Consider the following 230,925-nt stretch of genomic DNA (forward strand, 5'->3'; position numbering starts at 1 on the left):
CCAAAGGCAGGGGCTAAACCGCTGAGCCACCTGGGGATCCCCTTAAATTCAATTTTCAAAAGAAGGGTTTTTTTGAGTACCTTTCTAAAAAAAACTCCCAAAATCTGACTGCCTGTGAAAACATTTCCAGGTGTGGCCAGCTTTGATCTGGTCCTTTCCTACTCATCCCAGCCTTTTGCCCCGGATCTCCCAGGCTGAGCCGCTACAGTGACTGAACCTGAGTCTGCACCCCGCCCCCAGAGCTGGCTCAACCCTGGGTCTCACAGATGTGGACACTGAGGTAAGAAGCGGTCTTACCTAGATGCTGCCTGAGCTGGATCCACACCCAGGCTGCCCCCCACCCCCCCGATCTGTGCCCTTAAGCACTGCGTTGACCACTCCCCCACTTCACCCCCCATCCTGGGGGGAAACCTACATTGGGACCCATTGACCCTGCCAGGCTGCCAAGTGGCCCCAAAGGGGCTCTAGGCCCCCACCAGGTTTCCCTCAACCTTTGCCCTCCTGGAAACTCCACCCACCACACCCCAAAGAGCAAGTCCCCAGTGATGGCCCAGGAAGCAAATGGCCACACATGTACCCACCAGCATGGCCATGTGGAAGGACAATGTTTAAATCATTTATTTGGAAGTTGATGCACACACACTCTACCATAAAAAGGTGGAAGCTGCAACAAATCCAAGTGCCTGAGGCAGTGCATGGACGTGTAAACAAAGACAAAATGAAAATGCCACTCTGAGCGATTCAGGAGCAAATCAGAGTGGCTGAGGGCCCAGGCCCAAGATGACATTCACAGCATAGGGTAAGTGCAAATGAATGGAATGTGGGACTAAAGGGGAGGAGGGCCACCCCAGGCCTTCCCACCCAGAAGGCTGCTCCTTCCTGGGCACCAAGGTCAGAGAGTGTGGAGGACACAGGGTCCTCCAGTCTGGGGAGTAGGTGGGAGCATGCAGGCAGGGGGGTGGGCTCAGAGCTGGTGGGCCAGGCCCACACCACCCTTCTCTGCTGCTTCTCTTTCTCTCCTGGGACCCCTTAGCCATTCAGGGGAGAAGGGCCCTGATCTGAGGAGCCAGTCGTCTGAAGTACGGAGACCAAGGAGGACTCAGTTTCTCTGGGAGGCTTCTTGGCCTAAAAGGAGCCAAACCTCAAAATAAAGTGTTAAGGCAATAAATAAAACATCCCACCTCCAGTGAAAACACTGTGAAAGAAGTGAGTCTGCAGGGCTGACGGCACCCTCCAGATGTGGGGACAATGTGGGGACGACTGTAGGACCAGCTGCTACACAGCTAGAGCATTTGTGCGTCGAGCCAAAGGCAAAGAGCCCGGCAAAGGTTCTTGTCCTAATGAGGGCAGGGGATTCGGTCCAACCCTGTGGGTCCTCTGACCTCCCCGATGTGGTCCCTGGGCCCGCCACCAACGACAGCACAAGGCGACCAGCCTGAGATGAGCCCTGGTCAGAGCCTCCAGCTCAGCCCTAGCACCACCCAGGGGGTTCAGGCTCACAGAGGCAGGTGGGTGGGGTGGGAGGACCAGCCCCTCCTCCTCCATCTTTGGTGGCAAAGGGGAAAGAGAAATGACAGCCTCTGGCAGAACGAGGGGATGTCAGAGGAATTCTGGTTTCATGCTTGGGTCTGCCAAGGGCCCAGACCCTGCCCAGATGTGAGCACACAGAAAGCAGACCCGCCTCTATTCCACCCTTGGATAGTCCAGGCCTGCCACCCCACCGAGGTGCTCCCCAGGTGCTCTGTGACACCACCCTCCCTCACTGGAGCTGCAAGCTCTCTAGGGCGGTGGTAGCCAGGGACCACCTAGCCTGGGTTTTCCTTCTAGCTCAGGCCACCTGTGGCCTTTACCACAGAGCCCAGCCTCCCCCAGCTTCTCTGTCTCGTCTCCTGTCCCCGCCCCTGTTGTCAGCAGCCTTGGGGTGTTGGGGTCCCACATTCAGTGCTTCCCGGCTCTGCCTGTCCACCTCTCCTCACAATACCATCCCCTCTCCCACCACCTTCCTCTCCCTCTGGCCCCACAGGTCACTGGTCTGACCGCTGCTTCCCCTGGGGATAGCAGAGGACAGTCAGGCGGGCTCCCAGGGCCTCCAACCCTCTCCAAGGCAGTCTGTGGGGATTCCGAAATGGTGAGGAGGGACAAGGTCAGGGGCAAACACGCTTGGCCACAAAGGCCCAGGCTCTGCCGCTGCCGATGGCCACAGATCCCCGAGCCCTTCCAAGCTAACCCAAAGGAGGGGAGGAGGCGGCCTTCTTATGGCCATTATCCACGTGGACAAGGCCCAGGCAGCACCTCTCCCTGAGCCTGTGCCCACCGCTACTGCAGCTCCTCCAGAGGCCCGTTCTCTCGGGGCAGCACCCCGTTCAGGCCCATGCTGTTGGCCGCTGGCACCCCCAAGTAGCCAAGCAGGATTTCGCTGCGGCGCCGGGACAGCTGTAGGATGTCGTCCGCCAGTGCCGGCACGGAGGTGTAGCGCACGTTGTCCAGGTCAAACATGTCCCTCAGGTACTGCACGATCTGGTGCTGGGGGCAGGGCTGGCATCAGGCCCCAGCTTTGGCTCTCCGCCCCAGTCCTCTGCACTGACGCCCTCCAGACCACCCAAAGCCCCCCCCCCCCCCCCCCCCCCCCCAGCTACCGGAGCCCTGACCTGTGCACAGGCTCCCGCCCTGCCCTCCCCAGTGCTTCCTCCGGACCCCTGTGGTCCAGGCTCCCTCCAGGCACCCCTGTGCACCCCCTCTTGGGGAACAGCCCAGGCAGGCCGCGCACTCAGTTTACCTTGAAGAAAGCACAGACTTCAGAGAGCTGGGGCTTGGGTCCAAGGAAGCCAAAGGCTAGGACAGGGCTAACGTGCTCCGATACGGAGTAGAAATGGGAGATGAAGCCATCCGGCACCTGCAAAGGTGGCGAGGCTGAGGGCAGGGTCGGGGGCAGGGGCAAGTGCCGGGCCCTGGGGGCCTAGCAAGAGAGTGGGGCTTTGCAGGGAGGCCTGGCTCAGTCGCCTGCTTGTTGGGTGACCCCAGGGAAGCGATGGGGGCTTTCTGCAGAATGGGGGTAAACTCGAGGCTGCTGTAAGGACTGCATGGAGAGGGGGCAGGGTGGGCTCAGCAAAGGAAGTGCCCAGAGTACTTGGCAGTGGCAGCAGGTATCAGCCGGGCAGCAGAGCCTGGCTGGCAGAAGGGAGCAATGGATCGCAGCCCAGATAGAGCGGCCAGTCGCCGCCTGGGAGCGCAGATAACAGCAGCCTGTGGGTGGGAGGGGGGCTGCGCTGCCTGCTCCCGGGGGGGCCCCCTGCTCCCACCCAGATGCCTCTACCAAGCCAGCCACCACCCCTATGCACAGGCCCCTCCTCCCTCAAGGATGCCCTTTCCCTCTGTATCCTTCGACATCTCCCGATGGCCTATGTTGTGCTGGCCTATGCTGTGCTGGGAGGAGTTGGAGCAGACCTACATGTGCCTTTAAGGTCCTCCTGCTCTGGGGGAGACGGAATGGCAGGACAGGGGGCCGGAGCTGCGGCTCACGGTGCTGGGGGCTCTGCGAGACCTCCCCGTGCCAGCCTCATTCCTCTGCCCATCCCACCTCTCCCCACCCTGCCCCCAGCCCAGGGGCCAGTGCATGCCGACCGGTCAGCTGAGGGGCGCACCACGCTCCAGGGCCCCGAGGGGGTCACTCACCATCAGCAGTCTCCTCTTGGCTTTCAAGACTGACCAGCAAGCAGTGGCCAGGGCCTAAACCAAAGACAGGAGCCCACCCAGGTTTCAGAGTGACGGGCCAGGCCTGCAGCCTCTACCTGTTCCCCAGCTCACACCACCCCAAGCAGGAAGATGCGGCTTGGTGCCTAAGTTTTGCTCTTCCTTCCCTTCAATTTGGAACCGGCCACACCTACATGTGAACCTTGATTCTAACCCCTCCTGCTGCAGGGCATTAGCCGCTGAACTAATCTCTGGGCCTCAGTTTCCTTCTCTGTAAGATGGCCATGACCTGGCACCCTCACCTCATTCAGAGATTGTGGGGGTCCACAGTCACTGCCTGCAAACTGCCTGAAGACCAGCCCAGGGTCACGCCTGCTTCACGGGGTCTTGCACTCAACTTCTGCTATTCCTTTCTTTTTCCTATGTTTTAGCTTAGTAAGATGCATTAAATCTGAGTAGAGTTAACGGGAACCATGATGCAAAAGGAAAATGCAGGTTCTGAATGGGCGCAGGGAACAACGGGGTCCCCTGGGGAGGTTACTCCAGGGCAGGTGCCGGGTCCAGGGGCTGCACAGCTCGCGGGGGAGGGGTGGCTGTTGCCTGACAGGTGGGGGAACCAGGCTTGGTGCCCAAAGCTGGGGATGGAGGAAAGCAGAGTCTGAGCCAATGCCGTGGGGCAAAGTGTGTGTGTGTTAGATCCGGAGGGCAGCCACCTACCGTCTCCTTGAAGCTGTCTGACAGCCAGCGGTTCCTCAGGACAGCGAGCACTGAGGACGGGGGGTTCTCCAAGTCCTCGAAAGCGTCCATGAGTATGAAGTCCAGCACAATATCGAAGAAGCTCATGCACACCACCTGTGAGAAGGCAGGGATGCTCTGAAGGCTGCAGGCCCACTGTCCAGATGGGAAGACCAAGTCCAAAGAGGCACAGGTGTGTGGGGGCCTGGGTGGGAACACACAGGTGAGTGGGCACATCTTTGGGCTGCAGTGGGGTACAGCTGGGGCCATCTACCCCATGGCCCGGGCCCGCAGCAGGGCAGGAACCAAGGGCTGGCAGCCACGATGGGCCCATCTCAGGCCTCAGAATCAAAGCAAAGCTTGGCGCAGGTACCCCTCCCTCCTCGAGGACCTCTAGTACAAGGGACCCCATGGCACTGGAGCTCAGCACAAACCAACTCACCCCACGGCCCTCCAATTCCAGTCGAGTGGTGGCCCAGGTCTCAGGCCGCAGGGCATAGCCCATCATCTCCTCATAACTCTCCAGGAAGCCTTTGGGGCTCTGTGGGGAGAAACACAGCCTGTTCTGGTCATGAGAGACGCTCAAAGATTTACTTGAACTAGATCCACAGGAACAGGCCCATGGATGGACAAGCCAAGGCAGGGCTGAGGTCTATTTCTTAGCAGCAGCCACAGAGAAAACCAGGCAAGTGTCCCCTGCCCACCACAATATGCCCCTCAGAGACTAGGGCACATCTGGGAGAGATCCAACAACAGCACACCCCGCAATGTCTCAGACCAACTCACAACCAAGTACCAAACATGTCCCAGGAGATGCACACACACTACAGCATCTGCTTACTTTGCAAAGAGGCATGAGGACAGGAGGTTGAGTCAAGCAGCCAAAGATTCAAATCTCCATGACCCTGGGTGTCACTGCTGAAATGGGAGAAGCTACAGCCCACACTCCTAGGCCTATTCTGGGGAAGTCAGTGAGCTAATGCATGTAACACAATCGGCCCGGTGCCTGGACTTAAATGATGAATAGTGCATTAGACCTGCCACTGCTATCGGGACACAGGACAGATCCTGCACTCTCTGGGGCCATGAGGTTGAGCTGGACTTGGGACACGGTGTGCACACACTGATGTGCACTGATGGAAATGGGAAGATGGGATGTGCCAGGATCTGTTCTAATAGGGATCAACTTCTCTAACTCACATGGTTCTAAGAGGGATGATCTAGTAGGACACCCACCTTATAGATGGAAATACTGAGGCTTTGAGAGATCAGTGGTACCCAAGAGCCAGGCAGGGTGGAGCGGACACAGAATAATAGTACGGGCATGTTTATAACACTTACAAAGAACCACAAGTGGAGGAGCCACCAGACAGATGTTCGCCAAAATGTGAACATGGTGGAGTGAGGGACAAGTTTTCTTTTTGCTTTCATGTGTTTGTTGGGCTTTTTTATTTTTATTTTTTTTTATTATTTATTTATTATAGTCACACACAGAGAGAAAGAGAGAGAGAGGCAGAGACACAGGCAGAGGGAGAAGCAGGCTCCATGCACCGGGAGCCCGACGTGGGATTCGATCCCGGGTCTCCAGGATCGCACCCTGGGCCAAAGGCAGGTGCCAAACCGCTGCGCCACCCAGGGATCCCTGTTGGGCTTTTTTTAAATGAGCATGAGGAGGGATCCCTGGGTGGCGCAGCAGTTTAGCGCCTGCCTTTGACCCAGGGCGCGATCCTGGAGACCCGGGATCGAATCCCACGTCGGGCTGCCAGTGCATGGAGCCTGCTTCTCCCTCTGCCTGTGTCTCTGCCTCTCTCTCTCTCTCTCTCTCTCTCTCTTTGTGTGACTATCATAAATAAATAAAATTTTTTAAAAATTTAAAAAAACGAGCATGAGGAGATCCCTGGGTGGCTCAGCGGTTTAGCGCCTGCCTTCGGCCAAGGGAGTGATCCTGGAGTCCAGGGATCGAGTCCCACATTGGGCTCCCTGCATGGAGCCTGCTTCTCCCTCTGCCTGTGTCTCTGCCGCTCTCTCTCTCTCTCTCTCTCTGTCTCTCATGAATAAATAAATAAAATCTTTAAAATAAAATAAAATGAGCATGAGTATTTTTATAATCATTTAAAAAAAAAAACGACTTTCATTAACTTTCAAAGAGAATTTACTAGGGGCACCTGGTTGGCTCCATCGGTTAAATGTCTACCTTTGGCTTGGGTCATGATCCCAGGACCCCAGGGTCAAGCACTGTGTTGGGCTCCCTGCTGAGCAGGGAGCCTGCTTCTCCCTCTCCTTCTGCTGTCCCCTCTGCTTGTGTTCTCTCTCTCTTAAATAAATAAAATCTTTAAAAAATATTTTTAATTTAAAAAATAAAGAGAATTTGCTAAGATGACCCTAGACCACACCTTAACCTCCCCAAGTCTCAGTTTCTTCACATGTAAAGGAGGACAATGAAGATAAGGGCTGGCAGCCAAGCATGCGTGACACCATCACACGCGGCCCCCAGGACATGCCCACTCACACAGGAGGAGATGAGGCTTGGAGAGGGCACATGCTGGCTCATGGACACGCAGTCACAAAGTGGACTGATTTCACAAGTCCAGAGACTAGATGCTGCCCACAGAGCAAGCAGCCTCCCAGGGGGCGTGTCCCTGCTCCACCTGCCTGCAACGATCAGACAGGGAATCGGTTTCTGCCCCAGTCCCAGGGCTGAGTGCTGGCTCTGCTCTCCAGAGCTGCTAACCAGCCATTCGAAAAAATACATCCCACACTGGGGTGGAGGCAGAGCGAGGGAGGCCACACCTCCAGACCCCTCAGCAGCCACAGAGAACAGGTCAATCTGCTAAGCTCCTGGCACCTACGTTAGCCTCACCTCCCCTTCCTTTACCTGTTAATTCCTTCGCTGTCTTGGGAGGCCACAGAGAACAGGCCAAGGGCACAGCTGCGGTCAGGCCAACCTGGGTTCAAATGCCAACTCTACCCTTCCCGAGCGAGCCCCTGTCCTTCCCCAGGCTTGGTTTCCTTATCCACTGAGTGCAGACTATGGTCAGGACCAAATGAGCTACTGGCAACGTGAATAAAGTGCCAGGTTCATTGCTAGGTAAACGGCTGCTGAAGAGTAATTATTAACACTTATGGAGCACCTGCCCTGTTCCAGGCCCCAGGCGGGGCACACGCTTGCTGTGCTGGGAGCACTGTGGTCCTGGCCCTCGTGGAGCTTGCCAAGTAGTGAGAAAGAGCAATCTGTAAACAGGATGCTGGGTGATGGGGCCATGCCAGCAGGGTGAGTCCAATGGCTCTTGGCGAAGCCCTCCTGGGGAGACAGATGGCTTGAGCGGGAACTTAGAAGACGGGGAACCAAGGAAAAGGGGAAGGAAGGGGGACCGGGAGCTTCTAGACACTAGTAAAAGCCCCCCTTCCTAACCCGGGTACCGGGTACACAGAGGTTCACCTATTCATTCATTAAATCCTGTATCTATAGGATTTAATACTCTTGTGTATTTTGTAATAAAGTAGTTAACAACAACAGCGCTGAGCCAACAGTGCTCCAGGTGCGGAGGGACCAGCATATGCAAAGACCGAGATCAGGAAGAAAGTCTGGTACAGGCATACACTAAAGCCTGAGCCCTTGGGGCACCAGGGAGGCTCAGTCAGTTAAGCATCTGACTTCGGCTCAGAGTCTGGGGATGGAGCCCCAGGTTGGGGTCCCTGCTCAATGGAGTCTGCTTCTCCCTCTGCCCCTTCCCTCACTTGTACTCTCACTCTCAAATCAATAAAATCTTAAAATAAAAAAACAAAAACAAAACAAAACAAAACCCCAAAACCCTGAGCCCTTCAGTCTGGACAGGACAAAGGGCTCATGGCAGCCAGCCATGGAACAAAGTTTGATGTTTACCTCAAGGGCAGTGGGAGCAAGGGGACATTTCAGGCAACTGGGTGATGAGGCTCAAGGTGCATTTTATTTTATCTATTTTATTTATTTTTAGAAGTTTATTTATTTAAGTCACCTTTACCTCCAACGTGGCGCTCGAACTCAGGACCCTGAGATCAAGAGTCGCATGCTCCTCCAACTGAGCCAGCCAGGTGCCCCCAGAGGTATGTTTTATTTATTTTATTATTAATATTTTTAAAGATTTTATTTATTTATTTGACATATTTATTTATTTGACAGAGAGAGAGCACAAGCAGGGGGAGCTGCAGGCAGAGGGAGAGGGAGAAGCAGGCTCTCAGCTGAGTAGGAAGCCTGATGCGGGGATCTATCCCAGGACCCCAGTATCATGACCCAAGCTGAAGGCAGATGCTTCACCGACAGAGCCACCCAGGTGCCCCCAGAGGTGAATTTAGAACCACTAGTTGGACATGTGAAGTGAAAGAACTGAGGGGAGAAGCATTTTCAAGGGCTCTGCTCAAACACGTGGCCAACACACATGAAAATTCATTCAACCTTATTAATAATCAAAGAAATATATGAAGGAATAGATAAAATAGGTTAAAAGGGTTACTAACATCCAATTACTGAGACCTTATATTTAGTGTAACATAAAGATCCGCATGATTACACCTCTGGCAGGGACAATGGCTGTTAAGCCATCTCCAAAAGCAAACTGGCAAGACCTGAATGTGCCCAAGACGTGGTACTGCCACAGCTGAGCTTTGCCTCACAGAAAACCAGAGGCACCTAAAGAGGTCTGTAATGGACTGATTATAATAGCAGTGTGACAATCAGATACAATCCAAATGTCCATCCGCCGGAGGACAAAATGAACCACAGTCAGCTTACCCAAGGGAATTCTACACAATCGGTCAAAGTGACTGCTTCTGCCATTGTAGTCAGATGGACAAGATGTACTCTTACACAACAAGAGAGAGCTGCAGAACAGTCTGTAGGGAACTTTAGAAATTAAATAACCATGTTTAAGGGTTAATCCATGAAACCAGACAGGAGCTACAGAGCTGCATGTGGCAGTGGCTCCCTCTGGTTCAGGGAAACCTACGGTTTGTATTTAGAAGTCACTAAATTTTATAAAACCAGGTTATGGTTATGGTATCACCAGAAATAAAAAAGCAATACAGATTCATATTTTTCAGAACTGGCACGGGAAAAGTCCCCTAAGCCTTTCCCAGCCCCTCCAGAGCTTTCAGGATGAAGTCAAAGCTCCTCAGCTTGATTTCAGATTAGGGTTTTTTTTTTTTTTTTTTAAGATGCATTTATTTATTTGAGAGAGACAAAGAGAGCAAGGGAGAGCTTGAGTACAGGGGGCCGGTGAGGGACAGAGGGAGAGGAAGAGAGAAGTCCAAGCAGATTCTGTACAGAGTATGGAGCCCAACACAGGACTTGATCCCACGACCCTGAGACCGTGACCCAAGCCGAAATCAAGAGTCATATGCTTAACCGATTGAGCCACTCAAGCACACCACGTTTTTTTCCTTTTTTTTAAACAGAACCAAATAAAAGTTACAAAAATTTAAAAAGGCACGGTGAGAAGAAAACCTAAAAAAAAGCTACCTTCTCAGCCTTGGTCATCAGGCCTGTCACCATCTGCCGGCCGACCTCCCCAAAGAAAAGCTGGTTGTTCTTGTCTTCCAGAAGACCCTAAGGAACGAGGAAGGGAGGGGAGTGAGCTGCTGGGCTGGCAGCCCTCCAAAGCTGGCAGAGAGGTGAGCCTAACGGGATAGGTAGGTAACCCATCTGCGTGGAGGAGCCAGGTGTGTGTGGGAGCAGGGCTGGTAGGCCTGCCTGGCTGCACCCCAGCCCCAGCACCATCCTCTCCAGGTTACCCCAACACCCACCTCAAAGGCTTGCCGCACACAATGCAGCTTGGCCAGAAAGTCCTGGTCACTGTAGCAGCCCAGCAGCTCAGTCCTGGGGGGAAGCAGAGTCAGTGACTCCCCCTGGGCCCTGCCCAGCGATGCCCTCTGGGATCAGAGTATAGCCCTGAATGGTCCTGCCTCAGCCAGGCAGTATGACCTCGGGCAAGTGCCTGCCCTCCTCTAGGCCTCGGTCCCCACCCCCAAACCAAAGAGGCTGACTGGATGCTCTCCGAGGACGTGTTGTCCTCGGTGGCCATGGGCGAGGTGGCAGGTCTAACTTCAAAAAAGTAGAAATCATTGTTATTTTATGAACTAATTATATTAATTTGCAGTTGCTGGTTGCAGTCCTGCCTGTCTGGGAATTCAAGGCTGTCCTAGATCCCCCATGGCTGGGGTAGGAGCCACTGCCAGAGCTGTCCAGCTGAGTCCTCGCCAAGCACTGCTGACCTCCCCGGCCTCAAAGGGGACAGGGCATACCCTGCCTACCCCCTGCTCCCCGCTCCCTTCCCCACACACTCACCTGAGGGTCCGGCAGGGCACTTTCCCCTCCTTCACCAGCTGGAGGGCCTCCTCATAAGCAGCGGCCGGCCTGGAGAGTAGGATGGGGTCATCTCCGACCTGCAGGGACTCAAAGAGCTGGGGGAGGGTGCATAGGAAGAGGAAAGTCGGCCGAGTCACCCCCTGTGTCAGCAAAAGCCGAAGGGGGTCAGGGTGCCTGCCCAGGGGACATCCTTGAGGCCAGCCTCTCAGAGGGGATGCCAGAGGGAACACATCTTCTCACGTCAGGGCCTGAAACTCGTGGCCATGGCAGGAGACACATGCCAAGCAATGGGCAGGCAGTCTAAGAAGGGAGGGCTCTGCATGGGCTGGAGCCCTGGGGGTGGAGACCCTGCCCCTCCCACACGGGGCCTAGGACACCTGGCTTCTCAGGCCAACCCATCCCGGGCAAGCGCATGGAGTCCCCCGGGGAGCAGCACTTACTGACTGCCAAATTCTGCTCCTGTCGGAGGAAATGCTTTTACTTTCCCATGACCCAGTGCTTCTGGTGAGAGTCCCCCAGGGGTTAGGACTCCACTCTACCCCGCCCTGCCTCCCTGCTCATTGACCTCGCCCTGTGTTACCTCGGTGGCAGAGAAGAAGGAACCCTCGGAGGTCAGGCTGTCCTCATCGTCCACCCGTAGATGTAGGGAGCCCTCGGTCAGGGGCAGCATGAGGGTCCTCTCTGGGAAGAGCAGGAAGAGAAGGGCTGGGACTCCAAAGTCACCAGGCTTTCTGGAAGGCACACGTGCAAAGCGTCCAATGCCCAATTCTGGGCCGGCTGCCACTGCCAATCACACAGCTCCTATGTCCTGAAGACTTACACATGAAGGTTCTGGGGTCATCGCCTCAAATGAATGGCTTCTTTCAAATGCCACGGCACCCTTACAGGTGGGCACAGTAAGGTATGGAATAGGGCTGCTGAGCAGGCCTGCCCATGGCCACACAGCTACACCCCGAGGCCTGACAGCCCCTGAGCTCTGCACACACACCCTCTCCTGTACCATATGGCCCCAGGCGAGTGGACTCTCCTCTCTGACAAACCGACACTTAGCCACTGATGACAAAGAGCACAAGGGAATGCATCAGCCACTGACTTGGCATTTCTAACCCTAGGCCCTCAAGGACTGTAGAGGTCTGGACCTTCAGGGCACTTAAGAAAGCTCTGTCAAACAAATAAGCAAAGGCCATGGCCTAAAAGGCCCCACCAGCCTTCTCTGCCACCTGGGGAGACCAGAGCAGGTAGGTTTCTCTTCAGGCAAAGCCATTCAGGGACAGGCCGTGGAAGGGTGTGTCAGGCCTGGGTCACCACTGACAGAGCTGGGGAGCTGGACACAGGAGTCTGATGCTCCCCCTCAGAGCTGAAAGCACCCAGGGAAGGGTCCTAGGGTCCACTCACCGCACGGGGCCTGGCACATGGTGGGTACCAGGAAAACACTGGCTAAATATCTCCACATTTCTCGCTGATGTCAAGTACCTTTACCTCAGCAGTGTGGGCAACAGCAAGACCTGTTTTCAACTAATCTCCATATGAGCCATCCCTGCTGCCTGCCTGGTGCCCACAGCAAAGGGTTTGGACCAAAGGCTTGGAAGATGTGGACACACAGACCTGAAGGCCTACTCCCAACAGGATGGGCCAAGGCACATTGGCCAGGGACCCCTCCACCAGGCCTTGCCAGCCCCTGTTCCTGCCTACCACCTATAAAAGAACACCTTTGGGGAGCCTGGCTGGTGCAGTTAGTAGAGCCTATGACTCTTGATTTCAGGCTTGTGAGTTTGAGCCCTGTGTCAGGTGGAGAGAGGACTTAAAAACAAAATATTAAAAAATGGAAACAAAACCAAAAAAACACCTCTGTCCCTCAAGGCCTGTTTCCCCATCGATGTACAAGGCACTAATTGAATGAGGTCCAAAGGCCCTGAGGATTCTGAGGGAGCCACACCCCAGTTCTCTTACCACCTCCCACCTTCACCCTACTCCCACCCCATCCCACCCCATCCTGCAACCAGGCCAGCTCACCGAGGTCCAGCAACACGCTGTCGGCCGGGAAGGTGGACCCAAACTCCTCCTGCAGGTGGTAGGCCCGGTGTAGCAGGGATTCCAGCTTCTCTGCAAACTCCCTCCGCTGGGACTCTGGCTGCAATTAAAACATGAACATCAACCTGGAGCCTCCACACTCCCCAGGCCAATGGTGCCCCCTCATCAGTGATGGGGGGGAGAAAGGGGAGCAGGCTCTGGAGCCCAGTAGCAAGAGCATATGAGCTGCCCAAAACAGAAGCCACCAACCACATAGAGCGAATGAGCAGTTGAAATGTGGCCTGTCCCAACAGAGATAGGCTGTTAAGTATAAATACATGCAGGAATTCAAATACTGAGTACCAAGAAACCACAAACAAACAAACAAAAACACTCTAAAATATTTCATGGGTGTCTGGGTGGCACAGTCGGTTAAGTTTCTGATTCTTGGTTTTGGCTTAGATCATGATCTCAGGGTCATTGGATCGAGCCCTGCAACAGACTCCTTGTTTAGAAGGAAGGGAGGTCTGCTTCAGTTTCTCCCTCCCTCTGCCCCTCCCCACTGCAAGCACACACTCTCTCTCTCAAATAAATAAAATAAGTGGGATTTGGGTGGCTCAATTGGTTAAGCATCTGCCTTTGGCTCAGGTCATAATCTCAGGGTCTTGGGATCGAGACCTGCATCAGGGGTGGGGGAGCCTTGCTCAGCCAGGAGCCTGCTTCTCTCTCTCCTCCCTGCTCATGCTCTCTGTCGCTATCTCTGTCTCTCTCTCAAATAAGTAAAATCTTAAATAAATAAACAAAATATCTCAATGATGTTCCATGTTGGTAACACGTTGATATGATAATATTCTCCAAAAACAAGATTACATTAAAATGTATTATTAAGGGACTCCTAGGTAGCTCAGTCAGTTAAGCATCCAACTCTTGATCTGAGCTCAGGTCTTGATCTTCGGGTCAAGAATTCAAGGCCCACATTGGGCTCCACACTGGGCGTGGAGACTACTTAAATAAGTTAAGTAAGTAAATAAATAAATAAATTGCACTATTAAAATTGACTTTACTGGTTTCTTTCTTTTAATTTATTTATTTGAGAGAGAGCACAGGCAAGGGGAGCAGCAGAGGGAGAAGCAGACTCCCCGCCAAGCAGAAAGCCTAATGTGGGGCTCAAACCCAGGACCCCACGATCATGACCCAAGCGGAAGGCAGATGCTCAACCAACTGAGCCACCCAGGCACCCCAATTTTACCAGTTTCTTTTTTACTTTTTAGTGTGGTCTCTATAAAATTTTAAATGAGCTATATGACTTCCTACTGAACAATGATGACTTGGGCTCTGACCCAGGTACCACCAGTTCCAAACGGTATTACCTCAAGTAAATTACTTTCTCATTCTAATTCCTTATCTATCAGCTGAGATAAGAGTACCTACTTCCTAGGAATATAGGGAAAACATGAAGGAGGGAGGTTATGCAAAGCCCTTCACACAAGGCTGGCCTGTGGTGATGACCAGGAAGTGTTGAGTATCATATTAATCACTATGATATAATATGTAACATGTATAACATATGAAGTATAATACATGTAATATATAACATGCAACGTACGCATATAACATAGCGTGCATAATAATATCATTGTAATAAAAGGGCAGTCAGGATCCCAGAAAGAGCTGGGTTCAAATTTCACTGTGTTTTTTTGTTTTTTAAGATTTTATTCATTTATTCATGAGAGACACACAGAGAGGCAGAGACATAGGCAGAGGAAGAAGCAGGCGACCCCAATGCAGGACTCGATCCCAGAACCCCGGATCATGACCTGAGCTAAAGGCAGTCAATCACTGAGCCATCCAGGCATCTCTCAAATTCCACTGTTACTATGAACCATGTGTACTGGGGAAGGTGTTGCACCAAAAACTCAACAGCCTATGGTTCAGTAACCTCCTCCTGTCCTTGGCCTCCAGGTTGGTATGTGGAAAGAAGAAGGTGCTGTACCTTTGATCTCAGGAGCTGGGGCCTGATCCCTGGCTGAGAGGCCAGGCACAGGTAGGCCTACCTCTGCTCTCCATCAAGGCTACCAGATCCTGTATCTGTATGTAACCAGACCCCAGGGAGGAGCCAAGGGCCAAACCCAGCTGAGGCCACTGGGGACAGAGCTAGAAGAGCTCAGAGGACGGCAATGATGGAAACGGTTCTTTCACTGAGTACTTGCCCTGGACCAGTACCTAGCTGTTCAGCCTCACAGAATCCTTGAAAGCAGATATGGCTGTGACCTGGATTCACAAAGAAAACTCAGGATGTTAAGTGGCTGAGCTCATGCAGCTATAGCCCCAGCAGGGCCCATGGAAATCCAGGACCCACTGTCTGCTTTCCTTAACTCTCTGATAGGACCAGACCCCGCATGGCGTGGCTGGCAGAGCCCTTAGCTTTGGCAGGTGTCCTCAGTCTTCCTCAGTGAAGCAGACTCGGGTTAGGAACTGGTTTCTTTGATGTCATAGTGCAAATGATAAAAGAAAAAGACATACTGAAGTCACTGAAATTAAAATTTTTTCAGGGCGCCTGGCTGGCTCAGTTGGAGGAGTATATGACTCTTGATCTCAGGATTGTGAGTTCGAGCTCCACATTGGCTATGGAGCCTACTTTAAAAAATTTAGGGGCACCTGGGTGGCTCAGTAGTTGAGTGTCTGCTTTTGGCTCAGGTTGTGATCCCGAGGTCCTGGTATCAAATCCTGCACAGGGCTCCTTGAAGAGAACCTGCTTCTCTCTCTACCTATGTCTCTGTCTCTCTCATGAATAAATAAATAAAATCTTAAAAAAAAGAAAGAAAGAAAAAGAAAGAAAGAAAGAAAGAAAGAAAGAAAGAAAGAAAGAAAGAAAGAAAGAAAAAAGATAACCCACAGAATGGGAGAAAGTATCTGCAGATCCTATCTCTGATACAGGTCTTGTATCTAGAACATATAAAGAACCCTTACAACTCACTAATAAAAAGACACAACAACTTGTCTGTGGACAGGCATTTGAGCTGCTTCCATATCTTGGCTATTGTAAATGCAAGTATCCATCCACAGACGAATGGATAAAGAATTGGTACATATACACAATGGAATATTATTCAGCCATAAAAAAGAATGAAATCATGCCATTTGCAACAACATGGATGGATCTAGAGTATAATGCTAAGTGAAATAAGTCAGAAGGACAAATCCCATATGATTTCACTATATGTAGAATTTAAGAAACAAAATATACGAACAAACAGAAAAGAGACAAACAAACAAACAAACAAAAAAACCAGACTCTTAAATATAGAGACCAAACTCGTGGGTGCCAGAAGGGGGAGATGGACAAAGAAGATGAAGAGGCACTTATTGTGATGAATACTAAGTAATACATAAAATAGCTAAATCATTAAAAAAAAATAGGCAAATTAAAAATAAAGGATCTCAACAGACATTTCTCCAAAGAAGACATACAAATGGCCAACAAGCACATGAAAAGAAGCTCCACACTGTTAGCTCAGGGAAATGCAAATTAAAACCACAATGAGATAACCATTTTACACCCACTAGAATGGCTAGAACTAAAAAGACAGATAAAAACAAATGTTAGTCAGGATATGGAGAAACTAGAACCCTCCTACACTGCTGGTGGGAATGTAAAATGGCACAGCTGCTGTGGAAAATGATCTGGGGGTTTCTCCAGATGTCAAATGTAGCATTATCCTATGACCTAGCAACTCCACCCCTAGCCATACACCCAAGGGAGTGAAAAACAATGTGTCTACGCAAAAACCTGCACAAAACAGTCATAGCAGCATTACTCATAAGAACCATAAAGTAAAAATAATCCAAATGGCCAACAATGAATGAATGAATAAATAAAATGTGGTCTATCCATACAACAGAATATTACTCAGCAATAAACAGAAATGAGGTAGTGATCCAAGTTACAAGGATGAACCTTGAAAACATTATACTATAGGAAAGTGGCCAGTCATAAAAGGCCACAAATCATGACTCCATCTATAGAAATGTCCAGAACTGGCAAATCTACAGAGATGAAAAGTAGATGAGGAATTGCCTAAGGCTGGAGGTGTGAAGGGATGGAGAGTATCTGATGAAGTGTATGGGACTCTGTGGGGACATGATGAAAATGTTCTAAAATTAACTGTGGTGTTGAACACACAACTCTTTTTTTTTTTTTAAGATTTTATTTATTTATTCATGTGAGACAGAGAGCAAGAGAGAGGCAGAGATACAGGCAGAGGGAGAAGCAGGCTCCACTCAGGGAGCCTGATGTCGGACTCGATCCCAGGTCTCCAGGATCACTCCCCGGGCCGAAGGCAGGTGCTAAACCACTGAGCCACCCGGGCTTCCCGAACACATAACTCTTGAATACACTAAAAGCCAATGAATGGTACAATTCAGAACTGGATTGAATTGAAATGAATTTCATGGTATCCAAGAGATATTCCAACAAACCTGTTAACCTTTTTTTTTTTTTTTGACAGGAAAATGTCCGGAAGGATACTAAGTGGCTGCATCTGGATGGAGGGTTATAATAATAATATAATAATACCAACAACAAAGATCATTTATTGAGCATCTACTTTGCACCAGGATCCTAGGGCTGGCAGTGGCCCCCTGCCAAGGGCCCCAGTGCTCGGGGAGCCAAGGGCCTTGGCCCACGGCACAGAGCAGGAGCTGCCTGATCAAAGATCAAAGACTGGGTCCTTTTCTCCCCCACTCTTTACTATTTCTGTATTTCTCACTATTCTGTAAGGAATACTTCATAGCCTTCACGATAAGAACAATGAAAGTTCTAGAATTTTAAGATGCAGTATAAGCGATCAATACCATTTTGGAAATAAAGTTGCCTCACTTCCTTTCCATGACCTAACAGTCTTGCAGGCATCTACTCTCTGCCCACAGACACAGTGACCTGATGGTAGCTGCGCCCTTGGGCCCTGGAGGTTTTGTTACCCCCCTGCCCCTCAGGCATTTCTCCTGATGTCCTCGTCCTGTAGCTACAGTGCTCCTGCTTGTATGGCAGGCTCTGAGCTAATGTCCCCAGCTGGGGTACAAGGAACTGGTGACCAGGCATGTCCTCATCCTTGTGTTGCAAACTATTTCTCAGGCTCCTCTGCCAACTGGCTCATGGCCAACAGAAGCATAGCTGGAAGAAGCATGGGATGGGGCAATGGGCAGAGAAATTCCCTTCCCAGTCCTGCCTCACACCATATAGCTGCCCCATCCTATCCAAAACGGGATGACCCCTGCTGGTAAGCCCCACCAGGGTTCTAGGTTCTGTGGCTCCTAAGCTCTGGCACACTGCCTCTAGCCCTGGGCTCTCAACTCCTCCTTCACCTGTGCAACCAATTCCCTGGGTTAAACTCCTGATGTTACCTTGACTGACTCTCCAGATACTGTCAGACTGCACCCTGAAGAGCCGGACTTTGTCCTCGCTCCAGCAGAGGACAGGGGCTCCTAGGGTTGCTTTCTGTTTAAGATTTTATTTATTTATTAGAGAGAGAGAAAATGAGCAGGGAGAGAGAGGCAGAGGGAGACAGAGAGGGAGATGGAGAAGCAGACTCCGTGCTGAGCAGGGAGCCAGACGCCGGGCTCGATCCCAGGACCCTGGGATCATCATGACCTGAGCCAAAGGCAGACACTTCACTGACTGAGCTACCAGGCACCACCAGCCCTTTTTTTTCTTTAAATACATAAAAGCATAAAAACTAAAAGAGAAACAGTTCACAATCCTACCACCTATACAAAACCCTGCCCATAAATGTGACTCAAAATCAGGAAGGCCAAACAGTAAGGCACAATAAAAGCCTTTTCCACCTTCCCCTGTAGATCCCACCCTCATAGATCACAGTTAAGAATTCCTTGAGTGGGTAGCCCGGGTGGCTCAGCAGTTTAGCGCCGCCTTCAGCCCAGGGTGTGATCCTGGAGACCCGGGATCGAGTCCCACGTCGGGCTCCCCACAGGGAGCCTGCTCCTCCCTCTGCCTGTGTCTCTGCCTCTCTCTGTGTGTGTCTCTCATGAATAAATAAATAAAAATCTTAAAAAAAAAAAAATTCCCTGAGTTATGAGTCCAGAAGGAAGTAAAAGCGCACATACATACTAGCAGTTACCCACAGGCACATGTGAGGCATAGATGTATGTCTTTCTGAACCTGTATACACACGGGTTATACTATACGCATTCCACATCTTGCTTTTTCTCGCTTAGTGACATACTGTGGAGACAGCAGCCCAGCAGCCTATATGGATTTCCCTACACCTTTTAATGTCTGTATAGCAGACCCCCACTGACGGACATGTAGAGTTTCCATTTTTTTCTGGTTTCTCATTGTGACAAGATAAAGTTTCAGTAAACGTCCATCCTGGATGTGTGTTTGGTATGCTTTATGCAAACACTTTTTATGTTAGCTTTTTTACTTTCTCTTTTCTGATAGTGAAACAAATCTTACAGTACCAAAAAAAAAAAAAACATTGAAAGGAAAAACAAGGCAAAGGCTGTGTGGTCCCTTAGCTGAACACAGGCCAATTCCCACCAGTCCCTCATAAATGGCACCTTTTCCTCACATAGTTGGGGCTGGGGCATGCTCATCACCCTGGATTACTGACTGATTACCAAGCAGCATGTGCTAAGCACCTCATGTGTGCATTCTACTCGGCACAATGACATCCTTGTGGAAGGGGAAGCTCCCATCCAGGAGGACCAGAGAGCACCCAGCAGAAGCCGGGGGCTGCCACACTGCCTCCCAGAGGCTGGCTGCCTCTTCGCCCCACCACCAGCATCCTCCAAGGCTGGGATCTATGGGAGACGACCGCCTACCTCAGATGGTACCTCCGAAGCAGTCTCGGGGTTCCGTAGGCTGTCCCCAGGTGTGGGGGTGCGGCTGCTGTCCCCTCTCTGTCCCACGCTCAGCGCCTGCTCCCACTTCTGTAGCGCTTCCTCGAACAGCTCCATACCTGAGCCCAGGCAGGAGGACAAGGGAGAGTCTGGCCTCAGCAGAGGAATGCACCCAGGCCCCACACTCCAGATGGCACCAGAAAAGCAAAGGGGCAGGAGAACACGAAAGGTCATAAAAGGCAGGACCGTGTGAGCCTTGTTCTAGTCACTTTTCCAAGGCGGGTCAGTTCACAGGCCTCCATTCAGACCAGACTTGTTCCTGGAGACTGTCCCCTAGCCACAAATAGCTAGAAACCACCAAATGAGGGTCCTGGGGTCAGGAGTGAGGTTGCAAAAGAGCACCTGGAAAAGTGTCCTGAGCCCAGCCTGGGCTCCCAGGAGGAGGCCATCCTTCCCTCCAACTCTGCCCCAGGAGAGCCCCTGGCTGGCCAGTACCTTGCATGTAGAGACTCTCTGCGTTGCCGTCACTGGCGGTCACAGATTCTTCCATCCCTCTGGTGTCCCATGGTCCTGAACATGCAGCCATGGGGCTGGATGAGTTCACTGCTACCATCTGGGAACAAAGCAGCACAAGGACCCAAGGGCAAGGGGTAAGGCCCCCCAGACTCTTTGCAGGACCCAAGCCCCTCCCACGGCCTGATCATACGTGGCAAGCCCTCTCCAAAGACCATTCCGGAAGAGAGCCTCTGGCACTGTGGCCAAGCCTCCAGCATGGCCTGCTTCCACCAACTCTAACCACGAGATGGCACTTTACAGAAATCGCTGAACTGGGAGGAAACAGAGGCTGATGCCCAGCTCAGGAGCCAGCAGCCTCCTACAGAAGCTGTAGGGCCCGTTCCCTGCTCTCAGGCTCTGCTACAGGTCGGACTAGGAAGACACGGAGCAGCCACCACCACAGGACAGGGCAGGGCCCACGCTTGCCACACTTCTCGCCCTGCCAGGATGGGGGCTCCTCCAGGGCAAGAGCCATGTCTTCCTCACCGCTGAGTCCCCAGGGCAGAGCCCAGCTTAAAGCTTGAGGAATGAATGGGTAACTAGGTGAGCAAATGAGCCCAGAGCCCCTCTGCAAGAGAAAATCTGCTTCTCTTTGTCTCAATTCTCTCTTTATCTTCAGCAGAGTCTTTGGTACAAAGCAGATGCCCGTGTCTGATGAACCAAGGAATGAACTTTCATAGACAATTATCTCCCCAAGAGACCACCAACCTCTCTCCTGCTCCACCCACCTTTCTTTTACTGAAGTCTGGCACTTGGTAAATGATCAATGACAATCTCTGAAAGCCTGTGTGGACGGATGAGTGAATGAATGAGAGGCTGAACAAAATTTCTCTGGTCTTCCTACTAGTCTGCAAGCATCCTGAGGGCAGAGACTCGAGCCTACTCAGTATACCAGGGACTGAGCCCAGAGACCCTAGTGCCCTCCCCCAGGGAGTTACCGAAGCCAAGCTGTGGCAAGATCCCGAGTGCTTGCTGGGCTCGATGGAGGAGATGCCACTCAGAGTGTCATTGCTTTTGCTACTGGGGCTCTGCATCCTTCGGCTGGAGTAGCCTGTGAGGAATAGGAGGGCAAAGAGCACACTAGCTTCGAGTTTGAGCCTTTGCAGAGGCTGTTCTCACCACCAGAAAACCCTCCCTATCCTCATATGAAAGCCTGTCCCCTTATCCTTTAAGTCAAGGTGATAACAGAGCACCTAAGCGCATGCACTTAGCAGAGTGTTATGCCTCTGTCTGGCGTCCTGCTCACCACCATATCCCTGCCATCTAGTCCAAGGCCTGGCCTGGAAGGCCCCAGATCTGCCAGATAAGCCTGAGAAGGAGGTCTGGCAACTGCTCCACCTACTTTTCATTCAATCTCCCCTGTGTTGCTGACTGACTGATTTGAAATTCTCTTCCCTCTAAAAGGAATTTGAGACAATGACTTATTCAAATACACATGAGGGCAGCTGAGGTGGCTCAGCGGTTTAGCGCCACCTTCGGCCCAGGGCGTGATCCTGGAGACCTGGGATCGAGTCCCACGTTGGGCTCCCTGCATGGAGCCTGCTTCTCCCTCTGCCTATATCTCTGCCTCTCTCTCTCTCTGTGGGTCTCTAATGAATGAATGAATGAATGAATGAATGAATGAATGAATGAATAAATAATCTTATAAATAAATAAATACACACAAAACATTTTTTTAAGTAAAAAAAGTAGGGGAGGGAAAAGAAGGGAACACCAGAGGTGGTGGTGGTGATGGTACAGGGTAGACAAGTGAGAGGCTGGCACAGAGGTGGCTCCAGGTGTCCCAGGAATCAATGGAAACAGAAACCCAGCTACATCAGCACTTCTCTGATCCTGTTCTAGATTAGTCTAAAAACTTCTTTTTCTAGTTGTACGAGAAAATTTCCCTTTTGCAATGATTAAGTCATAATTAAAATTCATTTTCATGTGAGATTTTTCTTATTTTTTTTTTTAATTTTATTTACTCAAAAAAAAAAAAAAAGATTTTATTTACTCATTTGAGAGACAGACGGGGGGATCCCTGGGTGGTGCAGCGGTTCGGCGCCTGCCTTTGGCCCAGGGCGCGATCCTGGAGACCCGGGATCGAATCCCACATCAGGCTCTCGGCGCATGGAGCCTGCTTCTCCCTCTGCCTGTGTCTCTGCCTCTCTCTCTCTCTCTGTGACTATCATAAATAAGTAATAATAAAAAAAATTAAAAAAAAAAACAACAGACGGGGGTGCGGGGGAGAGAGAGAGAGAGAGAGAGAGAGAGAGCAAGCACAAACCAGGTGCCTCTCCTTTTTTTTTTTTTTTTTCTTTTTTTTAAAGCAGGCTCCATGCCCATCATGGGGCTTGAACTCATGACCCTGAGATCAAGAGCTGCACACTCTACCAAATGAGCCAGCCAGGTACCCTAAAGGGAATTTTTGTTTCTTAAACCAGGTTTCTGGAGCCCCCGGGTGGTTCAGTCAATTAAGCATCTGCCTTCAGCCCAAGTCATGACCTAGGGGTCCCAGGATCAAGCCCTGCACCAGGCCCCTTGCTCAGTGGGGAGTCTGAGTCTCCCTCTGCCCCTTACCCCACTCGTGCTCTCTCTCTCTCTCTCAAATAAATAAAATCTTTAAGAAAACAGAAATCTGGGCAGCCTGGGTGGCTCAGCAGTTTAGTGCTGCCTTTGGCCTGGGGTGTGATCCTGGAGACCTGGGATCGGGTCCCACATCGGGCTCCCTGCATGGAGCCTGCTTCTCCCTCTGCCTGTGTCTCTGCCTCTCTCTCTCTGTGTCTCTCATGAATAAATAAAAAATAAATCTTAAAGAAAAAAGAAAAGAAAAGAAAAGAAAACAGAAAACCAAAAAGCAGAACAAAACAAAACAAAAACCAGGTTTCTCCCACTCAAGATGTGAGCCTGTGAGGAATTCCTGCCTCAGAAAGAGATCCATATGATATTCAAGAAACGCAAACACTGGCTTCCTGGGTTACAAAATGAACAGAGGCGGGGTGGCTCAGTCAGTTAAGCATCTGCCTTCAGCTTAGGTCATGATCCTGGGGTCCTGGGATCGATCCCCCCATCAGGCTCCCTGCTTGACAGGGAGTCTGCTTCTCCCTTGGCCTCTGCCTGCCACTCCCTCTGCTTGTGTGCTGTCAAATAAATAAATAAAATATTTAAATTAAAGAAAAAAAAAAACAGCATCCATAAGGGTTTTGAAAGCCACACCCACAGACACAAAACAGCTCAGAGGCTATCAGGGGCTGCAGGGGGAGGGGGGATGCTGACTTACAAGGGACATGGGAGGACTGAGAGCATGGCAATACAGTTCTTGATGTGGTTTAAATACTACCATAGGTGTTACACAAAATCGCATAAAGAATTGTAGGCTGAAAAAAAAAAAAAAGAATTGTAGGCTGAAAAGGGTAAACTTAACCTTTAAAAAACAGGGGGTAGGGATCCCTGGGTGGCGCAGTGGTTTAGCGCCTGCCTTTGGCCCAGGGCGCGATCCTGGAGACCCGGGATCGAATCCCACGTCGGGCTCCTGGTGCATGGAGCCTGCTTCTCCCTCTGCCTGTGTCTCTGCCTCTCTCTCTCTCTCTCTCTGTGACTATCATAAATAAAAAATAAAAATAAAAAAAATAAAAAACAGGGGGTGGGGGCTGGGGTAACACTATCTGGCTCAGGAACCACATGGCCCTTCTTGCTCCTGCACCAGGAGACTTCCCTCCCTGGGCACAGGAGTGTCTCACCAGCTCCCTCTGGACACGGATGTTCCCAAAATGTCCTCCAATTCTGAGAACGACCACCACCAACAGGACACGTGCCTCTGACAGCATCACCCACCAAATCCTTGACTTTACTGATGACTGAGGGAAGGGTCTACGCCATCCTCGCTTCACAGAGGAGGGGTACTTGGCTCGGAGACAGGACGTCACTAGCCCAAGATCCGACAGTGACCAGGGGCCCAGCTGGGACCCTGTCAGCTGGTCCAGGTCAGACCCTCCCTGGGCTCCTCACACCTACCTTTCTTCACCGATGGGACCTTCCTGGCCATGAGGATGGGGAGGGGCACCGTGCCCAGATGTGCGCCTCCCATCTCGGGGCCGACCTGCTTCTTCCTCCGCCGTCGCCTCTTCAGCTGATGGGCAGCCAGGGCCAGGGCCACTGTCCCCAGTGCAGTGGCAAAAAGGACCTTCCGTAGGCCTGGTGTCAATCGCAGCTGAGAGAATGCAGACTGCAGGAAAAGAGGGAGGTAGCTAGACTACATCTCCCTGGAAGAGCTCCCTGGAAGAGGTGAGCAGAGCTGTGCTGGGGAGCACCTGAGGGGCACAGGATGCCTCAGGCACTTGGGGGCTATTTGCTGACCAGGAATGTTGGGAGAGGCAGCCACCCCCCGAGAAGGAACCTTGCCAGCACCTCTGAAATGTGGACCACAGAGATGCAAAAAGGGGCCTAGCAGAGGGCACCTGGGTGGCTCAGTGGTTGAGCATCTGCCTTTGGTTCAGGTCATGATCCCCAGGTCCTGGGATTGAGTCCTGTATCAGGCTCCCTGCAGGGAGTCTGTGTCTCCCTCTGCCTATGGCTCTCTCTGTGTCTCTCATGAATAAATAAATAAAATCTTTAAAAAAAAAAAAAAAAAAAAAAAAAGAAGGGGACTGGGGACAGCAAAATGACAATGCCAAAGAGATCACATCTGGGGTCCAGGTGTCCCTAACTCCATCAGTCGTGATTCTAACAGCCACAGTGACTGAGTACCTATTATGCCAGGCACTGCACTAGGATTTTACCTGCACTCCCTGGCTGGATGCCCATCATTTTCCAGGTAAGGCTCTGAAGCTCACAAAGGTTAAGATACATGCTCAAGATGATGGGGAGTCAGAAATCGAATCTAGGTCTCCTGACCCCTCTTTTTTTTTTTTTTTTTTTTTTGGTTAAGATTTTATTTATTTATTCATGAGAGACACAGAGAGAGAGAGAGAAAGAGGCAGAGAAACAGGCAGAGGGAGAAGCAGACCCCTTGCAGGGAGCATGATGCGGGACTTGATCCCTGGACCTAGGATCATGCCCTGACCCGAAGGCAGATGCTTACCGCTGAGTCACGCAGGTATCCTTCCTGACCCTATTTCTTAATGACTCCTTAAAGTTGGTAACATTCACTCCACCCAACTGCCACATCTGTACAATTCCCCGCACTTCACTCACTGCCTGCTGAACTCGGAGCCCCTCAGGTGGGGCTGCACCCTACAGAGCAGAGCTTTAGGAAGTGTCAAAAGACGGTCAACCACTAACATTTGGGGCAGGGAGGGTGTGACTGACCTCTTTTATAGACTGAAAAACTGAGGTCAAGGGTTCACCTAGCCCTATGGTAGAGACCAGGCTTGGGGCTCCAGACTCCTAACCTAGTCCTTCCTGCTCTGCTCAAAGAAGACACCCCAAAAGCCTGGGGCCACAATGAGGGACGAGCTTTCCCAAATGCTAGGGACCCTGGGATGAGTGGCTCACTGTCTTAGAGACAGAGGGGTAAAGGCGGGACCACAACCCACCCCAACTTTTACCTGCCCAAATGTTGTATACAGGAACACAGGGATCTCGGCCACCGTCATGGCCAGTGCCTGGATCATGGACATGCCCTCAGTCCTCCGGAATGCCATGGCAGGACCAGCACCCTCTGGTCCAAGAGCTTCCAAGGAAAATGTCTTCAACTGGCCGCTGGCTGGGTCCCATGCACCGTCCACGCCTCAGAAAGACAGGGACACACATACCAGAGGGTCCTTCCACAGAGCTAGGAGACAGATGACCAAGTCAGGCACCAGAATATGCTCAGGTGAGCACAGCGAAATGCCCATAACAGTGCCCTGAGGGTAAGTGGGAGCAAAGCCTATCTCTGGAATCGCAGGCCTGGAATCAGCCCCCCTCCCTTCTGCAACCACCAGCAGGAAGGCAGCCAAATGCCCCACATACCTTCTGCCCGCCCTGAGCCCCAGGAGCAGAACACAGAGTCTTTGGCATTTTGGCCCAAGAACAGACCCAGGGCCTGGGAGATAGATAGGTCACTCTCAAACTCAGGGCTTTACACCACACTTGCACAATCTTTTTTAATACCGTGCTCCATTGGCTACAAAAAACCACAGGCCATGAGAGGGTCAGGCCCCTGACTGGGAATCATTATATGCTCTTCATTTCCCACAAAGCCAAGAATGTTTTTATTTCCTGTGGACTGTGTTATGAAAGCAGCGGGGTGTTTTCCCTCAAATAATGAAAACCACTACACTATGTATATATTTTTAAAATATTTTATTTATTTATTTGGTAGAAAGAGAGCGTGTAAATGCACAAGCAGGAAGAGTAGTAGAAGGAGAGGCAGAAGGAGGCTCCCCGCTGAGCAGGAAACCTGTGGGGCACGATCCCAGGACGCCGGGATCATGACCTAAGCTGAAGGCAGACGCTTAACTGACCGAGCCACCCAGGTGCCCTGCTCTATGTACATAGAGCACTGGGTTCTTTCTATGTGTTATTTCATGGGATCATTACAACTCTGTGAAGGAGATACTACCTAGACCCGCGCCCCATCTCCGCCAATTTCCAAAGAGGAAAGCGAGTCTCGGAGCGGTTAAGTCAGGAGCCCACACTCATACAGCTAGTGTGAGGTAACATCAGGAATTGGACCAAAGTCTACTGGACTTTAGGCTCTGTGCTCAGTACAACCCTTCATCTAAATATGACATGGAGCAGGAAGCAGCAAGCCCCAAATGAATCACAAACTACAAGGGCAACGTTCCCCTGGGGCCTTCGAGACACTCCCACCCCCAGAGTACCCCATTGCCCCATTCCAAGGCCAGAGAATAAGTGGCTTGAGCACACAATGCCCCATCCCCAAGATCCTGCAGAGCACTCCCCAACTGCCACCACAAAGACCAAGGATGCCTTCAAGGTCTCCTGGGACCTCAAGCAGAAGGAATACACAGGCCAGGACAGACCTATCAACCTGGGATGGCAGCCAAAGTCACCGGAGCAGCACAAGAAACAGTTTCTCCCCAGTGAGTGGGAAGGATGGACGATCCTACCAGTGTAGCTCTAGCGCTGGGCCGTGTGGATGAGGGGGGCGAGCAGGGGAATAACCAGTCTAGGACCAAGGAAATGGTCATGCTGTCAAGATAGGAGACATCCTGGGGCGCCTGGATGGCTCAGTGGTTGAGTGTCTGCCTTTGGCTCAGGGTGTGATCCTGAGGTCCTGGGATCAAGTCCCCCACTGAGCTCCTTACAGGAAGCCTGCTTCTCCCTCTGCCTATGTCTCTGCCTCTCTCTCTGTGTCTGTCATGAATAAATAAAATCTGAAAGAAAGAAAGAAAGAAAGAAAGAAAGAAAGAAAGAAAGAAAGAAAGAAAAGAAAGAAAAAAGATAGGAGATATCCTGCCAGGAGGCTGCAAATTGAGATGTGACCTCCAGTGATCAGGTCCCAGGTTCATATCTTAAGCCAACCCTCTCATTCCCCACAATCTGGTCCAGACCTCAGAGAGGGGGAGACAAAAATACCAGAACGCTGGAGGATCAGCAGCCACTATTTCCCCAGCACTTATACTATAGGCCAGGCTTGGAACAGGCTCTGGCTGGGAATCTAGTCGCTACTTATGATGGGGAACCTGAGGCCATCAGAATTAAGTGACCTGACTGACCCTCCTAACTGACTAAGCTGAGATGTGACCTCATCTGCAAGGGATCCTAAAGCTACGGTGTTTCCCGAGTCGTCTGCTACAGCAGCCTCATCTCCCTCCCTGCTACATCTGAAGGACTTCGGGGCCCAAATGAGAAGCCCATATGGAGCCACAACAATGAGCCTAAACACAGGCTCCAGGCATGAGACGGGGCTGGGAGGTCTGGTTACTTGCCTGCAGGAGAGTCAAGAGCAGCCTCTGCTGCTCCAGATAAGAGGAAGAGTGGCAAGTGCAAGGCGACAACACTGGCCCCCAAGCCTGCTTCACTCCAGGGCTGGATCCAGGTTCAGCTCAACCATGCCCTACGCACTGACACAACCGGGGGAGAAGCTTCCTCTTCTCCATGGTGACAGCCTGTAGCACTGCTCCCCATCTTGTGCACACTTCCAATGCCATTCCCCGCTGGGCAAGTCACCCTATAACCTTGGGTAGGAACCTCTTCATTCCATCCTCGCTGTGGCACCTACAACATCCTCCGCCTGACTGCCCACACTTTCCAGAGCTCATCTCCTCCCTTGCCCTGGGCAATCCTATTAATGACTTTGGCCTGAGCAGCCCGTCTTTCCTCCTTGACCCCAGCAATGTCCCGGGGCCCAGGCACTGAACGGCCCTCTGCCCAGTCTCTGTTCATTCCACCCTAAACACCTTACCAGTTTGATCAAGCTGGGTACTGGGCACTCCTGCACTGGACCTCAGCAATATAGCCCCTTCTTCACAATTCGCTCATCCCATCTCAGACGTCTCCCTGTGCAGCCCCAGTTCAGGCCCCCTCTTCTTTTGCCGGACTCTCGGAATATCCTCGAGGGTCGTCCAGGTGCCCACTGGCACCATACACGGCCGGTGCACCTGCTCCCTCCATTCCGGGTACTTTCCTAGCCCGGGTTCGGGTACCCGCGCCCCTGCAACGTTCCAGGTCGGGGCATCTCCTCACTGACCTGGCTCCTTCCGTTCTACCTCTCGCGCCTCCCACGGCCCGGGTACCTGTTTATTCCAACCTGGGCCCGGACACCTGCGCCCCCTCCCAGTTCCTTGCTCGGACCCGGCTCCCGCCCGCCGCAAGCCTCGGTCCCGGGCCCTGCCGCGTCGCCCGCCGGACCGGCTCAGCCCGTGGCGCCACTCACCCAGGATCCCATCGCTGCGGAAGGGCAGCGTCTCCTTCCCCGGCGCCCGCGCAACCAACCCCGGGGCCACCGCGGGGGCGTGGCTTCACGCAGGGCCAACCCCCCGCCCTTTGCCCAATGAACGTCGCCCAAACGCTCCTCGGCGCTCCGGCCTCTGGCCAATGGGCTGGGTCACGTGACGGCCTGGCCGGGCCTCCCCGCCCTCTGCTCCGCCCCCCAAGTGCGGTTGAGGCGCGGAAGTGCTCTCTTCTCCCCTACCATTGGCTGTCGCGGTTCGATTGACTCGGGAGGCCTGGGGCGGGGGGTGGGGGGCGAGGCCACTCTTAAAGGGGGCTGAGGCGGACCTCTCTGGTCTCTGGGGGTCTTTCTGGGAGGGACCTGAGAACTGCCTGAACCCTATTCTGCTGCTCTGCTCCCGCCTGGCCCCGCACAAATTCTGCCCGCGCTTCAAAGGCCCGTTTTCTTTCTTTCTTTCTTTTTTCTTTCTTTCTTTTTCTTTTTCTTTCTTCTTTCTTTCTTTCTTTCTTTCTTTTTTCTTTCTTTCTTTCTTTTTTTCTTTCTTTCTTTCTTCTTTCTTTTTCTGTCTTTTTTTTTTTTTTTTTTAGGCGAAGGCCCCGTTTTTAAATGTCACTGCCTCTGACTTCTCACAGCATCTTCTTACACCAAACCTAGCACTCTCCACTTTCTTTCGGGGCTGTTTACAAGTTGCCCTTAGCAGACATTGTCTCCCTGAGAGTTGAAGTCAGGTGATTGTGCCCAATGGTGCCTCAAATGAAACACCGAAACATCGGGTTTGGAATAGAGTCTCCTTGGGTTGGAGTCAAGTTTCGCGCCCGTTAAGCTCTGAAGCTCACACGGTGCACCACTCTGTTAAATGGGTGTAGGATTCCTACCTTGCCAAAGTCACAAGGCTTTGGTGAGGCTTGGAGAAAACTGTGGCAAGTCTTTTCATAACTGCGAAGAGCTGGGCATCTAAATTTTTAAAATATAATTATCAGCTAGGTCACAACCTTCATTCATTCGACAATTAATATATCTATGTGCCAGCCTTTCTGCTGGCCAGACACATGGATGCACAGTGGTGGGCAAGATACATGGTGGCTCCAGGGAGCTCACAGGAAGCAGATACATAATTACGATCTTGTGTGATAGTTGCTCTAATGGGAGAAACTCAGGAATGTGGGGATACTGAGGAGACACCAGGGCTTGCAGGGGGAGGTAAGGGACTCTGGAAACAAAGAGATGTCCAGATTGCAAACCTGAAGGATGAACAAGAATTAGTTGGGTGAAAGGGAGACAACAGAGCATACAGGAGCAGCATGGACTGTGACCCCCAAGGCAAGAGAGAATCTGGCATCCAATGAGCCAAGGAAGAGGGAGCCAGAGCAAAGAAGCGTGGTCTTCACAGTTGGACTGCCTGTGTTCTGGGCTAAATCTCCCACTCTCAATCTGTGCCCTGTGACCTTGCACAATTCACTTAACTTCTTTAAGCCCCACCTTCCTCACCCCTAATAGGAGGAGGATGTTTTCTGAGCTGTTATGTCCATTCTCAGTGATTATTCACTTAAAAGTGCTCAATGCTGGACCTGGCATGGTCTCAGAACATTTGGGCCATTGCTATTAAGAAAACTGTAATAACCAATTGTAAACCTAGATAAATAGATGAAGCATATAAACTGGGACAGGTGTAAGTAATAACTACTGCCCACTGTCTCTCTCTCCTATTTTTTTATTTTTTATTTTTTAGTAGGCTCTATGCCCAACATGGGGCTCAAACTCACAACCCTTAGATGAAGCATCACATGAGCTACCAACTGAGCCAACCAGGCACCCCATTCTCTCTCCCCTTTACCCTGTTGTGTTTTTCTTTTTTTTATAATAAATTTATTTTTTATTGGTGTTCAATTTGCCAACATACAGAATAACACCCAGTGCTCATCCCGTCAAGTGCCCGCCTCAGTGCCCGTCACCCAGTCACCCCCACCCCCTGCCCTCTTCCCCCTCCACCACCCCTAGTTCGTTTCCCAGAGTTAGGAGTCTTTATGTTCTGTCTCCCTTTCTGATATTTCCTACACATTTCTTCTCCCTTCCCTCATATTCCCTTTCACTATTATTTATATTCCCCAAATGAATGAGAACATATAATGTTTGTCCTTCTCCGATTGACTTACTTCACTCAGCATAATACCCTCCAGTTCCATCCACGTTGAAGCAAATGGTGGGTATTTGTCGTTTCTAATGGCTGAGTAATATTCCATTGTATACATAAACCACATCTTCTTTATCCATTCATCTTTCGATGGACACCGAGGCTCCTTCCATAGTTTGGCTATTGTGGACATTGCTGCTGTCAACATCGGGGTGCAGGTGTCCCTGTTGTGTTTTTCTTTCCAGGACTGTTGTATAACATATTTGTTTGCCCAAGGGAGGGATCTTGTTTTGTTTACCTCTCCATCCCTGGTACCTAGACAGTGCCTGGGTCACAAAGACTTTCTCCTTGACCAATGCTGACTCAGGCTCCTCTGAAGCCATCTGCTCAACGAGGTCGACCTTAGACTTCCATCTGTGTCCTTGTAGAATCCAGTTTTAACAAGAATTCCCCACCCTTGGTATCTGATCACCTTCCATATCTAAACAAATTTCTCATTCTCTACTCTCAATATCTTGGCCTGCCTTCAAGGAGAATCCTGCTAGCCTTGACATTTCCACTTCTTCATTTTCCATCCACTGACCCTGCCCTGTTCTTTCACTATAAATCTCCACTTGTCCTCGTTTTATTCAGAGTTGAGCCCAATTTCCCTTCTCTACTGCAAAATCCCCCACTGCAGTGGTCCCTCTTGGTAAAGATGGTTACCATCTTTAACAAGTACCATAAATACTTTTTCAAAAGATTTTATTTATTTATTTACTTATTTAGTTAGTTAGTTAGAGTATGGAAAGGGCAGAGGGGAAGAAGCAGATTTCCCACTGACCACAGAGCCTTTTTTTTTTTTTTTTTTTTTAGATTTAAAAGCATTTAAAGACATAGCATATATTTAACAGGGCAAAAGTTGAGAGGTACAGGTCAGACGACTGAGCGCCAGGCAGGAGCGACCACCTCTCTGCTCAGGCCCGGCCTCTGGAGTTCATTCCTATCAATGCCATTTTGATTGTGCAGTAAGATGAAAATTTTGTCATTACAATCGTTACAGTGACAAAGAAATGCACACTATGTATCAAAGAACAAGGTAATGAAGCAAATTATAACACAGTGTGGCAACGCACGAGCAAGTAACCATTAGAGTAACATGACTTTGTCCAGTAAATGCTTCAGTTCCACTTGTACACTTACCAATGATTTAAAGGGTTTATTATACATCTAGTTTTATTATACTTTGTACTAGAATTATCTCAAACATACAATATAATGTATTTCAGCAAAAAAAAAAAAAACTGAAATTACAGATTATTTAAAACAGTATCAATTTTCTATTCCTTCTCTTATACCGGTATACCGACATTCTCTTTTTTTTTTTTTTTAATTTTTTTTAAATTTTTATTTATTTATGATAGTCACAGAGAGAGAGAGAGAGAGAGAGGCAGAGACACAGGCAGAGGGAGAAGCAGGCTCCATGCACCGGGAGCCTGATGTGGGATTCGATCCTGGATGTGGGATTCGATCCCGGGTCTCCAGGATCACGCCCTGGGCCAAAGGCAAGCGCCGAACCACTGCGCCACCCAGGGATCCCCTATACCGACATTCTCAACTGTCCTTGCAGGTGACGCAGAAAAAGCCGCAGGGCATGTGTTAGTAAGTGATGCCAGATACAAACAGTTTGGTCTGTAGATTGAACATGGAGCTGCACTGTCGCTGCAGCGAGATCATAATACACGATCTGTTTAATCAAGGTTAGACCTGTCGTGGGCACTTCTTGAGCCAAGACTCAAGGTAACCACTGGAAATAAATGGAAGAGAATGGTGTCAGGAAATTGGTACATTTTTGTCTCTGGTGAGCACAGGAAATATTGTTTAAGCACCGCTGCCTTGCATACCAACAGCACTAGAGGCGGGTTATTTCCAACGCAGCCTCACAAAAGGCGGCTGGTATTGTTAGGTGTCGGTGTGGGGGTGTGGGGGTGACTGGACGTGATTGACTTCGGTGTCCTTGTGTTCTTTAGCAGGTCAAAATGCAGATCTTCGTGAAGACCCTGACCGGCAAGACCATCAGCCTGGAGGTGGAGCCCAGTGATACCATTGAAAATGTGAAGGCCAAGATCCAGGATAAAGAGGGCATCCCGCCTGACCAGCAGAGGCTCATCTTTGCAGGCAAGCAGCTGGAAGATGGCCGCACTCTTTCTGATTACAACATCCAGAAAGAGTCAACTCTCCACCTGGTTCTCCGCCTGAGGGGTGGCTGTTAATTCTTCAATCTTGAATTCTTAGTGCCCAATGATGGCATTGCTCTGCACTCTAGCCATTTGCCCCAATTTAAGTTTAGAAATTACCAGTTTCAGTAAGAGCTGAATCACTGGTTTTCTCAATAGCTGTTCAAAATGTTAATGAAAGTTTGGTTGCAGCTCAATCTCAAGACCTGAGCTGAAATTAAGAGTCGGACACTGAACCCACTGAAACACCCAGGCGCCCCAAATAAAATTTTTTAAAGATTTTATTTATTTATTTATTTATTTATTTATTTATTTATTTATTTATGAGACACACACACACACACACACACACACACACACACACAACACAGAGGCAGAGTCCCAGGCAGAGAGAGAAGCAGGCTCCATGCAGGGAGCCTAATGTGGGATTCAGTCAGGTCCTGGGCTGAAGGCGGCGCTAAACCACTGAGCCACTTGGGTCGACCTACATTTTTTTTTTTAAAACAGTGCTTGATGTGAGTTATTGAATGAGTGAACATATAAGTATATTGATATATGCCTGTGAAGATGATACGGCTGGATGCTCAATGAATGAAATAGACCACCACAGGCAAACTTTGGTAAATAAATGAATGATCAGTACAGATGAATACAAGCACATAATATAATGATGGCTCCAAATAGCTAATAAACAAAGACTCTTAAATGGGTGCACATTAAGTCACCTGGAAGTTCCCAAACTCCACCTGCCTGGGCTTCATCCCTGCTAAGAGAACCAGTCTGGGAATAGATCTGGGGTCTGGATTTTGAACAAAATCCAGATGACTGGGATTTATGATGGGGAATATGATGGGAACAGGCTGGGGTATATGATGGGGAACTGAGGTTAGTATGTGGAGATAAACAAGTCAGGTATCCAGAGGATGGAGCCAGGGAGGAGACAGTGCCAGTTCAGGAAGAGAGCTCTCAACTGCATTAAAAGGTGAAGTGTAGAGGTAGAGACAGGTAATAAGCCCCCTCTAAGGTCCATGAAAGGGAGGATGTACTTGCAGTCTATTCCCTTGTCTGTCCAGGGCTATGAGGAGGTAAGTTCAGGATCAGCAAGTGTCCCTGCTCTAAGGGCAGCCCATTCCACTACCTTGGCCTCCCCACTTATTCTCCCTCCTTCACGTACACCCTCACCCAACTTTGGAGAACCAGAGGGCTTCCAGGGAACAAACAACCAGAGGAGTCCCCAGCCAGCCTGTGCCCTGTCTCAGATGTCCTTAGCATCACCAAGGTCAATGGCAGAAGCCGGGGACTGGAAAGGTCAAGGTAGTGGTGAGTGGTGGTGGGCTGCACAGAGACCCAGAACAAAAGAGGCAAAGGAATAGGAAGACAGAGGGCTTAGTAGAAGAGTGGGGTGGAATTGGTCAAAGGGACATGAAGAGGCACAAGTTGGCAAAGGGCTGTGGAACAAGGAATGGAGAGAGGCCAATCAGGTGGCAGGCGGAAGCCATAGGGGGCAGCACCCAGTTGCATCAAGACCGGAGGCCTCCAGCCCCGCGGAGCCCCTAAGACTCTGCCCCAGAAGTCCACGCCCCGCCCTGCGCGCTCCGCTGGCTCCTCCCCCGCGGCCTGCGCCCCGCCCTGCGCGCTCCCTCGCTGCTCCCCCGACGCCCGCGCCCCGCCCTGCGCGCTCCGCTGGCTCCTCCCCCGACGCCCGTGCCCCGCCCTGCGCGCTCCGCTGGCTCCTCCCCCGCCGCCTGCGCCCCGCCCTTCGCGCTCTCTCGCTGCTCCCCCGACGCCCGCGCCCCGCCCTGCGCGCTCCGCTGGCTCCTCCCCCGCCGTCTGCGCCCCGCCCTTCGCGCTCTCTCGCTGCTCCCCCGACGCCCGCGCCCCGCCCTGCGCGCTCCGCTGGCTCCTCCCCCGACGCCCGTGCCCCGCCCTGCGCGCTCCGCTGGCTCCTCCCCCGCGGCCTGCGCCCCGCCCTGCGCGCTCCCTCGCTGCTCCCCCGACGCCCGCGCCCCGCCCTGCGCGCTCCGCTGGCTCCTCCCCCGCCGCCCGCGCCCCGCCCTGCGCGCTCCGCTGGCTCCTCCCCCGACGCCCGTGCCCCGCCCTGCGCGCTCCGCTGGCTCCTCCCCCGCCGCCTGCGCCCCGCCCTTCGCGCTCTCTCGCTGCTCCCCCGACGCCCGCGCCCCGCCCTGCGCGCTCCGCTGGCTCCTCCCCCGCCGTCTGCGGCCCGCCCTGCGCGCTCCCTCGCTGCTCCCCCGACGCCCGCGCCCCGCCCTGCGCGCTCCGCTGGCTCCTCCCCTGCGGCCTGCGCCCCGCCCTGCGCGCTCCCTCGCTGCTCCCCCGACGCCCGCGCCCCGCCCTGCGCGCTCCGCTGGCTCCTCCCCTGCGGCCTGCGCCCCGCCCTGCGCGCTCCCTCGCTGCTCCCCCGACGCCCGCGCCCCGCCCTGCGCGCTCCGCTGGCTCCTCCCCTGCGGCCTGCGCCCCGCCCTGCGCGCTCCGCTTTGCTCGGCGGTGGCGGCTGCGGGCCGGCGGGTGCGCTGAGGGAGGGCGCACCGGCAGCAGGTGGGCGGGGTGCGGGCCGGCGGCGGCGACCGGCTGGGAGCTGCCAGGCTGCGCCCGGGGTGAGCGCGGCCGGCCATACGTCGCGCCATGGACTTCAACATGAAGAAGCTGGCGTCGGACGCGGGCATCTTCTTCACCCGGGCGGTGCAGGTGAGGCCGTGCGCCCTGGGCCTCGCGCGGCCGGCTCTCGGAGCCCGGATGTGGGGCGGGCCGGGAGCGCCCCTACAGTAGAGCCGGGGGCGCTGGGGAAGGCCCTCGAGGCTGCCGAGCCCTCCCCGCTGCGGGGACACCCTAGCTCCCCACATCCCCTACTGCTACTCTGCCCAGAAGAGAGAAGAGCCCGGGGCGGCCGGCCAAAGTGGCCGCACTCAGCGGAGCGGGGGGCCGGGGCTGAGCCGGCCTCAGCCCTGCTGCCTTAGGGGAGGTATCAGGGGCCACCGTTTCGACCGGCAGGGTTACTCTGCTGCCCTGGCTCCCGCCCCAGGAGGGGAGAGAGGACCAGGGGGCTCCTGCCTCCCTGCCCTTTCTCAGCAGTGACTCTGGCAGGCGTTTGGAGGCCTGAGCCCCAGGCCTAAGGACCATGCACCCGCCACGACCCCTTCTCCGAACTCAGTCTCCGCACCTGTGCAATGGGCTGGTGGTACTGATTCCCTCAGGTCCCCTTTACACGCTTGGATAGTCCGGAAGCCAGGAGGGCTGAGATTATTTCCTTTCTGCTCCATGGGAGGCCTGTTTCCTCTTATTTCTCTGAGCCTGGGGGATGGGGAGAAGACTGAGGTCTGGCTGGGTGCCCTCCTTGGGCAGCTGTCCAGGCTGGTGATGCTGGGATTGGAACAAGTCCTGTCCAGTCTGGGGCCAGGAGAGAAACTGAGGCATCCTAATGTAATAGTGAAGACCTGGAGTCAGCTCTGGGCATGGATGCTCCCTCTTCTGACCTTGAGGAAGGGACTTCATCACTTGGTCTCAGTTTTTCAATCTGAAAAATGGGATTAACAACCCCTCCCTCCCAGGATGGATGTGAGGGTTCCTTGGTACTCTGCATGTACATGCTCACTGAAGGCAAGCTTACACGGTGCCTGGGTGACTCAGTTGGTTAAACATCTGCCTTCAGCCCAGGTCATGGTACCAGGATCCTGGGATAGAGCCCCAAGTCAGGCTCCCTGCTTAGCAGAGAGTCTGCTTCCCCCTCTTCTCTGCTCCTCCCCGAAATCATGCTCTCGCTCGCTCTCTCTCTTTCTCAAATTAAAAAAAAAAAAAAAATCTTAAAAAAAAAAATAAAGGCAAGCTTACTAATGGTGTTAGTGTAGTTACTGTTGCACCTGTGTGGCATGTGACCTTGGGCAAGTCACTTTTCCTGCTTCTGTCAATCGGGTGTAACACCACTCTGCCTCCAGGAGTGGCTGCAGACTTGGGGCTTGGCCTGTCGCAGTGCTCTGGGATCAGGTCCTTTTGTTTATCCTTGCTGTTGTTGTCAGTTCTCTGGAGAAACCCAGCCCCAGTCTCTCAGAAACCCATGTGCTCGTGTTTACTAGAAAGCACTGTGCCCCATGTCCCATTGAGGATTAGTGCCCCAGTGAGGATTTGTGGCTTGGTGTTGCATGCCCCACAAGTGACCCCACCCCTAGTGGACCCCAGAGCCCCTTGGCAATCTCCAGTTCATCTGGAAGGTGGGGAAACCTCCCCAGTGTTGGTATGGCAACCACTCTATCTCCCACATCTGGGAAGAACCTGATCTGCCCGTTTCCTGCTGCTGTGGGGCCCTGGCACCTGAGTTGGCCAGAGCCTGCAGAGCCTGGGGTGTGGGGAGGCTTGAGCCCTGTAGCCTCACTTCTCTGGGTGGGGGCAGGCCCACTGGGTCACCCATACTGGAGTGGGAGCCAGCGCCCAGGCTCCAGACTCTGGGGTGGAGGAGGGAGCTGGCAGCTTTATAAATAGAGGCTTTCTCTGGCTCTGCACGCCCACCCCCTGCTGCTGCCATCTTGCAGGGAGCAGCCTCGGACTCTGCAGATATCAGCCCCTGAAGCTTGGGGCCCTTACTCTTGGTAGGGGTGGGGCAGGGTGGCAGGCCAGAGGAGAAAGGGGCTTGACATGTGACCTGTGTAAGAGAGGGCCCTCGGGACTTGCGGAGGCCTGGCTGCCCAGAGATAGGAGTCAGTCAAGGAGGGATGGGAGGGAGTGTTTCATTATCCGTGTGTGGGCAGCTCCTCTGCATAGGTGCCTCCTTGCCACATCCCAGGACATGGTGGGTAAGCAGTCAGTCCCTCTGTGTACCAGGGACACCTTTTAGAGCCTTGCTGCACCCGCATCCAGTATGGAACCTGAGCTTGACTCTGGGAGGGCAGGATTCCTTTTGCATGGGTGATTCTGGGGTCGCTTCCCTGTCCCCAAACAGTGCCTCAAAAGTCAGGAAGGGTTTGGTCCAGGGGCTGGGGATAGCACAGCTAAGGGTATTGAGGCAGAAAAACCTAAGGGATACTGAATATGGTGCTAGTATGGGTGGGAGAGGGCAGTGGAAGCCATAGTATTAATGCTATTAGTAGTAACCATACCTATAGTAGTAGTAGTGGTAGAAGGAATAATAGTAGAAGCCAAGAGGAGACGGTGGCACTCTCATCATCTGAGCCAGGCAGGCAGCACTGGACATGGGATGGATGCCCAAGAGGTTGGAAAGCCCCCATAGGATGTTGAACCTGGGTGGATGTGGGGTGTGAGGAATGGGTACCCTGAGGCTCAATGGGAAGTGACTGCTGTTAACCTTGCACATTTGGGTGGCATGGTCACCTGAACTCGGGTGCCTGGTACGATTGGGGCTGGGGGGTTCCTAGGTAGCTCGGAGGAGGAATATGAAGGAGGCCTGCTATTTGTTTTTTGTTTGTTTGTTTGTTTGTTTGTTTTTTGAGGCCTGCTATTTGTGGTGATGATGACAGCAGCTGACATTTATTAGGCCTGTGCTGTGCATTTCCAAATATTCTGTGAGATAGATCCTATTATCCCCCTTCGCCAGGGCAGGGGCGCTGAGGACCAGAGAGGTGACTTTGTCTCTCTAAAGTTTGGTTTCCTTATCTAGAAAATGGGGGCCAAGGCTACCCCTTGAGAGGCTGGGTGAGGTGAGGCCTGCTCAGGGCCTGGCTCTGGGAGGCCCCAGTATAGGGAATGTGAGGAGACCCAAGAATGGGGAGAGGTAGAAAGAGGCCAGGAGCAGCTGGTTCCCAGGTAGGGAACCAGTCGGGCCTTAAGCCTGGCCCACCCAGCCCTACAGAGAGAAACCCAAGCCCTGTTGCATAATTGATGGCTGCCCAGCACTATCCAATTATCGGTGGCTGCCTCCGGCCCCTCCAGCTGGGCTGGAGCTGTCCTCGACCTCTGGATGATTTGTTGCTGCCAACTAGTCTGGGAAGGGCCTCCAGACTACCAGCCCACGATGACCCTGACTTGAGCACAGAGTGCCCCTTACTTAGCCTCAGTGGCATCATCTGTGACATGGGAAACCTGACCCAGCTATCTTAGAGGGCTGTCGGAGAAGTCGGTGGACCATTGGTGTCAAGTGCTTAGCCCAGGGTTGGGCTACCATGTGGTCAACAGTATCTGCTGTCATTATTGCTGATCTCACCCCCACAGATCTGCACCCTTTTGCTATTTGGCTATGACTTTGAGCAGGCTCTTTCTGCTGGAGCCTTCTAGATCAGAGGGGCCAGGACTTGGACCAGTCACAGATTGTTCCTGCGTGGCCCACATGGCTTCTGCCATCTGACCCATGGGGACATCTTGGTTCCTGCCTGGCCTTAGGGCAGGGCTGCCGAGCCTTCTGGGCCATGTGCATGCCCAGCAGTTGGCTCTGATGGGCTAGTGCTGTTCCTGTCCACCACACCAGGCGACCAGAGGCCAGCCATGTGGCTGTTCTGCCCACACACACTCCCTTTCCTTCCCAGCTGCCTCTCTACCCATCAGCTTCTCAAGGCAGCAGCACCTTACCCTGAACACTGACTTCCTGCCAGACCCCAGGCTTCATGTCTTACCCACATCTTTCTTTCTTTCTTTTTTCAAAAAAAAAAAAAAAAAAAAAAACGAAAATTTTTTTTGAGTAGGCTCCATACCCAGCATGGAGCTCAGACTCATGACCCTGAGGTCAAGAGTCGCACACTCCACTGAGCCCCCCAAGTGCTGCTTACCCACATCTTTCTTATTTCATCCTATTTCAGCTGTGAGGGAGCAGCTATTTATTATTCTCGTCTTGGAGCTCAGGAAACTGATGCCAGAGAGGCAAAGCCACTTGCCCCAGGTCACACATCTCATCAGTGGCAGAACTGAGATTGAAGCAGGTCCCCCTAATTCTGGGGCCTGGATTCCTCCCACTCACTCCCCTGATACACCCTCCCTGATGGCTTTTGGTCCCCCCAAGGAACCCCACAATCACCTTAGACCTTGCTTGTACCCCATTTATTCCCTGAATACCTGCTACCAAGTGCTTTTCTTCAGAGTCAGGCTAAGAGGACCCCTAGAAAGAGGCCCCCAGTGACTCCTTATTCCTCTAAGTTATATGCCAGATTTCGTACAAATGTGCATTTTTGTGGATGGATGGGGGGAGGTTTTTTAGCTTTCTGGATTTCCAAAAGAAGCCATGATCCCCAACCTCTGGTCCAGCCTAATTTTACAGAGGGGCGCATTGATGCACAGAGCAGGGTTGTAACTTGATCAAGGTCACAGAGCAGGTTAGGGCAAAACCAGTTTCTTGACTTCGGGCCTGGTTCTAGCTTGGGGGGGAGGTGTAGAAGCGTGGGTAGGGACAGTCTTCGGTTCCCCCCTCCTGAGCTCTCCCCACCCCTCAACCCTGCCCCCACAGTTCACAGAGGAGAAATTCGGCCAGGCTGAGAAGACTGAGCTGGATGCACACTTTGAAAACCTTCTGGCCCGGGCAGACAGCACCAAGAACTGGACAGAGAAAATCCTACGGCAGACAGAGGTGCTGCTGCAGCCCAACCCTAGTGAGTGGGTGTTGGGTGGCCCTAGGTGCAGGGTGGGAAGCCAGTGGCAGGAGGCTCCAGCTGCACAGACCATGCAGGGTGGGACTGGGTGGCAGGCAGGATTTGGGTCAGCTTGTTGGGGCTTCTAAAGCCTGCTGGGAAAATAAATAAATAAATAAATTAATTAATTAAATAAATAAATAAATAAATAAAGCCTGCTGGGGGCAAGGGGCAGATAAAGAGAACAGCAGACTTGGTGATGGGCTCCAACGGGCACTCTCTGGGGTAGCAGAAGTGTTAAGTTTTGCACAGAGGAGTTGAAAAATATGCTTGACACTAAAACACACTTGAGAGAAGAGGCAGGAAAAACATGAGCCAGGTCTTTTGAGAGGGCAGCAGGGCCCAGAGATTGAAGAAGGCTTTCCCAGAGTCACACTGCAATGAGCATGAGCAAGGAACAAGCAGATGCAACGGGCAGGAGAACCACGGGGGAGGGAGGGGTGTCTTGGGGTCATGATGCCTATCCGACCATAAGTCTGCTGTATAACTGAGTGTCCTGGGAGCTTTCTGGAGCCAGCGCCAGAGCACTATCCATATGTATGTCAGCTCCTGTAAATCCATATTGTACAGAGGGAGAAGTGAGTGGGCCTTCACTTTGGGGCTGTCACCCCAGCTATGTGACCTGGGGTAGGCATTTCATGTCTCTGAACTGTGTTTTCCTCCTCTCTGGAGTGAGGGGTCCTACACGGTTAAGTGGCAGTTTCACTGGATTGAGGTGAGCACCAGAAAGAGAATATTCGGCAAGTCACCAGGCCAGGCACCTCCATGGGCAGGCCCTGGTCTGGGTCTGTTTCTGTCCTCATGGCTTCCATCCTTGGGTTGTACTGAAGAGCCCTGTGGCTTTGGCTGCTGTCTCTCTGCAGGTGCCCGAGTGGAGGAGTTCCTGTATGAGAAGCTGGACAGGAAAGTGCCCTCCAGGGTCACCAACGGGGAGCTACTGGCGCAGTACATGGCAGAGGCAGCCAGTGAGCTGGGGCCCACCACTCCCTATGGTGAGCCAAGCCCCATAACCAGCGTCAGGGGTCATAGTCTCTTGTTCTCGAACTTCCTCCATCCCTCCCTTCCTCCATTCCTTTCTTTGTCTTTTTTAAAGTACACAAATAATAACTACTTGTAAAAATTCATGAAATGAATAAAAATGAAAAAAGTTTGGGATCCCTGGGTGGCGCAGTGGTTTGGCGCTTGCCTTTGGCCCAGGGCGCGATCCTGGAGAACCGGGATCGAATCCCACGTCAGGCTCCCGGTGCATGGAGCCTGTTTCTCCCTCTGCCTATGTCTCTGCCTCTCTCTCTGTCTCTCTGTGACTATCATAAAAAAAAAAAAAAAAAAAAAAAAAAATTAAAAAAAAAAGTTTGAAATAAATGAAAATAAATAAATGAAAAAATTCATCCTACTTGTTTAAACTTCAGTCATGCAGATGAAAATAGAATGAGAAATGGAAGTCTCTCTTAACCAGTTTTGGTTTGTGTGCATTTTTTTAATGGGATCGTACTGTGTGTACCATTCTGCAACCTGATTTTTCAGCCTGGTATTGTGTTAGCTTCCTTTTCACAGTAGCACTTAGAGAGCCACCTCAATCTTTTTATTTTAATTTTTAAAGTTTTATTGAGATACAATTTATGTACTATAAAATGCATCTGTTTTAAGTGTGTAATTCAGTGCTTTTTAGTAAATTTACAGAATTGTGCAAACATCTCCCCAATCTGATTTAAAGAATATTTCTGTTACCTGCAAAAAGTGCCATGTCTACTTAGTCTCCAGTCCTGCCCCCTGCCAACTGCTAATATGCTTTGTATGCCCATAAATGGGCTTTTTCTGAACATCTCATACAAACGGAATTATATGGTATGTTGTATGTTTTCTTTAAGATTTTATCTATTTACTAGATAAAAGAGAGTGTGTGCGCACGCACATGCTCATGAGGAGCAGAGGTGGAGGAGGGGAAAAGAATTCCAAGCAGACTCCACTGGAGCCGGACTTGGGGCTCAGTTCTGTGACCCCCAAGAGATCATGACCTGAGCCAAAACCAAGAGTCAAACACCCAACCAACTGAGCCGACCAGGCGCCCCATAGCGTGCTATATTTTTCATCTGGCTTCTTTTACTGAGTGCAGTATCTCTGAGTTTTATCCATGCTGTAATGTGATTCAGGATTTCATTCCTTGTTATTGTTGGATAGTATTCCATTATATCCTAGGCTACATTTTCTTTATCCATTCCCCATTTGATAGACATTTGGGTTGTTTCCTTAAGAGCATTTGCACACAGAACTTTGTAAGGACCGTTTTCACTTCTCCTGGATATCCACCTACGAATGGACTGGCTAGGTCATATGGTAAACTTACGTTTAGCTTTTTAGGAAGTTTACCAAACTGCCTTCCAAAGTGGCTGTGTACTTTTCTGCTCCCACCAGGAGGATGGTGGTTAATTTCCCGATATTTGTGGATTTTCCAAGTTTCCTTCCGTTGTTGATTTCTAATTAATTTTACTGTGGTCAGAGACAATACTTGTATGACTTTAATCCTTTTACATTTATTAAGACTGATTTATGGCCTAGTATATGGCCTCTCCTGGAGAATGTTGGTGTTCACTTGAGATCATATGTTATGTTGTTGCGGAGTGGAGTATGGTAGAGGCCACAGGCCAAATTGGTTGATAGGGTTGTTCTAGCCTTCTGTGTGCCTGCTGATTTTGTCTCGTCCTATACATTTTTGAGAAGAACTGAAGTCTCCCAACTCTGTTGAATTTTCTGTTTCTGGCTCCAGTATGTCAGTGTTTGCTTTGTATATTTTTGGAGATCTTTTGTGAGGCCCGTATGTTATTGTTATATCTTCCTGATGAATTGACTCTTACTGTAAAATATTGTTCTTTGTCTTTGGTCACATTTACATTAAAGTCCCTTTTATCTGATAGCAGTTCACGTGCTCCTATTCTCTTACGGTTATTATTCACATAGCATACCTTTTTCTGTCCTTTTATTTTCAACCTATTTATGTCTTTAAATCTAGTCTTTATTATAGACAGTATATATTTGGATTTTTTAAAAAAAATTCACTCTGACCATCTTTACCCTTTGATTGGAGTGTTTAATCCATTTATATTTAATGCAATTATTGGTGTGGTTGGATTTGGATATGCCATCTTATTATTTTCTTGAAGACTCAGGTCATTTTTGTTCATCTGACCCTCCTTTACTCCTTCTTTTGTGTTAAATAGATATTTTCTAGTGTAACGTTTTAATTTCTTTTTTTTTTTTTTAAAGATTTTATTTATTCATGAGAGACACACAGAGAGAGAGGCAGAGACATAGGCAGAGGGAGAAGCAGGCTCCATGCAGGAAGCCTGATGTGGGACTCGATCCCGGGACTCCGGAATTACTCCCTGAGCCAAAGGCAGACATTTAACTGCTGAGCCACCCAGGCGTCCCATCTTTGTTGCTTTTTTAACAAAGTTTTTCTTAACTGTTTTTACAATATGAATTACAATGTATATTTTAATTTATCCCAGTCTGTTTCAGGATAATATTGACTTAATTCCAGTAAAATAAAGACACTTTACTCCAATATAACTCCATCCCTTTTCCCTTTCTTTGTGCTATTATCATATATATTTCATTTCTATTTTGTATGAGCCTGACAATACTCTTTTATAGTTATTATTTTATGTAGTTTTTTTAAATCAGTTAAGAAGGAAAATAATATGCTTGTATTGTCTTTTATATTTGCCTGTTTAATTACCTTTACTGGTGGTCTTTTTTTTTTTTAAAGGAAATTTCTTTTTTTTTTTTTTTTTAAGATTTTATTTATTCATGAGAGACACAGAAAGAGAGAGAGAGAGAGAGAGAGAGAGAGAGGCAGAGAAGAGACACAGGCAGAGGGAGAAGCAGGCTCCATGCTGGGAACCCAACATGAGACTGGATCCCAGGTCTTCAGGATTAGGCCCCAGGCTGAAGGCAGCGCTAAACCACTGAGCCACCCAGGCTGCCCTTTACTGGTGGTCTTTATTGCTTTATGTGGATTTGGCTTACTATCTGGTGTCATTACCTTTGAACCTGAGTATTTCTTCTATGGCAGGGTATCTACCAATGAATTTTCTCAGTCTTGTTTCTCTGGCAATGTCTTTATTCCATGTTCACTCTTGTAGGACAGTTTTGCTATATGTAGTATTCTTGGATGAGAATTTTTTCCTTTTTTTTGCTTTTTTGCTTTGACTATATCATTTCTTTTTTTTTTTTTAAGATTATTTATTTATTTGACAGAGAGAAAGCACAAACAGGGTGAGTGGCAGGCAGAGGGAGAGGGAGAAGCAGGCTCCTTGGGGAGCAGGGAGCCCGATGTGGGACTTGATCCCAGTATCCTGAGTTAGGCCCTGATTAGATGTCTAATCAGTACACCCAACGTGGGGCTCAAACTCACGGCCCTGAGGTAGGTTGTGTGCTCCACCAACTGAGCCAGGCTGATACCTGGCCTCATTTGTTTCTGATGAGAAGTCATTCTTTAGTTTCCTCCTGGCTCCCTTGTTTGTGATGAGTTGCTTTTCTCTTGCTGCTTTTGAGACTTTTTGTCTTTGTCTTTCAGCAGGTTGACCAATATGTCCTGGCTGTTGATCTCTTTGTATTCATCCCATTTTGGGTTTATTGAGTTTCTTGGATATGGACATTAGTGTTTTTCATCAAAATCAGAATATTTTCAGCTATTATTTCTTCAGATATTTTTTCTGCCCCTTGCTCTCCTCTTCTTCTGGGACTCCCATTACTCATATGTTGGTTTGTTTCATTTCTCTTTTTGTTGTTCTGATGAGGTCGTCTCTGTTGATCTTTTAAGTGGTGAATTTTCCTTCATCTAGCTCATCCTTGCAGTTGAGCCCTTCTGGTGGATTTTGCATATCAGTTGTGATACTTTTCAACTGCAGAATTTTATTTTATTTTTAATACTTTTCTTTCTTCCTTTTTTTTTGTTTTTAAGATTTATTTATTTATCCATGAGAGACACACAGAGAGAGAGGCAGAGACACTGGCAGAGAAAGAAGCAGGTTCCTTGCAGAGAGCCTGATGTGGGACTCGATCCTGGATCCTGGGATCAGGCCCTGAGCTGAAGGCAGATGCTCAACCACTGAGCCACCCAGGCGTCCCAGTTTTTTTAATACTTTTCATCTCTTTCTTTTCTTTTTTTTTTTTTTTTTTAATTTTTATTTATGATAGTCACAGAGAGAGAGAGAGGCAGAGACACAGGCAGAGGGAAAAGCAGGCTCCATGCACCGGGAGCCCAACATGGGATTCGATCCCCGGTCTCCAGGATCGCGCCCTGAGCCAAAGGCAGGCGCTAAACTGCTGCGCCACCCAGGGATCCCTTTTCATCTCTTTCTTGATTTACGTTATTTGATGAGTCATTGTCATCATACTCTTTAATTCTTTAAGCATTAAAAAAAAAAAAAACAGGGGCACCTGGGTGGCTCAGTCATTTAAAGCATCTGCCTTCAGCTCAGGTCATGGTCATGGGTTTGAGCCCTGCGTCAAGCTTTTTGCTCAGTGGGGAGTCTGCTTCTCTCTCTCTTTCCCTCTCTGCTCCTTCCCACTGCTTGTTCTCTCTCTCAAATAAATAACATTTTAAAAAGGCATTTTAGGGCAGCCCCGGTGGTGCAGCAGTTTAGCGCCGCCTACAGCCCCGGGTGTGATCCTGGAGACCCGGGATCGAGTCCCATGTCAGGCTCCCTGCATGGAGCCTGCTTCTCCCTCTGCCTGTGTCTCTGCCTCTCTGTGTCTCTATGAATAAATAAATAAAATCTTAAAAAAAAAAAGGCGTTTTAAAAAACATAGTTGTAATTGCCTAGAAGTCTTTGCTAAATCTAGGGCACAGCAGTTGGGTGTCAGACTCTTGGTTTCAGCTTGGGTCATGGTCTCAGGGTCATGGGATTGAGCCCTATGTCAGGCTCCGTGCTTGGTGGGGAGTCTGCTTGAGGATTTTGTCTCCCTCTCCCTCTGCCTTGCTCCCCCCCCAACACACATGTAGTCTCTCTCCCTTCCTTCTTCCCTCTGTCTCTTTCAAATAAATCTTTTTTTCCCTCTCAAATCTTAAAAAAAATATTTGCTAGATTTAACAACTGAGTGTCCTTAGAGACGGTAACTATTGATTGCTTTTTTCTTCTGTGTATTGAGCATACCTAGGTATTTCTTTGTGTGTTGCACAGGGTTTTGTTGAAATATGGACATTTTAGGTAATATAGTAGCTATGGATTTTGAATCACTTAGGGGTTGTTCTTGCTGCTTGTTGGCTTAGAGACTTGCCTGAGCTAATTGTTTAGAGTCTGTGTGCATCTACTGCTTTTGCTTTTTTTTTTTTTAATCATTCTTTTTATTTTCAAGCTAGCTTCCTAGGGCTTACTCTTGGGTTAGCATATGTTAGTAGTCAGGCAGTGATAGATTATTCAGAGGTTGCACTTAAACATTTTGCACCATTAAGGCTTTGCTGATGAATTTGTGGGTGTGTTGGGGAACACATTCAACGTTCAAGTAGTTTATAAGTCTGCCTAGCTTTTGCTTTGTATGGAAAGCCTCACATTTGGCCAATGATGAGTAGATACCCAGGGTCCTCTCTAGTCTCTCCTGAGTATGCTACGCATACGTGTGCAGCCTTCCAGACCACCAGAGATAACCTGGGAGTTTGTCAAGGCCCAAATGACGATCTCATTCCAAGGTCTCCTATTAAATTTCTGGCAGACCTGTTCCAACCAGTATTCCCTATTCAAATCAGCTGTGATGTTGTTCTTTCCCAATTATCTCAATTATCTGCCATTGAGATCACTATTGTTTTTGACAGGGTCCCATGGATTTTTCTGTGCTGCAGCCCCAATCAAGTCAGCCCCCATACCACTACCTTCCCCTGCAACCCACCCCCTAGCTTCCCACCCCTGCCCACCTAGCAGTGAAGCTGCCCACCTCAGGTAAAGTTATAACACCACAGGGTGGATGAGAAGGGAGTTCCCTCCTCTGGCTGGAAAGCCACAGGCTCCTGCTGTTCTTAACCAAGGTCCTGTAGTTCCTGAGTAAATAGTCTCAGTTATTTGCCTTTGATCAACTTCCCGAGTCCAGAAATGTTTGCTTTTGACAATTATATCCACTTTTACGATTGCTTTTTGGGAGCAGGATTTGTTGAGCTCCTTTCTGTGTTCTGGAAGTTTTTAATGCTGAGTGCTGTTCCATGTTTTGAATTTTAAATTTTTTTTTTTTAATTTTTATTTATTTATGATAGGCACACAGTGAGAGAGAGAGAGAGAGAGAGAGAGAGAGAGGCAGAGACACAGGCAGAGGGAGAAGCAGGCTCCATGCACCAAGAGCCTGATGTGGGATTCGATCCCGGGTCTCCAGGATCGCGCCCTGGGCCAAAGGCAGGCGCCAAACCACTGCGCCACCCAGGGATCCCCTGTTCCATGTTTTGGATGTCCCACTATTTATTTGTCAGTCTCCAGTTGATAGATGTGTAGGTTGCTCCACATGTGTCCAGGCTAGCCATTCTGCACTGGGCATCCTTTGCTCACGCCTCCTCAGCATGACTCTCTTTGGGCCCTCCCTTACTTCTGGGGATCAGAGCGGCCTGAACCTCAGCCTCTTCCTCACCCTTAAACTCCATTTAATCAGGGAAGACACTAATCAAGGTGGCAGAAGCTGAAAAGCGCCTGGGAGCTGCAGAGAGGGACTTTATCCACACAGCCTCCATCAACTTCCTGACACCTCTGCGCAACTTCCTGGAAGGGGACTGGAAGACCATTTCGGTGAGAACCCTGGGGCCACTCTGCTTCCTGGTCACTGTGGCTTCCTCCTCCTTGGAGCTCTCCTCCCATCCTGGGAACCCAGCACTCCCAGGCCTCCCGTGACATGGCTCTTGTGGGCTGAGTGACAAAGAGTAGGTGATTTCCCCTGTCTGGGCCTCGGTTTCCCTGTCTGGACCAGATGGCCTCGTGGGCCAGTCCTGCCACTGCCAAGAATCCCCCAGGGTTTCCCTGGGTTTCACTCTTCCGTGTTCCCCCACCCCGCAGAAGGAAAGACGTCTCCTGCAAAACCGACGTCTAGACTTGGATGCCTGCAAAGCACGGCTGAAGAAGGCTAAGGCCGCAGAAGCCAAAGCCACGGTAGGTGTCCCTTCGGGTATCCTGCCCACCTAGCTCTGTTTAGAGCCAAGGGAGGGGGAAGGGACCTGATGTTTGGCATGATCTTTCTTCCCTGTCCCTGCCTGGAGAGGCCTGGCTGCGGGGGCGCTGGTCCTGGCTGACCACTTCAGGTCACGCCTCTCTGTCCCTACCCCCAAGGGAACCCTGGCCACCCAGAGCTCTGGGCCCCAGGGCTAACATTTATGGGGTGGGTTGACCAGCAGTGCCCCGACCTGGGCTCAGGGCATGCCACAGCCTCCCCAGACAGACAACCAGGTGGAGTTTCTCGCATGGCCCTGCCCTGTCCTCCCCGAATGCTCGGCTCTGTCCCCCGGCTCTGCCCGGGCATGGCTCCCCCTTACTAACTCCCCCACCCACTGCTCCAGCGCTGGTCCCTGGGTGCCCTGATGGTGTGAACCCTGGAGCTGGACCACCCACCTGCACAGGGGTATGATCGAGGGCCCTTTCAGTAGCCCCATGGCCCAGGGTCAGGCCAGGGCCTCTCCGTTTTCTCTCAGCTACCTAAGTCCTGCTTGGCCCAGCTGGGCCAGTCAGTGCAGTGTGGTGCAGTTTGACCAGGGCTAGGCCAGGGTGGGGAGAGGGGGCCTGAGGGTGAGCACGCTCCTGGTGTGTCAGGCTGCTTGCGGGCTGGAGGGGCCAAGAGGCCACCTCACACCCGGGAACCCCCAGTCTGGGACAGGCCGGGGGTACTACCACCTGTAATTGCTCCGGCTCTTGGCTGCCGATGAGGGTTCGGGCCCCAAACTCTCCTGCTGTCCCCCTCCCACAGTGTGGCCACTCGGGATCGTGGAGTCTGGGCCTTCCTGCCTCTGGTGAGAGCCAAGGGCAGGGTCTCAGCTCATCTAGGTGTGTGGGGTCCAGACTAGAGGCAGGGGCTCAGCCACTGGAGTCTTTTTGTAGTTGGGTAGGATGACCAATGGCTCTGAGGACGACCTCTCTAAGTCACCTGGATAGGATGGTCTCCCATCACTCAGGGCTGGACAGTCTCTGGAGTACCTTGTCCAGAACAAGCTCGTCCTCCATCAGCCAGGCCAGGGGAGCCTTGCCTCAGTCACTAGAGTGGCACGACCTCTTTTCTGGTTGTCTGGCCCAGACAACCTCAAGCCCTCGGGTTAGGCCAGGTACCCTTTACAGAGCTAAGCCAGAGCCGCCCAGGTACAGTGAGTGCCCCAGAGGACCAAAGCCCGGCAGGTCATCCCTCACCCTGCCCCCTAGACACACGCACACACACATATGAAGACTCCTCCCGCAGGGCAGGGTCATCTGCCCGCCTGCCTGTCCCCTGCTGTCCCCTCTTGCCAGGGCCTGGGGGGCCTGCTCCTGCCTGTGCTGTGGACTCACTAACCTCTTTGTTTTTATTCCTTTCCGTTCTGCTTTGGGTAACTTGGCTCAGTGTGAGGGAGATGTGAGTATACCTGTCCCACGTGCTGTGCTGCTTCTGGTTTGCCCACCCCAGCCTCAGGCCACACTGGTGTGGCTGGCCCAGGGCACATCCTGGGCATTTTGCAAGCAGCTGGTCTCCCCCACCCAGAGCATCTGCCGCGCGTAGCCTCTGGTTTAGGAGGACCGCAGGCATTGGAGCCTGAGAGTCAGCTTTTTGCAAATGTGGAAAGCCTGTCACCCTGTCCATCCATGCATCCATCTGTCCACCTTGTTGTGGGGGAGGGGTCTGGTCCTTGCTGCAGGAGTGAAAGGTGTGCTGTGTGGAGATTCTGGAATGGAGAAAGCTGGGGTCGGGGGTGATTTGTCAGGAGGAAAGTGGCGCTAGCTGGGGTATCCGAGTGAGGCTAGGGTCCAGGGAGGAGGGGCCCAGGCCCAGTCTGCGATTCACCGAAAGGCTCCCTGGCGTCTGCTTTCCTGGGCTCCCAGCGTGACTGCCCACCTGGTCTTTGTCTGACTTTCCAAGTTCCCAAGCCTACCTTGTCCCCAGGAGCTTGGAGCAGGGAGAAGGGGTCCATGTGGTATGTGGCTGCAGCCTCCTTCTAGGGCCGGGGCTCCTGGCCTCTCCCTGTGGGAGACTCTGGGGCGGCGCCTGGCCCCGTGTGACCCCCCTCCCCCGTGACCTCTGTTCCCGCCAGACGGTGCCTGACTTTCAGGAGACTAGACCGCGTAATTACATTCTCTCGGCCAGCGCCTCCGCGGTAAGCGCCCCACCCCGGCCGCCTGGCCTCCCTCCATGTCCCCATGCACCAGGGGGCAGCAGAGCAGCAGGAGCACGGGGCGGTCCCCAGAGCCAGGAAGGCAGCAGCCCCAACCCCGGCCGCCTGCCTGCGCTCCTGTGCCCGCATCACTGGCCTTACTTGTCTCTGTACTGCGCTGGAGGTGGAGGCTGGGCCCCGAGGCCTGTCTGCCCCTCCCCCCCGGCCCACGGCGGGCTCGCTGACCCCAAGACAGGTGACCAGGGTGGGGGTCTTCATCCAGCTGCCTCCTCAGCACATCTGACCAGTGTCCTGGCAGCGAGCAGAGGCCCGGAGAGCATGCAGGGAGAGCGGGGCACTGCGGGTGGGAGCAGCAGGTTGGGGACAGCATGTCTGGAGGAGGCTCTCACCCATGGGAGCCAGGGGACACGGGCAGGGTTGGGTCGCGAAGCCTTCAGGGGTCTTGGTATCTTTTCTCTATGGCCATGTTGAGCTACTCCTAGGTGTTCACCAATTAGTTTGGGACATGGGCCAATCACACCTCTCCCTCTCACCTGTCACCAACACAGCTGTGCCTTCTCTGCCACCTTCTCTGACCTTCCATTTCCATGGGGGGTGGCACGCTCTCGCTCAGACCCTCTGGCTCTTAGCCGCCACTGCCATCGCATGTTGCCCATGTGTGTGCTCTCATGCAGTGGCCCGGCCATCGTCCCTCAGGGTGACAACCCCAGTGCACTCTGGCAGGCCCCTCTCTCTGGGTGTCCTCCATCTGTACACGTGGAGGGAGCTCCCCACGTTTTGGTTTTCTGAATGGCACTGTGGTGGGTCCGCAGGGCTGGCCTTGTTTTGCTTTCCATCCTTCTGGTTATCATCTTAGGATAGACTTCCCACACTGGGCAGGAGAAACGGGTCTCCTAAGTTGTGGTGGGGGGAGGGGGGTCTTTCTTCTTTAGACTCTGGATGACACTTCCTGCCCCCCTTCTTGGGCCGAGTGGAAGGAGGAATATCCTGGAGGGTGGAGACTGCCCTGTTTTTTTCTTTTGCCATTGAACCCCAGTGTGACTCGGGCACGAGGCTGCCTTTCTCTGCCGAAGGACAGAAAGGTTCAGTGACTGGCCTAGGGTCACACGGCCCTGCGTCCCAGCCCACCAGGCTTAGCTGATTGTCAGGGTGGGACAGGGGACACTGGGTCACCCATCAGAGCCTGGGGGCTTATGGTATAGGAGAAACCCAAGCAGGACTTCCCAGCTGGCTGTCCCCTACCTTCCCTGCATGTGGCATGTTGAACTGGACTGTGGTTGTCAGTGACCCCATTCACACCAGGCCACGTCCCAGCCTCAGCTCCTGGTTGGGTTACAGGGAGGGAGTGGGGAATGATACGGGGTGGGAAGAGGTGGGGTCTTGGGGAGCTGGGGCAGGGTGTGGGATCTGGGGTTCAGCCATCCTCACCCCACTCCCCGCTGACCAGTGCCCCCTCCCTCCCCTGCTGCCCGGTCCTGTTGTGGTCTTCGAAGCTCTGGAATGATGAGGTGGACAAGGTGAGTCTGGGCTCAGGAGCCTTGGGGGCAGGCTTGAAGCGGGTGGGAATGGGGGGAGGAGTCCGATTGGCTTCTAGTTCTGGGCTCTGCCCCAGGCCAGGGCCACCGTGGGGGGAGGGTATCACTTCCTCTCTGGGGAAGCCGCCTCCATGGTTCCTCTGAGCACACGGGGAATGGCAGTGTCACATGGCAAGGGACTGGGTGTCGAAGGTGGTGGCAGAGCACCTGCGGCTCTGTCTCTGCTTGTCACAGACCAGGTCCAAAGGGGTTCCCGCTCAGGGAGCGACATTGGGTGGGCAGTGCACCCTGTCAGGTCCTACCTCCAGAGTAGGACAGGAGGCTGTTCCCAGTGGGCCTCTGGGCCACAGGAAGAGGCTGGTGAGAGGGGAGGAGGGGGCAGCTGTCAGACACTCCCCTGTGCCCTTCCAGGCCGAGCAGGAGCTCCGGGTGGCCCAGACGGAGTTTGACCGGCAGGCAGAAGTGACCCGACTCCTGCTGGAGGGGATCAGCAGCACCCACGTAAGTCCCGCCCTGTATGCCCCCCCGCAGTCCACGGGCCTCCCGCCCCCTCCCCACCGCATCCCCCACCCCCACCCTGCACTGCACTCGTCCACAGGAAGGCAGACATGGAGGTAGATCTCAGGACCAGGGGGCAGTGCTTCAGCCTCTGCTGCTGGGGTGGAACTTTAGCTTTGTTCCAAGTGCCAGAGGCTGGGTAGCCCTCCCCTGCCCCAGGGAGCAGGTGGCTGCTGGGGCAGAGGATGGAGTGCTAAAGTCCAGGGTCTGCGGAGGGACAGGGTGTCAGGGTGGGAGGGGCATCAGGGGGCAGTGGCAGGGTCTGTGGGGGGCGAGGTGGGGGGAGGAGCGTCAGGGTCTGGAGGGCATCAGGGTCTGTGGGGGCAGGTCTGGTCAGCTGGGACACCCCCTGCTCAGCGCCTCTCCCTGCCCCCGCCCCCCCACAGGTGAACCACCTCCGCTGCCTCCATGAATTCGTGGAATCCCAGACTACATACTACGCGCAGTGCTACCGCCACATGCTGGACTTACAGAAACAGCTGGGCAGGTGCTCATTGGGGTCCCCACCCCCAGACCCAGCGAGCAGCCCCCCACCCCAGCCCCCAGGCAAGAACCTTCTACTCCCTGGAGCTCAGCCAGCTGCCCATGATGCACAGGGCGGGTTAGAGGGCCATCACACACCCCTCTGGGTGGCAGGGGGGTGGCTGGCCAGGGCCAGCTCAGTACAGCTTACCTTTCCCATTGCCTTGTTTTCCCCCTCATGCCGCCAGCTCCCAGGGAGCCATGTAAGTAGCCGGATCCCCTGCCTCGGTGGCGGTGGGCCTAGGTGGTGTTCGGTGGAGCCCACGGGGCTCTTGGCTGACATATCTCCACTCCCCAGATTCCCAGGCACATTCGTGGGTACCACAGAACCTGTGTCCCCGCCCCTGAGCAGCACCTCGCCCACCACCGCCGTGGCCACTATGCCTGTGGGCCCCTCTGTGGCTGGGCTGGCTCCACCGGGAGAGGCCGCCCTCCGCCTAGAGGTGACCCCACCCGCCAGCGGGACCCGGAAGGCCCGGGTGCTCTACGACTACGAGGCAGCCGACAGCAGTGAGCTGGCCCTGCTGGCGGATGAGGTAGGCCCAGAGCCATGGGGGGTGATGGCCAAGGGCGGTTTAGGCGCCCCCCACTCCACTGCTGTCAAGTCTCTGCGGGGACGAGGGGTGGAGCAGGGTTTGGGGTGAGTGGAGGCAGCTGTGGCTGAGGAAGCAGCCTCTCTGCAGAGCAGGTGAGGAGGTGAGCTCCCACCTCTGGAGGTGCAGGTGCGCGGTCTCCCAGGGCCATGGCAGCCCTGACCCCGCGCCATCGTGGCACCAGTTCTGCCCTGGCTAGGCTGTGACCTCCCCTCTCTGCCCTCCTCTTCAGCTCATCACCGTCTACAGCCTGCCTGGCATGGACCCGGACTGGCTCATTGGCGAGAGAGGCAACAAGAAGGGCAAGGTCCCGGTCACCTACTTGGAGCTGCTTAGCTGAGCCAGCCCCTCCCAGGCCCCTGCCCACTCAGGCCTGGGCTGGAGGATGGGACCAGCCGTGCCACTTGTCCACGGGTGACTCAGCTACTTGGGGTGGGGACACCGGCCCCATCCTGTCCGTGCCCCCGGCCATTCAGCCCTGCTTCTGGAGCCCCCTGCCCCAGCTGCCTCCCCTGAGCACCCTGGCTCCCCTGCCCTCTCAGCTCCAGCTAAGGAGGGAGGGCCTGGCTGCAGTGCTGGCCTCCACACTGCACCATGGCCCCTGCAGGAAGCCGAGGTACACCTCTGGCAAGAGAGCACCTGCCTTTTGGTTGCCAAGAGCAGCAATGTAGGGGAGGCAGACCAGTGTGGCAGGCCCGGGCCAGGTGCCGGCCCCTCTGGATGGACCAGAGCAGAGGGGCGACTGGCCGGAGCAGCGTCTCCCAGTGCTGCCCTCCCCTCCCGTGCGCACGTAGACAGCTCCTGCCAGGCTCCGTGGCTGCAGCCTGCACCTCCCCACCCTCTTTTTAACTTTAACTGATCTTTTTACTCTGCCTGTCTGCTTGCTCTCTGGCCAGTGACAAATAATAAACCCTCCTTCCCGTGCATGTGGCCTGGGCTCCTGTCGGGCTGCCTTTGCGGCCACCCTCTCTTCCCTAGGGTCTGTGCTGCTCCCACACACAAGGCTGCATACGAGACATTCTGTTCCTGAGAGAACCTTTCCCAGACGTGGGCCCAGTGGAGTGGACTGGACAGTACATGACGGTTTCAGCAGCTAATTGCTGGCTACCTGTGCTTCCTTCCCATGGCTGGCCCCTGAGCCTTGTGCATTCATGTGTGCTGTGTTGTCCTCACAGATGAGGGAAGAAAGCAGAAAGCCAGCCACCTCCTCAAGGTTCCATAACTGGCAAGTGGCCGCACTCAGGGACTCTAGCCCAGGTCAGTCTGGTTCTAGAAACCTCAAGGGGTGGCTCTGGGCTACAAGCCAGGTTTCAGGTGAAGGCCCCTAACCAGGCCCCAGTCTCTCAGTATGAGGTCCTAAGGAGGCTGGAGGCTAATAAGCAACACCCCCCAGGCTTCTGAAGGGGGGGGCAACAAGGAGCTATAAATAGGAGTGGATCTTCTGGAAAGGCTACACCTCATGATACAAGTTCAGCCAGCTGGTAAATGGAGTGTGGCAGAGGTGAGGGGACGAGAGCTGGGCGGGCCAGGGAAGGGAAAGTTAAAGTGTCCACCCAGCTCCCTCGCTTGCTCAAACATTAACAGAGGCATGTTAGCGAGTCAACCATCAATAAATAACCCGCGTGCCCCAAACTTCCACTCCACTTCCGGGTGCCTGGCCAAGGAAGACATGCTTGGTGCAGAAAGCTCGATGTTCATCCCGAGGCCTTGAAGACACACCACACTCTGTCTATAAACAGCATTTTAATATTTGTATAAATAGACCACAGTATTACCAAAAACTGCAAGAACAGAGCATGGAAAACAGATTTTCAGACCCATGCACACAGCCTCTCCTGGCCGCACGTGACACTGGCTCCGGCCTCAGCTGGGTTGGGGTCCGGGGTCTGGTGCGGTGGGGAATGCTTGAGGGAAGGACCACACCCTCACATTTTTAACTTGAGGGTGTGAGTGCAGCAGACTCATGGCTCCCACCTGGCTGTGGACCTCTTGATCTATTAGAAAAATAATGGCAGCGGGTGGGCAGCTGGAGTCCTGGCTGCTCTGGGGGGCAGGAGACAGGTGCTGCTCTCAGCCCCACGAGGCTGTCGGGCCGGCTGGCAGCACCCCAGCTGTCCAGGGCCGCCACGCAGGCTGGTGGAGTGGGCCAGGCCGCCACCCTATCTCTGCACGTGCCGCACGAAGGCCTGCACCAGCTGGATCAGAGGCTCCTGGCTCTCTGGGCTGGCCTTGGAGAGAGACGTGGACTTGCCCTGAGGCGAGGGGAGGACACCAGCAGCCGGGGAGCTGGGGGCCCCCCGGCGGAAGTAGCGGGAGAGGCTGGAGAGCAGCGTGCTCTAGGAGGTAAGAGGTACTAGGTGAGGCCCCTGCGGTGCCCTGGGTGCCCATCCCCAGCAGCCACCCCCTCTGGTCTGAGCCCTCTTTCCGTCTGTACCAACTCCGAGCTGAGCTCCTGCTTCATCCGCTGTTTGTCCCGGGGATGCACAGCTGGGTCCCTAAGGTAGCGCACGGCCTGAGAGATGAGCAGGTAGAAGCAGTTCTCCATGGTGAACATCAGGAGGGACCTGGGGAGAGGGCAGGGCGGGCTGCTGTGGAGAGCCATGCTGGCAGGCAGCAGGCATGCTGCCGAGCTAACGGGACGGCTGGCCCACAGCTGCCCGGACCCCAGCTCAAATCCTAGGAGGCCCTTCTTACTTCAGTGTCCTGGTGCCCTCTGCCTGTGTGCTGAGCCCCACAGCCTGGGTGAGCGGCTCCTTCTTCTTATCCAGCTGGAGAAAGAGGAACAGGGTAAAAAAGTAAGGGAACGATAGCAGGTGTGGCTCAGCACGAGCTTCCTATTTGGCAGGCCCCACGCGCAGCAGCCGCCTGCTGCCTCACTTGGTCCTCCAGAGAATCCTCCCAGGGAAGCTGAGTCACACTTGTTCAGGAAGAGGACCGGGCTCGGGAGGGCCAATAATGTGCAGGAGGCCACAGACGGTGGGACGCTGGGAAGACTGGAAAGACGAGAGTCTAACAGCTGCAGCTTACCTCTCCGAGCATGTTTAGGGCCACATTCACTGTGGCCAGAAGGGTCCCGAAGGAGGGGGCCACTTCAGAGTCAAAGGTGGGAGTGGTAAAGCTCAGGGCAAATAGGAAGTTGTATTCAGCGAGGTCCAGGGACTGCAAGGCAAGACGGGAGCAACATAGAGTGCCGCCTGGAGCCCAGATGGCTCTAAGGGCAGAGCAGGGCATAGGAGAGCCTCGGCAGCTCACCGCTGGGAGGCTGCTGGCCTGGCACGCGGGGCGGCCGGTACCTGGTCCAGCAGGATTTGGCAGACATCCGGGGTGAAGTGGCGCAGGGCCGCCAGGGTCCTGCTGAGGATCTTGAGAAGTCCATACTGGACGGTGTGTAAGGCTCGCTGCTCGGAGGCCTCTGTGTCAGCAGTGGGCTGCTTGGAGGAGGAGGAGCAGGAGAAGGGAGCAGGGGCAGCAGCGGGGAGCCGCTGGACACGGGGGGCAACAGCTGAGGGAACGCCGTCCCCATTTTTGTTCTAAGGAGACAAGAAATGGAGGTGGGGTCCCGAGAGGCTGGGGTGAGGCCCCACAAGCTGCTGGGCAGGGAGGGCGTGTACCTGCAAGCAGTGCTGCAGCATTTTGCGGCTGTGCAGGAGCGACGTGCAGGCCTGGCACAGGTACCCCAGGCTGACCTGCATCAGACACAGGGCCAAGGCGGGGGGCACTCAGCAGCAGCCTGACCGAACGAACCCCAGCCCACTCCCAGTCCTGGTGTGCTTGCTCCATCCCCAAATTCCCATAGCACTTGCCTCCCTCGTTCTCAGGTTGCAAACCTCACAGCCACTAAGGACACTTGACTACAAGCTGGGGCAAGAGGTGCCTGGGAGGGCTCCCCTGGGCCCTAGCTCGATGTCTAGCATGTGAGATGGGTTGTAAGGAAAGAAGTAAGAAGGGGGGGCAGTCTGGGTAGTTCAGCGGTTTAGTGCCTGCCTCCTTCGGCCCAAGGGCCTGATCCTGGAGACCTGGGATCGAGTCCCATGCTGGGCTCCCTGCGTGGAGCCTGCTTCTCCCTCTGCCTGTGTGTCTGTCTCTCTCTGTCTCTCTGTCTCTCATGAATAAATAAATAAAATTAAAAAAAATAAAAATAAAAAACGGGGCGGGTGCCCCGCTGGCTCAGTTCGGGGAGCATGTGGCTTTGGATCTCAGTGTCATGAGTTCGAGCCCCAAGTTGGGGGTGGAGATTGCTTAAATCAACTTTAAACTACAAAGAAAGGGGATGCCTAGGTGGCTTAGCGGTTGAGCATCTGCCTTTGGCTCAGAGGGTGATCCCAGTCCTGGGATTGAGTCCCACATCGGGCTCCCTGCATGAAGCCTGCTTCTTCCTCTGCCTCTCTGTGTGTCTCTTATGAATAAATAAAATCTTTAAAATAAATAAAAATAAAATGAAATAGAAAATAGGGATAGTTTCCCGTTTTATAGAAGAAAAAGGCTCAGGAAACATGAAATGACCTGGCCAAGGTCAGACAAATGACAAGAGCCTGCCTGACTCCAGGACCCTCCAGCTCTGCTGGCCTATCACTAAGGGATGTGAACCAAGGTCTCCAACTGAGCCCAAGTTCTTAAGCTACAAGGCTGCCCTTTACTTGGGAAAGAAAATCTTAGCTTCAGAGAAAACATGAAAAAACCAAAGTCTGTACGTGCTGAGCAAAATGCGCACGTTCTAGTAACGAGCCTGCAATTCACCAGAGGTGCCCCCCAGACAGTGCCCAATGCCCCTCACCCAAGCACATCCCCAGACCACCTCCCAAAGGAACGCAGTCTGAGGCCCACCTGGACATCCCGCATAAGCTGAGGCAGGTGGAAGTGCCATTCCTTCATGAAATTGGAGAGTTGCAGAATGAAGCCCACAGTGTGGTCTGCCTCCTCCAAGCAGGCCAGACTCTGCACTGTCCTCACTGCGCTGAGGCACTAGGAGGGGACAGACAAGGCAGGATGGGGTAAATTAGGAACCTGACCCCCCTGATCCTGCCCTCCTACAGGAGGACAGGCCCTCGGGCCACAAACACAGAGGTGATGGCACAACAGGAATCTTTGCTAAGGAGCTTCTGAATGGTTCTGAATGGCCCAACTCCTGTGACCCTGAGCCCCCACCTGTATGACTGACAGTCCCTTACCTGTAAGGTCCGCTCCTGGTGAACACCCACGAAGTCCAGGGCCTCGGTCAGGAAGTTGTAGCGCAGAGTTTTGAGGAGCCGCTCCATCAAAGACATGGATAGGCGGTAGACTCCTGGCCAAGAGGGGGCATCCACGGACTTCCGAGAGGTGCTAGGTGTCTAAGACACAAAGAGCAGACAAGACCAGGACACAGCACCATGAATCTAGCTGACAGGTACAGCGGGGCCTCCTTGCAACACAGCAGCTAAGGCAGCCTGGCTGCTTGGAGGAGAAAACCTGCAACGGTAACAGCCTGGTGACCAGCAGGGCCACAGAGGGTCCCAGGCCAGTAGTTACAGGGAAAGAGCACTCAGCAGAGATAGAAGAAGCCTGGGGTCTAGACTCAGGTCAGCCACTAACTAGCTACATGAGCTTGTCTTGCTAGAAATCAGTGTGGGGCAGGGAGGAGTCCACACCATCAGTGCATCACACAGGCCACCAAAGAGCAATTTCCCAGGCAAGTAAAAAAACCAAAGACAAGGATGCTTTTCCACTATAACTGCAGTCTGGTGCCAGTCCAGGCCCCCTAGCAAGTCACTGGAACTCACCTGCACTGTCCCGTTGGAGCTAAGCTGGTACACACTCAGGAGGGGCAGACAGATGCTCTGGGTGATGCCAGCTCCAGCTACTGCTGTAGCTCCCTGGGAGGGAAAGACCAGGAACGAGATGGAACTGGGTAAGACCCACTGTTCCTGGGACCCGTTCCCCGCAGCCACCCTGCCCAGGGGCAGCTGGAGCTCTCAGGGCAGACCAGAGCTTCTGGGAGGTCACAGGCAGTGCCAGAACCCACCTAGCACAAGCAAGGAGGCTCCCTTCGGCCCCTGGGCTTGCCTCCTACCTGCTGAGTGCGAGCCAGAGTGAGGAGCAGGTGCAGCGATGCCTCGGTGAAATGCAGGTTCTGCTTCATGCGCAGGCTCACCTCCAGAGTGGTGAAGAGGGTGGGCAGGATGGGGAGCCTGCGAGTCACCTGGAGCCACGAGTCACCATCCTCATCCACCTCGCACAGCTCCTTGGCCAAGTGCAGGCCCAAGACACACACCTGCTGGGGCCCAGGGGCAGAGATGGGCAAGAGGGAAGAAAGCAGTGCAGGGGAGAAATACAGGAGGGGGACAGCCCTGCACTGGGCCGGCCCAACCCTCACTTGGTCACACGTCTTCAAGTGAGCTTGACTAAAACAACTTGAAGTCTCTCCTGACCTGCTGGGTTCCCGCATCCCCTCATAGGGCTGCCAGCGACTCCATCCTCACTAATGAGCCACTGCCCCGACCCAGTGATGGTTCTCAACTCCTCCCTCCCCCATTACCAAACTTTTCTACTCACACCTGCTCACTGCACCCATCTCTGCCCCTCTTGCTGCACCACTGCACCCACCTCCCAGCTGGTCCTCCCCCAGCCTCCTGGACCCTCTCCAATGGATTCTTCGTACCAATGGCTTTTCAAGCTTATTTTTCACCACGATGCACAGTAATATTTTTTACACGGTGTGACTGTAGACACATGCTGATATATTTTCCTATCCTGCCCACCTGCAAAGCACACTCATACTTTTGCACTTTATCCTACTTCATAAAAAAAAAATGTTGGTTGTAACGAAACAAGCTCAGTTTGAGACTCACTATAGCAAGTCATGACCCAGTTTAAAAAAATACTCTTCTATAGTGCATCCAGGGTGATCTTTCCAGAGTCCAAATCTGATCATTTCTCTCTCCCTTGCTTAACTCCTTGAGTCCTTTCCTCTTTCACTTGGAACCCAGATCAAAGACGCTGCTGAGGCCCCTGGTCATCCCACCCCCAGCTCTCCAGCCTCTCCTCTGTGTGCAGGGGACTTGGGCCCTGGCTCACAACCCCTGTGGTTGCTCCCCAATCTTCCCTGCTCACTTTGCCTGCCTGGCTCTATCCAAACTTTAAGTCATGGCTGAAAGAGTGGTTTCTCACTGAGTCCCTCGGTTAGGTGAGAACCCCAAGCTGTAGGTTCTCATGGTATTTCTCCCATGTGGGACTTGTCACCATGGAATTCTGACATGTCTGCGTAGGCTGTGATCTGTTAATGTCCTCCACCAGACTGTGAACTCTGTAAGTGCAGGGACTAAGTGTCTCATTTGCTAATCACTCCCAGGGCCTGGCACAGAGCAGGCAGGCAGTGTGCATGTGCTGGATGTGCGTGAGCAGGACACAGTACTCCTCGGGGCGCCCCCTCACCCCATCACGCTGGTCCTTGTGCCGCAGCCGTGAGCAGTCATCCGTCTCCATGCTGTCCTTATCCTCTGTGGCACTGCCTGATGCCAGACTATGGCGGGTCTGGTCGAAGAGAGCAATCACCTCTTCCTGGAGCGTCTCGCAGACGTTCAGCACCAGCTGGGAATACTGGGGGATGTCACTCACTGCAGAGCACAGGCAGGGAAGGACACAGTCACGTTCACCACCGTCGACTCTCAGTGCATCAACGTTCCCTCCCCAGGCAGGGAGAGAGAACGTACAGTGCTGAGAGTGGGGGTTCTGCCCTGGCTGGGGGGACATACAGAACAGAGAGTCTTCTTGAAGACACATGTTCCAAGACTGACAGCTCAAACCACAAAACAGAAACGTCTGGTTCGAAAGCAGGCAAAGCCCCACCAAGCCAGCTGCCAGTGGGGTGGGGAGATCGCGGTCCGCACTCCCCTCTGCCCCTCACCTCGCATCTCCTTCATCTGCAACACTGTGATGAATGCTGAGAACATCTTGGCCTTGGTCTTCTCCATGAGTTGCTGGTCTGCCTGTAGCACTCCCTCTAGAATCTCCGTCAAGGGCCCAAGGATTTCATCCACAGAACCTAACTCCCTAGAAACAATATGGGGCAGAGAGGGAAGGAGAACACACCCCACATAAAGGCCACAAAATGGCACCCCCCTCACCTCAGGATGCCCAGTGGGCATGTTTGATAGGTCAGTCCCGGTCCCTATGATGGCGGGACTAGCCCGATTCACCCCCACTTTCTCCCCTTCAGGAAAGTGAAGGGTCAGTAAAGAGCACAGCGCTCACTTCTTCCACTGCCGGAGGAGGATGAGCAGCAGCGTGCACATCATGGAGCCAAGGCGGAGGCAGTTCACAGAGCCTGGGACCAGTAGCTGAGGAGAGACGGCACATCAGTCAGGAGTCGGTGGTCTTGTGAGCTGACATGGCTTAAGGTTTGAGCTCCGCCCACAGGACCCCTCTCAACCTCATGCCTTTCCCTCCTAGCAGTGTGCTCACAAGGCGTGGGACAAAGGTGAGAGATCACAGAGTAGCATGATGGCCTCAGGTCCCACAGGCCGCCTGAGCCCCCTGACCTGACCGTTGGGCAGCTCCACACTCATGAGCCATCCTGGGCTTTGGAGACCTTTTCCCTAGGAGGAATGTGAACTCTCCCAGACACACTTACTAACGCTTTGGTCCCATCAAGTACATCGAGAAGGAGCTGGTGACGCACTGCAGAATCAGTCAAGTGCATTACCTCTGCCTGCAAAGGAACAGGAGAAACATGGCATTAGGGCAAATGTCCCAGGTTTTAAAAGCAATGAGATATAAGGGTCCTGTCAGACAGGCACAGTCATTGGTAAGCCAGTCTTCTAATTGTCTCCCTGCTGTTTCTTTGTCCACCCTCAGATGTGCTCAAAATCGGGTCGGGTTCACCTCTTCCTCTTAATAACATCCCTCTTCTGCTCAGACCCTTGAAAGGTTTCCTTCTCAGTATTCTGGAAAAACAAACAAGGCCAAGAGGCCCCCGCCAGGATCTGGTCCAAATAATTCCGGTATCACCTACTACTGGCCTCCTTCCTCCTGTTTGAACATAGCATGCCAAGCTCTTTTCCCCTCCGGACCCTTGCACATGTGACACCATCTGCTAAGACTACTCTTTTCCATGTGCTCTCCACCTGGAAGGCTCCTTTGTATATTCGGGTCTCAGGTGGGACATCACCTCCTCAGAGAGGGCCTCCCTGACTGCTCCTATCCTACTTAAGTGCTCACTACGACAGCATTCTGATTATTTCCTTCACAGTGAAATATAATCTCAAACTAGATTTCATTGGGAATCTGTTTACATTTTGCCTTTCTTATGGACCACTCTCCACCAGATCAAAGACTTTCTCTGCCTTATTCACTGCTGAATCCCCAGGTGCCTGACACATGGTGAATGTTCTGTTAATATATTTTTTAAGATTTTATTTATTTATTCATGAGAGACAGAGAAAGAGAGGCAGAGACATAAGCACAGAGAGAAGCAGGCTCCATGCAGGAAGCCCGATGTGGGACTCAATCCCGGGACTTCAGGATCATGCCCTGGGCTGAAGGCAGTTGTTCAACTGCTAAGCCACCCATGCGTCCCTCTGTTAATATTTCTTAAATGAATAAGCAAATGGTCGCTATCCTAGACTGAATCAGATAGTTCTGTTAAAAAGAAAGAGGATGGCAGGATTTTCGGAGCCACAACCCAAGACCTGTTGCCTATGTTTTTATAGCCAGGGGAACATAGTTAAGAAAACTGTAGCAACTTCGTGTGGTAACGGACAGTAACTGGACTGATCATGGGAATATTTTCATGGTGTATAAAATACTGAATTATTATGATATCCATCTGAAACTAAAAGAACATCATAGGGCAGCCCTGGTGGCGCAGCGGTTTAGCGCGCTTGCAGCCCAGGCCGTGATCCTGGAGACTCTGGATTGAGTCCCACGTCAGGCTCTGCATGGTGCCTGCTTTTCCCTCTGCCTGTGTCTCTGCCTCTCTCTCTCTCTCTCTCTCTGCATCTCTATGAATAAATAAATAAAATCTTTAAAATAAATAAATAAAAGAACGTTATAGGTAAACTATAGTAAAAAAAAGGAATTAAAGCTTTAATAAAAAAAGAAAGAGGGGGATCCCTGGGTGGCACAGCGGTTTAGCACCTGCCTTTGGCCCAGGGCGCGATCCTGGAGACCCGGGATCGAATCCCACATCGGGCTCCCAGTGCATTGAGCCTGCTTCTCCCTCTGCCTATGTCTGCCTCTCTCTCTCATTGTGTGCCTATCATAAATATATAAAAATTAAAAAAATAAAGTTGTTTAAAAAAAAAAAAAAAGAAAGAGGGATCCCTGGGTAGCGCAGCGGTTTGGCGCCTGCCTTTGGCTCAGGGCACGATCCTGGAGACCCGGGATCGAATCCCACGTTGGGCTCCCAGTGCATGGAGCCTGCTTCTCCCTCTGCCTGTGTCTCTGCCTGTGTCTCTGCCTCTCTCTCTCTCTCTGTGACTATCGTAAATAAATAATAAAAAAAAAAAATTAAAAAAAAAAAAAGAAAGAAAGAAAAAGAGCTGCTGCCCAGCTAGGGCCTAGAGGCAGGTGACACACAGGCTCTCCAAAGGGGAATCGAACATTCCCCAAAGACTGCTGAGTGCTTTGTTGGGTTTGCAGTCTCCGGGGCCTGCAACCACTGTGATACAGCAAAGTCCCAAGGTTGTGGGCAGTCTGGCCCTGGGAACAAGTCATTCGTGGAGGATGTAAGAACACACTTGGAATAAGGCACTTCTATCAAGCCGAAGTTATTCATGAAGTCAAGATATCAATCTGGATTCCCCAAGGAAGAACAGTTCAAGACTAAGTTCCCACTGCACAACAGGATAATGTGAAACCACACATACAGACACGCCAAAAAAAAAAAAAAAAAAAATGCACACTCTCTCTCTCCAAAAGCAACTCTCGGGACGCCTGGGTGGCTCAGCAGTTTAGCGTCTGCCTTTGGCTCAGGTCATGATCCTGGAGTCCCGGGATCGAGTCCCACATCGGACTCCCTGCATGGAGCCTGCTTCTCCCTTTGCCTGTGTCTCTCTCATGAATAAATAATAATAATAATAATAATAATAATAATAATAAAGAAAAACTCAGTAGTCACACAGTGCATAGACAATGCCTCTGTTCTTTTTCTAAGACCAGGAAATGCAGTTTCTAGAAGCAATGAAAACAAACTGCTCCCTAGAGATGGTGTTGCCACAGCTGTCACAGCTACCTGCTGACCAGTCGACAAATATTTACTTAGTATGCGCAGGATACGCACCTGAGCAGGTGATGCTACCTGTGCATGAGAAGCAAATGAAGAAGGGGTCTCCTGAGACCCATCCAGGGCCACAAGGGCAGCTACAGGAGGCTGTCTCACGACTGTTGCAAGACATTTTAAATTCCTTCTCTGCGTTTTTCTTTAAGGTCCCTTGTTGGATCCAACATCCTAAATGGCCCACAGAAGCCCCCCCCATCTACAAGCACAGAACTGTTACATTTTAGCTCTCAGGGAAAATCCTTGGTTCAACCTTCATCCCAAGGGGCTGTGTTTGTTAGGCATCCCAGCACAGAGTTGCTAGGATACCCAAGTGAAAACCACTCCAAGAGGCTCTTACGTGACTGGTGGCGATGATGAGGAGCATCCTCCAGGCGGAGACCAGCATCTGATACTCCACCAGGGAGGTGCAGCTGCTGCCCTCGGTGTCAGCTGTGTGAACCGCCAAAGACTTGACGTAGCCTGACCAGTAGGCAAAGCGTTTCTCGCTGGAAAATTTCTTAAGTGTATCTTTTAATGACTGATCTAATGAACCCCTAGGATGTTAAGAAAAGACAAAACCCACAGTTAGGTTTTGAAAGCAGATGGAGATGTAATGGGCACAGACCCTTGTCGAGGCAGAGAAAGCGACCTCACTTGGGCTTAAAGGCAGACGGCTCCGGTCACCTCCACTGTGAGGGGCTCATACTTCTTGCTCAACATAATGGGTTAGGTTGAGGCCTTTTCCAGGATTCCTCCTCCATATAATCCCAGGCACATGGAGTTTGCTTCACAATAACTCTCTCTGACAATCATAAATGCCATCAATGGACTGGCCAGGGACACAAATCAGCGGCCCTCCATAAATGGCTCTGAACCAGCTCTCTCCTCTACCTTGGCTCAAAGAGCCACGCACCCAGTGGCAGGCCACTGGACACCCCCCCACCCAAATCTTAAATTCAAATCTCAAAAGGGGAAAAGACTCACTTAACTACATAGTATATCTCCAAGCAAATTATCTTCATGATGAGGGCACAGGTCTCCAGGATGCTGGGCTGTGGAGGGGAGAGCAGAGCACACATCAATCATGAGGAGAAACTCTTCTTTGGTGTCCTCCACAACGGAACAGAGCAGGGACATGATACTTGCAAACAGGGAAATCCAATCTCTAACAAATGTGAACCGCCATCTGCAGTGTTGGGTCCACAGAAGACCATAGAGCCATCAATGCAGAGCAGGGCATGCTACTTTCCTTCCCTTGGCAAGTTTCAAAGGGACAGGAAGCAAGCGTGCCTCTGAGGAAAAAAGTTTCCAGTAAAGAAAATGCTCTGGTTGCTTAACTGAGAGGAGCTACCATTTCCTATCCCTCAGCCTCACCACCCAGCCTGTCCTTCCAGGGACTCTCCGCCCCATCCCACCCTCCACCCCAGCTTACCTCAGATGTTTCTGAGGGAGGAGAAAGGGTTCCAAACAGCGGACTGGTTAAATTCTCCCAAAACTTGGGTCTGAAAGGAAAGTACATACATCATACTTTTCTCTCATGCGGGCCTTCTCGAAGTTCTGTCCACCCACCTCAGCTGGTTACTTGTCCTTACTGTATACGTCTCAACCCTAACGTGTCTCATGAGTCACCTGCTCCTACATAAATGCAATAGGTTCCACAGATAAAAATTGTTTTCCTGTTAAGAAACACAATTCTATGTATGTTGTAGAGTTGACCAATAAAAAAATGTCATGATTTGTGCTGCTGTACATTTCCCACAGCCTCACAAAGAAGAGAGCAGGGAGGGAAGAGGAAACAGACTCCCATGGTCAGGCTTTTTAATGTCCCTTCCCTCTTTGCACAAGCAGGGTCCTGGAGAATTGGGGGTTTCATTCAGTTCAAGGGCTTGAACAAGCCACTCTCATCTAAAGCTACTGTTTCTCCACAACAATAAGATTGTTTTTGTTTTTGTTTTTCACAACAATGGATTTTGAAGGGGTCAGCAGAGGGAAGAACACAAAAGGCCAGAAAAGGAGGGCACCTTAAGGTAAGGAAGCCTCTGCCTTCAGGTAAAGAGGACACCAGCCAGCGGCAGCACAGAAGAAGATGACTAAGGGGAAAGCTCCCAAACTCTGCATGAGGTACCAAGTGCTCCTCAGGCCTATGCTAAGTGATTGGTCACAACAAACCCCAAAAGTATAAACTACTGTTACTCCCGTTTTGCAGACATGACCTTGGAGATAAATCCCTCCTGGAGTCAGACTCACTTGGTTCTGAGGACCAGCATGGCACTATCACGCCGGTCCTGCCACAGGGCATGCAGAAAGGCAATGGCTGCCCGATGCAGAAGTGGGGGACACCAGTAGCGGTCTTGCTGCTGGGAATCTATCAGCTCCAGTACCGCATGGAGGCAGCTCCACACCCCAAGGCTGAATTCCTGCAAGAAGGCCAAGCAGACATTCAGTCCTTCAGGTGCCACTGGCAAGTGCACCTGTGGGGCCCACACCCACCTTCAAGGAGCTGTCTCCCAGCTTCATCCCCCACACAGGCTCACCTTGGAGCCATTGCTGCCATCCTTCACCTCCAGATTCAGAAACAGCTCAATGAGGCCAGGCTGAGTCTCTACTGCAACTGTTAGGAACTCCAGAATCATCACTTTGATGCGCATGTCCTCAATCTTGCTCTGCAGTCGGGTCAGGAAGGCATCTCGAATGGCGGCCGCATCATTTCCCAGGCAGGCATATACTGACATTGGGGCCACCTGGGAAACCAAACACAGACTTACAGCTCAACTTTCAGAAAAGCCTCAAGAAGCTCCTAGAGAAGGTATTGGAGAACTCGCAGAAAATGAGCAGAAAGGGAAACATCAGATGTATAGCTCCAGATTAGAAGGGACACTGCTTCAAAAGGGACACTACAGTACAAAACGTCCAAAAATTCACAGAAGAAAAAGTAATGAACTTACTTAAAAGAAAGAAAGGGAAATTAACTTACTTAAAAGAAAGGGAAACCTCAGATGTATAGCTCCAGATTAGAAGGGACACTGCTTCAAAAGGGACACTACAGTACAAAACGTCCAAAAATTCACAGAAGAAAAAGTAATTAACTTAAAAACATGCGCGATCTCTCTCGTGGTTAAAGAAACACAGGGTACAACATGAGACAATACCGATTTGCCTATTTGATTACCAAGTTAAAAAACTCATGGGGGGGGGGGGGCAGCACTCGTGGCTCAGCGGTTTAGCGCCGCCTTCAGCCCAGGGCGTGATCCTGGAGACCTGGGATCGAGTTCCATGTCGGACTCCCTGCACGGAGCCTGCTTCTCTCCCTCTGCCTGTGTCTCTGTGTCTCTCATGAATAAATAAATAAAATCTTAAAAAAAAACAAAACAAAAACAAAACTCATGGGATTATCGCTGCAAGGATGCAAGGCTTGGTGTTTGGAGTACACACTGTCAGGGCACAGCTGGCTTGATCTTGGGGTGGTGAGTTCAAGCACTATGATGGGTGTGGGGTTACATTAAAAAAAAAAAGGAGCATAAACTATTACAATCCTTTTTGTAGGACAACTTAGAAATGTCTAAAAAAAATTAAAACGTTCACTAATACCTAATTTTTAGGAACTGAAAACAGAAGTTTATGGAACTCTATGGACAAGAGCCCCTGCAGCACTGCCTGTAATAGTGAAAGACAAAAAAAAGTCCAAATCAATTAGGATGCACCCTTCTGTGGCACAACATGTTAGCATTAAAGACCATAAAGTAGCCCAAATGTGCCCATGTGGAAAGACCACAAGATGTGGTATTCCGTGAAGAAAGTTAGTCACTAGTCATAAAACTATATATGGTGCCATTCTACTCTTATAAAGAACAAAGAGCACACCAAACACCCTCTGATATATAATTACAGATAAAAAGAAATCTGGAGTGGGGCACCTGGGTGGCTCAGTTGGTTGAGCAACTGACTCTCATAATTGACTCAGGTGATGATCTCGAGGTTATGAGATCAAGTTCCATGTCAGACTCCATGCTGAGTGTGAAACCTGCTTAAGATTCTCTCTGCCCGGGATCCCTGGGTGGCACAGCAGTTTGGTGCCTGTCTTTGGCCCAGGGCGCGATCCTGGAGACCTGGGATCGAATCCCACATCGGGCTCCCGGTGCATGGAGCCTGCTTCTCCCTCTGCCTATATCTCTGCCTCTCTCTCTTTCTCTCTCTGTGACTATCATAAATAAATAAAAATTAAAAAAAAAAAAAAAAAAAGATTCTCTCTGCCCGTTCTCTAGCTCTCAAAAAAAAAAAAAAAAAAAAAAAAGATAAAAAGAAATTGGAACAATGCATACCAATCTGCTCATAGGGACTTGTGGAACAAAGGGATCACAGAGGACCTTAACTTTCTATGTCACACTTATCTGTAACATTTCAGTATTTTATTTTATTTTTTTTATTTTATTTTATTATTTTTTTTTTTATTTATGATAGTCACAGAGAGAGAGAGAGAGAGGCAGAGACACAAGCAGAGGGAGAAGCAGGCTCCATGCACCGGAAGCCCGACGTGGGATTCGATCCTGGGTCTCCAGGATCGCGCCCTGGGCCAAAGGCAAGCGCCAAACCGCTACGCCACCCAGGGATCCCCATTTCAGTATTTTAAAATGAATATGCATGTCTTTTGTAATAGGAAAAAAAACTCCTCATAAAACATCATTTATGTGTGTTGTGTATAGCAACACAATTTGTCTATTGTGCGTATGACTGTATCACTTTAAAGTCAGAAAAGTCTTGGGGTACCTAGGTGGCTCAGTCAGCTGAGTGTCCGACTCTTGATTTTGGTTCAGGTTATGATCTCAGGGTCATGGGATCCGGCCCTGTATCAGGCTCTGTCCTGGGCATGGAGTCTGCTTGGGATTCTATCTCTCCCTCTGTACCTTCACCCCCACCCCCACACACATGCACACTCTCTTTCAAATAAACAAACAAACAAAATCTTTAAAAGTCAGAGAAGGGCAGCCTGGGTGGCTCAGCCGTTTAGTGCCACCTTCAGCCTAGGAGTCCTGGGGCCCCGGGATCAAGTCCCATGTCAGGCTCCCTGCATGGAGCCTGCTACTCCCTCTGCCTGTGTCTGTGCTTCTCTCTCTCTTTGTCTCTCTCATGAATAAATAAATAAAATCCTTAAAAATAAATAAATAAAAGTCAGAGAAGCCCAAGTCAGCTGTTCGTCTTAAAAGAAGGCAGGAGCAGTCTAAAGCACAAAGTCAGTTTTCTGGGGCTTTGGCTGATTAAATGGGAACCTACCGTGGCCAGACGTTTCAGCAGCTGGATGGCAAGACGTGGCAAAGCAGGATCATGTTTGTGGTAGATGTATTTGGCAAGAACAGCAATGAGGTTGTTCCCATGGGCACCTGAAGCAGGACAGGAAACAGGATAGGTATCAAGTGTACCCAAGTCAAGCTCCTAAGAGAGGCTTTAGTCACAAAGGCTCACACATTGAGTGAGTTTACTGCCCTCAAGTACCTGGAGGGCCAGAGCAAATATAGGTGGCCATACCATTCTCTCTTTTCAGTAGCCAAGGGAATAAGCAGGATTTAGAGGTAAAGAGCCCAATTCAATTCATTAAGAGCAGAAAGAGAGACATTTTGGAAAAAAAAACAAAACAAAAAAACAGGTAGTCTCTTAACAAACAGGTTAGAAAAAGACACCACACTGAAGACCTGCACTGAAATGCAAAAATTATCAAAATCCCAAAATAACACAAGTAGATCTCAGACATTACCCAAACACCTACTTAAAAATGAGGAAAACGGGGTCCCAAAGGGATTAAATGAATAGTGTAAGGGCAAAGAGCAAAACAGTCAATATATAACAGGTACCACGAACTTCTCTTCATGATTTACAAGGAGTAATCTTAGCTCCATTGCAATCTATTATCATCATTTTATAGACCAGAAACCTGAGGCAGAGTTGTTTAATAATGAGCCCAAGGTAACATGGCTGATTAGAGCCAAAATCTGAAGCAAGGTAGTGTGACTTTGAACATGGGTTCTTAACTATTATCCTGTCATCAATGGAGGCAGAAGTGGAGGATATTCCACCCCTCTTGTTTCTAAGTCCAGGATGGGAGCTGGTGATCTTTCCCAAATTCCCTCCAGGAATTAGTCAGAATATGCTTCCAGCCTCTAACAACACAGCCTGAAGTATGTCCTTGTGGGCAGAAGCACTGTGGGTCAGAAGCGCAATACATACCATGCTGTGTGAGAGCCTGCTCCAGGGGGGACACCACATTAGAAGGCGGTTTCAGCCGAATAACATTGTTGGTGACGGAGAATGCCAGTTTCACTGTCTTGATCAGCAGCTGGCCCTGCCCCTGGCCCTCTGCCCCATCGCTAGGGTGCCAAATGGAAACCAAAGTGGATTCAGACAACATGACTTCATTCACAACATATGTGCTCTCATGAATTAGATTCCAACAATAATCCCAGAGTTCAACAGCTTCTGTTATAGGCCCCAGTCCAAACTAGGAGAGAGGTGGAGCAATCAACTCCCTTTGCTGTGTGCCAGTCTACACAGCAGCCACTAGGGTATACAAAGGCTACATCCTAGGGGTCTTTAAAAAGCTATCGCACATTAACTTACACTAGAATTCTGAGAACATGCAGGCACAGTAAAGATAAATGGAGAGGGAGAGGTAGCCCTACCTGCGGGGCTGAGCAGCCATCACCATGTCAATGGTGTCCACACCGACGCCCATGATATTAATGACTGTCTGTCCCGCCTCTGTGTAGGCCAGGCTGCAGATGCAGAGAGACTGAAGACTGGGGCTGTGATGCAAGACAGACATGTCCCCAGTTACCAGGGAGCCGCCAAGTTTATTACCGAAAGGGAAGGGCACTGTCCAAACCAAACCAAGTGGACATCAGTCATACAGATAAGCTTTGTGACAGATAAACATACTGATCACTTTCCTTAAGTAGACTTAGGGGCACCTGAGAGATTCAGTCAGTTAACATCTATCTCCGGCTCAGGGCATAATCTTGGGGTCCTGGGATCGAGCCCCACATCAGACTCTCTGCTCAGTGGGGAGTCTGCTTCTCCTTATCCCTCTGCCCCTCTCCACAACTTGTGCTCTTAATCTCTCTCTTTCAAATAAATGGATAAAAATCTTTTTAAAAAAAAATGACCTGATCTTAGAAACCACCCTGAGAAGCTCTCTCAATGTCCGATTAATTAACGGATAGATTTACTGAACTGAATCATTATTAACCCACACAACTGAATGCTCAGAACAAGACAGATCTATGTGAAATGGTATGGAATGAAATTTTAGAGCAGTCAGTACAAGCAGAGGAAAACACCTGGCATAAAATATACTAAATTGTAGTCATCTCTGAGAAACAGGTTTTTTTGTTATTTTATTTATTTTTAAGATTTTATTTATTCATGAGAGACAGAGAGAAAGAAAGAGAGAGAGAGAGGTAGAGGTAGAGACACAGGCAGAGGGAGAAGCAGGCTCCATGCAGGGAGCCTGACGTGGGACTCAATCCCAGGTCTCCAGGATCACGCCCTGCGCTGAAGGTGGTGCTAAACTTCTGAGCCACCTGGGCTGCCCATGTTTTTATTTTTAAAAGATTTTATTCATCCATTTGACAGAGAGTGAGCAAGCAAGCACACAAGCAGGTGGAACAGCAGGCAGAGGTTGAAGAAGGGCACTTCACAGATTAGTTCCCAATGAACATGTGTAACTTTTATAAAGACCTTAAAAACAATTTCTGTGTGTGTACACACACGCAATCTCACTGGGGACAGGCTCGTTCCCATTTCATTTCTCTTTTCAACCCACAGGGAGAAAGGATACAGTCCAGTGGAAAGCAAATCAGAACCTCAAGAATACTGTACTGAGCTCTGGGCTCAAGCAAGCTGAGTTTTCTGGAAGAATGAGGTGGTTCTGCACAGCAGAAACCCTAATACTTTTGGGGAGTGGCAGCATCCAGGTGTACCCTGCTCGAGCAATCACCCCACTCATACCTGCCATGTAGGTCAGCCTCATGGCACAGGTTCAGGATCGCATGAATCAGCTCCAGGATCAGGCAACCTGGATTCCAAAAAAGACACAGCAATGATGTGGCCTTGTGTGATGACCCTCATCCCAAGAAAGGGGAAGACAAGATCTCCAGGGAGCCAGGAGTTGCTCAGGTTTTCCCTGTGAACCCCTTCCTTACCAATCTGTTCTCTCACACCATGGGAGTTGTAACGCCACTTGTGATAGCCGGGAAGCATCTCTTTCAGCACAAACATGACACAAGGCACCAGCCCTTGACTCTGGGTACTGCCAAGCTGCCCCTACAAGAAACCATGATGTGAGGACTTATGCCATTTAAGGAAGTCATTTAGCCATCAGAGATTTAACTTGAAACCCACAGGTCCACAGGAAATCGGGGCAAACCCTGGCAAACATCAGAACACTCTGGTTCAACGGGGTCCAAGCTGTGGGTTTCTCTGAAATAGGGAAAAAGACTAATAAGACAATATTACAATGTTCCAAAAGGCAGCTACACGAAGAGGACAAGGGACTGTTAAACCTGGGGAGAGTGGAGGTACCGTCAACATGAAGGACATGGGGCTGTCAGGAACATTATGTCAGGGTCACAATGCTAGCCACGCCCTTAACCTCTACCCTGCCACTGGAATACCTGCCACTGGAATACCAGAAAGGAGCTCTGATACTCATAATTCTTTGTCTAATGTTACTCGTTAACATCAGCTTCCTTACCTTGAAAGTGGGGATTCTTTACTTCTGTGTGAACATACCGATCTTCATCCCTATCTCCACACAGGATGGTTTCTACCTTTGTAAGCACTCGTTCAATGATCCTTGTAGGCAAGATGTAGGTTGAGTGCTTTTCATGTGTGGTCCTCTCCATAACTCCATGGAATAGAGACCATTTACTACTCCTATTTTACAGAGATTCTAAGAAATTTTATATTCCCTTCTCAGGTCTGGACTGATCTAAGGCTGATGCAGCAGGCAGGTGGTCAACCTGAAACGTAAACCTAATTCTATGGGAATCAAAAATCTGTTTTTCAAACTGAGTTGTGATCCATTAGTGGATTGTGAAATCAGCTTATTAGAAAATAACAAAGTACCTTTTGTGTTGTCAGAGCAGCGCTGAAGTTGTGAAACTCTGCTCCAGGGGTCCACACACACACGTATGTGCACGTTGGGCCATGATATAAAACATACATATTACCCTGGGCACCAATGAAAATAGCTTGATATTCACCAAATCATAGCTCCTGCCTCCGAGTATTACATAAATTAACATAGATAAGGTACTCCAAAAATCAGGCATACAGTCAATTCTCAATACACAGAAAACATTAACGCCATAACTTGAGGACAATTGCTGCGCCTGTAGACAAGAGGACTATAGTTGGAGAGAAACTATTTGGATGATTCCATCTGACCGGCTCTAACCTTGACAAGAGTGGTGATTAAGCGCAGAAAGGCAACAGTGACCCCGTACTCGCCCTGGGGCTGCTCACTGTTCATCAAGAGGCTTCCGTACCCTCCAGCATTCATCCCCTCAGCGCTGGGAAAGAACAGAGGCAGAGGAATCAGGGTGGAGCAATCTTAGGGTTTCCAGAAACTATCACAGAGCATTCTTGTTACTACCTAGATGGCTTGGGCCCCAAATAGAAAATCTATGCTCAAGAATTTATCAAATCTAGGCTATTTTCTACCCCAGATGAGCATTAAAAACCTCAAAAGGCTTAAAGATCAAATAAACAAAAACGTAAACATAAAAAAAATACTTGTCATAAAAGAGAAAAGAATACAAAGTAGGATATAGGAGGAGCCTGTGTAACAGTAGCTGTCCAGCAAGTACGCTCTAGCAGCCATGAATCAAGGAAAGATACGAGTGACTACAGCCTCAGAAAGGGAAGCCAAGTCTGGATCTAGACACCTCTGGATTCTCCTGAATTTAAAGTTAACTCCCACGCACATCCAGGTTGCCACTGGATGACAAATACATCCACGGGGAAACTTCTTTGAAAGTAATGAAGCTAGTCTGGACCTGAAATGTGCCTGGTACTCCCATATGCTCTACCCAACCTAAGACGTGACTTACCTAATCATCTGACTCATGTTGGAGACCTGGTGGGCCACGAAAGGTAAAAAGCCTGTGTGACGAAGATCAGTCCAGACCTGAGAAGGGAAAATAAGAGCCCAGTGTCCACATGTCTTCAGGCATACATCAAGCAAGAACAACATTTTTTGGCTATGAGGAAGAGTTAGTTGTCTCTCACCTTTGCTGGGTTCCGGGCAGCCAAAACAGTCAAGCAGTTGACACAAGAAGCAATGACATCCACTGGTGGGGAGATCACGGTCGTTAGCCTGGTTAAAGAACAGTGCACTATACTTGGTAAAATGAATAATACAACTTATCCCACCACAAATATCTTCCAGTTCTCTCTGCCCAAGTTCCTCCTCTCAGCAGGGATGGAAAAACAGGAAGGCCCTCAGCTGGGGATTATATCACCCCAGGCCTTCCCAGAGGGAAAAGAGCATGAACATTAAGCCAGTGGGTGTGTGACCAGATGCTTACCGCTGCAGCAACATGTAGATGCGGGACGTGATGGGCAAGAGACAGTCTGCTATGGACAGATCTGTGCTGATGACCTTATGGACCAGATCAATGATGGGTCTGACCCGCTGGCAGTGCTGGATTACATCTGTAGGCAAAGAAAGCAAACACTTCCTTTAAGATCACTGAGTAGTCTCTGAGGCCCAGATAAACATTACACTTAGCCCAGTCTGGATGGTTTTCAATTTTATCTTGAGATTCTGTTTGTCCTCCAAATCTAAGCAGGGCCAGTTTTCCTCCCCACAGTCACATTTCCCGGAGCAGACCTCACCTGCGGTGGAAACGACATGCAGCAGCATTTCAATCTCACAGGTAAAGAGGGTCCAGCTGCTGTACGAGTACTCCCAGCGTACCAGGTAAGCCCTGTCATCCAGTACCACTTGGCCCACAGTGCCCTGAGGTATGCGGAGGTTGGTCTGACCCCCTAAAGGAGAGAGGAAGAAAAATGGGTCAAATACCTGGGGATACAACAGGAAAAAGTGACTCCTACACCAGACACCAATACTTAGTGACACAGAGATGTACACTCTCTCTTCCAAGTAGCTAACACTGATAGACTGTTTTTTACCCAAGGTATAGCCTGTGTCAGAATTCCCTTTCTTCTCAAGGCTGGAGTAATATCCCACTCTATGTATGTACCACATTCTGTTTATCAATTTCATCTGCTGGTAGACACTTATTTAAAATTGTTATTATATATACCCTTTTACCCAACAACCTCACTTTGAGGACTCTGCACTAAAAACAAAAGCACCAGTGTATAAAGGGACATGTACCCAAGGCAGCATTGTTTGTAGTGGCAAAAACCCGACACAGCTTACATGTCCTTTAAAAGGTAAAAGATACAAAATTCTGGGACACTAAGAATAATTCTGTAGTTACTAAAAAGAATGAGTCAGATCCATACATAAAAAAAGCAACTTGCAGAATCTACGAAAATGTACATAGTATATAAAAGGACACACACCAGCTCTTAACACTGACTATCCAATAGACATGTCTGAACAAATGAACTTTGTAAAGCATAAATCTGCACTGTTTCTCATTACAGTAAACACACATTATTTTTGAAATAAAACAATCTAATGTAAAAAAGGGAGAAATGCACTAATAAGTTCTCAAAAAGCATAGTGGAGAGAAGGAACTGCTCTAAAGGCAGCTTGCACGAAAAAGTTAAAGCCAAAAAAAAAGAAAAAGAAAAAGTTAAAGCAGCAAATATGAATTCTAAACAGAGGCTGAGGAAAAGCCACTCAACCAGGGTCTCTCCATCTTACCAAGAGGATAAAGGAGTTTGGACGTTTGCCTCCGCCAGAGTGTTCCATCTTCGTGGGAGACCACATCATGGGGCTTGTGCTTATAAAGTTCATTGTAGAAAGACATCTTATCCAAGAAACTATACACCTGTCAACACACAGAAAAAAATCCAGCCACATGTTCACCTGGGGGACACACAACGGGTCTCACGTCCACTTCTCTGCTCTTTAACCAAACCGTGTATGTGCGGACTCTCAAACTTCTCACAAACCTGCCTCCACACTCCTTATAAGCCCTCACCATTCTCAAACACTAAGCTCACGGACCCCTCACTATAGACAGTCCACCTGAACAGTGGGTCTCCACTACTCAAATGTCATCGACTGTGTGGCTTTGTTAGTTATTCCCTCGTGTCTACTGTTATTCTCGGCCAATGAGATAGTAAGGAACTTTATATGTTGTCCTACTCCCACAGCATCTACAATAGGTACTTATTTTATAGAACTGAGGCACTATCTCTGGCACTGTTCATTCAACTTCAGACTAATTCTTGCTGTGGTAGTGGCACCCCAAAAAATATCTCCCACACTCTGAATTCAGGCATCTAACTGAACCACCTACCTTTTTGGCAGTGGACTTCCCTGACACGAGGGCTCGTAGCAATTGCAGAAGTGGGGAGAGGAGATGGGGGAACATCCCACATACACTGTCCAGAATGATCCCAAGCCCAGAGGTCGGCTCCTATGGTGGAAGGAGAGAAATCACTGACCTTCATGTTATTCATGAAATTAACACATCTCTGAAGTGCCCAGCAATCGTAAGAAAACCTCAAATCAATCCTTTCCCTCAGACAGACATCTCTCCTCCCTTAACAATTTAGTAAGACTTCCATATGTTCACTGAAAATGACTATCAACAGCAGACCTTGTTAGGACCTGAAAAGAGAACACCACTGCCTCCAGTGACCTTTTCCTGGCCATTCTCCCTCTAGGAAGACAACGGTGTTCAACTCTGCGTGACATGTTGCCAATAAGATAAAAACCATCCAACAACATGTCAGCATTTAGCTACCACACATGGGCAACAGATCCTCAATCTAAATATTGCTTTATACCATCTTCTCCCAAGGAACGGTGTAAGAATGGATAGTAATTCCAGAAGGGGGGGAAGACACATAGGCATATCAATCAGGCCACAGCACAGAGAACAGATTTATTCATCAGCTGGACCCTGGGGTTTGGGCTATTGTCAATGCTAAGCCTAAGCACTGGTTAGAAACTGTTCACTCCAAAGCCAAATTCTTATCTAACCAGTTACAATACTCTGACAACTCAGAGTTACAATCCCCCAATAGCATGTTCAAGAGTTATAGTAATACTGGTGTTTGAGACTGTCCATGTGAACAAAGACTTGATGTATAGGAGAGAACATGCTGGTTAGTAATACAGGCTACAGTCTTACATCAGCCAGAATTGCTTCCTGATCCTAGCTATTTGTCTAGCCATGTGACCTTGGACTAATCATTTCACATCTCTGAGCATCACCTTTCCTCATATGCAAAATGGTGATGATGATGGTAATTCTACTCTACAGATTTTTATAAAGATTAATGTGAAAAGACAATTGCTTAATATCAGACATATTGCAAAATAAATGCCTGATAAATTCTTTCCCTAAAAGAATATCTTAGCATAATTCCCTTGGACACACTTACTGTTCCCCAGAATAGTTCTGGAAGAGAAGGGTCTGCCAGGACTTCACATGCTGTGTCTATTACATCCTGTTGAGGGGAGGAGGGAGAAAATAGCTTATTTGCCCTCGTTGACCAAGTTTTATCTTTTTTTATTGTATTCTATTCAAATAAAAACACCAACAATACTTTCACATACTATGTCAGAAAGAACCCTGGGATTAGAAAAGTAAGATTATATCCTGTCTAGGGTGTATATTATATCTGTTGTATGGTGTTAGGTAAGTTAACCTCTCAGAACTTCAAAATCCTTATAAAATGGTGACAATATTATCCGCTTCACAGTATCACTGTAAGGACTAAATGAGATAATGTATGAAACGGACTATAAATTTTAAGATGCCATGTAAATGGGAGGTATTACTAGTGTCCACTAAACTGTTCTCCTAGGGGGCGAGAATAATACTTTTAGGTTTCTTTAATCCTCAGCACCTAGCACAGAACACTGGGAATGTACCAGTTATGTACAGAACTCTTATAGCCCAGATACGTTAATATCAATCCTCCAGGTATGCAGTAAGGTCCCAATGTGACCAGAATTTTGGCAAAGGATGGAAAGCTTACTCTGTGCTCCTAGAGATTTAGAATGGGAGTCTTCCAGTTAATACCAATTTCTTTTCTAATGATAAGAAATCTTCATTTTTACCAACTTCACCAAATTTTTTCAATTTCCAAAACAAGTCATTAAAAACAAATACAATGACTTAATTAAAAAAGAACTGCACAAACAGCACTTTCCATTGCAGGGAACCATGATTCCTTGGAGAAATGGCAGATGCCAGGTCTGGGGCAAGAATCTCATAAGATAATCCTACAACATTGTATCGTACCATAAAGCAATCGAGCTATCAAAGTATGTGAACGTAGTGTCAGACAAATTCAGAAGCTCATCAAAAAGAGTTCTTACTGGCCAAAGGTGGGCGACCTGAGCATAAGAATAGTAACTGTATGGGATCCCTGGGTGGCGCAGCGGTTTGGCGCCTGCCTTTGGCTCAGGGCGCGATCCTGGAGACCCGAGATCGAATCCCATGTCAGGCTCCGGGTGCATGGAGCCTGCTTCTCCCTCTGCCTGTGTCTCTGCCTCTCTCTCTCTCTCTCTGTGACTATCGTAAATAAATAATTAAAAAAAAAATAATAAAGCTTGCTTGCTTTAAAAAAAAAAAAAAAGAATAGTAACTGTAGTGGATGTAAAAATTTAAAAACATCACTAACCACGTTAGGACTTTGTAGGATGGTAGGAAAAATTGGTACATAGGAAAATAAGCATGTATAGTACTTTATACCAGAGTATCAGATAGCTAATAGCTAATGAGAGCAGATGCTGAGGTAAAACTGATATAGAATATTAATTTTAGGTGTACAACATAATGATCTAATATTTGCATATACTGTGAAACAAACTTTTCTATAGCAACCTTCCAACCAATAAAAAGAGAAAAGATAGGGAAGCCTGGGTGGCTCAGTGGTTTAGCACCTGCCTTTGGCCCAGGGTGTGATCCTGGAATCCCAGAATCAAGTCCCACATTGGGCTCCCTGTGTGGAGCCTGCTTCTCCCTCTGCCTATGTCTCTGCCTCTCCTTTCTCTGTCTCTCATGAATAAATAAATCTTAAAAAACGAAAGAAAGAAAGAAAGAAAGAAAGAAAGAAAGAAAGAAAGAAAGAAAGAAAGAGAGAAAAAAGAAAAAGAAAGAAAGAAAGAAAGAAAGAAAGAAAGAAAGAAAGAAAGAAAGAGAAAGAAAGAAAGAAACTTAAACCTTGACATATTTGAAAATATTGTTTGTTTAGATGTAAAGGTATATGATTGTAAAGTTTTACTAGCTCCTATTCTGGTTCATCAAATATTCATAGATGAAACTAAATGATGTCAGAGATTTGCTTCAAAATATGGAGGGAAAGGGCAAGATCTGCTGTCAGTTGATACTTTGGACGCTGATGATAGGACCATTTAAGTTTGTTACACAATTTTGTCTTCTTTGATGTAGATTTAACATGTTTCTTTCTTTTCTTTCTTCCTTTCCCTTTTCCCTTTTCCTTTTTCCCCTTTCCCTTTTTTTCCCTCCCTCCCTCCCTCTCTCTCTCTCTCTTTCTCTCTTTCTCTCTTTCTTTCTTTCTTTCTGTTATTTATTCATTAGAGAGGCAGAGACAGAGAGAGGGAGAAGCAGGCTCCATGTAGGCAGCCCGATGTGGGACTCGATCTGGGGCTCCCAGATCATGCCCTGAGCCAAAGGCTGACACTCAACCACTGAGCCACCCAGGCATCCCTAAAATGTTTCATGTTTTAAAAACATTGCAGAAGAATATTTATTAGCACCCACAGATGTTTAGGACAGCTGTACTATCCCAAAATGAAATTACAAAGCAGTATATACACTGTGATTCTACTTTTAGAGTAGATTTATTATATATTTTTTTGATTTATTATATTTTTAACATATACCCACAAACACACATACACACAGAAAATGTTTGGAAATGTTAATATCAAAATATTAAGAGAGATTATCCTATGTGGTGGGATTACACTTTTTTCTTTTTATCAGCACTTTCTGATTTTTCTGTCATTAATCTGTATCTTTTGTATAATACAAATGAAAAGAAACAGCAATAAACAAATTAACACCTGAAATATGTGAGTGTGTGTGATGCCAGTTTCACATCTTAGGGATATGACTGCAAAGCCAGGCAGTGTAGACAGCCTCACAAAAGCCAGATACCGACCTGCTGATTGCCCAGTGTGTGCAGCTCCAGTGAGGTCAGAACGAAAGAAAGGAGTCCGTAGACACACATGCATGCAGTGCTGGTGGTACACTGTAATGGCAAAGGAGTCAGTGACTAATTCTGAATAATGAAACTCTTCCCCCAGATTCAGCAAAATCCTACACTTTAATATAGTCTCTCTAAACAAATGGGAAGGGAATCCAAGGCTTTGTAATTGTCCTAATTTAGACCCAAAATCAGGAAGACAAGGGGAAAAATGAAAATGCAGGAACCATAAAGATCACCACACAGCCAATAATAAATTCAAAAGGGAACCATTCTCAAAATGATCAGTTTTTGTGGGGAAGAAAACCACATGCAGTCTAGAGAAAAGATAAGAGTCTCTATGTGCTGATATGAATGATGCAGCTGCCTGAATGGTCACCAAGATAAATCAACCAGTGCCAGCCAGTGGTGCCTGCCGGCTGAAATTTCCTGCTCGTGGGTCAAAACAAGCTCACTAAACAGTGCTTCTGAAATTAAGCCCCAATACAACAAGACTCAAGAGAATGGCTAATTTATCCTGCTATGGACTAATGAGTAGGCTCCCAAAAAAGATTTCTCCAGTCAATGTGGTCAAAGCTATCTTCCAGATTATCATACTGGCATAGTATACTATACTGGCAGAGTCAGACACCATGGGTTCAAATTTAACCTACCACTAACTGGCAGTTATTGTTCCTGTGGGCAAATTACATCTTCATGAGTCTCAATTTCCAAATATGTAAAATAGGATGAAAATTGCTAGTGCAAAGAAATGGTGAAAATAAAGGAAGAATGAAATAAGAGAATGTGCAGAGGGTGCTGATAACAGTGTCTAGTCCTACTAAATGCTCTACAAAGTTAGAAACAACATAGTCATCATTTTCCACATTACTATTACGCAATATAATTACTACCATCATGATTCATTAACAAGCTTCTGCCCCGCTCTCTGGTACACTTTTGCTCAAACACCAATAGCCCGAGTCTCACATCATTTCCCCCACTGGCCAGTGAGCGGAGCAGTCGGGTCAGGTACTGAAAGACATTCAGCTGGATGGCTGTGCCACCTATCTTCCGGACAACACTGCTTGTCTCTTCTGGATGCAGGGTGTGACGGAGAAGAGCCCAGGCCAAAAGCACTGGGGCATGATGTGGAATGTCCCCAAAGGTCAACATCAAACGGTCCATATCCTGATGAAAAGAAAAAAAATCTGCATCACTGAAAAGAGAAAGGGTCAGAGCCCTCCACAGGACCCTACATCACATTTAGTATGTCTTCCATTTGTCCACAGTGGCCCCTTGTCCTATTCTGGGAAATTACTCTATCCCAACCCCCAGCCACCTCACTAATAATAAACCCCTCCATTACTCTTCCCTATCTGCACAATCTTTTTCTCCTAATTTTAAGTCATTTTAACGTAACATTATAGAATACATATTCAAATGGAATTTTCTTTAGAAAGTTTCCTGAGTCTTCTTGAACTTTCTCTGGTCTTTCCCCACTTTCTGTCTAACCATCATCCCATCTCAATGTGCTTCCCCTTTGCTCTTCTTGCACAAGGTCCAGAAACAAAGACAAGCCCCAAGGTTCTATACTTGGGCCTCTTTTGTCCTGATGCCACCTCTCTGAGTGACTCTACTCATTCTCACAGACTCAACTACCACCAATGTGCAGAAAACTGAAATCAGAGATTTCTTACAGCTCCAATTAACTTAACAATGTAGAACTTCAAATTCCACCACTAGGAAAATTTTATGTAGTAGTATAGTTTAGTGGTTAAAAACATTCTCCTGATTATAAACTGTGTAAAAAGAGAAAGGAGACTATTCCAAGTTCACCTGACAAATAAGCCCATCCTGGGCAAACTGGTGCAGTTCTCTTCGGTCATCCAAAGCACACTTATGCAAGGATTCAATATCCATGCCTTCCACCAGGATAAGGGCACTGAAGTAGCTGGAAAGAAAAAGGGTATTATGGTGTCATGTGTGTTACTCTGAACCTTGTTGGGAGAATAAGCTGAAACATTACAGACACTTTATTATCAAAAAAATTACTAATGGTTTTCTCTGCTTTTTTTTTTTCACACTAAGTTTCCTAAACCTGCATGTATTTTACACTTCCAGAACACTTCAGTTTGTCCAGCCACATTTAAGTACTTGACAATCAAAAGGGGGCTTGTGCCTGCCAAAGCACAGATCCAGTACTGGAAGTTTCCACAGCCGCCAATTACAAGTGACCCAGGTAAACCGTCTCATCACTCAAGTGTGTATCTGTTCAGAGAGGAAACTGGCCTCAAAACGTAGATCTACCCATGCAAACCACTGTAACATCATCCTTTTTGTAAAACTGAGTTCCTCCTCACAGACACAGATGCAAAGAGTCAGTTCACCCCAGAGGATACACCAAGAGAGCAGGTAAGAAAATGCTCAATGTCAGAGATAACTAGGGAAAGGCAAATTAGTGCAGCAAAAGAGATCAAACTGAGGGGGATGATAGATAATAACACAGGTTTGCAAGACTGTGGGGAAACTGGTTCTCTCCTCCCACTGTCAGTGAAGCATAAATTGGTACAGCCTTTTGCACAGGACAACTTGGCAATATTTTGTAATACAGACGTACATACCATTCAACCCAACAATTGTATTTCTCGATCTTTTAGAGTCATATTCACCCAGATGCACAGACAGGCTTGTAAAGAGTGTTCTTTACAGCACCGTTTGAAATATCCAAAATAGCTAACCACCTGCCATTAGGGAAATTGTTAAATAAATATTCCTACAGTGTACTAACATACAGTAGCTAAAAAACATCCTGAGGTGAAAAGAGTTCCAGGACATCTAGTTATGTGAAAAATTAAGTTGTTTATTTATTTTTTTATTTTTTTAAAGATTTTATTTATTTATTCATGAGAGACACAGAGAGAAAGAAGAGAGGGGGAGGCAGAGACATAGGCAGAGGGAGAAGCAGGCTCCATGCAGGAAGCCCGATGTGGGACTTTATCCCGGGTCTCCAGGATCACACCCTGAGCTGCAGGCGGCACTAAACCGCTGCGCCACTGGGGCTGCCCTGAAAAATTAAGTTGTAAAGAAACTATTATTTATATCAAAAAACATAAACATGGCAGCTTGGGTGGCTCAGCGGTTTAGCCAGCCCAGGGTGTGATCCTGGAGACCCGGGATCAAGTCCCACGTCGGGCTTCCTGCATGGAGCCTGCTTCTCCCTCTGCCTGTGTCTCTGCCTCTCCCTCTCCTCTCTCTCTGTGTCTCTCATGAATAAATAAATAAATTAAAAAAAACATGAATGATATCTTTTTGTATATCTGAAAAAAAGATATAGATCTATCCATTGCCATAAAATTCAAAGTCCACAGACGATGACCTCAAAGAGGGCAGGGGACACATTCACCTTGTCATTGTCTTCTTAGCATTTGCACTGGCTTACCACTGATATTCACCACATTTTTTGTTAAATGGATGAACCTTTTATATGAAGATAATAAAATACTAGGGCAGCCTGGATGGCTCAGTGCTTTAGTGCTGCCTTCAGCCCAGGACCTGATCCTGGAGACCCGGGATCGAGTTCCACGTCAGGCTCCCAGCATGGAGCCTGCTTCTCCCTCTGCCTGTGTCTCTGCCCCCCCCCCCCCCCCGCCTCTGTCTCTCATGAATAAATAAATCTTAAAAAAAAAAAAAAAAAAAAAAGACAATAAAATACTAGAATGCAATACTTATTTTGAGAAAACATGTCCCTCTCAATCTGAGTCTTTACTCCCCCGTAGGACTTGGAACATGGTAGTACACTTATCTGTTTCCCTACCACTAAGTGAAAAGTACATCTAGACGGCCCCTCACCCATTCACAGGATCACTGTATCAGTGCTCTAAACATTGTACAAGTTTTGTAGTCTCAACGCATTCAGACTTACCCAATTCGATCCACAAAAGGATCCATGGTTTCATCCACCAGGTGCCTGTTGGTCTGCCTACTACCAAATCCTTGCTCTTTAAACATCTTGGTTAATGCCAACAGGTCACTAGGTGCCATCTCAAAGTACGCATAATAAAGGAAAATAATTTCCAGCAGCATGGACTGTTCCCGAAGGCATTGAACAAACCAGCGAGACACCTGGCGCTCAGTCTGCACAATCCATGAAGAAAAAATCAGAGAATTAAAGTCAGATTTTAAAACATATTTAAGGGGGTAGGGGGATGGGGTAACTGGGTTATGGGCATTAAGGAGGGCATGTGATATAATAAGCACTCGCTGTTATATAAGACTGATTAATCACTGAACTCTACCTCTGAAACCAATAATACATTATATGTTAACTGAATTTAAAGAAAAAAGCATTAAAAAATTTTAAGTTACTTTTTATTAGACAATACATGTTTAAAAAGAGAGTAAAAAAATGTCTCCCTCTTTGCCATATATTAAGAAATCTGTTAAAAAGCTTAAAGCAGGGCAGCCCTGGTGACGCAGCGGTTTAGTGGGCCTACAGCCCAGGGTGTGATCTTGGAGACCCTGGATTGAGTCCCACATCGGGCTCTCTGTATGATGCCTACTTCTCCCTCTGCCTGTGTCTCTGCCTCCCTCTCTCTCTGTCTCTATGAATAAATAAATAAAATCTTAAAAATAAATAAATAAATAAATAAATAAATAAATAAATAAATAAAGCAAAAGGATTTGGGAGAGACACCAAAAAAAAGTCTCCCTCCCTACAATTCCCATTGCCCAGTCATCCAAACCTGCCCCCAGGGCAACCATCATTAAAGGTTTGTGTTTCTCCTTCCAGTAATATACTATATACACTCATTTATTCCTTCATTCATTTATTCTAAGGTCTATCTATCTACCTACCTGCCTACCCATCCATCCATTCACTCATCCATCTCTAAACCAAATATACTATACAAATTATTCTGTACTTTACTTTTCTCAAATAACAACGTATCTTACAAATCATTTCTGTTCAACGTACAATAAGAATTTCCTTTTCACCAGTCCCCTCGTTATTTTTAATATAATGTAGTACTCCACTGCATGGAAATGCCGTATTTTTATTCATATATTTTGCTATAATTTAAACAACTCCCTTGTTTGTACAAACAAGTGTTGGTAAAGATGTAGAGAAAAATGAACTCTTGTGTACTGTTCAGGATTCTAAACTGGTGCAGCCACTATGGAAAACAGTATGGAGGTTCCTCAAACAATTAAAAAACAGAGGGACACCTGGGTGGCTCTGACTGAGGTGGGACACCTCAGTTAGGCATCTGACTCTTGCTTTCAGCTCAGGTCATGATCTCAGGGTCGTGAGATCGAGCCCTGAGTCAGGCTCTGTGCTGAGAGTGGAGTCTGCTTGGGACTCTCACTCCCTCTCCCTCTGCCCCTCCCTGCCTCACTCGTACTCTCCCTAAAAACAAACAAACAAACAAACAAAACAGCACAATTAAAAAACAGAAATGCCATATGATCCAATAATTTCACTACTGAGTATTTACCCCCCCAAAATGAAAACACTAATTCAAAAAGATATAAGCAGGGGTGCCTGGGTGGCTCAGTTGGTTAAGTGTCTGTGTTTAGCTCAGGTCATGATCCTAGAGTCCCAAGAGCAAACCTCATCAGGCTCCCTGCTCAGCAGGGAGTCTGCTTCTCCCTCTCTCTTTCTCCCTTTGCCTCTGCCTTTCCCCCTGCTCACACATGCACATGCTCTCTCTCTCTTTCAAATAGATAAATAAAATCTTTAAAAAGAACAAACAAACGGAAGATGCACCCCTATGTTTACTGAAGCATTACTTACAATAGCAAAGACAGGGAAGCAACCTATGTGTCCAATAATAAACAAATAAAGAAGATATGGTAGGTTGCACTGGTGCACTGGAATACTAACACAGCCACAAAAAGAATGAGATGTTGCCATTTGCAATAACATGGATGGACCTAGAAGGTATTATGTATGCTAAGTGAAGTGAATTAGACTGAGAAAGACAAATACCATATGACTATATTCATATCTGGCATCAAAAAAAAACAAAAAACAAAACAAGTGAAGAAATAAACAAAAAACAGAACCAGGCCTATAAATACAGAGAACAAACTGATAGTTGCCAGAAGGAAAGTGGGTGGAAGACAGGCAAAATGGGTGAAAAGGAGTGGGAGACACAGGCTTCCAGTTGTGGAATGAGTAAGTCATGAGAATAAAAGGCACAGAATAGAAATATAGTCAATGGCACTATAATAACATTGTTTGGTGACAGATGGTAGCTACATTTGTGGTGACCACAGCACAACATAAAAAAATGGTAAATCACTATGCTGTACACCTGTGTCACCTACATTCCAAAAAAATTAAAAATAAATTTTAAAAAAGTATGATTAACAAATATACAAAAAAATTGGTAAAACCACAGATCCAAATATCTCAACCTGACTAGTATTTCTCACCAGACACTCAACTACTTCCAAATACACATTCTTTTCACATGTACAGGGTAGATCCACCAAGATAGATAATATAATGGGCCATAACCCATGGGATAGTAAATTTTAAAAGATTTAAATGATACAGAGTATGTTCTTTTTTTTTTTATTTTTTTTTGAGATTTTATTCATTTATTCATGAGAGAGACAGAGAGAGAGGCAGAGACACAGGCAGAGGGAGAAACAGGCTCCACACAGGGAGCCCGACGTGGGACTTGATCCCGGGTCTCCAGGATCACGCCCTGGGCTGAAGGCAGCGCTAAACCACTGAGCCACCCGGGCTGCCTGAGTGTATGTTCTTTAATGATAATGGAGTCAAATTAAAAACCAGCAGGTTATCCATTGTTTGGAAATTAAACAACACACTCACATTAATAATGAAAGGGTCAAAGAATATCACAAGGGGAATTAGAAACTATTTTGAATGAATGACAGTGAAAATACAGCATATCAATATTTTTTAGGATATAGCTAAAAGCAATACTGACAACAACATCTCTGGTTATTTAATAAGAATGTTCTAAAATCTGTTAGATACCTAAGTTTCTAACTTAAAAATTAGAAAAAGAGCAAATTAAATCCAAAATAAATAAACAGAAAGAAATACTAAAGAGCAGGGATCCCTGGGTGGCGCAGCGGTTTGGCGCCTGCCTTTGGCCCAGGGCGCGATCCTGGAGACCCGGGATCGAATCCCACGTCAGGCTCCCGGTGCATGGAGCCTGCTTCTCCCTCTGCCTGTGTCTCTGCCTCTCTCTCTCTCTCACACTGTGTGCCTATCATAAATAAATAAAAATTAAAAAAAAAAAAAAAAGAAATACTAAAGAGCAGAAACCAGCATTATATAAAATGGACAAGCAATAGAGAAATATGAAGACAAAACTACCATTATCAGAAATCAGAAGACATCATCACAGATCCTCCAAAGAGTAAAAGCATAACAAGAAAATATTATCAGCTTTATACAAATAAGTCTGGCTACTTAGATGATATCAATACATCCCTTGAAACACAGAAAATTACCAAAACTGACCCAAAAAGAAATAGCAAACGTGAACAGCTCTCTAATCAATTACAGAAAACTGAATTCCAAATTAAAAACTTGAGAGTGCCTGGCTAGTTCAATCAGAAGAGCATGCAACTCTTGATCTCAGAGTCATGAGTTCGAGCCCCATATTGGGTGTAGAGATTACTTACATAAATAAATATTAACTGATTGTTTGACTAATTAATTAAAAACTTGCCCATAAAGAAAGCTGTAGGCTGAGATGGTTTCACTGGTAAATTGTCATACATTTAAGGAAGAAATAATACCAGCACTACAAAAATTCTTTCAGAAAATAGAGGAAAAAGGAAATTTTTTCTTTTCTGAAAAGTTCTTTCTTTTCTGAAAGTTTTATATCATAACTTATGAACTTTCTTTTCTGAAAGTTTTATATCATAACTTATTTTATGAAGCCAATATTACACTAATACCAAAACCAGACAAAGACGTCACAAGAAAACTACAGCTTAATATCCCTCATGAACAGAGACTAACAAAATTTTAGCAAGACAAATCCAACAATATATAAAGAGCAAAATATATCATAACTAAGAAGAGTTTATGCCAGGAATTCAAGATTGATCTGACATCCAAAAACTCCATGTAATTCACAACAGAGCAAAAGAGAAAAGCCGTAAGGTCACTTCAATAAATGCAAAACAAATGGACAGGATTTAACAGTCATTTATAATAAAAAATAAAACCCTCAACAAACGTAAAAGGTAATTTGTTCATTTTGATAATGAACACTACAAAAATAATTTACAACAACACATTCAATGGTAAATGACTGAATGCTTTCTACCCAAGATCATGAACAAGGTAACAATGTCGGCTCTCCTATCACTTGTATTCATCACTCTACTGGAGGCCCTAATCAGCTAATAAGGCAAGAGAAAAATAAAAGGCATACAGATTTGAAAAGAAGTTAAATTGTCATTTACAGACAACACGATCAAGTATATTAGAAAATCCTAGGGGATCCCTGGGTGGCGCAGCGGTTTGGCACCTGCCTTTGGCCCAGGGCGCGATCCTGGAGACCCGGGATCGAATCCCACATCGGGCTCCCGGTGCATGGAGCCTGCTTCTCCCTCTGCCTATGTCTCTGCCTCTCTCTCTCTCTCTGTGACTATCATAAATAAATAAAGATTAAAAAAAAAAAGAAAAAAGAAAATCCTATCAGAAGAAACCCACTTAGTGGAGCACGTAGGTGTCTCAGTCGGATGAACATCCGACTCCATTGATTTCAGCTCAGGTCATGATCTCAGGGTCATGGGATCAGGCCCATATTAGGCTCCATGCTCCAAAGGGAGTCTGCTTGAGATTCTTTCTCCTCCCTCTCCCGCTCCCTCCACGACACTCACATGCTCTCTCTCAAATAAATAAATCTTAAAAAAATACAAAAGAAAAATAAAAAACCTACTATAAGTGAATTTAGCAAGGCCACAAGATACAAGATTAATGTAAAAAATCAACTGTATTTCTAAATACTAACAATAAACTGAAAAATGAATTTAAAAAAAATATTTACAGTAGCATCAAAAAATTAAATATTTAAGGCTAAATTTAATAAAAGATACATAATCCATGAATACTGAAAACAAAAACTTATTTAGGGATATTTTTAAGAGTTTTTTTTTTTTAATTTATTCATGAGAGAGACACACACACAGAGAGAGAGAGAGAGAGAGGCAGAGACACAAGCAGAGGGAGAAACAGGCTTCACACAGGGAGCCCAACGTGGGACTGGATCCCGGGTCTCCAGGATCACGCCCTGGGCTGAAGGTGGCGCTAAACCGCTGAGCCACCCGGGCTGCCCTTATTTAGGGATATTAAACAAGACACACATAAATGAAGAGATATATCAGGTTCAAAGATTGGAATATTTAGTAACATTATTAAGATGGTAATTCTCTTCAAATTAAAGATTCAATAAAATTCTTACCAAAATCCTTGAGAGCTTTTTTTTTTGGAGAAACTAATCTAAAGTTGATATGGAAAAGGAAAGGACCTACAATAGTCAAAACATTTTGAAAGAGAACAAGGCTGAAAGATTTACACTACTTGATTTTAAGATTTGCTAAATAAAACTATTGTAATCCAGACAGTGTGATATAAGCATATAGATATAAAATTCAGTGGATCACAGACAGACCCACATTAATATGAACTGAGTTTTTACAAAGGTCCCAAGGTAATCCAATGGGAAAAGACAATCTTTTCCATAAATGGTACTAGAAGAAGATATCTATATGGGGAAAAAATAAATCTTATTACCTTATTACCTTACCTCACACCATGCAATAAAATTAACTAAAAAGTAATTACTGACCTAAATGTATATGCGAAAACTATAAAACTTCTAAAAGAAAACAAAATATCTGAGACATTAGGTTAAGCAAAGATTTCTAAAACGAGGCCCAAAAGGGAAGAATCCTCACAGAAAAAAAAAAAAAAAAAAACTGACAAAAGAGATTTTATGAAAATTTATGTTTGCTCTTATTTTTTATTTATTTTGGTGGGGGAAAGGTAGAGAGAGAATCTTAAGCAGATTCCATGCCCAGCATGGAGCCAAATGCAGGGTTCAATCTCACAGCCCTGAGCACATGACCTGAGCTGAAATCAAGAGTCAGATGCTTAACCAACGAGCCACCCAGTCGCCCTAAGTTTTGTTCTTGGACACTTTAAGTGAGAAAAAAAAGCAAGCAAGCCTCGGAGTGAAAGAAAATATTTCTAAAACATTTACCTGTCAAATGGTTTATCTCCAGAATACACAAAGAAGTCTTAAAATTCAGTAAAAAAAAAAAAATCTAAAAAAAAAAAAAAAAAAAAAAAAGAGGCAGAAACTGATAAACACTTCCACAAAAAAGATATAAGCAAACAGGCATGTAAAAAGATGCTCAACATCACTAGTCATCATGGAAACACAAATTAAAACCTATCAGATGTCTAAAATTAAAAACAATGACCATACCAAGTATTGGTAAGGATACAAAACATGAAGAATTCTCAGAAATGCTGTTTTTTTTTTTTTAATTTTTATTTATTTATGATAGTCACACAGAGAGAGAAAGAGAGGCAGAGACACAGGCAGAGGGAGAAGCAGGCTCCATGCACCGGGAGCCCAACGTGGGATTCGATCCCGGGTCTCCAGGATCGCGCCCTGGGCCAAAGGCAGGCGCTAAACCGCTGCGCCACCCAGGGATCCCAGAAATGCTGTTAAGAATGCTGGAGCACCGGGATCCCTGGGTGGCGCAGCGGTTTGGCGCCTGGCTTGGCCCAGGGCGCGATCCTGAAGACCCGGGATCGAATCCCACGTCGGGCTCCCGGTGCATGGAGCCTGCTTCTCCCTCTGCCTGTGTCTCTGCCTCTCTCTCTCTCTCTCTCTCTCTCTGTGACTATCATAAGTAAATAAAAATTAAAAAAAATATATTAAAAAAAATAACCCTTTATGATATGAGGTTGTCTTACTTTGTTTACTGCACCCTTTTTTGTTTTTGTTTTTGCCTTACAAAAGTGTTTGATTTGATATTGCTGGGTTTATAATTATTTTTCTTTCATGGCTTTTAGGTTTTACTTTAAAAAGTCTTCTCCACTCCAAACAAAACAAAACCACTTCCCTTGTTTTCTTCCAATACTTAAAAATTTTTTTTCTAAGTGCACTCTACATCTAACATGGGGCTTCAATTCAAAACCCCAAGAACAGGGGTTGCATGCTCTACTGACTAAGCCAGTCAGGAGCCCCTACTGTTACTTTTCTTTAATTTAAATCATTGCTCTGATTTTCTTTTGGTAGAGGCAGGAGATAGAGATACAATGCAATTTTTCTCCCCATGGTTATTCAGTAGTTCAAGATCTTCTATTGAAAAATATACTATTTCCCACTGATTGAAATGCTGCCTTTATCACACATTAACTCATTCTGGGTCTATAACTAGACCTCTTATTATGCTCTATTTAGAAGTCTATTCATGTGCCAATGTCATGCTACAAATTACTGTAGTATTAATTATCTAATAAGACTAATTCATCTTTTTCAAAAATTTCCTGGCTATTCTTACGTATCTTTCATATGGATTTGAGAATCAGCCTGTCCAGTTCCAAAATAAAAGGCAAAACAAACACTTGCTAGTATTTTTTTGGTATTGCACTTAATTCATAGGTTAACATAAGAAGTACTGACACATTTATAGTGGTGTCTTTATATTCAAGAATGTGGTGTGTCTTTCCATTCAGTTATGACTTCTTTTATACCCATTACAGCACTGGGACACCTGGGTGGCTCAGTTGGTTAAGCATCCAACTCTTTTTTTTTTTCTTTTTTAATTTTTGTTTATTTATGATAGTCACACAGAGAGAGAGAGAGAGAGGGGCAGAGACATAGGCAGAGGGAGAAGCAGGCTCCATGCACCAGGAGCCCGACGTGGGATTCGATCCTGGGTCTCCAGGATCGCGCCCTGGGCCAAAGGCAGGCGCTAAACCACTGCGCCACCCAGGGATCCCAGCATCCAACTCTTGATTTCAGCTTGGGTCATGATCTCAGAGTCATGAGATCAAACCTCCAGTTGGGCTCTGCGCTGATAGTGGAGCCTGCTTACGATTCTTTCTCTCCCTCTCCCTGCCAACTTGTGTGTGCTTTCTCTCTAAATAAATAAGTAACAAAATAATAAAATAAATACCCTTTATAGCATTTTAAAATTCTCTTCATTTAGATTTGGATTGTCACAAGCTTTTCCTTTTTTTTTTTTAACTGTTTTATTTTTTATTTTATTTATTCATGATAGACAGAGAGAGAGAAAGAGAGAGAGAGAGAGGGGCAGAGACACAGGAGGAGGGAGAAGCAGGCTCCATGCGAGGAGCCCGACGGGGGACTCGATCCCGGGTCTCCAGGATCATGCCCTGGGCCAAAGGCAGGTGCTAAACCGCTGCGCCACCCAGGGATCCCTATTCCTAAGAAATGTATGCTTTTATTGCTATTATAAATGGGCCCTTTTCTTCTACTAAATATTTTCAATAGTTCTTGTTCATGTTTTGGCTGAATTATTTTAATAAACGTACTATTTTCAAAATAAAAAAGGGCATGGTCTAATCTATAAATGTAGGCTGCTTTACAATTTAGAATAAAATAATCAGACTAGTGTCACATACTTAATAATGATAATAAAGAAGATGAAATCTTGAATTTAGAGTTCCATTAATGACTAAGAAAAGATTTTAGGCAAGAACAGAAAGTAAATTGACTAGATAAAGTCAGGTGAAAACATCCAGAATTAAATACCATTACATAAAGTCATCGGTGTTTTGATCCATGACATGTATAAATTTTCTGAAGAAAGATTATCAATAAACATTATAAGTTAATAAGTGAATAATTTAACTGGGAGCTCTATGCACAAGGTTTACAATTCTCCTAAATTACAGAAGGGCCCACTAACCACATACCATGAGATTTCCATGTGTCTCCCATGTTGGTGCTTCGGTTTTATAAAGCTCTTCAAACTGCTGTCTGTATTTTATAACTAGTTCCTTCTCCAATTTATCAACACAGTCTGCATATTCAACCTTAAAAAAAAAAAACCCAGAGTAACTTAAATCTACAATAAAAGGTAAATGTTCAAATGAGTGTGAATGTGAATAATATAAAATATTAAATAGTGTTGGATTTTATAAATACAGAGAACCACAAGGACTAAATGGGCTTACCCTATAGGGGTGTCTTTCATCTTGGAAATAAGTGAGAAGGTGTAAAATACAACGAAGAATACAGGTTCTCTCTTCATAGTAATAATCTGCAATCTGGGAAGAAACCGAAGACGCAAAATCAATTACTCACCTTTGCACAAAGAACATACAATTTAAAGTTTTTCTTTTCAATTTTTAAAAGAGATTATTTATTTATTCATGAGAGACACAGAGAGAGAGGCAGAGACATAGGCAGAAAGAGAAGCAGGCTTCCTGCAAGGAGCTAAATGTGGGACTCGATCTCGGATCCTGGGATCATGCCCTGAGCCAAAGGCAGACACTCAACTACTGAGTTACCCAGGCGTCCCCAATTTTAAGTTTATTAATAAAGAGATCACTTAAAGATGTGAATGAAAAGTCTGATTTCTTCAAGCAATCACAGAAACAGAAAGATGGTGTTAGGCCAATAGAAAGCAAAAGACCTTCATTAACTAGGATATAAGTAAAGCCATGCAAGATAAAAGGAATTATTGAAAAATATAAACAAGTTGTCTTGCAGGATTTCTCAGAGCATTCAAGAAACACACAATGCCATAACTGACTGGCCAAATACATGAAGCAAATATGAAAGCATCACTGGTACATATCTAACTGCTTGTAACTAATGTACTTGGTTCTCACTAAATACCAAATAGGAAACTACTTCTGAAGTCACACTCAAATTCCATTTTTTATGAGATCCTAAATGAGAGGCGGCTTTGTGGGCTAGGGGGAGATAAGGAATAAAGAAATATAAATTAACTTTCTTGCATTTAGACCTAGAGAAAAAATACACATGAAACATTTTTTATTCCCAGTAGCTGAAGGGTCTCCTTAGGAAAAAGGTCTCAGCTAGGGCCAGTGGATAAAAGTGTCTTGTTTGACAACTATGTTACTAAGCTACTTCATTAAGATCTCAATGCTTACCCAACAAAAAGAGTCCAAAGCCAGCATTGCCCAGGAGAATAAGGTCAAGAAGCCATCACCCAATTTCACGTCAAAGAATGAAAACAGTGACTACTGCTCACCTTCAGGATTAAGGCCTGGCTCTGCCTCTCGTCTTGCAGTACTGTCTGAAGGAAAAAAGAACAGTCCAGTAGCCATCTTATTATTATTTTTTTTTTCAGTAGCCATCTTACAAGCAAAGTTCAATTAACAAAGAGAAAGGTAAATATCTTCACCCACCTTTCAAGATTATAAGTGCCCATTCATTTCTGGAAATTTTCTTTTTAAAGATTTATTTGTTTATTCATGAGACAGAGAGAAAGAGGCAGAAACATAGAAAGTCAGAGGACTTTCTCTCCTCACAGGGAGCCTGATGTGGATTCAATCCCCTGACCTGGGATTACGTCCTGAGCCCAAGGCAGACGCCTAAACGCTAAGCCACCCAGGGGTCTCTCTGGAAATATTTTTTACCTAAGTGTATCCAAATCTGTGCTCAAATCTCTGCCCACTCCTCTAGACTCATTTGTAAAATGATGGACAATACAAACCGCACATGGTCCCAGGTCATTTTCAGCTCTGATTTCTTCAGATTCTATCCTTAACATGTCAATCTTTGACCTCTCCAGCCCCCAAAGTCTAAGGACAGACCTCAGTTTAAGTACATGTTTTTTAAGCCTTTAGAAAGTCTCTCCTGGGGATCCCTGGGTGGTGCAGCGGTTTGGCGCCTGCCTTTGGCCCAGGGCGTGATCCTGGAGACCCGGGATCGAATCCCACATCGGGCTCCCGGTGCATGGAGCCTGCTTCTCCCTCTGCCTGTGTCTCTGCCTCTCTCTCTCTCTGTGACTATCATAAAAAAAAAAAAAAAAAAAAGTCTCTCCTGAGAATCACTGTATCTGATCACCTACCTCTATTGCAAAGAACCAGTCGAAAAATGCTTAAACACCTAAAACCAACAAGGAAAATCGGAGAAGGCAGGAGAAAGGAGCTGGACATAACTACAAACCTTTAGTGAGTCACGGGTACCTCTATAATCCTCTTGAAGGTAACACTGGAGTAACTGCACACTCTGTTCTTCGTCAAGACCCTGAAATGCAGGGGTCATAAGTGAGGAACAGCACCTCAGCTCAGGAAACAGATAGGATGCAAAGCATTCTAAAGATTTGTCCTCTAGAATGAACACAGAACTTGAATAAACAACAATCCTTTCTAAATATTTCACACAACATAATTTTCCCCCAAATAGGAGAAAAAGGAGGCAGTCAGACATGCAATTTACATGACAACTAAATTTACAATATCAGAAACAACTGTGCTTATTTACCAAGCCACTGGAACAGTCACAGGCATGATCCAGGTTTCCAAAATTAAAAAGAAACAGCTACATATTTAAATATAATCTAGGCAATTTAAGGAACACTACTACATGCATGATGAGAAAACTCTATGATACATATATAGTAAAAAGGTCTGGCAACTTAATTTATGGCTTTTAGCAAGAAGAGTTGCAACTTGGATATTTTCGAAATCCAACATGCTCAATTTAATCTCCCAAACTGAAATAAACTGAATTTTCACCAATAATCACTAACAATAAAACAATGCACATTCACAGTGAAGGTAGCAAGCTGAGCCAGTCCTAATTTTTACTCACCAAAAACTTGCTGATTCTTAAACCCAGCTCCTTCAACGGTGAAGCCACATCTTTATTAGCTTTCACTTTTTCAGCTGAATTTGGACTATGAAAAGAACAATGAATCATTTCCTCATTCTCAATGACCCTCTAAGGATTTTAAATAAACATACTTAAAGATACTTTTATAACAGACCTTTTTCTGCCCTTTAGGTGCCTACAAAAATACACACACACACACACAAAACAAATTCATCTATACAGACTTTATAACACAGAACTATTTATGCCTAAATAATAAATACGGTATATATCTCCTACAAACTATAGTTATAATAGTACTATATGTAGATATATTAAGTTACGTTATTTTTGATCCTTACAACTATGAAAGGGAAATATTACTATCCCCATTTTACAAATGGGATTACTAATACCCAGAAACAATAAATAACTTACCAAAAATCCCACAGCTAATAAAAAGTTAAGATTAAATTTAAAACCAGGTCTGTTAGTATACATACATATATTACTTAGCTCTACTCACTGAGAAAGCCTAGAAGCTAAAACCCCTGTAGCAATGAAGCACACTCAGTACCCAGATCTTGTTTTCTAATACCAATAACTAGTAAGAGTTACCAGGACTCCTTAGAGAAATAGCCAATTCTACAGCTGGGGCGGGGAAAATACTAGATGAGCCTGGAGCATCTTGTAATGCCATAAAGAAAGGAAATATTAAGAAAACAAAAGGATGGGGAAATGTCAAGACGACACAGAAGCCAACCCAAAAGAACTTCCAGTGACTAAAGCTAAAACAAGGTATAAACAAAGAATAAAATAAATAACAGGAGCCCATAGAATACAAACAAATAAATAGGGAGAAGGGAAAAATCTTCCTTACAAAAGAAGACCAAACTCCCTTCAGGAGGTAGAGTTTAATTCCACTATACCCTCACCCAGAGAGTGGGCTAGGCTTAATGACCCACTTTTAAAACACAGAGTAGGGAAAAGAGAAAAAGTGACGTTACAGAAGAGAAACTTGGCAAATGCTACCTTACCCAAGTGAGCAAAGTTAACATTACCAGTAATTTTATGTGGATAACCACATCCTCTGTTACAGTAAGAATTGTACCTCACGTCTATGCATTCTTCCCCAAAACTCAAAATCCCAATCTAATAATGAGAAAAACATGAGACAAATCCAAATTGAGGACAACATTCTACAAAATACTTGACCAGTCCTCCTCAAAACTATTCAAGATCATGAAAATTAAGGGATGACTGAGATGCTGTCACAGCTATGAGCTAAGGCAACATGACAACTAAATGCAATATGGGATCCTGGACTGGATCCGGAGACAGAGAGAAGACATTAAAGAGAAAGAAAAAAATAAAAAAAGGTTAAATTCAAATAAAGCCTGAAGTTACCAAAAAAAAAAAAACAAAAACAAAAAAAAAAAAAACCTCTCTGTCGGGCTTCGAATCTGATGCTACTTATAAAAGAAACTTTTGGGGCAGTCCCGGTGGCTCAGCGGTTTAGCACCGCCTTTGGCCCAGGGTGTGATCCTGGGACCCGGGATCAAGTTCCACGTCGGGCTCCCTGCATGGGGCCTGTTTCTCCCTCTGCCTGTGTTTCTGCCTCTCTCTCTCTCTCTGTGTCTGTCATGAATGAATAAATAAAAATCTTTAAAAAAATAAAAAAATAAAATTAAAAATTAAAAAAACAAACACAAAACTTTTGTCTTTTAAAAAAAGAAAGTAATGCCATGAATGTCCATTCTGTGAACTACAAGCATGTTGTTGGATTTTTTTTTTTTTTTAGAGAGACTCTCACATTTCACAGGAAATCCACAACACAAAGGCTAGGTAAGGTGAAATAGATCTGAAAGAGGCAACACAGAATGATGATTGAGAACACAGACACTGGAGTAACACTGCCAGGTTCAAATCCTGGTTCTACACTTACTAGCTGTGTGACCTTGGGCAAGTTACTTAACCTCTTTGTGCCTCAGTTTCCCCATCTGTAAAACGGAAACGATAATAATAAAAGTACCTATATGTAATAATACTGATTATCTTTTTTTTTTAAAGTCCATATATTTTAGATACATGGTAGTTACCGATCAAACAACATGATGTCTGGGAGTTACTTCAAAACAAGTATGGGGGAAGGGTTCATGAACAAAAAGAAAGCTCTTCATTAACCTAAAGAAATGAAGATGGAAGGTGAAGATGTAAAAAAAACCAGATGCTCAGAAGTAGAAAGGAAATGAGGGTGGCTTGGCAACTATGATGCACCACAGAACGCTATCTGGACTAGGAGTTAATTTAAAGAGTCTAGTCCTACAAGATGTATTCTCTTCTTTTTTAAACTAGGTTATATGTTATTGTTTTCTATTGCCCAGTAAAAAATATATATATATTCAAGAACTGAATAAAAATAGTATCTATCTTAGTGGGCTTTTATGAGGCCTATGATACTCAGAATAATAACTGATACACAGTAAACACTCTGTAAGTGGTCAGCTACTCTTATTACTGCTCACTGCCCTAGCCTAGCACCTGGTGCCAACAGCACTGTACACAAACACAGTGGACCGAAATAAACACTAGAACTATTAATTGAAAAGTTAATGACTCCCCCTCCCCAAATACTAGAGTTATATAACTAGATTCGACAACACTATATTTCTAAAAGGAATTTCCCTTCCTTTCAACAGACAGAAAAAATGTGCCCAACTCTCTTCCACTGGTAACCAAACTGTATTCTCTATAATCTACCTAACCCAGCAGTATCACAAAATCATACACAACAACGGTTTCACTACCCCAGCTTCCTCAGGGGAATTACTCTAACCAGACGCATGGAATAGCCATACCTGGGTGGTTTATAGTAGGACAGCCCTTCTAAGAGCCGCTGCCAATGTTTATTCAGTTCTGCCTCAATCTGATTCTGGAAAAGAACAAAGAAATTATATAAGGGTTTACATAATCCTAAATCTTTTTTAATATGCTTTTCCCCACAGCTGAAATCATTTTGAAAAGAGAATTCTGAGGGCACCTGAGTGGCTCAGTTGGTTGAGCATCTGACTTTGGCTCAGGTCATATCTCAGGATCCTGGGGTCAAGCCCCACGTCGGGCTCCCTGCTCAGTGGGGAGTCTGCTTCTCCCTTACACTTCTCCCCTCCTCCCATTCATGCTCTCTCTAATAAATAAATAAAATCTTAAAAAAAAAAAAAAGAATTCTGTAGCCTCTTTTCCTTCCTTAACATTCTAACGATGATTTAACCTAATTATGAAAATCTTGATAAATACTCTTTCTAGTGGTTGCATAATATTTTATCAAGTGGCTGGATAATAATTTATTTACCATACCTCTATTGTTAGATAAACTTAAGCGGTGATTCCTTATTAATATAAATAACACTATGTAAGGGCACCTGGGTGGTTCCATCAGTTGGGTGTCTGCCTTCGGCTCAGATCATGATCCCAGGGTTCTGGGATAGAGCCTCATAGAGGGTGCTTCTCCCTCTGCCCCTCCCCCTGCTCATGCTTTCTCTCTTTCTCTCAAATAAATAAAAAATAAATTTAAAAAATACTACGGTAAAGAGCTTTGTGCACAAAACTTTTTCAGGATTTCTTTCTTGTGAGACATATTCCTAGAAGTAGAGTTATCAGACGAAAGCATATAAAAGATGTAAAGACTTTATAGTGGATCCTGGATAGGTCAGATGGTAGAGCATGAGACTCTTGATTTCAAGGTCATGAGTTCAAGCCCCATGTAGTCTACTGGCCATGTAGCCTACCTAAAAATAAATAAATAAATAAATAAATAAATAAATAAATAAATAAATAAGGCTCTAGGGATGCCTGAGTGGCTCTTTTTTTTAAAAAAAAAAGATTTTATTTATTTATTCATGAGAGACACAGAGAGAGAGAGAGGCACAGACACAGGCAGAGGGAGAAGCAGGCTCCATGCCGGCAGCCCGACATGGGACTCAGTCCCGGGTCTCCAGGATCACACCCTGGGCTGCAGGCAGACGCTAAACCACTGAGCCACTGGGGCTGCCCATAAATAAAATCTTAAAAAAAAAAAAAAATTAAAGCTCTGAAAAAAGGTATAACATTATGTTAATTACTATAATAATAATAGCAATAATTGAACATCATCTTAACACTTTACCCTCACAGGGTCGGTCAAAACACTCAGGATCAACATTAAGAACTGTCCTTTACTATACTTGGAAATGTCCTAGAAAGCACAGCCTCTGTGACCTAAGGAGCTAGCAACATGCTAAAAAAAAAGAAAAGGCAAGTAAAGTCCAAGACAGAGAAAAGGCCTGAGCATTTTCCTTAGCCTGAGGGAGCAAAATGGTATTCGTCCCCCAACCCTGAGCAGCTAGTTGAACAGCACTGGTATCTTTTCAGATAAGGAATCACCAAAGAACAAAGAGAAGTGGAGGTTTAGAAACCATAGCAGCTGGGCTAGAAGATACAACATGGTTCAGCACAGAGAAACAGGGAATACATCATGTTTATAAAGTTTTAGGAATAAAAAAATGTATTTACTTCTTCCATCAAAGACAAGGCAGTTTGGGGGGCTTATTGTAACACAAGCTACATAAAAACTGCAGAATCCACTCAAGAACACCACCCACTTACCAGTTCTCTCAGAGCTGACCTTCCAAGCAGAATTGTCCATAGTTCCCGGCTACTCCTGAAAAATAATGGGAAGTTTGCACTTTCAGATTATACAAATTTGACCAAGCTGTCTCGCAGTATTTCATTTATTCTCTGAAACCAGGAAACTCAATGTAGAAAACAATTTACTAAAACTCTGGACATTAATCCCATTACATTGTTCTTAAAAGTTTGATGTTCAAAATAAAAATTAAGAAGCTGACACATAACCTAAACCAAGCAGATGTGTTAAAAATGAGGATTGCGGGCAGCCCCAGTGGCGCAGCAGTTTAGCGCCGCCTGCAGCCCAGGGCGTGATCCTGGAAACCCTGGATTGAGTCCCATGTGAGGCTCTCTGCATGGTGCCTGCTTCTCCCTCTGCCTGTGTCTCTGCCTCTCTCTCTGTCTCTATGAATAAATACAGTCTTAAAAAAAAAAAAAACGAGGATTGCCACCATACTTTAATGCATTCAAGATGCAATTAATTGCAGGATACATGATTATTTATGTTCTACCAGCCATCAATAATAAAATACATAGCAGTATAAAGAAATGTATATTTGAGAATTAATGAAATACAATAATTAGTGAATTATCTTACATATTCTATGCTAAGAAGCCGCCTCAGGGTAGTATTTCTATCTCCTCCCTTCTCATTAAAATGTAGTGACCAAAAAGGAGAATACAGAAAAGGACTATGTATATTTCAAGCCCCCTCATCAACTCCAGAAATTTTTTCTTTCTTTCTTTCTTTTTTTTTTTTTGTTTTAAGATTTTATTTGACAGAGAGATAGAGAGCACACAAGCTAGGGGAACTGCAGAGGGAAGAGAAGCAGACTCCCCACTAAGCAGGCAGCCCATTGTGGGGCTCGATCCCAGGACCCTGAGATCATGACCTGGGCCGAAGGCAGACTCTTAACCCACTGAGCCACTCAAGTGCCCCAATTTTCTTAAGATTTACTTAAGTAATCTCTATACCCAACACGGGGCTCAAACTCATGACCTCAAGACCAAGAGTCAAACACTCTACTGACTGAGCTAGCCAGAGGTACCTTCAGAAAAATTTCTAAATGTAATACTCGTTCACTTATTAATTAGCACTAGGTACCACATACAGTGCAAGACACTATATGCAACACATTATTGTCACTATTCCTGGTAAACTCTTTAAATGTACCCTTCACCATGTGCTTACCCAAGTTCCTTCCCTCATCCATGCCTTTGGAACTTCAGGAAACACCTTATGGGGTTTTCTAAAGTCTAGAACTAAATTTCAAAATGTAACCACTAAGAAATTCTCCCAAGAGGCTCCTGGATGGCTCAGTTGGTTAGGAGTCTCAGGTCATGACTTCAGGTTTGTGGGATTAAGCCCCAATTCCCCCTCCAAGCTCAGCATAGAGTAAGCTTGAGATTTTTCTCCCTCTCTCTCTCTCTGCCCCTCCCCCTGCTCTCTCCCCTCCCTCTCTCTTAAAAAAAAAAAAAACTGCTTAGAAAGCTAGTCTACAGAGATGAAAAGGTCTAGGAAAATATACTAAACATTTGACAGAAAGGATGCAAGTTCTCTTAAAAATGAGGATAAACTGAAAAATGTTTTTCCCATGAAGACTTAGATCAAGCACTAGCTATGCTTAAAAATTTTCTTTCAAGGGGTGTCTGGCTGGCTCAGTGGGTGGAACCGACAACTCTTGATCTCAGGGTTGCTAGTTCAAGGCCCAGACTGGGTGTAGATTACTTAAAAATAAAATCTTTACCACCACCACCCCCAAAAAGTCTTTCAACATTTTCCCATCAAAAGAGGTTTAAATCTCTTTTCTAAGGGTTAATGCTTTTAAGAAAACACTTGAGCTCTGCTGCATCAATAAACATCAGCTCCCTCGATGGCTCTGTGAGATCACTAATCATTTTTCTGATGACAAGACAGCATTCACTATGCAAAAATCAGGAGATGAGATCTGGTTAATGAAACAAATAGGACCCTTTACTCACAATTATATTAAAAGGTCTGAGTAAACCAAGCTGTAAGTAATTAAGAACAGAGGCAAGCTCACCATTTAAAGAAATTTATAGTAAAATTTTAAAGTTAGACTGCCTTCTGTAAAGAGAATAATTATATTCTAACTTGTTTGATAAATCTGAATTAACAAAAAAATAAGGAAGGGCTTTATTTAATGTGGCATATACTTCGGGATGCCTGGGTGGCTCAGCAGTTGAGCATCTGCTCAGGGTGTGATCCTGGGACTCGGGATCGAGTCCCACATGGGGCTCCCTGCATGGAGCCTGCTTCTCCCTCTGCCTGTGTCTCTGCCTCTCTTTCTCTCTGTCATGAATAAATAAAATCTTAAAAAAAAAAAAAAGATTTTTATTTATTTGAGAGAAAGAGAGCAGAGGGAAGGGCAGAGGGAGAAGCAGATTCCCCATTTAGCAGGGAGCCTGGAGGTCAGGTCTAGGGAGATCATGACCTGAGCCAAAGGCAACCACTCAACACACAGAGCCACCCAGGTGCCCTGGAAATGTACATTTTATTTTTTTTATTTTTTTAAAGGTTTTTTTTTTTAATTTTTTATTTATTTATGATAGTCACACAGAGAGAGAGAGAGAGAGGCAGAGACATAGGCAGAGGGAGAAGCAGGCTCCATGCACCGGGAGCCTGACGTGGGATTCGATCCCGGGTCTCCAGGATCGCGCCCTGGGCCAAAGGCAGGCGCCAAACCGCTGTGCCACCCAGGGATCCCCGAAATGTACATTTTAAAACTCCACAAATGAATTCCTAAATTACCACTGCTCCAGGGTATCAATTTGTTTCAGAGGAGCAGGTAAAAGACCTGGTCCTTTTATGTTTAATACATTAGCCTATTTTGCAGAGACAAAATTGTTGTTTGCTACTAAACAAGATTGGAGATCACTGTCCTGGAGTAAAGCAGTAACTTATACTTACTACTCAAGAAGAAAAAAAAAAAGTGTTCTTTAGAAATTAAAATTTTTATTAGCAAAAAGAAAAAAAAATTTATTGGCAAAACCATGTCATGTATATATATTCCTTTTGTTATGTCAAAATCAATAATCTCTATTGAAAATGAGCTTTTGATAATAAGAATAGCCAACATTAATCATTTATAATATGCAGGCACTGTGTTAAGCATTTTACACTCTGTCTTACTGAATATTGACAACTCATGTATGAAGCTGATGCTCTTATTATCCCCATTATCTCATCAGGAAACTAAAGTTTAAGAGTAGTTAAATAATTTGTCTAAGGTCACAAAGCTAATATATGATAGAGCCAAGGCTTGAACCCGAGTTTGCATGACTCCAGAGTTTCATCATTACATTATACTGCATCAAGACACACTCAAGAATTCATCCTACAAGTATGCAAAGGTGGAGGTGAGGCTTTCTGTTTTATAATGGCAAAACATACCCTTAACATAGTGGCTGGCAAAGAGATGCTCAAAGAATATATGCTGATGAAGAAGTACCAAAGATGGAGAATGAGAGAAGTCCCTTTTAGACCTACAAGGCCTGCAATCTAAGTGGAACAGAAAAATTAGAAAACCAGTATTATATGCAGAAGTGCCAAGAAAAGGCAGGATAAAGGAGACAACAGTAGGGATGCCTGGGTATCTCAGTTAAGTGTGTGTCCAACTCTTGATTTCAGCACAGGTCATGATCTCAGAGTCATGGGACAGAGCCCTGTGTTGGGTCCGTGATCAGAAGGGAGTCTGCTGGAGATTTGCTCTCTCCCTCTACCCCTGCCCCAAACTACCCCCCCCCCCAAATAAATAAATCTTAAAAAAAAAAAAAAAAAAAGGAGAAGGGGCACTTGGGTGGCTCAGTGGTTGAGCATCTGTCTTTGGCTCAGGTCCTGATCCCGGGATCCTGGGATCAAGTCCTGTCCTGGGATCAGGTCCCGCACCAGGTTCCCCGCAGGGAGCCTGCCTCTCCCTCTGCCTCCATCTCTGTCTCTGCCTCTCTCTCTCTCTCTCTCTGTGTGTCTCATGAATAAATAAATAAAATCTTTTTTAAAGGGGCGGGGAAAAAAAAATCTTTTTAAAAAAAGGGGGGGGGGGGAACAGTAATTAATCAGGAAGGGAATCCTTGTGGAAACATGTGCTACTGGTTCTTCAATTCCTACATTTTCTGGTCTAGGAATAAAGAGGATACAAATGAATCAAAGACGCTTCTGATACTCCAAAGTTTAGTGTTGGGAATGACAAAGGACATTAAGTACATATTACACAATCAGCAAGAAAGTAGAAAGTAATAAAAAGTATGATCCTAAGAATTAGGCACTACAAAGGTTTAGCAGGATACAACCATGGCCAGAACTGTGGTGTCTAATCCAAAGCTATAATGTCTCTCATCTCTTTGCATAATAAATAAGTCTGATCTAAGTATTTGGCGGAAACCAAAGCACAGAAACTAAAAACTTTGCCTCAAAGGTAAAGTTTTAAAAATTTATTGACTTTCAGCCCAATGTTCCAGCAGAAAACATGGAACTCCATTCCTAAAAGAGGTGGGCTAAATGGAAACTGGAAACAATCTTCCTGAAAGAAATCCATGCAGTTGGAAATTTCCAGAGGAAAGCTACTAGGAGGTTACGAAGAAGAGCCTCTATGACAGAGTCCTTTTGGTACAAAGCTGAGACACAGCCAACCTACTCTGAAATAGTTCCTTTGAGAAAGTTATATTCCACAGGGAGATAATAAATGTGGCCACTGTCCACAGTTGCCCTTACTCCACAGAGGAGGTACATGCCTCTTGTGTGAACTGAGATTTAAGCTTAACCAGAAGCTTTTCAAACCACTGGTGTTGGGTGTTTTGTTTTGTTTTGTTTTTCATACATACACCACCACGACTTCTACAAACACATTAACTGAAGGACAAAAAAAGATATCTAAAAATGCCAATATTCAAAATGACTGTCTGCCAAACCCTAAGGGACCTTCCCAAAACCCTGAGTGATTTAAGTGTATTATTCTATTTTTGACTAGTGCCAGCTAGCAACACACACAAGGATTCTCCTATATGCTTCAGAGCCATCTCAATACTACTCTGAAAAGGGCTCATATTTGGAAAAAACAGGTTCCAAGGGTAAAGTGGACTGTCTGAGGTCACTTGCAAATCAGCAGGCACCAGGAATAGATTTTAAGTTTTCTCTTAGTCCAGACCTCCAGGCATTCCAAACAGAAGGCTGCTACTCAGTATAATCCCAGCAGCTATAATGTGCTTTCCAGCACAAAAAGAAAGATCACTCTAATACCTACTCTGAGCAGAGCAGTGCCTAGAAATCCTAGTGTCATTTCTTCCATCTTCAAGTGTGAGTTTGGTAGGTTCCCAGGGACATCAAAGCATCTTTCAAGCAAATCAACCCCTTCCCTTCCCCTGTTCTCTATTGAAGAGGATGCTTTACCCTACAGGAGCTAGATCTACCCAACCTCCAACCTCTATTTGACTACCAAATAAATACAAATAAGGAGGGCACAACGACCACAATGCTGCCAGATGAAACAGCTAGGGAGGAAAAAGAAAAGTCATCCTAGCAAAGTTCAGTAGTCCACTGGAAATCCCAAAGAAGATCTCACTAGAGCGGGGAGGTGAAGTCAGTAGTAACAAAGAAGATAGGCAATGTGTGTAGTATTTACCGAGCGCCTATTACGTGCTCTTCTGGGTGCTGAGGACACAGCAGTGCATACAAGTGGGGAGCCAGGGCTGGCACAGTGAGTGACAGGCATGTTGAATTTTAGGGCGGAGGGCGGTAAGGTGGAAGATGGAGGTGTGGTGACCTGGCTGAAGCTTCGGAGTTGGGCAGGCTTAGGTCTGAATCCTCACTTTACCACCTAGCTAGCTCTTAGGTGGATTCGTGAATCATCTGTAAAGAGGGTGCCTCCCGGTCTTGGGAGGTTTCAATGAGCTAATGCATAGGAAGCGCTTCGCCAGCGTCTGGCGCTAGTAAGCGCTCTCTAAAGTAAGAACTGTCTCTTTTTTAACATTTCATCTTCTCGTTCCCAAAGTCCACTACGGAGCCTGGGATCGCCTAAAAGACCCGGGCACGTCGGCTGACGGAACCAATGCAGGAGAAAATGGAAAGATGGATGAACGAAAGGCTGCGAGGAGAAAGAGGGCAGCAACTGCAGCGAGGTGGCTCGGCCACACGCGGAACAGACCTCCCAACGAGCACATGGAGGAACCCGGGAACGTCGCCGGGGCAGGGCACCCGGCTGCAGCGGGGACAGAGGCGGGGGCTCCCCCCGGGCGACCGCGAAGCGCCCCGGCGCGCCTCGAGGGAGCGTCACGCCGGACAAGGAAGCGCGGGGGGGGGGGGGGGCGAGGAACGCGCCCGTGAGGAGGGAGGAGGAAGGCAAAGAGACTGGATGAAGAGACGGGAGGCCGGCGTGAGGCAAGGGGAGAGGCACCGGCCCCGTCTTGGAGAAGTCGCCTGGGATCCCCGCGCGCGGGGACCGTTTGGACGTAACCGCCTCCCGTCTCGGCGCCCGTCCACCTAGCGGGGCTTCACCCCGCTACCGCCGCCACACGTCTCGCCCGCAAGTCCCGCCCGGCTTCCGCTCGACTTCGACCCCGCGCCTCACTGCCACCCCCGCCGATTCGGCCCGCTCCGCACCTCACACACTGCCCGCCGGCGGCCGCCGCCATCTTCGCGCGCGCGCGCCCCGGCCCCGCCCCCAGACGCCGCAGCCACGTGACCGTTCGCCTCCGGCCGGGCTGTGGGCGGTGTTTCTTGTCACGTGATGGCGGGCGGGGCCAAGATGGCGACGCCCAGAGAGGTGAGGAACCCGCGGTGGGAGCAGCACGGGCTGTAAAGAAAGCGGCGGAGTAGCAACGTCTACGTCCTAGGTGCGAGGCCGTGGAGGATAGCTGGGCGCCAGTTCCCGAGCCGCAGAGAGAGGCTTGCCTACAGTGGAGCTTCCCTCCTCGCAGCTGGAGAACGGAAAGAGGAGGTGCTGGCTGTGTGAAGCTGCCGCTTTCGGCTTGACAAGGCTTGAGGGACCCAGAGGACAAGGCGTCGCTAGTCACTCCGGTTTCTCCGGGGCCCGGTCTAGAGACATGACCCGAGAGCACGCTCCCCCGGTCCCCGGGGCTCCGCTGAGTGGGTCAGTGCTGGCGGAGGCAGCAGTAGTGTTCGCAGTGGTGCTGAGCATCCACGCAGCCGTGTGGGACCGATACTCGTGGTGCGCCGTGGCTCTCGCAGTGCAGGCCTTCTACGTCCAGTACAAGTGGGACCGGCTGCTGCAGCAGGGAAGCGCTGTCTTCCAGTTCCGCATGTCCGCAAACAGTGGCCTGCTGCCCGCATCAATGGTCATGCCTTTGTTCGGACTGGTCATGAAGGAGCGCTGCCAGTCCATGGGGAACCCATATTTTGAGCGCTTTGGAATTGTGGTGGCAGCCACTGGGATGGCAGTGGCCCTCTTCTCGTCGGTACTGGCACTGGGCATCACTCGCCCAGTGCCCACCAACACTTGTGTCATCTCAGGCTTGGCTGGAGGTGTCATCATTTATATCATGAAGCACTCACTGAGTGTGGGCGAGGTGATCGAGGTCCTGGAGGTCCTGCTGATCTTCGTCTACCTCAACATGATCCTGCTGTACCTGCTGCCCCGCTGCTTTACCCCTGGGGAGGCATTGCTTGTATTAGGTGGCATCAGCTTCATGCTCAACCAGCTCATCAAGCGTTCTCTGACTGTGGTGGAAAGCCAGGGCGACCCAGTGGATTTCTTCCTGCTGGTGGTGGTAGTAGGGATGGTGCTTATGGGCGTCTTCTTCAGCACACTCTTTGTCTTCATGGACTCAGGTACCTGGGCTTCCTCCATCTTCTTCCACCTTATGACTTGTGTGCTGGGCCTTGGCGTGGTCCTTCCCTGGCTGCACCGGCTTATCCGCAAGAACCCCCTGCTCTGGCTTCTTCAATTCCTCTTCCAGACAGAGACCCGCATCTACCTCCTGGTCTACTGGTCTCTGCTGGCCACCTTAGCCTGCCTGGTGGTGCTTTACCAGAATGCCAAGCGGTCATCTTCTGAGTCTAAGAAGCACCAGGCCCCCACCATTGCCCGAAAGTATTTCCACTTCATTGTGGTGGCCACCTACATCCCCGGTATCATCCTTGACCGGACACTGCTCTATGTAGCTGCCACCATATGCCTAACAGTCTTTATCTTCCTAGAATATGTGCGCTATTTCCGCATCAAGCCCCTGGGCCACACTCTGAGGAGCCTCCTGTCCCTTTTCTTAGATGAACGAGACAGTGGACCACTCATCCTGACACATATCTACCTGCTCCTGGGCATGTCTCTTCCAATCTGGCTGGTCCCCAGGCCCTGCACACAGAAGGGCAACTTAGGGGGAGCAAGAGCCCTAGTCCCTTATGCAGGAGTCCTGTCTGTGGGTGTGGGGGACACTGTGGCCTCCATTTTTGGCAGCACAATGGGGGAAATCCACTGGCCTGGAACCAAAAAGACCTTTGAGGGGACCATGACCTCTATATTTGCCCAGATCATTTCTGTAGCTCTGATCTTAATCTTTGATAGTGGAGTGGACCTAAACTACAGTTATGTTTGGATTTTGGGCTCTATCAGCATCGTGTCCCTCCTAGAAGCATACACGACACAGATAGACAATCTCCTATTGCCTCTCTACCTCCTGATATTGCTGATGGCATAGCTGCTGCATAGCAGTGATGGGAAGAAATGGACCTGGGGAGGATGAATGGTCCCCACAGCAGCCAGCCATTTTGGGCATGAAGAGCCAAGGGGTGAGAAGCAGATTTGATTTTTTCAATTGATTCAGATTCAAAATAAAAATCAAAGAACTCCTGGTTTTAGTTCTGCTGATGTTTTAAAAGGGACAAAAAGGCTTAAAGACAGCACAACAATACAAAGAGGCTGAGTGTGGTATAGGACACACACACACACACCCATACCCACACCCGTCATCTTGCGATTCTTGGAGGGGACCCGAGCGGGATCCTGGAGTCAGGAGAGTGTAATGGTCACCACTTCAGGTTCTGGAGTCAAAGTAACCTGGTTGAGACTCTGAGTCCTTGACTGCACTATTTAACTATGTGAGTTGCTTAACCACCCTGGGCCTCAATTCCCTTGTCTACAAGATGGGAATAGTAAGATCCCATCTACTGTTAGTTACTAGGTGAGGATCCAGTGAGATGAGGTAGGTGTGTGAAAGGTCCAGCCCACAGCCCATGTATAATGAACAAATAGTAAGGGAAAGTGTCATTATTAGTCAAGACTAGCCCTCATGTCAGCAAAAAGCCAGGCCAGCCAAGAGGTTTCATGGATTGTGCTTGGAGACCAGAGTGACTCTACTCCCCTGGCAACATTTGGAGGAGAGCCCAAGAGGAAAATAGCCAAGCGCATGTGCTCTCTCTCCCCTTTGAGCTGAAGGGAAGAGGTAAGACATCTGTTGCATGCGCAGAAGGGCTGGAGGAAGAGTATCAAGCCTGGTGGGCTGATTTCCTGTTTGAGCCAACTCCCCTCCTGCCTCAAGGCCTCTGCTGCCTGGCTGAGTGGTACTGATAAAGGACACATGATGATGATGCTGGCAGGCACAGGGTCCTTAACAAGGGGTCCCTCCTGAGACCCTCTCATACACCAGTCATCTCGAAACCTGTGTTTCTTCTCTTGGTAAGAAGTTAGAGACTGAGGGCTGGCGGGATTTACTGAGAGTTCAGAATGGCTCTACTGTGGGGCCCATGCTGTATCCTTGCTCTGTGTGAGGGCAGGCTTCAGGGCTGTCCTCTTCCCCACTGTACCCTCCAGCGCCAGCAGAACCTGGCATTGTAGCGGGAACCCAGGGGACATTTGCCAAGTGGGTGAACATTTTCCATCCGTGGTAAATGCATAGTGAGTTGCCTAAGGCTGGACAAGGTTCTCCGCTCCTTACCCAGCCCAACAGGAAGGGGCCTAACTGTAAGATACAAGAACTTTGGCCTACCAGGGCCAGAAGCCAGGAGCAGAGCTCTAGCAGGGATCACTGTTGAGCCCTGTCCCTCAGAGGAAAGACATTCCTTTGGGGCTCAAAAAAGACTTAACAAACCCTTCCTTTCTCCCAGGCTCCCTTCTACTTGCAAAAAGAGGCGGCAAAATGCCAAGAAAGAGCTTTGCCTCACTGGCTGCCTGGGTAGCACCTGGGAGGGATCCTCCCAGCCTTGGTTTATCAACAAACACAGTGGGGACTGAAAATTAAGGTCACAAATTCATATGGCTGCTGAGGCTGGGCAGGTAATGCCATAGAGGAAGGGAAAGTGAGGAGTATAGGAGCCTCCAGGAAGTTGTTCTAGCCAAGCATCACCATGCTCCACCATAGGCCCAGAGCAGCTGACCTGCTCATTCAAAGAAGTTTAGAAATGTACATTGTTGGGACGGCTGGGTGGCTCAGCGGGTTGACTGTCTGCCTTTGGAAAGGGCATGATCCCGGTCCCGGGGTCGAGTCCCACATCTGGCTCCCTGCATGGAGCCTGCTTCTTCCTCTCCCAGAAAGTCTGGGTGCCCATCAAAAATGCCCACAGAGAGGGACCGTGGGGGCCTAATTTGGCCCCTTGATTGTATAGGTGGCAAACCAGGCCCAGAGAGAAGAGTCTGACTTGGGACTGGAAAACAAATTGGTCACAAGGCCAGGCCCAGAATCTGGGACTGTATTCCCCAAGCCTGGTCTTCTCTCCCCAAGCAAGGAGTATTGGGAGCACAAAGGTGACAAGCACAGGGGCGCCTGGATGGCTTGGTCAGTTAAGCGTCTGCCTTCAGCTCAAGTCGTGATCCTGGGGTCCTGGGATGGAGCCCCACATCCCTCTCTCTGCTCAGCGGGGAGCCTGCTTCTCCCTCTCCCTGTGCAGTTCCCTCTGCTACTCCTCTCTCTCTCTCTGTTAAATAAATAATAAAATCTAAAAAAAACAACAACAACAAAAAAAACAAAAGTGAGAAGCACATGTGCTGAATCAGGCTGAGTCACTCAACAACTGAAATAGCCCTTGGGACTGGAGCAGGTCACTGAAACTTCCCACACCATGTGGTAGCTTCACCATCTATAAACACAGATGGTAAGAGCACCTACCTGGAAGGTGTCAGGACACAGTGAGACAAAACACTTACAGCTCTGGGCATGGTGAATGCCCACTAAATGTTATTGTCATTAAAACTGTGCAGACCTCACCAGGCAGGGCTGGGATGCCTGGGATAACTTTCAGCAGGGCTCTTCTCTTGAAAGAAAGGCTATTTGGGAAAGAAGAGTCAGGAGACTGCATTCAGAAATCGCTTTTATTGCATGTCCTGCACTGTAATAATTAGAATTGCATCAGAGAGGAGGGAACAGTGGGTAGCTAGCAGAGAAATAGCCAGAATGCTATCATGGCGAAAGGCTGCCTCCAGCAGGAGGTTCGGTTGGGGCAGGGGAGAGGCAGAGAGACAGAGGTGTCCAGAAAGCCAGCCAGCCAGGCTCCTGGGGCCCACCTGCCACCCCTCACCTGCCTATCTACGGGCTCAGGGGCATAGACCCTGGCAGGGAGAAAGCACAAGGGAAGAAATTTAGCTTCCCCTTTGCAGCTGGGTGGTCGGGCGAGGCGCTGGTGCTTGCAACCCACAGCTTCCCCTGGAGGGGCCGGGCCCCGGCCCTGAGAGGCGGTTCAGGTGTACAGAGGGGGAAAGGGCAGCTCAGCTGTTGGCTGGAGCCTGTGGAGATAGAGATGACCCTGAGGCACCAGCATCACTGCTCTGGGCCTCCAAGACCTCTTCAGGAGCCTGTCCAGGGCACGTGTGCGCGCGCACACACACACACACACACACATACACACCCTGCCACCTACCAGTTCTCCGGGCTCCACATGGTGCCCAAGGACTCCATGAGGTGGAAAGTATAGGCATGGCGTGAGCGGTCAGAAAGGTTCTGCTCACTCTTGTGCACTACTTCTCCGTGGATTAGGATAAGGGCCCCTGGCAGGAATGCAGCAGGTCAGGAGAACATTTGGCAGAGAGAGATAAAGGCCCCTCCTCCCTCAAGTGATTCTGTGGCCTGTTCATCCCCATTCCCATCCCTGAAAGCTCAGGGTCAGAGGCCATGCTACTGCTCAGAGGTTCCCCTGGGACCAATTCCCTTCTGCTGTGACCTATGCCTTTGGCAAGCTTTGGCAAGAGCATCCCCTTCTATGATGTTTGCGGAACCAGGCCCAAGTGTCTGTACTATGCCAGTCAGCTGGGACCTCGCCATCAAAAGCTGGGCTGCGGAGTGCCTGGGTGGCTCCATGGTGAAGTGTCTGCCTTCAGCTCTGGTCATGATCTCAGGGTCCTGGGATCAAGCCCAATGGTGGGCTCCCTGCTCAGTGAGTTTGCTTCTCCTTCTCCCTGTGTCCCTGCCCCCCAAATCCCTGTTCGTGCCATCTTTCTCTCTCTCTGTCAAAAAAAATATATATATAATCTTAAAAAAAAAAAAAAAAGCCAGGCTGGATGTCAGGTTGCCCTGTTCTAAAAGGAATGGCCAGCATCTGTTTAGCATCTGCCATGTGCCACATCCTAAGCACATCATCTATCTCACTGACTTCCCTGCTTTACATTTGGGGAAACTGAGGCTCAGAGAGATTCAGTCATTTGCCCAAAAGGACAGTAGAGTCTGGACTCTAGCCTGATCCAGGATGCCTTAGGGAAAATCGTGTGGTTTTCGGGCTTCCCTATGCCCATCCACCCCCACCTCCCATCCCGTAACTTCACAGCCCTCAGGAGAGCTGGGCAGTCAGAGCAAGCACAGACCCACACATACAGCCTCAGAGCCTGCCTCCCTGCCCTCTGCATCCCACCTACCTCTCTGCACTGGTGTGGGTACAAATAGGCTGTCATCCCAGACAGGCTCTGACCCAAGGAATCTGGTGTTGAGCTTCAAGCCAGCAAAGGCCCGGACCATCCTTCTTGACACCCCACCTGTGGCCAAGGGGGGAGCCTTTAGCCTCTCTTATTTTCCGGGTCTCTCTGCCACGGGGACTGGATATGGGTGGGCAGGGAGAACAGGTGTCCTTACCAGTATGGGAGCCTGGGATGAACCAGAGGCAGCCATTCTCCAGAGTGGCATCCTCCAATGCGATCCACATGCCCAGCACCCGGCCCAGGGGCTCCGTGTACAGGAAGGTGGAGTCCTGGTGAGGGGAAACTGCAGCAGCCCCCACCCTGGACATAAGGAACCTGGCTTGCTTCACCTTGTCCTTATCCCCACTGGTGCTTTCACAGCCTTCCAAGGGTCAGTTGGAATCCCACCACCTCCTGGCCTGGAGACTCAGGGCATGAGATTTCACCTCTCAAAACCTCCTTTTTCTAAACCATGAAGTGACCTCAGCAGGAACCTATCTCATGGCGTTTCTGGAGGACCCCATGCCACAGGGTGTGGAAAGTGCTTACTTAGTACAGGGCCCAACACCATAATTGCTAAAAAGGAGCTGCTAGGGTTTGATTTCAGCCAGGCAACTAAAGCCACCATCCTTAACCAGAACAAGGACTCCAGCCACCAGATGATCCACTGGGCGGTGTGAGGCTGAGTACAAAAGGCGAAGACGGGGTGCAACTAGCCCCCATCCACATTTTAACACCCTCCATGTGATGCTGGGACCCCACCAGGATGGAGAACCCCTGAACAAAGGACTTTAGACAGTAGATGCTTGTTCCATCTCCTTCCCAGGGAACCATGTGTTTTCCAAGCCCTAAGAGGGACTTGAACAATCCGGACAATGTCCAGAGGGAGGTGTCCTGGTGGTGGGCAATCCAAAGCATTTGGAGCAGGACTGACTGCAGGAGATGGGGGTACTGAATGCGGGGAGAGGCTGCTCATCACCTCAAGAGACCGTCCTCGGGCTGGATGGGAGGGAGGTGTGGTCACAAGGAGGGCAACTTGGGCTCATGCAAGGAAGGAAAGGGCTGACTGTGAGGGGATGAGCCCCCTGTCACTGGAGGTATTTAAGCAGAAGTAGAGGGAGGCTAAACAGAGTATTTGTGCATGCAGGGAGGTTTGAAGTTAGATCTGCAATTCCTCTGTCAAATCAGTCCTCCAGGGAACTTGTTAAAAATACAGGTTCACAGGTCCTTGCAGCCCTACTGACTCAAGATCTCAGGGACTGGGGACTGAGGGCTCCAGAATTGATATTTTTAACTAGTGAGAAGTCACTGCCAGGTTCAAGAACCACTGCCAAAGGCTCCAGAACACCCTCCCAATCGATAGTTCCAAAAAGGAACAGAAGGGAGCTTCTCCCTCCTGACCCAGGCTCTTGCCCATAGACATCTCAGCAAGCGCGATCCCTCCCTCCAAAGACCTGACAACCACAAATGTCCCAGATCTCCCACCGTTGCCGTTGCTGGACCCCATGGCCTGTTCTCAGCTCACCTTCACCACCAAAGTGAGGTTGCTGCAAGAGAGAAGAAGGGCCAGATGAGACCAGAGGCCAGTGGGGAGGGGCAGGGGCTGCTCTGAGTCTTGTGGGATGCCCTAACTTGGCCACAGGTGTCTACCTCCAAGGATTCCACACCAGCACCCAGCTATGGAGTACTCCCTATGTGCCAGGCCTAGGAGGACTGCAAAGAGAAAAAGCACTCTGCCCATGGAGTACTCCAAGTCTGAGCACACAGCATGCCTACCGAGGGCAAAGGAAGAATTGAGCAGCAAGAGCAGCTGGGGCCCAGGTCTGAGATTAAGCCTTTCAGCCCCAGGATCAGAAATGGGCCCCTCCCTTCCCCAGGGAAAAACTAGAAGGTTTCTTGGAGAAGGTGGCACCAAATCGGGCCTTGAAGCTGGGAGCAGAGCATCTTAATGGCAAAATAAGGGAGCAAGAGGTTCGGGGCGGTCTCCTTCCCTCCTGTCACCAAATTTTAACTAAGCACCAACTAAATGCCAGGCACCTTACCCAGAAGAGACAGATTTTGCATGTTCTCCTTGAAACTTAGTAATTCCTCAGGGAATCAGCTTTTGGCCCATCAAAAGGAGGGGTTTGGTATGAGTACCCTGCCCATATTCAGAGGGTAAACTGAGGTCTGGGGAGGACAGGGAGCTCACCTTGAAGATGTACATGCTCTGCACCACCACGGGCATCTGGAGGCCCAGACTTTTGGCCAAGGCCTGGAAAGGGGCAGAAGTCAGACTTCCAGCCTGCTCTCATTCATACCTGGGCCACTCCCCACCCTCACCCACACCCCTGCTTACCTGCACCTTGGGAGAGTGTGTGACATGTCTGAAGACAGGGTCGTGGGCGTGCAGAGCTGCAGAACAGAGGCAGACTAGTGGGCCAGCCCCCCACCCCCATAGATCCCTCTGTGCCTGGTCCTGGGCGCCCCAACACAGGCCTCGTCAGGCCTCACCGGGGCTTCTCACCTATTTGTATGTGTTGAGCTCTCTGCTGGTTTCTAACCAAGGGATGGGCCCACAGTGCCTGCACCCTACTCCAACTAAGACATAATTCTCCACCTTCCAGCCATCTGGAAATGTCACTCCAGACCTGACTTAAAGGGACCTGTAACATAGTAGCTATCTGGGACGCCTGGTTGGCTCAGCAGTTGAGCGTCTGCCTTCAACTCAGGGTGTGGTCCTGGGGTCCCGGGATCGAGTCCCACAACAGGCTCCCTGCATGGAGCCTGCCTCTCCCTCGGCCTGTGTCTCTGCCTCTCTCTGTGTGTGTCTCTCACGAATAAATAAATAAAATCTTTAAAAAAAAAAAAAAAAACCATAGTAGCGATCTCGGGCCTGCCTCTTTCTCTGAGCTGCTCCAAGTGACTATTTCTCTCCTATAAGCCTGTTTCTCCTCCGTACTGCAAAACCAGAAAGCCAACCCTGCCTCTCAGGCTGCCACAACACTCGGGGTAATGCCTACACACCCTCAGGTCACAGCCTGGCATCAAATACCTGATCGTGGGCAGCCCCGGTGGCGCAGCGGTTTAGCACCGCCTGCAGCCCGGGGTGTGATCCTGGGGACCCAGGATTGAGTCCCCCATCAGGCTTCCTGCATGGAGCCTGTTTCTCCCTCTGCCTGTGTTTCTGCCCCTCTCTCTCTCTCTCTCTCTCTCTCTGAATAAATAAATAAATCTTTAAAAAAAAAAAAAACAAATCCCTGATCGTCTTGTTATTTGCTATTATTGTTGTTATTATAAAAAGTAAGGGTTGAGAGTTACCTGGGTGGCTCAATCGGTTAAGCATCTGCCTTTGGCTCGGGTCCTGATCTCAGGGTCCTGGGATCAAGCCCCTCCTGGGATCAAGCGGATCCCTCTCCAACTACCCCTCCCTCCACTCGCTCGCATACTCTCTCTCTCTCAAGTAAATAAATAAAATCCTTCTTTTAAAAGTAAGGGTTAAAAAAAAATAAAATAAAAAAAAATAAAAGTAAGGGTTAGATATAATTATTGATACTGATTTGTACACTTAAAAATGGTTATGATGGCAAATTTTATATGCCTTTTACCACAATTCTTTGTACAAAGCTACCACAATATAACTTCAAGTTTAAAAATGAGTGGGGGTGCCTGGGTGGTTCAGTGTTTTGAGCATCAGACTTGATTTCGGTTCAGTTCATGATTTCAGGGTCGTGGGAGGGAGCTCCTGCTGCACTGAGCTTGGTGCTCAGTGGAGAGTCTGCCTGAGATTCTCTCTCTTCCTCTCCCTGTGCCCCTCCCCCTGCTCACACACTCTCTTTCTCTCTCCAAATAAATAAAATCTTTTGATTTTAAGATTTTATTTATTCATGAGAGATACACAGAGAGAGGCAGAGACATAGGCAGAGGAAGAAGCAGGCTCTCTCTAGGGAGCCTGATGCAAGAATCTATCCTAGGACCCCGGGATCACTACCTGAGCCAAGGAGCTGCTCAACCACTGAGGTACCCAGGCATCTCATAAATAAAATCTTTAAAAAAAAAATAGGTGGTTTGCAAAATAAATTACAATGTATGATCCTAGAAAAAACAAGGAGGATATCCTAGCTTCATTTTGGGGTCTCAGAATAGAGACCATGTCAACATGTTAGGTGCCTCTGAAGGAGGCTCCAGGAATCAGTGGGAGCCAGGAGCCCCCCATGCCCGAGGCCTGGATCATCTTCAGGCCAGGCAGAGGAGGGTCTGCACAGGTCCATCTGCACGGGTGGGTGGCTCAAGTGGTTTCTCTTCCCAGTGTCATATGATTAGCACCATAAGGCCAGAAGAGCAGACCCAGAGGGGGAGTTGCAGCCAGAAATGCCATTTACTGGGCCACTAACTTACTGTGGGCCTTGGGTTAGGCCTCAAGGCTTTTCGGGCCTCAGTTTCCCTGTATCCTTCCCCCAGGTACCTGCTTACCGTGGCCAATTTTATTGATGGATTTCTCTGGAGGGACCAGGAAATTTCCTGTAACACAAGAAACAAGTAAAGACAAAAGAGCTGGAGTCCACTCTTCCCTGGGCAACTGGTCCTGGTGCCCACCCAGCACCTGGAGATACCCCAGTCAGGCCCTTCCCACAACCCTGGGGTTCCCGGCTCCCAACCTTTCTCGTCGAAAACGCCTTTCTCAAAGAAGAATCGAATCTTGTCGCCACTGCTAAGGAAATAGTCTTTCTTGCCCTGCAGAGAGGGGATGTTAGCGGGGTGATAGAGCAACATGGGGTCAGAGCTGGGCCTGACAAAAAAGGAAGGGGACATTCATGCTTCCCAACCCCGCAGGGCTGCAGACCCCACTGTTACTTCTCAAACTCGTCTACTGAGGTAGACAGTGAACAGGAACCCCAAGTTCGTGGAAGCACAGCTGGAAGACACAAGCATTAAATTCTTGGACACCTCTTAATAAAGTCACAGAACTCTTATGCTTGATACAGTGTGACTCTGAACATAGGATGGTAATCAAACAGGTGTGGTTCCCAGGCAGCCTTGGGTCACCTGTTTTACCACTCAACACCTGTTTCCTCATCTGTAAAAGGGAAATAATAATAGAACTGACCTCCTCTGGATTGTTGGAGGTTTCAGGTAGAGGCTGAATCTTACAAGAGTTGAAAGCACAGACCCTAGAGCTATAATACTTGGGTTCAAATCCCAGCTCTGCCATGGAGTTGCTGTGTGACCACCAACACATTACTGAACCTCTCTGGGCTTAGTTCCCTCATAAAATATAGATGTTATCAAAGGTATCTCATGGGGTGTTGTAGAGATTACGAATTGGTGTACATAAGGCACTAGAACAGTCCTTGGAATGTGGAAAGTGCTGCATGAATATCTGCTTTTATCATCATCACTACTGCTGTTGCTAAACAGAAAACACTCAGCCAAGGCATGGCTAAAAGGTTGATGAATATAAACTATTACTCATCTTTTTCTTTTTTCTTAATAACCTTCCCTTGTTAATTTTAGTATCATGTTTTTCATTTCTTTTTTTAAAAGATTTATTTATTTTAGAGAGAGTATGAGCATGCCCTGGGGGAGGAGGAGCAGAGGGAGAGGGAGATAGAATCTCAAGCAGACTCCCCACTGAGCACAGAGCCCCATGAGATCACGACCTGAGGAGAAACTAATAGTAGAATGCTTAACTATCTGTGCCACCCAGGCACCCCCATATTTTACATTTCTTAGCATCATATGAAAATGATGCTTCAGGAAGATGCCCAATGTTTTCCCTGTGGTTCTAGCTGCCCTCAGCCACTTTTATGTAGATAGATCTCTCTACCTTCCTGTGTAGACACACAAGTGGAACTGAGGGCACCGACCCCTGGGTTTTCTAGGTGGCACAGTCCCATGGCTCCCCTCCTGTGTGCACACCTGCTCTCACATGTGCCTGCAGGCACTGTGGTGACCTGCCTGGCCCTTTCACAGCCTTTCCCACTGAAAAATATACATTTGTTTTGGCAGCATTCATAGCTGTTCTGTATCAGGATCAGGGTGAGAGAAACAAGTCAAGGAAGCATAATTAATAATAATAACAATATTAAAGATAATGAGCACCTGGGTGGCTCAGTTGGTTAAGCGTCCAACTCTTGATCTCAGCACAGGTCTAGATCTCAAGGTTGTGAGTTCAAGCCCTGTGTTTGACTCCATGCTGGGTGTGGAGCCTACTTAAGAAAATAATAATAATTACAGAAAATGAAGCTAAACATGTCAAAGATCTACTTGACTCCTTAATTCACAAGGGAACCAGTAAGATGTTCAGAATTCCAAGAACTGCATACAGATAGGCGGTAACAAATGCTGAAATGAATTTGCAGATAGATGGAACAGGAATAGATCTCCAGGTGATTACTTCATTCTCCTGGACCCTTCATACCCATTTCTGTGGACAGTATTATCAGGTTTTTAAAAAAATTAAAAAAATTTTTAGTGACCTCTACACTCAATGTGGGGCTTGAGGGGATCCCTGGGTGGCTCAGCGGTTTGGCGCCTGCCTTTGGCCCAGGATGCGGTCCCAGAGTCCCGGGATTGAATCCCACATCGGGCTCCCGGCATGGAGTCTGCTTCTCCCTCCTCCTGTGTCTCTGCCTCTTTCTCTCTCTCTCTCTATGTTTATCATAAATAAAAATAAGTAAATAAATCTTTTTAAAAAAATGTGGGGCTTGAACTCATGACCCCAATATCAAGAGCCGCATGGTCTACCAACTGAGCCAGCCAGGCTCCCCTATTATTATCAGTTCTATACAACTTGCAGAGTTGGAAAATAACTCAAAGTAAGCTGGAAGGGAGAACTGGATGGAACATCCACTGATCTTTTTTTATTTTTCCTTTTTTTTTTTTTTAAGATTTTGTATTTATTTGAGAGACACAGAGAGAGAGAGAGAGAGAGAGAGCATTGGCTGGGGGAGGGGCAAGGGAGAGGGAGAAGCAGGCTCCCCACTGAGCAAGAAGCCTGACACAGGGCTGGATTCTAGGACCCTAGATCAGGATCCTGAGCTGAGGTCAGATGCTTAACCCACTGAGCTACCCCGGGCCTCTGATCTTTTTCCTTTTAATGCTCATCTCAAAGTCTTAATACTAATGGTGAATGATGAGTGTTTACTGAGTAGCCAGCACTGCACTGAGCTCTTTGCAAGCATTCTAAACTAGGATACATACACTTCATTCTCCCATCCTCCCCTCAACCCTTCGCTGGTCTTTGGAACATTCTCAGAAGGCAGCTTGGGAGGCACAAGATCAGCCCCCTCATTCCTTGGGGCTGTGAGTGACCTGTCTCTAGACACTGGACCCCTATGCCTGCTAGAAGGCCTCGGTGAGATGTAATCCTTAGTCCACCCTCCCAGCCTGGTCTCTGGGTTGTGAGCCATCGGGCCATTGTAATTCCCTCTATGCCCACCAGATGGCAGGAGAGCCTCAGCATGAAGGAGCCGCGTTGAAGGCCCGGGGCCACAGATTTGGCTTGGCAGGCAGCACCACAGCCAGGCTCCTGGAAGTGTGGGAGAACCCGGAGTTTCCACTTACCCATCTCAAACAGTATTGCGTACTATTAAGTCACAAGGGGTGGGGATGGAGAAGCTGAGTTTCTAGTCTCACTGGGGTATGAGGCTGACACAAAAGCAGGTCCCTTGGAATCACTTGGCTCTTTCTGGGGTTTCTGGCCCAACTACTGAGGAAACACAGCAGAGCACTGAACAGCACGGACTTCTTATCAGGCCGATCTGGGTTCAAATCTTCACTCTATAGTTACTAACAATGTGGTTTGGGGCAAGTAAACCAAGCCTCGTTTTCCCCACCTGTCAAATGGGGGTAATAAGATCAACCTTATAAGTCCATAGTGAGGAGTGAAGGACATACACCTAGAAGGCACTTAGCTGGGCACAGGGAGGGACCAGGGCCCAATCTGTTACCAGAACAAGCGCTCATGGGCCTTGGGGCCTTCCCATCCAGGCTGCAGCTCTGCCTGGGGACTGAGCCCCCCCTAAAAGACCAGATCCCATTCTCACCTGCCCCGGACACCTACTTGGCTTCTCAGCTGCTCTTCTTCCTGGGTGGAAAATTCTATGCGGCAGTGGATAGGGACGTCCATGTCAGCCACTAGCTCGCCAATCCTCTGTTGCATGGCTACACACTCATCTGCAGATAAAAATCCTTCCAGCACCAGAAATCCGTCCTCCTGAAACTGAAGGCAGGAAGCAAACTCAGGCTTCCCTCTGCCCTCAAATGCTCTTTATGAGGACTGACATGACCTCTCCCTCAAACCCAAAGCTGTGTGAGGGCAGGACCAAGAATCCTATTTATTGCTCTGTCTCCCCCTCCCACCCACCCCCACTCAGGTCATGGTGCCTGGAACCATGGTGAGGAGCAACCAATAGTGGTTGCCTGAATGAAGGAAGAAGGAAGGGGAGGTGTCCTCATCCTTCCCCTCCAGTGGGGCTTGGGTCACATGAGAATATTACCCCATTCATTTATTCAACTGAAATTTATTGAGCATCTACTGTGTACCAGGCATGGTTTTAGGAGCTGGAGCTACAGTAATGAGCAAGCCAGCCATGATACCTGCCATCCTGGAGCTTAAAGTCTAGCAAAGGAGGCTGACATCAAACAAAACAGCATGTGGGGTAGAGTGGTGGGGTGTGTGCTATCACAAACCACTGCGTGCAAGGAGGGAGAAGGCAGATTCAAGAGCTAAAGGCAGAAGTGTCCAATGTAAAAGGATTGGGGTGGGGGACAGAGGAGTTTCAGGGTAGCAGCTCTGAGGAGGTGGCATTTAAAGGGGACCAGCAGGATAAGGGGGGGTTGAAGAGACAAGGATGAATATTTAAGTCCCAGAGTGCAGGATGTGTGAAGCCCCTGAGCACAGGAGGTACACAAGGAATTGAGGCCAGATGGAGGGAAGTAAGGGTGGGGGCTGAAGGGAGGCAGGAGGGTGGTGGGAGCCAAGCCAGGCGAGGAGGTGGGCTTTGTGCTGAATGTGTGGACAGCTAGCGGGGAGGGGAGTTAAAACAGCTAGTTTAAATTCTAATTTGCCGGGGATCCCTGGGTGGCGCAGGGGTTTGGCGCCTGCCTTTGGCCCAGGGCATGATCCTGGAGACCCGGGATCGAATCCCACGTCAGGCTCCTGGTGCATGGAGCCTGCTTCTCTCTCGGCCTATGTCTCTGTCTCTCTCTCTCTCTCTGTATGACTATCATAAATAAATAATAAAAAAAAATTAAAAAAAAATTCTAATTTGCCTCCAGACTTCTTATTCTGTGGCTATTGAGAGACATAAGGAGAGAAAGAACATCTACATGTTTGCTTGCAGACCACTATAAAATCTTAGCATCGGAAGTCACCTCTTGAACCCACTGTGAAGTATCTGATTCCCAATTACTAACCTCCCCTTCCCTCCTTCACTCCTTCATAGATGCCTGCCTTCCACATTCATGCCCACCCATTGTGGGCCCTTTCATCTCTGGAAAGCTCTGTGATAGGTACTCAATCCTCCCATCAGTATCAAGCTGAACATTTCCTCCTTGGGAACTGGGTCACCCACAGCAAACTGCGTGACCCAGCAAACACACTCAGAGGAGAACTTGTTGACATACATTGGGGGCTTAACAAATAGAGGAGCAAAGTGTATTAATTAGGGGTATTCACTGATGCTGGTTGAATGAGAACAATACATCAGAAACAACCTAAATGCTCAGCACAAGGATGGTCATTCAACAAAGTATGTTTTATCTATCTGGAACCCAACACAGCTGATAAAAATCATGTGGTAGAAAAATATTTACTGACATGGCATATGTGCCCGATACACTGTGAGATGGGGGAAAAAAAAAGCTGAACACAGATTTAGTATTTTAGCCATTGCAAGATCTTGGGCGACCGCCTTGGCCCTCAGACCATCAAGTCGGGGGCACTTTAGCGTCTCCTTTATAAAATGGTGGGCAAGGGGACCCCCGGGTGGCGCAGCGGTTTGGCGCCTGCCTTTGGCCCAGGGCACGATCCTGGAGACCCGGGATCGAATCCCACGTCGGGCTCCCGGTGCATGGAGCCTGCTTCTCTCTCTGCCTCTCTCTCTCTCTCTCTGTGACTATCATAAATAAAAAAATTAAAAAAAAAAAAACGGTGGGCAAGCACTCACAAGCGGTAGCTATTATGTTCGCCTTTTAAAGATTCTAGGGCTGTCTACTACCAAAATACTAAGTCTCAGGGTAGGAAATTATGGGTGGGTTTTCATTTTCTTCTTTGAGATTTTCTGTATTTTTCAGCATTTTTCCCTTATCAGCAACAAACAAGGATCACGTGTTTTTGGTTTTTTGTTTTTGTTTTTGTTAAGTCTGTGTCACTCTAATTCCTAAGAGTTAGCTTTCCGTGTAAGGACAGCAGGTGGGACCCAGCCGCCCTCTCCCGGCTCCGGGCCGGGGCGGAGACGGGGGTGGGGCGGTCTGCCCTCCGTTGACCCCGCCCCATCACGGGTCCTGGCTCCGCCCTCCCCCTCCCCCGCTGTCCCTCCGCCTCCCCCACCTCTGCTCCTAGGACCCAGTCCTGGGGCTGGACTGGCTGGCTGATCTTTACTCTTTATTCTGGTTTCCTTCACACGTACACATTCCCACCTCACCCCGGACCCGTGGTCCTGATGCCCCCGGCTGTGAGTGCAGAAGTTAGGCGTTGTGGTTGGAAACTGACAGCTCTGAGCTTCTGTTTCCTCTTCTGAAAAATGCAGGGGGTGGGGTTGAGTTCCTAGGGTCTACTAGAGGTCTGGAGGGACCCCCAGCTCTTATGTGACCCTCTCGGACCCCAACCTAGCAGATGCCCTACCTTCTGGAGCTGCGAGGGGCTCAGGCAGGCCATGAGGATGAGGCAGGCGCACAGATGGTTCTGGTTGCTGCAGGGCCAGAGGCTGGAGAGGAAAAAGTACAGGGAGGCAGAGTAGTTGGAGCCTGGGAGATCCAGAAGGACTTAACCCTTGCCTACCCAAAGGAAACCCAATCCCTACCCCCAGCCCTCGCCCTCCTCCCCCAAGCACACACAGATCAGCCTGGAAACCACACCCTCTCCCCCCCATCATTTCTGTGCCTGGATAAAGTTCTTGCCTTTGACCTAGCTCAATAACCTGCGTCCATCCCCCCAGTTAGTCCAGGATTAGCCCTTTCCACCTTTTCCAATCTCCTTCATGGTTTTTAACGCTAGCTCCCAGTTTCTTTGCACAAACCAAACCCCTCTGGCTGCTTACCAGGTGCCTAGAAGCTGCAGTCCAGGAGTCTCAGGGCAAAGAAGCTGGGTAGGCTGGAGGACCCCTGAGTCCCAGTTCAGGTACCACGACTCACTGTGACCTCTGATGAATGGCAGCCCCTCTCAGTTTTTTAGTATATGTACTGCTGAAGGGAGCACAGATATCAGCCCCTCTCTGGACATCATGCGTGGATTAGAAAGTCTCTAGGCCACCAGCATCAACATGGGGTGGGGATGGGGGGATCGGGGTGGGTCTAGGGGACTTACACAACAGATTGGTCACATTGGGCCAAGTAGCTTTGCATTCCAAAGACGCAAAAGGTCCTCAGAGAATTGTCCGGGCCCCGCTCAGCTCTGATTCTCTGAAACTCTGTCTTGGGAGGTTTAGGGACAGTGGAGGGGTCAGCCTACAGCTCAGAGGAAAGATAGCAGATAAAGGGAAATCTTTGAAAGGGAAAGGGACTAGGGGCACCTGGTTGGCTCAGTTGGAAGAGCATGTGCCTTTTGATCTCTGGACTCTTGATCTCTGGGTCCTGAGTTCAAACCCCACATTGGGTACAGACATTATTTACTTACTTACTTACTTACTTGCTTACTTACTTACATAAATAAATAGAAATAAAGAAGAAAGAAGAAAGAAAGAAAGAAAGAAAGAAAGAAAGAAAGAAAGAAAGAAAGAAGAGAGAGAAGAGAAGAGAAGAGAAGAGAAGAGAAGAGAAGAGAAGAGAAGAGAAGAGAAGAGAAGAGAAGAGACTATAGATGGGGGCCTGGGTCTCCAGAATAAGGGATGGAGGAATGCTGGTTCCTGTTCCCCATCCTCCGGGCCCAAGGTGTTTGGTTTCTCAAATTCAGCTGGCACAATAGACTCACTAGTCCTGTTCAGCAGTTGACAGGGCCATTCTGGCTGCAGCTCCTGAAGACTGGCCACTGACCTTCCCTGAAATGACATTTTTCTGAATGGCAAAGGGACAGAATGTCTTGGGAGTAAGCACAGGGACATGAGCTCAGCCTTCAGGAGCCTTGGACCCAAGTCAAGTTGTGTTTTCTGGGCCACCGCACTAGGAGTAGCTGCTCAATGCTGAATTCCTGAGGGCCAGGGAGAGGGAACTAGGCTCCTGAGAACAGAGAAGAGGTTCTGAGGAGTTGGGCTGGGTAAGGAGGGCAGGCAGAGCAATGCAGGAAATACAGTGAGACTCAGCCCACTTAAGGCCAGGTGCATTCCCAGCTGTCCTGGCCTTGTCTGATGCGGTTGCCCAACAAGTATAGGAACACCGCCTACCGTATGCCAGGGACACAGTGAGGGTCCCATCATGCTGGGCTAGCAGCTCTCCGGGGAACTCCCACCAAAGGCTTGTAGTGGAGGCTTAGTGGGACAGACTGGGTTTGAGTCCAGGCCTGGGCCTTCCTTACTCCATCTGTAATTTGGGGATAACATAAATACCTCTTGTAAAGAGAAAGAGGAATGGTTGAGCTTGGCACAGGGCCCGGCATTTACTAAGTGCCTACCAGCTGTTCACCAAAAGTTAGCTGGGGCTGTTCTGGGTGGAATGTGAGGTTATTTTTATTTTATTTTTGAACTTCCCCCAGTTTTCCAAACTGCTGTTGTAATCAGAGGAAAGACTATACCACTGAGGTTTGGAGTGGACAACCTTGGGGGTCTGGATGGATGGAGGGAGGAGGGCTGAGCCTCTGAGATTTGTTCATTCATTCTGTTCAGGCTTTGAGAATTGGGTTTGCATTGTGGGATTTTTCCCTCAAAGCTAACCAGCTCCAGATCCAACACTCCTGGTTCCTGGTGACACTGGGCAGCCCAAGCCTGGGTAGGGGGAGTGGGAGTTGGTAGGGAAGTACAGACAGTAGGGGAGGATCTCCATTGTGGAGACACAGGAGGTCTCAGAGGGTATCACAGCCCAGAGGTCACCTGGAAGGGTCACAGTCCCATGGAGGGAGGAAGGACAAACTCAGGCCTGTCCCAGGGGAGGTGCCCAAGTAGCAGCTCAGGCCTAATCTGTAAGGCTGAGGTCAGAGACAATGACCTCTCTTTTTCACCAAAAGCCCCCTGCCCCCTGGATCCCCACATCAGCCCAGTGCAAACCTCAGTGGTCCAGGAGGAAGGTATCAGTTACTGGGCCCTAAAAGCCAGGCCAGGCCCTCTGTTCAAAATTCCACCTACCACATAATCATCAAGCAAGCCTCAGAGCAATCCTGCAAGATTGCCAATACTAGCCTGATTTTACAGACAAGGAAACCGTCTAAAACAGTCAGATAAATGGCAGAGCTATGATTTCAAGGCCAATTTCAAGGCCGCTCAGTGTATCTCCCTGAGCCTCTGCCCTTGACCCCAGCACCTGCAGCAGGTTCCCCGAGGGCCTAGGAGCCAGCTCCCCCACAGCGACTCTCAGCCTTACCTCTGTGGAGCAGGGAGGGGAGTGGGGGGAATGGCTGTTGGAAATTACAAGGGACCTATGAGAGCACAGAGTAGAAACGCCCATTGCATAGATGGGGATATAGAGGCCATGGGAGGGAAGGAGTCAGCCCAGCTTCATGCAGGGAAGGCTACTGGCTCCCATCCCAGTGTCCTCCCACCCCCACCCCAGCTGCCCCACCCATCAAACCTCATGAAGGCCCAAACCACCGGTGATGGCCAGCTGTGGGATTCCCTGCCCAGGCCACAGCTGGCATGTAACAGGTGCTCTGTCCAGCCCATGCCCAGTCGCTGTCTGTCAGGAGCCTGCGATCTCCCAGGCCAGGGAGAGGGGCAGTTAACCACCTTCTAGGTGCCCATCAGTGGCCATTCAACAAACTAATCCACAGGGCCCAGCAGGACTCAGGGAGCTGAGGGAAGGCTCCCCCCACGACACCGAGACCTCCAAAAGCTACTTTCTGTTATAGATTTATTTGATATTTGAACAGAGTCTACAAGTTCAGACCCTCATGTAACGGATTGCTTCATGGTCATCAAAGGCTAGTGTGCATTATCTGAGGATTACATCCGCGGACATGACGCAGAAAACACAAATGGACAGACAAATGGACATAATCTTTAAGACAAGAGACGCTAAAACGTGCCTTAGTGTCCAAGTGATTGATCTAAGGTGGGGACCCTTCTAACGCGGGGGAACCCCAGTGAGTGATCTAAAGTGAGGTGGCTTCTAGCCACCAGGCGCCGAGAGGGCTATGTGTGTGCCAGGCGCCTGGGACAGAAACTGGAACCAAAATCTGGGGAGTCTGCCCTCCCAGCGGCGACCTCCCCACCCAAGACCCCGCCTCCAAGTGTCTCTTCTGAAGGACCATGTGGTAACAGGGCTGATGTCAGCAGCTGAGGCTAGTGGTGGCACTGGGCAAACTCATGACACATGAGATGGGAAAGCAGAGGCCGGGCGAGGTAGCTCCTCCTGGCTCTTTAACACTGTGACGAGGAATGGGGAGGATGGAGCACCGTTCATCCGGGGATTAGCCAACCCGAGTCTCCTCCTTTCTTGGCAGCTCCCGAACATTCCCTTTGGCCAACAGCCACAGAAATGAGTGCCTGCCAAGACACATGGAGGAAAAAGAAAACAAGACACCAAAAACAAAACAAATAATAATAATAAAAAAAAAAATCCGCCCTCAGAGAGGAGAGGAACAAACAGAACTCCTGGACCAAGGTCACACCAGACTCGGAAGACATCCTGCAACCTGCACCCCGGGGGGAAGGAAATACAGTTCAGTGTCTTGCTGCTCTGCTCAAGGAAAGCTGCCGTCCTGCCCTGAGACCTCAACTCAACTCACTGGCCTTTGCCGTCTTTTTTTTTTAGTTTTTTTTTTTAGTTTTTTTCTTTTTAATACCCAAACCATCAATTTTCAAAGCTTTAAAAAAAAAAAAAAGTTGTCGTTTTTTTTGTTTTTTGTTTTTTTTTTTGTTTTGTTTTGTTTTTTTACTTAAAAAAAAAAAATCTAAAACTGATGAGACAAGCCCCAGGCCTGGCCTTCCCACCTGGCGGTCTGCCGTCCCATGGGCCCACACCACCAGAGCCCAGCCTGGCACCGCTGGGGCAACTGTCGCAGCTGGTTCTCCCTGGACCCCTCTGCTCGAGTCTGGGTGGTACTGCCGATGGCATCACCAAAAGAAAAGGGAAACTGCCCACCCTTCCTTAAACATTCCCGATCTGAGCTGAGCTTTCCTGGGAATGTATAAGTTATCTGGAAGGAGGGGATGGGAAGTGGAAGAAAATAAATACCAAGAGCTAAGTAGGCATCCCTGGGCCTCTGGCGTCAGCTCACCCTTTTGGGCAGAGATGGCTTCCAGTGGGGAGGCCCTGATTGTCCAAATACTGCGCTCAAAGACACAGGTCTCTAATCTCCCCAACAGGCACCCGCCCTGGGGGGCATGAGTCTCAGAAGGACAAAAGGGGCCAGCCCCTCAGGTACTGTCCCGAGGCTGCAGCCCAGCTGACAGCCGGCCCCAGGCTCCTGTCTTGGCTGAGGCCCGGCTGGCCACCCCTGGGCATCTGGGTCCCTGGGCCTGAGGACTCCGCAGTGGGCCCATGCTCAGCTGTCCGCCAGCACTCAGGCCTGCTCCTTGTCGGCCCTCCACAGCCGTTCCTTCACCTCAGGTGGCAACGTATTGAACAGATCCTCCTCCACCACCAGGCCGCTGCGCTTGAGCAGCGGGCACTCGCCCAGCTCCACAGGCAGGCACTCCAGCCGGTTGCCCCGCAGCTCAATCTGGGTTAGGTTGGTCAGCTCACCCACCCTCGAGGGCAGGGACTGCAGCACGTTGTTGCCCAGGTGCAGGGCCCGCAGCTTCCGGCACTGGAAGAGTTCCGGGGGCAGCGCCTCAATCTGGAAGAGCAGGAGCAGAGGACCAAAGTGAGGCGGGGAGGCAGCTCAGCCCTGGGGCCTTGGCCACAGTGTCTCCCCCCACCCCTGGCCCCAGGCACTAGCATCTTCTCTGAGGCCCACTGCAGCTCCCTGGGCCCATACCGCAGCACCCTCTGGCCTAAAAGCCTGGCTGACTACCATCTGTATGTGAAGTCTCAGCTCCAAAGTCACTTCCTCCAGGAAGCCTTCTCTGACCTCTTGGGTAAACTATGGCAACCATGACCCCAGCAGCACTAATCTCCCCCGTGGTGAGGCTGTTTGATCACCTGTCACTCCAGACCAGGCTCTGAGAAGGCAGGGCTGGAGCAGCATGGTTCCCTGTTGTCTCCCGACACCTGGTACCCTAAGAAGCCTATCACACTAGCTGGCTACTATCAACTCTGCCCCCTCCTCCACTGTCTCTCCAGGGCTCATTAGGAACCATGCTGTGGGGCCTGTCTGGTTTAAGAACAATTTATAAAAGAGAGTGGCATGCTGAGAAAATCACCTGCCCCAGTTGCTGAGCACTGCAGGGATGTGCCAGTCGGGGGTGGGGACCCCAGCTCTGTCACTTCCATGTCCAGGGCCTTAGTCTCCTCATCTGTCAAGTCACACCCTAATCATAAGTGCAGGGAGCCCAGTATTGACCATTCCTCTCCTGATTTTGCAAAAGTTCAATGATGGGCAACACCCACATGCAACTTCCTACACAGCAGGCTTGCTCAGAGCACTAATGCTATTAACTTACTTACCCTATGGAACCACCTGCAAATACCCTATAAACACTTATTCTGCTTTACAGATGGGGTAACTTTTCTCCAGAGGCTCTTAGGAAGCTAACTTGCCCAAAGTCTCACAGCTGGGAAGTGGTGAGCCAAGACTGAACCAGGCTGGGCAGCTCATGCTCTGCTATCTGTCTGCACTGTCAGTGGAGCAAGGAGCAAACAGTGGGGTCCCAGTGGGGACCTGCTGTGTCCCCGGGCACACAGGAAAAGCTCCATGAATGCCACCTTCTTCTCTGCCCTTCTGTGAGGAGTCAGCTAGAAACATGGGTTCTTACTGAACCTGTCGGCCAGAACCATCTCCTTCAGAAGTGCTGAGCAGGAGGGACCCATGTGACCCCACGTGAGGATGATGGAGAGCCCATTTAATAACCCCCCTGAGGTGGCTCTGTCACTGTCCCCATTGTCCTCTGGAGTCCTACAGAAGTGAAATGCAACATGTCCAAGATTGCACAGGAGAGGATGTAAGTAAGCCTTGCTTCCTCTGATTCAGAGCATGTGCTGCACTCCCATCCTGCCAAATACAGTGCTCACTGGCAGTGTAACTCTGGGCAAGTCCCCTTCCCTCCCTGAGCCTTGGTTTCCTCCTCTGTAGAATGAAAGGTAGGACTAGAAACACCTCTCGCCTTCGGCGGACCTTCTGAGGGCCTTTGGGCAGACCTGGACCTTAGGTGCCTTGGTGTTTTATTTTTTTTTTTTTTATTTTTTATATATATTTTTTCTTTATTTATTTATGATAGTCACACAGAGAGAGAGGCAGAGACACAGGCAGAGGGATAAGCAGGCTCCATGCACCGGGAGCCCGACGTGGGATTCGATCCCGGGTCTCCAGGATCGCGCCCAGGGCCAAAGGCAGGTGCCAAACCACTGTGCCACCCAGGGATCCCCTACCTTGGTGTTTTAAAAAAGACTCCTGACCTGAGCCTCCAAAAACAGCCACTGTTGTACCCAGCAGTCAAGGGATGGAGCCAAGGTGGCTTCCAGGTGAGCAGGGGTGAAGGTCAGGGACACAAAGGTTGAGAGGGCATGACGGGAAGTGGGCTCTGGCTGGACTGAGTGGCCTGAGCCTCCTGGAGAGCCCACTCCCTGCCACAGTGGACTCCTCTATCAACCCAGGCAGCAGTCAGGGCCGTATGAAAGGCCTGGCCCAGTGAGTGGCACAGCTGGGGTTCCTGTGCAGAGCTCCCTCCCTAGAACGCCCCCATTTCCAGAGCACCCTCCACCCCAGTGTGAGCTCTCTCCAGGTCCTTTTTTTTTTTTTTTCTCTCCAGGTCCTACAGAGAAAAGAGAAGGTGTCCCAGTGGCTTGGTGCCCCACCACAGCCACCCCTGTCCTTTGGACTCATCCTCTTCCCAAGGTGTCACTCAACTGCTGAAGGCTTGAGGTCCTTTCCCATCACCTCAATCCTGTTCCCTCCTACCTTCCAGGGACCTCAATGGCTCCCTCATCAGCACTGAAGTAGTCTCAAGTCCACCTAGTCTTTAAAAGAAGAGACAACCCTCCCAAAAGCCTCTGCAACTGCTCCACTGCCCTCCATTCCGCCTAACAAATCATATGGAAAAAGCACTGTCTCTCTTTCACTGTGATCCAGCTTCTGCCCCTGTCCACCCCTGAAACTATCTGACCAGAGTGACCAACATTCCCTCCTAATCCACTGAACCTGAATCTGCTCTTTCGCCTAACTGTCCCACACACTCCTGCCCTGCCTTGCTCCCACTCCCACCCCAGAGGTGTGACCCAGACTCCTTTCTCCATCCATCTACTCCCTGGGGGTCTCAACAAGGACCCTTCTCCATCCAGGACCCCAAGTGGGGACAGGGAGGACAGCTTGAGCTTCAGGCTCACTCAACACAGTCCCTGGGATGTCCCAGGGGCCCTAGATGCCCAACAAGGAACATATGCTCTCCTCTCTGAAAACCAGTGACTCCTCCTGCATCCTGTTTCAATGACCCATTTTCCTAGGCAGCCAAGTGAGACCTCTCCTACTTGTCCCCATCGGATCCAGCCTCAACCCGCAGATTCTCCTGCCAAGGTCTCTCTCCCCAGGGCAGCCTCTCGTCCCGGCCTCACCCCTCCCATGGCTACATCCAGGTTTTCAGCCAGCTCTTGACCACTCTCTTCTCGCCCCTCAAACCTACCCCCTCACAATGCAGTAAGAGAATCACTCCTAATCCATCTACTGGATCAAAAAGAATTAGCTGAACATTTGCTGTGTGTCGGGCACTGAACAAAAGAGCTAACTAAGATCTACGGCACCAGAAAAGGGGAACAGAGAAGATCCAATGGAAGTGAGGGAGTGGGAATGGGAAGAACTGGACTCCCCTTATAGACCTGGCCTCAGGGGAAAGTCCAAAGTCCAGGGGCTGCTCAGCTCATCGCTCCTCCCCCACTGACAGAAAGAAAGCTCTCCCTTTCTAGACTCTCCCTTTCTTTTTTATCTGGCTAACTCCCCCTTGTCCATCCTCAGGGCCAGACAGGATGTCCCCTCCCTCCAGCAGGTCTGCCTGCCCTAAATTTGCATTGAGACCACTCCTGTGTGCGCCCAGGAGCCTTGAGAGGGGCAGCCAGTGGGTCCCGTTTATCCCTATGTCCCTAGCACCTTGCTCTGCCCTACGAGTGTTCAAAAACATTTGCCAAATCAATGAGAGAATGAATAAATGGATCTGTAGGCAAATGAACGCATCTTCCATGTCCATTCGCCTGAGTTTAAATCTAGGAAAAGAGCAGCAAAGGGCCTGAGCCTGTCACACCTACCCCTCCCTGTCTACCTGCAGCCCAGGGTGGCTGGCAAAGGAGGAGGAGAAGGACTCCAGCTTAAAAGGATGAGCCCACAAGAAGCAGCCCAAATGAACTTTTTCCCTACAAAGGCCTCTGGCATTCCAGGGGCGGAGACAGGATGTGATTAAGCAGTGTGCAAAACAGGGCGTGCAGAGGGTCTCCTTCCTTGGACGGACAGACAGCGTGCCTGTCGCCAGCTCCTTTCCTGAGGGGTGACCTCAGCCGACAGACATGACCTAACAGGTCTCCTTAGGGTGAGGAGCTGGGAGCAGGGGATAGAACTGTGAGCCAGGCTGGATGCCTGCTGGGCCCTCTACCAGGAAGGAGAGTTCAGCAAGCCTCAGGTGCCCACACACAGCCCGCAGACAGCCAGGACAGAGGAGGCATGTTACAAAGGGTCGTGAGATGCTTAAATTGGACCCAACTCCAGGGGCAATCTGGCCCCTGCCCTATGCTCTAGGGGAACCCTTAAAGAAGGGGTTAGGGTCTGTCTGGTGCTCCCCAAATGTGGCTTTTCCCCCAAAGAGTCCAATTTTCCTGATCAGTGGCCTATCCCAGGCCCTGGGGGCAGATGTTCCCACATGAAGCAATCTGGGATCTGACCTTCACCCTTATACACGAACAGTCATAATTTGGGGGAGGAAGATAGGATTTTCCACAAACTAATACATGGGGGAGTCTGGTTGGTTTGCAGCAAGAGAGGCTTAGGGAAGAGGGGCGGGGGGCCCAGACCCTCCCAGACCCTCCAACTTGAGTGACATTTAAGAATGTGTGTCCTTTCCTAGGGCAGGGGCATTTCAGGGACTGCCTGCCTCTGAGTCTGAGGCTGCTGAAGAGAGCTCCAATCAGGAGCATCGTGCCCTGTGCAGCGTGGGCTGCTTTGTGCCACCGGCAGCAGTGGAGGCGCAGAGCTGGTGTCTGGGCTCCCACCACCATCTGCCTCACTGTGCCAGTCTCTACCTTAAAAGTAGGAAGCGAGAACAGGTCACCCTTCCTGCAGGTCCCCAGGAAGCATAGGCAGGGGGAGGAGGTCCTTCTAGTGGTTGTGGCTTTGTTTGTACTACAGGGGCCAGACCACAAAGCCACAGGAGCACCCTTCCCTCATCCCCACCCACCTGCCTCTGAGAAGCAGCCTATGGGTGGGGGGCTTCCCTGGCCAGGCAAGGGGCTGGCACATAGGGCTACCAACGATTTGCAAGGCGTCACCTCCCATACTGCTGGCCTGAAATGATTTGCACAATTTCCTCTCCAGAAAGGCAGGTGGTGACAAGCAGAGGGGGAAGGGTGTAAGCAGGGCCAAGAGCTACAGAGACCACCTGGCTTCACCTCCATGAGTACCAGCCACTCATGGTTTCTGTCCCCGGTAGACCCAGATCCGCCCTTCGGCTCCAGATGTGGTCTAGAACAAACTGTAGGCTAAGTCCTGCCTCCCACAAGCCAGCCCTTGGACCTCTTGCCCCTCCACATCCCTGTCTACAAGGAACCCACCCCAGGTCACCTCAGGAACAGACCTCACCTGACCACATCATCCCTCCCAGATGGATGCAACATCCTGTGGCAAAGACAGGCTCCCCGACCCAGAGACCCAAGACAGCAGGTCTGTGCAGTGCAGCAGTGAGGGGATCTGTATTCTCAAAAAGCTCCTCCCAGGTGGCTCTGGGAGTCACATGAAGACCCCCAATCCAGGAGGATCAAATCATCCTGGCCACCCTGAGACACCGTGCCTCCTGAGCAAACTTCCCCACCACTCCTCACCATGGGCCTCACTCAGCCAGTCCACCGACAGAGCCAGCCGCGGCCTCGGCCACTCACCCGGTTGGCCGTGACAGCCAGGTTCTGGAGGTTCTGCAAGAGGCCGATGTCGGCAGGGAGGAAGGTCAAATTGTTGTGGCTGAGGTCCAGGTAGCGCAGCTTGCGGCAGTAGAAGAGCTGGGTGGGGATCTTCTCTATCTTGTTGCGGTTTAGGTAGAGGCGCTCAAGGTTGGTGAGATTGCCAATCTGGATGGGGATGTAGGCGATGTGGTTGTACCACAGCTTAAGGCAGGTGAGGCGGTGCAGGTGCTGGAAGCTGATGATCTCCTCGATGGTCTTGAGATTGTTGTCCTTGAGGTCGATCTCCTGCAGGTTATGGAGGCTAAAGATGGAGTGCGGGATCCGCTCCAGGTCGCAGCGGATCAGCTCCAGCTCCGTCAGGTTCACCATCTTCTTGAGGCTATTGAGGACTATGAGCTTGGTGCCCTCATTGTTGATGGACAGTTTCTGCAGGTGCACGCCCACGTCGGTGACCACTTGTGGCAGCTTACTCAGATTGCTCTTGAGCCGCAGCACCTTGAGGCGCTTGAGCTCACGCAGCCCGTCAATGACGATGTAGCGGTTGTTGTCAGCACTCAGGTTGCCCGTCAAGTGAAGCTCCTCTAGTGTCTTCAGGCTGTAGATCCACAGTGGGATCTCCTTGATGTCCGTGAACTTGATGTGCAGGGCCCGCAGGTTCTCGCGCAGGAAGGCCAGGGCAGGTGCCTCAATCTTGGCTGCCGTGTGGTACAGCCACAGCTCCTTGAGGCCTGTGAGCTGCGCAATGCTGGGCGGAATGGTCACGTCTGGGATCAGCTCCAGCTTCAGCACCTCTAGCTCCACCAGATCGAACACGGTGTCAGGGATGCCGCTGAGCATGAACAGGTGCAGCTCCAATTTGTCCTGTGCGTTCTTTGTGAGCCGCTGGCGCAGCTTGTCCAGTGTCCACTCATTATTGAGGTTCAGCTGTCGCAGCTTGTTCTCACTCACTTCCGAGAGGAAGACAGCAAAGCGCTTTGAGTAGAGTGGGTCGTACTGGTCGATGAGGTGGAGCATAAAGGCAAAGTCGTTCTTGACGTCGGGAATGTCACTATAACTGCTCTCCTCACGGATCGACTCAAATGAGTACTTCTTGAGAGACCGTCGCAACATCCACCACAGTGTGTACATGCAGATGAGCCCGTAGAAGATGACCAAGCTAATGTAGAAGGATGCCAGGATCTTGAAGAGCGTGGCCAGGGGGTGGGCACAGCGGTAGGTGCGATAGCCCGTCAGGCTCTCGATGTCGACTGTACAGTCCACATCAAACTTGATGTTGTGCACGTAGTAGACAGTGTAGCAGATGATGAGCATGAACTTAATCACCTTGATGATAGTCTGCCGCATATAGAGGCGGTACACGATGTCCCCCTCCTCCACGTGGGTCCGGAACTTCTTGACCTTCTCAAACAGCGCCTTGGCCTGCTCCCCCTCTTTCTTGTCCAGCACACCTGTCTCTGAGCGGTCCACAATGCCTTGCTCGATCCGTGACTTGGTCCGCTGCAGCATGGGCACAGTGGCCTCCACGTCTTCACTGACCGTCGATGACTTCTTGTCCATGGAGCCATTCATCTTGCTGAAGGCCGGCTTGGGGTCGCTCTCTTCCACCACCGTCTCTGACAGGGCCCGCGTAGTCCATGGTGAGTCAAAGCACTTGAGCAGGATAGACACAAAGTGCTCTAGCTTCGAGCTGGTGCGTGGAAACTTGAACCAGAAGTTGCTACAGGCCAGGAAGATGAGCGTGTGCAGGAGCACCAGATAGGGGAAGTACTTGGCAAACCAGTGCAGGCGGTTCTCGTAGCACACAGCATCCACGTAGTTGTATTGGTGCCGGTCGAGATCGTACTTGATGCCTGTGGGGCCTGTGCCAGGGGGCGGTGGGACCGTGGAGTTTGGGTAGGTGGGCTCTGGGCCTGGGGCTCCCCAGCCTCGGAATGAGTCATTGCAGGAATCCTTGGTGACCCACTTACAAGGCAGGCAGATCATCTTGTCCTGCGTGACCTGCAGCGTGCCCCCAAAGACTGCGATCATCAGCATTACGATGGAGATATAGTCCGTGAACACGTCCCACCATGGCTTCAGGATCCGGTACGCTGGCTGCGTGTCTGCAAAGTATCGGAGCTCTGTCACTGGAATCATGGTTCAACCTGCAAAGGACCCATAGGACGGGATTACTGCAGTGTGGCCTGGCTGTCTGGGACCCAGGCGACAATCAGCCCATCGCCCAAAATCCCACCTCAAGTCTAGCTGGGAGTCACAGTGTGACCACTCACAGGGTGGCCGACCAATCAGCTTCTCCCCAGAAACCATGTGGCCACCAGGCAGCGGGGAAACCACCATGAGGGAAGGCAGGCGGCCTCCCCACCTAACAGACAAAGACAAAGCACTAAAGTCAGGACCCACGACAACAGATTGCTAATGTGGGCTCCCCCTGCATTCCAGCAGGGGCATACGGGAATTCCTGTCCAGACTCCATCCTATTTATGATCGGGCTGACCAGAGGGGCTTGTGGAAAACTCTTCAGTTCACTTGGAACCAGATGCCGTGACGTTGCCCCAGTGACCAGAAGAGGTTCCCTCAAAGTATGGGAACTCCAGATATAGAAGAGGAAACTTGATGTGAACTCACTTTTGTAAAACAAACAGGGACGTTTAAAAAATTCTACAAGGGTACATGTAATTATGTCCATACAGGATCCTGAGGGGAGACACACACACACACACACACACACACACACACACACACACGAGGGGGTGGGGCCAGCAGAGAAAGGACAAGAAAACAAGACCGGTTTCCACCTCATGCTAGATGACATCACATTTATTATTATTTATTGTCTCTGGCTGGGTGCATCTACGTGTATAAGGAACTAAGCTCAGGAAAGTAAAGTCACCTGTCCAATATCACCCTACTACTCAGGGCAGTGCCTGTCCCTCCACTTCCCTACTTGGGTCTTCATTGCTGTCCAGGCTCACTGTCCACCTGACTATGCCAAGAGTACCAAGAGACTACGCCCCAGAGTCCAGCTTTCCTGTCCCCTGGGGTTCCCAGAACTCAGGTCACCACGGGGCCAGCAGACGCCACTATCCACCCTGGGCCACCGGCTCCGGCCCAGAGATCGGCCCTCCTGGTGAGGCTAGGACTCACAGGCCAGGGTGAGTGGCCACCCCACAGGAAGGCCTGGGCCTCTAATGACCGGCTGGCTTCTCATACCACCCACACTCCGGGAAGGGGGCACTCCAGGGAAGGGCCCGGTGAATCATGCAACCAGCCTCCAGCTGAAAGAAACTTGTCTCTCCCTCCCTGGTTCCCCAAATCCACATCTAGGCAGGCACCCAAAGACTGGGGACAGGAAGGGAGGAGGGCCCAAGACGAAGGGCCTGAGGGCGTGCAGCAGCCTGCCCCTGGAGTGTCCTGAAAGAGACTGCCACGGCAGGACGCCAGACGCTGGGGGCGGTGCAGTTTATGAGCAGGCAGGATGTGGCTGCAGCCTCCTAGTTTTGGAGGGAGAGTGGGTGTGCCAACCTAGAGGGGACACCTGGTCTCCTGGTGAGGAGTGGCCTCTGGGCCCCTGCTGTCTGGGGCTTTGCCCATGTTGTCTCTTGACTTCCAAGGTGGGAACTGTTCACAGCTCCGTTTACAGGTGAGGGAACAGGAGGCTAAGAGAAGGAAACAATCCCGTCCATTCCATTCTGGTATGTCTGGTCCTTATCCTCCCCTGACCCCAAATACCTGGTCTCAAGAGCATCCTGAACTCACCACCATCCAGGCCTTGGCTCAGCCCTCCAGGGACAATCAAAGTGACCAAAGTATTCCTTGCCTCTGGGGCCTCTTGGTACAGTGTGAGCCTGTGGGCCGCAGAGGGCAAGGCAGAGGAGTGCCCAAATCATCGGCCCTACAACAGGGCAAGGGGCAGCTGTGGCTACAGCTTGAAACAGGTGCCACCTTCCTGCTGAGAAGGGCTTCATAGAGGTTTGGGGTGGGGGGTAGAGCTGGGAGTCCAGTGCAGGACCAGCCTCTTGGAGGTGGACTGCCTGGAAGGTGAGGGACACCCTCTAGCTGCATGCCGTGTTTCTGCCTCACCTCTGCCACTGACTCACTGTGGAACTCTGAACGAGTCACCGCCCCTCGTTGACTGGGTTTTGGGAGAAAGCTGGAAAGAAGGTGCAGGTACCAAACCTGAGGCCTTAGTCCCGGGGATGCCAGGGAAGGGGCACCTGCCCCATGACCCAGCCCCGGAGAAGAAACAGCTAGGTGGCTGGGCCAGCCCCCGCTCAAGTAGCTCTTGCTGAGGACTGAGGACTGAGGGTTGGGGGGAGAAGCAGTGGCACTGAGCTGGCCTCTGCCAGCCCTGACCTCACTGCGGGGCCGTAGGCGAGGTCCTCACTGGCTCTCGGCCTCAGGTTCTGCACAGACCCCACAGGGTTGCTGGGAAGCATCCATGGTATTTCAGGCTTTTACAGTGCGTAGCACAGAGCGGGGCAGGCAGGCAGTTTGGCACCTCCTTGTCATGCTCCTCTGGGCAGAAGTCTTTGGAACACAGGAGGTGCTCAATAAAAATCAATGGGTCTCAAGAGAGGGCCTGAGAAGGGGACAGGGCTGGCATGGGGCCCAGGGGAGGGCAGGGCCCGGGTGTGGCAGGGAGGGAAGGCAACAGTGAGTTTCAGGTGGATGTGGGCAGGGCTGCACATCCTCATAGGGAGGAAGCCGAGGCAGAAGCTCCCAGCCCTCTCTGCTTGGCCCAACCCAGAGGGCCCTGGGGAAAGGAAACAGACCCCCCAGGTAGGGATCTCCAGTGCAGGGACACGCCCCAGGAGCCAGTGGTGACTCAAGAGCACTAAACACCCGTGGGGGTGGGGTGCGGGCGCAGCTCCCAGTCCCAGACTGGAGACTCAGGGCCAAGTCCAGGATGTACACATTGTTCTAGCACACCCCCCCCCACTTTTTTTTAAAGTAAGCTCTACACCCAACGTGGTGAATTCACAATCTCAAGATCAAGAGTCACATTCTACCGAGTAAGCCACCCAGGCGCCCCACTTCTTTCTGTCTCTATAAAGTTGACTAGTCTAGGTACTTCATAAAATTGGAATCGTAACAATATTTGTCTTTTTGTGTCTGGCTTATTTTGTTTAATATAATGCCCTCAAAGTTGGTCCACATTTTAGAATGGATGTCAGAATTCCCTTCCTTTTTAAGGCTGAAATAGTCCCCATAACCATTTTATAGATGGGGAAATTGAGGCTCTGAAAGAGATGCCATTTGCCCAGCTTCACACTACCTGTAAGTGACAGAGGCCACCTTCACAGCCAGATCCATGGTGGAGCCCAGATAGGCAGTGCCTCCGGGTAGCCACTCGGGTGAAGCAGATCCCACTTGGCAGCAGCCCTGGGACCCACTGGATATATACGGTCAGGAGAGCATCACTGGGAAATAGGTAAGATTCGAGGAAGTGGGGATCTTGTTCCCCAGTTACAGAAAATACCCCTTTCAGGACGTTTCCTGCAGGCAGTATGTTCATCCCCGCCCTGTGCTGAGCCCTCCCTAACCGGTATAGCCTCCTAGCAGAGGTATGCAACAGCTTCTCTCCCACGGCCTGGTTCCCTGTCCCAAAGGGAGCAAAGACTCTGTCATGGATGTGACCACATTTTATAAAAGGTAGTCAAGGTACCAAGGGGTATGTGATCCCAGGCCTGTGCCCACCCTGTACGTGTCTCCCTTCCCAATGACTGCAGCCCACCCTGAGGTCAGCCAGCAAGGCTTGGCTCTAGAACCACTGATGCCACCAGACAATCCCTTGTCCTGGCCACCCTTGCGTGTAGCCAGCAGGGAGGGAACAACAAGTTCAGAAGCCTGGACTGCTTTCTGTCATGACACATTGGTTTCCCCGTCCATAGACTAGGGGGTGAGAACAGGTACCCTGCCAAGCTCTCAGGATTATCAGAAATCACAGAAATGAGCCTTCCCAAACTGTCTGTGTATGGCCCCTTGGTCAAGTGGAGAATAAGCCTCAAGCTCCATGATATAAGCTTAGCGCTGGAGGGACAGGCAGGCCAGTCTGGGCTCTGCCCTGGGTAGTGTAGTCACCCTGGGCAGGCATCTTCATGTCTCTGAGCCTTAGTACTGCCCCATCTGTGGAAGGGGGCTTAAACAGACATGGGCCTGGCCCTCCAGAGGAATCCTGACTTCAACAGTCAGGGGTAATTGAAAAGTACACAGGACAGGAGCACAAAGGAAGGAAATGGAAGAAGGAAAACCCACTTGTCTGGCTCAGGGCTCAGGACTCAAAGATACCTAGTAGAGACACAGGTAGGCAAGGCCTGGCCCACAGTAGGTGGGCAGTAAGCACTTCCTGCCACTAAAACACAACATGGCCTTTTCAATGAAACCAAGTAGCTGTAATGCCACTGTGAAAAAAAAGTGAGATTCAGAAAAATAAATAAATAGAAATTCATTCTGATAAACCCTTAACCAACAGTCCCTGCACCATGGGAAGGGACTCCCTCTTAAGAGTGGAAATAAGAAACAGAATGAATGGAAACTGATTTTTTTTTTTTTTAACCAGCATGTAATATCTTTGTGATTGAAAAAATTGTAGAGTTCCAAAGAAACAGAGCCGAAAGAAAGAAACAGAGAGTAAGATAGATCAGCCCTTGAGTATGGGGATCAGGTGTTCTTTTGAAGCTCTGGGAGGACAGTTTGGGGAGGGCAATGGGGAGCTAGGTCAGATCAGGTTCCGTCTCTGCCCCAAGAGGTGGGGAATTTGGAGAGAATCCTGAATAGAGGATAAAGATGAATGAGTTTAACTCAGGAGGTTGAGAAAAGACAAAAAGGCAATGTGCCTTGCTGTCCTCTGAGCTCTGGTCTGGCTACTTGTTCTTCCAGAACAGAGCTAGACACTGTACCTTCCTAGAAATCAGGAATTAACATCCATCAGTGAGGTGGGAGACCCCTGGCTATACCCAAGAAAAGCTCAGGAGGCAGTGGGCAAGGGGCCATCGAGGAGCCAGGGTACTGGGGAAACTGAGAGTCCCACAGGACAAGGGCACTCCAGATTCACGTGGGTCCCTTGTACAGAGCTCATGATACGGAGATGGAGAGAAGATCTGCTGAATCGGATGGGAACTCAGGAAGAAGGCAGCTGGAGGGAGGATAGCAATTGTCTGGGAATGATTCTAGGACAAGAATCAGTTACAGGAATGTTCATCACAGTGTTATTTATGCCCTAGGAAAATTGGAAACAACCCAGATGCCCATTATTGGTGACTGGTTAAATACTTATTAAATGATCAGATGATAGACTATGAAATGAAAACACGTTACAGCAAGACACCCACTGACTTGATAAGAGGAAAACTGTCTGAAGCATGTTACCTGCAAAAGTAGGTAACAGGGGTGCCTGCGTGGCTCAGTCAGTTGAACAACTGACTCTTGATTTCAGTTCAGATCATGACCTCAGGGTCGTGAGATCAAGCCCCAAGTCAGCACGGAGTCTGCCTGAAATTCTCTCCCTCTGCCCCTGCCCCTGTTCATGCTCTCTCTCTCACAAATAAATAAAATCTTAAAAGAAAAAAAAAAAAGAATAGCTAAAATAATTTGGAAAACAAGGTGAGAGGAGACTTACTACAAAGCTACAAGAAGTCAGCCAATATGATGTTGATGTAGGCATAGCTGGATAGAGGAGCAAGCCTAGAGATAGACCCTGAAGTACCTGGAAAGAGACAGGACAGTGTTGGCTTTCCAGGTTAGAGGAAAGGAACGGTCATCAACAAATTGAGCTGGCTCTCAGTTACCCATGTGAAAAAAACATAGCCTTGTCTAGTTCCTTATACAAAAATAAACTCCAATGAACTGAAGACCTAAGCCAAAACCTGAAAATGTCTAAAGAAAGAGCTAAGAGATCAACTTAGGACAGGAAAGGATTTCCTATCACAAAGAGTACAAATCCTTACAGGAGACGACTGATATTCTGATCACATTAAGTTAAAATATATGTTTCCTCAAAGAACATAATAATAAGCAAGTAAAAAGAATCCACAGGCCTGTTAGAGATATTTGCAATGTGCATAGCTACCAAAGGATTATTATCCAGGACAAATACAGAACTTCTAAAACACAAGAAAGAGACTATCTAATAGAAAAAAAAGGCAAAATACGTGAATGGGGGGCGGGGGCAACTGGGTGTCTCAGGTGGTTGAGCATCTGACTCTTGATTTTGGCTCAGGTGATTATCTCAGGGTCGTGAGATCAAGCCCCAAGTGAGGCCCACTCAGCAGGGAATCTGCTTGAGATTTTCTCCCTCTCTCTCTTTCCTTTTGCTCATCCCCCCGCCCCCTGGCTTGAGATTCTTTCTCTCAAAATTAAATAAATAAATCTAAAAGATAAAAAATAAAAAACATGAATAGACAACTCACAAGGAAAAATGCAAGTGGAAATTAGTTAATGTATGAAATTAATTCCTAATCTCATAACTAATCAGGGAATGCAATCAGATGCCATTTCACTCACCTGTGACTGGCAAAAATGCTGAATTCCTAGATGAGGTTAGGATGCACACATCCTACAATCCAGCAACTTCTCTCCTAGCTATAGATCTCAGAGAGTCGTTTTACACACACACATTAAGCCATGAACAAAAATGCTCATTGAAGAGTTAGCCTAACAGCCCCAAATCAGCAGCAACCCATCCATCAACAGGAGAAAAGATAAATCATTATTGTCATACAATGGAATGCTAAAGCAATGAGTTAATGATCTATATCTACATGTACCAATATGAACAGACCTCAAAAAAAACAAGCTACAGAATAACACGTTATACATTATGTAAGGGTTTCTATAATATATATATATATATCCAAGTGTAATAAAGTTATAAAAAACCTGGATGGCTGGAGAGCCCCAAAATCAAGACACTAATTACATCCAGAAAGGGAAGAGAAAGGGATTGGGAAAGAGGCTTGTGTCTTCCTAGAAATCAGGAATTAACATCCATCAGTGTCTGAAATATTTTGATAGAGAATATATCTGAAGCAACTGTTATAAAACCTTACAGTCTGACAAAGCTGAATCCTGAATACAAAGATATATCTGAAGCAACTGTTATAAAACCTTACGGTCTGACAAAGCTGAATCCTGAATACAAAGATATTTGTTCTGGTTTTATACTTTTCTGCGTGCTTAAACTATTTCATACAAATTTACCAAAATAGTCATCCGTTTCTACCTGTCCTGGTGGGTCGTCTCTGTGGTCCTCACACCTGCCAGGCTCAGCTGGAGGCTACCACTGCCAGAGTAGCAAATTCAGCCTGTTCTTCCAACTGGCCTGCTCCTGACTGGTGCAGTGGCACCTGTGGTCTCTGAGGATCCTGCAGATAGCAGTACCAGCCCTGCCTGGTGCTGCCCTGCCCCCAGGGCACTGCCAAAGTAGGTAGGTACCCATCATGGTACACACAGGTAGGGAGAAGGGGGGCCAGGTTCCCGTGGCAAGACAGGAGTATCCCTGCCCCTGGGGTGGGGGGTATCAGAGAAGCAACCTGGAGAGCCCCTACTTTCCCCCAGTGGCAGGCAGATCTCAGGGAGTGCAAACTGCAAGAGTTCTGAAGCTGCAAAGACACAGGTTCAAAGCCAGCTCTTGCGTGAAGTCATTCCACGAGCCCAGGCAAAGTATTAGCCCGAGCCTCTGCTTTTACCACTTTAAAATAAGAATAGTGCTCCCTACTTTATATATCTGTATACAGGGACCCAAAGGTATCCAAGAGATGAAGAAGAAGAGGGAGGAGGAGGAGGAGGAGCTGTCTAGTAGGGAAATATACGCTCCATGAAAGAAGCCAGTCACAAAAGGACAAATGCTGCAGAGAATCCATTCATATGAGGCAAACAGTCAAATTCATAAACACAGAAAGTAGAATGGTGGGGGAGGGGAGGGTGCAGAGCTAGTGCTTAGCTGGTGTTTAACAGGTACAGAGTTTCAGTTTTGCAAGATGAAAACAAATCTGGAGATCAGGGGTGATGGTGGTGGTTGCACATCGATGCAATGGTATTAATGCCACTGAAGCACACACTTACACATGGTTAAGAGGTAATTTTCAAGATGTGTATTTTACTGCAATTTAACAAGATTAGGGATTCCTCTTTTTTAAAAAAATGTATAGTAACTTATTACTGTACGCATAGAAAAACCGGGAAAGCTATACATAGACCTATATGCAGTTAAGTCTGAGGGTGGATAAGATTGTAGAGGATTGTCTATACTACATACTCTTCTATTATTTAAATTTGGTAGTTTTGTGAGTAGGAAAAATACCTGGGGAGAAAACTAAAAGAGCTTCCTCACTGTGTGGTTTCTGAGGATTGTAAAAGTTTATGAGAAGTACATGCCATCTTCTGCTAAACAGTTGGCCCACCCTGGTGACAGCTACTCCACAGGGCGCTGCCCTCCTTGTAGGGGAAGCTCAGACCTTGGGGATGCATGACTTCTCCTGAGCCTCAGTCTCACCAACTGCAAAATGGGAATATTGCCATACTTACCTCAAAGGCTTACTGTGACTTTTTTTTTTTTAAGGTTTTATTTATTTATTCATGAGAGACAGAGAGAGAGAGAGAGAGAGAGAGAGAGAGAGAGGTAGAGACACAGGCAGAGGGAGAGGCAGGCTCCATGCAGGGAGCCCGACGTAGGATTTGATCCCGGGACTCCAGAATCACACCCTGGGCTGAAGGCAGGCGCTAAACCGCTGAGCCACCCAAGGATTTCCCCCTTACTGTGACTACTTAAGTGACATAAGGTGTGTAATCCAGAGGAAGGTGCACTATACTTACTACAACCCACTGCCATCCCAGAAAACCCTCCTAGAGCTCAGTGGGGGAAGACACCCAGGTGAGGACAGAGCCACATAGGGACAGGTATCTCCATGCACAGACCGGACCACCCTTGGCCCTCCAGGGCCTGACCGGTCTCACAGATCACACTCAAGCCTTGGACTTCTGGATCCCCTGCCAGGCTCAGGACCCCAGGAAAGGACAGAGGCAGAGAGGTGGTGATATGCTCTCAAAATCACCCCTTAGGTATCCATCGACATTGTTTATTTCTCCTTGATGCTTCTTACAGATGGGGAGGGGAGTCTAAAGAAATGACATGCTGCCCACTCCGTCCCTGAGGGGTACCACCCAAGCATGCTCCAGCCCTCACATCGGCCTGCAGAGCTTTGGCTTTCACACCCGAGCCACCATGGCAGGCAGGCTGGGCTTCAGCAGGCAGGCTGGGCTTCGGGTAAACAGGGAATAGAGAGCCTTTTGTTAAAGCCCAAACAGAGATGCTGGGCAAGCTTCCCAGGCAAGAGGGGAGGCAGGAGGCTGGCGCCCCTCCTTGTACCACACTTAGGAAGGCTGTCTGTCCCTCCACTGCTCTCCCAGGGTGGGGGGAAGGGCGACTCCCAAGAAGCCTGAGGAAGACCGTGGGTCAGTGGCCCTGTGCCAGAAGGGCTCTGGGCCTGCGAATCTGTTCCTCAGTCAGCACCCCTGGGCCTCCTCTGGTCCCAGGGCTGGGAGTGGGAGGAAAGGTCTCACCTCATCATCTGGTGTACAGAGCTCCCACCCACTCAAGAACAGGGCATCGCCCTCTAGGCCCCACACGCACTTGGGATGAGTCAGCAGCGGGCTGGGGGCATTGCCTGGCACTCACCCCACAGAGAAAGGCACACCCGCACTTCCTGGGAAAGGAAGAGGGGACACGGTCAGGGCAGAACGGGGAAGGGACAAGTTTCACTTCCAAACTGCTCTCACATTTGGGCTGGGCTTCCCAAACAGGTCCATCCTCATGTAATCTCGCAAGGCTGAAGGCTGTGGCCCGCGTTAGAGGGTGAAGGGTGACAAGTGAGGGACACCTATCCGGGGCTCCCAAGACACACACACATGGAGCAGCAGGCCAGACTGGAGGCCCAAGCTGCCCCCTGGCCCCACTAGGCTGGCCTTGGAGCTCCCAGCTACTGACATGGACGACATGCCAACCCTACATCCAGCACTTCCTATGCCTCAGCTCCCCATCCCCATGGACACCAGTAAGGTGGCTCCCTACTTCACCAGTGGGTGACCTTGGGAAAGTCACTTTAGGTCCCAAGGCCTCTGGTTTCCTCTTCTGTAAAATGGTTCATGAGTCGTAGTGAGGACTGAATGATGTGGTCCATTGAAAGCTTTTGGCCCAGTGCCCGCCGCCACATACTAAGACTGCAATGTTAGCTGCTGTCACTGTTATAGTAGGTTTCATCAGTCCCTTTATGGGAGAGAGCTTAAGTGACCTGCCTATGGCCACAGAATGTGGAGATGGAGGGCAGATCACCACAAGGCTGATTTTCCATTGTGCCAATCTGCCTCACAGGCAAGCAGGTCTCCTGAGCCTACCTGAGCACCCAGAACCCTGGAAATGCTTCCTAGGACAAGACCAACCCCCTTCTTCTGAGGGGCACATGGAGTCAAGGCCTCCCTGGGGAACCGTAACAGAACATACTCAGATGCCTCTGGTATCCTGGGCATAGCTTTAAGGAAACTCAAGAAGGGAGCCCCGCTCTGTCGAGTCTCAGCCCAGAAGCCAGGTGCCATATGTAGGCCTACGGGGACAGAGGGGCCTTGACCTGGGAGCACTGGCACTGCCTGTCTGGACAGGTTACAGGATGGGGGCAGGAGCAGCCACAGGAGGTCGCAGACACATCTGCTGAGACCCCTGGCGGACCGGGGCCGAGGCCAACGTGAGCTGCCTGAGGCCCGGCTCTGGGGCTGGAGGGGGGCTGCCTCCAGAGATCGAGATGCAGGCTGCCAGGTAAGAGGCCAGATCCCTGTGTGCCCAGCCCCCAGTCAGCACAGCTGTCAACACCCGACTCTGTCAGAGGGCACGGGGCTGGCAGTGGCACCTCCGAGGGCATCCAGGTGGCATGTGAGAGCCGTGGAATTTTACAGCTACTTTTACTCCAGGGGAACATCACTTTGGGCAAAGGCTATCCTACAGCAGTCCATTTAATTTTGAGGTTTTAGGCTCTCGAGAGATGGTTAAACATAGAACTTGCTACGAGATGCAGGAGCAACGCAATGGGAAAGATAGCAAGGAAGTTTGTGGCTGGGAGTAAAAGCTGTTCTAGAAACCTCAGTCCCACACACCCTTGGGGGGGTGGTGCTAACCCCACCCCTACCCCACCACACATCACTAGGACCCCTGGTCCTGAGGGGAGCTCGGCCCTGCCTCTACACCAAGGACATCAGAGGGACTCCCTGGCTAGACATGGGGAGCGGGGCTGCGAGCGTCGCTCTGTTCAGTGTCTCCTGGCACGGTCTGCAGACCACCAGCCCCATGACAGCCTGGGAGCATCCTCAAAATCCTGTCCCCTGGCTCTATTCCCAGCTGTGACTCAGCAGGTGTGTGGTGGTGGGTTCTGGGGAACAGCACCATGAGCCAGCCCCTGGGCAGCTCTGAAATACCTCTGAAACTGAGAACCCAGAGAAAAAGAAAAACGGAAGATGGGGTAGCCAAACACATTCCGGTTTAAGGCCTGGCTTCACCACCTGAGGCAAAAGCCCTCATCCCTCCGAGCCTTGGCCTTGAGCCTGTAAAACGGTGGAACCACCTCACAGAGGAGAGCTGCCATTGTGTACATGGTGAACCGGCACACCATCCGGTGCTCGGACTGTGACCACTGAGGACGACTGTGGGACAAGGCCCTGCTGCTAGGAGGAGGGAGGAGGTGGAGAGGCCAATTCCTGGGGCCAGAAGCATCTGGAGCGAGAAGAGAAAGAGACTGTAGGAAAAAATAGGAGGAAGAAACACAGGTGAGGAAGATGGTCAGGCCAGTGAGCCCGAGAAGACCACCAAGTAAGGGACACCGCATTCCCAGCTCGACCCTGCCAGACCACAAAACCAGGCTGCCAGGCCTAAAATCCCTCCTGCCCCAACAGAGCATCTTTTTTTTTTTTTTTTTTTAAGATTTTATTTATTCATGAGAGACACAGAGAGAAAGAGAGGCAGAGACACAGGCAGAGAGAGAAGCAGGCTCCATGCAGGGAGCCCGATGCAGGACTCGATCCCAGTTCTCCAGTATCAGGCCCTGGGCTGAAGGCAGCACTAAACCGCTGAGCCACCCAGGCTGCCCCCACCAGAGCATCTTTGAACCCAGGTCACAGGGAAGCCTTCTCCTCACCTGCCCACCCTTGGGGTTAAAACCTAAAAGGAGGGGGGCCTGGCTGGCTCTGTCAGTTAAGTGTCTGCCTTTGGCTCAGGTCATAATCTTGGTGTCCTGGGATAGAGCCCTGTGGGGAATCTGCTTCTTCCCTCTCCCTCTTCCCCTGCTTCTTCTCAAGCTCTTGCTCATACTCAGTCTCTCTCAAATGAATAAAATTAAAAATATCAAAAAAAAAAAAAAAAAAACCCACAAAACTTGAAAGGAGAGGGGCACCCAGCTGGCTCAGTCTGTGGAGCATGTGACTCCTGATTTTGGGATTGTGAGTTCGAGCCCTACATTGGGTGGAGATATGACTTAAAAATAAAATCATAAAAAAAAAAAAAAAAAAAAAAGTCCAAAACCTGAAAGGAGCATTCCAAAGGGACCAAGACATCCCCCAGGAATCGCCAGGGTAAATGAGTCAGGGCCACACACAGGCAACATGGCAACTCATGCGTGTCCCTCCCAACCCCCAACCTGGCCCCTGCGCTAGGCAGTCAGCAGAGGCTGAAACCTCTCAGGCCAGCCCATGCCATTCCCTCCAAGCTGTCCCTGGTACGGAGGAGGAATTCTGATCTCAGATAAGTAGGACCCTGCTGCTTCCTGCTCATCCCCGGCCAGAGAGACCTCAGCTCAGGCCGTGCCTCCGCTCTCCTCTCCCGGATGTTGAGTTCCTCAAAACCAATAGGAAACTCCAGCAGGGCAGGGCTAGGGTTGGCTGACCTTGTCCCAATAAACAGGAGAGTCAACAAAAATCACACACCAGGCATTTCCTACCCTCCCTGTGCTGCTGTAAATGCCCTCACAGACAGCTCCAAACCCCGGGATGGTGAGGAGGGGAGCACCAGGGTTACGCTGATGGGACTCATACACAAAGCACATACCCTGTTGCCAGGAAAGAGGTCCTGTGGGAGCCAGGAAATGAAACAAAACAGGAGCAAACTGTGAACCAGCAGCCCTCACAAGACATGACAGGGGAAAAATAAGCAAACAGTAATAATACAGTGGAATAATACACTCCTCCTCATTCATATCTCTGGAGATGGGGATCATGGGAGACTTTCACATTCCATGATATCAGTTATAAAAACATATGACAAACATACAACTATGTTGGTAATTACAAAAAATTAAAAAAAAAAAAGATAACTATTTCTTTTAAAATCTAGGCTGGGGAGGGCCAGGTCTTCTTTAACCAAAGGCTGAGGAGGTGACAGGTGGATATAGGGAGGCCTTGGGCACAGAAAAAAGGACCTTGGCCTGGGATTCCAGGATCTGAGTCTAGTCCCACATCCCTCCTTCCTTCCTGAACTCTTGGGCAAGGTGCTTCCTCTCTCTGAACCTGTTTCCACATCTGTAAACGAAGGACAAAGGCCAGTGCCTGAGCCTCCTCAAGTGGTGAGAGGAAACCATTGATAAGGGTGTTCTTTTTTTTTTTAAAGATTTTATTTATTTATTCATAGAGACAGAGAGAGAGAGAGGCAGAGACACAGGCAGAGGAAGAGGCAGGCATCATACAGAACGCCCGACATGGGACTCGATCCAGGGTCTCCAGGATCACACCCTGGGCTGCAGGTGGTGCTAAACCTCTGCGCCACAGGGGCTGCCCAAGGGTGTTCTTATAAATTCTAAAGTAGTCCATCCAATACCACTAAGGTTATGGAACACATCCTAGGACATACTCTGTGAAGTGGCTTCCCTTAATCAACATATTTAATCTTCAAAATACCCTAAAGGGAAGTAGGGTACTAAAATTATTACCTTTTTACAGCTAAGGAAACTGAGGCTCAGAGAGGTATGGTGACTGGCCCACAATTCCTCACTGAACAGAAGACGGCTAGGAGTCAAATCCGGGTCTAAGAAGTCTAGGTCCTATCTAGTGCACTTGCCTGCTTTGGGAACCAGTTTCCAAAATGTAGGCCAAGGAACCCCGGTTCCCAAAGGTGTCCACATGACCAAGTAAGTATGGGGACACACGTCCTGCTGGTTCCCTCTCCAAGACTCATCATGCTCACTTCAATGCTAAGAAGTCATGCAGCAAGGACAAGTTGTTTCCCAGAGTTATCTAGCTACTGTGACCACAGAAACTAGTGTTCTAGGGAACACACCTTGGGAAATGTGGTCACAAGACAGTCTGGCTAACAACCCGGACTGACAAGATCTGTGCTGAAAGAGAAAAAATAGAGGTTCACAATGAAATTTAACATTGGCATGTAAAGCCCAGCGGCCACAGACTCCTCAGCTGGCCACTGAGTCAGGAGAAGGAAGAAGTGTTCTGTCTCCTGCCACCTCTGCCCTAGATGCCCTGGACCTACAGTAAGAAAAGCAAAGGATTGCAGAGATGGAGATCCTGCCCTTTGCCCCCTATGCTGGGGAAGGCACCTGACTGGAGGCTGGCCTGGAGGGAGAGGGGCCCAGTCCTTACCCCGTGGATGGCTCTGCTATCTGCGTGTTGCCTGTCGGTGCTGAGGCTGGCCGACGTCTGTCTGGGCAGGGTCTTGGCATTCCTCTCGCTCCATGGAACCTGCCTCCCTATGAGGAAGCAAGAGCTACTGTCAGCAGGGATGTGTGACTGTCAGAATTACCTGCTGTGCTGCCAACATTTTCTGAGTGCTTGCTTGGTGCCAGGCCTTAGGCTGGGCTCTCAGGGTGACAAGAAAGAACCAGACAGGCTATTGGGAGATGCCAAGTCTACAATTACCACTGGCTGCTGGGAGCCCAGAGCTCTGCTGGGGGTACCCGGAAACTAAGGGAATATGGACAAAGCATTAGACCCAGACCAGTGGGGTCAGAGAAGGCTCCCTGGGAATGATGTTGCCTGAGTTGACTCTTGGGGAAGGTCAGAAGCTGGAGAAAGAGCATTCCAGGCAGAAGGAACAGTACAAGTTTGCCTGGGAGAGAACATGATGTCTAGACGATGCTGAGTGGCTCAGTCTGGCTAGATCTCTGACCAGAGGTGGGAGGTGGCAGGACAGGAGCTATAGTGGCATGAGCCAGGTCCAGGCAAAGACACAGCCTCAGCCCAGACACACGAGTTTACCTCAAATACAAAATCGAACCAGCATCTGGTAGTCGGGGAGCATTTAGTGAGCATCTACTACATCTCAGGTACTCTGCTGAGAACCAGTCACAAGGCTGAAAGGACAAGTCAGCAGGGCGGGGAAAGAAGTGAGAGAAGACTACAGTAAGGCTGGGGGGGTGGGGAATATCTAATCCACTAGGAGTCAGGACTGTGGCTCAGCCATCAGGAAGGCCAAAGGATAAGCAGGAGTTAAGAGGAAGGAGGGAGTGCAGGGCAGACCAAGAGACCTGAATGTCTCTAGGAGGGACCGTGGAGCCTTTTAACCACGTATGCTGGGGAGCATTTAACACACTTACTCAGTGCTAGGCACTGTGCTGAGAGGAAAGAACAAGACAGTCCCCAGCCTGGAGGAGAGATAGGTCAATAACCCAGCAAACCCACACAGGGTGACAGCACCTAGCAATAAAGCACCTAGAGCTATAAAGGCACAGACATCTCTAAGACAGACTTTACCCCTACCCTGCGCTCCTCAAGGACAGGGTCCCCACTAAGGCTGGGCAGCCCAGCCACTTGCCCATGGCACAGCTTGAACCAGAACTCAGGCCTCAGGACTCCCTGTCACTGATTCTACTAGTCCTCCCTCTTTCAGGAAATACACGCTCACCACCCCCAACAGAGCTAATGCCTCCTTCCTCTCTAATATTGCTATTATTATGCTGGCCGCTGTATCCACGTTGTCCTGCCTGCATCTCCTCCCAGACTGCAGCTCAAAGGAGGCCAGGGACTGTTCTCCAGCATCATTCCTGGTCCAGGCCAGGAACATCCTAAAGAATGGCTAAATGGATGATTGGGCGAATGAATGTTTGAATGATCAAGGGATGGAGAGATGGTGTGCTGGGCTCTAGGGCTCCATATCCAGCTCACTGACTCTTCATAAGGTCTTAGGCCATTAACCTGTGCCTCAGTGTCCCCAGTGAAAACCTGGAATCACCTTCACTCTCAGGAGAGGGAGTCAGAAACCAGGCTCATATCTTCCCTCCTACAAGTGAGGTCTAGGCCAAGCCAGGCAGCAACCCAAGGCCCAGCCACTTCCCCAAGTTCTGACCCAATGGGGCAATCCTCAGGAGCCCACCTTGTCCAGAAAGGCCACTCAAAGTTTGTAGAGGAAACTGGTTCCTAGTGGGTGTGCCCAAGGCATGGAGTACAAAAGCATATCACTGAGTTGGGGCTGGGGCGTCACAAAGATTTCTTGAGCCCCTGCTCTGTATCCTGGAAGGCAGAGGGGCATTAGACCAGACCCCAAGGCACTTCTAAGACTGGGAAGACAGGAAGACAGAGGCCGGTCATTCACGCCCCAGCATCTCTCCAGTCTGCCAGCACATCATCTGTCCTTGCCTCCCCCTGTAAGCCAGAGGAAGACCTGACCTTCATGAAAGCAACGCCAGTGTGGCTGAGACCATGGGCACTGCCCAGTCCCTCTGAACAAACTCCCACTCTCACATCCCCTCCACAGGAAATATCACCAACAGCAAACCTCCTCCCCTTCCTCCTCCTGCCTCCAGTCAGCCTGCTGGTCTGCCTGCCCAGAGGAGTTAAAGAAACTCCTAATGGAAAAAGTAGGTGAGGCCCAGGGGAGCTTTTCAGCTCCACCAAATCCCTCCTCCAGGATTTAGGCCCAAATTCCCTTTCCCTCACCAAGCTCTCTCCCTCCTCATCCTCACACCTCATCCTCAAAAGGCTTCCTGGGACAGAGCTGGGGAAGAAGCATCAGGGGAGTGTGGTCAGCCCCACCCTTCCAGGCAAGTGCTGATCAGAAGGGTGTCGGACACCCCCCAACCATCTCTCCTCCTTCCCAAAAAAGGCAGTCGGTAGTTGCATCAGCTGAACACCAGCCCAATCTTGGTTCACTTCAGCCCAGACCAAGGGAGAGGAAGAAGCAGTCAACAAAAGCAGCAGAATCATCATGAACCCAAACCACCTTGGCTATGCTCCTTCAGCCTGGGAGCCAACTTTGCGGGATCTCCAGCCTGGACCCCATCAAATCTGGCTCTCCGGCCCATATGGATGCACAGCACACGGGCAGGGCCTGGGGCCTCAGACCCCGAGCCGATCTTCCTGGGAACCCCTGTCCAAACCGGCCCCAAGATCTTAGCCAGGGATCCTGCCCCAAAATCAGGGCCCTGTTCCAGCGGACCAAGAGGAGGGAGGGGTCCAAGGGAAGAGGAGGGGGCCAGGAGCCCAGGAGAAGAGAACAGGGGAAACCTCTGAAAAGGAAAGGGAAAAAAAAAAAAAAGCTGCCAAGGAGAGCCCAGAGGTGGAACCTCTAGGAAGTGGGGAGTGTGCGTATAGGAGTTAGGATCTGGGGGAACTCAGGGGATAACAGGGGGGCCAGGGGGAGCCCAGGCGGAAACTCCCGGTGTGTAGAGCGCAGAGAGGCACTGGGGTGCCTGGGAGGGGGCTCGCGCGCCGCGGCACCGCGGAGAGGGTGGGGCCCGGGAGACCTGGAGTACGGGGGAGCCTGGAGGTAGGCCAAACTGGACTGCCGCGGGAGGCCCCCCGGGAGCCAGCCGCTGCTAGGAGAGCCCGAGCTGCCCGGGGCGCCCGGGGCCGAGCAGCTGGCCGGGGGCGTGTAAGAATGGGTTTCGAGAAGTGACAGCTCGTGCCCCTTTCCCCGCCCCACCCACTCACCTGGTCCCGCCGGGTCCGGCCGCCCAGCAGGCAGCCCCGCGCCCCCGCCGCTCCGTCTCGCCGCCGGCCGCTGCGCCCCTCCGGCGCCTCCTTTTGTTTGTCCCTCACTGCACCACTCATCCTCCTCCGCCCCGGAAGTGACGTCACCACCGGCGCGAGCGCGGCGGCTAGGGAGTCGCCATCTTTTTGATGGGAACTCTCTTTGCCTCTTCACACCCTCGGCTTCCAGGTGGCGCCATGTTGGTTTGGGGCGGAAGTAGCCTAGATCGGGCTCGGCCCTCTTAAGGGGACAGGGACAGCTGTAACCTTCGGGGCGAGCTGGGGGACAAGCGGGGAAGCCGGCACGGCGAGAGTAAGTAGCCGGTGCCTGCGCGTTGCTGCCCCGAGGCCGGGTGCCGAGGCCGGAGGACCTGGTAAGCGGTTCCGCGCTCGTTTGTGCCGGAATACTCGCTGCGTTTGATGCTGCTGGTACCGCGGAGTGGCTGCGCCGAAATCCTAACCCAGCCTGGAGCCTCCCGCGGGGATAAATTGCGCGCGCTTGACACCGACCCACACTCGGACGGTCCTCTCTGCAGTCACATGCCGCACCCCCAGCCCCGCGATAGTGTCAGTGGAGAGGAAGAAATCCGAGGCAGCTCGGCCATTAGCGGGCAGAGCCGGGGCTGGAACCGATACCCTCTCCATGGAGCCCGAGCCCGAGCCCGAGCCCTCGCAGGTCCCACGCTGACAATAGTAACGGCAATCCCGTTGAGAAATAATCCATACCGTGGAATGCGGTGCAGCCACTAAAACGAAAAATGTTTCATATGCACTAACATGGAACCACTTCCAGGATACCTTAGTTGAAACAAGGAAGGGCCAAAGAGCTGAGATGATCAGCACTACAGTTTGTGGAATAGAGCGTGTGTGAGAGTGCGTGTCTGCAGGTGTGCACACCTGCCGGCTGGTAGGATGCACAAGTGGTTAACTGTGGTGGCCTCGGACAGGAGAGCTGGAGCCCTGAGGACCCAGGCCACGGGGGAGAATTGATTGATTGATTGATTGATTGATTGGTTGGTGGTGGAGATATAAAGGCTCGCCATCCATCAAGCCTTGAGCCAGTGCCTGGGTTCAGCCCTCCTGCTGGAAGGTCTGATTTTCCCCTGTCATGAGAGGAGGGAATAAGGCTCAGAGATTAGGGACTTTAGTAATGTCTCATGGCCAGGAAGGAGAGAAGCTGGAATTTGACCTCTGGAGGGTTTTACACTAATGACCAGGGTCTCCTTATCCCACTTCCCACTGAGAAGCTTTTTTGTTATCAGCCGTGTGACACCCACCATGGGGTCTGGCACACAGTCAGCATCCAGTAACTGTGTATTGTCTGTTTACTGATTGAACAGATAGAACAGATCAGAGGGAGACATATAGAATGAAGAGAGGAACCACTGGAGGCCAGAGCCCAGACTAGAGTTCAAGGCTTGCCCGTTTCCAGCCTCAAGACTGTGAACCTGGCACATCCCTCCCTGAGCCTCCATGTCCTCACCAGAGAACTAGCAAGCAGGACTACAGCTGCCATTGGTGCTCCCATCTACTTTGTGTTTTACATGCAGATTAGCCCCCATTTTACAGATCAGTAAGTGAAGCATAGAGAAATTAAGGAAGTTGCCCAAAGGGGGTCCCCACAAGACCCGACTCCCCAACTAACTGAGAGGTTGCTGGGCTCTGGGGTCTCCCTCAGCTTCCAGAGATCATCAGCACTAATGCTTTAGGAGATCTACAGTCCTAGTTGAGCCTCCAGAGGCTGAGGATCTGGTGGAAAACAGGACAGACACACCGTTCCTGCTCTTGAAGTCTAGTGAGGGAGACAGACAACTCAGCAGTTAGCATCTGTGATGGGCAATTAACATCTCTGATGAGTCCTGTGGTCCCTGGAAGCTCAGACCTTGGGAGCACAATGGCAGGAACATCTGGCTCAGCCCTGGTGGAGTCAGAGAGGGCTTCTCCAAGTAGGTGACTTTTCATCTGTGTCTGAAAAATGTGTAGGATATCTGGAAGGAGGAATGATGAGGCTGGAGACCCAAGCAGAGGTGTGCTCATCCCTTAAGGTAACCAACATGATAAGAGACCATGCATGTAAGAAATGTTCAGTCTGGCTTCTGCATGAATCACTTCTTCCCCCTGGAGAATGCCTTCCCATGCCAACATCTGTGGCTTTCCACCCTCCACTCCACACTTAACTTTTGTGCATCTCCGAAGAGTAGGACTTCCCGATTTTATAATCCAGGTGGGGGCGATAAAGAACACAGGAAAGTTAATAACAAGGAAGAACTTTACTGACACGTTCACCTCTCACCTGGACACCCCCATCCCCACCCCCACACCTGAATTCCTTCCCACTCCAGATTGGCAGCCAACTTGCTGTAGCAGGAACTCTGCCCTTATGAATAAAGGTGCTGGTACAGGAAGTTTCTGTCTATCCGGCTGTTTATGCTCACATGGGTTCTCAGATTGCCAGGTGTTGGGCATGACCTCTTTCCCTGATTCTGTAGCCAGCAGGCCAAAGTCACTCTAGCTACCTATTGTGGGAGAGGAATCACTGCCACTCCTGTCCCCACAGATGTAGGGCCACATCCTATGTGGCACTGCCAGCTCCTTGAAAAGATCAGCAAATGCTCATCCTACTTCCTCATTCCTGGACAGTGGTATAAGCTTTGGATTTGCAGCTGAGGTCTTTCTGTGCTTTTCTGGGACTCTGACTTTGGGTAAGTCATTTCCCTGCTATGAACCTTAGTTTCTCCATCTGTAAAACTGACACGACTCTCTTTAATATTCTTGCCGGGCATTAAATATATAAATTCATATATTCCTCCTCCCCCCATGTGTAAAACTGCCTTAAAGAGTGATATTTCGATTTTGGGACTGGATCCTGTGCCAGGAGGAATAAGGAGTGAGCTACCTACTTTGTGTCTCACTCAGGGTCTCTACCCACCAAGCCCCGTGGCCTGGAAACCAGAAGTCATTTCTTTCTCCTTTGCCAATTCCCAAGTCAAGGGAAACTGTGTATAAGTCACTATACTTCTTAGATCTCTCCAGACAAGATGTTGCCTCCCTTCGGGAAAACCATCAACTCAAGTTTTCATGAAACCTTTGTCTTATACAGACTCTCTGTTTTTAGATTGAAAAAAAAAAAGAGGAAAAAAAGAAAAACCAGGCAAGAGACTTTGTTGTCCTGCTTGGTTAACTAAGTTTTGTGGAAAGGATTGGGTTTTTTGTGTTGTTGTTGTTTTGTTTTTGTTTTTGTTTTTTTTTAGATTAGTGTTTGTTTGAGAGTGAACAACCACAGTAGAGGGAAGGAGCAGAGGGAGAGGGAAAAGCAGACTTCCCACTGAGCAGGCAGCTCAACACTGGGCTTGATCCCAGGACCCTGAGATCATGACCTGAGCTGAAAGGCAGACGCTCAACCAACTGACCCACCCAGGTGCCCCATGTTAACAGCTTCTTAGTGACAGGTTCCTGTGGGCCGAGACCTGTACTGAATGCTTTCTGTGAATGACTGCATCATTGTTACACCTTTGTACAGAGTAGGAAGCTGAGCCTGAGCTTGCAACATGGCACAACCAAGGTCCCATAGCTGGTTCAGAGTGGAGCTTGGGATCATTCTGTCCATGTCCATGCTTTCATTTTCTGGGCTGTTGTGTATCTGGCTGGTCTTGCCTGGGCATGGTCCCCCTCCCAAGGCCGCTTCTCCAGAGGCACTATGGTTTGTGTTTTCTCGGTATTTGGAGACCCCTGATATTTGGAGACCCCTGATATTTGAGCTCAGGAGATCCTAAATATCCTTCCAGACCGGATAGCTCTGCCTAGTAAAGAACTGACTTGCCCCGAATACCAAGTGTACCCCTTTTGAGAAACGCTAAAACCAACTCTCCATATTGCATAGAATTGGTTTAGGTGGCATGGGGCCAGGCTGCAAAGCCAAAATGCCCTTGCCTGCCCTTGCAAGCTGCCATGTGTATTAGAAGCCCAAAGGGGCATGGCTCCAGTCCCCAAGGGCTGCTGGTCTGCAGTCTGCAGCCAGGGGAGCTGATAGAGGCAGCAGCACCCACGTCCTGAAAGAGGGATGTTGGGGGAAAGACTTTGGACTGCTGGAGCCAGGCAAACCAGGATTTGAATCCCAGCTCAGGCTCTCAGCTGAGTAAGCTTTGTTTTTTCTCCTCTGATCAAAATAGGGATGATAATGCCTTCTTAGTAGATTGTTTTGAAGATTAAGGAATTTAACACAGGGGTCAGATGTATAGTAAGTGCTCTCTGAGTTCAGAAGGCCCAGGTGGACACAGAGGCAGAGAGGAGGCAGAGCTGGGACTAGGCATGCCAGGCAGGGGCACAGGTGTCTATCCAAAAGCAAACGAGGGGTGCCTGCCTGGCTCCGGTGGTAGAGCATGCAACTCTTGTTGATCTCAGAGTATATTTAAGCCCTATGTTGGGCATGGAACCTACTTAAAATTAAAAATTAAAAAAACGGCACCTGGGTGGCTCAGTTGGTTAAGCCTTTGACTCTTGATTTTAGTTCAGCTCATGATCTCAGGGTCGTGGGATCAAGCCCCACACTGGGCTCTGCACTGGGCGTGGAGCCTGCATGAGATTCTCTCTGTCCCTCTCCCTCTGCCATCCCCCCCACCTCCTCTCCCTATCTCTAAAAAAAAAATAAAAAACAAAAGCAAGTGATTTGTATGTTCGGAAGAGGAGAGAATGTGTGGGAGCTGCAAAATGTACATTCAGGCCAACTCTAAAAGCTGCTTGGGAAGGTTAGTCCAATGGGAGGTGTAGCTGACATCAGCCTGCCAGGGGCTTGTCATGAGGCATTTCCCTAGAGGTCATTCACCTGCTGGCCAAGAAGGTGGCCCAGTAGCTGCGGAGGCTAATGGAGGTGTGTGTTTTTGGGGAGGGCACTAATCACTGGCAGCTGGCCCCTGGCCTGGCAGTATGGAAGCCTGAGACCTTAGATGCCTGGGGAGCTACCCTGGAAGGTGTCCTCAAGGTCATCTGGTGCCTATCCACTCTCCCTCCAGGCGGCCTGGCTTCCAAGAGCTGCCACAGGGCCCACAGTGCCCACACTGCAGTACTCTGGCTAATATTGGAGGAATAACAATAACAGTGATGATATTTGTGAAACACAGACTCTTTCTGGGCACCACACTAAGTGATTTTCATGTGTCATCTCATTGACTTCTCACGACAACTCTATGAGGTGGCTGCTATCATTATTCCGATTCAGAAATGGTTCTCAGAAAGCTTTAATAATTTGGGGTGCCTGGGTGGCTCAGTCCATTAAGCATCTGTCTGCCTTAGTCTGGGGTCATGATCCCAGTCTGTTTGCCCCTCTCCCTCTGCCTCTCCCCCAGCTCATGCTTTCTTTCTCTTGCTCTCTTTTATTAAATAAAATAAAATAAAATCTTTTTTTTTTAAAAAAAGCTTTAATAATATGCTAAAATCTATACAGCTAGTAAATGGCTTCAGTCTAAGCCTGTTTGATCCTAAAGCCTCACAGCCCCACCCCCCAAAAAAGTATTGAAGTTTATAAGACTCCAACCCAATCCCAAAGGAAACCACAATTAATAACTTAGCAGTGTCCCTGGAGACAGCCTTATGTACAAACATATACATAATCAAGCAGTCCTTACTTTGCACAGCAGAACGAGTTTCAGGCACCAAGGTTCAGTTAAATAACACTAGTCCTCAACAACACTGTTCTAATTTCAGTTGTGATATTCTATTAACTATGAGTAATTGCATAAAGTACGAACTTTGCTACTCTGTAGTCCACAAATCCCTGTGGAAATAGCAGATGTACCTTGTGGTCGGTGACTAATCATCACTTCTTTCAAAGCCTGTCAGTGATTGGTCACCGTGCATGCTATTCAGTTGACACACAGACACTAAAGCTTGGAATTGTGTTGCCTCCTGCCTCCCAGTGATAAACCCATGCGGCAGGCTACAAAAATGGATAACCAGGAGAGGGAATTGGTCAACAAAGATGAAAGTGCTGCAAAGACATGCAAAGCGATAAGGCTGAATGGGAAGTTTGCATTGAACCTAAGTGGAATGATGAAAACAAAGAGTTGGCTGTGGGAAAGTTGACAGCCCAGTTGTTTGCTGTTCCAGAAACTCTAGATATGCAACCAGAGAAATTTAGTGAAGGTAGATTGACCAACACACAGAATGCACGCCTTTCTGACCAAAAGGATGAAGGCGTCCCAGAGGAAGGGATGCCAGCAAAAACATCACATCAAAGGAACACCCAGATCTACTTCACAACATTGAAAGTACAAGGCATGAAATATTTGAAGTTGATGTAAACTCAGAAAGGAGCTGGTTAACTCATGAATGCTAAGAACAGATGCTTGTTCCATATCCTGTTATGCTACTAGAAACCAAGCACTGGTCATGCTCCTCTGGATAATTTACCCCCAGGTTTATTGAATTATAATTGACAAATAAAATTGTCATACATACAAAGTGTACAACGTAATGAGGGGGTGCCTGAGTGGCTCGGTTGCTTAAGTGTCCAACTCTTGATTTCGGCTCAGCTCATGATCTCAGGGTCATGAGATCAAGCCCCACTTCAGATCTCTGCACTGGGCCTGGAGCCTGCTTAAGATTCTCTCACCCTTTGCTCCTCCCACCCCCTCTCCCTCCTGTAAAAAAAAGGTTTTTTTTAAGTGCACAGCATGATGATTTGATATGTGTAGACATTGTGAAATGACTCTCACTATCAATTAACATCCATCACGTTAGAGAGCTGTGTGTGTGTGTGAGAGAGAGAGAGAGAGAGAGAAGTTTAAGGTCTACTCTCCTAGCAAATTTAAATTCTGCAATATGGGCAACCCCAGTGGCTCAGTGGTTTAGCACCGCCGTCAGCCTGGGGTGTGATCCTGGAGACCAGGGATCAAGTCCCATGTCAGGCTCCCTGCGTGGAGCCTGCTTCTCCCTCTGCCTGTGTCTCTGCCTCTCTCTCTCTCTGTCTGTCTGTCATGAATGAATAAATAAAATCTTTAAAAAATAATAAAATAAAAAAATAACTATTTTTAAAAATCCCACATATAAATGATGCCACACAACCTTTGTCTGGCTTATTTCAACTGGCATTACACCCTCCAGATTCATTCATGGTGTAGCAAATGGCAGGCTTTCCTTTTTTTTTTTTTTTTAAGGCTGAATAACATTCCATTGTATACGTAGGCAGACCATGTTTTCTTTAGTCATCCCTCCATCAATGAACCTATAGGATGTTTTCATATCTTGACTATTGCGAATCATGCTGCAATGAACAGGGGAGTACAGATATCCTTTGAAATAGTGATTTCATTTCCTTTGGGTATCTACCCCAAAGATCATCCCTGATATTTTTTTAAAGTAGGCTCTGTGCCCAATGTGAGGCTCAAATGCATGACCCCAAGATCAAGTCGCACGTTCTACCGACTGAGCCAGCTAGGCACCCCATTGATATATATAATTTTAAATATTTATATATTTATTTATTTGAGAGAGCACACACCTGTATGCACAAGTAGGGGAAGGGCAAAGGCAAAGGGAGGAAGAATTTCAAGGAGACTCCCCCGACTAAACGCAGACTAGCCCCCACAGCCCTGAGATCAGGACCTGAGCCAAAATCAAGAGTCGGACATTTAGGGACACTTGGGTGGCTCAGTGTTTGAGTGTGTGCCTTTGGCTCAGGTCATGATCCTGGGGTTCTGGGATCAAGTCCCACATCAGGCTCCCCGTGGGGAGCCTGCTTCTCCCTCTGCCTATGTCTCTGCCTCTCTCTGTGTCTTTCATGAATAAATAAATAAATAAAATATTAAAAAAAAGAAGAGTCAGACATTTAGCTGATTAAGCCACACAGGCACCCCTCATTGACATATTTTTAAAAAGAAAGAAAACACATAATTCTTACTATTTTGTACTTATATTACATTAGTTATTGAGTAAATCTTAAATGTATTGCTTTTAGTTTTACTATTTTTTCTTTTTTCTTTTTTTAAAGATTTTATTTATTCATGAGAGACTTAGTTAGAGAGAGAGGCAGAAACAGAGGCAGAGGGAGAAGCAGGCTCTCTGCGGGGAGCCCGATGTGGAACTCAGTCCCAGGACTCAGGCATCATGCCCTGAACCAAAGGCAGATACTCAACCACTGAGCCACCCAGATGTTCCAGTTTTACTATTTTTTAATTTCTCTGTACATTTAAAACAAACCATTAGAGAGTTTTTAATGTTCTAACAGCAACTTCCCAAGGTCACAGAACAATCATAATTTTTTCCACTAATTATTAAGTTCTCTTTGAATGATTTTGGCTTACATGGTTATTTTTACAGCTCCTCATGATAATAGGGAGAGAGGACTGCCTGAATGTGTATGGGTATATGCACACACCAGGTATATGCACACCTCCAGGTATGTGCTGGAGCACACTGACACCTTCCCCCATGTGACACACAATGGAATGTCCCTCCATGGATAATAATCACGTTCCCCTTTGTTGCTCAAAACTCTGGTTCTTAGCTATAGCGACGAGGGAGTACTTCCTGCAGGGGTTCCCCTGGGAAGTGACTCATTTCTGAGAAATTAGAGAGTAAACTCTGGCCAGACTGACTTCTCAGCTCCTGGCATCTCGCAGTTCTCTTCCACTCCTGGGTCTTTGCACCATCCTCTCCGCCAGGCACACCTTTCCTGCTTTGGGACTCAGCTGGATGCCATATCCTCCAAGAGCCCTCCCAAACTGCCAGGTACCTGGGCAGGTGCCAAGAGCGCCTTCTAGTGTCCCATTGCATTAATTTGCAGGAGCTGCTGGGACAAAGTACCCCAAGCTGGATGGTTTTACACAACAGAAAGTTTTTCACCACAGTTCCAATGACTCAATGTCCAAAAGCAAGATGTCAGCAGGGTCATGCTTTCTCTGAAGGTTATAGAGGTGAATATGTCCCATGCTTTTCTCTTAGTTTGTAGTGTTTCCAACCAGCCATGGGGTTCCATGGCTTGTAGATCCCACCCTAAACTCCACCTCTGTCTTCACGTGGACTTTTGCCTGTGTGTCTGTGACTCTTCTCCCTTCCTCTTTTTTTTTTTAAGATTTTATTTATTTATGCATGAGAGACATAGAGAGAGAGGCAGAGACACAGGCAGAGGGAGAAGCAGGCTCCATGCTGGGAGCCCGACACAGGACTCGATCCTGAGTCTCCAGTATCAGGCCCTGGGCTGAAGGCGGCGCTAAACTGCTGAGTCATCGGGGCTGCCCCTCTTTTCCCTTCTAAGGACACCAGTCATATTGGATTAAAATCCATTCTATTCCAGCATGACCTCACCCTACATTGATTACCTCTACAAAGATCCTATTTCCATTCATAGGTACTAGGGGTCAGGACTTCAACATACACTATTGGAGGGCACAGTTCAAACCATAACACATGCCTTTGTACTTGTCAGGGAATATTTGCGGGATGAATGAAGGAGAGATTGCTTGGGGACATCTCTTCTTCCCTCTGCCCCCTCAGGGACTGACGGCTGGTGTGGTAGGGCCTGTCAGGCTTGGTCCCTATTGTAATCTCAACCCTAAGCCAGGGCTTGGCCCAAGAAGATACTCTGGAGAGGTGATTGAAGAATGTAAGGAGAAAGTGTCCCCACCTTTGGACAGATGGCTGATGGCCAGTGCTCTGAAATGCTTTGGAACACCCTCGGGGAAGAGGCTGGGCTGGGTTGGGGTTTAGGAAGGATTAGCTGGGTAGCTGCCCTGGTCAGGCTGAGCTTCTCTTTCTTTCTTTCTTTCTTTCTTTCTTTCTTTCTTTCTTTCTTTCTTTCTTTCTTTCTTTCCTTCTCTGTCTTTATTTAAGACTTTATTTGACAGAGAGAAAGAACATAAGCAGGGGGAGGGGCAGAGGGAGAGGGAGAAGCAGGCTCCCTGCTCAGCAGGAAGCCCGACTCAGGGCAAATTCCAGGACCCAGGGATCATAACCTGAGCCAAAGGCAGATTCTTAATCCACTGAGCCACCCAGGTGCCCCTAAACTTACTTCTTCTAAGCAGGTGCAAGCAACTATCTACTTCATGGAATCTTCTAGAGTGGGCAAGCCTAACTATTGTGTTAGAAATTATTTTCCTTATTTCTCCTATAATGAAATTGGAGCATTATAGTGATAGTTATGAAATTATGTGAACAGGTAAAGTTACATTGGACATTTGGTTTCCAGTCCCATGAGCAAGGAGCTTGGAAGTCATACTTCTATTTCACAAGCAGAACACTGAACAAACCAAAAAATCAACACCTCTTCTTCGATCCATTTGAAAAGTGAAGTCAAGGGGCAAACAGTTGCCCCCAAATTTAGGGAGACAAACCAGCAGAGGAGCTGTGACAGAAACTATATCTTGCAAAGCCCAGAGTATTTACTCTGGCCTCGTACAGAAAAAGTTCGCTGATGCTACTCTAGAAGAAGAATGGATATAAAGATACAACTAATAGGTAGACAGAACTGGCAAGTGTGGCTGGGGAATAGCAATGAAAAGGGACAGTGGCAGGACAGGACCTGGGACAGGTGGCCTCACATCTGATTTAACAGCGCCTTCTAGTACATGATAAAGACTTTGGATTCTATTCCTAGCACAAAGATTTAGGAAGAGAAAAGCAGCCTTGGGAATCCAGGAGCTGACCTGGCACCTACAGATAGGACTTGTGTTGAACATGAACAACTGCACAGAACATCATTATCTGACAAGGCCACACTGTGACCATAACAAATCCACACATGGAGAAAACACTCTGTAATCACGTCTGAACACAGATGAACATGAACATTGTCAAAGCCACAGGAAACCCAGCGCCCCCCCTCTCCTGGCACACATGGGTGGCTGCTCCTCCACCAGTTATAGCCAGCCTCACTCAAGCCTGCTCCCTATCCATAAGATTACTGTGGGGGCACCTGGGTGGCTCAGTCCGTTTAACATCCAACTCTTGATTTTGGGTCAGGTCATGATCTCAGGGTCCTGAGATCAAGCCCTGCCTTTGGGTTCTGCGCTCAGAGGGGAGTCTGCTTGTCCCTCTCCCGCAGCGCCTCCCCCCACTATCGAGTGTGCGCATGCTCTCCCTTGCATAAATTAATAAATAAAATCTTTAAAAAAAATGATTGGGGCACCAGGGTGGCTCAGTGGTTGAGCGTCTGCCTTTGGCTCAGGTTGTTATCCCAGGGTCCTGGGATCAAGTCCTGTATCAGCCCCGCCCCCCGCCCCGGGAGCCTGCTTCTTCCTCTGCCTGGGTCTCTGCCTCTTTCTCTCTGTGTCTCATGAATAAATAAATAAAATCTTAAAAACAAACAAAGAAACAAGGGATGCCTGGGTAGCTCTATGGTTTGGCGCCTGCCTTTGGCCCAGGGCCTGATCCTGGCATCACGAGATCGAGTCTCGTGTCAGGTTCCCCACAGGGAGCCTGCTTCTCCCTCTGCCTATGTCTCAGCCTCTCTCTCCTCTCTCTCTCTCTCTCTCTCTCTCTCTGTGTGTGTGTCTCTCATGAATAAATAAATTAAAACTTTTTTTAAAAAAATCTTAAAAAAAAAAAAAAAAAGAAAAGAAAACTAACAAGTCCTAAGTAGTCAAGCTTCCAGGGGATGGGGGCAGAGTCCCAGGGAGGCTGAGGACACCATTACCTGGGGATCCTGGGGTGGCTAGTTCAAAACCAAGCAGCCTCTTTCTCTCTCACTCCCCGCAGGGCAGAGGTGGGGTTTTCTCCACAGGCTACCCCTAGGGTGTGCATTCTCTCTATCTTTATCTCTTGATCTCTCCATCTCTGGCTCAGAAATGGAGAGATCCATCCACATCCTCAGGTCAGAGAGGTCCAGTTCAGCTCGTTCTTCCCTCTCCTGTAACCCTGCTTGCTCAATCAGTTACCAAACTTTCCAGACTTTCCTAAGAGATTGATAAGGAATAAGCGCCTTAGTGGGTTTTTCTTGAGTGCTTGCCCCACAGAGGAGCCACCATTTAGAACCGGTTTTTTTCGAATCACAGTCCCAGTGCACCTGGTAGCCTCCTTTGCCTCTCAGCTTACTGTTTTGACAAAGTCGGACCTACAGAAGAGGTGAAAGAACTGTGCAGTGGCCACAAGTCTGCCTAGCACCCAGATTCAGCTCTCCCTCACGTTGCACCACATTTGCCAACGCCTCTCTCTGCCCTGCCCTTGTATGTGAATGTCTTTGCTGAATCTTTTTTTTTTTACTTTTTTTTTTAAGATTTTGTTTATTTATTCATGAGAGACACAGACAGAGAGAGAGGGGCAGAGACACAGGCAGAGGGAGAAACAGGCTCCATGCAGGGAGCCCGATGTGGGACTCGATCCCAGGTCTCCAGGATCATGCCCTGGACCGAAGGCAGGCGCTAAACCTCTGAGCCACCCAGGGATCCCCCTTTGCTGAATCTTTTGAAAGCAAGTTGCAGACATCCTGACCCTTCACCTCTAAATACTTCACGTGCCTCCAAAGGATGGCATCCCCCCACATAAACACCCCTCATCATCAACCCCAAGGAAATTGGCCAGTGATTCAATCATGCCATCTCATGTACCGATTTCTCCAGCTGTGCCACAAATGTCTTTTGGGAACTTTCCCTGTTCTTGTCACCAATCCAGGATCCAGTTAAGGGTCACGTGTTGCATTTGCTTACTGAGTCTCTTTGACAGCCCCATCCTCCCAGGGCCCCCAAACCCTCACCTCTTTTTTTGTGTTCTGACCCCCTTGGAGAAGAGAGGGAAGGAAGGAAGGCTGGAAGGAAAAGTCTCAGACTGCAGTGCAATTCTCAGAAAATTTCAGCAAAACCAGTGGGAGTCCTTGGGAGTGCCCTGTCTTTCATACACTGACTAGAGGGGCCAGGGAAGCTCATTGAATCACCGCCTTAGTGTAAAGACCTGGGATGGATTTCTCAGCACAACTGTCTCCTCAATCAGGCTCCTGCCACTCAGAGAGACACATTATTGTGGCCACCACAAGGGTACTGCCTTAAAAAAAAAAAAAAAAAGTGGCGATTTTTATTTTATTTTACTTTATTTTTATTTTTTTAAGTTTATTTATTTATTATTCTTTTTTCTTTTTAAAGATTTTATTTATTTATTCATGAGAGACACACACAGAGAGAGAGAGAGGCAGAGACACAGGCAGAGGGAGAAACAGGCTCCATGCAGGGAGCCCGATACAGGACTCAACCCAGGGACTCCAGGATCACACCCTGGGCCTAAGGCAGGCCCTAAACTGCTGAGCCAGGGATCCGTGGTTGGCTTCTTTTAGCAAAATGTTGTCAGGGTGGTTCATCCATGTTACGGCAGGTGTTAGAAACTCATTCCCTTTTATTGCCAAATGACATTCCATCACATGGATTTACCACATTTTGTTGGTCAATTGATGTCAATCAACTAACAAGGCTTTAGGTTGCTTCCACTTTAGGCTATTATGAATAATGCTGTGGGATCCCTGGGTGGCTCAGTGGTTTAGAGCCTGCCTTTGGCTCAGGGTGTGACTCTGGAGTCCCTGGGTCGAGTCCTGTATTGGGCTCCCTGCATGGAGTCTGCTTCTCCCTCTGCCTGTGTCTCTGCCTCTCTCTGTGTCTCTCATGAATAAATAAAATCTTAAAAAAATAATAATGCTCCTGTAAATGCATGTACAACTCTTTGTATGGACACATGTTTTTCTTTCTCTGGGGTACATACCTAGGAGGGGAGTTACTGAGTCATATATTACATGTTTAACATTTGGAAGACCTGCCAGACTGTTGCAGAATAGTTGTGCCATTTTACCTTCCCAGAAGCAATGTCCCAGGATTCCAGTTTCTCAACATCCCTGAAGCATCTTTAAATGTTTGTAATTCTCTGATTTTTGTATTTGTTTTGTTTGTTTTTTCCTGGTGCCCAAGTGTATTTAGTGTACCCTCTGGCATTTGGGCCAAAGAAAGAGAAAGATGGCATTTGGGGGAGGGGTGGCAATGCAATTTATTTTTGGCATTTTGATCTTAAATGCAGCCACCTTGCTGAACTTTTTTTTTTGTTTTACTGGTTTGTGTATTTGTTTGAATTATTGTGTGTAGTTAACTGCCCCTCCCACCCACTCAGGCTTTCTCCCCCTACCCAAATAAATAAAATCTTTAAAAAAAATAAAACTAAAGGGAATTTGTTTTGCCATGTAAGTTTCTAGTTGATAAACTTTATATATCCTTGAAGCACTTGTAATTATCCCTGGTATTTCTTGTAGCCATCCGAAATGCACTTGTTGCCATTTGCCCAATGACTAAGGATGTTGAGCATCTTTTCATATGCCTGTCAGCCATTTATATATCTCCTTTGGAGAAATTCAGATTTATGATTCACAAATATTTACTCCCATACTTTAGTCTTTTTTTAAGCATTTATTTATTTACTTGAGAGAGAGAGCAAGTGCAAGTGAGAGAGAGAGAGCACAAGTGGAGCCAGGGTCAGAAAGGGACAGAGGAAGAGGGAGAAGCAGATTCCCCATTGAGCAGGGAGCCCTACATGGGGCTTGATCCCAGGACCCCAGGATCATGACCTGAGCCCAAGTCAGAGGCTTATCTGGCTGAGCCTCCCAGGCACCCCCCTCCTTTTATCTTTTCATTTTCTTGGCAGTATCCTTTGAGGCACAAAAGTTTTTAATGTTGGTGAAGTCTGCTGTATCTGCTTTTTCCTTTTGTTGCTTATGCCTTTGGTGTTGTATCTAAGAAATTGTTTTCTAATTCAAGATCACAAAGATATACTCCTGTTTTCTTCTGGGAGTTTTATAGTTTTAGCTCTTGTATTTAGGTCCATGATCCACTTTGAGTTTTTTTTTAATTTTTTTAATTTTTATTTATTTATGATAGTCACACAGAGAGAGAGAGAGGCAGAGACATAGGCAGAGGGAGAAGCAGGCTCCATGCACCGGGAGCCTGATGTGGGATTCGATCCTGGGTCTCCAGGATCGTGCCCTGGGCCAAAGGCAGGCACCAAGCCGCTGCACCACCCAGGGATCCCTTGAGTGAGTTTTGTATATGGTATGAGGTAGGGGTCCAAAATCATTCTTCTGCCTGTGGATATCTTTTTTTTTTTTTAAGATTTTATTTATTTATTCATGAGAGACAGAAAGAGAGAGAGAGAGAGGCGGAGACATAGACAGAGGGACCATTCAGGGACCCCGATGTGGGATTCGATCCTGGGACTCCAGGATCATGCCCTGAGCTGAAGGCAGGCACTAAACTGCTGAGCCACCCAGGGATCCCCTTTCCTTGGTTCCTATTGCTTTTCAGTAACCTTTGAAATTTTTTCAATACATCCTCCAACGTTTTTGTTTCTTTTCAAAGCATTCACTTTTTAAGTGTGTCTTTTAAGTTTCTTTTAATTTATTATGCCCTGGACCTTTAGCCCCATGTGCTTTATTTATTGAAGAAACTGTCATTTGTGCACCACCTCTTCATGGTGTCATTTAACATGTTCTTTGGTCCCTTGTGTTTTAGTAATCCAGTGGCATGATCTGATTTAGATTTAATTTTAGCACAGGAATAATTTGCAAGAGGTATGTGTGTACGTGTGTGTGTTAGTGTGTGTTTCCAGAGTCAGAACATACTGTAGAGTTGACTCTCCCTGTGATGTTAGGGGCCATCCATGATCTTCACCTGAATCTTTTTTTTTTTTTCATTAAAAGTAATTTACATATTGAAAGGGTCACTCTGGTTGCTGGGGGTTGGGAGGTTGTAGGTATGAAAGATAATCATGCAAGAAAGCACTTGTCGCCATGCCTGGCACACAGTTACCACTCAATAAATATTAGCTGCTGCTGCTGTTGTTGTTGTTGTTGTTGTTGTTAGAGCTGTTTGTGGGGACCCAGAAGTCATTTTTTGGCCAGAGTGATCTCCACATTCTCCTCAGCCCCTGGAGGAGAAGCCGCCGGTGTCCCAAGGCTCTGGGAGGCATGTTCAGGAATGTGGCAGCCATCTCTTTGCACCTGATTGGGCCCCTCCAGAGAAAGAAGGCTGGAACTTCTCTCACTCGGTGCTTGCACCAGACTGTAAGTGCTCTAGCCCCATGTGCTTTGCTGCCTAAACACAGGGTCTCTGTGATCTGGCATGGTCCTGGCTTCAAAACTGTGCATGAGCTTCCTCTTTCAGGAAGCCTTCCCTGACTGCAGCCTAGATGAGAACCCTTCCTTGAGCTTGCCTCTAAGGTAGAACTTGTAGCTCTGTGTTTGAATGGTCTGCAGAGCGCTACTGCCTCCCCATCATCCTGTAAGCCTACCCCAGTGTTTGATACACAGTAAGTGCTCAATAGATGTTGTCTGAGGAATACATTATACACAAGTCCAAGAACAGGCACTGTTTCTTCATTTATGCAATTACTGTGTGACATACCTAAAGGTCACTCGTTTGAGTTCCCCAAGTTTTGTGGCTCCCCCATTATTTTTACCTCCCTCCTATACTCATGCATCACCATTCATTTCTTTTGTTGTCTCTTTTTTTTTAATTTTTTAATTTATTTATGATAGTCACACAGAGAGAGAGAGAGAGAGGCAGAGACATAGGCAGAGGGAGAAGCAGGCTCCATGCACCGGGAGCCCGATGTAGGACTCGATCCTGGGTTTCCAGGATCATGCCCTGGGCCAAAGGCAGGCGCCAAACCGCTGCACCACCCAGGGATCCCTTGTTGTCTCTTTCTTTTTTTTTTTTTTTAATTTTTATTTATTTATGATAGTCACAGAGAGAGAGAGAGGCAGAGACACAGGCGGAGGGAGAAGCAGGCTCCATGCACCGGGAGCCCGATATGGGATTCAATCCCGGGTCTCCAGGATCGCGCCCTGGGCCAAAGGCAGACACCAAACCGCTGCGCCACCCAGGGATCCCTTGTTGTCTCTTTCTATATGCCTCTGTACCCCCTACTCCTTTTTTTTGTGCCCTTACTCCTTACTGCATCCCAACCTTCTCAAACTTCCCTCACTCCAATTTGTGTCTCCCACCTTCCCCCCCAACTCATTACACTGTACATTTTTTCAAGAGTTTATTTTTAAGTAATCTCTGCACCCTATGTGGGGCTCAAACTCACAACCCCAAGATCAAATGTCACATGCTCTACCGATTGCGCCAGCCAAGCACGCCTCTATTTTTTAAAAATATGATGCATCCCCAATTCAAAAGTAATTCCTATAGCATTGAAACCATGATGCCATCAATGTAAGATGCATTGTTACTGTATGAACTAGTAAGGGGCGGGGGGAATGTCAATTAACCTCCTGCTATAGATTCTGAGACACATCTGAATTCGGAGAATGTGCAAGGCGAAAAAAAATGCACCCGTCAGAATCAGTCAAATATGGTGTGATCTCCATACAAAAAATTTAGAAGCATGGAATAGCACACACATGGGGCACCTGGTTGTATGCTCAGTTGGAAGAGCATACAACTTTTGATCTCAGGGTTATGAGTTCGAGCTCCACGTTGGGTGTAGACATCATTTAAATACATAGACTTAAAAAAGAAAGAGGCACACACATTAAATTAAATCACCTATAATTCCACAATAGAAAACCTATTACCAAAATCCATCTCTCATTTTCAAATAAAATTTTCCATCATGATCTCAAGCAGAGAGAACCTTTGTTAATATTTTGATAGATTTCGGGGATCCCTGGGTGGCGCAGCGGTTTGGCGCCTGCCTTTGGCCCAGGGCACGATCCTGGAGACCCAGGATCGAATCCCACATCAGGCTCCCGGTGCATGGAGCCTGCTTCTCCCTCTGCCTATGTCTCTGCCTCTCTCTCTCTGTGACTATCATAAATAAATAAATAAATAAATAAATAAATAAATAAATAAATAAATAAATTTAAAAAATATATTTTGATAGATTTCCCTTCCAAACTTTTTTTGTCTGCTCACGTATAGTCATAGGAAAATGTACAATGTATACACAAGTATATGTTAGGGTGCATTTTTTACAAAACATAATTATACTGTACATACTACTTTGTAGCCCGTTTTATTGATGTCGGCATATCACAATGAGAAAAACTCTTCTAACAGGTGATTTTGGCTGGTTCAGTCAGTAGACCATGAGACTCTTGGTCTCAGGGTCCTAAGCTGGAGCCCCATGTGGGGTGTAAAATTTACTTTAAAAAAGCTATTTTTTAAAAGGGGGGGAGGGATTTCTCTCATCTACAAAATGGGCCCAGCCAGATTGTTCCGAGTTTAGAGAGATTCCTACTTGGCTCAGCGGTTTAGCGCTGCCTTTGGCCCAAGGCGTGATCCTGGAGACCTGGGATCGAGTCCCACATCGGGCTCCCTGCATGGAGCCTGCTTCTCCCTCTGCCTGTGTCTCTGCGCCCCCCCCCCTCTCTGTCTCTCATGAATAAATAAATAAAATTAAAAAAAAAAAAAAAAGATTGTTCTGAGTTTAGCAAGAGCGCCCTAAGGGCAATCGGCTGCCACCACGTTCTCCACGGTGCCTTGGCTCTCTGCCTCCTCAGCCCGGCTGAATCTGGTCTGAGTCTCAGGGCTCGCGGGCGGGCGGAGCAGGTGCAGCACAGGAAAGGGGCGCGGCGAGGCGGGCTGAAGCCCCTCCCGCGTTCTAAGAGTGCAGGTCGGCGTCTGTCGCTCAGGGGCTGTGGTCTCAAGAGTTGCGTCTCCACCGCTCTGACCTGCTGCTTGCTCTTTCTCCAGCTCACCATGGCCACGCGGCTGCAGGCTCGCAGGCTGGACGGGATTGACCACAACCCCTGGTGAGCTCCGCGGGGCCGGGAGGCGTGTGGGTGCCCCCTTGGGCGTGCGGGCGGGACGGGGCTGGAGGTGCCTGGGTTTGCTGTCGCCCAGCGGCTCCCGGGGCTGCCACCGCGCCCTGACTGCGAGGTTTGCAGCCACAGCCTCAGAGAGGTGAGAGCAGAAGCAGCGGACCTGGGCTGGAATCTCAGCGTCACCCCGCTTGGCTGTGGCGCGGGGGGCCAGTGACGCACCCTCTCTGAGCCTCGGCCACAGCTGCAAAATGAAGATACTTACATCTGCTTTGAAGGGCTTTGGGAGGAGAGGGCGAAAGGCTGTATGAAAGCAGTGGCCATTACCTAGGCCCCAGGCTTTGGGCTTTCCAGGGATTATTTTATTTCACACTTAGTACAGAGTAATATAAGGTAAAATACAGGCAGCTCTGCACTAGACTTTTGCTGAGGTTAATTTCTTTTCTTTGTTTCTTGTTCTAAATATGAAAGAAGTGTGTGTCCATTGTTACTACTAATACAATGGATGCAGTGGGAAGGTGTGTAAGAAAAATGTGTAGATTTTTCCTAATCCCTCCCCACAACCTTTGGCCACCGGCATAGAGGTTCAGACTTATGACCAGGAGATCAACAAGAGACCAAGAGCTGCTTGCTCCACCCACCCAGCTATCCAGTCACCCCCACATCCCTGTACTTTCAAAAAAAAGTTGCTAGCTCTTGTTTTTGCAAAACATGGAGCTGTTTTTCTGTTGTTTCTTTTACTTTTTTTTTTTTTTTTTTTTTTTTTAAGACAGAGCAGGTGTGCTTGTGAGGGAGGGGTGGGAAATGGGGGAAAGATGGGCAGTGAGAAGGGAGAGAAAGAATCTTAAACAGGGGCAGCCCGGGTGGCTCAGCGGTTTAGCGCTGCCTATAGCCCAGGGCGGGATCCTGGAGACCTGGGATCGAGTCCCACGTTGGGCTCCTTGCATGGAGCCTGCTTCTGCCTCTGCCTGTGTCTCTGCCCCTCTCTCTCTCTCTCTCTCTGTGTGTGTCTCTCATGAATAAATAAATAAAATCTTAAAAAAAAAATCTTAAACAGGCTCCATGCTCAGCACCCACCACAGTGCAAGGCTCAATTTCACAATCCTGAGACTAGGTCCTGAACCGACACCAAGAGTTGAATGCTCAACAGACTGAGCCACCCAGGCTCCTCCCTCCACCCCGCATTTTTTTTCTTTCAAACTCCTCTCATATACAGCACATTGTGTTTTGCAAAGATCTTCCACCTGGTGCTCCATGGTGTTTGGGACAGAGGAGCCAGTCCCCAAACCCCTATAGTGTCCGAGCACCTTCTTGCTTGTACCACCTTCTGTCCTATGTGTGAGAGGGGCTGGGCAGCATCGTAGGCTTTGGCAGATAAGGTAGAGTCCAACTCGGAGGGAGGAAATGACAAGAAGGCAGGCTGGGAGAGGCAGCAAGACTCTTGAGCCCACCACTCCATTTTACAGAAGGGAAGATTGAGACCAGAAGAGGCCAAGTCTCCTGCAAAGGCAGGGCAGAGCAGAAACAGGCCTGGGGAGAATGTACAGGACATCTATCCTCTCAGGCCTCTCTGTTTCCCTGAAGAGGTAGTCACCAGCCGGGGCCAGAAGAAAGGTTGTTGGGGGACCAGAAATGGCAAATGGGAGGGCTGGTGGGGGCCCCAGTCTGTCCAGGCTAATGGTCTAGAATCAAAGGCTGACTGGGCAGTGCACTGACTGGGAGTCCTTGGGTAGATCATTGCCAACCTCAGCTTCTCCATCCCCATTGTGACTCAGGAATAGGACATGCCTCGTATGTATTGGAAGTTTATTGAGCACGCATTTCAAACTGTGGTTAGTGAAATATCCACTTAGGAAGTCTCAACAAATATTTTTAAAGAATGGAGCAGGATGGGGCACCTGGGGAGCTCAGTTGGTGGAGCATCTGGCTCCCGATCCCACCTCAGGTCTTGATCTCAGGGTGTGAGTTCAAATCCCACATTGGGCTCCATGTGGGGCATGGAGCCTACTTAAAAAAAAAAAAGAATAGAGTAGGCTAGGGGCATCTGGTTGGCTCAGTCTGAAGAACATGGGACTCTTGATCTTGGGGTCATGAGTTTGAGCCCCACACCGGGTATAGAGATTACTTAAATAAGTAAAACTTTAAAAGAGGGTGGGGGGCGCCTGAGTGGCTCAGTCAATTAGACATCTGCCTTTGGTTCAGGTCATGATCTTAAGGTCCTGGGATCGAGCACCCCATTGAGCTCCCTGCTCAGTGAAGAGTCTGCTTCTCCCTCTCCCTCTGCTCCTCCCCCCTGCTCATGCTGTCTCTTTCTCTCTCCCTCCCTCTCTCCCTTTTCCTCGCCCCTCTGTCCCCCACAAATAATTTATTTTTATTTTTTTAAGATTTTGTTTATTTATTCATGGGAGACACACAGAGAGAGGCAGAGACATAGGCTGAGGGAGAAGCAGGTTCCTCGCAGGGACCCTGATATGGGACTCGATTCCGGACCCCGGGGTCACGCCCTGAGCCAAAGGCAGACGCTCAACCACTGAGCCACCCAGGCGTCCCAATAATTTTTTTTTAATCTTAAAAAAAGAGGGATCCCTGGGTGGCGCAGCGGTTTGGCGCCTGCCTTTGGCCCAGGGCGCGATCCTGGAGACCCGGGATCGAATCCCACGTCGGGCTCCTGGTGCATGGAGCCTGCTTCTCCCTCTGCCTGTGTCTCTGCCTCTCTTTCTCTCTCTCTCTCTCTGTGACTATCATAAATAAATAAAAAATTAAAAAAAAATAAAATCATTTAGAAAAAAAAAGAATAAGAAAAAATAATAAATAAATAAATAAATAAATAAATAAAAAGAATAGGATAGGATATGAAATTCTGTCATAGATCACGCCAGAAGGATAACATTGATTCCGTGTTTGTGCTCTATGAGGTTTGTGATGTGAAGATGATTTCCTATTGTGGATCATGGTTGGGAAGTTTGAAAACCCCTGGGCTGAGACACGGGATTGGCACAGTACTTGGCCCAGGGAATCCAAAGCAGGGACCAGTTTTGGCCCTCAAGCAGATCTCAGGCTGGGACAGATGCCAACTGTCTAGTTTTTCTGGAATGAGCCTGGTGCACTGTTCATCCTGCCCTGGAAACAGGTGTAAGTCCAGGTCAGGGTGGGCTGGTATCAATTCTCCATTTGTTGCTCAGGGTGGAGTGCACCAAAATGGCCAGCGAGTATGATGCCGTAAACTTGGGCCAAGGCTTCCCCGACTTCCCACCCCCAGACTTCGCACTTCAAGCCTTTCAGCTGGCTCTCAGCAGTGACTTCATGCTCAACCAGTACACCAAGGCGTTTGTGAGTTTCCCAGCCTCACCTGGGCCCTGGGACACAGGCCTCAAGGAGGCCCCGGGGGAGGAAGGGTCAAGCCGTTCTGAACATCATGCCTACGTGGGTGTCAGGGTTCTGGGGCAAAGTCCTGAGAATTTAGTGTGGCTGTAGTTCAGTATTCACTGAGTGTCTTCTCTGTTTCAGGCTCTGGGACAACTCATGGTCTGGGGAAAGATAGACAAAAAACTATGAGCTGGGAGCTCAGGGCCTAGGAGGAAAAGAAGGCAAAAAAACAAAACAAAACAAGGCAGTTGATATGCTGTAATAGGGGAGGATGGAATGCTGTGGAAGCAGGAAGAAGGGAATGAAATCTGGGGAGACCAGAGAAGGCTTCCTGGAGCAGGTGACACCTAAGCTGAGTCCTGAAAGACAAGCTGCTGACTGATCTGACTCTAATCCAAACTCTTTCTATAAAGGTCACAGGGTAAATATTTGCCAGTCCTTGGTTTAGTAAAGCAGCAAATGGTTCTTAAACTTTGGTATGCCTCAGAATTACCTGGGGGAAATTCCCTCCAGTTCCACCATCCAGAGATAATTATGGCCAAGAGTTTGCTATTTGACTGAGCTCTTAGACTTTTAAACTTTTAACTTTTTATTTTATTTTAAAGATTTTATTTTTATTTATTCATGAGAGACAGAGAGAGAGAGAGAGAGAGAGGCAGAGACACAGGCAGAGGGAGAAGCAGGCTCCATGCAGGGAGCCCGATGTGGGACTTGATCCCAGGACTCCAGGATCACACCCTGGGCCAAAGGCAGGCACTAAACCGCTGAGCCACCCAGGGATTCCCAACTTTTAACTTTTTAAAGTGCTATTTGAACACACACACACACACACACACACACATACACACACATGCATATATGTAACATACGAGATTTGGGTTTTTTAACACAATTGGACTCATGCTATAATGCTCTGTAACCTGATTATTTCACTAAACAGCATGTCATGGACAACTTTCCATGTCAGAACAGCCTCGTCCTTTTTAAGGGCCACCTAGTGTTCCAATTGCATAGCTATGCCATTGTTTCCTGAACCAGCCCTGCCCTAATGGCCCGATTTGGCTATCTCCCTATTAGAAGCAATGGCACAGTGAATATTTCTGGGTATATATCGTTGTACACACATGTAAGCGTTTCTCTCAGACAAACCCCTAGAAGTAAAACTAGAGAGTCAGAGGGTGTAAGAATTTTTTTTTTATTTTTTTAAGATTTTATTTATTTATTCATGAGAGACACACACACACACACACAGAAAGAGAGAGAGAGTCAGAGACATAGGCAGAGGGAGAAGCAGGCTCCACGCAGGGAGCCCGATGTGGGACTCGATCCTGGGTCTCCAGGATCACACCCTGAGCCAAAGGTGGCGCTAAACCGCTGAGCCACCCAGGCTGCCCAGGGTGTAAGAATTTAAACCTGTGATGGATGTTGTCAAACTGCCTTCCAAAAAGGTTTACTCACATCCCCACCAACACACTAGTCTCATACTCTTGCCAACCACGGGCATTATCAGTCTTTCATATTGATATTATATTCTTATAGCAATATTTCATTGTTACTTTTATTTGTTTTTTTCAATCATTATCCTTTTCCTATGTGCATTGGGCATCGGTACTTTTTCTTTCAGGACCGGTTCCATTTTTTTAGTTAAGTCTATATCTTTGTCTTCTTGTTTTGTATACCTTTTTCTCTTAGTTTTGTCTTTTAACTTTGCTCATAGTATATTTTGCTGTACAGGAATTTTTAATTTTTACATGGTCAAGTCGAGTTGAGTGAATTATTTAGTGAAGTTCTAGACTTTGAGGTTTCAGTCATTTGGTTCAACCTGAGTGTTTTATAAATGTCCTCTGCAAACAGGCATATGAATCCAGTCTTCCTCTCAATGGGGTGCTTCCATAATAAAATCCTATTCCTGCACCTTAACTGTGCATGAGCTTGAGCAAGTCACTTCTTGTCTCTGGGTCTCTGTTTTTCTACTTGCCAAATGGTGAGGATCAAATAATACAGGTACTGCAAGGCTGCTGGGATGAGCAGATGGTACACATGTGCTTCTTAAACTAAGAGGGAGGTGGTTAAATTGTGGAGTGGAGGCTTCCACCAAGGCATGTACTCTGTCCGGTTCTCCACTGAATCCTAGCCCTGGATGTTGGGCCTGCACAGAACAGGCCTGATGGCCAGTGCTGGTGGAGGAGATGAAAGAACTCACCCTGTAGGAGTGAACTTTGCCTCAGCCCTGCTGCTAGAGAGTGCCAGAACTGCCTGGATGCAGCTGAGCGGGAGGGTGGGTGCAAACTGAGCCAGGCAGGCGGCTGACCGGCTGACCGGCTGACCGCTGCTGTCCTGGCAGGGTTACCCACCCCTGACAAAAATCCTGGCAAGTTTCTTTGGGAAGCTGCTGGGACAGGAGATAGACCCACTCGAGAACGTGTTGGTGACCGTGGGTGCCTACGGGGCCCTGTTCACAGCCTTCCAGGCCCTGGTGGATGAAGGAGATGAGGTGAGGGAGCAAGGCTTGGGCTGGGTAGGGATGAGGGGTGAGGGGCAATGCTGATACTAGCTAATCTGGTCTTTCTGCTAGGTCATCATCATAGAGCCATTTTTTGACTGTTACGAACCCATGACGTTGATGGCGGGGGGTCACCCTGTGTTTGTGACCCTGAAGCCGGTAAGGATGCTGGTCGGGATGTTTGTAGGCAGAGGGGTCCAAGGAGTGTGTTGTGTTGGCCCCTGGGAGGTGGGAAAAAAGTAAGGAGGTAAAGGAGGCCAGTTTCTCCAGGGTGGGGAGGGATATCCAGACTCCCAGAGGAGAGAGGTTGGGGACAGATACCTATGAAGGAGGGTGAGATCCTTGGAGCTGAATCCCAGGTCTGTAATTAATTGCCATTCCCTCCCACATCCTCTTACAGAGCCCCACCCAGGATGGGGAACTGGATTCCGCCAGCAACTGGCAGCTGGACCCCACAGAGCTGGCCAGCAAGTTTACTTCTCGTACCAAAGCCCTAATCCTCAACACACCCAACAACCCCGTGGGAAAGGTACCTGAGAGACCTCCTTCCAGGGACCCCTCTGGACTGGGTTCAAGTCCCTGCTGTGTTACTGATATGCTGTGCTGGGCTTCAGTTTCTTCATCTGTGAAATAGGAGGGCAACTTGTAATGAGCTCTGAGGACCAAGGCTCCCCAAGGTCCTGGGGACAGGGGCAGGAATCCCCAAGGAGGGTGTGAAAGGTATAAGTGCTGGCTGGTGTAGCAGCCTGGGTGCCTCCCTGGCTCCCCCAAGACCCTGGGGTAACCTCACCTCTCAGACTGCCTTCTCATATGTAAATTGGTAATGTGACAGAAGTGATACAGAAGAAACTCCAGTTATCCAACTGGGTGTGTCTTTCCTCTCAGGTGACCACTGCACTTACAACACTCTGACCCTGGTGGTGGGACGTCCCACACCCAGTAATTCTGCAACACCAGCTGGGATAATGTCAGATCCCATAGGTTAGGGCTCAGCCGCATAAGGCTGCCCACCCTTCAGATGCCAGTCCAGCTTGTCACCTGCGCTTCTGACCAATGGGCTATAAATTTGAGGTTCCTATCACCCCCTTGGGTTCTGTTACTTGGCCATAATGGCTCACAGAACTCAGAAAACACTTACTTAGGTTTATCAGTTTATTAAAGGAGATGAGAAACTATACAGATGAGAAAGGACACAACGTCAGAGGAAGAGATACACAGAGTGAGGTCTGAGAGGGTCCCAAGAAGCTATGGTGCATTACCCTCCCAGTATATGGATGTGTTCACCAATCTGGAAGCACCCCAAACACTGTACTATTGGTATTTTATGAAGGCTTCCTCTCATAGTCATGATCAATTATTATTTTTTAAAGATCTTATTTATTTATTTGACAGAGAGAGAGAGCGCACAAGCAGGGGGAGGAGAAGAGGCAGAGGGAGAAGTAACCTCCCCAATGAGCAGGGAGCCTGATGCAGGGCTCAATCCCAGGACCCTGGGATCACAGCCTGAGCTGAAGGCAGATGCTCAACCAACTGAGCCACCAGGTGCCCCATGATCAATTATTATTAACTCCATTTCCAGCCCTTCTGCTCTCTTTAGGATGAAGGTGGGGATGAAAATCCAAGCTTCTGATCATGGCTTAGGCATTCTGGTGACCAGCCCTGACCCTAGAGCCACCCAGGTGTCTACTCAGAGTCATCTCATTAGAACAAAACACATTTCTAGTGCTCTTATCACTTAGGAATTCAGTGAGAGTTTCAGGAGCCCTGTGTCAGGGTCAAAGACCAAATATTAGCACAAGAGATGCTCCTTGCTCCTTGTCACCACAAGGGTTTTAGGAGCTCTATGCCAGGAACTGGGTGCAGAGACCAATATATATATTTCGTATTATCTTGCAGCAGACCTCCCAGGGTCAGTGTTGCAAGGAATGATATCTGTTCATCTCTCTGAGAAGGCCTCTCTGTTTGGGGGTGGGCCCCACAGGTGTTCTCCAAGGCAGAGTTGGAGCTGGTGGCCAACCTGTGCCAGCAGCACGACGTGATATGCATCACCGATGAGGTCTACCAGTGGCTGGTCTACGATGGTTACCAGCACACCAGCATTGGTGAGCCACGCCAGCCTGGGGGCCTCCATTCCCCTGGATATTTTTAGTGGGGCCTTGAGCCCAATCTGGGAGTCAGTGCAGGCCCCGTGATTGGATCTGGAGCCACACAGGTCATGTGTGTGACCTGGGGCAGCGGCTTTACCTCTCTGAGAGCCGGAGAACACAATGGCACTGCTCCCAGGGTTCTCATGATGATGAGCCGAAATAAGCCCTGTAAATAGCACAGAGCCCAGTCTAGAGGGTTAAGAGCCCGAGTGCCCACCGGGGCCCAGCTACTACCCCTCCCCTGCTCCTCACTTCCATCTCAGTCACTACTCTCTTTGGCCTTGGGCAGCCAGCCTCCCTGGCATGTGGGAACGCACCCTGACCATTGGCAGCGCTGGGAAGAGTTTTAGTGCCACTGGCTGGAAGGTAAGTAGATGAGGGTTGGGGTACCACCTCCCCCCACGATCCTGGGCAAGCAAGGCTGCGCCAAGAATTAAGGAGTATGGCCAGGTCCTGAAAGGCCTCACCCCCTCCCTGTGTTCCTGGTCCAGGTGGGCTGGGTCCTGGGCCCAGATAGCCTCGTGAAGCACCTGCGCACTGTGCACCAGAACTCTATCTATCACTGCCCCACGCAGGGCCAGGTGAGGAGAGGCAGGGGACCCCCCTGTGGGGGGAGAGGCAATAACAGAGCCCCAGGGTCAGATCATCCCCCCCAACCTGTTTGTGCACCCTCTCCAACCCCCCCAGGCTGCAGTAGCCCAGAGCTTCCAACATGAGCAGCTGCACTTCGGCCAACCCAGCAGCTACTTTGTGCAGTTCCCACAAGCCATGCAGCGCTGTCGGGACCACATGATACGAAGCCTGCAGTCTGTAGGCCTGAAGCCCGTGATCCCCCAGGGCAGCTACTTCTTCATTGCAGACATCTCAGACTTCAGTGAGCAGAACTGACCAGGCTGGGCCAGGGATGGGGTGGGGGCTGGAGGCTGCCCAGGGCTCAGCGTGGCTTCTGTCCCCAGAGAAGAAGATGCCCGACTTGCCTGGTGACGAGGATGAGCCTTATGACAGACGCTTTGTCAAGTGGATGATCAAGAACAAGGTGGGCCAGGCTCTGTCAGGGCCTCTGTGTGTTTTTTTACAGGCTGGGCACAAATCCAGCCCATCGTCTGCCATCAGCCCTGGAACAGGGGTGCATCTCTGTCAAGGAATGGGGAGTCTGTCTGGAATTTGCCAAAAGCTGCTGGGGCAGGCCGGTAGGAATCCCTGCACTCTGCTGGGGCAGGCTGGTGTGGAGTTGATGCATTCAGCCTGAGCTCATGCAGCTCTGAGCTCTGACCCTAAGGCTTATTCTTCTTGGCCTGTGCCCTGACCTGCCAGGTGGCACTCCCTGCTCACAGCCTCCACCTCACCTCTGTTGTTGTTGTTTTTAAAGATTTTATTTATTTATTCATGAGAGAGGCAGAGGAAGAAGCAGGCTCCCTGCAGGGAGCTGGATGCAGGACTCCATCCCAGGACCCCGGGAGCATGATCTGAGCCAAAGGCAGCTGCTCAACCACTGAGCCACCCAGGCGTCCCTCCACCTCCCCTCTGTACACAGGGAGGGCCTGGGAACCGAGCTCTGCCATTCTTTTCCCCTGACTTGGCCCAGTCCTGGGAGGTGCTGCATGGAAGCTAACTTCCCCTCCCCCAGCCCCTCATGGGAAGCCCTCTGTCTGCACCCCACCAGCCAAGGTCTGCCATGCTGTGGGGCTGTGTTGAGATGTGCACTTCTTCCTCCCCAGGGCTTGGCGGCCATTCCGGCTTCCATCTTCTACAGCAGGCCACATCAGAAGCACTTTGACCACTATATCCGCTTCTGTTTTGTGAAGGTAAAGGACGGGTTGTCGGAGGGGAGGGCGGGCCTCCTCCAGACCCCTGCAGCCTGTTGGTGGTGTGGGGAGAGGGGTAGGACCCATCTGTGTCCACACAGGATGAATCCACACTGCAGGCCATGGATGAGAAGCTGCAAAAATGGAAGGAAGAGCTCAGGCCCTGATGTCGCCTGCTCCATCCTGCCCCACCTGGTTCCTGCTTGCTCTTTATCTGGGTTTCAGCCATTCCCAGGTTGGGTGTAGATTGATCCTGGGCCCCCTTCTCTGTGTTATGGGATGCCCCCTTTCATGGAAGAAAGGAAGAGCCCTCTTTCTTGGTCCTGGTGGATTCACGAGCACTTCCCACAGTGCCTATATTCCTGTCATGGTGGTGAGGTGGACCTGACCTGGGCCTCTCCCTGCTCCTCCCTAGATTGGGTCATAGTCTTGGGCCCCCTCCGTATTCTCCCCAGACTTGCCTGGGACTCAACGGACAGAGTCCATCAGTGCACCGGTCTTGAGCCCCAGCCCTGCACTGGCCCCAGCGAAGGCTCCAGCATCCCTCCCTTTTCTTATCTAGTTCAATAACCTTGGGAAGTAGTAGTCTTTAGGCTTGAGTCCTCCAAGCTAGTACTCTTCACCCATAATAAACTTTTAAGTTATTCCGGCTCTTATTTGCTCCTTCTCTCTGCTTCATGCCGTGGTGCTGATCGCTGATGGGGACTTGGGCAGAGTGGGTGTGGAAGGCGCCTCCATGGAGCTTAGAGCCCCTCTTTGTACAGATGTGTTTTGTGGAGTCAAACAGAGGCTTAGAAAAGGGCAGAGACTGGGGACTTGTCCGAAGTCACAGTTAGTGGGAAAACGGGCTTAGAACTTAGGGCTCAGATGGGGGTCAGGGGGTGTCTCTGTAGCATGTGTACATGTGTGTAGGAGATGGGAGGCCTCAGCTGAGTGTCTACACAGGCCTATCCCACAGGGGTTAGAGTGCAGGCCACGAGGGCCAGGGAGTTTAGACAGAAGGGGAAGGAAGTAGCTCGTTGAATTGTGCACCCCCATGTGCCACAAGCCTACATGCCCACCATCTCGTTGAACAGCCCTCTGAGATGGGAGTTACTATCTGCGTTTTAACAGTGAGGAAGCCACTTTGGAGGTGATGTGACCTGGCAAGGATAGAAATGGGTTTGTTCCCAGGGGTGGGCATCTCACTGGAAGGCAAAGATGTAGCTCCTAAATTCATCTGGAAGATGATGCTGGGAACTTGAAGTTGGATTACATTGCAGATCCATGTGCTTGCTCATATGATACATTTAATTGGGGGAGCCGGGGGTGCCTAGGTGGCTCAGTCGGTCAAGCATCTGCCTTTGTCTCAGGTCATGACCTCAGGGTCCTAGGTTCAAGCTCCCCACATCAGGCTCCCTGCTCAACAGGGAGTTTGCTTCTCCCCCTGCCTCTAACCCCTCCTCACTGCTCATGTGTATTCTCTCTCTCTCAAATAAATAAATAAATTAATTAATTAAAAATAATAATAATTAGGGGAGCTGATGGGAACATATAATCAAATGCATTTAGTGTTTGTTCCTGGTTCTTGGCACAGAGCTCCTAAAACCCTTGAAATTCCCTGAGAGCTAGGACTGTCTTTTGTATTCATAATAAGCCCCTTAAACTATGTCATTAGAGGGTCAGAGCTTCCAGTACCAACCCCAGGCCCTGATGGAGGGGAGAGAGAGCAAACATTGAGTTCAGTTACTTAATTTGGCCAATGATTTAATCAGTCATGCATAGGGAATAAAACCCCATATAAAAACCCTGAATCTGAGGCTCAAGGAGCTTCCAAGTTGGTGAGCACATCCATATGCTGAGAGGGTGGTACATCAGGAGAAGGCACCTTCCTCTCCCAAAACCTTATTTTGTGAACCTCTTCCATGTGGCTGTTTCTGCGTTGTATCCTTTATGATGGGAATGTAAATACAGCACCTTCCTGAGTGCTGTGAATCATTACATGGAATTATTGAACTCCAGGGGAATGCTGGAATTGCCCCAATATGTAGACACCCAGGCAGAACTGTGGGTAGCCTAGAGACCCCACTTGTTGCTGGTATTTGAAATGGGGGGCGATCTTATGGAACTGAGCCCTTACCTATGGGATCTCCACCAACTCCGAGTGCTTCTTAGAATTGAAGTGTGGGATACCCATCTGGTATCGGAGAATTGCTTTTGCTTTGTTTCTTTGTTTTTTAATTTCTTAAAAGATTTTATTTATTAATTCATGGGAGAGAGAGAGAGAGAGAGGCAGAAACACAGGCAGGTGGAGAAGCAGGCTCCATGCAGGGAGCTGGACACAGGACCCGATCCCGGGTCTCCAGGATCACGCCCTGGGCCGAAGGCAGGCGCTAAACCACTGAGCCACCCAGGGATCCCCTTAATTTTTTTTAAGATTTTTTTTATTTTTTCATTCATGAGAGACACACAGAGAGAGAGAGAGAGAGAGAGAGAGGCAGAGACACAGGCAGAGGGAGAAGCAGGCTCCTCACAGGTAGCCTGACATGGGACTTGATCCCGGGACTCCAGAATCATACCCTAGGCGGAAGGCAGGCTCTAAACCACTGAGCCACCCAGGGATCCCCTGGAAAATTGCTTTTGGATCGCATTATGGGCTGTGGCTTAGCCCACTTCCCTCTCTCCCCGTCCGAACCATGACTCGGTACTTACTCCCACAGTTCCAAAGTCAAGAAACAAAATACAAGCTCAGGGGATCACTGGGTGGCGCAGCTGTTTAGCGCCTGCCTTTGGCCCAGGGCGCAATCCTGGAGACCCGGGATCGAATCCCACGTCGGGCTCCCGGTGCATGGAGTCTGCTTCTCCCTCTGCCTGTGTCTCTGCCTCTCTCTCTCTCTCTCTCTCTCTCTCTCTCTCTGTGTGACTATCATAAATAAATAAAAAAAAATTAAAAACCAAAACAAAATACAAGCTCAGAGGCTCAGCTTTGGAGTCCCTTGGCCAAGAGACACATAGCCTGATGGCAAGAAAGTCCCTGGTGGGATAACCCCATAGATTTCATGGGTAGAATCCCCACTCCCACCCGCAAAGTTTCCATGTCTCCTGAACCAATCTAAAATCTGCCCGTAACTCAAATCTGTGACTATAGAAGTTCCAGATCTTCAACTGAGTAACCTCAGCCAGCTTGAGAGGGCAGATCTGCCTGAGATGTATAAATGATTTGACTTCTCATTCAGAGGGGAAGGAGAGGCTGGAGAAATAAACACACCCCTTGGAATGTTAACACATACACTGAATTAGAAACCTCTCCCCAAGTACCTGGCTGTCTTAGTCGGTAGAGCATGTAGCTCTTGATCTTGGGGTTGAGTTCAAGCCCCACAATGGGCCTAGAGATTACTTAAAATATATTTTTAAAAAAGAAAAAAAAGAATTTTTTCAATTAAAAAGTTTAAAAAAGGGAGCACCTGGTGTCTCAGTGGTTGAGTGTCTGCCTTTGGCTCAGATTGTGATCCCAGGGTCCTGGGATTGAGTCCTGCATCAGGCTCCCCAGAAGGAGCCTGTTTCTCCCTCTGCCTATGTCTCTGCCTCTCTCTCTGTGTCTCTCATGGCAAAAAAAAAAAAAAAAAAAAAAAAAAAGTTAAAAAAAATTAATCTCTCCTCTATTCAATGTCTGCCTTTACTTACCATTGTGTCCCTGTTCCTGCCTCAAAATAGGCCCTGCTCAATAACTATTTGTTGATTGAATACTGACTAAATTTAAATATTTTTTAAAGATTTCCTTTATTTATTTGAGAGAGTTCCCACTTGGGAGCAAGAACCAGCATGGGGGGCATAGGGAGAAGAAGAAGCAGACTTCTGGCTGAGCAGGGAACCGGACATGGGCCCCCCCCAGCACCCCAAGATCATGACCTGAGCCAAAGGAAAATGCTTAACCCACTGAGCCACCCAGGTGCCCCTCAAAATTATTAATATAAAATAAAATTATTTACATAAAAAAGCTTAGCTCATTCATGGCTGGCAGGAGTGTAGATGGTCTAGTCACATCAGAAGATAGCTTGGCAGTTTTTACAAACCTAAACATAGCCTTAACTGTCCTATCCAGCAATCTGGCTCCCAGGTATTTACCCAAGTGCGTTGAAAACTCCTGTCCACGCAAAAACCTGCATATGAATGTTTATAGCAGCTTTATTCATACATAACTGGAAGCAATCAAATATCCTTCAGAAAGTGACTGGATAAACAACAGGCATATCCATGCAATGGAATTGAGCAATAGAAATAAATGAGCTATTAAGCCATGAGAAATCATGGAAGAAACTGAAATGCATATTGCTTAATGAAAATGTTTCTTAAAAGGCCACATACTTTCTAGGGCTCAGCTGGTAGAGTAAGCAACTCTTGATCTCAGAGTTGGGAGTTCACCCCCACCTTGGGCATAGAGCTTATTTAAAATAAATAATTAAAAATAAATAAAGGGATGCTGGGTGGCCCAGTGGTTGAGCATCTACCTTCAGCTCAGGACGTGATTTTTTTTTTATTTATGATAGTCACACACACACACAGAGAGAGAGAGAGGCAGAGACATAGGCAGAGGGAGAAGCAGGCTCCATGCACCAGGACCCCGACGTGGGATTTGATCCCGGGTCTCCAGGATCACACCCTGGGCCAAAGGCAGGCGCTAAACCACTGCACCTCCCAGGGATCCCCTCAGGACGTGATCTTGAGGTCCAGGATGGAGTCCTGCAGCCAGCTCCTTGCAGGGAGCCTGCTTCTCCCTCTGCCTATGTCTCTTCTCTCTCTGTGTCTCTCATGAATAAATAAAATAAAAATTTTTTAAAAAGAAGAGGGTAGGTGGAACACAAGATTTTTAGGGCAGTGGACATATTTTGTACCATAATGTAATGGTAGATACATGATATGTCTCTGCCCAGACCTGTAGAATGTACAACACAAAGAGTGAATCCTAATGGAAACTATGAACTTTAGTTAATAATACTGTATCAATATTGGTTCATCAAGTATAGTAAACGTTCGCAGTGAAGCAAGGTGTTAAGAGTAGGGAAAAATAAGTGGGGGAGAAGAGTTATATGGGAACTTTTGGTAAACCTAAATCTGTCCTAAAAAAAATGTTGGGGCACCTGGATGGCTCAGTGCTTGAGCGTCTGCCTTTGGCTCAGGTCCTGATTCCGGGGTGCAGGGATCAAGTTCCGCATCGGGCTCCCCGCAGGGAGCCTGCTTCTCCCTCTGCCTACGTCTCTGCCTGCGTGTCTTTCACGAATAAATAAATAAAATCTTTAAAAATAATCATAATAAATAAATAAAAGATAAAGTATGTTAATTAAAAGAAAGTAAATGAATGCATCTGTAAAAGAACCGGATTAAATTCTCTCCAAGATCATTTCCTTTTGGGCTACAGGGTCTCCACGTAGAATAAAATCGAGCTGAGCTTTAAGTGTCGCGCTCGTGCAGAAACGGAGCGCGACTCTCCAGTCGTCCAAGGACCCAGGACAGCCCCGCACAAGCTGCCCCCCTGGACCCCCAAGGATGGCGACAAGACCTGCCCGCGTCCCCGGCGCCCCCGCTTCCCGCGCGCGCGCACCGCCTTCAGACGCCTAGGCCACGCCCCCGCGCGCCACCGGCCCTCCGATTGGGCGGCTCAGAGGAGGTGTAGCCGGAAGGGGTGGGCCTGACTGGCAGGGCGTGGCCGACGGGGTGCGGCGAACATGGCGGAGCGCGTGAAGAAGCGCCCCTGCGGCCCGGTAGGTGGCGGGAGGTGGGGTCCCGGGACGGGACTGGGGGTGGGGGCGCGAGGTCGAGCCGCGAGGGGGCCCGTGGAGGGGCCGGGCTGCGCCTCCTGCTCCCTGCTTGTCGCTGATCCGAGGCCGGGAGCGCCGAGGGGCTGCATGTTCGTGGCCGCGTGCGCCCCTGTGAAAACCGGGGTGTGGGTGCCGGGGTCCCAGCCAGGGCCAGCTCAGCGTCAGGCACATTGCTGGAGCCCCTTGCGGCTCCTCTGACCCGAGCGTGGATTCAGGAGGTGGGATCCTGCCCGCCATCTCGAGCCCTTTCGTGGCGTATCTCTTCTGACTCCCAGGGCGACAGTGGGAAGGTCCTCTCCCCCTGAGCTTCAGTTTTCTCCTCTCTCCTGTTAGATTTCATTCAACAGCCTACTGCTTGATGTAATAAGTGCTCACTATGTGCCAGATCCGGTCCTGGGCACTGTAGCATGGCAGGTCCTTGCCTTCCCACGTTCTCCCAGCCGTGGCAGTACGGGGGGGTTCCCTGGTTTCCTCACCACCCCCATTTATAGGCAGGGGACAGCTGCCAAGCAGGAAGTGGGACCCACTCACAGCCTCACACCTACCTATACCTGTTTCCATTGCTACTCTAGGGTGAACATGGCCAAAGAGTCGAATGGCGAAAATGGAAGCAGCAGAGTAAGTAAGGGTCTGGAAGGGAGGGGATCTATTCAGCCTGTGGGAGGCCACTCTAGCAGTGCGCTGCAGAGCCTTGGGGAGAGCCTCCAGGTTTGTCCCTCTGGGCCCCACAGCACCCAAAATGGGAAAGAAGGGGCCATGGAGCCTCCTCGGGCTCCACACTAAGGTCCAGGCTGACCCTACTTGGGAGGGCTCCCTCTCCTGGACTGGTCCATATCCCTCCCCCTCCAAGTCCCTCTCCACTCCACCAATCCAGAGAAAGAAGAGAAAAAGAAGTGGAAGGATCTCAAGCTGATGAAGAAACTGGAGCGGCAGCAGGCACAGGAGGAACAGGCAAAGCTCCAGCAGGAAGAAGAGGCAGCTGCACAGAGGGAGGACCAGGGTGAGCAGGCTGGGTCCTGGGCAGGGACGAGCATGTCATATCTGGAAGGGACCTTAGAGACAAGTGGGTCCAGACATCTTGTCCTGATGGAGAAATTGAGGCCCAGAGAATGGGAAAACTGAGTCCTAACCTCCTACATAGGTAGACTTCAGTCCTTTGAAGCATAAGCATCACATATTATAACTTTATACCTTCACTCATCATCATAGTTATTTTTTTACCTTTTTATTGAGCACTTTCTGTGTGCTTTAGTCTAGTTTTTCATTTACTTTTTAAATTTTTATTTATTTCTTTAAGGAAGCACTACACCCAACTTGGGCTTGAACTCACAACCTTGAGATCAAGAGTTGCATCATCTTCTACCGACTAAGCCAGCCAGGCGCCCCTTATTTTGATAATAAGAATTTGTATTTTTTCTCATTAAATAATACCTGTTCAAAATAATCCCCCTCTCAAAATACAGAAAACTCTAAAGAAAAATCCCAGCAAACACTGCAGTGAAAGTTTCTCCAGATGTTTAGAGGGTATATAGATACAGTTTTACAAAACTGAGACCCAAACCTTAGAAGGGTTAGGGTGTCATAACGTACCCTCTAAGCCCATTGGTTACCAGTGATGATGGTAACAATGGGGACAGAAACTGAGCATGTCAGCTGTTTCAGCTAGGAGGGAAGTCCTTCATGGGTGCTCCCTTATGTGGCTCCCTTTGGGCGACTCTGGGAGGGAGAATATGGTGGCCCCTCTGGAGCTAGACAGCCTGAACCCATATCTCAGCTGTCTTGCCTTCTGTGTGACCTTGGGCCATATGTTTGATCTTTCGGGGGTCACAGGTTCCCCACCTCTCGATGGAGATCACTGTAATATTTCTTAGGGTTATGGTGTAAATGCACACATAAAAGGCCCTAATAATATTAGCTCGCTTTATTATCCCCATTTGACAGCTGGAGAACTGAGGCAGTAAGGGGCAGAGCCAGTGTATAAATTTAGGCCAGTGCCTCTAACCACCTCCAGCCTTACCCAGGGATGTGCCCTGCTCATGAGAGCCTAGGGGACCTGTGGATATATTTTCCTCCAGGGTAGATTGAGTCCTGGAAAGGGGAGTTGGATCTATTTTGCTGACCTCAAAATTCCTCCCAGAGGGAAAATTCTCTAACTCTGGGATTGGGGGAGGGGGTATATGTGGGAAGCACACCCTAGCCTCTTGGAATGACCATGAATGCCCCTCCCCTGTCCAGGTCGGCCCTACACCCTGAGTGTAGCCCTTCCAGGTTCTATCCTGGACAATGCCCAGTCACCAGAGCTTCGCACCTACCTGGCTGGCCAGATTGCCAGAGCCTGCACCATCTTCTGTGTGGATGAGATTGTGGTGTTTGATGAAGAAGGCCAAGATGTCAAGTGAGGGGCCACCTGACAGGGCATCGGGGCTCAGCGAGGAGGGAGGGACTGCCAGCATTGACTTTGCTTCATCCTTTTCACTGCCTGCTTGCCTGGGCTGAGACTGCTGCCTGAAATGCCCCCAGTGTATCTGGTGGGAGGAGTCACAAAGCAGGGGCACTGCAGAGGTCAGATTGGGTGGAGGAGCTCTCGAAGGAAGCACAGTAGATTCTGGAAGCCCTGTCTTTCTCTCTCCAGGACTGTGGAGGGAGAATTCAGGGGAGTTGGCAAGAAGGGACAGGCATGCGTACAGCTGGCCCGGATCCTGCAGTACCTGGAGTGTCCACAGTAAGGGGGTGAAGGGCAGGCTTCCCTAAAAATGATGTGGAGGAGGGGGGTGGTCCAGGTGCAGGAGGTAGCCTCCCTGGGAATTTCCTGAGATCCGTTCTTTACTAGGTACCTAAGAAAGGCATTCTTCCCCAAGCATCAGGATCTCCAGTTTGCAGGTAAGGCTGGAGTGGGTGCTGACCCCCATTTTTCATGGATCATTCCCCCCAGACCCTAAGAAATTGCTGTGCAGCTGAAAAAACAGGCCCAAGCAGGGCAAGACTTGTGCCTGGTGGCAAGCAGCAGATCTGTGGCAGCCCTGGAACTTGGGCCAGGCCTCCAAGGTTCCTGCCATACTACCATGTGCTTTTGCACCTCCCTCCCCACAGGGCTTCTGAACCCCTTGGACAGCCCTCACCACATGCGTCAGGATGAGGAATCTGAGTTCAGAGAAGGCATTGTTGTCGACCGGCCTACTCGGCCAGGCCATGGGTCCTTTGTCAACTGTGGCATGAAGAAGGTAGGAATTGGAAGAGTGGGTTGGGACACAAATTGCAGACACACCCTGACCGTGGAAAGCCGGCAAGGTCATGTGAATGGGGAGCCCTCGACCCAGGCGTCTGTGCCTGCAGTTCCCCCACTGATGTAGATTCGGGCCAGAGAAGCTCCTAAGACAGGGCTCAGTAGATAAAGCCAGGAGCAAATTTACTCTCTTAAAAAGTAAATGAAAAAAAAAAAAAAAAAGTAAATGAACAGGGACGCCTGGGTGGCTCAAGGTATGATCCCAGAGTCCCTGGATCGAATCCCGTATTGGGCTCTTTTCATGGCGCCTGCTTCTTTTCCCTCTTCCTATATCTCTGCATCTCTCTGTGTGTCTCATGAATAAATAAATAAGATCTTTAAAAAAAAAAAAAAAAGCAAATGAACAGAAGGTAGTCCTCATGCTCAAACCCAGTCCAACCCAACCACAACCCTACAAAAAAACAAGTTCAGAATCCCTCTGGGGCAGCTCCAGCAGGATGCAAAGCCGTGCTGGGATTGGCACATCCGCCACCTGGTAACTCTCAAGTCTTCTGGAGTCAGAGACAGAAACTCTTCAGTGTGTAGGGTCCTCTCCTCTCAAAAACAGCAGATCAGAAATGACCGGCTAAATGCACACCAGGATGACCCAGACCCAGACAAAAGGAGAAAACTGGAGAAACCTCAAAAGGAAAAGAGAGTGTGTATCAGGGCATCTGGGTGGTGGTCTCCCTGTTCAGGGGGAAGTCTGCTTATTCCTCTCCCTCTGCCTCTCTCCCTCCCCCTGCTTGCACTCTCTCTTCTCTCTTAAATCAATAAATAAAAACTTAAAAAAAAAAAAGGTACCCTATCCTGAATTCAGAGTTGGCACAAACATGGACATGGGTTGTCATTTGTCACAGCTTGCACTGACCTCATGCCGGGCCCTGGGCAGTGTAACAGGAGCTGTTTATGGAGAGTTTGCTGTTTGACAGAGGAGGGAACCAAGGCTGGGAGAGGTTACGTGGCCTGCCGAAACTGCTGTAGCTAGGAAGTGGCACAGCCACATCTGTTCAAAATGTAGAAGATTAGGATTTCATCTCGCAAAATACTTTCTGCTTTGTGCCATGCCCAGAGTGTTCATCTTTACCCAGTGTCCTGTGGTGGTTGTTTTGCACAAATGGTCTCTCACTCTTTTTTTTTTTTTTTTTAAGATTTGTTTATTTGAAGCCATCTGGGTGGCTCTGTCAGTGAAGCATCTGCCTTCAACTCAGGTCATGATCCCAGGGTCCTGGGATCGAGCCCCACGTCTGTCTCCCTGCTCAGTGGGGAGCCGGCTTCTCTCTCTCCCCCTGCCTGTGCTCTCTCTTATTCTGCTCTTTCTCTCAAATAAAAAATGAAATCTTTTTTTAAAAAAGACCCCACTGAATGCAGAACCCAAAGTGGGGCTCGATCCAAAGACCCTGGGATCTTGACCTGAGCCAAAATCTAGTCAGCTGCTTAACTGACTGAGCCACCCAGGTGCCCCATGAATAGTCTCTTGAGAGCAATTCTGGCCCAGGTGCCAGAGAAAGGGGACAGAGGTTGACCTGGACCCCTCAGGAACGGACTACCCCCTCCCCTGGCATCTGGGAGAGCAGTGACCCCTGCTGGCCCTTTGGGGGAACAGCACCCATTTCTCCTGGCTTCTCCCCAGGAGGTGAAGATTGACAAGAACTTGGAGCCTGGACTTCGTGTGACAGTTCAGCTGAACCAGAAGCAGCTCCCAGGTATCTGGAAACTTCCCAGCCTGGCCAGCCTGAGGGCTCAGAGCCACCTCCTGCTACCTCGTTGTCCCTCACCCCATCTTCACAGCCTCCATGCTTCCTCTCCAGAAAGCAAGACCTACCGGGGAAAGGTTGTGTCATCACAGGACCCTCGCACCAAAGCCGGTCTCTACTGGGGCTACACGGTCCGGCTGGCCTCCTGCCTCAGTAAGGACAGAGCTTCCTCCTCTGAATGGCTGACCTCCGTCTGGGAGGCCACAGAGAACTTTGCTTGACCTAAAAGGCAGACCACAGTCCTTGCCCTGCCACCATGCTGTGTGTCCTTAGGCAAATGCCTTTCCTTCTCTGGGCTTTGGGCTCCCTGACTGCACTGCCTGGAATTCTGTGAAGGACCTCTTGAGGAAAAGGATTGTGGTTCATTATTCATGTCTGCTGTGAGGTTGGGAATAGGACAAAAGGACTAGATAGGTCAAAGGTGCCCTGTGAGTTCTCAGAGCTCCTCCTACCCACCATCCACTTGGTTTCCCCAGGCTAGCACAGGGGTGCTTTCTCCCTGCTCAGTCCGGGGCTTGCCAGGAACAGTGGGGCGGGGGTGGGGAGGTGTGGCTGGGCGCCGCTGCCTTACCTAAATCCCCTTCTCCACCCTGCCCTCATATATGTACACATGCAGCCAAGTGGCTGTGGCATTGAAGCAGGACCCCCAGTGAACTGGTCTCTCCCCAGGTGCTGTGTTTGCTGAGGCCCCCTTCCAGGACGGGTATGACCTGACCATTGGGACATCAGAGAGAGGCTCGGATGTGACCTCTGCCCAGCTTCCTAGCTTCCGGTGGGTACAGCCTGGGGCAGGGGCTGGGGAAGGAGGAATGCAGCCGGAAACCTGTCTGCTGGGGCAGAGCTGTACAGACTGGGCCCCTACTGTGTAGGGGGCGGAGAGCTCTGGGAAGCTGCCTTCAGTGTGGCCGTGGTGCACAGTGACTGATCCCTCCTGTGGGTACCAGGCATGCTCTTGTGGTGTTCGGGGGCCTCCAGGGCCTGGAAGCTGGAGTGGATGCTGACCCCAACCTAGAGGTGGCTGAACCCAGTGTCCTCTTCGATCTGTACGTCAACACTTGCCCTAGCCAGGGCAGCCGCACCATCCGCACCGAGGTGAGCCTGCTGCCTCTCAGCTCCAACCCCAGGCTGTTCTCAGGTTGCTGCCAGCCAGAGGTCCTGTCTGAACTGTCCAAGCACCTCTGCCCAAGGCTGACTTGAGCCAGCCTTCTCTGAAGATGGTTTCCTTACAGCCTTGGCCTCTCACCACAGCAGATTCCAGCAGGGACTTGGGATGAGTGAGCTGGGACTTAAGACTCTTGGGTGCTGGTGCCCATCCAGCTGTTCCCAGGCTGGGTGGCCCAGGAGACCCTGGGCAACCTGGCTCTGGGCCTCAGTTTCCTCAGCTGTACACTCAATGTTCCACTTCCTTACATGGGACTATGGGGGGCAGCATGCAGCCAGCTCTGGGAGCCTCAGTCCTGGGCACCCATGAAACCCATAGACCCTCTTCTGAGGTCTGCACACTAGAGGCACATGGCTTCCAGTAGTCTCAGAGTGGTACCTATGCAGGTGGGCTGCCCTAGTCTGTCCAGGAGGGCCCTACAGGGGCCACACCCTCCTAGCCAGAAGCCCTGCACCCACCCTGTCCTGGGGGCTGAGAACACCCCTAATCCTGACCCTGAGCCTGGGAGGCAGGGATGATCATGAGCACATTTTACAGAGAGGAGAGGCAAGGCCCTTCCCCAGCAGGGCACACAGCCAGGATGGGGCTGAGCCTGTTCTTAACATCCTTGGTGCTCTGTGGAGGGCACCAAGCCTCTGGGAGTGGGTTCTGGGTGGTGGAGCCCCATAAGGTGAGGAGCTGTGCACCTGCAGGCCTCCCAGGCCCCAGCCCACTGCTGCACTTCTCCTCCAGGAAGCCATCCTCATCTCCCTGGCCACCCTGCAGGCTGGCCTCAGCCAGGCGGGTGCCCGGGCCAGCTGAAGGTCCTATAGGGCCAAAGACAGCGAAGCAGCAGCAGGGAAACCAGAGGTTCCTGAGGGTCCCCCCGGACAGATGCAGCCAAGACTTGTCTCCAGAAATCACCACCTTTTTAATGCGACCCAGCCCCTACAGTCTGGCAGGGTGACACCTTCACTTGCTGCCTGCAGTGATGGCCTGGAGGCTGCCTGTCCGTGCCAGGATATTGGGTACGAAGAGCAGCCCCGAGGCCCGCTCGATGCTTTCGATGGGCACGAGGAAGCGCTCCAGTGGGACTGCCTCATCCACCGGAGCATTGGGCATCACATAGGAGCGGAGTTCGATTTGCCCGCCAGCCGCCTCCAGGATTAGGACTTTGAAGAAGTGGGTGGGCACCGCCACGTGGTTCTTGCCAATGACCTGATACTTCACGTAGGACTTGCCGTCGGCCTCCGTCCTGCAGACAGACCCAGGGCTGTGCCTCCAGGAAGCCTTCCCTGACCTGACTTCCAACCTGTCAGCCTGTAGGACTGCCACCCTCTTGCGAGGCTTCTGGGCTCTTCTGGGCTCCCCCAGGAGGCTAGGAGCCCCCTGCAGGGTAGACATTCCCTTACCCTGTTTTCCTCAGGCCTACTGGGCCAAGCAAGGGTGGGTGGTGGCAATAAATGCTGCTGAGAGATTCAGGCCTTGTGGGCATTCACCTTCATTCGTCGTAGACACATGATCACTGGCCACCTCCCCTGTGGTGGGGGAGCTTCAAGAGGCTAAGGCACATGACCCAGAATTCCCAGTGCCATCACAGGGCCTGGGGTCCAGAACACAGGATGAGGGACTTCCAGTCTTCCCCTCAGCAGGGTCTACTCCATTCCAACAGTCCATAGGAGGCACCCGCTGATTATCAGTGCCTCGCCTGGCCCATCCTAAGCACTCACTACAATGACCTCCAGCACCCCACTTTACCCCTAAGCAACCACGAGGTAGGTAGCAAGTAGCTGTTATCCCCATTTTACAGGAGAGAATATGGAGGTCATTTGCCCATGGCATCCAGAGACCAGGTGGTAGGGCCTGGGTTCTCTCTCAGACCTGTGGACTCCAGAGCCAGCGGCTTCCCCACAACCCTTTGCCTCCCTGATCTCAGTCTTCATTGGGCCAGAAAAATCACTGAGCATGCCCAGGGGAGCTCGGTCCCTTCTACCTGGGAGGCAGGGCTACAGAGAGACAAGAGTGAAGGCTCAGGGTCGAGGAGGTGGAGGTCACACCGTAACTCCAGGAGAAGGGTGAGGAGGGTTGCTCTAAGCAGAGCAGACAAGGCAACAGCCTGGTGCTAGCTAGGCTTTTCTATCTGGACAGAAACAGAGTCAGGTGCATGTGGCAAGAAGTGAGAAAAGAGAGGAACAGAGACATGTTTGGGGCCTGGTGCCGGGGGCAGGAGAGACGATCCAGGTGGGTACCTGGATCTCGCTACAGTCCTGGAATTAGGGGGCCTGAAGCACAGAACAGACAGACATGCCAAGAAACCAGATGACATGACCTGGCACTGCACAAGGACCCAGAGGTTGAGGCAGGCCTGGATGCTGTGAGTGGCAGGAGGGCCTCTACTGGATGGGAGAGACCCTGGCATCCCGGGGGCCCCCCAGTTCGAGCCTTACCTGGGCAGGAAGAGCGGCCCTGTGCATACATAGACATTTTGGTAGGTGCGGGTCAAGCTGCGGCTGTACTTCTCCAGGTTGTTCCAAGCATTCTGGTTGAGGTGGGGCACCTGGTTGGAGAGGTGGGGCTCAGGGACACTGGCTGGGGCCCTTCCCCTGTTGTCACATGGGCAGGAACTGGCACCAAACGGGGACAGTCCAATGGGGAAAGGAGTGGGCAAGCATGGGGTGGGCAAGTGTGCTGAGGTAACAGGTTCAAGAAAGGAGACGCCTTTAGGCCACCTGGCCATGAGGGTGGAGCCAGAAACCGTTTCTCACCCCCAAAGAGCCACACTGAGGAAAAGAGGCAGTTCTCCCTCTTCAGAGAGAGAAACAAGCCTCTCCTACTGAGCCCCCCCCCTCCCCCCATGCCCAGGAGCTCTTGGGAAGGCCAGCTCTCCAGCCCTACCCTCTCCTTTCCTTTCCAGATCTGAAGCACATGCAGAGCCCAGCTGGGGCTGCTCCTGACTTCCCGCTCTAGAGCATTCCAGTGTCTGGTCAAATGGGCAGGGAACTGCAGCACTTTGAGAGAAGTCCTAGGAGCCTCGTACCCCATTGGCTTCACCCAGAGCCCAGGGGGCAAGTCTCCAGGCCCTGCTCCGCGCAGGGCACACAGTGATGGCTACCAGCTGACTTTGCAAGTTACTTTCCTTTGACTCCTGGGAGGCAGGCAGGGTATGGACAATGGCTGAAAGCTCAAGGTCCTCTAGACAGACTGCCTGGGTCTCCTGCTGTGTGACAATGGGCCAGTCACTTCGCCTCCCTGTGCCTCAGTTCCTTCATTACAGCTAGCGTGCACGCATGCTGAGTGCATGCCGGCCAGGAAGCGAGCTCAGCACTTTTGTGTGCATCGTCTTCTTTCTCCGCGCTACTGCGAGGAAACAAGCTCAGGGAGGTGCCCAGAGGCGCACAGTAGAGGTCGGACTGCAGAGCGGGTGTTGGGCGCCGCGTGCTGTGTACCTCCCGCCCGGGGCGCGCGGGGTGAGCAGCCAGGCACCTGACCCGGCGCCCGCACTCGGCAGCTTCGCAGCCGAGGTTCGGAGAGGCTGGGGGGCGAGCGCGGGCGCTACCTGCGGCGCGACGTTGCTCAGGTAGAAGGTGTCCTCCATGGCCTTCTGGCTCCAGCGGTGGTTGGCGGCGGCGGCGAGGTGGCCGCGGTCAAAGCCGCTGCCGCGGTAGTCGGCGTTGGTGGCGCGGTGGTACGCGTGCACCGAGTCGTCCTCGCGGAAGTCGCACGAGCGGCGGTCGCCGTCGCCGCGGAGCCGCTCCGGCCGCAGCTGCTCGACCACCCAGAGCGCGCCGCGGGTGCGCGGATCGTAGCACAGCACGTACGACTCGCGGCTCTTGAGCTGCGCCAGCCCCGGCAGCCCGTACTTGGCCAGCTCGCTCGCGCCCGCCGGGGCCCCGGGCTTCGCGGGCACGGCGGGCAGCTCGGCCGCCGCGGCCATGGGCAGCACGGGCAGCCGGCCCAGCAGTCCCGGCGCCGCCCGCGCGTCCGCCCTCCGCCGCCGCCAGCCCTCGGCCGCCGCGCCCAGCCCCGCGCCCAGCGCCAGGGTCAGGGCGGCCCGCAGCGCCTGCATGGCGGGGAGCGTGGCCCGAGCGCCGGTGGAGCGCAGTTCCCGAGCCCGGGGGACGCCGCGACCTCCGGCGCCCGACCTTCGAGGCTCTTAAAGGGGCTGCGCAGGACTGCGGGGCCCACCGCGGGGAGGGGGTCGGGGAGGGGCGTGAGAGCGGGGGATGTCCGCTCCTACTTACAGACGCTTCGGGGAACTGAGGACCCCAACGGAGAGGGAGAGGCCTGGCGCCGAGCTGACGTCCCGGCGCCCTTGCATTGCCCTTTTAAGACGCGCGGAGGGGGAGGGCGGGAGGGCGTGCCACCTCCCCGGCTCGTGATTGGCCGCCGCCGCCCAGCCCCGCCCTCCGCCCAGCCCCCTCGGGCAGCCAGGGGACCCTCCGCGCGGGTGGTAGGAGCTCCAACTTCAGGAGCGCCAAGTGTTCCGTACTGAACTAAACCATTTCCAGTACTAGACTTAATCTTTAAAAGAGCCTTGAGAGGGAGTCTCTAGTTGGCAGAACAAGGAAACAAGGACAAGACCCCAGGTCTGCCTGACACCAAAATCCACCCCCCACCCCCAACCATTACAAAGTTAAGTCAAAAGTTCTAGGACACTGGCAAACGTTTTAACAAGCGGCAAGAGGACAGCGTAGGGGCTGATGCTCACTGCTGGCTGGAAGAAAAACTGGCACGATTCTAGAAGGCAGTTTGGCAGTATATATAAAAGTCTTAAAAAGGTTCATACTTCTCAATCCACTTAGAGGACTGAGCTGGGGAAATGAATCTGGAATGCAAGGATCTTGAACAGAAACCCTTCTCCACAGTATTATTACTCATAATGAAGGCTGAAATAACCAAAATAGTCCAAGATAGGGGCTGGACTCAGACGTTTTTAGCATATGTGAATTCTATATAGCACATAAATATATTTTAACATCATACAGCAACTTGCTTACCACCTAAGGGAGGGAGCCCACAGTACACAAACTGTATCAAGAAAATGACAACGATGTAGCAAAGACTAACGTGTTTTTGGTGATTTTCTTTAGATTGTGGGTAGTATGCATTTTATTTACTTGAATTCTCAGTTTTGTCAATCTCAAAAACAACTTGCTGTGTAATCAAATGCATAGCACCTCTGTCCCAAGCCCACTGGCCTTTGGCCTCCAGCTGCAAACTGCAGTGGTTGAATGAGAAGACTTGAACAGGCTCTTCCAAAAAGAATTTCCTGACCTTCTTTGCTGACTCTCAGAGCCTCCTGACTCCATCCCTACTCAAACTTTCCCTCCTCTAAGGTCTCAAAAGGTTTCAGCCCATCACAGCACCAATGCCCATTGCAAAGAACACATGATTTATTAAAGACAACTTGTCATCAACAGCATTGATTCAAGGAATAAAACTAATGAACAATAGCAGACTCACATTCTGACTCGAGAGTGAGACCTGCTGAGTTCGTACAGCCCAACCTATAAGTGTCCAAAGTCCTGGGGGAAGCTTCCCAATTGGGAAGCCTCAGGCCCTCTGGTTCTCAGGGCACTCCCTGGAGAATCTCAGGAGGGGGAATCCCCAAGGGTCTGTCCTTTCCTTAGGCAGTATCCCACTGGGGAGCACAGCCTCATCTGGACAGGGTCCTTTGCTCTTGACCCTCATTCCAAGGTCAAGCGAAGAGCACTGGACCTAAGCCTGCCACTGAGGCGAATCAGATGCAGTGATTCAAGTAGTATGGCCCCAGGAGGGAAGGCAGGGAGACAGGCAAGAGGGAGTGCATGAGGTGTCCTGGGCAGTCTGCTGGGTCCCAGGCTGGGGCCTAAGCCTCAGGCTGTAAAGGGGTCAAATCTGGGACTGAACCACCAGCTGACAAGTTCTGAGAAGAGGCTGAGTCAGGCTGCCAGGCCTCGGGGAAGCAGTGTCTCTGTGCCATGATGGGAGCTTGCAGTCTGGACTCCATGCCAGCCCTCCTATATCACTTATCCTCAGTTCCAGTACATAGCTCACAGCCCTCCCAGCCAGGACCTGCTGGATAATAGGGACAGTCCCAGAGGTAGGGGGAGAGGATGCTACTCTGACCTTGGAAGGTCAGGAAGACTGTCTCCAACTGCTTTTTACCCTCCTGGCCCCACCCTTCACCACCAAATCAAGCACTAGCCAGTCTGCAATAAATAACCAGGAGTCTGAATAAATAGTAAAAAATCTCCCAAACTGTATGTTGGGAGAGGAGGAGGCAAAAGGCAAGTGCATAAAGTTCCAGGAGCATCCAAGATACAGTCTGGTATAGGAGCCACTTGGAGACAGCTCTTCCTGGCCCACAGCCAGGCCTGGGCTGGCAGTACAAAGTCCTGGCTGCCAGACTCAGGAAGGCTCCGGGGACGGGCGGGCCACTGCTGGCCAGTCTGAGAGGCTGGCCTGCTACACTGCCCAGCCTTCCAGACCCAAACCACCTGCATCCTCACTATAGGAGGAAGGGCTTAGTCAAAATAAGCCCACTCCTCCCACAGTCCAGCAGCAAGTGAAACCAGCTGCTCCTGCTCAGAGTGCCCCTGCCCCAAATCCTGGAACTGCCCAAGCAGGTGACCAGGGATGGGCAGCAGCTCCTTCACCCTGCTTGGGGGGACACCTGGCTCTCCGGCACTGACAGGACCCAGGGCTTTGAAGCTCAAGGAGGCTCCCATTGGTCCCACCTGCCCTTTAAGGGACTTACCACCCTGGGCGGGGACCCAGAAGCCACGGGAATGACTGCTCTTCTGAATCATTCAGATCCCAACCCCTGGTACAACACCACTTTCATGTCCTTTTACTTTAGGAAAGAAGGGCCTTTGGGGGGAATCCTGGAAGATCCAGCTCTCTCCCTCTTCTTCCTCCAACCCTGGGCAGAAAGGAGGGGAAGGGGCCCAAAGCTTTGTGGGCCATCATTTCTCAGCAGCTTTTGGTTTCCAAGATTTCTGTTGGGAACACATTCAGGGCCCTCTAGTGAGGCAGTGTGGACTCCTTCCCAGTCTGTGGGACCTGGGGGTCTAGGGCTGGGGATGGGCACAGGGCAAAACTGACCCGCAGGAACTTTGCTAAGCCAGACTCCTCAATCTGTCTCTGGGGTTCAAGGAATGAAAAGGAAGAGGGAGGAAGAGGCTGGGGATAAGGCACCCCAAGAGAGAAGGGCAGAGGGCGAATGGAGAGAGAGTCACACACACTCTGGAAGTGAGGGAGACAGAGAAGAAACACCAAAGATATGCCCACCCCCTCACGCACGCACTGACAGACACACACACACACAAGCAGCAGACACCTGGAGGATGGAGAGACACATACACACCTACCCATGACGAAAGACAGAAACACACACTCAGTGGGAAAGGGATAGAGGGTGTGACCTGGGCCTGGCAGCTTCTTAGCTCCTTCACAGTGTCACCTTCCCCACAGAGAAGCCTAAGCACCAACTCCCAGAAGTGGTTTCTGGCTCATTTGCCAAGCACCTCCTGCAACCAGAGCCCAGAGGACCAGAGCAGGAGAGGAGGAAGGAAGCAGCAGAGCGGAGGCAGGGAAGGGCCCCTGCCAGCCCCCAAAGCCCCCAACATGCCCCTGCCCCAGGAAACCACCTCATGAGCTCCAGCCTTGCTCGGCAGCCTGGGCAAAAGGTCCCCGGGTCAAAGAGCAAGGAGGAAGCCAGGGCTGGGTGGTTAAGGAGCATGGCACAGTGTGCCCCTGGTGGAGCGGCCTAGGGAGAGGGAGCCAGATGAGGAGGCCTGGAGTGGGCCAATCCTGCAGCTTCCCCTCGGGGTGGCTGGGATCCCACAGGCTCCTGCGTGTCCCAGAAGCCAGGATACAGGGGTCAGTGTCTTCTCTCCCAAACCTGGGCCTCCTGCCAACAGGCTACTTTGAGTCTTGGAGTTCCTTGGCTTTCTGTAGGATCTGGCAGACGTCTGTGATGGGGTAATCCTAGGTACGGGAAAGGTCAACAGTAGGCCTCTGAAGTCAGCTCAGCCTTCCCACCTTTGCCACACCCGTGCCCTTCCCTCTGAGCCCTGAGCTGCATGGACAGGGACCACAGGCTACCAGATGCCACGTTCTGCCCAAGCCCCTGAAGAGAGCTAACACTATACCCACCGCAGCACTAGCTTACCCAACCCAATCAGCACCAACCAGTATCACGGCCCCTTCCTTAGCACCAGGACCATCCTCCCTCATCTCTCTCCTGCCCTCAGACCCGAGTGCTATTCATAACAAGCCAGAGAGTGGACTAGACAGTGCTTACGAAGTAGTTCACCGGGTCACCTCATCAGTCTGATAAGAAAGTTACTGTGACTGGATCTATTTTACAGACCTGGTCAATCCAATTGTGAAAACCAACCCCAGGCCAGGCATTGAAGAAACTGAGGCCTGGAGAGGTTGTCCGGTGGTTTAGGTCACGTAACTAGCACAGCAGAACAAAGATGTGGCCCAGACCTGTCTGGTACCGCACCAACATTCTTCACCGCTATACCCCACTTTCCTCCCCCAGGTCCAAGCACTTTCACCAACAAGCACTATAATGTACCAGGCACTGCTGTGTCCCAGGCACAATGAACCTATGTGGAACATTTGGTCCAGAGACGCCAAGTTACTCTTAGCAACACCATACTCAAGTGGTAAAAGCGGGATTCAAAACCAGATCCAAACCAGATCTGCCTTGGGGACCTGGACGCTTATGCCTTGTTCCTGATTCCAGCCTGCCACAGCAGCTGGCATGGGTGGCTGCTTGGTAAGCATCTGCCTCACGACTAAAGACTGAGCTCGCCGCTCCAAACTCCGTTACCTGCAGGAGCCGCATGTTTACGGTAAAGTCCCCTTCCAGCAACTGCTCCCGGATCAGTCTAAGGAAAACAAGCAGCAAAGGTGCTGGAACCCTGGGCCACTGAGTGCCCAGCTCCTTCCTCACCACCCTCAGTGTGACCCTCGCCCAGGAAGTCCAGAGGTTCCCTCCTCATGAGAGCAGCCCCTGCCCACCCCTCTGCTGGTGGTCACACTCACATGAGCATGGCGCAGCAGACCAGGAGGAGGAAGTCAAAACGGTTGTCGTCGGCGAAGAGGGAATCCCAGATACGGATGACGTCGGGCAGCAAGAACTCCTGGGACAGCAGCAGTGTCAGCCAGCGGAAGGCGAAGAACTGAGGCTTGATGTTCTGCTCTTGCTGGGGAGACAGGGGCATGGGGCGGGGTGCTCGGCAGCCACGCAATGCCACACAGCAATGAGACCGGCCACATGTTTCAGCACCAGGCACAGAGTGGGGAGAGCCTCAGCCAGCCAGATCTTCCTAATTTCCAGTAGAAGCCAGAAAGCCAAGCTTTCTTATGAGCTCTCTGGATTTACCAATAATGACTCTAATTCTTTTAAAATACTGTATGGATTATAACCTTGGATTGAGGGACAGAGAGACCGTTATCAGCACTTAGTATAAGCCTAGCTTTGTGCTTAGCATGTTAAACATATCATTTCATTTATTTACTTCATATTACAGCCTTACATGGCCGTCATTCCCCATAGTATGAGCTCTCTGGTCAGCCCCAGTGATTATTATTAACTGAAAAATTGTTAAAAAACAATTTTTCAAAATTGGGCAAAAATATAATTCTGTATCTGTTTAAAAAGACCTGTTTATATGTATTTTCTTATTCACAAACCATTTTTGTTTATACAGTTTCCCTTCATGAAACTATTTTCTGAAATAGGGAATGCCACTCTAATAACTTTATATATTATCTTTAATTTTTAAAAATGATGTTCGCTGGAGCACCTGGGTGGCTCAGTTGGTTATGTGTCTTTCAGCTCATGATCTCAGGGTTGTGGGATCGAGCCCAGCGTCAGGCTTCCTGCTCCATAGAGTCTACGTCTCTCTCCCTCTGACCTCTCTCGCTCTTGCTCTTTCAAATAAATAAATCTTTTTTAAAAAATGATGTTTGTACTTCTTTCTCAGAGGACTACCACCAAGCTACAGTCATCTAGCATGTGGTAAATGCACTGTGCAGTGCCTGGCACATGACAGGCACCCTACCAGCTTCCTCTTCCCTCCCAGCCCGCTAGACTCCCATGTCAACTGCTGCCTCAATCTCCCAGTCGCGCCCCAGCACTTGCACCAGCACCCTCCAGAAGGAACAGCCATTTTCCATCCCTGGATTCAAGCTGGACCTTGCCCTAGGACACGCAGGAGGCCTGCCTATCTGTGCCCCTTCCCGTCTGTCTGCCTTGTCCTGGTGGTCCTAGTGCTCCTCACCAGTTTCAGGTAGAGTTCCATGTCCCTATCCTTCAAGGTGGAATACACCTTCTCCATCTTGTAGGTGATGCCACATTGCGAGTCGTCCAGGCTCTTGATGAAGTTGTCCCGGATCTCAGCCATGAGGTTGGTGAAACAGAAGAAGGTGTCTGCCTCGGCATGCTCTGGGGGACAGGGGCAGGGGGAGGGCAGCTGCAAGGAGACTGATGCTCTCTCAAGTCCCACCCTATCTCTCACCCCATGTCTCACGTATGTGAGGGCTTTCCCCCTCACCTCTGAGCCTCTCTGGGCCACCCACTCACCTGGTCAGGCTCAGGTGCTCCTCTATCCTTGACCATGCCCCACCCTCAGACTAAGGACAACACATCTTTCTTGTCACATCTGGCAACTCTGTACTTTCGCTTAGCAGCTATCATAGATACATATCATCTTCTGATGATGTTTTTCCAATCGTTATATATTTAAATCCTTGTCAATCATTCAGCATCCTGTATATACATCCCTCTTCTCTACCAGAATTTCAATTATAAACACTGAGATGAGGAAACTCCCAACATTCTAGAAAGCCTAAGCTGGAAAAGATCTTAGAGACCATCCAAGTCAACCCCTCACATCTGACGGAGGGAAGATGGAGGTAAGGAAAGGGAGTTGTACAACCTGATAAGGCCTATCACTCTGGTTTTCCTTGGTCCATTTTTCTAGGGAGTTACATGAGGGATGTGGGCAGCCAAGAGCCCTCTTACCTTTCCACTCGCTGTTGGGGTCGGTGGCAAAGGTATAATAGAGGGGCCCCACGATCTCATTCATGCCCTGTACATAAGCAATGCCAGGGTTGAGCTTGGCATAGATGAACAGGATGCGCTCCACCACCTCCCAGTGGGCCTCGCAGCCATTGGGCAACACCTCATACTCATTCAGGGATGACGGCGCAGAGTTCTTGTGTGGGGAGCTCATCTGCGGGAGGAGAGGATCTGGTAAGGTGGGTGGCATTACAGATAATGTGTTCTTGCCAGAAATGTTTACCATTCAGCCTACCATTCAACTTCCAGCTTATGGGGAATACACAGCAAAGCAGAGCGTGTCCAATATTATGAAAAGAAACAAGCAGACAAATCTACAATGTGGGATATTCCACAAAACAGCTAGACTAAAGCCTCATTTATGTGATAAAAGCCACAATGGTTACCTCTGAGGTGAAGGGATACTGACTAGGAAGGGACATGAAGGAACATTCTGTATGATGGAAATGTCCAGTGTCCTGATTAGGTTGGCAGTTACAAGGTATATACATGAGGAAAAGTTCATCCAGTTGCATATATAAGAACTGTCCATTTGGGACGCCTGAGTGCCTTAGCAGTTGAACATCTACCTTTGGCTCAGAGCATGATCCCGGAGCCCTGGGATTGAGTCCCACATTGGGCTTCTAGCATGGAGCCTGCTTCTCCCTCTGCCAATGTCTCTGCCTCTCTCTGTGTGTCTCATGAATAAACAAGTCTTTAAAAAAAAAGAAAAGAACTGTGCATTTTACTACATGTAAACTATACTTTACCTTTTTTTTTTTTATTTTTTTTATTCATTTGAGAGAGAAAGAGCATAAGCAAGAGGAGAGAGAGGGAGAGGGAGAAGCAGACTCCTCACTGAGCTGGGAGCCTGATGTGGGGACCCCGGGATCATGACCTGAGCTGAAACTAGATGCTCAACCATCTGAACCCCCCAGGTGCCCCTATCATTTACTTTTTAAAAAACCTTTAAATAGGGGTACCTGGGGGCTCAGTTGGTTAAGTGTAACATCCCAAGGCAATACATACACCTTGACTGGGTCCTGGTTGGGAAGTCAAACCAAAAAATATTCTTAGCACAATGGAGGACATCTGATCATGGACTGGATATTGGGTGTTAGTGTGGAATTGTTGTTAATCTTCATGGATGTGATGGTGGTAGGGAGGAGGATGTCTTCATTCCCAGGAGACACCTGGTGAAGTTCTTGGGGGTGAGGGTCAGGGCCTGTACAACATATTCTATCTCTACATAATATACCCACAAATTTGGCAAAACGTTAACAACTGCTGAATTTAGTTAGAATGTATATAATTAAGCATTGAGAATGTATATAGTTGGGACACCTAGGTGACTCAGCAGTTGAGCAACTGCCTTCAGCTCAGGTCATGATCCTGGAGTCCCAGGATCGAGTCTCACATTGGGCTCCCTGCAGAGAGCCTGCTTCTCCTTCTGCCTGTGTCTCTGCCTCTCTCTGTCTCTCATGAATAAATAAAATATTTTTTTAAAAAAAGAAAGAGAAATGTATACAGTTGAGCATTGTATTCTTCTTTCAACTTTTCTGAAAGTTTCAGATTTTTTTAAGTTTTATTTAAGTCATCTCTACATCTGAGGGGTTCAAATTCACGACCCCAAAATCAAGAGTCACATGCTATATAGCCTGAGCCAGCCAGGGGCTCCTCAGATTTTTCAGTAAGAAAAATTTGAGGCAGCACACCTGGATGGCTCAGCAATTGAGCATCTGTCTTTGGCTCAGGGTGTGATCTCAGAGTCCTGGGATCAAGTCCCATATCAGGCTCCTTGCATGGAGCCTGCTTCTCCTGTCTCTGCTCTCTCTCTGTGTCTCTCATGAATAAGTAAATAAAATCTTTAAAATAATAAACAAATAAGAAAAATTTAAGGGGAGCTTAGGTGGTTCCATCGGTTAAACATTCAACTCTTGGTTTCAGCTCAGGTCATAATCTCAGAGTTGTGTGATCCAGCCCTGCATCAGGCTTTGTGCTAAGCAGGGAGTCTGCTTGAGTCTCCTCCTCTCCCCATGCCCCTCTCCCATGTGCACACACATGTGTGCTCTAAAATAAAAATAAATCTTTAAAAGAAAAAGAGGGCAGCCCCAGTGGCACAGTGGTTTAGCGCCACCTGCAGCCCAGGGTGTGATCCTGGAGACCCTAGATAGAGTCCCACGTCAGGCTCCCTGCATGGAGCCTGCTTCTCTCTCTGCCTGTGTCTCTGCCTCTCATTCTCTCTCTGTGTCTCTATGAATAAATAAATAAAATATTTAAAAAAAAATAAAAAATAAATTAAAAAAAAAAAAAGAAAAAAAAATTGGGAGAATAAAAAGGAAAAAGAAAAAGTTGGGGGGATCCCTGGGTGGCGCAGCGGTTTGGCGCCTGCCTTTGGCCCAGGGCGCGATCCTGGAGACCCGGGATCGAATCCCACATCAGGCTCCCGGTGCATGGAGCCTGCTTCTCCCTCCGCCTGTGTCTCTGCCTCTCTCTCTCTCTCTCTTTGACTATCATAAATAAATTAAAAAAAAAAAAAAAAAGTTGGAAGATAAATAGAAGAGAATCCCAGTTAATGAGGGATCTTTATGCAACAGAACAGAGGTCTCAAAAAAAAAAAAAACAAAAGAACAGAGGTTTCCAACAGTGGTGCCAGGAGGAGCCTCAGGTGCTCTGCAAAGATTCAGGTGCCTGGCGTTATCTGTGTGAGACAGCTATAGGCACAGGAAGGTAGGGATAGTATATTAAGCCACACACTGGAAGCACACAATACTGAAGACAAAGTCCCTCTTCCATCACACACACACACACACACACGGGTATATGTGCACTCACACACACACATATCACTACATTTCCTGAGAGCTTTCTAAGTGCAAGACAGTGCTCTACAAGCATTCTTCCATTAAACCCTCTGTACAATCTAGAATATCTGCTCAACATTTTTAGGATGAAGAAACTGAGGCTCAGAAATGTTAGGTCACGGGACGCCTGGGTGGCTCAGTGGTTGAGCATCTGCCTTCAGGTCAGGGTGTGATCCCGAGGTCTGGGGATCGAGTCCTGCATCAAGCTCCCTGCGAAGAGCCTGCATCTCCTTCTGCCTGTGTCTCTGCCTCTCTCTGTGTCTCTCACGAATAAATATTTTCTAAAAAAATAATATTATTTTATATAAATATATATTATTTTATTATAAATAATAAAAAATTTTTTTAAAAAAGAAAGAAACGTTAAGTCACTCATCAAAGGCTCACAGTACGTAGCGGCACTAGGACTTGAACCCAGATTGGCTGACTCCAGACCTGGAGGCTAGGCTTCAGAGAAGTGCTTTCCAGTTTTCCAAAAATCTACAGAGCCACGACCTGCTTTCATCCTCTTGGCACTTCAAAAGCCAGGAGGATGGAAATATTATGCCCAGTTTATAGGAGACAGAGGCCCAATATCACTTCCAAAGTCAGATGAATGTACAGCTGGAACTAAACTGTCCAACCACAGGCCCAGCGGTCCAGGGATGAAGCTCCTGGTCATATTCTCTGCCACCGGGACCAGACTGAAACCTAAAATGGGTAAGAGCTTGGCTCCCAGACCCCTATTACTGTAGTGAAATGAATGAAACCAGGTCCCCACCTTGCCCTATAGCCAGGACATCAACTGTTAGTAAGAGGGTTGCCCACAAAGCCAAGCATTCTGCACCTTTCAGCCCATACAACTCTGTCCTAGGCATGGGGACAATGGGATCAGCTGTAACGGCACTTGTTACCCTGTAGCAAACGGCTGCTCTCCTAAAGAAAGAGACTTGGTCACTCATTCTACTTGGGGAGAAAAAAAGCTGTTGCAATATTATCTGTCACTAGCTTGTTGGAGATTAGAGAGGAGGGTTTTTCTACTGTTGGAGGACAATGAAAAGTTTTAGAAACAAGCTGGGAGTTCCACACACCAAAGCCTAGGTGTCAATTAAGGAATAAGGAAGGGGTACCTGGGTGGCTCAGGGGTTGTCTACCTTTGGCTCAGGTCCTGATCCCAGGGTCCAGGACCCCTGCAGGGAGGCTGCCTCTCCCTCTCTCTCATTAATAAATAAAATCTTAAAAAAAAAAAAAAAGGTAATAAAGTAATATGCTTCATTTGGCTATAAGCAGCTTTTCAGAGTTACAGGAATCTGCCAGAAGAATGGGATTCAATAACTCAGCATGACTTAGCCAGCAAAGTCCTATCAATTCTAGCTCCTGGAAAACCTGGCTGGCTCAGTCAGCAGAGCGTGCAATTCTTGATCTCAGGGTTGTAAATTTGAGCAACATGCTGGGTATAGAGATTACTTAAAAAATAAAATCTTAGAAAAAAAAAATTCAAGCTAAGTCTCTCAGCTCCACCCCTCATTCCACCCCGATCTTCACTGGCCCTTGCCTGGATAATGCAGCCACCTCTGAACCTCTATTCTACCCCTCCGATCAATACCTCCACAGGCCCCATGGCAATGCTTTACAAAGGCAGATCTGAATCATGTCACTAGCCTGCCTAGAACGCTGCAAGGCTCCCCAGTCCTCAGGACCACTATTTTTGCCAGCATCCTTCAGTAGCCCTACCCCTCTTTGCCCCCCGCCCCTGCATCCTGCCTCCAGCCAGGCTAGACCCCACTATTTCCTGAACACACACTTTCTCCTGCCTGAAGCCTCCATGTATGCCCTCCTCTCCACCTGGAATGAACTTTCCACTTAGTTTCTGGACCCTCAGTTTCCATATCGCCTCCTCGGGGAAGTCTTCCTGGACACCTAGGTCAGGTCAGCTCCCCACTGCCATTACTGCTTCCACCACACTTTCCCATCAAGAGCCATCTCCTCTGTTGCTCCTTCACCCTATGGTAGGGCCCTTCCCTGAACCCCTTACACCCAGCTTTTGATACATGACTTGCAGAAAGAGCCCTGGAGGTAGACCCAAAGTCACTCTGGGTAACTGTCAGGGCAGATAGTCATGGGCCCAGTGGCCAATGCTCCAAGGGAAGTATGAAGGAAAAAGCTGTCATGAGGCATCCCTGGGGCCCCCAGGTTGGCTCTCACATTTGTGACTCCACTCCGGTTCCGGGCCACTGTCTGGGATTTTAGCGTTGTCTGTTCCACCCGCTTTCGAAGGGTCTCAAACTCATTCTGGGGATCCAGGATAAGAAGGCAAGGGTACTCGGTGGCTCTCTGGAAGAACGATATATCTGGGCACAGCCTCCTGTCAAGAGGGAATAGCATAGAGTTTTGTTACTCAGGGTGGAGGTTTGGGGCATTTTTTGCATGTTTTTAAAAAAATAAGTGACATTTTATTTTTAAATGTTCAGGTTTTAAAAAGTAATATACTCATATTATATATAAATATGCATATATACACTCATATATACATATGCAAACATATACCCATCTTACCGTGTATATTTGCCAATAAAATTAAGTGTCCTTACTGTCTTGTAATCCAACTCTTCTCTTAAACCATAAACATCTCTCCACATCAAAAATCTTTATCTAATATGCACAAGGTGTTAAGTGTAGCGTGGCTTAAAATGGGGACATTGCACATTATACAACAGGATCACATTTACAGCTGACGTAGGAAAATGTCCAAGACAGAGGGAGAGGAAAAATCAAGGTGGGAGACAGTCTCTAGAATGTGATCAAGTTGGGTTTGTTTTGTTTCCAGTTTGACTAAAGGTATAACCGACACACAGCACCATGTGAGTTTAAGGCACAAGTTTTTCTCATGTATGTACGGCAGCATAGGCATATTTTCCAGACTTCTTACACATAGCCCATCACAAATCTGCCTTCCAGGGGATCCCTGGGTGGCTCAGTGGTTTAGTGCCTGCCTTTGGCCCAGGGTGTGATCCTGGAGTCCTGAGATCGAGTCCCACATCAGGCTTCCTGCATGGAGCCTGCTTCTCCCTCTGCCTGTGTCTCTGCCTCTCTCTCTGTGTGTCTCTCATGAATAAATAAATTAAATATTTTTTTTAAAAATCTGCCTTCCAGAAACACTGAACAATGTGCTACAGTTGCTACCAGTGAGAGACAAAACCTCTCTCTCTAGAACCAGATTGAAGACATGGTTCTTGACTCAAACCGTTAAGACACCTTGTGGACAGAGGCTGCCCCAACACCAGCCTGAGAATGCAGGAGACAAGCCCCCATTTGCATCCTGGTTGAGCCGCGTGCCGGGCTGGGTGTCCACCTGGAGCCTTCTGAAGATGGGCCTGGGCAAGATGAGCATACCCTGGAGGGTGAGCACCCGGAGACACAGCTGACACCCACTGAAGGCAGAACTGAAAGCAGGCAAACAGACTCCAGAACTCTAGCTCTAACCACTCAGGCCCAAGGCAGACAAGCCTCCCTTACAGCTCCTCACACAGCCTTGTGGGAGATTCCACCCGCTGCCAGACTCATCAACCCCACAAGACAGCACAAGCGTGTTTCCACATTTCTCTGCCAAGTGGAAAAGCACACCCACGTACACATTGTAGCTCATGATTTTTTAAAAAACAAACATCTGACCCTGTCACTCCTACACTTAAAACCTTTGCACAACTGCCCTATATGTCCTTGGGATCAAGTCCAAGGTCCAATGCCTGCCTCCCTCTAGTGTGGCTTCAAGCACATTGGCTCTCATACTGTTCCTGGAATGTGCTCCCATGGGCTTTCCAGGGCCTTCCTGCAGGCAGCTCTCTGCCACCACAGCCTTTTCCTCCCTCTTCCCCTGAGGCCTCCCACTCCTGAGACCTCAGCCAAGGCTTCCCCCAAACTCTTAGAGCACCCTGAATTCTCCCCTCAGAGCATTTACCACAAATGCTAATCATATGGAAGATAGGTCTTGCTGAATGACTGTCCCCCCCGTCCTCTCCACCAGGTTCTTAGCTCCTAAGAGGGACCATGTCTGTGGAGTCCATCCTCAACCCTGAACTTAGCACAGAGCCCGCCATACAGTGGGGCCTCAATATCTGCTGCAGGAACAGTCAGCTGAACCCCTACATTACGTCCAGGGCATGACACTAAGGCAGGGAAAAAGGAGAGCCAGGCACCCGCCTCGCAGGCCAGCCCCATTCACGGGCTGACATCACTCGGGCCTGGACCCACCTAGTGGACAATCCCCTGGAAGTTCCTCAAACACCTGTGGGCATGCTGGAAAGCACAGGCCTGGGAAACTCCCCAGCAGTCCCAGGGGCCAGCATGTAACCCCCAGAGCCCCACTTACCGGACGTCTTTGTCAATCTGCAGTAGCACCTCATTGTCCTTGAAATACGTGTTCCACCGGCTGTCAGGGTTGGGGTTGAGTGGCTGTGGGGAGAGAATCAGCTGCTCTGTCCTAGGTCCAACAGGACCCCAGGGGGCAGACTCCAGTCTGGGGGCCTGCGCAGAGGCCCCACTGAGGCTCTGAGTCAGCCTGGGAGCTACTCCAGGAGCCTCTCACATCACATTCCAACTCCAAGTAGAGCCCTGCAGTCTGCTCTGACAACATCCCTGCTGGTCAGGGACCGTCATTTCCATCTACTGTTGCCACCTCGAATGCTGCCTGTACCAGGCACTCGCTGAAATGCTTGCTGAATGAATGCATATTGTATCTTTTTGAATCTGATTCATCAACACTTTGAATCACCGATCCTAGTCCTCGGAGCATGGGCCTGGGTCCATCCATCCCCACTTCCTGAACACGGGGAGGGGCTCGGTATTTGAGGAGAGAATGAGGCTTCCTCCAGGCCACAGGAAGATGGTCTATTCTCCTACCCTGGTCTGGTTTTCTCTTCAACTATAAAACCAGGGCCTTCCCCAGGAAACAGAGGTGAGGAGGAAAGGAGACAGAGCCCACAAAGAGGATGGGGCCCAGTGCTATGCACACTTGGAGTCCAAGCTGTGATTTATGTACCTGACTGGGTCTAGCGCCTGGGAAGAAGGGAGAGACAACGGCCTCCAAGGGCAGAGCAGCCCAACACAGAAAGGAGGTAGTGGATGGACCAGAGCGGACCCAGACTGGCTACACCTGACCTCTAGGGTGGGGCCGAACCTGCCAGATCCTTGTAGCCCCAGCCCCTGCTGCCACCCTTACTCACATGGTCTTCAAAGGTCACATCCTCCCTGGACACACCCATGTTGGCCTTGGCAATACCAGGCTGGATGATCATTTCCCTCAGGAACTGAGAGTACAGCTCCCTGTGGAAGAGAAGAGGAGAGACAGATGATCCCAAAAGTTCCTTCCAGGCAACCAAACCAGAGAAGCTGCAACAGGGGGAAGATGGGCTCAGCCCCAGCTGCTCTCACATGAAAGCCCTCCCATCACCCCTCTTTCTCATGGTCTCACCTCTGCTTGGCCAGGATGGAGGTCCATGAGGCTCTTTCCAAGGGGAGGTAGTTCAAGAGAATCTGCACAGAGGGAGAGGATCAAAGCTCTGGTGACTCTCCAGCTCAGTCCCAGACAGTAGATGGAGGCTGACTGGTCTCAAAGAAAATGTCTAATAAAGCCGAGAGAAGACCAGATGGGCTAGAACCCACAAGTGGAAGTGTGGACTGGGGGTAGCCTCCATTCTCCTCTCCACTGCCTCCCTCCTCCTCTATCCCAAACCAGCCCTTTCCTCTGCTTTTCTTCACACAGACTCTCCAAAATGATAATAAAACCTAGTGCTCAGAGGCTGGAAACTGGGCTTTGGCTCCCACCTCAGCTAATAGCTGCAGGCAAAGCATGGCCTTTCTTTGTCACATTAAGCATCACTTCACTGTACTATACAGACTAGGAAGGAGATGGCTTCACTGCTACTACAAAGCATCCCATCCCCAAGAGGATCCTGGAGGGGGTATCAAGAACAGAAAACCCACAACTTCCCAGAAAAGTGTCCTCAAACAAGCAAGGAAAGGTGCAGAACCAGAAGGGGCCGGGGTGGGGGTAGCCCATGCAGGAACCCAAGGACTCTCAGCAGAGCAGACACCCCAGCCCAGGCACACCCACCTTCCAGCAGAGGCACCGCAGTCCGCCCTCACAGGGGATGCCTGTGGACACAGCAGGCGAGAGTCACGCCCCAGGCCAGAGGCCCCAGACCCCCAGCCCTCCACCTCAAAGCCAGCTGGCAGGCAGCAGAGCAGGCAAGAAGTACTCCTTCAAGGATCATTTTCTGTCACAACAATGACTGGACTGGATGCTAAATCTGTATATTTCCCTCCATGACTCCTGCCCCCAGGCCAGAGCTCCCTCAGTGTGGAATGTTCTTTTGGGGATAACCCTTCTCATTCTCTGCATTTCTTCCTCTGGGCAGCGTTAACCCAGCACCCTCTCTTCCCAATCAAAGTCATATCTTATCTCTTGTTACACATGATAATGGCTCCGTGACTTCTCCTTCATAGCATCCATCACAATCAGGATGATCTACCATAGTTTGTGTATTTAACATCTGTATCCCTGACCCCTGGGTAAGCCCCAGAAAGACATGCACCAAATGTGTCTTATATTACCTATCCCTAGCATGGGGCACAGCACACGGAAGGCATACCATAAATATTTGTGGAACATAAACTAAGCTATGAATGATACGTCTTTGTGCTTTATGGACATTATTTCACTTAACGCTCATTAGAACCCTAGTAAATCCGAAGGTTCACTTTGTTGTCCGCATCTTACAGATAAAAAAACTATCTGTAATGACAGAGCAATCAAGGACTCAAACACGGGTCTGTCTTAACTCTATAGCCCAAACTCAACTGCTACTGCAGAATGGCTCCCCCGAGGCCTGGTAGATTCTTCAGTGTGGTATACATCCTGTGACCCATCAAGATCTTCAGGGTCTAAGTATCACTCCTGAACAAAAAACAAACTCTTCCTGCAATACTGTCAGGAACCCTGCTAAAGCAGCTGTTGCTCCAGGATCCCTAACATTGTGAATGGGAGCTAATGCCCTCACCTCAGAATCTGAACAGGCAGGAGAAGAGCAAGTCAAGAATGCCTTGCTGACAAGGTCACAAGGGCCAAGCAGTAACAAGAACCTACACAGAATACCTTGGGGTATTTTAAAAGATAAGCTAAAAAATCTCTGTGCTGGAAGATTAACCATGCCACAGAGGGCAAAGTCAAACATGGCTGAAGTTCAGCTCCTAAAGTCAGGGTCTCAAGGCTTAACCAGTTCACTATGGCCTGAGTCAGCTTTGTTCCCCTGGGAGGGAATAAGGAACTGCTCTGCAGCTAACCAAATTCTACAACACAGGAAGTTTGCTGAGGAGTGAGGAAGACCCTGCAGCGGCTCCAGGCTCAAGTGTCCTCTGGCTCCAGCCTCCCAGCCTCCCAACTTCCCAGCCTCCCGTGTTCAGCCTTCTCCAGTTACTCTCAGCAAGCAGCAAGCACCACTTACAGGCCAGGAAACATCCTAAGGCTCACAGGCATGCTCTTGGTGGTCAGGGCAGTCAAGGATAGTTCAGAGTCACAGAATCTGGAAAAGTCTCCAGGAGGTCGGCTAGCCCCCAGAACTGATCGGGTGTGGCCTTGTGCACCTTCCCCTCCATTCAAACCATAATGCTGCTCTGGGAAAACCTTCAACACAGACAGCTGCCGCTTACCACTAAAACTGAGTTCCCGAAGCTTTTCCAAGACGATGGTGGGCTCCTTCAGGACATCCTGGAAATCTGCAATCCTGGAAGGTGGGATGGGGAGGCAAATGAAGCACACCCAAACCCGAGTAACAGACTTAGTGATCACTCCTGAAGCCCAAAGATCTCCTTGTCACCAGTCTTCCAACAGTTCCTCCCGCCCCTCGGGGACATAAAGACAGCAAAGCTCAGTCAAGGTCCTGGCCAAAGACATCTTTGGGAAACTACATAACTACCCATCACTTCTTACTCCAAACCCCAAAACATAAATGTTTTTGTCTAGAGGTTCTCAAACGCACACCATGAAACCAGACACATTTCTCATATTCAGTGAGCTGGCATTTATTGGGCACTTCCTGCTGGCCAGGCCCAGCCCACAGGGCCACTATCTGAACTCAAGGAACCCCAGGAACCAGGAGTAACATGATCCCTAGACAACGGGCCTGTGTAATCCGCCCGCAGCTCCCAAGGCTCAAAAATATAACGATTAGAAGACCTCTGGGCTGGCCAGCAATCAAGGACAAAAGGTTTAGAGGAAAATTGAACAGTGAGCAAAATTTGGCTGTTGCTGCAGGATTTGACCTGGGGGAAGGAAAACTGGAGAATCCAGGTTGTCCAGCATGCCTCGCAAGAACCGGGCAAGGGGGATGGGGAGTATTTGGAGGGGAAGGTACCGGGCAGAGGATGAACAAGGGAGACAAGAACGGGGGGATGGGGAGCTGAGGAGCGGGGCATCGAGGCTCTGGATGAGGAAGGCACCGGGAAGGGGGAAACCCGGGGTCCAGAAGGAGGGCGGGGGGGGGGCACTGGGGAGCATTAGAGGTGCCTCGGCCCCGTGCCCCCTCAGGCCCATAGGCAGTGAGGCTGGAAAGTGGGCACCGAGATCCTCTCCCGGGGCGGGGGTCCCCGACTCCTGGCCGCACCTGCACCCCCCTCGGCAAGGCAGGCAGGGCAGCCCGGCCTGGCGTGGTGGAGCCGGGTTGGCCCCCGTGGCCCTTACCTGCTCTTGTGCAGACTCGACATGGTGTTGACTTCCGGATCCCCCGCTGCCTCTACCGCCTCCGCCGCCGCCGCCCCCTAGGGACGCGGGGCTCTCTGCAAAAGCCTCCGACCCGAAACGCAGCCGCGCGCGCGCGCGTTCCGGCTCGCCCCGCCCCCTGCGCCCGGCCCCGCCCCGCTCATGTGCCGCCCCTCCCCCGCCGACGCCGCGCGGCCCCCCCACCCCCCTTCCCTGGTCCTGCAGCCCGAGTCCCGACGCGCGGGGGACCGCGCTGTCGGTGTGCCCGAGGCCTGTTCTTGGCGCTTCGCTGGGCCTCACTTTCCGTCTATGCAACGTAGCTCTCACCCTGTGCTCGGCCTTACCCGGTGCTTGGCGGCCTTATGCGGTGGCGACATTGTGTCGGGGACGTGCACCTTCCCTGCTCCGCCGCTCGGGCCTCCGGCTGGTCTTTCACTGCGGGGTCCTCCCCGCCTAGGGCAGCGGTTCCCGCAGCGACAGTCGGCAGGAGGACTGTGGTTCAAGATCCAGCAGATGGAGGAGCAGGACGACAGTTCAGGGTTTCCTGGGCTTTTGGAGTGGGTGAACGTGAAATTTACCACGTCGGAAGAATAGAAGTAGAAAGCCAGGATTTCAGGAGCCTTCCCAAGGAAAGACAGTTGGCAGCCTTACAACGATTTTCCCTACACGTATGTGTGCAAATGTGCAAAATTGTCCTTATTTTTAAAATTTATTCACTGATGGGTGAAAAGTTTATCGCTGGACTGGGAAACCTCAAAACCCCCCTCCAGCTCTCAGGACTTCTCTGCTCCATGAAGCCCGCACACAGATAATGTCTTCCTTTATTCACCAATCCCAGATTTTTGCTCCCACTTGTGTGCTATGTGTTGAGCTAGCTAAGTGTTTCTGTAGAATACGAAGATTAAGTTCTTGTATGAAATGCAATAAATAAATAAATGTCATAACTGCACAACAGGAAAGGAATATTTTTCCAGGTAAAAAGAATATCAGCCAGTCCTTTTTTTAAAATTTATTTTAAAGGGAGAAGCAGGCTCTATGCAAGGAGCTCAACGTGGGACTTGATCCCAGGTCTCCGGGATCACATCCTGGATTGCAGGTGGCGCTAAACCGCTGAGCTAGCCGGGCTGCCCCAGCCAGCCCTTTAAAAGGTTGGTTAGGGGCTCCTGGGTGGCTCAATTCATTGAGCATCTGCTTTGGGCTCAGGTCATGAACCCAGGATCCAGGGATCAAGCCTGAGTTGAACTCCTTGCTCATCAGAGAGCCTGCTTCTCCTTACTCCCTCCACCTGCTGCTCCTCCTGCTCATGCACCCTGTCAAATCAATAAAATCTTTAAAAAATAAATAAAATGTTGGGCACCTGGGTGGCTCTCTCGGTTGAGCATCTGCCTTTGGCTCAGGTCATGATCCCGAGTTCCAAAATCAAATTCTCCAGCAGGCTCCCTGCTCAGTGAGAGTCTGCTTCTCCCTCTTCCCCACACCGTGCTCATGCTTTCTCTCTCTCTCTCTCTCTCTCTCTCTCTCTCTCTTTCTGTCTTTCAAATAAATAAAATCTTTTAAAAAGTTAAATAAAATGTTGGTTAGGAAGAAAAATGATATGTTGAGAAAATTGTAGACAGTTGGCTAGCATTTAAGAAAAAGTTCTATTTCTATCTCACATCTGACAGAAAAATAAGTTATAGATGAATTGAAGTTCTATAAGGGAAAATCTATAGGATTAGAAGAAATATATAGAAAAATGTTTATAATCTTAGGGAAGGAAGACACAAGAAGCCATGAAAGATAAGACAGATAAATAACTACATAAAATTTAAAATCTCTATATGGCAAAGTAAAAGATAAACGCCAACAGGAAAACATATGCACCCTTTGTGATAACATGTGAATCTTCCTAACATATAAAGAGTTCTTAAATCAACAAGAAAGAGACAAACACACTCGTGGGACAGGAAATAAGCATTCATTCATTTGAGAAATTCATTGAGTGTCTAGGATGTGCCAGGTATTATCTAGTATTGGGAACTTAGATGTGAACAAAACAGACAAAAATCCCTGCCCTTGAAGCATTGATATTTTCGTGAAGGAGACACATAAGATAAGTCAGTAAAGGGGATCCCTGGGTGGCTCAACGGTTTAGCGCTGCCTTCAGCCCAGGGTGTGATCCTGGAAACCCAGGATCGAGTCCTGTGTCGGGCTCCCTGCGTGGAGCCTGCTGCTCCCTCTGCCTGTGTCTCTGCATCTCTCTCTCTCCTCTCTGTGTTCTCATGAATAAATAAATAAAATCTTTTAAAAAAAAAAGAGCAATTTAACAAGTACTAATACAGTTTTGTTAATTTGTATTTAACTTTCTATATCGAAATACTGTAAGCTCCCAGGAAGCTACAAAGATAGTATAGAGAGATCCTTTGTACCCCTTACTCAGCTTCCCCCACTAGTTTCACTTTTATACAATTCTACCAACTTCGAGATATATTTGATGTTCCATCAGCTTCCCATGTTTAAAGGATACGCTTACAAATGTTTAGATGTGTGTGTGTGCATGTGTGTGTGTATAGAACTCTGAAACCATCACCACAATTAAAATAGTAAGCATATCCCTCAAAAGATTCTTCCTGCCCTTTTGTAGCTTCTGATTTCTTCCTCTTTTTGCACGCCCTCACCTCCCCCCATCCAAGCAACCACCGATCTGCTTTCCATCACTGTAGATTAGTTTGCATTTTCTATAATTGTATATAAAAGGGAACATAGGCTCTGTGCTCGTTTTTTTTATATAAATTTTATTTATTTGTTTATTCATGAAAGACACAGAGAGAGAAAGGCAGAGACACAGGCAGAGGGAGAAGCAGGCTCCATGCTGGGAGCCTGATGTGGGACTTGATCCTGGGTCTCCAGGATCACGACCTGAGCTGGAGGCAGATGCTTAACCGCTGAGCCACTCAGGCTTCCCTCTGTGCTTGTTTTTATCTGGCTTCGGTCACTCAGCATAATTATTTTGAGATTCGTGCATGCTATATAGCATGTATCAGCACTTCACTACATTTGTTTGTTTGTTTGTTTGTTTGTTTGTTTGTTTGTTTGTTTTTAAGTAATCTCTACACCAAACTTGGGGCTTGAACTTACAACCCTGAGAACAAGAGCCCCATGTTCTATGGACTGAGCTAGCCCAGCAACCTCACTTCATTCCTTTTTATTGCTGTGTAGATTCCATTTTATGAATACACCATAGCTTATCCATTCACCTGTTGATGAGTATTTGGGTTGTTTCTATTTGTTGCTATTCAACTACAGCTGCTATGAACATCCATGCACAAGACTTTATATATGGACATATGCTTTCTTTTTTCTTGGAGTGGAATGGCTGGATGAATTTTAAATTTTTAAGAAACTGCCAAACCAGTGTGCCTTGATGGCTCAGTCAAACATCTGCCTTTGGCTCAGGTCATGATCCTAGGACACCGATCTGATGACATTGACATTGAGTCCTGCTGAGCAGGGAGCCTGCTTTTCCCTCTCCCTCTGCTTCTCCTTCTCCTTCTGCTGCTCCCCCTGCTGTGCTCTCTCCCTCTTTCTGTGTCAAATAGATAAATAAAATCTTTTTAAAAAGAAGAAAGAAAGAAACTGTCAAACCATTTTCCAACATGGTTGTGCCTTTTTACACACACAGCAGCAGTGTGTGAAAGTCCCTGTTGCAGCACATCCTCACCAACACTTAGTATGGTTGGACTTTTTCATTTTGACATTCTAGTAGATGAGTAGTGGTATATTATTATAGTTTTATTTTTTAAGATTTTATTTATTTATTCATAAGAGACACAGAGAGAGTGGCAGAGACATAGGTATCGGGAGAAGCTGGCTCCCTGAGGGAAGCCTGATGTGGGACTCAATCCTGGTACTCAGAACCACGCCCTGAGCTGAAAGCAGACATTCAACAGTTGAGCTACCCCGGCGCACCCTCTTATTGTAGTTTTAATATGCATTTCCTTAAGACTAATGATGTTGAGTATCTTCTGTTTTCCATTCATATATGTCATTTGAAAAAGTTATCTATTCAAATCTACTGCTCATTTTTTAATTATATTCCCTGCTTTCTTACTGAAATTGAGTCTTGAGAATTCTTTAGATTTCTTGGATACAAGTCTATTTGATTTTTATTTTCAACTGTGGTAAAATAAACATAGCATAAAATTAACCATCTTAACCATTTTTAAGTGTAAGGCTCAATAGTATAAAGTATATTCACAAAGTTGTGCCAACAATCTCAGGAACTCTTTTCGTTTTGTAAAAGTGAAACTGTGCTCTCTAAACAAGTCATTCCCCCTCCTTCTTCCCCACCCCCCTGCCCTTGGATATTCACATTCTACCCTCTGTCTGTATGAATTTCACCACTCTAGGTACACGTATGTGGGATCATAGAGTATTGGTCTTTTTGTGACTGCCTTATTTTACTTAGCATGATATCTTCAAGGCTCATCCACGCTGCAGTATGAGTTAGAATGTCATTCCTTTCAAAGACTGAATAATATTCCATTGTGTGTGTAAATATATATACATATATTATATATTCATACACACACACATACATATATGGTTTATCCATCCATCTGTTGCAACATGTGTTGCTTCCACCTTTTGGCTATTGTGAATAATGCTACTATGAACATGAGTGTACAAATATTTCTTCAAGACTCTGTTTTCAGGGGCACCTGTGTGGTTCAGTTGGTTGAGCGTCCAACTCTTTACCTCAGCTCAGATCTTGATCTTAGGGTCATGAGTGCAAGCCCTACATTGGGCTCCATGTGGGGCATCAAGCCTACTTAAAAAATTTAAAAATTAAATAAAAGGCTGTTTTCAATGCTTTGTGTATATAGCTAGAAGTTGAGTTCCTGGGCCATACAGAGAATTAACATTCTATTTTTATTTATTTATTTTTAAGATTTTTGGTTTTGTTTTTTTTTTAAGATTTTATTTATTTATTCATGAGAGACACACAGAGAGAGGCACGGAGACATAGAAAGAGGGAGAAGCAGACTCCCTGTGCGGAGCCTGATCCAGGACTCTGGGATCACGCCCTGAGCCAAAGGCAGATGCTCAACCACTGAGCCACCCAGTCCTCCCAAGATTTTTGGTTTTTTAAAAGGATCTCTACACCTAGCATGGGGTTCAAACTTACAACCCAGAGATCAAGAGTCCATGTCCTGTGGACTAAACCAGCCAGGTGCCCCCATTCTATTTTTAATTTTTCGAGGAACTACCATACTTTTTTCCATAATGGCTGTACCCATTCACATTTCGCACCCACAGTACACAAGAATTCAAATTTCCCTACCTTCTTGCCAACACTTTCCTTTTCTTTGATCATAGGTATCTTAATGGGTACAAGTCTTTTAAAAATATGTGATTTACAGATATTTTCTCCCAGCCTGGGCTTGCCCTCATATGCTCTTAACAATGTTTTTCAAAGAGCAGGAGTTCTTAATTTTGATAAAGTCTGACATTCCTTTGATGTCATATCTAAGAAACTTTTGCCTATTTCAATATCACAAAGGTTTTCTCCTACACGTTCTATAATTTTAGGTTCTACATTTAGGTCTATGATCCATTTAAAAATATTTACAATCCATGTTGAGTTCATTTTTATAAATGAGGTGAGGTAGGGATCAAAGTTCATTTACTTCCACATGAGTATCCAACTATGCCAGCACCATTTGTTGACAAGGATTTCTCCTTTCTCCAACTAAATTGCTTTGGCACCTTTGGCAATTAATCTCATGTGGGGGATCTATTTACAGACTCTATGTTTTGTTGATATCTTTGTCTATCTTTTTGGCCTCAGAACACTATGTAAGTACCTTTATAATAAGTCTTGAAGCTCCTTCATACTGTAGCCCTATAATTCTTTTTTTTAATTTAATTTTATTTATTTATGAGAGACACAGAGAGAGAGGCATAGACACGGGCAGAGGGAGAAGCAATATCCCTGAGGGGAGACTGATGAGGGGACTTGCTCCCAGGACCCCAGGATCATGCCCTGAGCCGAAGGCAGATGCTCAACCACTGAGCCACCCAGGTCCCTAGCCCTATAATTCTGTAGCATTATAATAAGCCTTGATGGTGTAACTCCATTAACTCTGTTCCTCTTTTTCAAAGTTGTTTCAGCTTTTGCATTTGGTCCTTTGCATTCCATATGAACCTCAGAATCAGCTTGTGATTTTCTAGGGCAAAAAAAGTTGCTGGAATTTTTCTTTTTGCTGGGATTTTTATTGGGACTGCACTGAATCTATAGATCAATTTGCAAATAATCGATACCTTAACACTACTGAATCACCTGTTCCATGAACGTAAAATTCTTCTCCATTTATTTAAGTCTTTAATATCTCTCAGCAACGCTTTGTAGTTTCCAAGGTAGAAGTCTTATGCATAATTAGTCAGATTTATCCCCAAATATCTCATACTTTTGTTGCTATCATAAGTGGTATTTTTAAATTTCCATTTCCAACTATTTGTTACTGGAATACAGAGATACCAGTTTTGTTTTGTTTTTTTACATTTGTTTTTATTTAATTTCGATTTGCCAACATATAGCCTAACACCCAGTGCTCATTCAGTCAAGTGCCCTCCTCAGTGCAGAGATACCATTCTTTTAAATTTTATTATTATTTATAATAACAAAATTAATTTTTTAGGTTTAATTTATTTAAGTAATCTCTACACCTAATGTAGGCCTCCCGTTCACAAACCCAAGATCAAGAGTCACATGCTCTACTAAGCCAGGAAGGCACCGCTAACAAAATTAATTTATAACAAATTATTATTTAATATTTACTTTTAATTGCTTTTATTTAACTTGTATCCTGAAATCTTGCTAAACTCACTCATTAGTTTGAGAAGCTTTTTTGTAGATTCCCTAGAACTTTCTATACAGACTATTGTTTTCATTTCCTCAGACTTCTGTAACAAGTTACCATGGACTCTGTGGTCTATTCTATTGAGAATTCAATGTATTTTGTTAAGTTTTTCTTCTTTTTTTTTTAAGATTTTATTTATTTATTTATTCATTCATTCATTCATTCATTCATTCATGAGAGAGAGGCAGAGACACAGGCAGAGGGAAAAGCAGGCTCCATGTAGGGAGCCTGATGTGAGACTCGATTCCAGGACTCCAGGATCACAACCTGAGCCAAAGGCAGACGCTCAACCACTGAGCCACCCAGGCGTCCCGTTAAGTTTTTATTTTGTTAAAAATTCCTAACAGAATGTTTGCATCTCTATCCACAAGGGATAGGGGAGCCTGGGTGGTTCATTCAGTTAAGCATCTGGGACACTTAATTTTGGCTCTGATCAAGATCTCAGGGTCATGAAATCAAGCCCCAGAGGAGTGTACAGTCAGGCTCTATGATGGGCATAGAAACTGCTTAAGATTCTATTTCTCTCTCTACCTCTGCCACCCACCACTAACACCCCCTGCCACTCATACTCAAACACTCTCTCTTTCTGAAAATAAAATAAAAATATAAGTGCATTTTAAGATTTTTAAAAATATTTTATTTATTCCTGAGAGACACACAGAGAGAGGCAGAGGCAGAGTCATAAGCAGAGGGAGAAGCAGGCTACTTGGGAACCCATATAGGACTCAACCCCAGAACCCCGGAACACACCCTGAGCCGAAGACAGATGCTCAACCACTGAACCACCCAGCCATCCCTATAAGTGCGTTTTAACTGCTTTACTGGGATATGACTCATATTCTACACATTTATTTTTTTAAGATTTTATTTATTTATTCGAGAGAGAGAGAGAGAGAGAGAGAGAGAGAGAGGCTCCATGCAGGGAGCCCGACATGGGACTCTATCCCAGGTCTCCATCACACCCTGGGCTGAAGGCGGTGCTAAACCTCTGAGCCACCCGGGGCTGCCCCTATTCTACACTTTTAGAGCATATATTTAAAGTGAACAATTCAGGGGCACCTGGCTGGATCAGCTGGTAGAGATGATACTCTTGATCTCAGGGTTGTGAGTTTGAGCCCCATGTTGGGAGTAGAGTTTACTTTAAAAAGTAAATAAATAAAATGAACCATTCAGTGTGATTGGGAAGAAGAATTTTCTCTGTCCTTCAAGGTCTTTCTAGCTGGACTAAGAATCAAATTGATATAAAACAAATTAACAGGAGAAAATCAGATTTATTTTCATATATATGAGGAATCTACCCAGACATGGAAATTCAAAAAACCGGTGAGGCAATGTGAGATAGAGCTGTCATTCTGAACCAAGGAGAAGGGGATAGGAGTCTGAGACTTTATTTATTATAGATTTTATTTATTTATTTGACAGAGAGAGAGCACAAGCAGGAGGAGCGGCAGGCAGATGGAGAGGGAGAAGCAGGGTTCTCAGGACCCTGAAACATGACTGAGCCAAAGGCAGATGCTTAACCAACTGAGCCACCCAGGTGTCCCAAGTCTGAGACTTTAAAAGGAAGAGATATAATTCATAGGAAAGTGAAAAAGCATAAATGTTTGGTAAACAAGTGTTCGCTGGGCCACTTAGAAACAATAGGACATAGATGATTTGGATCAAACAGGCCTTTCTAGGTTCCTCCCCGTCTATCATACCTAGCTCATAGGATAATGTAGTTGTCTCTGGTGATAGCTCTCTTCCCGGAGCAGGTCCTCTGTCAGTTCTCTTTAGGCACTTGTTGAAGGGGGGCAGAGTAAATAGCTTTGTCTGAATCTGCTGGGTTTTGATTGCATAAATAACCTTTATGCCGACGTGGACCATCTTGGGGCTGCCTGCCCTTGGCCTCTACAAGTGACTTTCAGAATATTCACAGAGTAATACATATAGAACTATTATCTATCAACCATGCAACCAGCATCCTTATCTAATTTTAGACCATTTTCATCATCCCAAAAAGAAGCTCTGTACCCACAGGCAGACATTCCCACTTTCCCCCCTCCTTAGCCCTAGGCAACCACTAATCTTTGTCTCTATAGATCTGTCTATCCTGAACATATGAATAGACTCATACAGTATGGCCTTTTGTGACTGGTTTCTTTCATTTGGCACATTTTCAAGGTCCATCTATGTTGTAACATGTCAGCACTTCACTCCTTTTTATTGCCAAATAATATTCCATTGTATGAACATATGTCATATCATTCCCATGTTCCAGTTGATAAGACATTTGGGCTATTTCCACTTCTTGACTATTATGAATAATGCTGCTATGAACATTTTCCTTGGGGTATATACCTAGGAATGGAATTGCTGTGTCACATGATAACTCCGTCTAACTTTTATAGGAACTGCCAAACTGTTTTCCAAAGCAGCTGCTCCTTTCAAAATTCCCACCAGCAATATACTAGAGTTCCCATCTCTCTACCTCCTCAGTAATACCTGTTATTGTCTATTCCTTTGATCAGATGTGGTCTTAGAGTGGTCTAAGAATATGAAGTTGTATCTCATTGTGATTTTATATATACAAATATATATATAACTACAGGGATCCTCACCAAACTGCTAAGAATGGTCATCTCTGGGAAAGGGGATGAAATTGGGGTTGGGTTAGGGTTTGAGTGGGGATTTTCATTTCCCCCCCACACCATATATTTATTTCTGAAGTACTTGGGTGTGTTTTTGTTTATTTTGCAAGCAGGTCTTTTAGTAATTTGAAACCATCAATAGACTTTTCAAAGGATTCAAAATTGTACAAACATAGCTGCATATGGTTGAAGACTAAAATATAATATGCAAAATTTAAAAACATGCACAAAAGCAGTCAAGGCATTAGTATTGATGAGGCAGGGGCACCTGGGTGGCTCAGTGGTTGAGCGTCTGCCTTTGGCTCAGGTCCTGATCCTCGGGTCCTGGGATGGAGTCCCCATCAGTTTCACTACAGGGAGCCTGCTTCTCCCTCCTCTTATGTCTCTGCCTCTGTGTCTCTCATGAATAAATAGAGAAGAAGAAAGAAGAAAGAAGAAAGAAGAGGAAGGAGGAAGAAGAGGAAAGAGGAGGAGGAAGAAGAAGAAGAAGAAGAAGAAGAAGAAGAAGAAGAAGAAGAAGAAGAAGAAGAAGAAGAAGAGGGGGAGGGGGAGGGAGAAGGGGAAGGAGAAGAAGAGAAGGAGAAGCAGGAGAAGGAGAAGGAGAAGAAGGAGAAGGAGAAGAAGAATTGGCGGGGAGGGGGGGGGGGGCGGATATGTCAAGAAAGTAGCTTCTAAACTGAGCCCAGAAGGTGGAAGAAAGAGCAAGCTGGCTATGTACACAGCGAGAGCGTTCAGTTGGGAAGATTATTTGAGCCCATAGGAGAGAAGAAGATCATTCAAAGACCCAAAGATGGGATCCCTGTGTGGCTCAGCGGTTTGGCACCTGCCTTCGGCCCAGGGTGTGATCCCAGGTTCCTGGGATCGAGTCCCTCGACGGGCTCCCTGCATGGAGCCTGCTTTTCTCTGTGTGTGTCTCTCATTAATAAATGCATAAAATCTTAAAAAAAAAAAAAAAAAAAAAGGCCCAAAGATGCTTTAAAGCTGTGTGGATTGGAGAATGGAAGGGAGGGCAAGTCGGAGGAGGAGGACAAGAGCCTGGAGAGGTGATCCTAGTGGCCCGTGTCAGGGGTTGTAAGCAGGGGAGTTCTAAGTGGGAGAAAACCCCGCTCAGGGGATGGCAGGGGGGAGATCTGCGCGACCCCCAGGACTGGGTGACTGGACCCGGGGCCCAGGGAAACGTAGGCGCCAAGCGACTCCCACGCCCCCACGTGGCGGCCCGTTAAGCAGCGGGCGAAGCGGGCGCGCGGGGCCGCGTGGGAGCGCTACCTGCGGAGCTGGGTGGGGGGCGGGGGGACGTTCAATGGGGCGCGGGGGGGCGGAGACAGGGGGCGCCCAGAGAGACGTCCGCGCTGACGCGGGAGGTGGAGTCCGTCCCGCCCGTCACCACTGCCCGGGCTCCCCTGGTCCGCCGG

The 230,925-nt window shown here is 49.2% G+C and overlaps 11 protein-coding genes across 57 annotated transcripts; 5 read left to right on the forward strand and 6 right to left on the reverse strand.

The window, feature by feature from the left end:
- Window positions 1-594: 594 nt before the first annotated feature.
- On the reverse strand, window positions 595-29,162 carry MIGA2 (mitoguardin 2). 2 transcript variants are annotated; one of them, XM_026009482.2, is made up of 16 exons: window positions 28,995-29,162; window positions 25,717-25,943; window positions 24,185-24,395; window positions 21,130-21,242; window positions 20,132-20,249; window positions 19,619-19,755; window positions 12,779-12,896; window positions 11,346-11,446; window positions 10,745-10,860; window positions 10,204-10,276; window positions 9,920-10,006; window positions 4,868-4,966; window positions 4,408-4,542; window positions 3,673-3,726; window positions 2,777-2,893; window positions 595-2,523 (listed from the first exon to the last, which is right to left on the reverse strand). In XM_026009482.2, the coding sequence occupies exons 2-16, from the start codon at window positions 25,810-25,812 to the stop codon at window positions 2,317-2,319; spliced, it is 1,782 nt and encodes a 593-aa protein (XP_025865267.1). In that variant the 5' UTR covers window positions 25,813-25,943; window positions 28,995-29,162; the 3' UTR covers window positions 595-2,316. The 2 variants fall into 2 exon arrangements, with proteins under 2 accessions (XP_025865267.1, XP_025865268.1); XM_026009483.2 differs by having other exon boundaries at window positions 24,185-24,445; window positions 28,995-29,133.
- A 3,940-nt stretch (window positions 29,163-33,102) lies between these two features.
- On the forward strand, window positions 33,103-33,544 carry LOC112913025 (ubiquitin). Its single transcript, XM_025989544.2, has one exon. It carries the CDS (start codon window positions 33,162-33,164, stop codon window positions 33,393-33,395), a length of 234 nt encoding a protein of 77 aa, XP_025845329.2. The 5' UTR covers window positions 33,103-33,161; the 3' UTR covers window positions 33,396-33,544.
- Window positions 33,545-35,835: 2,291 nt separating this feature from the next.
- Window positions 35,836-55,389, forward strand: SH3GLB2 (SH3 domain containing GRB2 like, endophilin B2). 11 transcript variants are annotated; one of them, XM_026009472.2, is made up of 14 exons: window positions 35,836-36,065; window positions 40,756-40,897; window positions 41,800-41,928; window positions 48,569-48,702; window positions 48,967-49,059; window positions 50,492-50,503; window positions 51,177-51,239; window positions 52,190-52,339; window positions 52,751-52,774; window positions 53,204-53,293; window positions 53,737-53,837; window positions 54,061-54,075; window positions 54,171-54,408; window positions 54,698-55,389. In XM_026009472.2, the coding sequence occupies exons 1-14, from the start codon at window positions 36,003-36,005 to the stop codon at window positions 54,803-54,805; spliced, it is 1,362 nt and encodes a 453-aa protein (XP_025865257.1). In that variant the 5' UTR covers window positions 35,836-36,002; the 3' UTR covers window positions 54,806-55,389. The 11 variants fall into 11 exon arrangements, with proteins under 11 accessions (XP_025865257.1, XP_025865259.1, XP_025865260.1 ...); XM_072741708.1 differs by having other exon boundaries at window positions 35,981-36,065; window positions 40,756-40,875; XM_026009474.2 differs by lacking the exon at window positions 54,061-54,075.
- An 802-nt stretch (window positions 55,390-56,191) lies between these two features.
- On the reverse strand, window positions 56,192-109,273 carry NUP188 (nucleoporin 188). 6 transcript variants are annotated; one of them, XM_072741497.1, is made up of 45 exons: window positions 109,175-109,241; window positions 102,538-102,592; window positions 100,755-100,828; window positions 99,842-99,896; window positions 97,897-97,981; window positions 97,249-97,329; window positions 96,329-96,373; window positions 95,283-95,375; window positions 95,022-95,141; window positions 85,986-86,197; window positions 83,900-84,014; window positions 83,051-83,251; window positions 82,037-82,126; window positions 79,283-79,348; window positions 78,190-78,309; window positions 77,589-77,715; window positions 76,586-76,738; window positions 76,276-76,402; window positions 75,977-76,064; window positions 75,799-75,875; window positions 75,144-75,258; window positions 73,888-74,008; window positions 73,694-73,760; window positions 72,367-72,489; window positions 71,915-72,054; window positions 70,967-71,073; window positions 68,233-68,439; window positions 67,946-68,115; window positions 67,131-67,200; window positions 66,683-66,750; window positions 66,057-66,252; window positions 63,071-63,148; window positions 62,692-62,777; window positions 62,345-62,490; window positions 61,873-62,054; window positions 60,512-60,712; window positions 60,222-60,314; window positions 59,634-59,792; window positions 59,290-59,427; window positions 58,077-58,151; window positions 57,759-57,995; window positions 57,493-57,624; window positions 57,160-57,233; window positions 56,900-57,029; window positions 56,192-56,801 (listed from the first exon to the last, which is right to left on the reverse strand). In XM_072741497.1, the coding sequence occupies exons 9-45, from the start codon at window positions 95,022-95,024 to the stop codon at window positions 56,625-56,627; spliced, it is 4,671 nt and encodes a 1,556-aa protein (XP_072597598.1). In that variant the 5' UTR covers window positions 95,025-95,141; window positions 95,283-95,375; window positions 96,329-96,373; window positions 97,249-97,329; window positions 97,897-97,981; window positions 99,842-99,896; window positions 100,755-100,828; window positions 102,538-102,592; window positions 109,175-109,241; the 3' UTR covers window positions 56,192-56,624. The 6 variants fall into 6 exon arrangements, with proteins under 6 accessions (XP_072597598.1, XP_072597583.1, XP_025865254.1 ...); XM_072741482.1 differs by having other exon boundaries at window positions 96,228-96,373; window positions 109,175-109,225; XM_026009469.2 differs by lacking the exon at window positions 99,842-99,896 and having other exon boundaries at window positions 109,175-109,273.
- Window positions 109,274-109,617: 344 nt separating this feature from the next.
- DOLK (dolichol kinase) lies at window positions 109,618-111,383 on the forward strand. The gene has a single exon (XM_026009471.2). The coding sequence runs from the start codon at window positions 109,618-109,620 to the stop codon at window positions 111,226-111,228; it is 1,611 nt and encodes a 536-aa protein (XP_025865256.1). The 3' UTR covers window positions 111,229-111,383.
- A 2,437-nt stretch (window positions 111,384-113,820) lies between these two features.
- On the reverse strand, window positions 113,821-126,310 carry PHYHD1 (phytanoyl-CoA dioxygenase domain containing 1). 3 transcript variants are annotated; one of them, XM_026009468.2, is made up of 11 exons: window positions 126,235-126,310; window positions 123,451-123,609; window positions 120,044-120,119; window positions 119,859-119,906; window positions 117,745-117,800; window positions 117,598-117,660; window positions 116,932-116,953; window positions 115,582-115,710; window positions 115,368-115,484; window positions 114,380-114,506; window positions 113,821-114,245 (listed from the first exon to the last, which is right to left on the reverse strand). In XM_026009468.2, the coding sequence occupies exons 1-11, from the start codon at window positions 126,265-126,267 to the stop codon at window positions 114,200-114,202; spliced, it is 876 nt and encodes a 291-aa protein (XP_025865253.1). In that variant the 5' UTR covers window positions 126,268-126,310; the 3' UTR covers window positions 113,821-114,199. The 3 variants fall into 3 exon arrangements, with proteins under 3 accessions (XP_025865253.1, XP_025865251.1, XP_072597837.1); XM_026009466.2 differs by having other exon boundaries at window positions 115,582-115,727; window positions 116,892-116,953; XM_072741736.1 differs by lacking the exon at window positions 123,451-123,609.
- Window positions 126,311-129,525: 3,215 nt separating this feature from the next.
- On the reverse strand, window positions 129,526-156,910 carry LRRC8A (leucine rich repeat containing 8 VRAC subunit A). Of its 2 annotated transcripts, XM_026009464.2 has the most exons (4): window positions 156,789-156,910; window positions 153,504-153,610; window positions 136,863-139,027; window positions 129,526-131,472 (listed from the first exon to the last, which is right to left on the reverse strand). In XM_026009464.2, the coding sequence occupies exons 3-4, from the start codon at window positions 139,017-139,019 to the stop codon at window positions 131,197-131,199; spliced, it is 2,433 nt and encodes an 810-aa protein (XP_025865249.1). In that variant the 5' UTR covers window positions 139,020-139,027; window positions 153,504-153,610; window positions 156,789-156,910; the 3' UTR covers window positions 129,526-131,196. The 2 variants fall into 2 exon arrangements, with proteins under 2 accessions (XP_025865249.1, XP_025865250.1); XM_026009465.2 differs by lacking the exon at window positions 153,504-153,610 and having other exon boundaries at window positions 156,789-156,897.
- A 55-nt stretch (window positions 156,911-156,965) lies between these two features.
- On the forward strand, window positions 156,966-186,017 carry KYAT1 (kynurenine aminotransferase 1). Of its 28 annotated transcripts, none has more exons than XM_072741588.1 (16): window positions 157,072-157,201; window positions 158,811-158,872; window positions 159,385-159,529; window positions 172,640-172,839; window positions 175,478-175,536; window positions 178,728-178,875; window positions 181,256-181,405; window positions 181,487-181,573; window positions 181,815-181,943; window positions 183,396-183,516; window positions 183,851-183,927; window positions 184,053-184,142; window positions 184,249-184,435; window positions 184,518-184,597; window positions 185,280-185,366; window positions 185,468-186,017. In XM_072741588.1, the coding sequence occupies exons 4-16, from the start codon at window positions 172,744-172,746 to the stop codon at window positions 185,531-185,533; spliced, it is 1,377 nt and encodes a 458-aa protein (XP_072597689.1). In that variant the 5' UTR covers window positions 157,072-157,201; window positions 158,811-158,872; window positions 159,385-159,529; window positions 172,640-172,743; the 3' UTR covers window positions 185,534-186,017. The 28 variants fall into 28 exon arrangements, with proteins under 28 accessions (XP_025865247.1, XP_072597704.1, XP_025865246.1 ...); XM_072741599.1 differs by having other exon boundaries at window positions 157,080-157,201; window positions 172,701-172,839; XM_072741549.1 differs by lacking the exon at window positions 158,811-158,872 and having other exon boundaries at window positions 157,057-157,201; window positions 184,518-184,751.
- Window positions 186,018-190,761: 4,744 nt separating this feature from the next.
- Window positions 190,762-198,802, forward strand: SPOUT1 (SPOUT domain containing methyltransferase 1). The gene is made up of 12 exons (XM_026009457.2): window positions 190,762-191,104; window positions 191,734-191,779; window positions 192,036-192,161; window positions 193,397-193,556; window positions 193,794-193,883; window positions 193,992-194,041; window positions 194,252-194,382; window positions 196,057-196,129; window positions 196,235-196,333; window positions 196,850-196,952; window positions 197,125-197,272; window positions 198,075-198,802. Exons 1-12 carry the CDS (start codon window positions 191,069-191,071, stop codon window positions 198,141-198,143), a joined length of 1,131 nt encoding a protein of 376 aa, XP_025865242.1. The 5' UTR covers window positions 190,762-191,068; the 3' UTR covers window positions 198,144-198,802.
- ENDOG (endonuclease G) lies at window positions 198,229-201,533 on the reverse strand. Its single transcript, XM_026009222.2, has 3 exons — window positions 200,878-201,533; window positions 199,769-199,878; window positions 198,229-198,576 (listed from the first exon to the last, which is right to left on the reverse strand). The coding sequence occupies exons 1-3, from the start codon at window positions 201,385-201,387 to the stop codon at window positions 198,294-198,296; spliced, it is 903 nt and encodes a 300-aa protein (XP_025865007.2). The 5' UTR covers window positions 201,388-201,533; the 3' UTR covers window positions 198,229-198,293.
- A 1,163-nt stretch (window positions 201,534-202,696) lies between these two features.
- On the reverse strand, window positions 202,697-220,644 carry TBC1D13 (TBC1 domain family member 13). Its single transcript, XM_026009455.2, has 13 exons — window positions 220,326-220,644; window positions 219,964-220,040; window positions 218,934-219,007; window positions 217,339-217,379; window positions 216,697-216,758; window positions 216,449-216,548; window positions 215,596-215,678; window positions 213,432-213,591; window positions 208,348-208,558; window positions 207,605-207,768; window positions 206,364-206,524; window positions 206,149-206,206; window positions 202,697-205,292 (listed from the first exon to the last, which is right to left on the reverse strand). The coding sequence occupies exons 1-13, from the start codon at window positions 220,356-220,358 to the stop codon at window positions 205,227-205,229; spliced, it is 1,290 nt and encodes a 429-aa protein (XP_025865240.2). The 5' UTR covers window positions 220,359-220,644; the 3' UTR covers window positions 202,697-205,226.
- Between the last annotated feature and the right edge of the window lie 10,281 nt (window positions 220,645-230,925).

Source organism: Vulpes vulpes, chromosome 2 (assembly GCF_048418805.1).
Source record: "Vulpes vulpes isolate BD-2025 chromosome 2, VulVul3, whole genome shotgun sequence".
Classification (NCBI taxonomy): Eukaryota; Metazoa; Chordata; class Mammalia; order Carnivora; family Canidae; genus Vulpes; species Vulpes vulpes.

Excerpts from the sequence above, each read along its gene's own strand:
- MIGA2 (XM_026009482.2), bottom strand. The coding sequence starts at position 25,812 with ATGGCATTCCGGAGGACTGAGGGCATGTCCATGATCCAGGCACTGGCC. Across the intron at positions 24,396-25,716 it reads TGTATACAACATTTGGGCAG|TCTGCATTCTCTCAGCTGCG; the intron begins GTAAAAGTTGGG and ends CTTTTCCTGCAG. Across the intron at positions 19,756-20,131 it reads AGAGAGTCTCTACATGCAAG|GTATGGAGCTGTTCGAGGAA; the intron begins GTACTGGCCAGC and ends GCCTGGGCTCAG.
- LOC112913025 (XM_025989544.2), top strand. The coding sequence starts at position 33,162 with ATGCAGATCTTCGTGAAGACCCTGACCGGCAAGACCATCAGCCTGGAG.
- SH3GLB2 (XM_026009472.2), top strand. The coding sequence starts at position 36,003 with ATGGACTTCAACATGAAGAAGCTGGCGTCGGACGCGGGCATCTTCTTC. Across the intron at positions 36,066-40,755 it reads TCTTCACCCGGGCGGTGCAG|TTCACAGAGGAGAAATTCGG; the intron begins GTGAGGCCGTGC and ends CTGCCCCCACAG. Across the intron at positions 53,294-53,736 it reads AGGGGATCAGCAGCACCCAC|GTGAACCACCTCCGCTGCCT; the intron begins GTAAGTCCCGCC and ends GCCCCCCCACAG.
- NUP188 (XM_026009469.2), bottom strand. The coding sequence starts at position 109,206 with ATGGCGGCGGCCGCCGGCGGGCAGTGTGTGAG. Across the intron at positions 83,252-83,899 it reads AGGATGGGCTTATTTGTCAG|GATATGGACCGTTTGATGTT; the intron begins GTGAACTTGGAA and ends TCTTTTCATCAG. Across the intron at positions 76,739-77,588 it reads CAAACTCCTTTATCCTCTTG|GGGGTCAGACCAACCTCCGC; the intron begins GTAAGATGGAGA and ends TCTCTCCTTTAG.
- DOLK (XM_026009471.2), top strand. The coding sequence starts at position 109,618 with ATGACCCGAGAGCACGCTCCCCCGGTCCCCGGGGCTCCGCTGAGTGGG.
- PHYHD1 (XM_026009466.2), bottom strand. The coding sequence starts at position 126,267 with ATGGCCTGCCTGAGCCCCTCGCAGCTCCAGAAG. Across the intron at positions 115,728-116,891 it reads GGGGTCCAGCAACGGCAACG|GGTGGGGGCTGCTGCAGTTT; the intron begins GTGGGAGATCTG and ends CCTTATGTCCAG. Across the intron at positions 115,485-115,581 it reads CATCCCAGGCTCCCATACTG|GTGGGGTGTCAAGAAGGATG; the intron begins GTAAGGACACCT and ends CCTTGGCCACAG.
- LRRC8A (XM_026009464.2), bottom strand. The coding sequence starts at position 139,019 with ATGATTCCAGTGACAGAGCTCCGATACTTTGCAGACACGCAGCCAGCG. Across the intron at positions 131,473-136,862 it reads TGGCTGTCACGGCCAACCGG|ATTGAGGCGCTGCCCCCGGA; the intron begins GTGAGTGGCCGA and ends CTGCTCTTCCAG.
- KYAT1 (XM_072741555.1), top strand. The coding sequence starts at position 172,744 with ATGTTCAGGAATGTGGCAGCCATCTCTTTGCACCTGATTGGGCCCCTC. Across the intron at positions 172,840-175,477 it reads CTCGGTGCTTGCACCAGACT|CTCACCATGGCCACGCGGCT; the intron begins GTAAGTGCTCTA and ends CTCTTTCTCCAG. Across the intron at positions 181,574-181,814 it reads TGTTTGTGACCCTGAAGCCG|AGCCCCACCCAGGATGGGGA; the intron begins GTAAGGATGCTG and ends ATCCTCTTACAG.
- SPOUT1 (XM_026009457.2), top strand. The coding sequence starts at position 191,069 with ATGGCGGAGCGCGTGAAGAAGCGCCCCTGCGGCCCG. Across the intron at positions 194,042-194,251 it reads TCAGGATCTCCAGTTTGCAG|GGCTTCTGAACCCCTTGGAC; the intron begins GTAAGGCTGGAG and ends CCCTCCCCACAG. Across the intron at positions 196,334-196,849 it reads CCGGCTGGCCTCCTGCCTCA|GTGCTGTGTTTGCTGAGGCC; the intron begins GTAAGGACAGAG and ends GTCTCTCCCCAG.
- ENDOG (XM_026009222.2), bottom strand. The coding sequence starts at position 201,387 with ATGCAGGCGCTGCGGGCCGCCCTGACCCTGGCGCTGGGCGCGGGGCTG. Across the intron at positions 199,879-200,877 it reads TGAGCAACGTCGCGCCGCAG|GTGCCCCACCTCAACCAGAA; the intron begins GTAGCGCCCGCG and ends CTCTCCAACCAG. Across the intron at positions 198,577-199,768 it reads GGGCCGCTCTTCCTGCCCAG|GACGGAGGCCGACGGCAAGT; the intron begins GTAAGGCTCGAA and ends GTCTGTCTGCAG.
- TBC1D13 (XM_026009455.2), bottom strand. The coding sequence starts at position 220,358 with ATGTCGCCACCGCATAAGGCCGCCAAGCACCGG. Across the intron at positions 208,559-213,431 it reads ACCGGAGTGGAGTCACAAAT|ATGAGCTCCCCACACAAGAA; the intron begins GTGAGAGCCAAC and ends CTCCTCCCGCAG. Across the intron at positions 205,293-206,148 it reads TAAACATGCGGCTCCTGCAG|GATTACCCCATCACAGACGT; the intron begins GTAACGGAGTTT and ends TCCCGTACCTAG.